General features: G+C 37.0%; 12 protein-coding genes across 16 annotated transcripts; 6 read left to right on the forward strand and 6 right to left on the reverse strand.

Annotated features, from left to right (window-relative positions):
- Positions 1–2,639: 2,639 nt before the first annotated feature.
- LOC100889816 (protein dispatched homolog 1) lies at positions 2,640–9,556 on the reverse strand. The gene is made up of 5 exons (XM_003723970.3): positions 9,355–9,556; positions 8,878–9,046; positions 7,866–7,989; positions 7,219–7,423; positions 2,640–6,472 (listed from the first exon to the last, which is right to left on the reverse strand). The coding sequence occupies exons 2-5, from the start codon at positions 9,006–9,008 to the stop codon at positions 3,828–3,830; spliced, it is 3,105 nt and encodes a 1,034-aa protein (XP_003724018.2). The 5' UTR covers positions 9,009–9,046; positions 9,355–9,556; the 3' UTR covers positions 2,640–3,827.
- Positions 9,557–16,514: 6,958 nt separating this feature from the next.
- LOC115924459 (protein dispatched homolog 1-like) lies at positions 16,515–29,496 on the reverse strand. Its single transcript, XM_030986560.1, has 4 exons — positions 29,246–29,496; positions 23,590–23,713; positions 21,970–22,165; positions 16,515–20,482 (listed from the first exon to the last, which is right to left on the reverse strand). The coding sequence occupies exons 1-4, from the start codon at positions 29,494–29,496 to the stop codon at positions 17,895–17,897; spliced, it is 3,159 nt and encodes a 1,052-aa protein (XP_030842420.1). The 3' UTR covers positions 16,515–17,894.
- A 25,389-nt stretch (positions 29,497–54,885) lies between these two features.
- On the reverse strand, positions 54,886–62,792 carry LOC115924525 (E3 ubiquitin-protein ligase RNF12-like). Its single transcript, XM_030986863.1, has 6 exons — positions 62,759–62,792; positions 58,246–60,828; positions 57,725–57,887; positions 57,181–57,319; positions 55,943–56,058; positions 54,886–55,224 (listed from the first exon to the last, which is right to left on the reverse strand). The coding sequence occupies exons 2-6, from the start codon at positions 60,639–60,641 to the stop codon at positions 55,171–55,173; spliced, it is 2,868 nt and encodes a 955-aa protein (XP_030842723.1). The 5' UTR covers positions 60,642–60,828; positions 62,759–62,792; the 3' UTR covers positions 54,886–55,170.
- A 3,052-nt stretch (positions 62,793–65,844) lies between these two features.
- Positions 65,845–95,345, forward strand: LOC575746 (NK-tumor recognition protein). Of its 4 annotated transcripts, none has more exons than XM_030986870.1 (20): positions 65,845–65,971; positions 68,189–68,317; positions 70,805–70,879; positions 77,126–77,233; positions 79,047–79,091; positions 79,863–79,950; positions 81,618–81,647; positions 82,175–82,320; positions 83,088–83,310; positions 83,813–83,947; positions 84,314–84,389; positions 84,980–85,107; positions 85,446–85,616; positions 86,071–86,514; positions 87,213–87,326; positions 87,761–87,889; positions 88,249–89,604; positions 91,958–92,092; positions 92,612–92,737; positions 93,336–95,345. In XM_030986870.1, exons 2-20 carry the CDS (start codon positions 68,254–68,256, stop codon positions 93,526–93,528), a joined length of 3,786 nt encoding a protein of 1,261 aa, XP_030842730.1. In that variant the 5' UTR covers positions 65,845–65,971; positions 68,189–68,253; the 3' UTR covers positions 93,529–95,345. The 4 variants fall into 4 exon arrangements, with proteins under 4 accessions (XP_030842730.1, XP_030842746.1, XP_030842752.1 ...); XM_030986886.1 differs by having other exon boundaries at positions 92,000–92,092; XM_030986892.1 differs by having other exon boundaries at positions 92,003–92,092.
- A 1,303-nt stretch (positions 95,346–96,648) lies between these two features.
- Positions 96,649–105,705, reverse strand: LOC575884 (translin). Of its 2 annotated transcripts, none has more exons than XM_011663567.2 (6): positions 105,633–105,705; positions 104,312–104,405; positions 103,581–103,677; positions 102,682–102,797; positions 99,654–99,733; positions 96,649–98,741 (listed from the first exon to the last, which is right to left on the reverse strand). In XM_011663567.2, exons 2-6 carry the CDS (start codon positions 104,355–104,357, stop codon positions 98,475–98,477), a joined length of 606 nt encoding a protein of 201 aa, XP_011661869.1. In that variant the 5' UTR covers positions 104,358–104,405; positions 105,633–105,705; the 3' UTR covers positions 96,649–98,474. The 2 variants fall into 2 exon arrangements, with proteins under 2 accessions (XP_011661869.1, XP_781342.2); XM_776249.5 differs by lacking the exon at positions 105,633–105,705 and adding an exon at positions 105,179–105,380.
- On the forward strand, positions 105,517–130,053 carry LOC586053 (serine/threonine-protein kinase ULK4). Its single transcript, XM_785851.5, has 27 exons — positions 105,517–105,612; positions 107,025–107,285; positions 107,769–107,908; positions 108,363–108,519; positions 109,820–109,921; positions 110,715–110,798; positions 111,328–111,406; positions 111,956–112,103; positions 112,572–112,729; positions 113,316–113,541; positions 114,671–114,919; positions 115,303–115,349; positions 116,543–116,621; positions 117,161–117,346; positions 118,030–118,191; positions 118,836–119,018; positions 119,527–119,654; positions 120,177–120,316; positions 120,877–120,998; positions 121,633–121,741; positions 122,183–122,329; positions 122,987–123,215; positions 124,269–124,423; positions 125,212–125,381; positions 126,398–126,496; positions 127,429–127,611; positions 128,276–130,053. The coding sequence occupies exons 2-27, from the start codon at positions 107,048–107,050 to the stop codon at positions 128,429–128,431; spliced, it is 3,876 nt and encodes a 1,291-aa protein (XP_790944.3). The 5' UTR covers positions 105,517–105,612; positions 107,025–107,047; the 3' UTR covers positions 128,432–130,053.
- A 3,589-nt stretch (positions 130,054–133,642) lies between these two features.
- Positions 133,643–146,039, reverse strand: LOC590715. Its single transcript, XM_790312.5, has 3 exons — positions 145,958–146,039; positions 136,459–144,284; positions 133,643–135,634 (listed from the first exon to the last, which is right to left on the reverse strand). The coding sequence occupies exons 2-3, from the start codon at positions 144,137–144,139 to the stop codon at positions 135,354–135,356; spliced, it is 7,962 nt and encodes a 2,653-aa protein (XP_795405.4). The 5' UTR covers positions 144,140–144,284; positions 145,958–146,039; the 3' UTR covers positions 133,643–135,353.
- Positions 146,040–148,106: 2,067 nt separating this feature from the next.
- On the forward strand, positions 148,107–167,476 carry LOC105437220 (protein mono-ADP-ribosyltransferase PARP4). The gene is made up of 28 exons (XM_030986926.1): positions 148,107–148,403; positions 149,276–149,330; positions 149,807–149,867; positions 151,491–151,679; positions 152,360–152,533; positions 153,194–153,337; positions 153,866–154,096; positions 154,813–154,973; positions 155,430–155,567; positions 156,479–156,577; positions 157,027–157,210; positions 157,586–157,760; positions 158,218–158,351; positions 158,905–159,129; positions 159,457–159,671; positions 160,281–160,362; positions 160,912–161,046; positions 161,408–161,594; positions 161,709–161,970; positions 162,258–162,357; positions 162,590–162,775; positions 163,069–163,149; positions 163,444–163,626; positions 163,986–164,093; positions 164,752–164,901; positions 165,327–165,765; positions 166,212–166,267; positions 166,706–167,476. The coding sequence occupies exons 2-26, from the start codon at positions 149,302–149,304 to the stop codon at positions 165,459–165,461; spliced, it is 3,768 nt and encodes a 1,255-aa protein (XP_030842786.1). The 5' UTR covers positions 148,107–148,403; positions 149,276–149,301; the 3' UTR covers positions 165,462–165,765; positions 166,212–166,267; positions 166,706–167,476.
- LOC575677 (formin-like protein 20) lies at positions 166,735–171,331 on the forward strand. Its single transcript, XM_030986564.1, has 3 exons — positions 166,735–167,880; positions 168,460–168,544; positions 168,942–171,331. Exons 1-3 carry the CDS (start codon positions 166,735–166,737, stop codon positions 169,199–169,201), a joined length of 1,491 nt encoding a protein of 496 aa, XP_030842424.1. The 3' UTR covers positions 169,202–171,331.
- Positions 171,332–171,480: 149 nt separating this feature from the next.
- Positions 171,481–182,270, reverse strand: LOC115918682 (acid-sensing ion channel 1A-like). Its single transcript, XM_030986935.1, has 8 exons — positions 181,431–182,270; positions 180,222–180,388; positions 177,920–178,058; positions 175,570–175,760; positions 174,766–174,976; positions 173,927–174,092; positions 172,871–172,962; positions 171,481–172,185 (listed from the first exon to the last, which is right to left on the reverse strand). Exons 1-8 carry the CDS (start codon positions 181,750–181,752, stop codon positions 171,980–171,982), a joined length of 1,494 nt encoding a protein of 497 aa, XP_030842795.1. The 5' UTR covers positions 181,753–182,270; the 3' UTR covers positions 171,481–171,979.
- A 9,208-nt stretch (positions 182,271–191,478) lies between these two features.
- LOC575416 (G-patch domain and KOW motifs-containing protein) lies at positions 191,479–200,512 on the forward strand. The gene is made up of 10 exons (XM_011679073.2): positions 191,479–191,676; positions 192,434–192,660; positions 193,171–193,310; positions 193,708–193,814; positions 194,326–194,536; positions 195,079–195,211; positions 196,143–196,548; positions 197,146–197,312; positions 198,363–198,448; positions 199,011–200,512. The coding sequence occupies exons 1-10, from the start codon at positions 191,489–191,491 to the stop codon at positions 199,149–199,151; spliced, it is 1,806 nt and encodes a 601-aa protein (XP_011677375.1). The 5' UTR covers positions 191,479–191,488; the 3' UTR covers positions 199,152–200,512.
- A 3,965-nt stretch (positions 200,513–204,477) lies between these two features.
- Positions 204,478–212,989, forward strand: LOC575341 (magnesium transporter NIPA2). Its single transcript, XM_011663564.2, has 6 exons — positions 204,478–204,651; positions 205,448–205,504; positions 206,937–207,027; positions 207,992–208,152; positions 208,726–209,301; positions 211,668–212,989. Exons 1-6 carry the CDS (start codon positions 204,507–204,509, stop codon positions 211,724–211,726), a joined length of 1,089 nt encoding a protein of 362 aa, XP_011661866.2. The 5' UTR covers positions 204,478–204,506; the 3' UTR covers positions 211,727–212,989.
- The last annotated feature ends 6,359 nt before the right edge of the window (positions 212,990–219,348 follow it).

Below are 219,348 nucleotides of genomic sequence, written 5' to 3' on the forward strand. Positions count from 1 at the left end.
AAAAGCAATTTTCTAGAAACTAAAGACGTTTGAAAGTAGTGTTCAATATGAGTTAATGAATAATATATTTCTTAACACTTAATACGATGTTTGATAGGCCTCAGTCTTGTATAAGACAGACAATATTTTGTATATACATGAATTAGTTTATTCCTATCGTATATATATATTTTTAGATATAATGTGTCATTGTGTTTAATGTAGGTTCTTTTTGTTTTAATGCCTAGCTGAATTTACCAGGGATTTATTCATGTCCTTTGATATATTTTCAATAAAGAGTATATAATTATGTTAAGTTTTGAAAAAATGAAATATTGATCTATTCTTGCAATGAAAGTCATTTCAGATATTGAAATTGTTATTTTTTTGTGAATCAGCGTCGAATGTTCATTTATTTTGCCACAAAATTTTTGCAATTATCACACAATAATTCGCATTGTTTGTACCAGAAATGTGTTCTGTTTGTCATATTTTTAGCTTACAAAAAGATTACAGCAGTAGTATTACAGTGTTTAGGAAGATTCGTAAATACTGTATGATGAAATATGCGTATGTATTGGTGTGTGTGTGTGTGGGGGGGGGGGAGGTATATAGATATATGTTTGAGAGTGTCTGTGACATTACGCTGTAGACAAAATAATCTAAATATCGTTAAATTGTAACTCTTCCTTGGGCCCTAATGAAGATAAGATTTAATATTCTAATACTGCCTAAATGAGCTTAGAGAAAGATAATAGTATCAACAGACTGTCAGAAAAAAAGTGAAATACGCAGAGAGATGGAGGAGCAAAATCCCAGGCTGTATAAGTCATGGGGTGGTTAAAGAACGTTAAAGCTAATCTTGAGCTCTGAGCATCGTATGTCGAGAGAACAAGACTATTATTTAATATGGATTGTTTATCTTGCAGTAGATTGTTTGTGTGTACCAGTAAAGGACGAATCCCCTTTCCCGAATACCAAGAGACAGACGTAATCTATTAATCAAATAAGTGAAGAAAACAAAAGCCACTGCATGTGTACACCAGGCGCAGATAATTCACTACGACGAGCCTCCCACAAATCAAAGAGAGTCTGCGCGTGTAATCTTTTGAACATATTCTACAACCTACATAAATTACAGAAGAAGAAAGAAGGGGATGGGGATACTTTTTAATCATGATATAGACTATTGATAACGATTATCTTTTTCCTTTAAAATCGTGTTAAAAAAGGCCACAGATATTTTGTTGGACACAGTGATGAGCTCTAGGAGGAAATCAAAAGAAGGCTAGACGAAATTATCAGTGACCATCAGGAATAGTAATGAAAAACTGTGGTTGCTATGTTGAAGAGTTTTACATTATTTCCAATACGATATACATAATTATATGGTTTAATACTGCCACGAGGTAGATTCCTATACGTTCAGAAAATTGAAAGACATTGCCACTTTGTATTGTTCCAGTTGCCTATTTTCATCTCAAACTATTTCAATCCCCCAACTCCTTCATTCCATTGTCATACAATTCTGTTCAAGATTTCAAACTAAACGAACATTTACTGATGTAAAAAATTCCTGGTCACTGTCCTGTGAGTACAATTTATTTCAAAATATATGAATTGCACATATTTTGATACTAATATTTAATTTTAAAAATCACTGTTCACGGATTTGTTTCAATATTTCAGGTAGGAACGAATGTAGTGTTGCCATCTATGTGCTGAGCAATGCATTTGCTCCTCATTTAGAGAGCTAAAACGTAACAAATGTACGCTATTCTATTTGCCATCTGATTTTTAGAGAAAACATTACTAAAATATGATTTTGACGTGAGCTAGCGAACTAAAACCACTTCTTTTAATGGTTGCCAGTGGCAATAATTATGACGACCCGTTGTCGATTAAAAGCCAATTTGGGGTCCTAGCTGACGTATATCGGGGGAGCTCCGAGAGAGGCAGTTATGGTGGCGTGGTAAAAAAATAAAATGGAGGGGGTAGCTGACATCAGTCAAAGCCTGAGAGTGGATGAGGGAAAACGATTGGGCACGAAATACATGAACCGAGTGGAAACAGAGAGGGAAAGAAAGTGTGAGATCGAGAGCGAGAGAGAGAGAGAGGGGGGCAGGAAATTTGCCAGTCAGAAAGAATATTTAGCATTTCCCATTTGCTCTAGTTATAGTAAATCCTCCACTACGTGAATCCTACGTGTATATAGCCTATTATTATACTTTTCTAATCCAGTTGCGTTTAGACAAGCCGTTTATCCTATAGGGCCGAAGGGGACAGGTTGGATGTTACTCTATCCCGTCGTACCCCCCCCCCCCGTCACCATCTCCCTTTGCTCTCTCTCTCTCTCTCTCCCTCTCTCTCCCCTCTCTATCTTTCTCTCTTTCTTTCTTATTCCGTGCAAACAAAAAAACATCTTCGTACTTCTGGACCTCCCAGTGGACCGACAGCCCACGAAACTGCCGTCTCGTAGGCTATAGCCATGTATTTGAAAATCAATATTTTATATTAAAAAAAAATCCAAAAATACATTTTAATCACTTATGTTTTAGATAAGGAAAAATAATGACGTAGTATCAATGTCACAACCATAAAAACTTTATTTGATGAAACTGTAATACAAATTTCAATGTAATTTCATTAAAAAAAATATAAAATCCTTAATTATAAATATACATCTGTATTTTAGTTTATCAAATAAACTGTATATATAATACTGTGTATATAAAAATCACTTAAATTACAAAGCCATAGACATAAAAGAAGATATTATATATCGTGCAAAAGATTTCTTTTTTGCCAATGGGAAAACTGAGATATTGCAAAATTATGATAAAAAACATTAAATATTCTCGATCTTTTCACAGAATTATGTATTTTTTCCCGAATATCAGTGTACCTAACCTAAGTTCATGATTGGAATATTATGACAAACCAACCCAAGCTCTTCCGAAGATAATCGAGAAAAACGAACTCATCGTGGAAGAAAATATCAAAGATTCTTATTCGTTGATGATTATATGTCTTCGTGCGTTTAGTTAACTTCATTTTCCCAGGAATTTTAGGGGGAAAATTATATGCACAATCAAAAGCCTCCAAATTCAGTCTATAGTATTTGATATAAACACTACGTTTATCATGAAAGTATTTGGAAGAGCGAACTGATAAACAATGTAAATACATTCAGTGATAGATTCAGCAGTAATTAACGAGGAACAGGTTTATTCTGACTGGAAGTAAAGCGATAAGTAAAGAGTAAAATAAAGACGAGTAAAGAAATAACTTTTGTGCTTACGTTTACTTTTGGTTAACATTAAACTACTGGCTGCAAACATTTGATCTAAAAAAAAATAGGTGTATATCACTGGGCTAAGACAAGCAAATAAACAAACAAACAAATAAACACACAAATACAAGCAGAAAATTTAAGAAACGGAATCGTGTGTGAAGTCATATAGCAAGGGATTCCATTCGTTGTGTCATAGAACGATTGCATTAATAAAATCCCTTTTTTCTGAATTTCAAGGTTACATACTCTGCATAATCATTATTTTATAAACACCTAGTTGAGGAGAAGTCAAGTGTATAAACCGTGACCAAATGAGCACATATCATTAGCCATCTATTTTTTAAAAATTCATAACTTCCATGATTTGTTCTTTTTTGCGATTCCTCTAAGACTGTAAATAACTTGTTTCTATGATTTGCCTTCTAGATATATTTACGAAAAATAATGATAAAGAAAACTATCGGTTCTAAGAGGCCTAGGCCACACACACATACACGCACACACTTCGTCGGTTTATTGACTAATTTTGACTGGCTTCCATTACGCAGCAGTTTCAGTTAGAATTTTCATTAGGCAAAGAGGTAACTGACATAACATCCGTGTGGCTACCCATCGAAACACCCTTCTGGACTGGCTTAACCGAGTATTCATCAACGTGTCCCTCCCCCTCAGGTGTGACACGAGGGTTACGTCGACAACAGGACCGCGATATTTGGGCAAACGTACCCTCTGGTCCTATCGTCCTACATAGCGATACAAATAGGAATATTCCATAGACCCAACTGATTGCCATGACAAGTGTAAGAAAAGTCCCAAGCTGAACATAGCTAAGAACTGTGGCAGGTAACATACAGGCGCCTGCTATGAAGGTACTGATGGCCGCCAGCGTAATGGCAGCACCGAGTGATCGAAGGGCATACATTGATCGTGACTCACGATCAAATGCAGTAGACTGACGATAAGCAACGCCTAAATGGATCGTAAAATCAACTGAAAGACCAACAGCAAGGGACAGAACAACAGATTCAAATATATTAAGTTCCCATCCCATAAGAACGACAGAAGCAATGACAACAAAAACAGCACAAGCAATAGAATAGATGGCATATAACGTCACCAAGATGTTCCTTATTGCTAAAAGAAGAACGCAAGCAGCAACCGCTAGTGATATACCGACCGAGAGAGGTGCACCAGTTGCGAGGCCTCTTTGAAGGTCAAAGAAAGACATCTGATAATCACCGACACTTATAAACCAGCCTGTTTGCATGCCTGTCGGAGCTGAGCTTATTCTTTCTTCTACCCAGTCATTAACATCTTCCCAGAATTGATTCATAGCATTGAAATCCTGCGATTCTTTGATGTTTGTTTGTAAGTAAATATACATTGCAACCATGTCCTGATCAGAATTATAACGTAATCCAGGAGCATTCGATTCACAACCATAGAGTTGACATTGTATCTCACTGAAAGTAATTGCACATTGGCTGAATACATCACTAGGATATGGAAATGAAGATTGGTTACAGCATTGACCCAGATCCCCGCCTGTCGAAGGGTTTATACATGTATTATCCTCCATAAAACTCCGAAATGCATCAATAAAACAAAATTCGTCTCCTGAACCCGCGCTGGTGTCATGGAAACTTGAATTCTTAAAATCTATGCACAGATCATACAACCACTGTTGTGCTTCAGGAGACGTCACGTCAAACGTTTCATCCAACACCGTAGTTCCTTCTCCATCAGCACTCCAAAGATTCCCATTGTCAAGAGGTTTTACTCCCCAAACAATGATTGCCGGCATCAGCCTCGCTGAATCTTTTTCAAAACTAAACCTTCCTTTATAGATTTGATCGTATTGCTCAAAAATGTTACTTGTTCTGAATACTTGGAATTCTGATTGAGAAGGTAGACGTAATCTTGGAGCCACAAAAACAACACAGAAACCTCCGATGCCGAAAGCGCTCAAGACAATAATCCAAAAGAAACGTAATTTAGTTATTATAATCGGTAAGTAATCTTCAAAGAACTCCCTGCCAATGTTAGCAATTCGATCATAAAACCGTCCTACTGCATACCAACAACCACAGCACCTACACGATGACGGCTCGTCTTCCTCCCATAGAAAGTACTTTTCGTGAATCATAACTGCTGCAGGTATCCATGTCAACGTCAGGACAAAATTGACCAAGATAGCACTTCCAGCAAATACTGAGAAGCACCGCAGTGCTGTGATTGTACTGACAACTCCCGCAAAAAGGGCAGATGATGTTGTTAGACTGGTCACAAACATGGTGATCGAGGCATGTTTCACCGTTTCAATGAGGATAGGAAGAAGGTTATCCCTACCTCCACCTATCTCTTTCTTTGTGGCCTTCCAGATATCTACATAGACAAAACAGTCATCAGCGCCGATTCCAATGATAAGAATAGCAGTTATGACATTGATGAAGGGAAAAAACGGAATTCTATATATGACGTGATAAAGGAAGAAAGCGACAACCATAGACAGGATAATGCTTACCATCGTCATTGCAGTTACGAAAATTGAACCAACATAAACCCAGATTATAAATATCACACTGACACAACCGATGGCAATAAAAATCGAGTCGGAGAACACGAATTGGTCAAACACATCAAACTTTACACCAGAACCAATTGCTATGATCTCAAGAACATTACTTTTCAAAGACGACGTCCCCATGTGCATTTCATAGAAGTTAAATGTGTCGTCATGGTACGACCAAAGAGGAGAAAGGACAAGCGCTACTTCCAAGTCATAATTGTCGTTTTCTACATTTTCAGCGAAATAACTAGGTGTTAGATAATGAAGTAGTGTATGAATGCTGCCTAGCTCTGTGCAATTGGCAGGCACATTTTGACAAGTGGCGCCGCTGTCAAGACATCCTGTGGTATAATACTGAATGCATTCGTGTAACAATGTCCTTGTGGTTTCCACATCTCCTTCGTTTATATCATCGCAAGAATCCTTGCCAGCGATCAGGGCTACCATGTATCCCATTGACCAGGTTGGACAGCAGTCCCCCGTCGAATTATACAAGCCGCACGATTGGTTGAAGATGTTCTGACTACGAAAGTTGACAGTGTCGTGTTGACAAACAGCTTTCATGACGTCAGCGGTAAACATTTCTGAAGAGCCAGAGGCTTGATACAGCATCCGAAGACGACTGGAAACTGGAAAGAGGAATAACAGGACAAGAATGACTTTTTATCATGAACTGAATCTTACTAGCTTTATAGTTAAATGATCAACAGTTAACCACACAACTATTTTATAATTACTGCGTTGACCATTAGTGTATTCGGGTATGAGCATGATCGCAGGTGCCCTCGTAAATAACCAGAAACAACATGTAAGAGAAAATTCACTGCTCCATATTTCACTACTCCGTCAAAGTGCTGTACGAATAAAAGAGCATGCAAACTATTTCATTTTTCATTTCATTTCATTTCTTTATTGTGTCCATAAAGGATAATTGTTCATATGCACATGAACAATCTTGCTTCAACATACCTTTGAACTTAAATGTATTTTTCGGCCAGGTAGTGAATAAACCACACCCTGGTGATTGATTATGTTGATGCCCCCAAACCAAGGATAGGACTAACGCTACGACACTGATGATAACAACACTAACCAGGCAGGGATCATTGAGGGCACTGTGGTATATTGGTGAAGGCTCTTGACTCTCACACTACAGGTCCCGGATTCAAACCTTTTTCGGTGCTTACATCCTCGGGCAAGGTGTTTGGCCCACATTTGTGCCTCACTATTCAGGTATATTAAATATATACCTAGCGATGCCGGGGTAATGATAATTGCATGGCTTGCAGGAAGAGCATGTGGTTACCATGGGTAACTAAAACGGAATAAGTATTGTAAATAAAATTCTTGTGATTCATAATTATCTCATACTTACGATAAGCACCGCATGTTTCAACATGTAGTATTGTATCGTTGCCAACATCTCTTTCCTCTCGAGATCTCGAGGTATCTGAAAGACTGCGTCGACTGATATTCGAACTGACCACTGATGGGTTAGGAGAAAACAACTGCGTTTCCTCTGTCATTCGTTGATAGGCCCAAAGTCGTCCACTAATAACAGTCCCTCGAGCTTGGAACCCCTTCAAAATATGAATATAAAATAGAGTACCACAGGAAAACTCGACAGTTAATAAGTAGAACTAGAAGAAACATAAGTATAAGAGTATAAGCGCGATAAGTAAACGATTTATTGTTCATATAGGAAATTCGTCTTTTACTCGGTAAATGGGAAGGCCACCCTGATACTAAAATCTTGTATTTAAAAGAAATTGTTTGTGAAATTCGAAGAGACATAATTATAGCAGATGTCGAATTGATGACATCACGTTTTAAAGATGTCTTATATCACGAAACATATGAAGTCATCGTACTCATATCATACAATCTTTTTTAATTGTATGTATCTTTGGTTGACCTGTTTCTTGTTTATATTTGTTCAGATATAAATGAATATTTTATGTTAAGATAAAAAGAAACAGATTGATAACACAACGATGTTAACTATTAAGAATGATAGCGTACCTCTGTTGGATCAGAAAATGAAGGTACCGGGCTGAAAAACACCGCTAGGACTCCTGTTGCAACGACGCAGAGGAGAACAAGAAGGAGGACAATCGAGGGAAATCGAACAAGGAACCGAGCATAGCTGTGTAAGATGCAAAAGTAAAGACAGCAAGTGAATTTAACCATATCTGAATTGATGACAACTAAGTGATTATTAGAGTTTTATCTTTATTCACTGGCTAATCTCGCACTTCCTACTCATTAAATCTTAGTTTCTGCTACCGTAATACCCAAATTGTCTCCGGAATGAGCTGACAATCAACCATCCCTAGTAATTATACAGCTCATGCTGTGGTTGTAAATTGCTATGTATATCCCCGATACGTTTGATAAATATTTGTTTTTTTCCATATTAAAGTGACTCGGTAACATTGTTGACGGTTGATGAAAAAACTGCGTAATTTGTGTATGAAATATTACTTTTTATATTCCTTTAACTGTACTAACCCTCTAACATGTAACAGATCCTGAAAAAAAATTATTAATGTATTTATGGTTTTCTCTGAAGGCGTCACTGTGCAACACACTTTAACAGTAAGTTATCCAAACCAATTTTGAATTTACCCAACCATTTTCCCATGAAAATGAGACATACGATAGGCTTTTAAAAACCTGTCAACACTTAAATGTTTGGAATGGTATATAAAGCCTATTCAGTGCTTTGTGACGATTTACATTCACCTAAAATGTAATTACATTGTAATGATATAGTTTGGAGAATTAAGGAAACGATCAGATCAGGTTTTTTCCAATTTTTATCATTATTATTGGTCTGTTTTCATTTAAACGTTTAGATTATCTTTAAGTGTACATCTAGCAATGAAGTCTTTACCTAAGCACCATTTTCTCTCATCTAAACAATGTTACTAAGTCCCTCTTACTGCCTGGTTTATTGCAGTCGCTAACAAGGAAGGAGAAGAAGAAGAGGAAGGAGTAAGGGAAGAATTTCGAGGAAATTAAAATTGTTTACCTATGCAAAAAGCCAGTTGTTTTCTCCTTGTTTTGTTCATCTTTCTCATTCCTTCCTTCATTTTTCTTAGTGTTTGGGGAATGGTGGTTATCACCATCATCATGGGCGTCGACCTCGGGACCAACCTCCATGACCGGGATAGGATCCCCAACTGCCGAGATGGAGTAGACTTTTTGAGAAGAAAAAATTACAATGAACCATTTAAATGAACTGTTGTTAAAAAAAATTGGCAGGTTACTGATATCAGTATGCCATTATCGCATAAACCTAATACACACGCACACTCGCACGCCACGAAATCACACACACACACACCACCACCACCACACGCACACACACACACATTTATTATATATTCAAAACGATTAACTTTGCAACGTCAAAGCTATATAAATTAGAAATAAGGCGTATGTTCTCAACATCTCCATTTTCCACAGTACAGATCTTAAAAGGAACATTAATGAATGAAAAACTAACCTTTCAAGAAAGCGGCAAGTTAAAATCTCATTACTCCTTGGACGATGTGTGAAGTCAAAATCACGTCATGGTGAATGTACCATTCTCGTAAATTGTGAGCAGACAAATGTGTCGGGGTAGGTTGGTATTATGCAGGAAGTGTTAGTAGCTTGGCGAGGGTGAAAGCAGTAATGGTGACCGATTTGTAGTTGTGTAACCATGTACCTGGGATTTAACTATTCATCTGTACAAATGCATTATATAATGTAAAGACGTTTTATCGATCGGAGCGCTATTTACGTCATTGCTGTGTAAATGCACGCACCGGTACACGCCAATCCTAAGTGCATGCTGAATTCAGAGTGAACGCAACAGACAATGAATATTAAAGAGTAGGATTGATTGATTTCATTCACCAAGCCTCCAACCTACTCCAATATAAAAGAATAACAGATAAAAAATGAGTCAGCTGGAACAGGATAACCCAGTTCTGGTGGGGTCCCCGACATACATGTGCAAAACTAGTAAGTTAAAATCGTATTATTTACAGACAGATAATAAGTATTTTGAATTAAAGAATCAAAAGGGATGAGGGTAAAAACAAAACATAGAATAAAAATCTACTCTGACATATATTTAAATTTGAGTAGGAGAGGAGATGTACAGAACTTAGGAAACGTTACAATTACATTAAATTAAATTCTTTATGTTCGCTTTTACGAGCCTTCCCTATTCTCTCCTTAACTATTTTATTTATTTATTTATTCATTCACGCATAGGAATGCAGGATATTTCAATAAAAATTACATTTGATCTTCTATGAAGCCCTGTGATACATAATAAATATTTATATCTTACAAAAAAATAAAAAATACAAGTAACATTTTTATGATTGGAAGGGGAAAAAAGCAGCAACAACTACAACAATACTACACAATTAATGAGAGAAACTACACGTATAAACAAGAAGGAAAATATTTGTTTTAATTATATAAAAAAAAAACTCTCTTTAAACGGAGAGGTAAAGATGAAAAACAGACGGATTCTTAATCACTTTGTAAACTCCTTCATTTTCTTTTTTCATCTTTAACAACCGACTCTCGTAATATCTATATGCAGGACGTACTTGAGTTCTTTCTTAAGGATATAAGCTTGCGTTCTGGTAATGATACAAATAAATTCTCATATAATCCAACATAACACACTGAATGTTCAAGAATAAAAAATAAATGTGCCTAACGATTTTGGTAGAAAATGCATAAGAGCGGAGTAACGAGCATAAAAAGATAAGGAAATCAAGGTAAGTATAGGCCCGTCACCATGTTCTTAACACAGGTCGATATGTGCAAATGAGAGTTGTTTGAGACTATTATCTTTCTGTAAGCTCATCTAGGCAGTATTTGGATATCAAATCTTATCTCCATTGTCTACAGCGTAATGTCACACACACTTTCAAACACGCAAACACACGCACACACACACACACACACACACACACACATACCTACACACCACACACCCACACGCACACGCACACCCATACACACCCACACACCCACACATATTTCATAATATTTACGAATCTTCCAAAACACTGTAAAACCATTGGTGTAATTTTTTTTGGTAATCTTAATATAGGACAAACAGAACACATTTCTGCTACAAACAATGTGATTTATTGTGTGATAGATGCAAAAACTTAGTGGCAAAATAAAATGAACATTCGATGCTGATTCACAAACAAATAACATTTTCAATATCAGAAATGAGTTAAATGGATCAATGTTTCATTTTTTTCGAAACTTTTTATACTTATATACTTGATCAAAAATATATCAAAGGACACGGATAAATCACTGGTAAATACAAGGCATTAAGAGACATACAACCTACGTTTACATAACGACACATTATATTAAAAATATGTAATAATAATAATAATAATAATAATTGGATTTATATAGCGCCTTTTACAAAAGATACAAGGCACTGCATGCTCTCTTAGACTATCAACAATTTAGAGGAGTTGTACAGGTTAGTTTTCAGTTGTTTTTTGAAGAAATCTAGTGAAGTACTGTTTCTTAAGAATGTAATTCAATGTATCAAATAGGAATGAACTACTTCAAGTTAAAGTTTATTTTCAAGTTCAAGATTATTTTCTTTCAAATTTCACAAAAAAAGAATTTACATAATTGACAAAATTTGAACATAATGGCCCGAATTCACAAAGGAGGTTTGTCGACAAACCTTAGTTTCCGTGCATCATATGACGCGTTTCGACGCGTTTTTACAAAACAGGTTTGTAAAAAACGCGTCAAAACGTGTCATATGACGTACATAAACCTCAGTTTGACGACAAACCTCCTTTGTGAATTCGGGCCAATATAAAATAAACTATAAAAAGCATCACATTATATAATCAATTCTTTGTAAAGACGTCTAAATTAGTTGTATTTTGATTAAATAGTAGGTTATAGCGGGGAAATGTGAGGAACCTATTACAAAGCTCAGCTTGTAGATTATAGGTTTCCCCTTTCCCTAAATAAAACTAACATTTGATTAAAGTGGTTGCAATGGTGAAGGACGTAACAATAAGGAGGGCAAGAAGGCCTTAACATAAGATGATATACAAAGTAAAAGGAGCAAAACTAGCAAAAACAGTACAAATTAATTTGTTACCATGTATATAAAAGATATTGTCTGCCGTATTAGACTGAGGCCTATCAAACATCGTATGAAGTGTGAAAATTCGTATAGAAACTCATATTGAATACTAATTTCAAAAGTCTGTACTTTTGAAATAATTGCTTTATAGGTACTTTATAGACTCCATTTGTGTCTCATTCATGTACCAACCACACATAGATCTATCGCAGTTAGAATTTTACAGATAATATTGCACATTTTCTCTTGTGTATATTCTTGTCAGAGCCATAGCAAATCACAGTCGTTCATGACTAGCTGCTACTAAATGAGCCAATTCCCTAGTTCATCTTCATATATTTCACACGACAAATAAATTACATCTCAGGCGATTATCATAATCAACATCAAAGTAAATCGAAACAGGACCAATGCGCAAGTTATCTTAATTACGAGTCTTTGTCGTGATTGATGATGTCATTACTGTTCGTCTCAAAAAGTTTAGAATGAGAAAAATGAATCCACAAATGAAAGTTTCAAACTGTATTAATAAGGAATGCTCGTGGAGTCTGGACAGCTTTCAATTAAATTTAATTCAATTCAATTCGATAAAGGTTTATTCGAACGTGTTTCGCAGTAAAAAGACTGAATTACATGTTTTACAAAGATTAAAATACATTATAAATAAAAAGTGCAATAGTGAATAAAAAATATTTAATTAAATACCAAATGACATATAATACTAGGTAATGAATGTCAGATAACATGTTAAGGAGATGTCGTAAAAAGTATTATTAATGCATATACAATTAAAAGATGATTACATTTCCGCTATTAATGAAAAATATTGCACGATAGCATAGTAAGAGGTCAAGGACAAAGAAGAATAAATAGTGAGAGAGAGACAGAGAGAGAGAGTGAGAGAGAGAGCGAAAGAGAATAAGGGAGAAATACAAATACGTATGGAGAAAAATTAATATATGGTAAACGGATAAACATAGACAAAAGAAAAAAATCAGTGACTTGACAGCGCTTTACACTATACAAATTTGAAACAGGTCAAAGCCTTACAAAAATGATAAATGATTATTACAAGCTTTGATTCGCATGATGATTATTGAGTATGCGTGTGAAATTAGAAATGAGCACTATTTTGGAATCTCTTAGTTCTGCAAGTAAATTATTGATATTTTTTGACATTTTATAAATTGAATTTGGTAGTTTTCTTGGGAGTTAACCACGATTGACACAACATACTGTTTTCAAATGAAACATCAAAATATTTAGTGAGTTTTTCTCTACGAGTCAAAAGAAATACCAATGCATTGACATATGAACTGTAGTTTGATCCAAGAATTATTATACATGCTCTTTTGGTGAACTTTCTATGTCCTTAATCTGTCTGAAGTCAAACTTGCAGAAGAAAGAGGAACACAATACTCAAAATTGGTCTTCCATAACAATGTATACCGTTAACAGATCGCAAACAGGTAGGTTGTAAGTTTTAAATCTACGTATATTGCATGAATAATTTTCTATTACTCTTCTTTATAATTCCAGTTACATTAGTATTCAACTTAAGGTCACTTTGAATCGTGACACCAAGAATCCTAACCGTATTTACCAAGGATAAAGGTGTATTATCAATATATAACAAAGGTGGTTGTATAGGTTGTTAAGAAATTGAAAATGACATCGAGGAACATTTCAATACATTTAATTTCATATTATTTGATGCATGGTGCGAGCAGTTCAAGTTGGCCTGGCAATTGGAATGTTTGTGTACTTGTTCTACACTGTCGCTCATATATTTGGAACATTTTTCTTTTACCCCAATTTATGGAATTATTTTAAAAATAATTTAAAAATAGTAGATCTAGATAATAGTATACATTCTCAGATTTTATTGAATAATAATTTGCCGATGTCCCAATAAACAAAATCACGTGAAAATCACGTCAATATCAAGGTATCGACTTGAGGAGAGTTACGTTCTTCAAACACCTGACATTTACGTAAATGTGTTAATACGTTTATTGCACTAGGTCACTTAAAACACACGTACACTAAATCACGCAATTATCACTGCAATATCACCATTATAATAACGTGATTATCCCTACCTTGGAGACCATGGTTTGTAAACCTAATACTCCCGTGTTTGTTTGGTTATGAAATTACATCTTCATAAACGAAATTATCGCGTCACAGAAACACGTGAAGCGTTAGTGATAGTTTTAGTCAAAATATCTGCGTGAAATTCACGTAAATATTACGAGTCTGACTTGAGATGAATCATGTTCTTCATTCACGTGAAATTTATGTCGAAGAGGAAATATGTTACTATAACCCGCGTTCAACCCAATAATTACGCGAATGTTACACAATAAATGAACCAAAATAATGACGTTCTCATCCCGTTTCTGATTATCGTGTCTTGCATCTTCCATAATTACGTCCAGGCGCGCCGGAAGCAGTTTGGGATTAGAGGGGGTGGGGGGGGGGGAGGGTGAAAACATCCCAGGAGAGAAAGCTAGTTGCAACTGGTCCAGTTGATGAACCAGTTGATGCCAACTGATAACCCTGGGAATTGAAATGGGCTAAATGATCCAGTTGATCCAGGCCAGTTAGAATTCAACTGGTCTAGCTGAGCCATTAGAACCATTTGGTAAAACTTCCAACCAGTTGAACGGCAACAACACTTCAATGTTGGTACGTCTGTATTTCCAATGTAAAGGCATTGGTAATAACTAGATTTACATAATTCAATTACTCGAATTTTTTTCATATATTTGTATTTTATTGAAATTATTTTAGTTCATAGTTAATGTTTCCCTTATTTATGTTTAACTAAATGTCATTTATACTAAGTAGCGAAATGTCCTAATAACTGGTAATTTATATTTGTAGTATTTTCGAAAGGAATTGCATATAACTAAATCATCAGTAATTAAGAAATATGCTGTAAATTCAGATAAATTGTTTAAAAAACATAGATCTGCACGCACCCCATATTCACTATGCAAATTAATTGGTGTCAGCTGGTTCAACTGGAAATATGCCAACAGTCAGTCATCAACTGGTGCAACTGAAAATATGCACACAGACCAGTAATCAACTGGTGCAATGAAAATATGCCTACAGTCATTTATCAGCTGGTGAACATAAAAATATGCCAACAGTCACGGGATTATCACCACGGAACTTAAATGGTAACTGTAAAACCATCAAGACACCCAAGAATAACTCATTTTCACACCTGGAAAACACGGAATACCCAGCATATATTAATAATCCGTTTGAGTCACGAGATCATCACCGCGGAACTGCTGGCAACATTGACTACCTTTTAAATAGGTGTTTTAAGACACCTAATAATGACTAATTTTTCACACCTAAAAGTCACGGATTCACAGCTTAGATTAGTAATCAGTTTTAACTACGTAATCATCACCAAGAAAGTTATGGTAACTTTGAAACCATTTAAAGAGGTGTTTTAAGACACCTAATAATTACTAATTTTTCACACTAAAAGTCACGTATGCCCAGCTTAGATTAGTAATCAGTTTTAACTACGTAATCATCACCAAGAAAGTTATGGTAACTTTGAAACCATTTAAAGAGGTGTTTTAAGACACCTAATAATTACTAATTTTTCACACCTAAAAGTCACATATGCCCAGCTTAGATTAGTGTTCTGTTTGAGTCACGAGATCATCACCGCGGAACTTATGGCAACTTTGACTACCATTTAAAAAGGTGTTTTAAGACACCTAATAATTACTATTTTCACACCTAAATATGACGTATTCACAGCTTAGATTAGTAATCAGCTTGAGCCACGTGATCATAACCAAGAAATACTTTGAAACCATTTAAAGAGGTGTGTAAGACACCTCAGAATTACTAATTTAATATAACCAGGGATTCACGGACAGAACTATAAGACGATTAGCTGGTGTAAGTAACGTGATTATTACCATCAACCTTGGGTAACCTGTGAAACCAATCGATAAAGGTGCTAACAATACCAAATAATTGCGTATTTATCACCACCATCAGTTAACGGACAAAAAACTCGTTGCTTGGACAAGTGGTTATTTGGTCATAAACACTTGATTTACAGAGGTAAGTGGAATCACGTTACTCCAGTCGCGTGAAAGATTGGTGGTTTTTAGGTTAGATGCAACGTGAACAGGAGTACTTTTTTGTTTGAATGAAGGCACGTGTCGATAACGTTTAAATGTAGTTCAAAAGGCACCATACTTTAAAATCACTTAAAGTACACTCCCAAAAGAGGTTACTTTTTAATGTTCTGTTTATTGGGGTGTGTTTTGCGTGACTGCTAAAGCATGTGTATGCTACTATGCTTATCAACTAGGGGACTTACTCTCTAAAAAAATCGAGTGATCACGGACGTCACTCCTCTGGAGGGTGAAAATGTAGTGAAAATAGAGTGAACATTCACTCTTTTCTTGCAATAAATTTGCAATAATTTATTTCATTTTATTTTACCCCGGTCCCCAACATAAAAAATTCCTCTGGACGGCCATGCATTATGGCTCAAGGCATGGGCACACAGATTACAATTTCACCCACTAAATACATCGTTTTCAGCCCGTTCAAATAAATTGTACCAGAATTCATGAATTATGGTGAAGAAATATATATATATTTATATGTATATTATAACAGAAACATAAAATTACCCTTAAAAGTTTAGTTTTCATTACTCATAACAAATACGGCAAGTTTCCTGGCACTGCCTCTACACGAATTTCAGCTGAGAGTCTCCAGATAACAGGGAATCTGTGAATAGCTGTCTGGCGCAGGCGCTCACTCCTCGCCTTTAAGAATTTAAATTTGACATCGTGATCTCTGTGGCGTTTTCGGAGGATAATTTAACTTTACACTCACTCACAGTCAATTAATCCGTATAATACTTAGGTAAAAATAACATTAATAGGTTAGTTCTTCTGGTACACCTACACCATTAATTGTGTTAAGATTGGTATAAATGTCCTTTAAACTTCACAGCTTGCTGACGATTAATAATGAAATTTCGCAAGGTCAGACCCGGAAATCTATTATGGTTTATTCGATCAAATTCTTTCGAAAAATCAGTCAAAAGCATTGTGGATATTGAATGAGGTTTGTCGGCGTTTCTATATAATGCATGTAGTAATCTAATTAAATAATGACATGTAGACAAGTTTCGTCTATTACCAAACTGGTTTTTTATCTATTTTCTTAGCAATGTCTTCCCATAACCATTTTGCAATGAAGGACTCCGCGATCTTTGCAAAATATGAAGTTAATGCAATAATTGGTCTTAACTCGTCAATTTTAGGCGGATAAGACTTAGGCGGCAGGTGTAACTTAAGCATATTTCCACCTTTGAGGAAAAAATCCTAGCTGAAAAGCTGTATTTAATATGTTTGCCAATGGTGTGCTTCCAGTACCTGCCTTTGGCCCGGACCTGCCAACTGCCACGACCACATACAAATTACCTCAAAAAGAGCCCTCTCTATTCAGCCTCAAAACTTTTCAATAACCTACCGGCAAACATCCGATTAGAAAATAGCCTGGGAGCATTCGCACGTCTTATATCGCTCTCTTAAATAATACACCCCCTCCATCGTTTCTGTTATCCAAGTAATTTTTAATTCATTTTTGTTTGTTTTCATCTTATTATGTTGTTATGATAATTTGTATGATTTATTTTGTATATAATTTTGTATTCGTTTACTTGTTGTGTTCAATTGTTGTTCACGGCCTTGCTGAAAAGCAGTTTCTAGCTGATAGCAGGCTTTTTAACCGTGATTAAATAAATAAAATACAATACAAAATACCTTTGGAAATAATTTTACCAACTAGAAGGATATTCTTCTTCACCTCATATCAATGATTATTTTATGTCAACGCTGTATTCTTTCATCACTCGTGTCGACATGCTGTTCGTGTACATGTTCCTCTGGTTTCATTTCTAGGTTATTTTCAGCCAAGTTTTGTTCCCGACGACAGCATGATTTTGAGATTTGTGCAAACATCCCTTGCGGGCCAATGGTCCTACAAAGTGATATAAATAGGAACAGTCCGTATACCCAGCTGACAACCATGACTATCATTAGAAATGTCCCCAACTGAACATAACTGAGTACCGTGGCAGGCAACATGCATCCACCTGCAACCAAGGTGGTAAGTGCTGCGAGTGTAACAGCTGAGCCAAGTGTCTGTAATGCATGCATTGACCGAGATGTCCTGTCTGATTCGGTTGCCTGACGGTAAGCAACACCTAGATGAACTGTGAAATCCACTGATAGACCAACAGCTAGAGAGAGGACAGTTGACTCAAATATGTTGAGTTCCCATCCTAGTAGAACCACCGAGGCGATTACAACAAACACGGCACATGCAATGGCATACATCGCGTAAATGGTCACTAAAACGTTTCTGATAGTCATCATAAGGACACAAGCTGCGAAAACGAGCGACATGCCCACAGATAGTGGTGTTCCCCTAGCTAAACCTTGTTGCAGATCAAAGAACGACATCTGCAGGCCATACTTACTTATAAACCATCCCCGACGCAGACCCGTAGGTGCTTCAGCCATTCGATCTGCTATGAAACCATTTGCATCAGACCAAAATTGACCAATGGTGTCATAGCTCAATGAAAACTTGATATTTGTTTTGATTACGAGGACCATTCCAACTACTTCATTATCTGAATTAAACCATAAACCAGGTATATAGCTTCTACACGTTCCCAAATCCTGACACACAATACCGTAGAATATAGGCACACAATGATTGAAAAGAGAGGACGGATATGGAAATGTTGTTTGGCCACAACACTGAGAAATAGCTCCTGTACACGTATTCTCCATGAAACTTTTGAATAAATCGATGAAACAAAACTCTTCCTGCGCACTTGCTATATTGACATGGAAGCTTGCATTTCTAAGATCTGTACAGAAATTATAAAGCCACGTTTGAGCTTCGGCTGATGTGACATCAAAGTTCTTGTCAATGACTGTAGTTCCTTCGGAATCTGGATCCCAATGGTTCCCATTATCTACAGGTTCTATTCCCCAAACTATATAAGCCGGCATTGTGTTGTCCGAATCAGTCTCAAAGCTAAACGTCTCTTTGTAGACCTGGTCATACTGCTCCAAAATATGACTTTTCCTAAATACCTGAAATTCAGATTGGGATGGGAGACGGAGGCGTGGTTCCACGAAAACTACACAAAACCCACCTATTCCAAGACCACTTAGAAGTAGAATCCACAGGAACCGTAACTTAACAATGATAATTGGCAAGTATTTTTCGAAGAACATACCGCCAACTCTGCTCACTTGGTCGTATATTCTCCCCAGGAAAAACCATAACCCACAGCATCTACATGATCCTTCTTGCGCCTCTTCGTCGCATATGAAATATTTCTCATGAAACATGACTGCCGCTGGTATCCAAGTAACTGTGAGGACGAAATTTACTAAAATGGAACTACCAGCAAAGACAGAAAAGCATCGAACTGCTGTGATGCTGCTGACGCATCCTGCAAAGAGGGCGCTTGCCGTTGTGAGACTTGTAACAAACATGGTGGTCGCGGCGTGTTTCAGAGTCTCACGAAGTACTAATACTCGATTCTCGCGACCACCACCGTGTTCTTTTTTGGCCAACTTCCAGATGTCGACATAAACGAAGCAGTCATCGGCCCCTACACCGATCAGTAGCACTGCTGTTATAACATTGATAAAAGGAAAGAAAACCAATCGAAAGACAGTATGAAAGAGAAAGTACGCTACAACCATCGACATAATAATGCTAAACATAGTCATAATTGTGACAAAGAATGAACCCACATACATCCAAATGATGGCCACTACAGCAAGGCATCCGATACCGATATAGATGAAGTCTGAAAAAAGGTAATCACCAAATAAATCGAATTTAAATCCTCCACCAATGGCAACAACTTGTACTGTATTATCGGTTAGTCGAGGTTTATCGGTATATATGTCATATAAAGTTTGATCCCAATTTGGCACAGGTTGAAGCACCATGACAGTTTGCAGATCAAAGGCACCTTTTGCGACTTGCAGTGCAAAGTTCTTCGGGGTGAGATAGTGGAATATGGTGTATACCCCGGAGTAAGCTGAACAGTTTACAGGAACATCACTGCAAATAGAGCCACCATCACCGCCAAAACATCCTCTTGAATAGTATCCAACGCATTCCTCTAGCAGCTCTTTCATTCCTAGTACATCACTGTCATCAATGTCATCGCAAGATTCTTTGCCAACCATCAATGATGTCACTTGTCCTAATGATATCGAAGGGCAACAATTGCCATTTGTACGATAATAGCAGATCTGATCAAAACCGACGTAACTGCGAAAGTTTTCTTTGTCATGTTGACACACAGCTTTCATGCCAGTAGAAGTGAACATCTCCATTGAGTCAGTAGATCGGTAGACCATTCGGAACCGATATAGAACTGCGGAAGAAAAAAAGTATAAAATACGATATATTCAATGTTATTATGTTGACACGGTTTTAAAGGAAAATGCACCGCCGCTTGATTATTGTGAAAACATTATAAATGCATCCTACGGTCTCTATTTTACATTATTTGCACATTATTTTGCATTGAGTACATTTATATTTCAACTAGGTATTGAAAATGTAAAAAAGGACATACTTTAAAACGATATCCCTTAAAACATTTGTCATTTTTGTAGTTCGTCACCTTAGAGCTGAACAGAAATTATACCTGACAATAAATGATGGTAGTGTCCTTTTTGTAGAAAGTCTACGATCTACAAGAATCCTATGCCGCATCTTCTAAGGCGTACAGTCACATTTTTGCGAGGGGGTGAGCTGATGCCTTTCATGAGCGCTTAATAACTTTGAAACTTTTTGGGGGGAAAATTGAAAAAATTACAAATTCGGACACCTCCTGTCCGAACATGAGACCATTCGGGCATCAAATATGATGATAGGCTACGAACACTTCGCTTCCAAAATATGTGGATATTCGGGCACCTTGCTAACGGAATTCGATGTGGTTGTTGTCCGAATATCTAAATTTCGGAAATCTCCCTCATCCTATTATACAAATAATGAATGGTTATGAGTTCAATAGTGGGAATATTTTCATGAGTTGAAAGATTAACATTCTATTCAACGAGGCGTCAGCCGAGTTGAATAGAATTAACGTTAAACTCTCAACGAATGAAAATATTCGCACAATTGAACGAATGAAAAACATTCATTATTTGTTTTATACAACATCGAAGAAGATCTAATAGAACGTTAATCAACAAATTATGCTTTACTCCTTATATTAAAGGCCCACTGCACTACTTGTAGCTACTTGCGCCCTCTATATAACAAACAATGCCTAGTCGGTGACCATTGGTCCCCCATGATCCTCTTTTTCTTATGTTAACTGAGAGCTGAGTTGATGAGATAACCACCTGTCCAGTGACCTTGCAGGGCAGTCTAAATCCTCCTGTAAACTATGGCAGATAAGCTTTAAAGATATATGGAGTCAAGCCTTCTTGATTACATTCAGATTGCCTTCGCGACAGATACACGCACGGATACGCGCACAGCAGAGAGGTACGCAAGTCTGCATAATTATAACCAAAAATGCACGCCCTTGCAATAGAACATCTGTTGAATACCATGTGACCAACAATCCTCCAATCAAATGACAAGGATCCACGTAGGTGTTGTATAAAGGCCTATATTAGTATCTTTTTTTAAAAATAGTATTCATATATAATGTTACAATAATGATTTTTTTTAAAAATCTCATTATTGTGAATTTAAATTGTTTCAGTTTTTCTGTTGATTTGATCATGTTTTTACAGGTAGGGGATATAGCTGTAAATATCATGTCATTTGATGTGAATTATTCACTCCGGGGAGAAATATCCAGTGTCGTGTTTGGTCAAATAGCAAAGACTTTATTCTTACAATTGTTTGCGCAACTTTCTAGTACATCGACATCTAGAGTTTGGTTTTGGATGTCTATGGTTACACGATGAGAACACATGTCACCATTTGATTGGTTAGATGATGATGGGCACGAGTATATCCCATCAGCACCATACTCCATTCTCCCCAAAGCTTTCAATCGCCCACTGATGACTGTTCCTCGGGCTTCGAATCCCTGTCAAAATGAAATACAATCGTAGAAAAGTCAATAGTCTCGTACCCTCCTTCATTTCAAAAGATAGTTGTCCTGGTCACATTCAAATCAATATTCGTATGATGAATAAAACAATTTCCCACTTGAAATTTCCTAAATGTTCCAATCAAGCACCAGAAAAAACTTGATGTGTGGTTGTGGCTGCTGTTGTTGGCCATTCATATGGCAGTTTGAAGTATGAAGTTTATGTTCCACATTTACATCACAAAACAATTTAACTTCTTTTCAACAATTTTTTTAAAGCGTATAAGCATAGATTACAAAATAATTTAAAGATTTCAAATCAAGTATAATGTACGGAAAACAGGTACTAAGTTTCGAAATAGATATATATGACAGTCAATGTTCTACAATGTAAAATGTGGGGAGCCTAAATAAAAAGCATAGCCTGTATGTGAATAGGGTCCCGTACTTAGTAACATAATATAGTAGGTCTGAATTAAAAAGTGAATTGATATCAAACATTACTGGTCCAGTTATGGTGCCCTAGTCGGGAGGGAACACTGGAATTACTTGGTGGGTGGGTAAAACGCAACGGGGGAGGGGTGGTCTTGGAGGGGGCATTAGTGGTTGTTCTCTTCTTTTCATGTCGCCAAAAATCAACAATTATATCAGCTTCACATAGTAAGTCATGCATTGTGTTATAGCCAAAAACAATATCAGTATAACACGATGTTTTATTTGTATTAGTGACATTACCAGGAAACTCGATTGTAAAATCATTGAATAAGGGAGTTTACAGATACAATCTGCGCATGGGCAGATAAAGGTCATTTGTACCAAAATGGTAAAACTCACAAAGATGAATACTGGATATGCGCTCATGAAAGATATGTAACATTATTCATTTATGCACCAACGGTACATTCTATGATACGCAGGTGGAAGTATTCTTTTCAAGAGGTCAAACAAAAGGTATTCATGAAGCACATCTAGGACTTTGGCAGCTATTATTCTAAGATGCTCAAAGTGGAACTTCTCCATGTGTAAAAGATCTGTGGATATTTGGGGTCATTATTGTGTACCATGTGCTATCTGTAAACTCCCTTATAGTTATGTTATTTCATTTTCTCTTGTTTACTGCATGAGTAATTTTTGTTACAAGAATACCATGTAAAAAAAACTTTGAGTTGAATTTATTTGAATAAGTCTTGTCAAAATTAATGTTTTTAAATAACTAAATAAACAGTATCCACACACACAGTCAACATCAAATCTTAAAAAGTAAGCCAACCAACTTTTCTACTCTTCAGGCATTTTCATGTTTATGACCAAATTTAATTAATTATTCATATAAATTTATGGGTGTCCCTTAAAAAAGTGTTATGTTTATTTTAATGCTCAGTAAAATGCAAGCCAACAAAATATCTAGCATATTATCTAACCTTTGTTGGGTCATCGAAGGAAGGAAATTCATTGAGAAGGACACCAAGAACTCCCGAGATGATGACCAGCAGAAAAACGAGTAACATGACCGCGGACGGGTACTTGACCAAGAACTGAGAATACCTGAAAATGTTAAACAAAGAACGTAAATTGATAACCAGTGCATTCGATGACGGACATTTTCACCAAGTTCAAACAACCCAATAACGAATGGAGAGGTACACCGGAGAGGTGAGTCGTTTTACACAACTAGAATGTTTTGTTTTTCACGATTAATTTCTACAGTGCGTCCAAGAAAAACGAAACCGAGGATTATCGATGTTTTATCATAACTTAATCACAATCATAATTAATAAATGACACATATTTGTAAAGCTTAGATCCTCTTCTTTCATTTGATGCAAATCATATGATGCATTTTTCACGCATGAGTGATTAGAAACAATTTGAAGAGAGGGAACCAAAAAGTCATTCGGCGGACGGTATCTCAATTTCAAAGAGAAAATCACAATTCTAGAAAGTTCAGTTTCTGCCCTTTCATATGACACTTCAACAGGCGCGGATCCAGGGGGGTCCGAGCGGGCCTTGCCCCCCCCCCCCCCCCCAAAAAAAAAAAAAAAAAAAAAAAAAAAAAAAGGAGAGAGAGAGAGAAGGAAAAAAAGGGAAAGGGAAAAAGGAGAGAAAGGGAAAAAAAAAGAAGAGGAAGAAGAAAAGAAAAGAGGGAAGAAGGAGATCGGGGGGGGGGGGCAAAGGACTTGCCTCCCAGGCTGTTGCCATCCTCCCTCCCCCCCCCCCCCCCCCCCCAATCAAAAATAAAAGAGAAGGAAGGAAAGGGAAAGGGAAAGGGAAAGAGGAGAGAAAGGGAAAAAAAAGAAAGGAAGAAGAAAAGAAAAGAGGGAAGAAGGAAATCGGGGGGGGGGGGGCAAAAGGACTTGCCTCCCAGGCTGTTGCCATCCTCCCCCCCCCCCCCCCCCAATCAAAAAATAAAAGAGAAGGAAGGAAAGGGAAAGAAAAATAGAAAAAGAGGAGATAAAGGGAAGGACAAAAGAGGAAGAAGAAAAGAAAAGAAGGAGGGATATCAGTTGCAATTTTCCCGCCAACAAGTTGTGGATCGGGGGGGGGGGGCAAAAGGCCCTAGCCTTCCCCCCCCCCGTCCCCGCTAAAAAAAAAAGAGAGAAGGAAGGAAAAGGTAAAGAGGAGAGCTAAAAGGGAACCAAAAAAAAAGGAAGAAAAAAAGAAAAGGGAGAAAAGAAGCGGAGATCAGTTGCGGTTAATCCCGCCAACAATGTGTGGAGCAGTGAGGACCAAAATGACCTTACCCCTCCCCCCCCCCCAGCAAACCTAAAAGAGAGATAAGGAAGGGAAGGGAAAGGGAAAGAGGAGAGAAAGGGAAAGAAAAAAAAAGAGAATGAAGAAAGGTAAGGGATATTAGTTGCAATTTTCCCGCCAACAAGGTGTAGATCGGAGAGGGGGGGGGGGGGGGGGTTGGCCACTGGCGTACTGAAAGGGGAGGGGGGGGGGGGGCTTTGGAGAAATAGAATTCAAACGTGGTTTATTTCTAATTTCATAACGGTGGTTTACAAATAATGCTGAAATGAGATAATTTTCCGAGATTTTTCCTCACTTTATGCGTTTGTTCGAAAATGACAAATTCCTAAATTTACAACCAGGCAAGAAAATGCTTCTTGAGATCCCTACATATCAGGGCCCGCGGAACGGCGGGGATCGGTATCCTCGAGCCCCCCCCCCCCCCACACACACACACTTTCTTTGAAAAAGTATATTAAAGAGAAATAGAAAGAAAGAGAGCGAGAAAGAAAAAATAGTTAACTGCCAGTGTCACATTGTAATGGGGTATCAAAATATGCATATCTGACCATGATTAAATGCCTAAAACCCCAAGGGCTCTGGCCCCTGGATTCCACCTAAGGCCCTAAGGCGGGCCCTTAGATGCTCATCTGACGGTCATTTAATGCCTAAAACCCCTGATTTCTGGGGGCTCAGCCCCCTGGACCCCACGCCAAATAGTGTCCTGCCAGTGTCAAAAATAATAAGGTATCAAAAATGCTCATCTGACCGTAATTAAACTCCTAAAACCCTTGAGATTCCGGGGCTCCGCCCCTTGAACCCCAAGTCAATTAGTGACCTGCCACTGTAACAATTAGGTATCAAAATAATGCTCATCTGACCGTAGTTAAAATTTTAAACCCCTGTGCTTCCGGGGCGGACAAGGTATCAACATATGTTCATCTGACCGCAGGCGCGTAGCCAGGGGGGCGGTGGGGTGGTCCCCCCATAAACGCCGGCCAAAAAAGAGAGAAGTGAAAAGGGGACGTAGGAAGAAAAGAGAATAGACATAGAACATTTTTGAAAGGATTAAGAATCGAGAATGGTACAACGAATCGTCTTCTTTCTCTATTGAATTAATGAAACGTCAAAGCTTCCGCGCTTTGCGCGGGGAGGGGGGGAAAATTAATTTAGACAAGAATTAAGAGTCGAGAACGGTACGACGAATAGTCTTCTTTCTCTAATGATTTAATGAAACGTAAAAGCTTCCGCGCTTCGCGCGGGAGGGGGGACACTGAGATTAGACGAGGATTAAAAGTCATAACGGTACAACGAATCGTCTTCTTTCTCTAATGATTTAATGAAACGTAAAAGTGGGGGGGGGGGGAAACTGAAATTAGACGAGGATTAAAAGTCATAACGGTACGAAGAATCGTCTTCTTTCTCTAATGATTTAATGAAACGTAAAAGCTTTCGCGCTTTGCGCGGGAGGGAGAAACTATTTTTTTTTTCAAGAGCGGTACAACTAATCTTCTTCTTTCTCTAATAATTTAATGAAACGTCTAAAGCTTATGCGCTTCGCGCGGGAGGATGGGGGGGAACTGAATTTAGACAAGGATTAAGAGTCGAGAACAGTACAACGAATCGTCTTCTTTCTCTAATGATTTAATGAAACGTAAAAGCTTCCGCGCTTCGCGCGGGTGGGGGGGAAACTGAAATTAGACGAGGATTAAAAGTCATAACGGAACAACGAATCGTCTTCTTTCGCTAATGATTTAATGAAACGTAAAAGCTTCCGCGCTTCGCTCGGTGAGTGGGGGGTGGGGAACTGAATTTAAACGAGGATTAAAAGTCATAACGGTACAACGAATCGTCTTCTTTCTCTAATGATTTAATGAAACGTAAAAGCTTCCGCGCTTCGCGCGGGTGGGGGGGGGGATACTGAAATAGACGAGGATTAAAAGTCATAACTGTACGACGAATCGTCTTCTTTCTCTAATGATTTAAAGAAACGTAAAAGCTTCCGCGCTTTGCGCGGAAGGGAGAAACTATTTTTTTTTTCGAGAGCGGTACAACAAATCTTCTTCTTTCTCTAATAATTTAATGAAACGTCTAAAGCTTCCGCGCTTCGCGCGGGAGGATGGGGGGGGGGAAACTGAATTTAGACAAGGATTAAGAGTCGAGAACGGTACAATGAATCGTCTTCTTTCTCTAATGATTTAATAAAACGTAAAAGCTTCCGCGCTTCGCGCGGTGAGGGGGGGGGGGGGGAGTGGGGAACTGAATTTAGACGAGGATTAAAAGTCATAACGGTACAACGAATCGTCTTCTTTCGCTAATGATTTAATGAAACGTCGAAGCTTCTGCGCTTCGCGTGGGAGGGGGAAACTGAGTTTAGACAAGGATTAAGAGTCGATAACGACACAACGGATCGTCTTTTTTCTCTAATAATTTAATAAAACGTCGAAGCTTCCGCGCTTCGTGCGGTAGGGGGGTGGGGAGGGGGAAACTGAATTTAGACAAGGATTAAGAGTCGAGAACCGTACAACGAATCGTCTTCTTTCTCTAATAATTTATTGAAATGCCAAAGCTTCCGCGCTTCGCGGAGGAGGGAGGGGAAAAACTCGCCACTCCCTGCACCCACCTACCCCTAATTACGTTACTGCTGGTTGCCATTACGTACCAATATTTGGCTCGCATAATTTCATATTTGGGCCTCCCCCCCTAATAAATCCTGGATCCGCGCCTGCACCTCAATCAGGAAAAATGAGTGAGGAATAACAAAATTCTGTTTGTTTAAAGTAAGGTTTGCATTTCCATTATTTTATTAAACGAATTTGTTTTCACTGGCTGGCTGCCATAGCATCAACCGGAATTGACAACAAATATAATTTTCTCTTTGAAATTCAAATACCGTCCGCCAAATGACTTCTTTGTTCCCTCTCTTCAAATTGATTTTAATCACTTATGCGTGAAATATGCATCATACGAGTTGCATCAAATGAAAGAGGAAGATCTAAGCTTTTAAAATATGTGTCATTTATTAACTATAATTGTGATTAAGTTTTGATAAAACATCGACAATTTTCGGTTTCGTTATTTCTTGGACGCACTGTACAGTATTACTATAGAAACACGCTGATCACATTTAAGTGGTAATCATACTAATGGTTACCCCCGTTTGTCGCGAACCATTTTTATTAATAAACTTAAAGGTTTTTAATCAGCTAATCACGTTCCATAATTAATATTTGATCTCCTTTCCCTGATTGATGTACGTCAGTGTTCCTATGGGAAAGTTTTTTTTTGCAATTCTGGTTGCATATAATCATATTGGTTCAGATGCTACGAAACATAATAGCTGCATTGTCGTGTGGGAGATGACACTTTTGTGTACTACCAACAGGAATGTTCGAATCCATGGTCCTGTCTTGTAAGAGTTGCGATTGATCCAAACCAATCACAAGTCCTCTAATCAATAGCAAATTTACAGTATCCTATATCTTATTAGCTGCAATTGATACCAATCGCCCCAAATTGCGATTAATCGCAACGCTGTCTATGATATGGCTAACTTTTTGATTGTATTTTTAGCAACGAATCTTGTCATTGGTCATTTCTTTCTTTCTCTCTCTCTCTCTCTCTCTCCCTCTCCCTCTCTCTCTCTTTCTTTCTCTCTCTCTTTAGGTGTCGGGGAAAGACATTGACATAAAGAACTAGTTGAATTTTTATGACATACTTTAAGATACAATAAAACCTAGAATTCATCCCTAATACCAAGCAATGTTTTGGTATTCTATGTTTTGAAATCGTTATTAATCACTACATCTATAAATTTCGACAAAAAGTAAAACTCTCAGCTATTTTTTTCCTACAGGATAAAACGCTCCCATGTTGGCGATTTGAAGGAACGAGTGAAAAAAAAGAGTCTTTTCGGACGAATGTACTGTTTACAAAGTCATTTACTCTAATAAAAACGTTACACCGTCAGGCCCTATTTATGGTATGTGTGTAGTTAAAGGGCCCATTTCCAGTTAATTCAAAGGGGAAGATAACCCTTAATACCCGAACCTTTAGAATTATCCTTTAGCAGAATTGCTGGAATTCAATGGTTTCAATCTATCTTGATTAAAAAGTTTGTATATGAGTGTGGTTGTGACACATTTATTCATGAGTTATGGGAACAGCGGTTGCTTCCACTAGGTCTGCCACGATATAAACTCAAACACGTTATATAATTAACGCAAAAACGTCAGTGATAGAATGTGTAATGAAAGAGACAGTGGTCCTCTAACGAATTTTGATTCAATAACTCTTGAAGTAAAACCGGTTTCTCTGTACTGTTTTTGCTGTTATAAATCAACAAACCTCTTTCCAATGTTGCGGAAATTCCCACCAGGTTCCTCTCCGTCGATTCTTTCGCCATCATGCGGGACATCGTTCTCAGGTCGGTGATCGTTACGGACATCGACGGGGGAATCATTCGGATGGACCGCGTTATCATCGGTTGAAGGGCTAACTTTCATGACGAGACCCGGGGGTGGTCTCTCTTCGGTATAAGTGACGCCCGCAGGACCTTCGGAAAAGGAAGAAAAAGATTGAACCTCTTCTGTAAACATCGTCTACGAAATCATTCGCATCAGGGATCATAAAGTAAAACATATTTTACAGTTTTTTGGGTAACATAATAAAATGCATGTACTGATTTTTTTTTTAAAGACCTTGTTAGTTGCATGGACTACTATCATGTCTAAAATCCTACATCATTGTCCATAGCTTATCCATTTACAAAAGTAATATGTTGTTGTTGTCCGAGCTCTCTCATATCGGGTACAAGGTCATTACATTGCATTATAGATGTAAAGCAAAGTCAACAGCATTATGGCGCCTACAAACGTAGCCTTAGGCATAGTATTGGAGACTTTTCATTTCCTACTCCCTTTTCTTCGTCTTTGATATTATAATTATTATAATTTGTATTATTGTAATAATTATCCTTTGTTGGTGTCATTGTTGTCGTTTTTATTATTATCATTAGTAGTAGTGTCAGTAGTACTAGACTAGTAGTAGTAGTAGAAGTAGTAGTAGTAGTAGTAGTAGAAGTAGTAATAACAAAAGTACCATTATCATAATCATCTTTATCACCATGCATCACCATCACCATCAAAATCATCATCATCATCATCATTACCATCATTATCATCATCATGATTATTGTTATTATTATATTAACAAATATCCACATCATAAATAGTCTATACTCTAGAAAACACAGACTTAACGCCGATGATGTGAACTAAAAAAAAAATATCCCAAAATATCTTCAAGGTGATATACGAAACATATCCGAAATTCTTTTCAATCAAGCATATAGCCCTATTGTGTCTCTTTGATTTGACATGATAGAAAATTGAGAATTGGAAAATAGTTGCAAAGAAAAAAACAGATGTTGGAAACTTGCAAATATGATAATGACAAATGTCTTAAAGCATATCTGCACTAGCTTGGCCAGTAGGGATTGGTATTGTTATTCATTTTCCATATCACAATATTAAAGACAATACAATGAAAATGCATGTACATAGTAAAATCAATGGTATAGTGAATGGCTGGATAACCCATTCAGCTGTGTTAGTATAATAAAACTGATGAGACCTCTTTGCATGGTCACTGACAGATGGTTATCTCATCAAATCAGCTCTCAATTAACATAAGAAAAAGGGGACCATGGGGGACCAATGGTCACCGATTAGGCATTGTTTGCTACATAGAGGGCGCAAGTAGCTATAAGTAGTGCAGTGGGGCTTTAAGGGACAAAATGTGCCACGGGGTATTCTTCATTGCACTCATAAGCCACAGAACAGAGACTGCGATACCCCAGGCCCTTTACTGGAGAAAGTAGGACACAATGCTCTGACGGAAATTGCTCAACAGTCAACTGCCCCATCCACAGTCGATATCTGACACTATATCAACTGAATTCCCAACTTCAAAGCAGGACAGACACTAAATACTATACCTATATATCAATATTACCTAACGTAAAACTCACTCAAAACCCTAACCCTTAACCTATATAGTTTTTCTTTGATGAAAATATGGCAAGGAGTCCCTATCTCTGTAGTATACCCTCGTACTTCATGGCTTTACCAGTGGTTTACAATTGATATTTTAAGTGAAGTCGATGTTTGAATTGGGCTAGAGCAATAATTACAATAATGGTAACATATGGGATATACCCTGCATGTACGACATGCCTTGTGGAACAGTATTGGTGATATTATTGATAATAAAGGAATGCAGTAAATTTCAAACCGCTGCTGTCATTTGACTAATTGTATGAATAATGAGGAGAATCTTTGCTAAAACATTATAGACCACTAGACCCCCGCCCCAATACGAAAGCTAGACCAAAATTGTCCACCTGTATATTACGGGACGCTAGACAATATCGCCTATATACGCATAAATGTATCCCTATGAATTATTAGTGCCTTACATAATGACGAATCTTTCATTCATAGAATCTCGAACATGTGAGGAAACTTTGCAAATTGATTTCATTTGCAACATTATAGGTCTTTTTTTTTAAATTAGAAAATGTATACATGAAATATAATACTCAGATTTCCTACTATTAAGCATGCAAAGAGGGGTATTTTATGTAATCTAAGAAACAAAATCAAAAATCAGTTTTGTTGTAACATTGACTGCTCAGTAAACAAATATTCGAATCTTATCTTTTTCATATTCTTAAATTGAATCGCTGAATATAAGGTTCCGAAGCCTATACGTATTTGTATTATATAATTCAATGTATATATATATATATATATATATATATATATATATATATATAAAATCATCAATATGTAGACTCAGTAAAGGAAGGAAGCAGACCGTTTAAATCATTTCGTAAACATAATCATAGTACGAAGAAGAAAAAAAATTGTAGCATTTCCCCACATTTAGAGAGTTCCTTTCAAGCCAAATTTTAATCTAAAATGTAATACGTTTACTAGCCATTTTCATTAGTGAGCCAATATTTTTCGATACATTTTTTCCCAGGACTTTCTTCATCTTCTTTTATAAACCGTCTTATTAGGGTGATCACAATGCCTGAGCACACAGTCTGCCCCGCGAACACACACACAACAGCAGTCAGTTGGTAGAAATAGCAATTTTTGTAAATTTATTTAAAAAAAACCTAAACAATATTTTTAAATTTTCATTTCACATATATTTCAAGCATACCTTTAATTACAATTCTGTGTAGTTTCATTATTATAGGCATGTGGGAAATATGTTGATTATTTAATTAGAATATTGTCTTTTCAGCCATGTGTGACATGGCCCGCTGATCGCCCACTGACTCGCGCTGCTATTCTGCGTGGTGAAAATGTACCTCAATGTATAAAACTCCCCTACAAAAAATGCAATATGCTCATATGTTTCACTCATTGAATCAATTTGTTGTTTACATTCAAGGTAGCCACAACTGTACTGGGGTCACCAAACTTTTTTTTCACTCTAAAATTTAGTCCCTGTGGAATGTTATTGCCTGTTGAATGGCTTCTCGGAAAATCGTCACAAATCCTCAAATCTGAAATTTTAAAAAAAGAAAAATATAATGTGATGTAGCTGAAAGTCTGCAAATTCTTATCATTTGATCGGTTTTTCTGAACAATTTGTGAAACATATAAGGAAATAGCTGTGACGGTGATCCAAGTAATTTCTATCGCCATATTTTATTGGCATTGCAAAAATATTTGGAATTTAATGTTAATATTTGGTGTAAATATGATCTATAAAATTACAAAATGAACAGTTTTACTTTCCTATTATATATAATTAGCTGAAATGACCTAATTTGCATATTTGATGAATATTCATGATTTTTTCTTCTTCAAATGAAATATATTTCCATACCTGTCTGATATACATAGGTTTCACTGATGTATCATATTCGGTTTTGATTTAATTACATATGCGCATATTAATTAGACGGACTTAGTTATTTTCACAACTTTTTCATAATTTATCTGCAGATTCGCAAAAATGGCAAAAATTACTTACTTTGTTGGCTTCTGTTTTCAAAACGGTAATAGATATATGAATTATCTTTTGATGATATTTTAGTGTCTGATATTTAATTTATTATTTGTGTCCGAGAAAGTGATGAATTAAGTTGTCAACTTTGTCGAATTTTGCCATTTTTGCCAATTTGACCATTTCTGGCAGGTTTTTCGGTAATTATGCGATATCAAAAAAATGGTATAAAATCACAACGCATTGACCGATTTCAATTCTGTTTTTTGTTTTTTGAAGCTTTCATAAAGCTTGATCATTTGCAATCATCAAATAACATGTGTTTGTTGTATTTATTTTTGGTGCGCTATACCTAGTCTTATGTATTCCAACCTATAGTGGTAATAAATGAATGAATTAATAATACAATGTCTACAATACAATATTATTTCTTTAAGATATGATGAAATATTTACCGTAATAGTGGTTCCACACAAAATACCTATTTTATCCTTCGTATATGTCTTCAAGAAATTATCCGTTTCTGCCGGTATCGAGGAACAACGTTCATATCCTAAGTCATATTAAACGGAAAACTGTTATTTGGAGTACGAGTCGTTCGCAAGACAACAGGTTGTCTGCGTGACAACTGGCAGAACTGGTATTTGTACGCTTCATATTATGCTCCACTCAAATACTTTGGTAGGCGGGAGAGGCCCAAGCGAGACACTGTCCGTCGCTGATGGATACATTCATTTATATTGCCATCGACGGTTACGGTGTGATATCGATCGCATATTAATATAACGCTCAAATAAACATTCTGTGTCGTACTAAAAAGAAATGCAGTGTGGTGTCAAATTGAACAAGAACCATCATAGGCAGCAATATGGTAACCGACCATAACGAAAACGGGTGTGGCTGCTAATGTAAGATTATGTTATTATAATGGATGGAAATAAAAATTGTGAGAATCGAAATGTCTTGAAGCGAAAGACCTTTTTGTAAGATCTAACCCCACCCATTTTCTCTTTCAAGTTTTTTCTTCTTCATCTCCTTTTTCTTTTCCTTCATCTTCTTTTTCCTTTTCTTCTTCTTTTTTCTTCTTCCTTTTTTCTTCTTCTTCTTCTTCTTCATCTTCTTCTTCTTCTTCTTCATCTTCTTTTTCTTTTTCTTCTACTTTTTCTTCTTCTTCTTCTTCTTCTTCTTCTTCTTCTTCTTCTTCTTCTTCTTCCATTTCTTCGCCTTTTCTTTTCCTTTCTCTCAATATAGAATGAGGGATGATTTTTTTTTCTCATGGAGAATGGGCTGACTATAAGAGAGGGACAATACCCCCAACACCCATTTGCTATCACTGTCTCAAAAAGCCCCATCTTTTGATTGAATCGCCTGCATAAATTATGCTGAAATTGGATCGTTTTATTTTCAAGGAATAATTCCACGTTTCCACTACTAACTCTTATCGAATCAAATTTTAACATTTAGCAAATCAGCCAAAGTTCATTTATGTTTTTCTTTAAAAAACATGTCTTTTGTCATATATTGCTCATGACTGAAATGACTACACAATGTATTCACCTGCTCATACCAAATTACAATGTCGCAAAGTGGTTCATGTTTTTACCATATAGATTTCAATCGATGTGTTACAGGAGAAATGCAGCATAAAGCAGCACAATGATTGTGCATCTGGGAAGCCAACCGATCTTCAGTTCACTTCATTATACATTGCCTTATTAAAATGCTAAATGCTAAATATATAATGCATTGCATAACATTAGAAGCAGTGACTATTTCCACAATTCAGTAAGTGGAATCCACTTCATGCCGGTTTCCTTAGCAACCCATCGTTTTCTATCGCTGAAGTGGAAATTATGCTTTCCAGTTCAGTGTTCTCAGATTGCGGTTTAATAGAATAGTAGCTCTGCAGCTTCATTTTCAATATCACCAGATTCGGAATTCGATAAGAAAATATGGACAAACCAAAGACGAAATATGATGGGTGATCCATCATTACATTTTGGTTGGGAAAATCCCTCCTCATTGTTACTTGTTTGCAATATGCCTATTGTAACAAACCATACAATGCAATATTAATAAGGCGGATACAGGATTGAAAAAAATGCTTTATATGATTGATTGATTGATTGATTTTTATTTCATTTCATATAAAAATTGTTTGCAAAAAAGAACATAGTTGACAAAGTAAGATCAAAATTATGAAATGAAACAGGAACCTACAGGAAAGCATAGCTTGTTTTTGTAGGTTCCCAAAAATAAACATAATATGAACATTATTTTCATAAATCATTTTAAATTGTCTTAATAATCACAGTAAAATAGATATAATATAATAACATATTTTCATAAACCATTTTAAAGTATCTAAATAATCAAAATATACAAAAAGAAAAGAATGAAAAAACGGGACACAAAGGACAGGAAACTGACATAATAGGATAAGACAAGACATGACAAAACAATTTATAACAGGACAAGATAAAAAAAAAAAAAGAGAAGGGGGAGGGGGAGGGGGAGGGGGGGGGTAAGAGCACTTTTTTGAGGGGGTCTAACAAAATTAGGAAATATTTAGCGGCGACTTTACAACATAATATAAATAGGCCTAGACATTAAGAACAAACATAATATACAATGTAAAAGAGAAAAGAAGATGACAATAATGAAGTCGGAAGGACACCCAGCACAGTCAAGCCATATAGACAAGACTGTTCTTCCATGGGGTCCAAGATGATTGTTATAATATTAAATATATATTGTGTAATGAGGAGCACGTGACTAAAAAAAAAGAAAACAAAAAAATTATATCCTAAAGAGAGAAAAAAAAAAAAATATAACATAAATCCAATTAACAGTTTACATGAGATCGGGTACGAAGGCAATTTGTCTTTTTTGACTACATGGGAGTTTTAGATTTGTGGGGAGATTATTGAAGTGAATAGCACCTCTGTAAGAGAACGTACGTTTACAATATTCTGTTCTGGGTTTTGCCAACAATAAGTTTCCATGAGACCTAAGCGAATAGTTGTATTGACAATATTAGAAGCAGACTTTTAAATACGGAGGAGCAAGGTCATTTAAAGCCTTATCAACCATAGTAGGTTGACGTTCATAAGGCTTATTGGCCTTTTTGTTAACCCCACATTTCCATAAAATTTTGTTTGCTCCTTCCCTTTGTATTTTTCTTGTAATCGATCTGTTATCTGTATACCATGTTTGTATATTTCATTTTTTTTTTATGGAGAATGAAATAAATGAAATGAAATGAATGAATTCAGATGACAGTAACGTCTAATTGTTAAAGATTTCCAGCCTAAGCGAGCATGTAATTCCCTGATTGATTGATTGATTGATTGATTGATTGTTAAAATTTTATTTCATATAACAATTGTTTGCACAATAAAGAACATAGTTGACAAAGTAAGATCAATATTATAACTTGAAATAGGAACCTACTGGAAACCATAGCTTGTTTTTGTATGTTCCCAAGAATAAACATAAAATGAACGTTATTTTTCATAAATCATTTTAAAAAGTCGTAATAATTACAGTAAAATAGATATAATATAATAACATATTTTCATAAACCATTTTAAAGTATCTAAATAATCAAAATATACAAAAAGAACAGAATGACAAAGGGACACAAAGGACAGGAAACTGGCATAATAAGATAAGACAAGACATGACAAAACAAAAACAAAAACAAAGCTGCACACAACAGAAGTTAGAAAGAGAGAGAGAGAGAGAGAGGGAGAGAGGGAGGGAGAGAGAGAGAGAGAGAGAGAGTAAAACAGGGGAGCTGTGAGAAGTTTAACCTGTAGGAGACATGTATTTTTGTATTAGATTCTTTTTTAACCCTCTACTAAAACTATAATATGTGGGTTTATTTTTAACCGGATCTGAAAGAGAGTTCAAAAGTTTTGAGCCTGAAAACACAAAAAAAATTATTTGAGAGCAAAGTTCTTGTTTTTGGTATATGAAAAAGTTCGGCAGACCGAGTAGGATAATGATGAATATTGACATTCTTTGTAAACATCGAATAAAAAAAGTTTGGCAGTTCATTTCTATTTAAATTACACAGGAATATTCCAAGATTATAACTATAAGTCTGTTATCTTTAGGATACTATGGGACCATGTGTGTGAAAAAAGTGCATCCGTTTGCGCTCGAAAATCAGAGTGATAACACGCAGCGCTTTTTTCTGGAGTAATAAAATTCTATTTAAAAGATATTCAGCACAATTGCCCCAAGCTATAATCCGTAGTTTAAGTGTGGGAGGATCAACGTTGACACATGACTGTAAGGACTTATTCCAAGTATAATATACCAGTTCGTAGATACAATCTGAGCATGCGCGGATTGATCTGCGCACGCTCAGATAAAGGTCACTTGAACAAAATTGTAATACCCACCGAGACTAATACTGGATACATGCTCACATTCATGCATGCACCTGTGTTGCATTCTATTGAACATAGGTGGAAGTAATCTTTTCAAGAGGGCAAACAAAGAATCACCTCCATGACTTTAGCTGGATTATTCCAAAAGGCACAAAGTTGGATTTATCTATGTTTAAAAGATATGTGATATTTGGGGTCATATGACCCATGTGCTAACTACGAACTGGTCTATTCGACATGCCCTGTTTCGAAGTTTCTGTACAGAGTTGACATATTTAGCACAGGCTGCATGTTCCATGTATTATATCACCATAGTCAAAAATAGGGAGAATAATGGCATTACATACATATTTCATATTAGATAGTTCGCCATCGAGCCAACAAGCGTATAAGATTACTTACCTTGAACACATGTCATCAATATGCAAATTCCACTTTAAACTAGGATCTAACAACATACCAAGATACTTCGTAGATTGTACATGTCGTATATTTATCCCATTTACATTCAAGTTCAGCTTACTACATTTAGTAAACATTCTGGGTGAGCCAAATAACATGCTTACTGTTTTCTCACAATTGAGGCTCAATTTGGAGATATACAACCAAGTAAATATTCTATTAAGTTCAGAATTTAACAAAGACTCTATAGTAAGGACGTTTCTGTGTGAGAAATAAATGAATGTGTCATCAGCAAATACATGAACAGAGTATTTCTCTATATGATTTAAAATATCATCAATATAAATTATAAACATAAGCGGGCCCAATATAGATCCTTGGGGAACCCCGAAATCTATATTCGACTCTGATGGTGTAGATGAGTAAAAAAAAAAAAGAGTACATTATACACGACGACCTTTTAAAGGGATCCGATAACTTTGTCTCAGATTCTGAAATAAAATTCTGGATTTAGCTCATGATGTAATGATAATTATAAACCTTTAGGTCAGTCAGGACCCCCATGACTTTTACAAGCCGATCGCCTGTCTGATTATCAACATATTATTTATGATTGAAATTACAAATTTTGAAAACCGTTCGCCTGACGGTTTTCATAACACTACAGTCTATTGGGGAAAACGAGTATGGTAAAACTGGTCACTCAAAGATTTTTACTTTTTTGAGGCACTTCTTGATTATTTTGAAGCGCAATTTTTTTAGGGCTTCAATATTACACCATATCACAGACACTGATAACACGTAGGGCCGTGTATCTTAGATTTAACATTGTTAAACGATCCCTTTAAGTAACTAGCAAACCATGATAAACAATCAGATGATACACCAATCATAGATAGCTCGTTCAAAAGAATATCAGGATCAACGAGCACTATTTTTGGGGCCTAATTCGTGAGAAAATTCTCCTTTTTTACCAGTGGGGGTCCAGGCTCGTCGCCCCCACCCCCTCCCCCTCCCCCCGTGGATCCGCGCCTGGCAGAAGGAATCTAAAAAGTAACATTTCATACAAAAATTACGCAGTTTTTTCATCAACCTTCAACAAATGAATTGAATTGAATTGAATGTTACAGAGTCACTTTAAAAAGAAGAAAGAAATATATCACCATAATAAGGATATGATAATAAAGTGCCGTGGATATCAAGTGTTATAAACATGCAATGAGCGCTTTTCAAGAAGCCACTACTACTAATTCTATTACTGCTTCTACTACTACTAATCTTATTACTACTGTTGTTATTATTAATATGGGGTCTGCTCGCTATTAATAAGGACAGCTGTTTTACAAGACCGCTGTTCATTTAGTCACGCGTTATAGAAATAAAAGCGGTCATTCTAAATGGCCGTCCTTATAAATAGCGAGGTAAATAGGCCATTTTCGTAATGTAACCAAATTTAATGCATAAGTCTTTGTGAAGTGCCTCAATACAAATTATTTCATTCACCTTATAAGAATAATAGTATTTCAAAAGTCAGAATGCAAACTGATTAAGTGTTGCTAGGTAGGTCAAGCCATAATGTTTGTCCTACCTGGCAAAAATTAATGTATGCAGTTCGGATTCTTTCTATTGAAATACAATTATTCTTATCAGGTGAATGAAATAATTTGTATTGAGGCACTTCACAAAGACTTATGCATTAAATTTGGTTACTCTACGAAAATGGCGTATTGTTTATGGTTTGCTCGCTATTTATAAGGGCCGCTATTCATAAAGGAGCGCTATTCATTTTGTCACGTGTTATAGATAGCTGTCCTTATGGATAGCGAGCTTGACCCATTAATGTTATCATCATTATTATCATTATTATCAACATCGTGTTGTTATCATCATCTTATATCATCATCATCACCATCATCATCACCATCATCATCATCATCAAAACACTGGAATCTTCTGAACAACCAAATTATGGAGGTCTTGTACGGGTGATTAAGTATAAACATTATTTTTTAAAGATAGAATATACATATTAAATTTTCCTACCTGTAATTTGTGAAGTGTCACAAGATGTCATTTAAAGCTGGAAAAAATGAGGATTTTCCTCGATCATCTGAAAAAAAAATTTACGAAAAGCTGAAGTCCTATCACCACCCGGTACGATGCACATAGACTTCCTTGTTCAAACAGTTTCCAGAGGTAAATTCACAAATGCCTGATGTAGTATCGCACGCATGTTTGTGTCAGTCCGTATATTTATTCATTATTTTATCCTGCCAATCATTCAAGTCAGAACGGCAGACATGATTCATTTTTGTCCGATCGGGTATCATTAACCAACGTAGGTAATGGAAGCAAAATAATGATTGCTTCGACTCTTGCCTATTTGCTAGCACTAAACAAGCCCAGCCCGTCTATCGATTCCCGATTCGCTTGTGAAACACCGATGACCTATTCCTGCTTTCTGCAAGCGAATTTTACGAATGGCACCATGTCCAATATGAAATACGCCATAGTCCACGACGTTTATATGCAAATGAATGAAATGTAACCTTACGAAATGATCACGCTTGAAACGAATGCTTCTTCGATACACCAAATCGAGAGAACATAACAGTCATCTATCCTCTCCAACCGGCGCTATAGTTCTCCTTAGCTATGAAAGATAACCAACAGTCTTTCTCAAGACTACACCAACAGAAACACACACTCAAGAAAGAAAGATTACCGAGAGTCCTTTTCAGGACTTCCCAATCCCCCCCCCCCCCCCCTCTCTCACGTGGTGCAACCGTAAGCCTATTACAGTCATGTAGATCTTTGTGCTAAATTATATATACGGTTTAATAATGCCTGAAGCGGCTTATAGTGAGATACATGTACATAACGACATCACCCTCTGCACAATCCCTTTATTCTCTCTCGTCTCGTCTCTCCATCCCATCATTTCTGAGTATAATTGCATCCCTTTTCTTCCATTATATCCATTTTCTGCCACCTTTAATGATATGCATTGGCCTAGTTACATTTTGCCTGCCATGCATCATACATGCATCATGTCTGTAATTTTCCCTTACTTCCGTAGTCTTTCTCCCACTTTTTATTTCGGTTTCATGGCGATGTATTTTTATGTCACTATGTACACATGTACACTGAGTCTCAGAATAGGATTTCGCAACCATGCTTCAATACAAAACTATTCCAAATCATTCATGATTATGTTATGGATACTAAGCAGTTCGGATACGGAAATGTCAACCTTGGAGACCCCCCCCCCCCCCTCCCCAACATCCCCTCCCCCTCCCCCTTTTGCCCACACCGTCAGAAACAAGACTATGCAATAAATATACACAGAATTAATCATATTAATGCAGCAGCTTATACATTATAGGCAGACACGCGGAGATGGTTTGTTGCATGGTCGCACTCAGTGAAACTGCATTAGAACAAACAAATTCACCGACGTCCGTTTCCATAGCAACACTGAGTGAATGCGTAGGAAACGCCCAGCTAATGGCGGCCATCTAGCATATACAGAGCTCATACGTTGGGTACTTCATGGCCCTTACAACACAGAGAGGTTTAGGTAATTTCAATTTATTTCCCTTCAGCGTTCAGTTAGGGTCCATTTACGAACGGCTCATACAGTTGTCATTTTTACTTGTATACCTAACAAGTATAGGCCTACTCCACAACTTTAATCGAAATTTTTTTAGAGGGGTAAAAACAAATACATAGAACATGCCCGAAAATCTACACATTTTGTATAAGAGAGAGGCGATGCTTCAGTGGTAGAGCAGTGGTCTCGTGACCGGGAGGTCCCAGGTTCGAAACCAAGTCGATGCCCTAGTGCACTTTGGTAAAGCATTAATCCTCGTTATCATTCCCTCAGAGAAGACTTAAAGCCGTCAGTCTCCTGACTGCTTACTTACAGACATTCACATGTTTTCTTAACAGTCAGGTAAAAACAACCAACCAAATGTATGAGAGAAAACAAAGCTATAACAATTTGGTTTGGAAACGATTGAACTTCTAGAGAAAAGAAAATGGAATTTGTTGTCGATCTCTTTTTCCATATCTATTAGAATGAAAGGAGCAGATACCAATTGATTGTGTAAATCATCGCACAGTCGAAAAGCCTACGAAAAAGTAGAGAAATAATACAATAACATCTTGTTACATGTCAAATAAGAATCGCCCCACCCCACCCCACCACACCACACAAGGAGTAAATTTAATATAACGCAATAATTATTTTAAAAAACGAAAGGGGGGATACAGATCTGTCCTTTTACACACGTATATCAACTGTATGGGTTTCTTGAAAGCGTTATTTTTTTCATTATTATGGCCTTGCGGTATAATTGTGACGATGAATAATTAATAACTCCTTTACCAGGTACGCTGTGTATATTTGTTATCAACATTGGAAGAATAATGGATTCTACTACTACATGACTATATTTAAGTGCTTGCCATCGTACGTAGGCTATATACCAACAGGATCGTGATTAACATGACATAGCACCCAGAATCATCATTTTAATTATATACCGATTATCTGTACTCCAACTGCTAACGTTACGTAATCACGCTAATTATAGTATGAATGTATAGTATATGTCGTTATATTTCATATAATGTATTAACTATTATATAATCACGGTAGAGGTTTACGGTACACCATGTGTAAAGTCCTAGAAGGACTAAGGAAAGTGGATAGAAAATAGAAGTGAAAATAGAAAGGCGAGAAAGTGGAGGTTGGAAGGAAGAGTATCTTTCAGAAGTGCAGTGGCGGATCCAGGGGTGGGCCGAAACGGCCGCGGCCCCCCCTATTGGCGAAGCAAAAAAAATTGAGAAGGAAAAAAGAGAAAGAAAAAAAGAAGGAAAAAAAAGGGGGAAAAAGGAGAAGATAAAAGAAAAGAGAACAAAAAAGTAAAGAAAAGAGAGAGAGTTCAAAAAAGAGGAAAGAAAAAGAAGAGAGGAGCCGGGGAGAAAGAAAGACAACGAAATGGCACTAACAATAATTAGTGACAGTAACGACGAATAAGGGAAAGACAAGGGGAAGGGGGGGGGGGTGCGTGAAGGCGGATGCATTGAGGGGAGGGGGGGGGGAGGGGTGACTGGCCGTATTCTTATTTTTAGATTATGCGAAACTGAGTCGAAATTATGCTTCTTTTCAAAACAATCTTAGCATGCTTGTTTATGTTAAGCCGGAGTGCATGAAAAGGTTAGTGTTGAAACACTTCTGAAAAGGCCGCACCCGGCCCCTCCAAAGAACGGCAGAATGGTAATCTATAAATTATGGGGTCATTCTTGATGGCTTTTGAGTCGTTATTAAGGAGGGGGCCGGCCCTACTCAAATGGTAGTGACCGTAACGATGGATAAGGGAATAAGGAGGAAGGGATGCACATGCAGGCGCGTACGCAGGGGGGGGGGGGGGGAGGGGGAGGGGGAGGGGGAGGGGGAGGGGGAGGGGGAGGGGGGAGGGGGAGGGGGAGGGGGAGGGGGGGGGGGGTCGAACCCCCCCTCAAATTTTTGTCAAGTTGTCAAGTTGGTCCTGATGTGTATAATGCGTAGACCAGGGGTTCTCAAACTTTTTCTTTGACGGTCCAGAAGCGATTTCTATGAAAGCTGTAAGGTCCGAAATGACACTTGTATACTGAAGATAATGAGGCTTGTTTTTGGTCTATATCTGATCCAAGGAGAATTGTTACAATTTAAAAAATCAGAACCGCCAGTGCTTCCACTCGTTTAAATAGAGTTTCCTGAAAAAGAACACCCAATATCCTGGAATTTGAAAGAATTTTCTTACAACTTTCAAAATGCCTACTTGGATTTCTTATTTGGATGAATCGCTATGAGTTTAGATCCGTACAATATGGCACAGCTTTAGGGGCCTGGGAGATCCCCCACCGGGGGTTCCGGGGCGGAGCCCCAGGATGCTCTCGAGTTAATTTGACTTTAAAGAGCAAGTGTTTCTAAGATATAAAGAGAGATTATTTCTTCAATGAAGTTAAAGGACTCTTGAAAATAAAATAGCCCTTTCATTTCATTTTAGAAATAAACTCTTATCCATCCCTTGATATTTAAATTGCACTGCTCCTACTTCGTGCTTTGTTCACACTCTCCCTGTTCTATAAAGGGTGTTTTCTCTATTTGATCATCAACAGAAGCAAAATGCTAGGCCACGAACTTTTCGAAGCGTGACCAGATTATAAGTATGCTTAAATGGGGGCATTGATGTATGTAGAAAAAACAGGATTAAGATCCCATGCAACGCTTCGAAATTTAAAAGAAGAATAAAAAAAATAAAGTTGAGATTTCACCTTTATGTCTAGACGTTGCATAATGCAATTCGTTTTGGTATTTTAATTCCATCTCAGAGTGATTACTTCTTAAATGAAGTGAAAGGACTCTTGAAGATAAAATAGCCCTTTTAGTTTCATTTCATTTTAGAAATAAACTCTAATCCATCCTTTGATATTTAAACTGCACTACTCCTACTGTGTGCCTTTTCACACTCTCCCTGATCTATAAAGACTGCTTTCTTTATTTGATCATCAACAGAAGCGAAAGGCTAGGCCACGAACTTTTCGAAGCGTGACCAGATTCCAAGTATGCTTAAATGGGGGCATTAATGTATGTAGAAAAAAAACAGGATTAAGATCCCATGCAACGCTTCGAAATTTAAAAGAAGAATAAGAAAAATAAAGTTGAGATTTAACCTTTATGTCTAGACGTTGCAAAATGCAATTCGTTTTGGTATTTTATTCCATCTCAGAATGATTATAGAAGTTATTTTTTAAGGATAATAAAGATAAAGCTGTCCGGGTTTTTAAAGATAATGCGTCAAAACAAATCGAACAAGCTGTTTATTTCTTTATTCATGGTCTGTTTCTACTGTTTATCTATTTTCATTGCCAACCCTCGAAAAAGGAATTTAGTATGCATTTCACAGAGGAAGTTTGTATAGGAGAACTATATATATATATATATATACAAATTATTCATTGGGCTTATTTTGCCTTCTAATGGATCCGTACAATATGGCACAGCTTTAGGGGCCTGGAAGAGCCCCTACCAGGGGTTCCAGGGCGGAGCCCCAGGATGCTTTCGAGTTTATTTGACTTTCAAGAGAAAGTGTCTCTAAGATATAAAGAGAGGTTATTTCTTCAATGAAGTGAAAGGACTCATGAAAATAAAATAGCCCTTTCATTTCATTTTAGAAATAAACTCTAATCCATCCCTGGATATTTAAATTGCACTGCTCCTATTTCGTGCTTTGTTCACACTCTCCCTGATCTATAAATAGTGCTTTCTCTATTTGATCATCAACAGAAGCAAAATGCTAGGCCACGAACTTTTCGAAGCGTGACCAGATTCAGAGTATGCTTAAATGGGGGCATTGATGTCCCGGCCCCCCCCCCCCCCCCCCCACTCAGTGTTATTTAGGGTACGCATATGCTCGTTCCCTCTTTTTGAAAGCACCCCCTATCTGAGGACTGCCAACATTTCCGAACCCCCCTTTCGCGGGCTTTTCGCGGGCTTTTCGCGGGCTTTTCCTGCCTTGGAGACCCCCCTAAATCATGAAAAATGCTCAATGTACCCCCTAAATTCGGAATAATTTCTCAGGAGTCCAAAGAGATGAGAGAAAAAAAGAAAAAACACCCCCTTTTTAAAGAAATCTCCGGGTGAAAAGTCAAATACACCCCTTTTTTAACAATTCTCGGGCTGGACTTTGTCGCACGAAAAGTACCCCTTTACCGGACATTTTGGCAACACGCCTGCGGTCATTTCGAAACCTGAGTGGGGGGGGGGGGGCCGGGATTGATGTATGTAGAAAAAAAGGATTAAGATCCCATGTAACGCTTCGAAATGTAAAGAAGAATGAGAAAACTAAAGTTGAGATTCGACCGTTATGTCTAGACGTTGCTTAATGCATTTCGTATTGGTATTATCTCCCGTCTGACAGTGATTAGAGACGTTATTTATATGGATAATAAAGATAAAGCTGTCCGGGTCTTTGAATATAATGCTTCAAAACAAATCGAACAAGCTGTTTATTTCTTTATTCATGGTCTGTTTTTACTGTTTATCTTTTTTCCTTGCCAATCCTCGAAAACGAATGTATTATGCATTTCACAGAGGAAAGTTTGCATATTGATGAAACTATGGGCGCAGGCCAAGATTTAAACCCACTCAAGTGTGAATTTGGCGCATCTTCACTGATCTTCTTCAACTAGGAAATGGACTTCATTGTAGCCTTAGGACAGGATGGTGAAATAAAATTGATAAAAGAACATCATAATCAGATTATCCGACCCCGGAAACCCCATGAATTCATCAACTTTTATCATACTGGTCCTTTTCCTTTTGAAACTACGCTTGACCTTTAACTCGGATGGCGGCCATTTTTATTTGGCCAATATGGCCAGCATGACAGCCCCAAGGAGACCTGCAATATTGATACAAGCAACATCATAATCAGATTCTCTGACCCAGAAACCCCCCTTACTATATAATTTTTTTTTATCATTTTAGCTCTTTTCCTTTTGGAACTACTATTGATCTGTAACTATCAAATGGAGGCCATTTTGGATTTGACCAATATTACCAGTATGACCCGAGGAGATCTCAAATCGATGAAAGAATATCATAATCAGATTCTCTGACCCCGAAAACCCCTTAAATATATAAACTTTTATCATACTAGCCCATTTTCTTTCGTAACTACACTTGACCTGTAACTATCAGATGGCGGCCATTTTGGATTTGCCCAATATGGCATACCCAGAGGGTACCCTTCTTGGCGTCCGGAAGAAATCGTAAAAGTATGGTATAATCTACCTCTGGGCCAAATTTGGTGCTTTTAGAAGAATCTGCACCAAACAACCCCTATTTAGCCCTAACAGCCTCCACTATATTGACTATGTATATGTGTGGACTAGAGTACGGACATTCGGTGCGGCAGGCGGACTATTGGTGCGAGACCTCTTCCGCACGGATTGTCCGTCAGACATTTGAGGCGCGCACGGAATGTCCGACACGGACATTCTGCGCGGATAAAATCCGCACCGATCGTCCGCTCTCGATCGATCTCTAATAGTCGGACGATCGGTGCGGGTTACATTCTACGCGGTCACACCGGCCATACGTAAATGGCAGTGACGGTAACGACGAATTAGGAGGAAGGGGTGCATTGGGGATGATCATACTATCATTTTAGAGTGTGCAATCTGGGTCAGAATCCAGCATAATATATTTATAAAAAAGAGGTTCACATAAAAGCACTCATGATAAAGCCGCGCCCGGCCCCTACAACATCATTTTGGATTTTCAGATGATGGGGCGGGTGGCAGGGGTAGGGGGCAAAGTTCGCCCCACTCTTCAAGTACCCCCCCCCCCCAAGGGCCACTTTTACTTTGTAAAGAAGTGCCCCTTCCCCTTTTTAACTCGGATAAGCGCACATTTCATCAACACATGTGCCCCCTTTCCTATCTGATAAGGGCTATTTAGAAAAATGAGGCCCTTCATAAATAAAAAGTGTCTCTTTTCATCTCTGGTAAATGACCATTTTCATATATATGAAGTTAATTCGTTTCACTTCAGTGCGCTCTTCACCTCCGATAATTGCCCCTATTCGAATCTGAGAGATGCTCATTTTACCCCTTCCCCTCCTGATAAGTACTCTTTTCATCTATGATGGGTGCCCATTTTCACCTTTGCTAACTGCCCTTTAATTTTGAATCGTGCCCCTTTTCCTTTCTATATAGGGACCTATCCCCTTTTCATAAATGCTCCTTTTCACCTCTGATAAATCAATTTCTGATGGATGCCCCTTTTCCGTCGACAAATGCCCATTTCCCATACTCATAAGTGCCCTATCTCATTTCTGGTGAGTGCCTCCTTTCAGGTGTAAGAAGTGCCCAGTTTGAACCTTTGATAATTACTCTTTGTACCTTGACACATGCTCCTTTTCTTTTCTAATAAGTGTCTTTATCCCTTTCGATATGTGTCCCCTTAACCTCTCATCATCGGGGGGGGGGGGCACGGGGGGGGGCACGTGCCCCCTAACCTGCTCATCATTAGTATTGCACCTAATTTAAAGCGACTAAGAGTAATTTCCCCTAAAGCTCGCTCGCTCGCTCGCATTTATAGATGATACAATTATATGTCACTTTAAAACAAATGTTTTTTTCAGTCTTTCGTGATGCTTATAACCCCATCATGATTTGTTTTTTTTTCCTCTTTATAAGATGTAATTTTTCACTCTACGACCTCACAGATCTTACTTTTTTTTTCTCGCTCGCTTTCCACGCTCGCAAATGAATATTCAGACAATCACACTTAGCCGAAAGTGTGATGCTTAAGCAATAACTTGTATGATATATAAAGAAAAACAAATATTGAAATCGTCCCTGATAATGGGATCACAATGAAAGGGTATATACCAATGTCTACAAAAATGTATATTTTCGCTTTGAGATTTCGCTTTGTAGGTGCCCTTTTTTGTTGGTGCTTTCCACTTTGGAAATAGCTCCTCCGCCCCTGCTTACGCATTAGCGCCAGCGTTAATTTCACGCTTGCGCGCACAGGGTGTGTGTGTGTGTGTGTGTGTGCGTGTGTGTGTGTGTGTGGGGGGGGGGGGGGTTCCTCTCTAGCTCTGAAGCTGATTTTTTTTTTTTTACCTAGATTCGTGCGATTCGGTTAATACTTTTAGAGGGAGTCTGAGGGGTGATGTGCCCCCCTCTGAAGCTGACATTTTTTGGATTTTTGAAACTGGATTCGTGCGTTTTGGTTAACAGTTTTTTGGGGAGTCTGATTTGATTTCAAAACACCTGCAGTTAATGCGTGATGGTGTTGCAGCCTCTCTTTCCCCGAAAATTTAAAAATTACCAATATGCATTTGTTATATCTTATCTCGTATATTTTGGTGAAAATTAACACTTTTCACAACATACATAAGCTCAAATTTCCGCTCACTCGCTTCGCTCACTCACCAAATTATTAAACCAGGAAATAGATAGTGGGGCAAGAGGCTTCAGCCCCCACTGATGGAAATGTCAAAAAAAATTGCGCGCGAGCATAACTTGAAAACGGGGAATGTTGATATCGGACAAGAGATGTGACGTGAGCATGTCCCCTTTCCAAAATAATTGTGCCCGTTTGTAGGTACCAATACACTATTAAAGTACAGTGCTTCTAATATGACCTTGTCAGTATTGGTAAGTTTATATAACGGTCTGCGCGAATTTCGAATTTCCGGCCCCCCCCCCCCCCCCTATTGGAAAATCCTGGATCCGCGCCTGAAGTGAGTATAGTCCTGAAAAGGACTGTAAACCAGAAAGTTGTAGATAGGATGAGAGGTTTGAGTAGAAGACTGGATTGAGTTGGAGAGTTGAGTAGAGTTGCAGAGCAGGAGCAGGAGAGTAGACTCGACGTTTCGGACAGGTTGACCGTCACTCACTCCTGAAGACGGACAGTCAACCTGTCCGAAACGTCGAGTCTACTCTCCTGCTCCTGCTCTGCAACTCTACTCAACTCTCCAACTCAATCCAGTCTTCTACTCAAACCTCTCATCCTATCTACAACTTTCTGGTTTACAGTCCTTTTCAGGACTATACTCACTTCTGAAAGATACTCTTCCTTCCAACCTCCACTTTCTCGCCTTTCTATTTTCACTTCTATTTTCTATCCACTTTCCTTAGTCCTTCTAGGACTTTACACATGGTGTACCGTAAACCTCTACCGTGATTATTCATACCACCATGCAAACCTTCAAACATCATCTAACTATTATATGTTATAAGATGGGTAGAAGAATCCCTGCAATCTGATTGGTCAATTACCATGTTAATTTTACTGGATTTTGTTTGTAATTAATTTTACTGGATGCACGCGATATCGGCGATCGATACCACCGATTAATAATTCTTTTTTTCTTTTTTTTTCTTTTTTTTTTATATAATTTTTTTTTTAAATGATTTTTTTTGATAATTTTTTTTTGGTGATAATTATTTGTTTTTCGTGTTTTTTGATAATTATAATCTGTTCAAAAAAAAAAAAAAATCATGCGTCCGGTAAAAAGAATCATGCGTCTTGTAAAAAAAAATTACCGGACGCCTGATTTTGCCATGCATCCCGTAAATCTGTAAATTAACAAAATTTTGTATTTTTGACAATTTTTGGGGCCCCATCTTATAAAACAGAGGATCCACAGGTTCAATTCGTGGGTCGGTGGAATTGTGTGCACGCGGTACCTTTGAATTTGGTCTAAAACCATTCAAAGGTACCTTGTGCACACAATCCCTACCGACGCACTCAAACCTGTGCATCATTATATCCAATAATTATATGATCCACAACGGGGGAGGGGGATATTTCCCTTTATGCTTGATGTGTGCTTATGATTATGCCAGCTTAGATTTGGTAGGAGGGGGGGGGGGGCGCACTTGCCCCATGTACTTCCTGGATCTGCCACTGTCTTCTTTATCTTTTTTCACACAACTGCCATCTTCGGGAAATAAAATGATTAGTACCCGTGCCTTGATTTCATCTACCCAAAAACAAAAGTATAATGAATTGAAGTCCGGACCTGTTGTGGGCATAACTGCAACTGTGTGTACAGAAGGATGATTGGCTCAGATAAAATTAATTAAGGTCATGCTTTTATATAGTCTATATGGTTATATATAAAGATAATCAGAAAAGTTGGAGGCTCATTTGGGTTTCAAATATGATCCACAACGGGGGGGGGGGGGTATTTCCTTTTATGCTTGATGTGTGCTTATGATTATGCCAGCTTAGATTTGGTAGGAGGGGGGCACTTGCCCCATGTACTTCCTGGATCTGCCACTGTCTTTTTTATCTGTTTTTCACACAACTGCCATCTTCGGGAAATCAAATGATTATTACCCGAGGCCTTGATTTCATCTACTCAAAAACAAAAGTATAATGAATTGAAGTCCGGACGTGTTGTGGGCATAATTGTGTGTACAGAAGGAAGATTGGCCCAGATAAAATTAATTAAGGTCATGTTTTTTTAATAACGCATGGAAGGTAGAACGAACCTTTTGATTGACGTACGATGAAGCCATAGATATTATGAAGAAATCGGACATTCTTACTTTTCTTTGTCTTAAAAATTTCCTTTCCGCTAAAATTCTCAAATCAATGAATGTGAGATGATTGCATTATCATGCGTTTCTCATCAACACAGCAAATGCGAACATTTCTCGTTGTTTCAAGGAGGACTATTGTTGCAAAAATTAATAAACTTGTAAAACGAAGGAGAAGAAGAAGAAGGAGAAGAAGGAGAAGAAGAAGAAGGAGGAGGAGAAGGAGGAGGAGGAGAAGAAGAAGAAGAAGAAGACGTAGAAGAAGGAGGAGGAGAAGACGAAAAAGGAGGAAGAGGAGAAGAAGAAGAAGAAGGAGGAGAAGAAGAAGAGGAAGAAGACGAAGAAGAAAAAGGAGAAGACGAACAAGGAGGAGGAGAAGAAGAAGAAGAAGAAGGAGGAGAAGAAGAAGAGAAAGAAGAAAAAGAAAAAGAAGGAGAAAGAGGAGGAGAAGAAGAAGACGAAGGAGGAGAAGAAGAAGAAGAAGAAGACGAAGAAGAGGGAGGAGAAGACGAAAAAGGAGGAAGAGGAGAAGAAGAAGAAGAAGAAGAAGAAGGAGGAGAGAAGAAGAAGAAGAAGAAGAGGAAGAAGAAGAAAAAGTAAAAGAAGAAGTAGACGAAGGAGGAGCAGGAGCAGGAGAAGAAGAAGAAGAAAGAAGAAGAAGAAAGAAGAAGAAGAAAGAAGAAGAAGAAGCAGAAGAAGTAAAAGACGTCGAAGAAGAATAAAAGACAGAGAATAGAAAATGTTCAATTTGCACGTATACTACAAACAACTCCGTCATACATCATTAAATGAGTTTACTAAGAATTAACGGCATTGACATTAAGACGAAATCTTGAAGCAAAATAAAGAGCACCATGTCAGGATTCTATAATCTCCTTGTTGTATATTTAATTGTATGTGTATTTAATGTTGTTTAATGAATTTGGTGCAGTGTGAATTCCAAATTGTTTTCGCCCCGTTAGGCGCGTTTGGCATTCCTTGAGACGAATATAACTATGAGCATTATACAAATGTTATTGCTTTCAAAAGAAACTTGTAATATATGTAACATGTATATATCTCTACTCGTATAGAACCAATGAAATCACAACACGCAATTTTCCATCGTGTAAATCACTCCCGACTTTAATCGCACATTGAAACTCAAGCCAAGATTTTAACAATACATATTACAGTATCATAAATATATATATATCTTTATGTTACAGTTTCAGACTAGTAGAATAATTTTTTACATTCTTTAAGAAAATCATATACAGTCCGAGAGGAACCAGAGGGCGAAGTTCACGATGAAAAGTTATGACAATTAACATAATATTCTTCAAAAGGCAAAATGGCATCTATCTTCCAGGTTGGTGTACACTATTTCACATATATGGGCCTCATCCCCCCCCCCCCCCCCCCCCCTCAACCAAAGAAAATGCGAAGAGCCATTTTTTGAATTTGGAGTACACATACCTTAATAATGTATAGGGCTTAGAAGATACATCTTAATGGAACAAAGTGGGATGTTCCCATTTTCAACATCAACTCTCAATATTGGTATGCTCGTTCCTTTTGACTAAGAATTGATGCCTTGGCACAACTTTCTTACTTCCTGGAAGCAGCAAATATTGAGCAGTAAAGGTAAGGTAAATAAAATTCACTGCACCTATAGCTGTACAAAAGGAAATAAATGTATCTTACAGAAGTATACACTAATAAAATGGTCTACTTAGCCGACAGTCATATAGATGCCACTGCACTTGGTATTCTAACGGTGCAACAGTGCATCAACTTCACCACACTCTGTGTGGAAAAATAATAAGCATTTTAAACACCAAATGTGAACACAACTGCATGAGTGCCACAGGCCAGCTTTCAACTCTCTACAAAGCTGTCCAACAAAACATCCACAAAAAAGCACTATCCATTAATTTCTTTGTCTAGGTAATCCATTAAACATTTTAAAAATTCTTTCAAGCTTAAGTCTTGAACCAAACATAACCTTGTTGGCTCCTAAAAAATCAATTAAACAATTATATTCTTAATTGTTTTTTCATATTTTCTTACAATATTGCTGTATTTAAAAAAAAAAAGGCAATACATGCACCATTCAAACAAAAAGCTGCAGGACGTTACTGAAAATGAAAGACTTAACCATTTATAAACTTGATTATCTTTACATTAAAAAATTGAAACATTCAGAGCATATGAAAATGTATACATTAGGCACATACATGTACAAATGAATAAACAAAAACACTGGTAACCATTTTGACATCCATGATTTTGACGTTTGACTATTTCTGATTAATACTCACATGGAAGTACTTGAATGTTAATCAAATTTAACAGTGTTTGTTAAGACCACACAAGGCTAGACAATCACTTCAAAAATTGACTTGGAATTCTCCTCCAACAGAGCACCAAGGAAACATTGACAACTGTTTCCGAATACACGAATTCAGAATAAAACATTTTATGTTTCACAAGACACAAAAAAAAAAAAAAAAAAAAAAAAAAAAATCTGTTAACAAGTTTTAGAAAAATGTAGACCTTCATTCTGTCTTGTGTGAATTTCAAGTACTCATCACTGTGGCAAAACTTACTCTTAATAAATAAAACCTCTGCAAGCACCATGAAACCTTTCTAATGATTGTTATGGAGCTCTGCTAGGAAAATGACCAAAAAGGTCAGAAAACAATTTAATTCTAAAGATAAGACATGATCAGAAGCTTTCTCGAAATATCAAAATACTATTGTATAAACCGCACCCAGTTTTAACCACACCCCACATTATAGACCCTCTTATTTTTCATGCCAAATTACACCTCATATTCCAAAATGGAAAATAAAAAACGAAAAGAAAGAATTTAGTAAAGTGAAAACAGACAATAATGGAAAGAAAGTTATTGTGCTTTTAGTAACTCAATGATTATTAACCCTATTCTAATTATCCTGATGTAATTTTGCACGAAAAACATGAGGAGCTAAATATTCCTTTTTTTTTTCTTCACCACGGCGGGTCAAAAATTTGGGGTGCGTTTAATATACAGGTGCAGGTTATTTACGGTATGACCCACACACCCTCAACTCTAATCAGATCCTCCTATGGTAATACCTACTATCACCATGTGTGAAGGTCATACCTCAAATGGTTCTTGAGATATATCGCAATAACAAGAAAGAGGGACAGACCGACAACCCGAAAACATAATACCGGTAACTCATGCACGACCTTCGGTGGGTGGAGGTACAACTTCATAATCTGACTGCAAAATATTTTCTATACATTTAAGACAAGGTCATGACGCAGTGCTCCTCCCGTAATTTCATGATTTCATTTCTCTTGTAAAATTTGATGTTTGACATAATACTCCAATTTCACTACTGACAACAATAGTTTATAATTTGTAAATCAGTCTCCTAAATTAGTCTCCTGAGGTTTATGTGGAATAGGTATCGAATAGGCCACCAATCTGAGACAGATTGGTGCTGTGGGCTCTTTAAAGGTAAAACCAGTTTTGGAAACGACAACCCTCTCAAAAAATGAAATGTAAGCTCGTATTACCAATCATGTGAAAGGATATGTTTTGACTAATACGTGATCATACAAATTTTGCAGAGAAACCGCCTACTAACTGATATATTTGGTAAATTATTGTATCTATTTGGACCTAATAAATATAACGCACGTGTCCTGCACGTGTCGCGTAGTTGCATAAACATCTTTCTGCGTACAGTGCTTGTAACTTTACCAAGATTGGGCTGAATTTCTTATCATTTTGATGATTACAGAACCTTGCAGTACACACCAATACTTATATGCTAGATGATCATCCTTATCTGATTGATTCCACAATGTTTCTTGTAAATAAATCTTAACCCTGATTTAAAATCCTGATTTCAATTTTCAATCATAAATCTGCAAGGCCCGATTCACAATGGATTATGAAATGTAAATGTAGATTACAGGATGTTCAAATCAATCTAATGCAACTATAGAAAAATATTATCTAGATTTCAAAATTACTCTCAGCGATGTCCGATGTCCTCGTACCGGTATATGTACAACTGGGTCAATCATAAACTCTAAGTTCCATATTCTACAAGTTCAGTCAAACCTTACCTGGGGCCTAAAAACATGTTTAAAAAAAGGAAAACTTAGACCTCCACCGTTTTGACCGATTCGGGACAAAAGTTTAAACCGAGCTTCGCAAACAAATTGTCCTTTATAATGCAAATATGTGATTTTAATACCATCATATAGTTTTACTGGAGAAGCATGGCAGTGGTGTTTTTAGAGAGCCTTGTTGGGTTTGATGATGGTGAATATGATGGTAGCTAGTCGACGCTGTCTGTATAAAGCTTGTGACGGCACACTGGGCAAGTTCCAGACTACAATACAATAGAAAGAAACACAGCATTATAGCATATGAATAAAGACTTGAAAACTGGGGAAGAAACAGTCATTGACACTAGCGCCCCATCCCCATTTTGATTTAATTTTGTTTTTTTTATTTGTTTTATTTTTCTTTATGGTCTTTTCCCAAAATTACATGAGAGAGAGAGAGGGTGGGGAGGTGGATTAAAGGTTATAGAAAGTTTTGGTATTGGATCATGAATTTGGTTCAATGAACATATTGGAAGCATATATGCGATCCTACAATATTCAGTGATCGTTGTCGCGGTTGAAATCGAGTCTAAAGTTATGAAATTGTAAATAATAAACTCTTTATGTTGTATAGCTCCCTCTCAAGGTCAAGATATCAATGAAGCTATAAAATAATGTTTCTTGACTAAAATCGACCAATTAGCTATTCCCGTTTGGAAATTATATATCACAACTACATATTCTGAGATTTTCATGGTCGCAGCTACCATTGTACGGCCGTAGGCTCTATTTGAAATTTATCAAAATTTACAGGGAGCACCGGTAAATTTTAATATTCAAATTTTCTCAAAAGCAGAAGTGTTTTAGGGGCTAAATTTTCTAGTGCTTGTAATACATCCACAGGGGCATCCAAATATATCAAAATTGTAAAGAATCACTATCCACCTAATTTTCCAAATTACCCAAAACTTTGTATTACCTTTAAAGCAAAGAATTACTTACCTTTTGAAGCCACACAGTGATGCACTTGTTGTGGAAGTTATGTTTGCAAGGGAGCTGATCCAGAATCTCCTCCAACATGTATTCACAATGGCAGATGGAACAGAACGCATCTTCAGCTGGAAGATATAACAATGATAATAATAATAATAACAACATTTATAATGCGCACATATCCACCCCAACGGATGCTCAAGGCGCCTTAACAAATTTGAAAATTATTACCCGGCTTTAGCTGTGCTGCTATTATGACGCTCAAGAATTTCAAGGAATTAATTTCTGCCAGGTACCCATTTACATCACCTGGGTTGAGTGTGGCAAATGTAGATCAATGTCTTGCAGTGGTATCAATTTTATCACCCTCATCAAGCATTCAAAGTCAGCAAAATGAATGAAAGTAACAACAATAATGTTGATTACGGTATATCTTCTTCATCATGTATTGGCAATAAAAGACAGAACAGAGATTGAGCAGAATACATCTTCAGACTTCAGCTGTGAATCGACAGGAACGGTGTCACTTTACAGTACCGGTAAATGCTTTTGCCTGTATGTATCATACCTTACTGACAAGTTTGTAAATCTTGAAAATCATTGTCAATCAATTCCTCTTGACATACATACATACATGTATTAACAAGGTCATTGTTTTATTTACGGTACAAGTACTTTGTTCTGGTTTCATACGTTGCATTTTCATCACAAATGTGATGTCCTCTAAAACGTCCATAATCCACTGGATACTTTGTTTTTCCTTCTACATTGCAATAACATCCAACTCGGGTGAAAACAAGTTGACAGGTTTATTGTTTGAACTGTGTTGGCACTCTTTCACTGCTTTCACCTAAAATAAGAAAGCAATTTCTCTGCTAGACAAATGGAGGCATGTACAACTGCTGTATACATTTTGGTATTTTTTAATACTGTACATATCACAACATGTATATATGTGTGTGTGTGTGTGTGTAATTGTTTTTTTTTTACAGACAGTGTATCAATCAGATATGATTATTTACGTCTAGAGACCGACCTTTACCATCACCATCCGAAAGACATGTTTAAAGTTATTGCTTTTATTTCGTTGAAGACTAATTCAATAAATTCTTTCATGGACACCATGGCTCCACACTTACCTTTTGGAAGGGAGCTGTACAGGTGTATGTTAAAAATATGACATTTCTGGCAACCATGAGTGTCAAGCCCCGATTGAAAATAAAACAGGATAATCTTTGTCTACTTACAAACCATCTGCTTGGTAACAGTGACCTTTTCCAAGGATTCAATGGTCTCCTGGTCGGCAGGGGGAGGTGCACCATTGTTGTTTTGAGTCGGGTTGGTAGCGTCAAATGTATGCTGTGCAAGAAGGTTCAGCACAACATTCTATACAGAACAAAGGAAACAGAATGCTTCTTCAGTGACCGCATTTCCCTGGAATTTCTTGGTAATTACGTTCACAATGTAGATTAATTCCTGGCATAAAGTAATATATAGAGATCATCGCTAGATTGTATATCATATCACAATCTTTTACCATGTAAATCCATGTAAAAAATAAAGAGAGGGAATTGAGATTTTGAAAAATTATTTTTCTTTTAAATTAATTTTTTTATTTTCATTTTATTTTTTTAATCATTTTTTTTTGGTTTATTTATTATTATTATTATTATTATTATTTTTTATTTATTTTTTTTTTTGGGGGGGGGGGGAGGGGGCACACCATCAGGTTTGGGTATAATTTTGTATTTAGGATTTGGTTTATATAAAAGATACTTGATCTACATGTACCTCAATCAGCAGTTCTACGAATTCTCCTCCAAAGTCTCTTCTGGCACGGGACAGCATGTTGAAGAGTACTGCAGGAGATGCTTGAAGCATGAGAGGACCGAAGATTGGAGATGCCAATAAAACAAGGTGGTCTACCATGTGCATGGGATCATCTTCTGCCAATCTGAGACATGAAAAATGAGAGAATAGTACCTTGTCAAAGCTTGTCATCCTTTTAAAAAATAAACAAATTTTACTTTTAAAAAAACCCAGCCAATTTTAATTGTTCTCCTACCTTTAATTATATTATTGCTGGGCCCTCAGGAAAAAACAGTATTGAAACTGATGATTCGTGAGACTACCCTTTGTAAATATGATTATTATTGTTATTGTCATCATTATAATACTTGTGAAACCACTTGTAATCAGAAGTTATTTTAAAATGATGTATTTCAGTTCATTTTAGGCAAACACGACTGTGTGCCACTTGGACATGTGAAACTGGAATGATTACAGTTATCAATAACAAGAACAAAACTAACCTCTCTTCAGAAGGATTCCTACCGGGAGTAGGTGTTGGTGGAGGTGTCTCACTTCTCCTGTTCCGTGATGTAAACCCGTAATCCGGGCCAGTACCTGAAGATGCCTGGACCTGGGTTGTGCCATCAAGTAATCCCCTGGAAACAGAAGACGAGCCACCAAGTGGAGGAAATTCTTGCTCATCAGCTACATCTGGAACTGAATCCATGCTGGGTGGGACAACCCTATGTCCTGAAGTATTACGGTTAAGGATTGTCTCGCGACCTCTGTTACGATCCTGATAGATCAGTCTTTGTCTGGGTTCTCTCGATGGGTAGGAGTGTTCTCTTTCAATCTGTCTCCAGCTGACCACATCATCATGGTCAATGTTTTCAATTCTGCTATGTGTCCTTGTATCTCTTTGATTTTGTGATGGTGTGTTAGTTCTGTTGATTTCAGTAGTATTAGTATCATTAGCAGTATCATCATTTACCGACAGAGCTCGGTACAGTCCACTTCTGCTTGGAATAGTTGGGGCATTTCTAGTCGTGTTTCTCACCGAGGGGTACCTTTCATTGTCAGATGATGACAACCTGGATTGTCTTCTATGTAATAATCCGGTCACAGGACTGTCTCTGAATACCACATCGGGAGACTCACTTCGTCCTCCTTGGGGAGTAATTGATGGTTCTGACGATAATGGCAAATGCGTTGAGGAGTTTGGAGTCTGTCCACGTATGGAAGACACAGGGTTTCTACCAGCTGGACTAGTTTGAGGAACCCATATGTCCTCGACGGTTGATACATTATCAAGCTCTGCTCTGGATGAAGTGACATCAGTTCTTGAGTTTGTTCCAACTGTTCCAGGTTGCGTTCTTGGAGACCGAGGGACTCTGGTGGTCAAATCTGATACTGCTGAATTGACATCAATTATTTCTCTCGGTCTTGCTCTTGATGTCAAACTAGATACACTTTGCCTGACAAGCCTAGGTCTTTCACCCATACTAGTCCCATCAGATCCAGCTCCCAATCTTTCATGGCTTCTTCTGACACTGTTTGGCTGTCTTTCTTGACCGACTGTGACATGAGATTGGCTGGATTCATGTAAATCTGTTGCTACAGCTGTTGCTGGTTGAATAGTAGGTCTACCAGTCTCAAATCTAATTTGACTGTTCCCATTTCTTGATAAACTTGACCTAAGTGGTACTGTAGCAGAAGATAGGGGTCTAGGCAGCATTTCAGATGGTATTTCGTTACTGCTCCTTGAAATATTCTCAGACTGCCCATTTGAAGTTTGTCTGGCAACACCACTTCCCATTGTTGATTCTGATCTAAGCAAATTCTCTGGTAGGCTCTGATCCAAGGGCTGTGCTCTTGATCTTGAAAAAGGTCTAGTGCCCTCCGGTCTTGAAAATTCCTCTGATTTTTCATTTGAATTATATCGGGAAGTGTCATTCCCAACTGCTAATTCTGTTCTAAGTCGACTTTCTGGTAAGTTCTGATTCAAGGGCTGCGTTCTTGTTCTAGTCATTGGTCTACTGCTATCTAAAGAGTTTTCTACAGCATGTGAAGAAGCCAAATTGTCTTGTGGGTTGTCTCCATTTGCAGTAACTTCTAATGAGCTCACAGGAACACCATCAGTTCTTTCATTTTCCTTTATCGATGAAGACAACTGAACATCATTAGTGTCACCTTTTCTTTCAGCTGCAAGGGTTTGTGATTTTCGCCTCACAATTCTTCTTCTTGGACTAGTGGTAGATACACCAACTACTTCCACCTCTCTTGGTTTTCTATCATTAGCACCTAAAACACCTTTTGTGGCACCTGAACGATTGGAAGTCCTTGGGGAAGATCCACTATTTATCTGGTCTTTGGGAACAGATGGCCGTTTTAGTTTGGGCCTCACACTTCTTGTATGTGATTGTCCTCCTTGGAGATCTGCTGGTCTTGTTTTCTGATTGTTTTGTACAGGCAAGGTCTTTGAATCCGATGCGGATGAAATGCCTTTTTCATTGCTGTTGCCGAAGGTGGGATTATTGTTTTCATTATCATGCTGTTCAGTGGAATGCTTCTGAGAAACATCATTCTTCTTAAGCACCATCTTCTTATAGCCATCAGTAGCTTGTGGTTCCACGTGCGGTTCTCTCCTGGAAGCTCTCTGGAAAGGAATCATACCTGTAGTTCCCACCGTTGTTATTCCTCCAGATGAGGACTTCTTCTGAAACCCTGCATCACCAACTGCTTTATTCAGGGCAAGACCATTTTTCTTTGTAGGCCTATTCAACAGAGAATTTCTGCCTCTTCCAGGGGGAGCTGAGGGTACAAGTTGTCTGTTTCCCATAGCTGATTGTCCTGAAGGGCTTCCACGCGACATTGCCTCTCTGGCCTTCAGGGACACCTGCACTTTTCTAAAAGGCATTGTGAAGACAGTCTACTGAAGGGTAGTGCAGAAACTGGTAGAAGGCCATTGTGACGTTCTGTAAGTCATGCTAGATGACAGATTCTTAATTGTTCTGATGATAGCATGCATCAAAATGTGCATGCTATCATGATTAGAATTCCATTCCAATTCAGATGTTTCACACCAGGTGCCTAACATGGTATCCCTGTTATCAAAAGAGGAAGAAAAAAGAAAAGAAAAGAGAGAAGTGAAGACATCATATGAAGCTTCATTCAAGTTGTAATACATTTTAATTGAAGAAATTTCATCAATATTAATCATAAATCTAGAAGTAGCTACTGAAACATTGGATGAATACTATCATTAGGGTGAATACATTTCCCTCTATAGTATATGAAGACTTCCAGTCCCTTGTCGGTGGATATTTTTTTTGGTTTTTTTTTGTACAAATTAAAATACTGCAAAAGTTGCTGATCTTCTGTCAATGTTTTAATAATTTCTCAACAATTCCACAGAATATATCACTAGGTGTCTTTTAGGAATTGGTTCCTCTTTCTATGGAGGTATCACTCAGTATCAGTATTTTTAAAAACTTACACTCAAGTTACAGAGATCATGAACCGAGCGTGAAGTTTGGTCATATAGGTCTACGCGAAACATGGTTGCAACACGTACACCATATAAACGAGCAGCCTAACCCGATACGCAGTGTTAATCCAAGTTGCTTTCTCATCCACTATAACTCATGTACTGTAGATCTATATACACAGGTGATACAAGTTCATCTGGAACCTAATTGTACCGCACACAACACAACTACACATCGGAAGGCTTATAATCGGTGCAATACAGATTATTATGTCAAAAATGTGTTTGCCTTGGATTTGCCTTTGGATTTTCGATTGGATTTGCCGTTGCATTTAACAAAATGTATGCATCATATAGCTCTAACAGTAGCAGTTAATAGTTTTCCTTTACAATCAATTAAGTAGATTTCTAGGCAACAGTGACTGCTGGACGCGGAAGCACAATCATGACATTCATGATTCTTACAGTTACATGTAGACTAGACCGAAAGCTTCAGTCTCTATAATCGTCGGTTGTTCCACTGAGACTACGTCTGGCTCCACTAGACCTCCGGTTATAGAGACTGAACGACTGCCTATGCCAGCCTGTGTTGAACTTATTCCGCTAGATTTTAGCCGCTAGGCCCCTCCCACAAACTTGCCACGGCCGTATTGTGATGCCCCCAAAATCCCCCAAAATGTCATTTTACCTCGTCCATATCCAATTTTAAATTAGGCCTAGGCTATAATACATCGGTTCCACTTACTAATTTGATGTAAATAATCCGTTTAATGGTCCCTTTTAAGGAAATTATGGGTCAAAATCGACATCCATGTTGAAAATCTTGCAAGCCGTCCGTTAAACTCTCGCTGCCGTCAATCTCATCCCTTCTAGTCTACGCCGAAGGCAAAATGATAATGAAGGAAAAACTGTGCGCCATCTACACGTTCGTAATGGCGTTATCACAGTTTTTTCCTTCATAATCATTTTGCCTTCGGCGTAGACTAGAAGGGATGAGATTGACGGCAACGAGAGTTTAACACGGCTTGCAAGATTTTCAACATGGATGTCGATTTTGACCCATAATTTCCTTAAAAGGGACCATTAAACGGATTATTTACATCAAATTAGTAAGTGGAACCGATGTATTATAGCCTAGGCCTAATTTAAAATTGGATATGGACGAGGTAAAATGACATTTTGGGGGATTTTGGGGGCATCACAATACGGCCGTGGCAAGTTTGTGGGAGGGGCCTAGCGGCTAAAATCTAGCGGAATAAGTTCAACACAGGCTGGCATAGGCAGTCGTTCTGTCTCTATAACCGGAGGTCTAGTGGAGCCAGACGTAGTCTCAGTGGAACAACCGACGGTATAGAGACTGAAGCTTTCGGTCTACATGTAGACCTAGTACTACACTCAGCTCACACTCACAGACTCACTCACAGTCACAGTCATGCAAACACGAAACGAAGCTATTCCACTCTCCCTGGCCTTGGGCGAAAACTACGTCTTTCGCGTACACTAATTTACATAGTTTATTAGGCCTAAACACTACATTTTTCACTCACCAATCCCTGCCATTTAAGCGACAGGTCAATGATTGATGCGACATAAGGCTGATGGAGTGATCGATGGGATTGGGTTTGCACGTAACACAGCCATAGCTAGCTAGCACCTGTCTTCGTTATTTACATTATTTTTGCACCTGTCATATTTTTAAGCAACTCGTCCAATAAAAATTCAAGTTATCGAATAAGAGTGTGCGCACCACCTGCTCACGATCCCAGGTCAGTGTTGTCAGGGGGCGATTACCTTCCTATTGTTTGTCAAATCCTTGAACTTTATGTTAGAAATCACTATTATAGTTTCACTAAAAGTAAAATTTTCAACGAATCTATAGAATTTGAAAGAAAGGTGCCTTATAGGCCATTTTGGGTGTATGTCTTTACTAGGATACTGTCTTCATCCCATTTTTGCCCGCCTCCTATTTTTGTTACTGCATATCAAATGAGATCTTGGATCTTGGATTTTTTTCCCCTCCTAAATACTCCCAAGAAGAGTTTTGACTGGAGGTGGTGGAGATACGGTAATATAAATAATTAGTATATGTGTTTTTTTAGCTTCTAAAGTGTATGCAGATGAGATGAGGAGCACTGACTCTACTGTGAGGACGATTTTTCTTAGGACGAATAATCTACAGAACGAGTTGTTCTGGCTCCCAGACCGAGCTCTGAGAAGAATGGTAGTGGCGTCACTGGTTACCAAATACGTGCGCGCGCCGAAGTACTGTACTCGGGTTTATTAAGGTCAGAGACTGGTCAGGTACCCGGGGGTTTGGAGGGGGTGTGTCGCTCATTAACGCTCAAGCCTCGAAGTCCCTACCCATTTTTTAAGGGTCATTTGAGGGGGATTTTTCTTGAAATAAAGGCCCATTTTTCACAATTTTGAAATTTTTGAAAAAACGGATCCATGTTTTGGATAGGCCTATTTTTGTTAAAATTTGGGGCACACGTTTTATTTAGGGATTTTTGTGTGAATAAGTGTCCCATTAGAGCGGCCCAAAACCGTATGAGACCCCCCCCCCCGGGTCAGATATAATTTTCGCACGAGTACTATTCACGATCCTCTCCTGATCGAACTCTCTGTGGGTTTTTTGGGGGTAAAAGTTTTAGGATTTGATAGACCTAAATTGTAGTGTAAGCGTTGTTTACCAAACAATGATTGTTTCTCTCAGCCTCAGTATCGAACCCCAACCAGGCGCGTACGCAGCGGGGGGGGGGGGGGGGGGGGGGGGGGGTTAATGTGTGTGATTTTTGATACCCCCTCCCCCCAATTAAAAAAAAAGGGTGAAAAAGGGTGACCCCCAATGCTCTTACCCTCCCCCCCCCCCCCCGCCGCTTATTCAGCGCCTAAAAAAAATCCTGCATACGCCACTGACCCCAACCATATCTCTATTTATCTAGAGGGAAGTCACTTTGCATGTATTATTTTCTGCAATATACGGCAAGTCTCTGTCGAGCATTTTAGTTTCAAACTTTTAAGTCATGTGCGTGAAATTAGTATTTAAACAGGTCTTCTGATTTTTTTATATACTTTTTATTGCCTATAATCTTCTCAGGGGTCTTAGTCATGTAGAAATACTGTAAACATGCGTGACCAAAGGTTTCCCCCTTAAACGAGAATTTCTTCTGTCAAAGCCAAAATACATCCTATAAGGATTTCGCGTGGTTTTCCCCTTAATTATTCTCAACCTAAACGGGTATTTCATAAAAGTGTACTCTTAAAGGGATCGTTTAACAATGTTGAATCTGAGATACAAGGTCCTACATGTTACCAGTGTCTGTGATATGGTGTAATCAGGCGCGTACACAGGGGGGGGGGGGGGGGGGGGTGGTTGGGGGGTTGGGGGGTTAAACCCCCCCTTTGGTATTTTTATGTGTGTAAACTCCCCCCCCCCCCTTTTGGATTTTTGTTGTTGTTTTGTTTTGTTAATTATTAAAAAAAAAAAAGTCAAATTTTCAATTTTCAAGACCAAAAAAAAAAAAAAATGTCCTCTTACCCCCCCCCCCCCCCCCCCCACACACACACTGAGCGACTTTACGGCCAGCGCGATTTTCAAATTTTCTGGAGCAAATTTTTCGGGTCCGATTTTAAACCCCCCCCCCCTTGAAAAAATCCTGCGTACGCCACTGATTCAATCAGCAGATGTATGAAATTTATTGTATTATTACCAACGCTCCTTCTCTTCCCTTTCCTTTTCTTCTCTGCAAGTCACTCTTTTTTATTCTTATTTGTATTGTTGTAATTAAGTTGAGATCTAATGTATGTTAATTAGGCATTCAATATATTTGTTGAAATTCAATATATTTGTTTAATATCGTTTATTATCTGTATTAAATTATATACACTTGTTGAAATATTGTATCAAGCCATATTATGTTCATGAAAATGAATGATGAAAAAAGAAAAAAGATGCAGAAACCAATAAATCAAATCAAATCAAAATACTGGGGGACACCTCTCCTACAATGACGTTTTTTTTAACCCCCCCCCCCCCTGCTAAGTGAAAAAGTTCTTGCATTAGACCGTCCCTGATGCCATGTAAGCCTAGAACTCATCTTGCAAAAGCAAGTCCATGTTTCTTTATAAATAACAACGGATTGATCTTTTTCCTCGGGGAGGGAGGGGGGGGTGGGGGGGGGGGTGTTGGCCGGCCCCCACTCAGTGTTATTTAGGGTATGCATAAGCATATTCCCTCCTAAGTCTGGTGTGTAAAATGGGCTTTTGTGTACTACGAGCCGGACTTTGGTGCGTGAAAAGTACCCCTTTACCGGACATTTTGGTAACACGCATGGTATCCCTCCGATCACGGAGTGGGGGCCGGGGGGGTTGGCTAGGTGGACCTCAAATATTAAAAAAAACAGTTGTGGGCACTCTTCCACTCTTTCCTTATTAAGGGGAAATGCATAACATGTGAAATCCCATCTTGAAAGCAATTTTTTTATATACAATTCGTAAATTTGAATGCCAGGACCTTTTTTTTTGGGGGGGGGGGAGGGGTGGATCCAAATACAGGGTGTGTTTCAAATTCAAACATTGAGTGATATGAAAATTAATGGCCTCCGCTTTTTTTTTTCTGGTGAAACGCCCTCACTTTTCATTTGAAGTTAATCGAAAATTTATCTGGAACAAAGACTATGCCGCTGAAAGTTTGTGTGCGTGATCTTGAACGTGAGATTAAAAATGCATTTGCTTCCTTGTCACCTAAGCTAAACGAAAACGTAAGTTTACCAGTTTTTCTTATCTGACTATGCTGTATGGTGAAAGTGGTTATTATTTTATGATCTCATTTGGGATATGTGATTCCGCGTGTAGTTTAGGCTGATCTGATCTGAGCTGAGTGAGCTGAGGCTGAGCTGAGCTGAGGCTCGCACTTGCTTCTCGTAGCGCAAAGCGACTGACTGGATCGAAGAGCACGTTGTTGCCCGCTAGCGCTGCATAAATAATATAGCTGTCCAACAACATGCAAAACCAGTCTACTATACTGCTGCACTGCTGGCGAGGTTGTGTGATTGTTGGTGACCGCCGCGTTGGGATCATAATTCATGTATTTTTTATGGATAGAGGTCTACTTATCTAGTCAAATATTGTTTTTGATTTCATAGTTTTAATGTTGTGTTTATTATCAGTAAGTGTGCTGGTCAGAGAATGAGGATCGTCGTCATAAACGAGGATATCCTCGTATTTGTAAACGCGGACAAAATGTGTCCTCAAAAATAAGATGAGGATCGTCTGCATTTTTGCGGACGTTTTTTTTCATCAGCGCACTGCACGTTTTCGGGTTCCCGAATCGCCTTCTGGCAATGCGAAAAAACGGATTCCGCGTAAGAAACTAACCCTAGTTTGCTATCTAGTTTTATGGGTTGTCCATCTTCCCGAGGATTTATCGCTCTTAACAAAGTCAATGTACAACGCATCAAGAAAGTCATCGCGCAATCCGTTCTATTTTCTTTTTCTTCCTTTTTTCTATTTTTATTTATCTTCCTTTTTTCTATTTTTATTTATCTTCCTTTTTTTCTATTTTCTTTATCTTCCTTTTTTCTATTTTCTTTATCTTCCTTTTTTCTATTTTCTTTATCTTCCTTTTTTCTATTTTCTTTATCTTCCTTTTTTCTATTTTCTTTACCTTCTTTTTTCTATTTTCTTTATCTTCCTTTTTTTTGTAATCATGATTCTATTTAAATTATGTACCAAAGTTATTGTTATTTTGTATATTTTATGAGCATCATTTTTAACCAATTCCAGACGACTTGCCACAAAGACAACTCACTACAATACCGTGGACGTCTCGCCACAATACCCTGGACAACTCGCCACGGTCGAGTTGTCCAGGGTGGGGTGCCTTTTCGGACAGCTCGCCACACTTTTTTCCCCTCATGATTTCTATCCCTTATCTTAGATGAAATTGTCATTTTTCATGATTTTCGTGCTTTTATAAACACCAGCTAAACACAGTCATGACAAAGAATAAAAAATAAAGCTGGTTTCCCTTGCAACAAGAATATATTTTTAACAAACCGAAGGCGTACGATCGCCAGATATTGGGATAACTTCTTGGTATTTAGAGATCTACAACAGCTGCATTTTTCTGTCTCAGAAAATTTTTAATGGTAGGAATTTATATATTTTCATGGAAGGATACTGCATGGAGGCACTGGCGTACTAATGGGGGGGGGGGGGGGGGGGGGGGGGGGGGGGAGTTGACCCGCAAAATAAATGGGTTTGTCCAAAATAGATTCTTGTTGCGGGTCTTGTTAATTGCAAGCGCAAGGATAATCATCTCAAAATACTCACAATTTCCATGTTTCCTGTCATGACTGTGTTTATAAAAGAATAATGAATACATAAAATGACAATTTCATCTAAAATGAGGGATTTTAGATCTAGAAATCACGAGGGGAAAAAAAGTGTGGCGAGCTGTCCGAAAAGGCACCCCACCCTGAACAACTCGACCGTGGCGAGTTGTCCAGGGTATTGTGGCGAGTTGTCTGGACCCCCATATCCCCATTTTTAACATGCCATTTGTATGCTTTTCTGGATTCTCCCAATCCAGAAATCTTATCATAGTATATGTTTCTATTTTGAAGATTATTTATATGATATTGTTTTTATCTTGAAAATAAACGAAATTAAATGAAAGTCAGCCTCTATTGCAAGGGCTTTCGTTCTAAAATTTGGTATCCAAAACTTACAATTTAATACAGGGATTTAATTTTAAAGCTTATCTGCCATAGTTTACAGGAGGGTTTAGACCGCCCTACAAGGTCACTGGACAGGTGGTTATCTCATCAACTCAGCTCTCAGTTAACATAAGAAAAAGAGGATCATGGGGGACCAATGGTCACCGATTAGGCATCGTTTGTTATATAGAGGGTGCAAGTAGCTACAAGTAGTGCAGTGGGCATTTAATATGGACTTGATTATTTGATTTCATGCAGGCTTGATAGTACAAGTGGGGTCTCTTCTTTTAACTGTCGAGTGAAGATCTCTTCAACAAGACACCATGGCTGCCCCTTCTGGCAATCGACCCCGTTGCTTCTTTGATGTTAGTATAGGGGGCGGTGGAGGTGAGTTACATTTATTTTGTCCCTTTGGAATTGGTAAGAGAAAAAGAAGAAGAAGGAAGGAAAGAAAGAGAGAGAGAGAGAGAGAGAGAAGGAAGGAAGAGAAGGAGGTGGTAGAGAATTAAATTACATTTAAATGTAATTCAAATCTTAAAATTGATCCTGTTTGTTTTTATCGTATCCTGTTTATATCAATTGCGTATTCATCATACTACATGCGGTTAACATTTTTAAAATGATGGATTTTAAACATGGTTTAAAATGTGCATATATACCGTCTTAAGAAGTTCTAACAAAAAATTTGAAAGGTTTCGTTTGAGCAGACTGTATCAGAATTGAATAAAGCCATTAAAGTGAAAGCTACATGTAGTTTTGCTTTTTTTCCCAATTGCATCCCCACTCGAAAACTTTTACTGAGTTTTTATCTTGCCATTTATTATGATTCGGGTACGGGTTGAGTCTCCGTCTATCGCATCTATCACAGGCAGTAGGTGAGAATGAATACAGGAAATTTGGATGACTGCCACAAATCTGACCTCTGAAGGGCCGATTGGGAATATACTGTAAATCTCACTCTTAATAAGACCCTCAAATATTTCATCAGGTCAAGTTGTTGAAAACTTGAAATGTTACTTGAGAAAAAACAGAAACTAGGAATAAAATTATTTTATGGATGGGGAAAAAATAATATTAGATTTTGATATTTTGTTCACATTCAGAGCATAAAACTGAATTATTTAGAAAAGGGTCCTGGATTTCAAAAGTTAAAGGCATGTTCATTTGGTCAATTACATTATCAATTTCAGTAAATTTAAAAATTGGTTTGACTGCTTTGTTGTGTGCCATATAACCCCCCCCTACCCCCTTGGAAATAACTAGAAACAAAAAGTTTCAGGGAATCACAGTTATTGAAGAGTATCTTTCTGAGTTTACCACCTACATGTAGGTGTTGTACATTAACTACCATGAAATTGTGTGTCAGATCTCATTCATTTGTAGTTTCGAAGATTCAATGTGAGTTTCATATGATTCTGTCATTGCTCTGGCAATTTGTTGGGATAACTTTTAAATTGTAATATACCCAAATTTATCAGAATTGTTGTAAATTATCTGAACATGCCCTTTTAGGTACCGGTAGTATTGTACTTGTTTTTGTAGTGTTTTTTTTTTTAGTTTGTTGTCTGTTGTTGATTCTCATGCAAGAGATACTCGTTGCCAACTTTTTCCTAAAATATGACCCGCATGCATAGTAGCACCTCCCAGGGGGGTGTTTCCAGTAAAAGTGGTACCATTGGAATGTGCATCTGTGCTGCCCACCCCTGCTATTAAAAGTAAAATAGAAGAGTCCTAGTCCCTGCTTTAGACCCCCTCGTTGCCTGATTTTTAGTGTAGGCCAATAGCAATTGAGGCTTGGTGGTTTGGGAGGAGAGTTTTTGGTAGTCACTTGTAAAACTATCTCAACAGGATAAGGATCATTTTGAAGGGGAAATTTGAGCTCACATGTCATCTTCTGAATCATATGTTTACATTTTGCTTTCCATTGTACTTTTGTTTATCATTTCTCTATTCTAATTTGAAGGTAAGTACCTCTTACTCTCTTTCATGAAAAACATAATTTGTTGAGCTTGTTTATGTCTTCATTTTTTATCCTCTTTAAAGTTGATCTTTTCCATTGTTTGGTTCATTCTTAACATGTGACGGGGTGGTTCTGTACTAACATTGAATGGCATTTCTGAAAGCGGCCCAGATAGGGAAGGGGATGAAATTTCTCTGCATCGATATGATTGATGTATAACATGATTCTATGCACACTCTTAACCATTCAAAAGCTTGGAATATCTAAAGAAAGTACATTTAAAAAAAAATCATATTGGCAACTTGCTGATGGTTATGAGCCAATGGTTCACAAGTTTTTGAGGTGCATTTTGAGGTAGCTCTGATAGTTGATGTTATCTTTTCTTTTCTTTCCTTTAGATGTTGGTTGAGGTAAACTGCTAATTTTTTAAAAACTCTTTAGATATACTCGCATGATTTATTAAACTTTCTTGCTATATGTAATTGAAGTCCAGATTCCACAGCTATAATTTTAAACACAGTAGTGTGAAATTTAGATAATGATATGATTTGGTTAAAGTTTTATTTTATTTGGGATCCAAAGCCAGTGTGGATAAGTATACAGGGGTGGGGGGGGGGGGGGGGGTCGAGAACCAATTTATTTCATGATATACATTTGTATGTACATATTATTAAAAGAGGTACATGTTCATTTTGTGAGGGCTCAATATTTAAAAAAATTATGAAATGTCATGTTGGCAATCTCAAAAATGAAAAGCTCAAAAGGTTCTTTTCAATGGTATTTGTACTTGTACACCACAATAGTCTCAGATGATCGTCTTTGTTTTCTTTACATTCTAATGATATTGACATACTTGTATACTAAGTTTTTTTTAAACAGTTTTATGCTGACCTTTGTTATTCTTTCGTTTTTAGGAGGGCGGATACTATTTGAACTCTTCTCAGACATCTGTCCAATCACCTGTGAGAATTTCAGAGCACTTTGCACCGGTAAGTTGGCATCAAACTCAAAGTACAATTGTAATCATTAATCCAAGTATGTATTTTATAGTGTGATTTCATGTTTGGTAAATGATCATATCTGATTGATACACGTCTGTAAAAAAAAACAAATACACACACACACACACATGCTTCGTTCTATCTTTCTGATTAACCATCATTATACATTCAACTTAATTTACATTATTTAGACATTATTTTCCTGAAGTATATTTGGTAAAGGAATGGGCTTATAGTATTGTACATGAGATCCCATTGGTTTGATAATAATGATTGTGGTAGTTTATAGTTGTCATTGGAACTATTTTCTATTTATTAGAAAGGTGAGATTTGGTCTTGAAAAAGTAAAATGAAAACTGCTCTTCATGTATAGTTTACATCGTGTTCACATATATGTTCATTCACAGTGAAAATATATATGAATATCCATATTATGAGGATGAAAGGGAGTGGAGGATTTCATAGATTGGATTTCATTAAAGTGAAATATGATACCCATGCCACACCTGTCGAGGAATGACGAATAATGTATCGTCATGGAAGACAGATGAATAAAATACACTCCAAGTTCGGTGTCGTATGGATGGTCCTGTATCCTTCACTAATCTAATAAGTGTGCATAGTGGGTTGGTATTACACCGTAAGTGGGGTCAACGCCCCTCACCAGCACCTTCACAGCTTGACCTAGGGGGCAAGTACCCGAGATCACATCGAGCACCGCTAGGATTCTCTGCATCATATGTCCAATAATTTCAAATCAAAATATCACTTTGATATCCATGATTTGTTTTCTTTCAAGTGTACCGTTAGAGAGAGGAAGGAAGATTAAAAATACTTTAAATACTGTAACAGCTGATCTAGCTTCCTCCATTTCATGCTTGGTAAAGCGAGTAATTTTAGGAGATAGTTTAAATATGTTTAATGATTGAGTAGCCGTTGTGAATACATAAATCAATCATTCCATCTGTTTTTTTTGTTTTTTAAAGAACTCTGGTGAAAAAACCCACTTAAAGAGAAGGTTGAGTTCTGGGAAGAGGTGAAAAATAACTTTTGAGCGTTATCATTGTTATGCAAGTGTGGAAGAACATCAGATTACAAGTGTTCCCTGAAAAGCATGGCTCTCCAAATGCCTTGATATTCTAAATATGGTATGTAACAACATAAAAATCGGGACAGATTTTTACACCACATGTTTGTGTAGTCCCATATACATCTTTCTGTGTACAGTGCTTGTAACTTTACCAAGACTGGCCCAAATTTCTTATCATTTTAATGATACCAGAACCTTGCAGTACACACCAATACTTATATGCTAGATGATCAACCTTTCTGATCGATTGCACACTGTTCCTTTCACAATGCAATCGCTTGACCAGAACTCAACTTTATCTTTAAATATCGTTGTACAGTGTAACTATATCATACTTAATGTATACAGTACTAAATCTTAGAAGGGCTCACTGTGTACAGATATTTGAAATTTTGCATGCAGATGTACAGGCATACAGTAATGGCAGATAATGAAAGAGCTTCCAGTTTCAGGTGGATACAAATGTACCAAAAGGTGTTTTTTTTTTTTCTTCCAATTTTTATGTAAACCGTGAAACTTGGCTCCAAGCCTTCATTCACCTAGCCTTTAACTATTTTTTAATTGATGCTGAGAGGGAATGTTCATTGTATGCATGTCTCTTTTGAGAGTAGCATTAGTGTCATACTTTGTATCAAATTACAAATGATTGGATATTACAAGGCAAGAGTAAGCAGGAGATCTGTGGCAGTTTTGGGATGTTACATGATACCCTGAGTAGATAGTTCCTTGTTTTGTTCACCCTAACACCAAGAACAATATTTTATAGCCCTACTTTGATATGTAAAAGCCATTTTGAAAGGTCATTTTCTTTTGTTTCTGTCAGTCGTGATTGATACAGTGAAATGTAAGGAGCAAAATCATTTTCTATTTCCTTCTCTTGCACAACAAAATTGTATGTGTGTGTGATGCAAACTTTATGTAGAATTATAAATGATAATGAATCGGATTAATGGATTTTGAGAATATGAACTGCTCCCAATGTTGTAAAAAGCCCCAAATCATGGATATTTTAACAGTTTATGATTTAGATGTATGCATGTAACTTGCATTCAGTTTGATGCAAATACAAAAAGGTATCTGTATGTGTGCTTGTACATGTATCTACAAGTAAATGCAGTTATTTCACCAATTTGTATGATTTTTGTTTATGATGCTTTATGAGTCATCTACATGTACTATATTTGTAATATGATAGATAATTGTCTGGCCTTCTAAAATAATTTTAAGGAGGATGAAAAGAGGGATTAAAAGGAGAAAGGAGGAAGAAAACATGCTGTGCAAATTGTACCTGTACTGATTTTTCTTTATCAGTTGCTGATCAAGATTTAATATTTTTATGTCTAGCTCAGCTGGAAGTCAATTTAGAAATATGAAGGTAAAGGGGGGATAAATACTTGAAATGTAAAGGTTGGGTTGTCTCTTTACAAGTAGTATATTGTGTGGTTGTTAGATGCAATTTATATAAAGGCTATTAACTTGCCTGCTGATTGGCCAGTGGGGTACCACAACAAATGTTTGTCTCATGTAGACCGAAACTCAAGATGGTCTAAAGAGATATGAGTAGAAAAGTGAGAGCACTTTACCTCCTGGTGATAGAAGGTTTCAATGCTTTTTTCCCCTTCTTTGTTAGTCCTTTCTTTCCGGGTACAGAAGTACGTTTTCAGAAGATGTATCAGCTACTTTTATAACAAGAGCACACTTTGGGATAACAGAGATGTGTGTGCATGTAATGTAATCTCTTTGCAGTATGAACATTTTTAAACTTATGCTTCTGCCATAATCATCATCACTCCTCCCCCTTTCTCTAATTCTCTCTTTCCTGTTCACACTCACTACCTGTATATGTAATGGGGCGGTCATACATAATTACCTGTAGTTTAAAAGTGGAAATTGGTGAGAAGTCCCAATAAATTCAGGAAATGAGATCAAGAGACCAATATTCCCTCCTTTGGACGCTCGTCTGAATTGTACCTTGGTCCACTGACCTTATATGATTTTGTCAATCCTATATGAGAAAGAATAAGAAAAATAAAATATGATATATGTTCCCCAGCTGAAAGATTCAAAAATTGTATATTCATTCTACATCATTACATGTTTAAGTGTACATGTACATGGAGGTCTTTTTTTTAATTGTAGGCCTATATTGTATTGCTTAGAAAGAGAAAATAAGATGCTGAGGCAAGCTTCCACCATACCTCCTTTATACAAAAATTGTTAAAGATAAACTTAGTTCTGGTAATGCGATTGCATTGTGAAAGAAAAGGTGTGGAATGGATCAGAAAAGTTGATCATATAGCATGTAAGTAATGGTGTGTAATGCAAGGTTCTGGAGTCATCAAAATCATCTTAAATTTAGCAGAGTCTTGGTAAAGTAACAATCACTTACACAGAAAGATGTATATGGGACAACACACATGGTGTCGGGGCTAGTACTACCCTGATTTCCTTTTCTTTCTATGCTCATTACTCAGCCAGTATACATTTTCTTCCAAAATTGTTTGGCACATGACATTTATTTGTAATCTTGAACATTCAGTGTAAGTTTCGTTAGATTCTGTGAGAATTCATTTTCTTTTTTTACCAGAACTCAAGTTTATCTTTAATATTCAATCTTGTGAGTATTTTATGAAGACTTGGCTTTATTTGATGATTGTGTCAAAAGTTAACGTCATGACTAGGGCCCCTGTTTTAGGAACAGTTTCAAGCTGTTTTAAATCCGCTTTAGACGTAGGAGAGTTTGAGGACTTTGGCCTTTGTGCTGTTAAACCTTGAAAGTGTTGAAAGAGAAGTAATTCTCCATGAAATCTAGCTAAGAGCTACATTGTAGCTCAATTTGATCCATTTTGGGGTAGCACCTAAGTCGGAAAAAGGTGAAGTTGACCCTTACCTTCTCAATACAAACATATCCTTTTGGAAGATGGATTTTATTTTATCCTTACATTATCTACACAAAATGCATTAGTTTATTTGCATGCAGCTCTATCAGAAAGTGTGCATTCAATCTTTTAATGTGGACATTTTCTGCTCCCAACAGATGGCATAAATGTGTACTTTGTATTTCACAGAGATTGTAATATCATTATGCTCTGAGTATGCTTAAAGGACTAACTGCTTTGCCTTATGTTGGAATGTAGATATATGTGTAACTCTAAGATGCTGACAATGCTATATACTCACGTACTGTACATGTATGTTAACTCAAACTTTATGTATTTCTTTAAGTGCACTTTTACCCGGTATGTTTGCAAAGGGCAGGAGCATTAAATGGAACATATGTCGCGATACATCAAGTCAGCATACTGTTTATCTGTCTGGTTCTAAGAGGGGGGGGGGGGGGGGGGGTTTGAGGGTTACATCGGGTTAAAAACATGTACCGTAGAAGAGGTTACGGTTGAGATGCTTAAGAAGTCAAGATTAGGATTTTTGGGACCAATTTGGTGAGGACTGATCATGAGCTTGTTGGATCAGTTGGCCTATAGTTCCATCAAAAAGCGCATCCTGTTCACTCATTATACCAGGGATACCAGGGATGTTATTATACCAGGGATGTCATTATCCCCTCATTGTCATCGTAGGCCTCCAGGTACTACTCTGCATTTATAAAATACATGTACATCAATCATGTAGCTCGTCTAATTAATATTGCAAAGCCGGTGTACATGTAGATATAGGTGCGATATCAGTCATGACATTTGAATGGTCAAAATAGAGTGTACAGTGTATGCAGACTGCATGGATACCAACATGGTGTACAGAGGCAGCTGCACCAGATGGTATATTGTAAGATGTAATTCCCTGCTTCCCCTACATCCCCCTACCTACATCTACCCTACCCTGTGTTTTCTTGCCATAAGCTTGTGCTCTACCCCACCTATACACTCACAAACCTAATATTTGTTGTTATTTCTGGTTATTACATGGAAATTGTATTGTAGTATTGTAGACAAGCACTAAAGAAAACAGTGTACATGTATGTACCTTTACCCTTCCTTGTAACAAGAAAAGCTGATGACTTGTTTTGAAAAGGCGCACAAAGGTGGTCTTTCATGAAGGTCTGATGTACCTGGAGGGACAAGGGGTCATTCTGGCATAGGCCCTAGGGCAGATCACAACAAATATGGCCATGTCAGCTGACATTGATTTTAGCTAGAGTTGACAAGGGCAAACCACTGATCCACTTGTTGACACTTTTTAATGTACATACGTGGTCTAGCATGGTATATAAACATGCTAGAAAGTGAAGGTAGTCCAAGTCATCTAACATATATCTGTGATATATATATATATGTGCTAGTATCATACCGTGTCCAAATGTGTTTTCAGAAGAGGGGGCAGATGATACATGTTTTGTTATAAAACTTTCTGTTTGTTTTCTTTTCTTTTTTGTTCTCCAGAGGTTTGGTATCTCTATTTTGTTTACATTTTATTTTTTATTTCCCTTACATGTATATGTATTTTTTAAAGTTTTTGTGGGTTTTTTAATAGGTTATGAAGAAAATACCATTTACAGTGTACATGTTCAAAAGTGAATGTTTCAATACACACACTCAGATGGTAAAAGTTTTTGTTTCAACAGCATAGAGCTACTAAGCCTACTAAAGTCATCTGTGTGGTTATAGGTTACCATGTGAGAAATATGTATGAATTTGTCTAAACAGCTGATCAATATTATAAAGCCTCCCACTCCCACCCTTCACCTTTGCTAGATCACATGCCTAGTCTGTTATATGATTATGGAAGTAATTCAGTTGTGACAGGTACATCTTTATTGCCCCATGGCAGCTCTCACCGCTGGAGATGAATTCAATTGTCAATGTGATATTTTACTTTTGCTAATAATAAATATGTTTTATCCTTTTAAAAGCAGCAGCCCGCCTTTGATGTGTTTAATGACACCAGTTAGATCAGATTTAGAACTGTTCACCTCTTATGATAGTAATCAAAATGTTTGATCCAAGACATACTATACCTGAATATCAAAATGAAGTTTGGCTTTTGAAGCTTAACAAAGCCTTTTTAATGGGCTCCCCTTTTTCAAAGTGTTTGTACTCTCCTCAAACTTATAACTGGTGGTACTTTACTGGCTTGAACAGAAGTGATAAACATAGGTTTGTTGTCTGTCCTTTTCCATCACGTCACAGGTGAGAGAGGTATGGGGAAGACCACCAACAAACCGCTTCACTACCAGGGTAGCACCTTCCATCGTATCGTCAAGGATTTCATGATACAGGGAGGTGACTTCAGTGCAGGTTAGTACAGCTCTAGAGGCAGTTCAGTCTGTAAACTTGAACTATGAAAATGTTTTGGGTGGTCGTGGTGTAGCCTTGGGCAGAATTGGAGATTACCTGGCTTAAAATCATCATCAAAGACTTCTTTGTCGAGTCATACAGACTTTCTACAGCCTCTTTTTTCTTAAAGTACTTTTCCTTCCTCAATTCTCTATTATTTTGTTATGTCTTCAAACTCATTTCAAATTCATTGATTTAATATTATTCATAATTTGTTGTATTACAGCAGTAATTTTGTGATTTACAACAAAACAAAGAACAAAAATGTTCAAAGGGTGTCTTATTTTTTCTAGTATTTAAGAATTAAATGGCATTTTTACAGATTCAAAACAAAAGGATAAATATATCTTTTCCAGAATAATTATTTAAATCGGATAAAGCCAATTTTTTTCCCCTTCTTTTTTGCTGTAATTCAGTTCCGGTGAATGTGATTTGAAATATGTATATACTGTATAACTACTCATGTATGCTTCAAATACCCCAAAATCTGTTTTACATTTTGTGATGGTTTTCTTGGAATGCTGTATCATCAGTTTTTATGGAGTGCTACTAATGGGAAATTAAAAATCAGTTGGGATTCTGCCACAATTTTCTAACCCCCACCCCACCCCTTCACTTTCTTTTATTGTGGTCCTCTTTCCCTGAGAGCTCCTAACAGGTTGCAGAAAGAGAAAAAACAGGGAAGGATAAAGACGGAAAGTGAGATGCAATTGTTACAGTGTGTTGGTGCATTGCTGCATGTGCCGTCTCACGCTGGCATTGCATTACATGTGGACTCTGTCATTTCTGGCTGATCAGTCCCATGTGTTTGTCCTGCCGTTAGGGGTTATGGAAATGGTATATTGTCCCCGGGAGGAAGTTTGGCAAGAAAGTAGAAATAACAAATTGGGGACATCTGTTTCTGTCTCCCCTATTTATCTTCCTCTGCTAACTTGTTTCTGTGGCTCATCATCTTTTCCATGCAAGCATATCATGATCATCTACATGTATATCATTTATGAGTGCAGTGCAAGATATATATTTTTGTATGATATATTCTTTCAGATCAATCCATTTTGAGCTAGCTGAGACCTCAAAAAGCAGCTGTTATAATATTTTGTGTATACTTGACATATATACAGTATGCATACTTCCATTGAGTGTGCACAGGCTGCTCATTTAAGTTACAACAGCTGATGTAAAAATTGGAAAGCTGGATGCACATAAATATATTGATCTATACCAAGCAGATGCCTGTTGTGTAGGCTCAAATTGTAGTTGTAGTTTCTAAATTGGTACTATACAATTCTCAGCTTGCCAATCACAATGCAAATTACAAGCACTGATTGTCCCTAGATAGTCTCATGGAAATATATATTAACCTATTGCCTGCTGGAACTGGGTAGCTCCTGTATTAAGCCTATAGCAATGATTGGATTCAAACGGGGAGTGTTTTAAACTGGCATTAGGTGAGTCACATATTTACACTATTAGGATGCATGAAATTCCTCATTTTGTACATGTATCTTCAGTGAAGCTATAATATGAAGACAAATAATGGTTTCTATAATTATACTGCTTGTGTAATGGCAAGTTTAGATATCTTGTACTTTGTTTTGTTTCTACGTTTTAGTATCTTTCATTAACTTTGCATTATGACGATGACAATGTAAATTTAAAATTTACGTTTAATTAGTAGTTATATTCAAAGCATGATATAAAGTTCATAGAGGCATGATAATATAAGTATACCAGTATATTTTTATGAAATTGATTTGTGAATGTTTGCTTACAGGGACAGGCACTGGAGGAGAATCTATCTATGGGGGAACATTTGCAGGTATCATCATTCGATATATTTCTGTCTTTTCCACAATTTTTTTTCATGTTCTTAGTAGAATGTGTGTCAACAGTGTTTTAAAAGTTTTTGTTGTTGTTTTTTTTAAACATGGGACTTACTAGTATTTGTAGCCATTCAAGAAATTAGTTAAATGATAGAATTACATCTCATTATTGTTATTACATGTACATATAATATCATAGAATGTATTTAGCCTGCATAGAAAGACAGAATACAAGACATTTATTTGACACAACATTTAATTTTTTATTGACAATTTTATTTATTTCTAAGTTTGATTTTTGATTTTAAACAGGTAATTAATTTTACTGTAGGAGTTACCTAAAGAGAAACAAAAGTCACATTTTGCTTAGTTACCCATATTATTGGTTTTGATATAAAGTAATGATTTGCCAGGTGTTATTCTTTTTCTTTTTTATTGCCATGTTCCAGTTTCTGCAAGAGAGGTAAGACCATTAGAATAGAGTGCTGGACATTTTCATTAGGAATATCAAACATTATGAATCATTAACTTCTAATTTAATGGAAAATTTGTGAGTATTAATAAATTAGTCAAATGAGTAAATCAATAAAAAATATATTTGTGTTCCATTTCCTTTAGAACTTGTATTGACTTGCTTGTTTTTGTTTTTTATTTTTTCCCTTTCTTTATATGAATGTAGGTGAGATGACAAATATTTCTAATTTTAGGAATAGCAAATTAAACACACAAAAATCTGATGACTTGCTTTCTTATCATACCACATATAGATGAGAATTTTGAACTGAAACATGACCGCCCCTATTTGCTGTCCATGGCCAATCGAGGAAAGGACACGAACGGTTCTCAGTTCTTCTTGTGAGTACATTTTCTTTTTAAATTGTTCAGGGTTTTGCTTATTAGAAATCAGTGCCACATCTTACTGATGAGTTAAATGATTGTTCTCTCTCTGGTTTGGTATTTTGGTAGCTACATTGAGAACGTTTAAAATCACAGGAAACATGTACATTGAGAGAAAGGTCAAAAGTCACCATAGTTTTTTATATGTGCGCTATAAAAATATCATTATTTTCAATTATTATTATCCTAAAGCATCAAAGTGAAATCAACATTTTTTTTTTAAATTCTGATAATTTTGTAGTTTAGTCTTTTCTATTTGTATAAATGTACAAGTGAAATGATTTATTGCCTCTATCCACTCATAAAGGATTGTTTTGTTTTTGGCAGGTTACTTGTGCCTGTTGTTTCTGTAATTGATATGTCACAGCGGCACAACTACAAACATTTTTTCTTCTATTGGCAATGTAAATCATGATCATTGTACATGTATACATGCATGCGAGAATAGCCACATCATGCACATGTAATATCCATACACGTCATTACGATATTAATATTACTGGTTTTTTGTGTTCAATATTGCCCTTTTTCAGAGAAAAATCCAAGCATCGTAAAGGTAATTTATGGGTTGTAGTGATGAGTCTTTGTATCATTTTGTTGGCCATTTAATTGCTGTTATATTTCACATGCTGGAAGAAATTAAGATATTCATCATTCTAATGTAATGTTGTATGAAATATTTTGATGTATTGAAAGCAGTCCAAGTAAGTATTTCAGTAGCATTCATCATGAGGTTAAAATTATGCCATTTGTACATGTAGGCTATATAAACTAGGTAAGATGTTGGAATTAATCATAGGCATAGATTGTCGATTTAAATAAGCTGAATCTACATGTAGTCAGCATCTAGACTATACATGGTTATATTATATCCAAAGTTGATGAAACAGGTGAACAGAGTGACGTAAAAGGATTGTAAGCAACTGGACGACCTGGAAGTAATTGTTATCCTTGATGCTAAACGGTATCGCTTTACCTCTAATCGGGAGAGAATGTTTTCAATTATGAGGCAAATCATGAAGGTTATATATCTTGTAATGCTATTACTTATCAAGGTAATGGGCTGGAATCATGAATTGAATCAGCAGGCTATCCGATCAACTTGAGCCGTACCTGATTGAGTTGAATAAAGAATATGCCGTGATGTATTTTGACAAGGGGGGTCCATGAGCGAAGAGAGAAACTGCTGTACTATCCATGAATGTCATATACATTTCAGGCATTATGAGTCTTCATTGGGTCACAGTGTTTATTGAATACATCATTTATGCCTGATGTCCCTCTTTGTCTGTCTAGCCCCCCCCCCTTCCCCCTTTCCCTCACTCTCATACTGCTAGCTATCAACTCTCCATTTTGTTAAAGTCACAATATTTTATGTTTTTCTTATTTTCTTTCTCATAGTCACACACTTCATTTTGTATAAGAATTTTTTATTTTTTTTACATCTCCTTTCTTTTTCCATTCTCCATTTTTTCATCACCACTTTTTCAATTTGCTGAAGAATAGTTCCCAAATATTATACTAATAACAGATTAATGTAACTGTTTTCCTTTTCTTCTTCTTCTTCTTTTTCTCCTTTACTTGTTTGATTTTCATTTATCACACATCAACCATTCTGACTACAGAACAACCAAGCAAGCTCCTCATTTGGATGGGTAAGTCAAGGAAACAGTTCTCTCACTCTTCTTCAGATGTTATGTGACTCAAAATTATGATTACTAAGAATTAATCTTAAAGCCTGTCTGCACTACTTGTAGTTACTTGTGCCCTCTATATAGCCAACAATGCCTAAGTGGAACCCGTTGATCCCACATGGTCCCCTTTTTCTTATGTTAATTGAGAGCTGATTTGATGAGATAGCCACCTGTCAGTGACCATGCAGGGAGGTCTAATCCCTCCTGGTCAAACTAGTGCAGAGGGGCTTTAAGATCCCAAATACAAATCCAAACCCTTACCTTGACTACCATGTTTAGATGAAATAAATGTTTTAAATCAGTCGTAGGGAAAATATTAGTCATTTCATATACTTTTCATGATATGTAGGAATGTCATTTTCTAATTGTTCTTCAAGGAGCTTAGTGAAAGGATCAATTCTTTTATTATGCCTATTTTTAATAATGCTAAACATAGGTAGTTTGCTTCAAATTGACTTTATACTGTATTTTCTTTATTTTGCTTCTAGTGTCCATGTTGTGTTTGGCGCAGTGTTGCAAGGTCAGGATATAGCGACTCAGATTGAGAATCAGAGGACCGATACAAAGAATAGACCACTGTCTGACATCAGGATCACCAACTGTGGAGAACTGGTGCTTAAAGTCAAACCAAAAGGTGAGAAGACTAGTACGTCATTCTGCCACTGGGCATAACAAAATCAATCAACATTAATAGGCTAATGTCTCTGTGCCTTGAAATGTAAGGAGATGACCAAAGTTATGTGAATATGCAGTTTTATCGTCACGAAAATATAAGTATGTTGAAGAACCAATATTTTCACACCTTGTCTCACCAAACCTAGCTTGATATGTAGCTCTTTAATGCATTATCAAATGATTATCAAATTCACCAGTAGGGAGCAATATACTTTTCTTCTTGCCTCAGGATTACAATAAGAAATAGATATTAGAGGGCTATTTATAACATCAGAGCAGTATTTTTATCTTGTAATGAGCATTTACAATGTAAAGAACACCGATTATTTTGAGGAAGAATCTAAAGTGACTCGGTATTTGTCTCAGATTCTGAAACAAAATCCTGGATTTAGCTCATGCTGCAATGATAATTATAAACCTTGAGGTCAGTCAGGAACCCCATAACTCTTACAAGCCGATTGCCTGTCTGATTATCAAGATATTTATGATTGGAAATCGAAATCAAATTTTCTGTTTTCCTAACGGTTTTTAAAACACTACAGTCTATTGGGGGAAAATGAGCATGGTAAAAACGGTCACTCAAAGATTTTTACTCTTTTTTTTTTAGGGCTACAATATTACACCATTTCACAGACACTGATAACATGTAGAGCCATGCATCTCAGATTAAACATTGTTAAACAATGCCTTTAAGGTGGGTTAATTGAAACTTGTCTTTGATGGTAGTGGCAGAATCCAAGAAGAAGAGGGAAGCGGCCAGTTCAGGATCCGACGTGGCTTCATCAGATGAATCCTCAGATGGAGACAGTTCTACCACCACCACCGACTCATCGGAGACGGACAGCGAGGAGGAACGCAGGAAGAGGAAGAAGTATCGGAGGAAGCTGAGAGAAGCCAAACGGAGGAAGAAAGAGAAGAGAAGGAAAAAGAAGGCAAAGAAGATGACGAAGTATGTTAAAAAACAAAAGCAGAGTTTTAATTACTGTGGTTATTCATGCTATGAATTTTATTGGTCTTTTTTTTTGGGGGGGGGGGGGGGTTAGTCAATATAAATTTACTCATGCCTAATCCATATTAAAAAATATTAATACTTTTATGCTATGGGCTCATTAATTTGCCTTTTTTCCTTAAATGTACAAGTACAGTTAACTGAATTATTCATACCCTTATATATTTGATGTTTTTTTTTTTTTTGTAATTCAAGAATGAAAGGTGGACTGGTTGAATTAGCCCATAGTTGAATACTTTTAGATGTTAGCTTTGATGTGCCACATTCTCAAGAAACAAATTGTGACAATTAACTTTGTATGTACAAATTTACTAAACTTCACAATATTTTGCACCAAAACCCTTGAACTGCAATTTTACCACTATCAGTCAATATCTTTAATAACAATTTATTAATTGTTGCTAAAACATTCACCTGTGAATTTTCCCCATTTGTGTCACAGGGAAGGTCAAGCTGTTGTTTGGGAGACGAAGGAGATCAAGAGTGAGCTTTCTCATGTGACCATCAACCCAGAGGAGATCCCGGAGATACCTACCAATAGGTTTCTCATGCGGGGTATGCCAGACAAAGAAAAAGAGTAAGTTATTTACTTCTCCATTCTCACATGCATTTAAAGAGAAGGTTGAGTTCTGGGAAGAATATCTGTGAAAATAATTTTTGACCATTATCATTGTTATTATGCAAGTGTGGAAGAACATCAGATAAAAAATGTCCTCTGAAAAGCATGGCTCTTCAAATGCTTTCATTTTCTGAATATGGCATGTAACAACTCAAAAATCGGGACAGATTTTCATGGCACATTTTATTTCATGAGTGTCGTAGTTTATTCATGTGAGGTGGTCTTGTGGTAGGCCCTATGGTCCATCTACAAAAGGACCTGGGATCAAGCGTGAGTAGCATGGCTGGTGATGTTGTGATTTCTCATGTCTTTCTTTGAATCCAGAGAGGCCACTCAACAGCTTCAGCACCAAAGGTCTGTGGATGCATTCGGACGTAAGATTAAAGGGAGAGGTCAAGTGGTATGTCATACTTTTTGGATTCCTTATCACATTGTTGTAAAACCTTGAATATTTTTAGTTTAATTCTCTTTTGTGTGATAAAGCGGGCTACAAATATCGGATAAGGTGGTTGACATGGCGTATAAAAAGTCTTACTTACACGTTTATGGCTGTTTGACTAGTAAATGACAAAATTGATTAACATGTTATGTATATGGGTGTTATTTTAATAAGATTTTTTAAAACATTTATTTTTCTATTTTTTATATTATTTGAATACTTGTTTGATATGATTTGCTTTTACACATGTTCATTATGTCGTTCTTCAATGATTATTGATGACCAAGGCCATCCAACAAATTTTTCTCTATTTATTTTTAAAACGTAACAGAGGGTGACCTTATGTTTTCTCTTTACGTTGTTTGATTATGTAATCAAATTTTGCAGGACATCTTTATGAAGAGTGAGTATAAATGTAGTAGTTTGATTATCATGTAGATTGTATTGTAAATCATTTAATGATAAAACAATGTGGTAATGAGATGATGTATTTCATGAAAGAATATATCGAGTGCATGTTCTCACTATCCTTTATCCGTCTCTTTGTGCAGCGATATAGAATGGGTAACCCTCCCCACTGGCGAGCAGAGAATCGTAACAAACAACAAGAGAAGGGGCAGGGGGATTCCTCAGCCGCCCGTTGGGAGATGGGTGGAGCTTTGAAAGATGCCAAAGCCAAGTAAGTTCTTTTAAAAGCTAGGAAGGAAAACCCCTGTTTTCCTTTGATTCCTGAGCACATTTTTAATTTAAAAACAGGACAAGAAATAAATTATCATTGTACTTGTATAATATTAATGTATAATTTTTGTTTTAATCACAAACATTGTATTGATATTAACTTAACTCAAAATTAAGTTGATTTAAAAAAGAATTATTTTGGTATTAATGGTTGAAGAGTATATTTTTGTTTTAATGATAACTAAAACATATTTGAAATATAAACATGGAAAAACATGTCAACCATTCAATTATTATGAGAAAACAAATATAATTGAGGTAATTGTTATGTTTTTGCAGGAAGAGACGGGAGAGGCCCAGAGAGGATGATGATGATGATCATAAAAGAAGAGATAAATACGGAAGATTTGACAGAGAACAAGACACTGATTCTGAGATGGAAGAAGGGGAAGTAGTATCACAAGATTCTATGGAGTCTCGGAAGAAAAAACACAAGTCCAAAAAGCACAAGTGAGTGTCTCGTCATTTCGCAATATTTATGGAATATGATATTTTCTCAAGGAAATTCGGTTACTTTGAAGTAATACATTTGTATCTTGTAGTAGTTACTTTTTATTTTGTTACTCAATGCTTTAGATGTGTAATGGTAAATGAGCTAGCATGTTGATAGGCATGTTAGCCTTCACTTTAATGGAAGACCTTGACCAATTGCACTCCTATGCAAGCCAATATTTTATATATTTCTACTTCATACTGGCCTTTCTTTTGAGTGACGTTTTGTGACTGGGAAGAGTATATAGAGAAAGCCAATGCAGAAGTATAAGGATTTCCGCAAACCACTAGATGCAAGTGAAATAAATGCATACTTGATATATTGAGCATAAAACTATTTTTGTAAATGTGTGTTATGTTTGATTGTAATGATCATAATTGTTCTATTGTCTACATAAATGAAATCACTTAGGTCCCATAAGAGGTGCGACAGTAAGAAAAGTGGAAGATATCACAAGAAGTCCTCATCCCGACATCGCACCACAGGCGAACTTTATTCCGACACGGAAGAGGAAGAGGAGGATCGCCCTGAACGACGCTTGTATTCACGTTCTCCCGACAGTCGTTCTCGCTCGCGGTCACGCTCTCGCACGTCGGACTCTCGGGACAGGAGTAGGAGTAGGGGGAGGAGCCAGAGTAGGGGCAGGAGTAGGAGCAGAAGTAGAGGGAGAAGCAGAAGTAGGAGTAGAAGTAGAGATAGGAGCAGGGGCAGGAGGGATCATAGAGAAAGCAACAAGGAGTCGTCCCATTCTTTCTTGGCATCAAGGTTCTCTAAGACATCTCACGCCCATTCAGACAAGTCGGAGAGCCCACTCATCACCAGTGCTGTCGCCCTGGAAGATTTCAAGAAGCTGAGGTGAATATTGTAATCTTTCATTTTCATTATCTCGAATTAAATTTGAGAAGACATCAAGTTGCTTTTAATGTGATTGAATTATGTACACTCTATCATGTATGCTTCAGGCTGTATATATTGACACAGTTTTGCAAATATCAGTTTGAATGATAAAATAGAACGTTGCAAGATGAAAACAAAATACTCTCAAATATATGAATTTTTCAAGACAATTGTAAGCAAGTGTACATTTAAATGTATTTAAGTCAGATGTAGAGAGTCATATTAGAATTATGGACTTATAAGCTATGAAATGAGATACAGAATAAATTACAATATTGTTTCTGAATTTGATTTGTTTAAATAAATTCGATCTACTATTATATCATCTTCTTTTACTGTGCTTTCTAAAGAGCAACCTCTTTTTGTGTAACCGATCCCCGTCTTAAAGATCCAAACAAGGAATACTTCAAGATATAAATTTCCTGAAAGCATGGAAACTTTTCATACGAGATGTTTCAGTAGAATCAAGTCAAGGGGTCAGTGACACAAAGACGTAACTCCATTTTGGCCATTTTGAGGAAATTCAGTCTCCTGAAAAGCCCACATTTTTCTGAACATTTTGATATCAAATACTCATTTGGGCAAAATATGGAGTTACGTCTTTGTGCCACTGAACCCTCGAAGTATCGTTTTCTGTTGATGTTTTGCCTATGCAGTAAACCTGTGGATGACACTTCATCGGAAAACGATAGCCCACCACCAACACACTGGAAGCCTGGTCAGAAACCACTCAACACACGTCCATCGTATACCAGTCTAGATATCATGAGGTAGGAAGGAAGACTTGTCGTTGAATCATGATTGTGATTTGTAATAAGTGTCAGGATCATAATAAATTCCAGCATCGTAGACTTGCCAATTGCTTCCAAATTTAAACCTGGGGGGGGGGGGGGGGTGTTTCACAAAGATCCCAATTCGAACTTAACTCTAAGTTGGATTTACAAGTTATGGAGAGCCATTTGTAGCCTTAAAATAAAACGTATTAAAAAAGTATTTTAGACTTTTTATTAATTCCACATCAAGAACATGAAATCTCCTCGATATTAGAAAACATTTTTGGTTTGACTCTTCATTTTATGCCTTTTTAAAAAAACTTTCTGCTTTGCATGTCTGTATTTTTATCTGTGATGTCTTTAAAAAAAAATCATCTTATTGTTAGGTAATGAAACTAATAGTAGGAATCTTTCATTTTCTTTCCTTGTAGCCAAGCACGCAAACAAATAGAGCAGTCAGGAAGGGGTAGTAAGCTTGTGAAGAAGGCTTCGCCTCCTGCCCTGCTCCACAAGAAATCTCCTTCACCACCACCAACCGCAGCATCATCTAGAAATGCAAGGTAAGAAGATCATGTCACACTTGATATAATTTAAATTTAGATGATTTTGTCATTGATCTACGTTGAAATTCTACATAATGTTAACTGGATGTTGCTTCGATTTCCAAGTATTTGTTTCTTTGACCTCTCTTTTTGTGTTCTGGTGGTGTTCTTTAATCATTCTTATATTTAAGGAATACCTTTTGAAATGTTATCCAATAATTAAGGTCTGCTTTCTGTTGCCGTACTTTACAGCTTTCAGAAGTGAGTCTTTTTTTAATGTCCAAATTGGAAAATGTGTGAGTGAATTATTGCCATGCAACTGAGAGGGTGTGAAGGTGAATGAAGATTAATGGAGTGTTTTTAATTTCACTTTGCAGATCTGTGAAAGATGGCAGGCCTTCTGCAGGTGCTGTTGAGCGAAGGCAGAGTGGTGGTCATCCATCCTCGAAGGCTAAAGAATCATCCACCAACCCAATTCTATCTAGGAAGCACTCCCTAAGTCCTCTTCATGGAAAGAAAGATGCTAGGTCCTCAGAGTCATCTCATAGTTCATCTTCTACTTACGATTCAATTGATGAGGAAAAGATGTCTCCAGAGCGAAGAGAAGAAAAGAAGTCGTCAAATTCCTCTAGGCCGCCTCCTGTCAAGGAGGCCTTCAAGTGGAATCCACCCTCTGAAGATGATGAAGCCAGTCCTATTATGATAGAAAGTGAAGATGACAAAAATATGCCACGTTTCCGCAAAAAGAAAAAAGGGGAGGCTTTGGATGCCAGCAATAAGCAGGAGAAGACCAATGGTAAAAAGGACGGAGAGGATGAAGGGTCACTTAAGGACAGACTGGATACTCTGACATTTCAGAATGAAAGGATAAAGCAGTTTGTCTCCACTGTCAAAGAAGATGGGAAAGAGAAAATCAATAAAGATGTGGAGCCGGAGGTTACCAAAGAGCAAGATCAACCAAGTAGTGCTTCGGTAGAGATCCAGTCTCCCAGCTCCTCTAGTTCCAGCAGTGGCTCTGGAAGTAGTGATTCAGAAGAGGAGACGGAAGGAGACAAGAGAGATGATGTGAAGGAGAATGGTAATGTGACAAACCAGGAGGCAAAGAAGGAGGAGCAGCCTGTGAAGGAAGATGGGAAGACTGAAGAGGAGAAAGGGCAAACGGCATTTCCAAATCAACAAGTCAAGATGATGTGGAAGAGCAGAAAAAGCCACGAGAAGCCGAGTAATAAGATGCCGAGTCCTGTCCATGCAGAACACAAGAGGGCCCCATCTCCCAGCCCTAGAAGCCCACCCACCAGCATCCAAGTCATACACGACAGCCCCAAAACCCCAGACGGCAGCCCCAACCCCCAAACCCGACCCAGCATCCCTCATACCCCACCCAGCAATGTCCAAGCTGAGCCGAGCAAAGCCCAAACCCCAACCATCAAATCAAGTTCTCTGGCTAGCATCACTCAGACGCAACCCAACAAAAGCCACACTCCTTCCAGCGACAAACGTATTCCAAAACGAAATGGTGAGCACCGGAGGAGGTACAGTAGAAGTAGAAGCAGAAGTGGCAGATCCAGTAGCAGAAGCAGCAGGGGATCGAGATCAGGATGTTCAAGGTCACGGAGTGGGTCCAGCTCTCGCAGCAGAAGCAGGAGTCGAAGCAGGGACGATAGCAGAACCAGACGGAGGCGTTCTAGGTCCGATTCTAGAGATAGAGCACGGCACAGGTCACCGAAACGAAGGTGAGTAGACATGTATTACATTGACTAAAGAAAATAATGGAGCTTACTGATACATATAGTTTTATATTTGTTTTATAAGAAATACATGTCTTTGACAACATAGTGATCTTGAAACATGCAGTCCTTTATCTACATCATTACTGAATACAATGCATGTTTTTCTCATTGCTATAGAACATGACCAGTTTCATAAAGAAAACTGGCCAGCTTTACACGTCACCTTTACAGAAAACACAAAATCTTGAATGTTGCTACTACTGAATTGAATGATTTTGTTGATGTTCACATATATTTGTACCTGTGATCTGTCACAAGTTTGCTGGAAGTGTTATGTAAATATTTGTTGACACATCTGCTTTTATCTCCCCCATTATACCCCTTTTTCCATATATCTGATTGGCTGGCTTTTTCATCATGTGTGAGGTAAATTGTGAGCCCAAAGTGTATCATTTCATCATGTGTGCGTAACAATCCGTTGTAAATGAGTTAAATGTTAGATTCATTCAGTGTGTAGATGGAAATATAATTGACAATTATGTCTGAATTAAAAAGAAAACACCCGAAACCCTTACCCAGAACTGTACTTAGGCAACTTGGTCTTTTCACAGGAAGTAAGGGTGTAATCATTCTTGATCTTGCTACCATTTCAGATAGAAAACCTTAAGGTTATTGTATGTATCAAGACTGAAATTAAATTTTGACACTATTTGATACGTGCTACTATGGCCTAATTTAGCCCTGTATGAGATACCTTTGCACTCATGTTATGATCGGGTAGGGAGCATAAATGCATTTGGTTCCAAGTGATAGATTTATTCTGTTTTGTATAAAAACATTAAGGAAAACATTACAATGATAGAATTGGGGGAGGGGGTGGGGGTAGTTGACATTGTAAAGCAAGGTCTAAATCCGCCCCCCCCCCTTAAAATAGGATCAATGCACAAAAACACTATGGAAATCATTACACAAATACTATCTGTAATTGGGGGGGGGGGGTACTGGGTAAAGTAGGGGTCATAACCCCCCTCCCCCTTTTTTTTATGTCAGCCAGCATCTACTTAAACTACTTGGAGGGGGCTGGGGAATGTTCTGCACTAGCACCTTGTATTAATGTAATGCACTGCACAAATACTCCATGGTCATTCATGAGAAAATAGCAGGTACTCTCATGTTGTAGCTACTTTTACTTTCTGCGTTAATATGTGTGTAATTGTGCATAGATTAATTATTAAGAATATATATTAGACCGAGGGTTATTTTTCTAGTATTCAATGATCTTTGGATTGATATATTGTGATACATTTCATTATGTACTTGACCTTCACATGGAGAATAATATGTTTGTCAGAGTACATCATTTGCGTTTATGAGAAGCTCTTGCAGATTTCATTTGAAGTATTGTATTCCATTACTTTTGAAGCATACACTCCTAGTTTTTAAATAAATGGTCAAGCTCTTTAGTCTTGCAAATATATATATACTGAAAGGAAAAAGATATAGACAAAGTAACCTTTTTTTCTCCTTTGTGTCATATCTTCATTGAATTTTAAATGGTTTGCTCTGTTAATTTAAATTGTAATCTGCATATTAAGGGAGCTTAGCAAAATCAAGTGGCATGTATTACTGCAGTTTGTTTACGAAGGCACCCATGTGCTCTATCATTCCCCTCCATATGAACATTTTAGCCACAGCAGGCATACATCAGAAGTAGTAATTCATGTTCTAATGAAGGCAAAGCCTGTTCAGCTAGATCTCAGATGAGAGAAATACGGTATTCAACTGACTGGATAAAGTACTGTCCATGATAGCAACAATTTACAAGCCTTTCTATTCTGCTGAGCCACCCATTACCCCAAAGTTTTGTTTCTTTACATTTGTACTAACACACTTCATTCTAGAATACTAATTGCAATTTTATGTTCACATGAAACAGCATTTTAGAACAGAACCATCTCATTTTACTTTATCAGTGTAAATTGTTCTGTTTATGTCCGTTGAAAAGAGAAGATGTTTTTCAAGTAATAAACTAAAGCCCCAATTGATCATTTAATGGCACCAGGGACTAAGGTAATTTTCTGAACTACCGGTAGTGCGATTTTCATTAGATAGAGGTACTTATTTTATTTATTCCCCAAATGAAGGGAAAAGGCAGGAAAATAAAGTTTCCTATACAATTTAGATTATGTACCCTTCATGAGAAATTGCCATTTATAATGATGAGTGCACATCACAAATCAAATGCTTGTTAATACTAACCAAGTAGCAGTGTAGAAGCTTGTCTAATCAGATGCTATTTGAGATGTCTATCTATTCTTGCTCTCACCAGATACTATTTTTATGTTTTCATGTGCAGGCATCGCCACTATTCCTCTTCTTCATACTCATCATACCGTAGTAGGTCCAGGTCACGTGATCGCAGTCGCCGTTCTCGTAGTCCTCGTCGAAAATCATCCTATGGCCGTAGCAGAGATAGGCACAGGAGACGATCGTAAGAAGCCTTATCATTTTACCTATTAATAATTTCTCTTGCGAAGGCTAATATGCAGTGATGACCTTTGCAAAAGGATTGAAGATACTGGGGGGGGGGTGGGGTGAGCTCGTACACGGAAGAATCCAAGCAAATGGCTTTGAAACAAAAACAAACAAATGAGGAAATGGAGTCGAAATGAAATAATTTTCATACTTAGTTGTAAGGTAGCAAATAGTGTCATCGAGTAATTTTGCTATAGATTTAGTTGTCTGGAGGATTCTAAAATTACATCTCTATATTTTAATAGTGGATTAGATGTAGTGTCTCCTCATAAGAATTTCTTGTAATAATTTTATTATGTGCAAAGTGTATCTGTATAGTTTCCAGAAAAAATGAATTATGTATGGAAAAAAAAGAAGTAATATCTTTGTTTACCTTTCTGTTGGAAATAAAATAAATATGAATATGAATATGTCTCCAGCAAGTATGAAAAAAATTTGACAAGGTTTTGATTTTCACCCTGTGTTTGTCTTTCAGTCGTAGCAGGTCTGACACAAGGTCACGTTCAAGGTCACGCTCACGCTCAAGGTCGCGTTCAAGGTCACCCTATCGCAGGCGTTCATCTAGAGGGCGACATTCCAGGTCCAGGAGCAGGGGAAGAAGGTGAACTACTCTTCCATGTGAAATGCTTGAATCAAAGCAAGGCCCTGCACTCACAGTGTTCCAAGTGTAACCACTGTGAAGTGATGAATTTAGAATCTTAATTAGATATGACCCATGAAAATCGGAACATTTATGAGTACCGATACCTGCTAATAATTTTTACTTGTACCGTATGCATGGCATATGGCAAAAACTTTCCTTTCGTGAATATCATCAGAACCATTACAGCCTCTTTGAAAAAAAAAATCAGACTATTCAGGTCAAGATCTTTACAGATTTAAAAATAGCCTAAGACACAGAGTTTTAAAGCCTCTCTGCACTAGTTTGGCCAAGAAGGATTAAACCTCCCTGCATGGTCACTGACAGGTGGTTATCTCATCAAATCAGCTCTCAATTAACATAAGAAAAAGGGGAATATGGGGGACCAATGGTCACCGATTAGACATTGTTTGCTATAGAGGGCGCAAGTAGCTATAAGTAGTGCAGTTGGGCTTTAAGATACATATCTCTACAATACTTGAAAGATCTGTGGATTTCGATGTGTCATGTTTGTCAGCAATAATGACCAACATTATCCATTATTCCCTCTCTTGGGCAGGTCTAGAGAGAGTAGCAGACGTCATTCTGACGGACGCCATAGGAGTCGTTCCCGTAGCCCGCGTCAGAGTTACAGCAGGAGTCGTAGTCGTAGCAGGCGTAGACACAAGTCTCGCTCACTATCACGCTCTTTTGACGACCAGGTTTATGGCAGGCGTCGCAGATCACGTAGCAGATCAGTTAGTAGTCGCTAGTGGGGGGAAGGCTGGCTTAGGCTGGGGGTAGATGTACTTTAATTAAATATGAAATATGAAAGTTTTTATTTTCGTTTTTTTTTCTTCAATTACTATTAAATATTTCAGAAAAGTGTTTGTCTGGCCTATGTTCATGTTTTTCAGCTTCTTTTATTGATTTTAAAATGGTGGAGAAAAGGGTAGCAGAACTTTGTTCCATTTAGCTACATTGTATTTGGTGGTGGTAAGATGACTAATGTAATGTGAATGGTTGTTGTATTCTGTTGATGTTTTGCCTCAATAAGAAACTGAAAAACAAGGCAGTTGGTTATTTTGAATGAAAGTGAACTACATGAAAAGTGCTATACTTTTGATGCTTCCCGTTCAAGAATTTTAAGATTATTTTAAAACTGGACTTTAAGCGAGTTGATGTGTTGAGATGCACATTACAGTGATAAGAACCTTTATAATCTTTCAAAAAGTTTACTCTAATTATTTGTATAAAGACTCATTTGCTTTAGAAATCTTTCAGTGAAGAAGACTGTGAACCTAGTACTTGTATGAGAAAAACAGAATTATTAATGTCTGATTCGATGGTTAATAACTACCAACTTAAAGTACTATCATGCTGAAAATGTGTTTCCAGTTAAAGTAATGGACACTAAATGTAATTTAGATGAAGACTAGCATAAAAGATGACTACAGATATTTTCTTCATTTATGCAGCAGAAACTTTGCTTACACAGTGCATCACCACATTGTTTGCAAGTGATTTAATTGGATCGAAGGCTAAGAGGCAAAATACATGTCTTTTTTTTGGGGGGGGGGGATTTCAGTCTGATACTTGCCAAGTTGGCTATGCTTTGCCCCATTTCTATTTTAATACCAGCATTACAGAAATGAAATGTTAGTAATATGTTTGTATGACCTTCGTCAAAGCTTATAACCCTTCAGATAGTTCAGACTAAATGCAGTGTAATGGTTTTTGTTAATTTGTTTTCACATGAACCCACTATTGTGTTGCCCTTGAAAAGTTATCAAATTGATGGATTATGTAACATATTCAGTTCGTTTGTAAAATTGCAGCTTGCACTATGTAAAAAAGCTTATGTATGTACATGTATGACGTACAATTTAAGGCAAAGATTTGTGTGCATTTCGTTTTAATTCCAGATCCTGTTGGTTGCTTTCTTTCATTGTTTAAGTAATTATGATTCAGGTGCAAAGAAGTATGGCATTTCTTGCAAAGTGTTATAATTGTATATGTTTGTAGTTCTGTTTGGTATGGGTCATGAAGCTTTATAACGAGTTGTATATATTGGGAATCGCCTTGATTAGTTATATGGTACATTTTGGGAAAGTTACTGGCTATGGTTGTAAATCTTTGAGCAAAATTGTAATGTAATTGGCAAGATGAGGTTTATTTGAGTAATTTGTGTTTTGTGTTTGATATGTCCTACTGTAACTGAAGTGTAGCATTGGTAATTCTACAGTGGTTAGACAAAGTATGATATTTAGAAAAAACATTGTTTGTACAATCTGGACAAGTTTTCCAGTTAAAGTCACATTTGCCAAATTAGGTGAAAGTTTCCTGTAAGTTCCAAGATGTATATGTCCAATTTAATTGGAATGTAGAAGGATATTCATGTTTACATTGTCAGTAGAGTAGTTCAGTTCAATTCAGTTTAATTGCACCTGAAGCAAAGATAAATCTCATCGGGTTTCTGTAGTGTAGAAACAATGAACTTAATTAGACCCAATATTTTTTTACGATTCATGTTATAAATTGTTTGTCTTGGGAAGCCCTTGTTTGGTGAATAAAATTAGTTTCAACGTCACTTTCTGGATGGATTTGGGTAATCTTTTTCTTTTATGCATTACAGGCAATTCCCATTATCAAGTGACTAATGTATGTAGTATGGTGAAAATGTGAAGGAAAAACTGCTTGTTCCAATTTGTATGAAGTTGTTTAAACAACCAGTATGTTGGGCAAGTCTCTTGAGTTATAAATTGTGAAAGGTACAACATGTACCGTACTTGGGTGAAAATGTACAGGACAATTTACAAATGATGCACAGGTTTGAGTGCGTCGGTAAGGATTGTGTGCACAAGGTACCTTTGAATGGTTTGAACCCACAAATTAAACCTGTGCACCATCTGTTTTATAAGATGGAGCCCCAAAAATTGTCAAAAATACAAAATTTTGTTATTTTACAGATTTACCAGATGCATGGCAAAATCATGAAATTAAAAAAAAAATTAAAAAATTCAGTGCACATTAAACTGAATTTTAAAAAAAAATCAATAAAACAAAATTACTGAATTTTTTTTCAAAAAACACAAAAAACAAATAATTATCACCAAAAAAATAATTAACAAAAAAATAATTAAAAAAAAAAATTATATAAAAAAAAAATTATTAAAAAAAAAAATTAAAGGATATCGGTGGTATCGATTGCTGATGTCGCGTGCATCCAGTAAAAATAATTACATGTTAATTGACCATTCAGATTCTACACATCTTATCATCATCAATAGTGATCTGTCAGTTTATGACAGGTTCAGTGACCCATTCAAAATTCTATACATATTTAATTTCTCAGATTTTTTTTTTTTTTTTTTTTTTTTTGGGGGGGGGTGGGTGGGTTGAATTAAATGACAATATTTTTGAAGGTGAACAATGGTACACCGTGTTGGCAATGGTCAGAAACGGAGCTGATCTTGGCTTGTTAACACATTATTTATGGGAACGATTACCTAAACTCTTCAGCTCATATTATTCGGAGATTCAAAACATCACATGTTGGCATTTTTTTCTAAAGTAAAGATATTAGATTAAAGCAACTTGTGACTAGATCAGTCGATTCTTTAGCTTAGTTTAGTGAATTCAATTACCTCTTTAATTTCCAATCATTACCCATTTAAAGCCTGTCTGCACTTGTTTGGTCGCAATGTTGTCTCATGTTCTGTAGAATATCCACTACCAATAAACAAAGTAGATACGGTGATTGCAGAAAAACATTTCTTGAAATACACTCAATAAAGCATAATTGCAACACAAATCACTCAATGCACAATCCTTATCATTTTTTGTTGTAAGTCTTCAAAAGCCTCTTAATAATTCACAACAGATTGACAATGTAGTTTGATAAACCACTTTACATGCATTTTATTCAAGTTGTTCACTTTTGTCTTAAACAATAATTGCCCTCAGGCTTGGAATGGCTTCCTCTATCCACTCTCCCTTTCTCCTTCCATCCTTGCCCCCCCCCCCCAAAAAAAACCCACTCCCGGTACTTACGCCCCTTGTTTGGGAACAAACATATACGTCCATAAAGTAAGGCTCATCTCGAAGCGAAAGACAGCGGCATATGGCTACCACTGGATATAATGCAAGACCAATTGGGCAGGTTGGGCAAAGGTCTCTGTCCTTTCATATTCAATATGCCTGAAATCCATCTATCCCTTTAAGCTTTCATGTATGACTAAGTATGGGAAGAACCATTGCAGAACACTTCTGAGAACAAAAAGACCTATTCTACGGATGATAAGACTAGATAGTATCTTGGCTCTTTTTTAATATACCTTTCCTTTCTGTACTTACTGCCAATATTACACAGTGCATTGTTTCCAACAAAGTTAACATTCTCCTATACTGAATTAACACACTTTGTCAGGTTCCTCAACATTACTCAAATGTGCCTAATTAACCGTTACCATCGTTGAGATAGTTGCACTTGTATTTTCTTTTTCTGGTGTAAGGAATCGAGTAAGAAACATAATTCTTCGCACAATTGAAGGGAAATCCAACCTTGATAGCAAACTACTCAAGAAGAAGCTCAAAAATCAGAGAAGCATATTTGTAAAAGTTTGAATGAAATTAGACCAAAATTGAGAAAATCATTTTTGAAAGCTACAATCACTGTAGGTATGGCCTCTTCAAATTGGCTGAATCAGGAATGTCTCTGTGATGTAGTGGCGTACAACTTTCCCATTCCAACCCACAAAATGACTAAAGTTTAAAATTTACAAAAAATGACTTGGGGTGGTCTTTTCTTTTTAGATGACCTGTAATAATATACTCCCCATAATATATTATGAGTAGTGCCCCAAGGGTGAAGGCACTTGGGAGAAAAACAGAAGTTAGCGATATTTTGGTACAAAACAAATGGGAGACTTATCCATCACTGCATCACCATCACAATTTTTTCTCCCAATTTTCTTATCAGTGGTCCGATTTATTTTAAACTTTCACCATTCCGTTTCTCAGATTTTCTGCTCTCATTAAAATGACTTATTACAAGGGTTGGATTGCCCTTTAAATGTGTAGCTATGAGGACCTAGAAATATCCCAGGGTCACATGAAATATATATCTTTCTTTATGGACTGACAGATCCTGTAATGTTTCGAATGCCAATCCCACATCAGTATTTCTTTACAATAGCACACAATTATAAACACCTACAGGAACACTTTGTAAGAATTTGACATGTCTACCGGTAACTTTATTTTGGTTTCTGCCATGGTCCATGTAGCCATATTATTCTTTCCATAATCCCCCTCTCAATTTAAACCAAATATCACGATTGGAGCATTCATCAAAAGGGTCATAACGTCAAATTGCATGTTAGGTCTGGAATGTTGGACAAACTATGATAATACAATTAAACACCTTTCAAAATGGAAAACAAATTGATGAACAAACAAATTAAGGGGCAAGAATAGTTACTTTACTATTGAAAAGGGACAGGAAAGATGCCAAAAAATGTAGTTTACTTTCTACACTCAAATTAGTAACCATTTTCTCTTCTTTTGTTACAATGTATTTTTTCAGTCTCTACTTCATTTTTTAAAACCGATTTACTCTGTCAAACTTTGCATTGATGCACGCAATCCCTTCTCATTTTGCATCAGCCCATGCCATCAACACTTCTTCCTCTTTCCAACTCCAAAGTCACCCCCTCGCTCATTTTTCTCCTTGTGCCGCAGCTGTCTCTACGGATGGATCCGCCTTCGCATCTAGGGCCGCGGGTCTGAGACCGCGGATAGAGATGTCGTAGACCACCTCCTCTATCTTCTTGATGTCGTACTTGAGTCCGTCGAATCGCTTGCGGAGCGAGTCGTTCTTTAGATTCAGGAGCCTGAAACCAGAATTCAGCTCTCCCATGAAGGCCGAGATGCGAATGGGTCTACTATAATCGCCTGATGTAACACTATTGACTGCCAGTCTCGACTGCAACATGAATACAGTAAAAAAATATATATACTTGGTCAGATGATCGCTGAATGCAGATCCATACATATCAAGCAGGGGAATAGAACAAAATATCAAAGCATTTATATACATAACAATACATAACATTTTGGTATTTATAACTTCACACAAAAAAACAGTACATGTATATCACATATGAATAGTTGCACATAATGAAATAGCGGCAATTTTTATCTTCTTTTTTTTTTACATAACTTTAAAATCACTTTCAAAATGAGTATATCAGGTTAAGTTCATACATACAAGTTAAATGTCTTCACGCTTCTCTACCTTAAAGGTAATACAAAGTTTTGGGAAATTTTGAAAATTGGGTGGGTAGTGATTCTTTACAATTTTTATATATTTGGATGCCCCTGTGGATGTATTATAAGCACTAGAAAATTTAGCTCGTAAAACACTTCTGCTTTCGAGAAAAATTGAATATAAAAATTTACCGGTGCTCCCGGTAAATTTTGATGAATTTCAAATAGCGCCTACGGCCGTACACTGGTAGCTGCGACCATGACAATCTCAAAATATGTAGTTGAGATATATAATTTCCAAACGGGAATAGCGAATCGGTCGATTTTAGTCAAGAAGCATTACTTTTTAGCTTAATTAATATCTTGATGTTGAGAGGGAGCTATACAACAGAAAGAGATTATTATTTACAATTTCGTAACTTTAGACTCGATTTCAACAGCGACAACGATCACTGAATATTGTAGGATCGCATACGCTTCCAATATGTTCATTTGAACGAAATTCATTACCCTATACCAAAACTTTGTATTACCTTTAAGTTGGAAATGAGTAACGAACTAGTAACTACAAATACATGTACCATACATAACTAAAGTAATTGTGTGTTGTCTTTGCTTCATCACTTACCAATTCATTTCCTAATGATAACACGCCATGAAGGAAATCTTCTAAGTCAATGTGGAATCCATCAGATTTCTTCACAGTAACTGTGAAAGATGAGGATAATCAGAAATATTACATGAGTGAAGAACATAAAGATGTTTACTGGTAGCTTAACCCCTACTTTATCAAGGGAAAATATAAATCACTAAAATTCATCAAGGAGGTCTGCCTTCTAACTGTAGACATTTTCCTTATCCGAGAATTAACTTAACTTGGTCTCATAGCTAATACGTTTCATAGCTAATATCTCAATAACCGTAATCCATCTTTTGGAAATTTATAATTCACATTTACGATGCTACTGAAGCAAATGCATCTCACATTAGGCCTTAGATAAAAACTTGTTGTATTGCTCTTTAGGTGCCAATGCATGGGTCGGTCGGTCAGAATTTTTTTTTTTTAATAACTTTTTTTTGTCGCCCTCTTTGGGCCGATATTTGTCAGTTTTGAATGTTGTTTTTTTTCCCGCCCTATTTTTGCTGATATTTCTCAGTTTTTATACATGTGTTTCAGCGTCATCATTCCATTCATATCTTTTTTAGGATTTTGAAACTAGGGCAGAAGAAGAGTGAGAATTTGGGAATAATTTGATATTATGCATTTATATCCCATTTAAACAAACAACATACATATTTTTTAATCATAACAAAAAAATTTAAAAAATCATAATGCCGACCATAGATTTTCAGATTTTTGGGTTGGTCGCAAAGGGCAATACAATAATTTTTTATTTTAGGCCTTATCAACATCTAGGATCAGGAGAGAAATAAGCTGTATTTATCTAGATGGTCAAAGAACCAGGTCTAGGGTTAACTAGAAACAACATTATTTTTAAATATTTTTTACGATCATATAAATGCTCTTCACAAATAAAGAAGACTGAAAGCCTGTCTGGAAGAGGGATTAGACCTCCCTGCTTGGTCACTGACAGATCATTGAGGATCATGGGGGACCAACGGTCACCGCTTAGGCATCGTTTGCTATATAGAGGGCGCAAGTAGCTATAAGTAGTGCAGTGGAGCTTTAAGTTTAATATTAGGGTTAGGGTTAGGGTTAGATATAATATTTGCTCCGGGCTACAAGTTAGGAATTCATTTAGTGCAGGATATTGACCAAGGTAACGGTTTATGGAGGAGACTCAGGAGAGACTACTTTAACCCTAATAAGGCCGGGGGGGGGGGGGCCATTATGGCCCCCCCCCCTCCACGATTTTTCTGATTGTTCGAGAACGCATATGGATGGCGCCTCGCCGCTCGCTGACTTTTTTCTTAAGAGTCTTGCGCATCTTTAAAAAAAAATATTTAAAAAAATCGGACCTATAGTTACAAGGTCACGTGACCTTTTGTCTTTGCATGTCAGCCCGAAAATCGCTCATTTTTGTGATTTGTGTACAAAACATATGGGAATGTCATTTTTCCTAAAAATAGATCAAACATTGGTTATTGGGTCTTGTTTAAAGTTTAGGTGGTTGTTTTGGGAGTCAAAGTAGTTGAATTGTAGGAAGAAATAAAAAAATAAAAAAAACAATAACATAAATAAGTTAAAAAAACAATGAAATACATAAGAAATTATCAAAACAAGAGATAACATAAGGAATAAGCTGGCTCTTCCAAATTTTTTTGTCGTATTATTGTTCCAAGTGGTCTAATGAATATATGTAGTGAAAAAGAATGCTTAAATATGAATAATATATGATTTATGGGTAAAAATGTGATTTTATGATGTTATTTGCATAAATTACCATAAATATGCAAATGAGTGATTTTTTTCAAAAAAATTGAAATTATCATATTGTTCTGTACACTTCACTTGACATGCGTGCAAATTTTCGCGGCCGAGATCTTAGGGGGGGGGGCCATAATGCCCCCCCCCCCCCCCGGCCGTAGTAAGACTTCAAATAGCCCGGCCTTATTAGGGTTAAGAAGCTGGAATTTGCAGAGATGTGATGTCTGAGAGGTACATGAGAGGTGTGAGAGGGGTAACAAGAAAAGAGAGGAGGCAAAATGATGAGGTACAAAAGGAAGTAAAAGTAACAGGGATCGGGGAAGAGATTAGAGAGAGATCAGACTGAGATGGTATAGACAAGTGAAGAGGAAAGATGAAGATGAACTGACTAGATGAGAAAGGAAGTAAAAAGGAAGAAAGACCCAGGAAGAGGTGAATAAAAAGGAAGACAGAAGAGAAATTGACTTTGAAATGGCTACATACAAGACGAGATGAAAAGCAGTAACAATTAGGAAACCCGATCCCACATAGGGGGACCCACAGGATGATGATGATGATGCCAGAGATGCCAACTTTTGGAAAACAGAAATAGGGAGGATTTGTAACCGACACCAAATAATGTACGTGTAGCGCACATCTCGAGCGCGTAGCGCCCGACCCATGCGGCCGGGGTCCTGGGCCCGCCTTAGGGCCCTGGAAGCTCTGGGGTTCTAGATGCTCTCTGGTGCAATCTGAGCCTTATTTTGCAGCATTTTACATGTGTATTTAGGTTAAATATTTCCCACTTTTTTTTTAAATAACATACAAATTGTACAAAATGCATGACAAATTCCTTTCAGACTTCTGAATACACGGGTACTTGATACTGTATCCGGACTTATACTTCTGAGACCATTTCTTGGTCTTCTTTTGATGATTTTCCGCCATTTGGATTCTGTGTCAATATCCATGCATTGGTTACGGCGATCCATATGCTGAAACAATCTTTCGCTACTCTTAATTGGTCTTTTAACATAGTGGAATTACTACATGCTAAAGTTAACAGATGATATTTCTCATTCAATTCACAGATATATATATATACCCTGGTACTGATAATTTTTTTTTTTTTTTTTTTTTTAAATTGAGAGGATAAAGATGGTGATTGTAAGGTCAGGAGTTGGGATGAATTATCGGGAGGGTTGGCATCTCTGTGATGCTGATGATTGACCGATGAGCAATTATCATTGCCACTTTTGCCAGAACATGTGCCTGAAAACCTACTTACCTCCCAACAATTCTGCTACCTCCTCTCTCGTTGCTAATCTTTCATGTTCAAGAAAGATTATAAGGGATGCTGAGAAGGCAAGTCTTTGAATACCATATTTCCAGTGATCATGGAACCTATACAACATAATGATGAGAAAGAAATTAGATTAAAGCCAATCTTGAGCTCTGGTATGGGTATCGTATTTTGAGAGAACATGCCTATAATTCATTCTGGATTGTTTGTCCTGCAGTAGATTAGTTTTTTTGAGCCAGTAAAATAAACACAAACTCACAAAAACTTGCTGGAAATCATCTTCAATAAAAACCACAACTCTTATTTGCACATACCATACGTAGTTACCTGTGTTAAGCACATGGCGTCGGGCCTCGATCCTTACCTGGACTTACTTATCTTTCTATGCTCATTACTCAGCCCCTACACATTTTCTACCAAAATCGTTGGGCATACGGTGCGTCATTTATTTGTAATCTTGAACATTCAGCCATAAGTTCTTCTTCTTTTTCTTCTGATTAAGTCTGCCTCCTTCAATTGACTGAAGATTCTTGCAAACTACGGTATGTGCGAGTGTGTATTAACCGCAATTTACATGTACGTCCATTCGAGTGCTATTTACAATATAATACAGTTTATTTACAAATATTTACGAGCACATGTATAGGATGGAGGAAGACTAGCCACTGTCATCAGTGAGAATTTGTTTTTGTATCACTACCAGAAATCAAGCTTATCTTTTACATCAATTCCAAAAAGTTTAAAATGCAAACCTCATGCTGTGGTAGTGTTTGATCATCAGTTTTTTTTCCCTTTTACAATACACAACATACTTACAGCTCATATCAATAATATCATATTATACATTTTCTGGATGGAAATCACATGTATAAATAAATGCATACCTGTAATATTCATCTACAGGAAAGGCAGCAGCTAGGAGAGCTATTTTTGATCTGACTGTCTGAAACAACTCTCTACTTCTCTTGCAAATCTGAGGAACTAAAATTTAAAAAGATTATTAAAAAAAAAGGAAATAAGTCAATTTACTGTTGAGTCTTCATATAAGGGCATCCCTCCATGAATCCATACCAGTAATTTGAATGCAAAGTTTGGTCACAAGTTCTGCCTGTTTAAATAATTAAATACCAAGCCCAGGAAAACTTTGACAAAAATGTGTGTTAATTTGCTAAGATAAAATTGTATAAAGTGAGTTAATGATTGTGTTGTTGTTGTTGTTGGTAGAGGGTGGTCTGGCACACATCCCAAAATCCATTTTATGGCAACTTTCTTTCTGTAAATGCACAGATTAGTAAATCTTAACTTTATCAAAAAAATCTCCATCTTTTGACCGTTACGGTCTGGACTCTCCCTTTAAAAAAACAAAGAAACTGATGTGATTTCCATGACTGCATATAATAGTTACTGGTATACTTTTCAAACAAGAAAACAAACTACTTGATCATAAATTAGATCTGAAATATATCTGCAACAATTTGATTTCAACTAAAAAAATTAATTATATATTAAAATAGTTTAATACGCAAAAAGTAACGAAGAGCATTCAAATTAGAAACAAGGGTCTATGTTATCATCTCATCTCCTTCAATAAAAAGACCATACAGTTCGAACAAACCTTCTTTAATTCCACTGCCCTGATGTATGGCATTCAGTACAGTCATAATCTCTCTTCCGGTTTGCTCCAATTCACGAACAATGGTACGAATCTCCTGCAATGCAAAATTTAAGGGAAAAGAGGCATTAAACTATGGAAAGTGAAAGCCATGGTATAAAAATTAAAATGAACTACCGGTACATGTCTGAAACTAGAAGTACAACTTATACAAGGCACACAACATGGTCTTCTTTCTTTCTTCTGCTTCCCTTCCTTATTTCTTCTTCTCAGTTCTGAGCTCTTCTTTATCATGAGGATCGTCCACATAAACGAGGATTTCCTTGTATACATGGACAAAGTGCATCCTAAAAAATGAGATCGTTCTCATTTTTGATGTTTTTTCTTTGGTGCTCTGCGTGTTTCGAGGCCCGATCCGCGATGGGAAAAACAGATCCTGCATAATCATCAAGAAGATCATAGCGGAATATTAACCCGTTTTTCTCATCGCCAACACGCGGATCAGAAATCAGAACCGTCAGCGAAAATGAGGTCGATCCTCGTTTGTGCGGACGATCCGTATTCTCGGACCAGCACCCCTACTGTTTATTCATCCTATTCTTGTATTTGTAAGTTCTCCTCCTCCTCCTCCTCCTCCTCCTCCTCCTCCTCCTCCCTCCTCCCTCCTCCCTCCTCCCTCCTCCTCCTCCTCCCCCTCCTCCTCCTCCTCCTCCTTCCTCCTCCCTCCTCCTCCTCCCCCTCCTTCTTTTTCACATCAACACATTATGCAATTTGCCAATTAGTGGTTGTATAATTATAAATAGGTCTAGACCCCTAGACCCAAGTTGAATTTGGAATATTGTAATTCAAAATAGGCTCGGCGGTTTTTACCTCTCTTTTATCTTGCTCCTTTGACAAATGTTCATTGAATGCTTCGAAGTTGGTGCTGATTTCCTCAGCCATGATTGCCTATTCTATAGGCTCGGTAAGAGATTTTAAGAAGAGTAAGAAAATACTAGCCAAATCAGCTCACAACAACTGCAGATAAGTTTGACGCTTGCTTTCGCTACGCACTAATCTGCTAATACTAAATGGACACTGAGCAACGGGCCGGGGAAATCCCTATGCACGTTGCACGTGCTTGCTCGCTTGCGCTCAAACTATAAACAAGCAGAAAAGTAAATACCATTTTCCTTTTGCTTTTCAAAGATACATTACCTTTAGAAAATTAGAAAATATTTTGGAGCGTCGCTGTACCAGGGCAACTGCTCTGCTTCTTGAAAGTTGGACATTTTGTTGTATTACGCTTGCTTTGGGAATGAATTGTAAGCAATGAATAGATTACCTTTATATTGATATTTGATGATTCGTCTTAGCTGTTTGTTCGGGTGTTATGTAAGAGAACTATTATCGTGTGTAAGAGTGTTGAGAGTCTGCCGTTGATAAGAATAGATGCCTGACTGTGCTGTGCAAGTGTGATCTCTGAGCTGTGATGCTGTGCCTGTGGCCTGTGAGCAGGTGAGCTGTGCAGCTAGCTTTTCTCAATGTTTCCTTTTATTCGTTAACTGATCTGATTCCTTTGATCCTTCTTTAAGAATCTCGGGTAAAGGGTAGTAACATGTCAGTAGATAGATCAAAGGAATCAGATCAGTTAACCGGAAACATTGTGAAAAGCCTCCAGTTCAATTTTGTGTTTCTTCCCTCGATCATCTCGTACTTTTTAGTTTTTAAATCTAACTAGACCTAGGCCTAGGGGGCCTAGATAAGTAGATTCTACTTCTAGACCTTCTACTTCTAGACCTAGATCTAGGTCTAGTCTACTGTCTAGGTCTAAGTTAGACTCTAACTGCCCATGATTATTTCTTCAGGATCGCGAAGCGAAAGCAAAGCCAAAAGAGTTTTTTAATTTTCGTTCATGAGTCCTGTTTATGTTTTGATGAATTGCATGATAAACATGATGAAGAAATCTCCACTCGATCGAGCCTCATCTCATAAGGCTTATTTCGTCAAAATTTGAGCAAGTAAAATGTTATTTTCACAAGAAAATGCAGCGACGTTTCCCTGACATGGCAAAAACTAAGGCTCCCGTGTCTGTGTGATTATTCGCACTCAACTTTAGTCTTTACATGCAGTTTTGGACTCTTGATGTGAGTGATCAGCATTTCAACTACGGTAGGCTTGTGAATAAAAAGTAAAAGAGTTGGACATTTCTCAATATTTTTACTTTTCGGAAGGAATAAGGATCGCTATAATGAAGACGGATATTGACTCCGAAGGAGATAAATCTTTGACACCGAAGGAGAGAAATTTTCAAATTGAGAACTGATTCTGCTCCATGCACTCCATCACTATCCAGTTTAAACATACATGTATGTATGAAAGATAGATGCTCACTTGATAAGACTTACGCCCGAAGAGAGATGGAAATGGTTAACCAATGATCGATGAACAGGCATTGCTCTACAAGCATCAATGGACTAAACAAACAAACAACAACAAACATTTAGTGTTGGTTGCATGCTTTTGTTTTATCAGAATGAAACATTTACACATACATGTACATGTATGAGCAGACAAGGGCAGTACTGCACAGAGATGGGCACTCGATCCATACCCAAACTTCTTAAAAGTCGCTTAATTTTCTTGGCATTTTTATAAACTTGATCTAGAAAATCTAGGCTATTTTACTTGTAATATAAAACTAATATCTGAACCTCATTTTCTGTTTTTTTTTAAGAAAACAGATCAACAGCCAGTGAGATGGAGAATTTTGTCCTTTACGATGAGATCAGACAGACTGAAACCTCAACGATGTACAAGGGGAGGAGGAAAGGTTCAGTGAACTTTGTGGCAATCCACTGTGTTGATAAAGCAAGGAGGTCAGAGGTTACAAACCGGGTCAGGTTGACCCATGAATTGAGCCATTCCAACATAGTGGAGTTCTATGAATGGTATGAAACGACCAACCACCTGTGGCTTATAGTGGAGCTCTGTACAGGTAATGTTTTGCTTGTGTTTTTGCTTGTGTTGTTTTGATATTTTTAAAATTATTATTATTTTAAGTCAAATTGTAGCAACGTTAAACATATGATAACCAATGTCACAACATCCACTTTTTTAAATGATAACATTTTTTTGTGACTGGGAATCTGGGATGGTAATCTGTTCCTCATCAACCCCCTTTCACCAACCTTTTGTTTTTCTATGCTGCTGCTGATAACCAAAATGGCATATTTGCTGAGAACTTAACTTAATGTCGATCAATTCGCAGAAGATTGATTATCTTAACTATCTCTGACTTAATATATCAAGATAAAGAGTTAAAGACGTACATATATAGTTAGCTCCTGCAAAGTTCAATCTGCATGATTAAAATTTCTCTCTCTCTCTCTCTCTCTCTCTCTCTCTTCACTTGAATATCCTTCATGTATTAGTTCTTATACCTGGCATATAACTCTTTAGCTTTGCTTCTTTTCCACAGGTGGCAGCCTTGAACTTATTTTATCACAAGATGGCCACTTTCCAGAAACAGCAGTTCGTGGGTTCGGACTGGACTTGGTAAGAGGGCTGCATCACATACATTCTGTTGGAATGCTCTTCTCAGATTTCAAACCAAGCAAGGTAATGAACAAAATTCTTCCACAGTTTATTGAACCTTCATTACAAATATCTTTCATTACGAAACAAACCGATTGCTTTGTTTTTGTTTCTGTAAGGGGAATACTATCAAAGTAATCAAACCTTGGTGGAAGTCTCTCTATAAAGGCCACCCGTGTATAGTGGCCATGTCTTTTGTCTCCATCAAGAAGGAAATATGTGTTGTAGAACCTGTCTAGAAAGGCCACTTACCCATAGTGACCACTTGTTTGCCTTGGGACACCTTAAAAGACAGGTTTTACTGTATTTTAAATGATTTTAGATTTGAGCTTTAATATGCAACAGGAATAATTTTTGTTTGTTGCCTGTTTTCCTGTCACAATTCACCTAAAAAGTTGTGATTTGTCAATTTCAGTTATATTTTCACGAGCCAGAAAAGTCCTATGAATTTAAATTTTGTTTACTTTGTGACCGTCAGATATTAGTGGATAGTTCTGGATCATTGAAGTATGATGACTTCAGCCTAGCTCGTCTGGAAGAGGAGAACCTGGATGACATATTTGATATGACATCAGCAGAGGGCACCTCTGATCAAACTAAGCAGGGTGGTGAAGGAACAGCTACAAGTACTTTAGGTAAGATGTCCATTACTCCAATTTCAAATAGTGTTGGATGATTTGTCATAAATTTGCTTCTTATTCAATTAAATTGATTTTTTCCCCTGAATTGTTAACGTAGTCACCTGAAGAAAATTCATGACAACTGATAATTATGGACAAATTATATACGGTTGGAAAGATTTTCTCTTGAAAAACATGAATAATTTGCTGAAAAATTATATAGATATCTTAGGTGTCAAATGCAATTTTGTGGCTAGCTCTGTCTCGCATGTGACGTTACAAATCTTGACGCTCTATGGAGGACTGCTGAAGGCAGAAAATCTGGATCTCAAAATTAACACTTTTGAGAGATGCTTACTGCTGGCCCCAAACATATTTTGAAGAGGGAAGTTGTTATATTTGATCACTTAGGGTTCCCCTTCGCAATGATAAGAATTTTGCATAAATTCAAAACACTTTTTAATCTTTGGGTGACTATACTTTAAAGATGTATTTAAATTCATGCATACTACCTCCTAGATCTATTTGATCTATAAAGTGATAATAGATTCTTATGAATTGTTGCTATGTCAGTCATGAATAGAGCAAGCTTTTTGTTCATTAATAGCGACTTGTTTGAACAGTATACAATAGTTGTGCAATATCATGTAGTGCACAGGTCTAATTATGACTGAATCATTGTCAAAAATAAAACAAGCTGTCAAAATCCAAGACAATATTTTAGTTTAAAATTGCTAATATTCTATGTCTATGAAGTGAAGATTAGTTTATTCAATGGCGAACTTTGTGTATTTTAGTGATTTCTTTTTGGCGACATAGTTCTCTAAGAAGTTTTGTAGCAGTTGTAGTTCTAAACTATTTTCATATTGAAACTTAAAATTGATGAGTTTGTGTTTTTATTATGTTCACTCATATACCAATATAATTGCTTATTTTTATCTTAAGTGTTTGGAGCCCCAAATTTGTCAAAAATTTGATGGCCAGATTTCACTTAAATTGTATCAAAGATTTCCCTCACAAAATGTGTTTGAATACAAATATTGATGAAAGTATACATAATTTGGGTTTTCTGTTGTACGCAAAAAAACAATTTTTGCATTCTGTCATCAATCTTTGACCTCAGATTTGTTTTGAGAATCCTTGCAGAAATGTGTCTCTAATGACACCCTCTTTCACATTATGATAAAATTTAAGTGACATTTTGCCATCACATTTTTGGGGCTCCCAACACTTTAGAGGGGCTTTAAGAATATGTCAATGATGCAGCCATTTTTAGAGGTATTACAAGTGATAATACTATATCTTCTCATTGTAGGTTGCCCAAATTATCTTGCCCCTGAGGTTTTACAAGGACAGCCTCATAGCATTGCAACCGATCTGTGGTCATTAGGCTGTCTCCTATATGAGATGTACACAGGTTAGTATTATTTTTTTTATATTCTGTTCATAAACCTGTATACAACTGTTACATGCATAATATACTTTTCACATTGCAAGGTGAATGTTTAAAAATGCAAGCTGTTAAAGGGATTGGTAAATTTGTCTCAGATTCTCAAACAAAATCCTGGATTTAGCTCATGCTGCAATGATAATTATAAACCTTGAGGTCAATCATGAACCCAATGGCCCGAATTCACAAAGCAAGGTTTGAGCTCAAACCTCCTTTTGTTTCGCCAAACCTCCTTTTGTTCTTTACAAACCAGGTTTGTAAAAAAACGCTTAAAACGCGTCGTATGACGTACGAAAACCAAGGTTTGTCGACAAACCTCCTTTGTGAATTCGGGCCATTGACTTTGAGAAGCCGATCGTCTGTCTTATTTTCAAGATATAATTATGATTGGAAATCAAAATTTGAAAATCTGTTTTTCTAACAGTTTTCATAACACTACAGTCTATTGGGGGAAATGAGTATGGTAAAACGGGTCACTCAAAGATTTTAACTCTTTTGAGGCACTTCGTGATCATTTTTAAGCGAAATGTTTTAGGGCTTCAACATTATACCATATCACAGACACTGATAACACGTAGGGCCATAAAACTCAAATTTAACATTTAACATGATGCCTTTACGAGTAATGAATATAATTCATTGAACGTGTGGTTTTCTAGAAAGAAAGTTGGATATTGTGTGATTTAGATGGAGCAAGAGTATCCCCGACCTTGTAGGCAGTGTTATTCACTTTCTTATTCATTATGTTTATCTTCTCCAGGCAACCCTCCTTTCCAGGCAGATGAGTTTCCCAAACTAGTGGAACAGATTCTCACCAAAGATTATCCTACACCCAAAGTTAAAGGTAAGTTTCCTACTGCTTCATAAACAATACACAACTAACAACAATAATAAACTATAATATAAACTCAGGTATGGCATGGTAACAGGAGCTTACACAAATTCTGTGCTTTTTAGAGCAGTCGTATTAACATATATTTCATATATATAATAGAGACAAAAATTTCCCTATTGTCATAAATAGTAGCTTTTAATACAGCACAACTTGACTTTATATATGTACTCCTCCCAATAATATCATGGACGTAATTTTCTCTCCCTCTCCGTTCCTCTCTGTCCCTGCTTCTCCTACCGGTATGCCCTTTTAAAAAAAATCTTTCTTCCTTCCTCTCCTAATATATTTGCATCCTTTTTATATTTTTATATTATATGTATTCTTATTTTCATTTTCTAGAGGTCATCACTTCAAGCTTATTTTTAAGACAACCCCTTTTCTGTAAATACCATATCATTAGCATACATCTTAAGTTATAAATAAATAAATGAATAAACATAAAATATATGCACTTTCCCCTCATTCATTTGTCGTTTAGGACCAAGACTGGCAACTAAACCAACTCCGGATTTCTGCAGTCTTATTAAGGTGCTGTTGACAAAAGACCCTGCCAGAAGGTGAGTTTATATTAGTCAAGAAATGAGAAAGATATAATGTCTTTCTTTTCCTTTTTTTTTTCTTCCCTTTGTTTCACTTGCCTATTTTATATCATATCAAGCAGTATTGATGATTAAAATTAATTGATGTTTGAAGATTAGTTCAAAGATACTGGATGTGGTTATGGCTGGGATAGCTAAAGAAGATTGTAGTACTTCAATTGAATAGGTTGTACAGAACAAATTCTTGTCACTTTTGAAAAACATAATGAAAAGAAAAGGAAATAGAATTTGATTTTGATTGAAGTTTACTTTATTGTTTTAAAGTCCTTAAGATGTATATAACTCCTAACGAGTAAGAATATAAACTTCTCTACTAAATGTGAATGCAACATTTATTTTTTCTCACCAAAGTGAAATTTTGATGAGTGTAAATCTGTTTGTATGAAAGTATTATTTTCAAAGCAGGTTTTTTTACATAGTGGGCAGGTCACTATTAATCTGATCCAGAAAAAGCATCATTATGCATGAAATTTTTGTGAGTTATATTTTGTTTGCAACTTTTTTCAGGGCAACATGGCATGAATTAGTCATCCATCCATTCTGGCAGGGTCAGCTACAAGTTGATGATGGCACCAAGAAATCTCTGGGGACTACAGCTGATGATATGGACAAGAGTCGTACTAGCTTCAATGCCCGTACCCCTCATGAAATGAAGGTAGGATTTTAAAATACCAGTTTTATCAATGTAACATTTGATTTTACAGAAAGTGTTTCACAGTTATGCAATCTAAAGCCCCACTGTACAACTTGTAGCTACTTGCTCCCTCTATATAGAAAACAATGCCTAATCGGTGACCATTGGTCTCCCATGATCCTATTTTCTTATGTTAATTGAGAGCTGAGTTGATGAGATAGCCACCTGTCAGTGACCACCCTGGGTGGTCCAATCCCTCCTAGCCTAACTAGTACAGACGGCCTTTAAAAGAAACTCTTTCCATATGTAATGTCTCGAAAAGATCATCTGTCATCCATATGATTGTTATTGTAAGATTTGATTTCATGCTTCGTAAGGAAGATATCTAGTGTGAAATAGATTCGATTAGGACTCGATCATCCATTTTCAATAGCTCCCATGATGTGAATATTTTCTTTATTATTCATGACTTCTTCTGACTGTTTACAGAATGTAACACTTGTGACACTATCGACAGAGGGCAGACCTGTTTCATCGTTGAAGATTCCAGACAACTTGATGAAAGCTTCACTCCATTCCAATAGACCAGAGTCTAGACCTCAGAGCTCCCCAGACACAGCCAAGAAGGACCCACACTTCCTACTAAGGTATGTGATGTTGTTTTGAGAAATCAATGGTATATTTATGAAATATACTTTGCACCCAGGGGCTTTGGTTGAAATTTTTTTTTTTTTTAAATCGCTACTATGCCAGTCACCAAAGATCCATAATTTTTATTGGTGCCTCAATAAGAGTGCATGGTATATTTGATTTTTATTCCTCATCAAAAAATAAAAAAATAAAATGTAAATTGTAAAGAAATGAATCTGAAAAGGAACTTCAACTTGAATCTTTGTCCAAAATACACACACACTATACTTGTGAAGACAGTGTGCTGCCCCTTTCACATCACAGTGGTTGTAATGGCGATATCATGATGGGCCTATCGATAGCTTCAAACTGTGATGACAATGGATATATAGGATTTGATGTTTGATGATGGTGAGGTAATATCCATTTCTTCTTTATGTTGGAATTATATCAAGACGCATGACCCATCTGTGGCCAATCCATGCACTGGAATATTTTGATGTGGGATATAACTTGGAATACCGGAATGTTATCTTGAAAATACAATCCATGTACTAGTCTGAACATTTGCTTAAGTGTGATACATGTTAATTTCATGATTAGCTCAAGACCAAGGACATCCCCAGCTGTACCTCCAGAAGAGCCTCCAGAGGAACCACCTCCTACCAAGAAGAAGACCGGCAAGAGGAGGAAGAGTGATGGTGCAATCAAGAGTAGGAGCCGGTATCAACAGGAGAGGAAGATCTCTCACGAGGACAGTCTTGATGTAGACGTCAACATCTTCACGCAGTGGGATCTCTCTGTCTCACCCATCATTGATAACCCCAAGGTAAGCACTTTAAGTGACAGAAGGGGATGGTGGTATAAGTTAATGGTGGCAGCAGTGGGATCAAGAGTATACGTTTCAGCAGGAGAGGAAGATCTCTCACGAGGACAGTCTTGATGTAGAAGTCAGCATCTTCATGCAGTGGGATCTCTCTGTCTCACCCATCATTGATAACCCCAAGGTAAGTACTTTCAATGACAGAAGGGGATGGTGGTATAAGTTAATGGTGGCAGCAGTGGGATCAAGAGTATACGTTTCAGCAGGAGAGAAAGATCTCTCACGAGGACAGTCTTGATGTAGAAGTCAGCATCTTCATGCAGTGGGATCTCTCTGTCTCACCCATCATTGATAACCCCAAGGTAAGTACTTTCAATGACAGAAGGGGATGGTGGTATAAGTTAATGGTGGCAGCAGTGGGATCAAGAGTATACGTTTCAGCAGGAGAGGAAGATCTCTCACAAGGACAGTCTTGATGTAGAAGTCAGCATCTTCATGCAGTGGGATCTTTCTGTCTCACCCATCATTGACAACCCCAAGGTAAGTACTTTCAATGACAGAAGGGGATGGTGGTATAAGTAATGGTGTCAGCAGTGGAATTAAGAGTAGGAGTAGGTATCAGCAGGAGAGAAAGATCTCTCGGGAGGACAGTCTTGATGTAGAAGTCAACATCTTCACGCAGTTGGGTCTCTCTGTCTCACCCATCATTGATAACGCCAAGTTAAGCACTTTAAGTGACAGAAGGGAAGGGTGGTATAAGTTAATGGTGGCAGCAGTGGGATTAAGATTGGGAGTACGTATCAGCAGGAGAGAAAGATCTCTCACGAGGACAGTCTTGATGTAGAAGTCAACATCTTTACGCAGTGGGATCTCTTCGTCTCACCAATCATTAATAGCCCCAGGTAAGCACTCAAATTATGGGAATGATAATAAAACTTATTGGAGGCAGTGGTAGGACCATGGGGACAGGGGATAAAAGTTAACAGCGTCAGCGATGTGATCAAGAGTGGGAGCAGATATAAGCAGGATAGGAAGATCTCTCATTTGTACAGTTTTTATGTAGAGGTCAACACTTTCACACAATGTGATCTCTCTGTCTTACCCATCATTTATAACCTTTCATGTATTTCTGCAGATTCAGAAGCCAGCATCTCTGAAGTACGACACTCGCAGCCTGGGCATTCCTGTTCACAGCAACGACAAGCTCTTGAAGATGACTGACACTGCTCTCCAGATCTACCTGGGCAACCTCACAGAGGCTTTAGCCAGCAAGAGTGGTGATAAGTCAGCAGGAACCCAGAGGACGAAACTTCAGCTACTCAACTACGTGGGCACTATCTGTGGGAACGGAGCCGTGGCTAAGGCTGTTGCTGTCTCGAAATTGGTCAGTGGCTTAGGAAGCTGTTGGCTTGATTTTTTGCAAAGTGCATTGGATGACATCGCCTAATTAACCAACAAAATATGCTGTTCCTTAAGACAAAATGTTCAAAATTAAGTGAATTCCTTTATAAAAAAACAGTGATGAATTTATAAGGAAGATACAAATGGCCTCTTATTTCTTTTATATCCCTCATCAATCATCACTCTTAATTTTATTGCAGAATCCTTGACCGATATTTCAAAATCTTGGTATTAAAGTATTTATGTTGCCACTGATAGAATCTTTCATGACACCTTTTCAGTTTTCTAAAGTGTTTAGTTATAATGTCTGTCTTGGAAATGAAACATCCTGTCATTGTTTTCTATCATTTCATACCTCATTTACAGATTCCCTGTATGATAAACCTTCTGAAGACATCACAACCTCTGGAAATGTAAGTACCGGTACACTGATTTTATCAAACATTATTTGAATGAATAAACTTAATAAGTAAATACTGGTAAACTTTATATACCTCACTTAAGAAATCCAGCCATCTGATTGGTCGAATTGCATTCATAAACTTCAACTGTTCCTGTAAAATTCCCGGTAACCATGCATAAAACATTTCAATATTTTTAATAACCATGGTTATTAAAAAAATAGGTCAGTCTCCATGGTTACCCCATAGGTTTACATGTTAAAAAATGGTTTGAGCGATGGAGGATACCATACGTGTGCGAAAAATTGGTCGGCAATTTCAATACAATTGAATCTCGATCGATCTTACCGACAATTTTATCTTGCATTGTTGACATGAAGACGAAAATTAACTCTCAAAAACAAAAAAACAACATCTGCCGATAGATCTTGATCTAAGTTCGTGCCAATATGCATTGCAAAAGTAAAAGAAGAGTCCGTATATGGAGCTTTTGCGAAGCATTCATCACACGCGAAGCCGGTTTCAATCCATTTTAATGTATATATTGTACAAAACAGCTATGCATGTTAATAACGCGCGATGGCCGAGAGGTCTGAGGCGCTGACTTTAGACACATCACCTTTTGTACGCAAGAGTTCGAATCTCATCTTCGACCAAAAAAAAAAGTATTTTTTATTTTTTATTTTTTAGTCTATTTTTTTTCGGCATATAAAAGTATTAATGACTGCTTTAATATTCGAGAAATAGTTGTTTTCATACGCTCTCGGGAAGGTTACAATTGGGCTATTCCCCTCGGCAAGCCTCGGGGAATAGCACAATTCTAACCTTCCCTTGAGCGTAATAAAACAACTATTTCTCTCAAAGCAGTCATTAATACTATATTATTATGTTGTAACGGTGAACCTGTGCAGTTCGATGTCAAATTGGCAACACATATTCTCCAAGATTTTGGACAAAATTTGATAAAAATTTATTCAAATTAAATATTGTTGCGATGCATTGCATTAATCTGGATTTAATTTTTTTTCTTCAAATTTCTAAATAACAACAAAAACATATTGTATTCATTTTTGTATTTACATCAGCCTCAACACTATACAGATCAGTGGAGCAATTATATTTGAGGGATTGTTAAACTGCATCTATTCATTAAAGGAACACCATGTAAAATATATTACATATTTTCCATTATTCATTTCTTGCAGACGATGCAGAAGTGGCAGGATGTTGGGTCTGTTAGCTCAAAATCTTGATGAATTGCCTGAAGATCTCCCTCTAACAGAGGTATGTGGAACTAGTTTATTATAAAATGTAATTAGATGTTTTTTTAATGAAATTTATATTGAAATAAAAGTGCATTGATGTATAATCTGATTGAATAGAAACTGATGGGAGAGGCGTGTCACTATTGGGCAGTGATTTTAACACCTTTAACCTAATGATGGTGAAAAGTCATCAATCAATTTATGTTTGTTTGTTCCCATCTCTTCATTTGTATCCCTTAAATGTTTAGAATAAGGGTTTATCATTGTGACCCCACCTTTAGATGTACGGTGCAACTTGTCTATAAAGACCACCCAAAAGAGATTAGAAAAGTGGTCTTTATAGGCAGGTGGTCTTTATGTACAGGTTCCTTTAGTACATGTTTCAATGACAACCATTTTCAAGGGAAACAAAAAAATGTGGTCTTTGTAGACGGGTGGTCTTTCTATACAGGTGGTCACTAAAGCAGTTTTAACTGTTTATATTTTTATTCTGAGGTAATTTCTCTCATAAAAAATCAAGGATTCAACGTCTCTTTACTGATACCTCCAATGTTCTAGGTCGTCACAGCACTTACAGAAGTTCTACGAGATAACAATCGTAACTCCAAGTTGAAGCAGAGTATGGTTCCAGCCATTGGTGAGCTCTTGTTCCTCGCAGCTACCCATGATCAAGACGAGGCTTCAAACCCTTCTACCGTACCTGCCTTGGTCTATACCATGATCTCTAGGTGCCTCAGGGAAGGGGTAAGATGAGCCCAGAGGTTCTTATCTCCTAATAATGCATGAATTTGGTCTTTATTTCTATTTGACCCTCATTTTATTTCTTGTGTGTCAAGTAAATAAACCTTGTCTGTTCATTTGATAGTAATTTAAGTGTTTTTGATATTTTCTTATTCTGTCACAAATTTTATTGATTTTTGTTTTGTACTGAGGATCTTCTTCTTCTTCCTTTTGAGTACAGACCTCTTTTACAGAGTATTATCGTACTATACTGGGGATGTGTGCAGGTGGATCACTACACCAGGGTTTCCCCCTACTCTTATACGAATAGTGCAGTGGGTTCTTAACGTGCAAAGGTAGTGACTCTTCTGTACACGGGGCCTCCATTTAACGTCCTATCCGAGGGATGGAGTGTTTTTCCACTTGACATAGCCTGCATCTATGAACAAGGAAAGGGGCAGTGAAAGAAAATTGTTTTATTTTTCAAATCAGTAAAGGGAAAGTCCACTTTTGCATCAAGTTGGCTGAAATAAGGGCATAAAAATGACAGAAACATCTCCAAATGTATTTTTTTTTTGGATAAACATTGCTTTCTATGTGTAAGTTTATTTGTTTAATACTTCACCTTACAAAACATGTATGATTGATTTTGTGTCATTATCCCAAAATGTAACTTTACTGACCTATAAACCATCTCTGTTTAATAGGAGGATGCCATTGTGCAACACTTTGCAGCCAAGGTGGTAGAGAATGTGGCAGCAACAAACAGTGTTCATGGTGAGAAGCTATCCACCAATGAGATAGGACATCTTCTCTGGCAACTCTTCACACACTCCATGGCTGACACACCCAAGATATGTGCCATTTCAGTAAGTTGACTATATATGATTCAAAACCTTTTAGGAATGTACAGGGTCGGATAAAAAACCGGTACCTACCCCTTGTATTCACTTTGGGTAAGTTACTCATTTATTGTAATGTATCTTTATATTAAAGGGATAGTTGAGTTTTGGTATAGAGGGCACTACACAAAATAATTTGTTGTGAGATAGAAATGTCATAAATAAGAATAAGATCAATAATCATGCACTTTGAAAGCATTTGCAGTCTGTAAACAAGAACTCAATTGTCCCTTTAAGGAATTGAAGTGTTGTTGTTGTTGTTATTGCTGTAAAATGTGAAAGGGTTCAAACATCTGACTTGAATTATTCAGACTAATTTGATATCTAATCCACAGTATCGTCTTTATGCGCTATATAAATACATTGTCATTATCATCATTATTTTGCTCGATTTCTTTTGATTCGAAAATTTGCTTTCCCTGAATGTTTACACAATTCAACAAATATTATTTCACTCTGTGAGGTATATTTAAACAGACACAATTTTAAATGTATCCTCCGTTATTCATATTTAAACAAAAATGTTTTCAAAGTTATTGCAATAATATGTTATGTCTGATCTAAACGATTGTAACATTTCCATTCTTCTGCTACTCTCTCTATCCATCCAGGCTCTGTGTAGGATTTGCCGTCATTCTTTTGGCATCTTTCAGAGCATCCTGGATAAGGTTGGGCTGCCCAAGGTATTGGAGGGTCTAGCGGTCAACATCAGCCGTGTCCAGCAAGCACTGGTCACTATGTTTGGTCATCTACTGACTGAAGGGTCTCATGTCCAGAGAACGACCCAGGATAAGGTAAAAAAAACTTGATGTTAGTTGTAAGGAGATATAAGACAATAATCTAGTGCATAGAAAAAAGAACATTGGGGATAAGTTTTATATGTAATTATCATGCATTTACTGGAGGTTTAAACATGGTAATTGTGAGGCATAGTTTTCTCTCTTATTTAATTAACTTTGAATGTTAACGTCCTTTTCTTTACAAAGAATACACTAACTAGTGAGAGCTCACTTGCTGTCATTTAAATTGTTATTGTATTTAAATAATGAAAAAAGACTAAGTATTTTTGCTCTGGCTTGTAGGAACCATGAGCAATTTGAATAAGAAATTTGAAAATACCTTGTTGTTAAATTGGAATAATTGTGAAGGACTATTAGAATGCCTCAATTCTGTCTTTTTTTTCCTCAAAGCTGAAGGAGAGATCACACCTCAACTTTGCTATTTATTTTTCTGTAGAGCTTCTTTTTACTGTTTATTCTATTGTTGTGCTAAAATTATATTATTTCTTCTTGTGGTTAAAAGGAGTTTTGCCTGCATGTAATGAAGCTAGTTGAGAGTCCGTCTGTTCTGATCCGTGCTAAAGCTCTCCTGGTCGTACTTGAGATCATCAAGGTTAGCCCGGAGATGATCATGGCGTGCTGTCAGGCAAGGTATGATGATGATGATTGACAACCAGTAAGGCAGGCTCTGAATTGATGTTGGTGTTAATATGACAGTATGAGTCCAAAGCTGCGTAACTCTATTATACCAGACTTTATTGAAATGAGCAGTATACAGCATAAATATTGATTTTTTTTTTTTTTGGGGGGGGGGGGGCAAGAAAACATTTCCATTTCCATGCATGAGATATGAATGAATGAATGAATATATGCAAGATCTGTTCAGTGGCTGCATATGAAAGCATTAACTTTGTATCTCGAGTTATTGATATGTGAATGTAAGGTTTTATACAATGACTTGCACAATCGCAATCAATATTATGTTCTGGTTGGCTGCCATATTGCATAATGCATCTTGACTCTAAACATCAAGATCTCTTAATTTAAATACTTTTAAGCACATTCATCAAGAGAAAGGTTCATATGAATCTGATCATGATGTACCCTCTCAGATTATTTCACATTGTCCTCTCAACCATACAACTCAACCTGTCCCCTTGATATTTTTTGCAGGTTGATTACGTACATGGAGCGAGACATTCGTCAGCAGATGACGAGAGGGAAGGGCGAAGGTCAAGCACAATGGAAGTACATGGACCAATGCCTTACGCTGCTCTCGGATCACTTGGTCAATCTCCTGCCTCAAATATTAGGTTTGTTCCCATCCCGTATATGCTCATCTCCCAGACTTGTTGCTTCAGAAGATGATCAACTTTGGCATGAAGCATTTGATGCGTTTTGGTAATCCAACTTTTAAAAAAAAAATACTTTAATATAAATTATAGACAATATTATAGGATTTTAAGTGTTGATTTTCTGAAGTATTTGGATTGTGGTCGTTTATAGAGATAATAGATCTTGAAATTTTGAAAGAGATAAAGTTGTAACTCTCAGTTGGCATGACAATTATTGGTGATGATATTTTGATGATAATGCATGCTATGGCCATGATGATGTAAAGAGTAATTGGAAAAGACAAATGTAAGTTTAATCTATATTTTACTTCATAATTCTTGTTTGAGAATATATGCGGAACTCTTTCCTCTAATTATTCATAAAATAACGATCAAACTTTGAACATAAGTTCTTGTTTAATCTTTCTATTCTAGTAAGCGTCGATGTTTGAAATATGTGATGTGTTCTTTAATTTGTCCTTCCCCATCATACTTGATATAATTCATTTTCTAAACAAAATATGCTGTTTGCATTATAGGTGATGCTGAGAGCAGTCTGGCTGCAGTGTCGGGTCGGAAGCATCCCTCTACCATACAGGCTAAACAGCTGAAAGGAAGTCTCCCTTTGGTCTCATTAGCTCTCCATCTCATCACCAGTCAAGTAAGTCATACAGAAAGCATGTGCTTTAAAGGGGGTGTAGCATGACAAGACTATGTGTCTTTCCTGTGGCCTGACTCTGGGCCATTTGGATATAATACGACCGCAGTATTCACATGCGTGCAACATACGCGAAACCGAAGCGTGAGGAGAACTTCCGTCTGTTTCACGAATGCTGACCATGTAGAGATTTAGTTGCTGTCTACCGTTAATCAAGTCCATTCGTTTACGTGTAGTTGTCCAAAAGAAGTCGTAGATGGCGTTAACCAGTATTTGCCCTGCTACACCCCCTTTAATCTTGTGTTCCTCTTCTTTTTCTTTTCTTACTCTCCATTTCTCTGTCCACTATACCTTTCTTCTGTTTACTTCCCTCCTTTCCACTGATATCTACATCTTTTTTCCCTTTTCCCCTTATCTTGTCTTTTGTTTTTCCTTTTTTGCACTCTTACAGAACTTTCTATCTTTGATTTGTTTCCTCTATGATTTTTTCCCTCACACATTTTCATCTCACCAATGAAATTGCCAAATGATATGCAATCTTTCTGCTTTTAATCCTTACTTTGGTTTTCAAGGTTGGTTTAAAGGTAAAAGGCTTTCAATCTAACTAACCTTACATAAAATACATTCCTATTTCCAGGTTTTCAGACCGAGAATTGTTGGTGAGAGGTTTTTGTCTAACATTGGTGCTCTGCTAACTCACGTCAAATCAATGGATTGTGGAGAAACAAACATAGAACCTGCAATAGGTAAGAATTCAATACACAAAGGATTCATTTATGGCCACCCCACACCTTGCTTACAGTCTGACTTTCACCTTACTTTTTAACGTCATTGCAACATGATTAGATATCAAATTTCAAGAAGGTAAAGGACTATCATTCCAAACATTCATGTGAATCTTGATATACAAAGTGCATGGTGTATGAGCCACCCAGTTGGATAAATTGCCAAATAAGTTTCCATTCAGTGGCAAGTTTGGTGACTAGTATGATCATTACAATTCACTGATTTCATTTTACAAGGTCTACTAGTGCTATATCAGACCAAATATTAGGTAAAATGACATGTTTGATGCCAATTCATGTTCATAATACAGTATCGATCAATCACTTGGTAATGTATAGGACACAACTTACCAATGACCTTTGACATACCATATCACATGTGTACTTCCTACCCCTTTCCAGGCATGTTAGGCATTGTGGAGTTCAACAACATCATCCTGTCAATCCTGGAGGCAGTCACTCAGCATCCATCTATATTGATGGAGCATCATGTAGAGGTCATTGACAGTATCCTCAACCCTCTGGCAGCTCTGGTTGCAAGTAGAAACGGTAATCAATGTCCTTCTTCAACTCTTAACTCCTGTAATATTTTTAAGGAGTTGATTATTTAAGCTTTAGTATTGGGAGTTTTAGGGAAATGTGAGTTGGCTAGCAATATGCGTCACCTCTACATCTTACCTACAAACCAAATCTGAGAGTCCTGTTTCAAAATCGCATTGTGTCTTTCAGATGGTGATGTAAAGATCGATCCCCACACTGAAACAATCAGATTTGATTAATGCATATTTATAACAAGCTATATATACACACAGTTAGTCTTTGAATCAGAGAGTTGAAAATATGCCTAAAAATCATGTGTAGTGAAAGTTTGTGATTTGATCATATTTACACACTTTTTAAAGGATACTTTGATTTAAATCGTATTTAGATTGTGTACTACAAGCACTCTTTGCAGAATTCAAGAAAATTAACATAAAATGTAATTAGTTCAGAAACTGCAGGCTGTCTTCCAGGTGGAATACATGTAAGTTAGCATCATGGCTTTCATCGAAAGTGTAAAGTACTGAAATTTGGGTAAAAATATTTTGCCTGGAAATTTCTTTGGCAAACACTTTCAATGTTTTTTGAGATATTTAAAGAGTTTTCCATGATACTTAAAACATGAACTTAACAATTTTATTTGTTGTTGTTGTTGAAATTTTTCAGATGAGACCCGGATGTTCTGCGTGCGCCTGTTTGCTGAGATCATGTGTCTATACTTGAACCATGATAACCTGACTGAGAATGGTGCCATCACGAACCCTCAGCTCTTGACAGACATCACCTCACAGATACTACCCAGCCTCCAGCAGCTACTCCTAGATGCTGATCCTCTACCCCTCTATGGACTCAAACTCATTCTAGCTCTGATTGAAACCAGCCCTGACTTCATCAGGTATAGTTACCTTTAAAGGCACTTGGTAACATTGTTCAGATGAGAGCAAATGGTGCTCAAGTAGTGACTTCAATGCTAGATGTACCATTAAAGATAATCTGAAAGTTTGAGTGAAAACAGACCATTATAAATGATGAAAAGTGGAAAAAACTTATGTGATTGATTCCTTAATTCTCCCAACTGTATTATTACAATTTATTTCATTTTAGGTGAATGTAAATTGTCACAAAGTAATGAGTTGGCTCTTAATGCCATTCCAGACATTTAAGGGTTGAAAGATTTTTAAAAGCCTGCCTTAAGTCTTATTTTCATGGAAAAACGGTCGCGAAATTCAAAAGTTGTTATGAGAATTTACTGTTAGAGGGTGTCGCACAGTGTCGCACAGTGTCGCCTTCAAAGAAAACCATAAATATCTTTGCGGTTTGAGAATTATTTTAGGATTTTTGCATGTTAGACGGTTAGTACAGTAGAAGGAATATAATAAGTAACATTTCATACAAAATTTACACAGTTTTTTTCATCAACCTTCAACAATGTTACCAAGTCATTTTAAGGTCGAATGGAGCAAAAGTTAAGAATGTATAAGTTAAAGTTTGTTTCAATATCTTTCAATCAAACGTGAACAGGCAAACAGCCAAAGAGAATCAGGTTTCTGTTTTAGTCTGATGACATGTAGATTCGATCTGCATTGTCATTTTGAAAAATGAACACCTAGGTATTAAAAAGCTTTTTTCATATTAAAGTAAGCTCCAACTGTCTTGGTTCTCCTAAAACACCTGACACAAGGCATTCTTGTTGCAATTCAGGCAATTTGAATTCTCAACTAGTGCTAATTTTTGTTGTCTCCTCAAGCAAACTGGCAAAGTGCCACTTTCCCATGTCATGAAGATCATTCTCCAATTTGGAACCTGTGGTCCATTATATGCAAGACATCTGTGGTGTACTGTTTTAAAAAGTCAATCACTGCATACATGTATATCAAAGAAGAAATAGAGACATTCAAAGTTTTTGAATCGTAGTAATAAGGAAACAAATTCTTCTTTCCTTTTGTAGGAAAATGGAAGAACTAGAGCTTGTGCCGGTGCTGTTTCAAGTGCTGATAGATCATCGGAACAGTCCCACGAGTAGCACCATACGTTATGTTATCTCAGTGTTAAACTGTTTGGTAGCGGACACCAATGCAGATATGGAAGGCCTTTATGACCAAGGTAAGAACATGAAAGTAAAGAAGTAGTTCAGCATAAAGAAAACAGTTGTTCAATGAAAAGAAATGGTTGCCAAAAGTATGAAGTGAACTGAAACTGTAGAAACATGATTATCGTTTGCTGATAATATATTTGTCCATAACCAATTTCCAAATTTTCTGAGTACAAAATTATTTGCAAGTCTCTATATGAAAATGTAATAATTGCATGTAATACTGTATACTTATGTTGGCTTTTTAAAAATAATTGTGAAACCTTATTGTTTATTATCTACTTAGAAATTTGTTCAACCACATTCTATAATCCATGATTTTTATGGGCCTCTGAGGGAAACAGTTTGAATGATGACAACCCACCCTCTCAGAATAAAATGGATGAATATGAATAAGTAAATGAACATATGAATGCATTAAGTAGAACTTCCCATACAAATATATTGTGTGTTATCATCTCAAAATGACCTGGGGGTGTTTCACAAAGATTCTATGTCGAACTTAACTCTAAGTTAGACTTAAACTTTATGGAGAGCCATTTGTAGCCTTACAATATTAGATATATTCAAAAGCAAAAAGTGAAGTATTTTAGACTTTTCATAAATTCCACATCAAGAACATGAAATCTCCCATGATAATAGAAAATATGAATGATTTGAATCAACATTTTATGCCTTTTAAAATAACTTATACAAAATATTTTCATAGATGCTATTGGCTTTCCATAATTTTGAAGTCCAACTTAGAGATAAGTTCAACTTAGGATCTTTGTGAAACACCCCCCTGATGCTTTTACAGGTATCCAGGATCACATCAGCATCCTACTTGAGGATGTTGAGAGGATGTACCTGTCTTCAGAGGACACCAAGGTGGACTCCAAGGCACTGACTCTACTCATGATTGGTCTCCTGGACCTCCTCCATACTCTGCTCAAACATATCGCATGCATTGTCAGGAATGTACTACAGGTATTGCATTTCATTTAATTTAATTTATTTTATTCAGTTCTGAATACATAATAAAATCGGTATACATTAAAGGCATCGTTTAACAATGTAAAATCTGAGATGCATGGCCCTACATGTTATCAGTGAAGCCCTAAAAAAAATTGCTCTTCAAAATGATCATGAAGTGCCTCAAAAAAGTGAAAATCTTTGAGTGACCGGTTTTACCATACCATACACATTTTCCCCAATAGACTGTAGTATTATAAAAACTGTTTAATAGGAAAACGAAAAATGTAATTTCGATTTCCAATATCATAAATATCTTGCTAATCAGACAGGTGATCGGCTTGTAATAGTCATTGGATTCATTTCTGACCTAACGGTTTATAATTATCATTGCAGCATGAGCTAAATCCAGGATTTTGTTTCAGAATCTGAAACAAAGTTACCCAATCCCTTTAAAACATATATGAAGAAATGTATTTTTTTTTTAAAACAGAACTGGCCAGGGCTCCAAGATTATCAAAACTTGATGCCTTGTTAGCCCTGACGATTATGATATGATATGATCTGTCATTTCGCTCCAGTGACATTTACTCCAGGCTTTATCTTGTCATATATATAGTTAGGGTTAGCCTATTTTGGGGGGTTGGCTTATGTTTTGAGTTATGGTCAGGTGCTGTGCTGGGTACAGGGATGAATTTAGGAATTTGATTTGTTTGGATAACTAACCCTGGAGCATATGTCATACATGTAGAACCCTGGACCCATCACTTGAATTAGGACAGCTGTGCTTAAATCACTTCTCTTGAAAGATAAATGCATTTATGACAAAAGTGAACAAATGCACCCTTTGATTTAATTTTCCAGGGAAGGGTCGCATGAAAGTGCTACAAGTATTTGTATATTGACATCCCGTTGAAACACATTATAAGACTAACATGTGTTTGGAATGTTAGCAAACTGGTACTAATGACAGTTTCCTGAAACACTGCCAACTTTGTGAATATGATGTACTGTTCATATAATCTATGCAGGCCAAGAAGTCTGGTGGTAGTGCAGACACGCAGGGAGCCGAGAGAATACTGATGGCCAACAAACCCGTGGTCAGTGGTAGCCTCATCATTATTAGACTGGTAAGTGACCAAGAAAATTATGTAAATATATAGCTATATTTGGCTTTGTTTAATAAAACAATATACAGTCAAACCTGCTTTAGTGACCACCTGTCTACAAGGACCACCTGTCTACAACGACCACATTTTTTTTCTCCCTTGAAAATGGATTCTCATTGAAACACGTACTAAAAGAACCTGTCTTCAAAGACCACTTTTTGTGTTTCCCTTGGGCGGTCGCTATAGACAGGTTTGACTGTAGTTCAATGTATATAAGAAGAGAATACCGGTAATTAGATGATGGAAGCACTATGGATGGGGATTTTGGCATAGACCTGCAAATACTAAAGTAACTTTAAAATTAGGAGGATAACTCATTACAAAGTCATATGACAGTTATAGCAAAATGCAGTACCACAAAAAAAAACAATATCTGCCAAAGAACTTCAGTAGTAGAATAGCTATAATAGATGAGTTATCTTATGGGCAGAAAAATATGAAAATCAAGTTAGTCCTCTCACTCATGTGTCCAGCAATAGATCGCAGCTTCATTGGATGTGATTTCCAGCAACTTTTTCATCAGTTTGTTTTCAATTTGCTAGTGCAAGCTTTGATTTTCTCTCAAAATGCTGGCACATCACCAGAACTTTAAGGCATCATTTAACAATGTTAAATCTGAGATGCCCCTATGTGTTATCAGTGTCTGTGATATGGTGTAATATTTCCCCAATAGACTGTTGTGTAATAAAAACTGCTAGGAAAATGGTTTTTGAAATCTTGATCAGACTTGTAAAAGTCATTGGGTTCCTGACTGACCTAAAGGTTTATAATTATCATTGCAGCATGAGCTAAATCCAGGATTTTGTTTCAGAATCTGAGACAAAGGTACCAAATCCCTTTAGGACTTCCATTATCAATGGAATAATCTTCTTCTTTTTTTTTTGTCACTACAGCTCTGTCACAAGGATAAAGAGATTCATACTTCAGCCTGTGAGTGTCTATCACTGCTTGGTCAGCTGTATGGAGGGGAATACCCTAACTCATTCTCGGCTGATAACTCCCAAGCCATGGCCAAAGCTCTACAGACCTTCGATACCAAGAGACAGAAACTGGTTCTCAGATACATCAAGAGAGTGGTAAGTCAAGATACTATAAATATAGTTTGATGGCCGGGAGCCAAAAGGACGTTGACTCTGTATTAAAGTATAGGGGTTAATGACCTTCTTGCTCCAAACAGAAGATATGGTTCTGTGCCATGTACTCCAAGATATGTGATCATGCACAGTCAGAATCCTACACGAAGTGAATACCTCATTTCAATTCTGGATAAAACACTATACTAACCCTAACCTGAAATCCGAACAACAACCCTGTGCAACCCTAATCTTTTATCTTCGGTGAAATAATAAGCCTGCAGCAGTTTTGCTATAGTAAATGTAGGGTCTCTTGAAATAATTCATAAATAATAAGGCATTCATTTTTCACATATTTTAGTAGAAAGGGCATATTTTAAAACCTTGATAGACACTTTCATTAGTATGGTAATATAAATTGCCTACCGGTATTTGGCTTCCCTCTCACTCTATCTCTCTCTCTCTATTTTCCTGTATCAATGTACATATATCCATATTTCAAATGTTCAAAATACATTCTTGCTTCATTTCCCCCATCCTTCTCTATTTCCACATAAAAAAATTGTTTTCATTAAACGTCACTGGAAGAATACCATTCATTTACATCTAGCTTTAAATATTTAAGTAGCTCACAAGTGAATGTATCTTTCACCAATGTAATTTCCAGGTATCGACTGAGACACACCACATAGAGCAGCTGAACAATGAGGGAGCTATCTTGGTAGAGGCATTAGGTCGTATGAGGCAGACAGCGAGCTCACACGCCGATGTAGCAGTCTCGTCCCTTGCAGCTGATATCCTACGGGTCGTTGGTGTACAGTAATTCCACGAGAACTTACAATGTTAATGAAGAAGATTGACGAGGATTCTATTCTCCTTTTTACAACTTTAAGCGGGACTGCACTACTTGTAGCTACTTGACCCTCTATATAGCAAACAGTGCCTAAGCAGTACTCGTTGGTCCCTTTTTCTTATGTTAATTAAGAGCTGATTTGATGGATAATCACCTGTCATTGACCACACATGGAGGTCTAATCCCTCCTGGCCAAACTAGTGCAGATAGGCTTTAAGAGTTATCATTATGCAGTAATTCGGTTCAGTTCAGTTCAGTTCAGTTTATTAAAAAAACACATGGCATAGTAATCATGACGAACAAACATGATCCAAATTGAGACCCCAAAAAGCAATGCTTGTGAGTGGGGCCCCTGTGGAGGATGGACATCTCAATCCCAGCGGATTGGCAAAGAGACCAACGTGTTTCAGGGATCTGCGCAATTCAAAAGATGGTAGGATACGATCGATCAGAGCCCCCAAAACAAGCAGGTCCCAGAGTCCGCCAACCGAGATCAAGAAGTTCATTTACAACAACAAAAAAACATGGTAATGTACACAAATTATTACAAGGAAATGGCAAGGTTGTGTAACTTAAAAACATATTTACAAGGAAAAAAGCATGTATTAACAATAACTGATAACAATAACTGATTACACGGTTATATAAATTTTAAAACATTTAAAAGGAAAAAAGCTAAATCACTGGCAACAACATGAACACCCTTAATGCACCCTTAATCACTTGATGCACTAGGTTACTTTGACGTGTATTGTAGCAATGTATCTGAGAGTTACAGGAAAATAGGTCTTTTAACAGGCAAGCCTGAGGACAAAACTTAAGTTTAAACATAAAAATCATACTACTGAATGACACAAGCTCATCAAAAGGCAACAATTTCATCTCAATGAATAATGGCTTACTAGGATGTCTGAAGTAAGAACTAAAATTAAAATACTTATGAGTAACTTTACATTTACCGTATGTCTATTTGTTCATTTGCTGTTCTGGTTTCTGGTTTCTGTTTCTGTGATGCTAGTGTTTTGTGAAATTAATTTCCAGTTTATTTGAAGTATACTTGCATTTGAAAGTCGAGTTATAGTATTGGAAAAAGGAATTTGCTACACTGTTGAGGTATATGTTGCTTGAAAAGTCTACTATATATTAACATAAACACACCATGTACAGTATGTGTATAGTGTCTGTATTTGAAATGCAGTATTCGCTTGCAAAATAAATTGTATGAAGTTCACTTAGTATTTATGGCACATTATGTTCTTGAGCATTAGCACATTTATTTTCATTCTGATAAGAATAGAGGTTCAACAGTAACCAACTCTTTGGCACAGAGAAATAAGCGATAACACCCTTTGCCTTTCGCAACTTGCCTTAGATGTATCTTGATAAAAACCGTATTGGATGGTTTTTGTTGTTGTTGTATAGATATACATGAACATGTATGTGGTACAGTACTAATTGGTCCCTAGTTTTTCATTCATATATGTATGATTGATATAAAATTTGTTGTGTATATGTTATTTATGATAAAATGTAAATAATATCTAGTGAAGTTGTGTGAATATTATGCAAAATTAAATTAGAAAATGTAAAAATAAACCCTTTTGTTTGTCATTATGTCACATGTAATATTTATATGTAATAGTTTCCCATACAATGAAAGGAAAACAGATAAAAACATTCTAAGAATACAGGGAATACCCTACTGAAGAAAATCATAATCATTGTAGCAAAAATTACACATTAGTATGATATTTCATAGATTTGCAACCTGTGTATAATAAAATTTGTGACACACATCAAATAAGATAGTTAAAAATATTATGAGCTTAGTCAAACACAATGTTGAGTGGCTTTGTCTAAACCAGCAAATAGCACCAAAATACAAGTACATTTAACTTGCAATTTACTGCCAATTCATGGGAATTGAATGAATGTTAGAAACATGAGATCACTAAATCCATGCAAATTGGCAATTTGGTCAGTTGATTGTGACGTAGTCATGGGACAACTCTCATATTTGTTGTTTACAAAAATATGATATAATTTTCTTATTTTTCTCCCGTGGGGCACTACTCAAAATAATTATGGATAACGTATTATTGGTCCTCTTAAAAGAAAAGACCCTTCTGAATCATACATTTTGAAAAATTGACATTTCAATCATTTTGTGTCTTGAAACAAATGGGAAAGTAGTCCAGAACTTTGTGACAGTGACATAACCATTTCAGCCAATTTGAAGTACTCATACATAAGAATGATTTCAGCTTTCAAAAATGTGTAACTTTCTTATATTTTTGTCAGATTTAACTCAAACTTTCACCAGTCTGCTTCTCTGATTTTCCTGCTTTCTTCTCCCTCTCCCTCTCATCACTCCTCCCTTTCTCCCTTCTCTTCTCTCTCTCTCTCAATATCTCTTCTTTCAACTCTCTCTAGGTCTTTCTCTCTCTCTCTCTCTCTCGCTGTACCTCTCCCTCTCTCTCTCTCAATATCTCTTCTTTCAACTCTGTCTCCCATTCAGCAGAATAGGTCTTTATGTTATTAGTTGTGTCATAAAACAAGTACAATTTATACATGTATATCAAATCGTGATCGAGTTTTGATAAATGCTTTTATTGACGCATAACACTGTACAAAGCATATTTCTGCTATTCCTAAAATATGTTCAATCACTACACCACTTTGAAACATGAAATTGAGATGCAGTAGAGTAAACTAAAATGCACTATGGAGCACATGCTGAACATACATTGCAAGCTAAGCGAGTCGTTTCATTATAGAATAATACAATTCATGTTGTGAGATCATACAGGTATAAATATAAACACGAAGTTGACGACAAATCATTATGCGTGGCAAGGTGGTTGACTTTATATCAATATACCTCATCATTTTTAATCAACTTGGATATTATTTGAGATAAGAAATATTGGATTAATACACCAAACTGATTTCTGATGAGATACTGAACATGAACATTATGGTGGCTTTTAGGTGGCAAAACACAAATTAAACCATTATTGGCACATGGTGCACTAGACTGTACATAAGATTTAAATAATAATTAGTGTTTTTTTTTATATGAAACTTGTGTGGTGAAGAATTTGAACTTGGTACATGATAACTGGTATATTTATAAAAAAAATACTGTTTCTGCATTTTAAAAAGATTAATTTTCCTTTCATGATTTGGCATAGGAATAAGAAATAACAAAGGGCATTTCATAAACAGTTCAAGATAAAAGAAGTCAAGGAAAATAATTTCATAAATGAAGGGGGGAAATGGAAACTGAAACTTTGCTGCACTTCATAAAAATATAGTGTCATGTACAAGACCTTGATTACAATGCATAATGTACAATTTCATCTTTACATGGCATATGTACAGTTTACAGCACTAATCAATATTACTATGCAAAAAACATTTACAAGCCTGAAATGTACAAAAAAACCTATACCCTCGTTTATGGGCTCCAGAGTGAGAGACTATCGAGTTGTAATTGAGAATACAAGTACCGGTATATAAAAAAAACAATATACAAATGAAGCATGCACTACCTAATTCATTATATTCATGATTGTCTTGTAAACAAAATATTTACTGGGTGAATTGTCATCAAACTTTATAAAGAGAAGGTTGAGTTCTGGGAAGAGATGAAAAATAATTTGTGAGCGTTATCATGGTATTATGCAAGTGTGGAAGAACACCGGATAAAAAAATGTTCCCTGAAAAGCATGGCTCTTCTAAATATGGCATATAACATCATAAAAATCAGAACAGCTTTTTATGCCACATGTTTGTGTAGTCCTATATACATGTACATCTTCCTGTGTACAGTGCTTGTAAGTTTACCAAGACTGGGCCAAATTCTTATAATTTTGATGATTCCAGAACCTTACAGTAAACACCAATACTTATATGCTACAAGATCAATCTTTTCTGATTGATTCCACAACGTTTCTCTCACAATGCAATCGCATGACCAGAACTCAACTTTATCTTTAAGTCGCTAACTTCTATCAATGATGCATGTCATTATGCATGAAATAAATGTTGAATAAATGTATCAATACAGGTTTAGTGATTCATAACAATGCAGGAACATGTTTTAAAACCTCAAATATAGCAAAAATATGCAGCCATTCGAGAGGGAAAAAAATGGCCTTGTTTCCAATCATTAACATATTATGGAAATCAGCTTTCCAAGAGTAAATCTTTTGTACATTCCAGATATGGTAGACATATCCAATTATAAAATAGCTCATACATCAATTTCCCCCAACTTGTTAACATTGGTAAATTAGGCATGATCTATTTCCATTCAGGAAAAAACAAAAGATATGTATTTCTGTAATACTTAAAAGTGATTGGAATACACCAACTTGCGTGATTTTACTTACTGTATTTACCATTCTACAATAATGACAAAACAACGATTTTAAACAAAAACATAATTATATGTACAAGTTTTACAGTAAAAACTATACAAGAGAGATATTTGGAGGATGACACAGAATGAGACTGTGTATTTGTGACCGCTTCATGTCGTTGAAGATAAATAATTCAGAAAATGAGGACCAATAGGGTGTTAAATTTTCAAACACCTCAATATAAAATTGCACCATTTCCCGTAATTTACAGCCATGCAAATACAGTTCATGAAGAATAAAAAGAAATATTGACTGTATCAGTGCAGTTCAAATGTACTACAGTGTACGTATCAATGTAAAATGTAAATTCAAGTGGGCAATGGGGGAGAGGATGACAACATTCTCGCACGACATGATCAGAAATTTAAAGTTAAACCTATTATAAAGGCAAGACATTAACATAGGCCGCCATAGTGTTACAGTAGGAGTGTACATTAAAGGTAAAGACCAGTATTGGAAACGCCCCAATTTCAAAAAATGAAATGGAAGCTCTTATTACCAATCATGTGAAAGAATATGTTTTGAATATTACATGACGATAACAATTTTGACAGAAAACCGCCTACTAATTGATATATTTGGTAAATTAGTATATCTATCTACTGTTGAGAGATACAAATGCACGTGTCGCGCACGTGTGTGTAGTCCCATATACATCTTTCTGTGTACAGTGCTTCTAACTTTATGAAGACTTGGCCAAATTTCTTATAATTTTGATGATTCCAGAACCTTGCAGTACATCTATGCTAGATGATCAACCTTTTTTGATCGATTTCACAACGTTTCTTTCACTATGCAATTGCATGACCATAACTGGTCTTTAGCTTTAAGCAAATAATACATTCTTCAGCTACTCTTGAGTGCAATAAGGTAAAGATCATAATTTACTGTTTCACGTATATATTTCACTGTATGAGCATTTAAAGACCTGGACATGATAACTACCTACATTTAATCTGGTATTGATCGCAATATATCATGATAAAGTGAGCATATAACTATATTAACTTAATCAGCTTATGTGGCATTATGTGTAACAAAATTCTTTTATGATTAACCTTATTACATGTAGTTGTCACAAAATTTTACCTTATTATGGGTAAACATTTCAAATAATAAATATGGACAGATGCAATAGAGGACCCAATGCGTGTATCATATAAATTAACAACTAAATTATTCATACCCGTATCAAGGTTGTAATTTTTGATGTTTGTGAAAAATTGATTTGTCACAATATATTTTTTTGTTAAGAATGTGACATATTAAAGCTTACATCTAAAGGTATTCAACAAAGGCCCTAGTTCAACCATTCCAACATTCATTCTTGAGTTATGGAGAGAAAAAACAACTCCAAAACCCCAAACTTACCAAGGGTATAAATAATTCAGTTCAGCAATATTGAGAGAGCGAGTCATTCTGCTCACAATATAAACTGTACTACCTGTACGTAAACAATAAAAGTAAATGATATTCCTTTTTAGTATACATTCAAATCCAATGATCTCCATCCCGCTCATATGGTGCAAAGAACTTTCCTTGACAATAAATTTGCCTTGGAAGCTGCGAAAGTTCATACATAATAGACTTTAAAGGGAGTGTAGCCTGACGAGACTATGTGTCTTTCCCGTGGCCTGACTCGAGGCCAATCAGGTATAATACCAATACAGACAATGCGACCACGGCAATCATGTGCGTGCAACATACCTATACGGTCTGATGCGCGAATGCTGACAATGTAGAGATTAAGTCGCTGACTACCATTAATCAAGTCCATTCGTTTTCGTGCAGTTGTCCAAAATAAGACGTAGATGGCGTTAACCAGTATTTGCTAAGCTTCACTCCCTTTAAAGATAACTTAAAGCTCTGGTAATGATGGAAAATAATTTCTTACAGAATCAAACAAAGCCACCACTGATTTGTTTTCATCTTACACAATTCAATATATGTGATAAATGAGTTGGAGGAGAGAAGATAATAGCTGAAGAATTAGCATGAAAGATAACAAGATCATGCTAGTTATTAAAAGTCATTGGTATAGTGTTTTGACTGAATATAACATTTCAGCCGGTTTTCATAAATTCTTTCATATTTTGATATTCTGATCTGCTGCATGATACAGGATTCAGAACTGCTTTATAAAGCCAGTTACCTTTGGAATAGAACTCCATTACCAGGGGAGTGTTTCACAAAGACTAAGATTGACTTTAAGTTGGACTTAACTATGGCAGGCTCTCACCATAGGTCTCTCAACTATGATCTTTAGATATCATTTTTCCCTTCAATCAATGAACTATGTACATTCGTGACTAGGATTTTTATGTCCATTAAAAATCCAATGTCAGGAATGGTTAGAGGAACTAGCGACATGAACGGCCTGCCATAGTTAAGTCCAACTTAAAGTCAATCTTAGTCTTTGTGAAACACTCCCCAGACCTCAAGATCAGCTTTGAAGGCTCGCCTCGTCAGTCATCAAACGAGATTCCACCGATACTGAGATGCATCTTCTCATGTTTCTTCAAGATCCACTTCTCACTGAGCGGCTTATCACAGATCCTGCAGACGTAGGGCTTGTAGCCGGTATGGGTGCGTTCATGCCGCCTCTTGTTGCTGCTGCTGTAGAAACGCTTATTGCAATACTGACACATGTAGGGTTTGTCACCGGTGTGAACACGCTCGTGCTTCTTGAGCTGGTTGGCTTGCTTGAATGCCTTTTCACACATGGAGCAAGGGAATGGGAAGGCTCCTGCACACAGCATCAAGAAATTGGAGAAAATGGTACCATATTAAAAATTAAATCAATTCATTATCATTAGGCCTAAAAAAAAAAGATGTTGTATTGCCCTATACGTGCCAAAACATGGGTCGGTCGGTCGGAATTTTTTAATTTTTTTGTAGCCGACCGTAGATTTCAAGATTTTTGGGTCGGTTGCAAAGGGCAATACAACATATTTTTTTTTATAGGCCTTACAGAATGACACGTCAAAAGCTCTTGTTCCGTTGCATAATGTGTGTACATGATACACATACATGTACAGTGAATCATAAATACTATATTTTAACTTACAAAGAAATTAGGAATGAACTACATGTATTTTTCAAAAGAACTTCAGAAAAGTAATAAAGTGTAAGCCTATAAGTTGAAATTTTTCTCAAGGTGGCTGCATCCATATCAATTATCAATATCAGAGCAACTGTAATTTGAGAATAATACTTCAAATATAATTGCTCAAGTATAGACTACAGGCATTTCTATTACTCTACTAATCTTTAATTAAGATATATTATATAGACAACCAAAATGAGGATACTGTATGTTTGATAGAGTACATTTTTTTTAAGTGTGTGTGTGTGTGTGCAGTGTTTTGTTTCAGTTTGTAACCATCGTCTTTTTTAGGTCATAAAGCTTGCATTTGATTTTTGTTACATTGTAATACAAACAAATTTATTCCCCATTTTGATTTATCTATTTTTTTACAATTCTGAATGTATTTTGCACAACATCTTGCACAATCTGCTTTGTTGGAATAGTTTCTAGTAAAGTCCATGCATATAGAACCTAAAACTCACCTGTATGAATTTTCTTATGCTCTTCAAGTAGCTCCTCATGGACAAAGTCTTTTCCACACAACTTGCAGGAGAAGAGTTCCGTCTTGGGTTTATCCGGTGTCTGCTGCTTATTTTTGGAAGGACCACCTGCAGGCGTGGTGGATGACTTTGGTTTCTCCTGGCTGCTGCTGCTGCTTTCAACTTTGACCTGTGGCTTATGTGTATGATAGTGGTTCACAATGTCTGCTCTCCTCTTGTAGGTCTTATCGCAAACAAGGCATACAAAACGACCATTTTTTTCATGGCTGGACTCGTGTTTCTTCACGTCTTCTTCAGTCTGGAATGATTGTTGACAGATTGAGCACAGCATGGGGGCTTTAGTGGGGGCTTTAGAGGGGCCTTGAGATGGGCCTTTGGAGTGGACGGAATTCAAATGTGCCTTCATCTCTGCCTCCTTTTCTGTACATTTCACCTTCTCAACTCCTCCCGTGAATGCGGCAGTCAGTTTTCGAACTTTAACAGGTTGACTGGGCTTAGAATCCACCTGATCATCTACAACCACAATTTCAGAAGACATTTTCCTCTTAACGGGACTTGGAGCTTGATTCCTATGGGATTTATAGTGACGTACAATATCGGCTTTCCTCTTGTATGACTTGTCACAGACTAGGCAGAGGAACATGCCAGACTTCTCATGAGACAGTTCATGCAGCTTCATAAGTTCTTCGTTTTGGAATGATTGTCGGCAAATGGAACACAACTTTGGCTGATTAACATGGGTAGATTCAAAATGAGCTTGCATATCCTGATCAGTCTCAAACACTAAAATGCATGATGAACATTTGACTTTCTTCACGGTTGGGGCAAAAGTTATTGCAAGTTTCTTGAATTTGTTAGTAGGCATTGGCTTTCTCTTAGCTTTGCTGATTTCATCAGGTGTAGTTTCAGCTGGAGCTTGCTTTGCTCTCTTTGCTTCCAAGCAGTGTTTGCAAGAGCACTTCCCAGTACGGCATGTCTTTGAGAAAATCCTCTTTTTGGCTTTTCTGGCTTCAGAAGTGGGTGTTGTCTCATTTCCTTCCGACTCGAGGGCTATCACCTCTGCCTCATCAAAATTATCTTGGCTTTGCAAGTGATGACCTGAGGTATCCTCAGTTTGACCCTCATCTCCATTCACTTCTGGCGTACGAGCTACCTCTGAAGCCATTTTTTGCTTATCATCAGAGACTACCTGAGCTTCTGCATCCCGGGCTTTCTCCCCCTCATCTACACTGCTTGAGATTCCAGTCTGCTCTACAGTCAGAGGCACTTTCAATATTTCACCTTCCGGAGTAGTGACTGGAATTGTCACAACTCCGTCTCCAATAGTTTCAGACATCTTTAATATCTCCTGTAATATCATATTGGCAGTTGCTTCATCTGCTGGCTGAGCAGTCACTGCCAGTTGTGCAAGGTTTTGCTGTGGATCTTTTTCTTGAACAGGTAAGGATTGAACAGGTGAGGATTGAACAGGTATTTCAGTTTCTTTTGCATCCCCTGGCTTCTGTGTTGGCACGTTTGTACTCTCCATGATTGCACTGTGACCAGCTTTGACACTAACATCAGAACTAACTGCTTCGGGTGCTGATTCTTCGTGCACTGTGACATCCTTGTTATACTTACATGCCTTTGAATCATAAAATATGATGATGTCGTTGTCTTCTGGAGAGTCTTCGTCAATCATTAGAGTACCATCCTCTTGATCTGAAAGTGCATCTTCACCCTTTGCATCATTTGAATCAGCTTGCTTGGTTGCTTGAGGTATATCAACAGCTTCATCCTGAAGACTACCAACCTTTCTTTCTTGTGATGCATTCCCAGGTTCATTTTCATTTGAAGAACTCGCATTATCTAATTGTTTTGTATCATCATCTGTCAATATGCTCCTGTCAAACTCAACTCCTTGCGAGGTTGCCAGGGTCAAGACTGGTGCCTCCATCTGTGCTGAAGTCTCACCTTCATCCTGAAGACTGTCATCCTTTCTTTCTGGTGATGCATTCCCAGGTTCATTTTCATTTGAAGAACTTGCATCATCTAATTGCTTTGTATCATCATCTGTCAATGTGCTTCCGTCAAGCTCAACTCCTTGCGAGGTTGCCATGGTCAAGACTGGTGCGTCCATCTGAGCTGAAGTCTCACTTTCATTATCGACTGTATTTGACCCTTGAGCTTGAAAATCTCCTTCACACTGAGAACGTTCTAGTACAGGTATTTCAATATCCTCCTGATCGATCTTTTCAGCCAGATGGTCACTGTTCTCAGAGATGATTTTTGATACCTCTTCCATTTCTTTACAAACCGTCTGGACTCTATCTTCAATGGGGACAGCATTGTCTTCCCTCTCATTTTGCTCTGAATCTTTTTTTTCTGTGTTCACTTGATCCACTTTCTGTTCCTCCTCTGTTTCATTGGAAGCTGTATCTGTTACTGAACTTTGAGAATCTACACTTTTGTCAGGCTGTTCAGCAGGAACACTGGGCATTTCATTTTCAGTAGTCATCGGCTGAGAATCTTCTAGCTGAACAACAGTTTCAGGGAAAGGTTGTAATTCTTTACTTTGTTGATGTAAGGATGCTTCCTCTATTGTTACTTTAATGTTAGTTACTCCTTCTTGACTTTTCACAGAAACATCATTTTCATCAACCTGAATGTTTTCTACATTTTCTGAATCCTTAGGTAAATCTTCCTCCACTAGATCTTCCCTTGCTAGACCTTGATCAAATGCCTCTGTGGCTTCAGAATTTTTGTCAAAAACTCTTTCTGCTGTCATGGTGTCCCTGCGATCTGCATGTTCATCTGACATAATTGCTGACTCATTGACACTGTTGTCTGGGCTTCCAACCACTAGAGATTCTTTGATAGGCTCTTCATTGACATTAGTGGTTGACACGTCTTTACTCTCTGATGCACTTCCAACCACTTCTGGTGCACCACCTGATCCACTATCTCTTAACTTTTCTCCCAATAATGACTCTTCCTCTTCTGTACACTCTGTATGTCTCTGTACCTCAGAACTTGCTTGTGCTGCTACCAGAACACTGGAATCAGAAACTGATGCTTCCGCCTTTGTTTCTTCAGTGGATGGTTTGGTTTCGTGTTCCTCATCAACTTCCATTGCTTCATCACTGTACTCAAGGTCTAGATCAGGTGCTCCAACATCTAGACAAACGTCTCTAGGTTCTATATTAGATATCTGTTCACTGGACTTTTCCCTCGTCTCATCAGGGATAGAAGTAACAGCTTGTGATGTAAGATCAGCAACCACGGGGGTTACATCCACAGCTCTATCCTCATTGATATCATCTATCTTTTCTGTCTCTATGTCACTTGCTTCAATAGCTGGATCAACGTTTTGAGGTACTGAACTCATTGCAACACCACTAGGCATTTCTTCACTAGACTCTTCCTTAGTCTTGTCAGGCACTTCATCAATGGCCTGTGAAGCGAATTCAGCAGCAGCAGTAGTCTCTGTGTTTCTTTCCTGACTTACGTCATGAATATCCTCTTTTCCCTTTACAACTTTTTCAGTATCTGCCTCAATGTCGCTGGGTCCTAAACTCAGTGATTGTTCAGCAGATATTTCTTCATTGGCCGATTTCTTGGACATGTTGGTCGACGTTTGATTAACTTCTGACTGAAGACAAATTATGTCTCCCACTTTGGAATGCGGTGTTACAACAGCATCAGTGCCAGATATTTCCATTCCAATGTCACTTGTAGAAACAAGTGGATCCTCTTTAACCGCAGTATCACTCCTAGAATCATCTACCTTGACAGAAGAAACAACAGAACTCCCATATTCAGTTCCGCCCAAGGCATTGTCACTACTCTGTGATTCAGATTCACCTCTTGTCTTTGCTTCTGCTTCCTCAGTTATTTCTTCAAGGTCTGTACCAGGATCAAATCCTTCAGCAGAAGATATGTGTGAAGGCTCTTTGTCCTTAGTTTCCTCTGGGATGTTACTGACCGACTCAATTCCTACACTGCATTTGTGGTCGTTGTCTGTAGCACCAGTAGCCTCCATGTTCCTACCCATGTCCATATATTCATCATCCTGCACAATAACATTGGAACTGTGAGCTCTTGGTCTGCCAACTGTGACTGTTTCCTGAAGATGTTCAGTAGATAACCTATCATCGCTTTCATCCGTAGTCTTAGACGAATCACATTCAGTCTCAAATAAAGTATTTTCTGGCCTTTCAGTTTCTCTCTGGGTGCTACTTTCAGAAATTTCTTTAGATGATGATTCTACTAGAACTTCTTTACTAGATTCACAGGAATCATCAGCAGGGATGTTCTTTCTTGATGGAGATGTGTCGCTCTCTTCTGTTATACTCTCTTTCACAGTTTCTTGTTGAGATGTACTGGCTTTATTGCTACCCAATAACTTTTCACTACAATCTTCTTCAATGACTGTCAATGTACAACTTCCCTTTGATGTAATGTTCTCTTGAATACTTTCACTTGTAACAGGAGTATCAGCAACTGCACAGTTTTCCTCCTCCTCTACTTCATTTAGAAGGTTTTTCTCTGAACATATTCCCTTTAAGACTGTGTTAGCTTCGGAGCTACTGCTGACTTTAACCCCAGTGTCTCCATCCATTGGACTTTCATCTGATGTTGGGGACGTTCCACTAGTAATCTCCTCATGGGCTGGAGTTATAGACTCCTCACTCCTGGAAACTTCCTTCTCAATTCCTTCAGATAGCTTTTCCCCTTTGTCCACAATGCTTTGTGGCATGATTTGTTCCTCATCCAACTCATTGACATCTGCTGTAGAATTTTGAATTACATTGTATTCTGTTCCTTGCACTTCACTGTTTTCCGCATTTGCACTTCCATTACTAGATACATGATCAGTATTCTGACTGCATCCTGCAGTCTCCTCACCATCTGATATATCAATTACCCTTTCCTTTTGCATCCCGTCAGCATGTACATCCATTTCATTCTCATCCATCATAGAACTTGAACCAACATTATCAACCACAACATATTCATCAGCTAATCTGCGACCGTCCTCAACACGAAGTTGACCACCATCTTGCAAATGTTCTAATTCCATACTGGTTGATTCATTATTCATATTTTCTGAATTGCATGTGCTTGATGGTTTCGCCTCTTCTAGCAAATTGTTATTGTCAGCAGAACTCTCCAGCACAGTTCCTGTATCTTCCAGATCACTTGTATATTGAGGATGTGATGGTTCTGTTTGTCCTGTTGAAAATGCAGATGGCTTGATTGCAGGGTTCACTGAAGTCTGATCCACAGGCTCATTTTCATCCACAGTTTTAGGAATATCTCTTTCTAAGTCTGTATTTGAAGATTGACATTCCTGATTTTGAGAAGCTTCAATCAAATCTTTCTGCAAAGGCTGTTCATTTTCCAAAGTTGATACAAGTTCAACTGATGTTGTATCACAAGAAGGGGTTTTGACCTCTGCACTGCTTGACTCAAGTAATGACATGTCTTTCTCTTGACCATCATGGGAATGTTGCTCAACTGTATCAGAGGTTGCTCGAACTGGGTCAACATTTTGTTCTTGTCCTTGTTTGCTGGACTGATCTACTTCATGCACTTCTGAAGATTGTTCCTCATTTGCCAGGCTTTCAAAATCACTTTTACTTGCTGTTAGAACTGAAGAACTTGCCTGGTGTTCTTGTGAAGGCTTCTTGCTTCCAGGTCGACCATCTTCAGTTTGAATAGGATGATCAATTTCCATGTCGGACACTTGCAATGTTATTCTCTTTTCATCACAATTTGTCTGAACGTCACTAGTTACCTCTCCTGTTGATTCCACAGGAAGTTGTTGAATTTCTGCAGCCATAGCAACACCCTTCTGTTCAATTTCTTCAGGGTTTTCCCTTGATTCCTCCATGGGCGTGCTTACCTTCTCGATACTAGTGTTGCTTTCTTGTGCCTTTCCTATATTTGAAGATGTTACACTTGAGGGATGATGGGATACAAGTACTTCAGAATCTTTGTCCAACACTTGTGAGGCTATGCAATAAACTTTAGATAAGGCCCTTGTTTCTTCAGGAGACATTTCACTGCTGGATATTTGGTCTGTACTCTCCGATAGATCCATTGGCTCCTCAGTCACATCCATTGATTCTTCTATCAGTGGGCAAATGGATTTCGGTACCTGGTGGATTGCACTTTTGGTCAATTCTGTTGATGACTGGTTTGGTTTCATCTCACAGGTCGGAGATTCCACTGGCATTTGTCCAATGTCATCATCAGACTTGTCACTGATATCCATTGGAGCACATTCACTCATTTGATCAGTTTCCATGCTTATTTCCATTGCAGTCTCATCACTCGCATTAGACTTACATTCTATTCCTGTGGAAGTACTTGTGACAGATTCAGAAGATACTTTTTCGAGAACATTTCTTGCCGTGTCAACCACAACACCTGTATCCACTGCCAATATCTGTGAGAGGTCTGTATGACTATGCTCTACTTCATGTTGTTTAACTTCTTCAACTGTAGAAGTTATGGTATCCTCTACTGGCTTTTCAGTCATATCACTTCCTGCTTCTTCTGCTGATGGCATAGCAACAGCTAACATATTTTCTGTGGAACATACATTTTCAGTAATGTCCTTTTCCACTTGGATGCAAACAGCATTTTCCTTATCACTCTCTTCTGCAAATTGTTTTTCTCTTAATGTCACAGAGTCCATGAATAAGGAAGGATTCACTCTAGTCACTGAATCATCACTGATTTTGACAACATCTGAAGTTTTCATCAACATATCAACTACTGGTACAGACTCTTCAAATGTAGGGACAACATGGCTTCCACTAAATGTACCTGCTTCTTGAGATGATGAAGGGACCGTCTCAGGTAATTTTACTCTCTGTCCATCATTCATTACACCATCTCCTTCTGTCTCAATTGTACCAATTACCTGGACAACTCCTGGGCTTTCTCTGCAGGGTTCATTCTCAACTTTCTTGGCAATTTGGACATCCTGAACTATTGAATGGGTAACAAGTGCCGCACCGAGTTGTAAATCTATCTTTACGTTGTCCTCTTTTTGTGTTGCTGATTCTCTGCACTCTTCCACAGGTTTCATGCTTTCCTGCACAGATATTTCAGATTCCTGATCCTCACTTGATAAGGGAATAGAATCTCCCTTGACTTTCTCCAATGGTACCACCGCTTCAATAGGGGACATAATATCTGAGCCTCCAAGTTCAGTTGACACTTTTCCTGGATTTGGAGTCTCTGTCTCTTCAGAAGTCATCTTTTCTTCAGCAGTCGAAATCGGTGGAGTATCCCCCTCAGGATGGGTTTTACAATCATCTGCCTCAGCTGTAATGACAGCTGCTGAAGCATCAGGAATGACTCCTCCAGGTTCCAGAGAAGTGTGATCTTTCAAATCCACCAACTTTTCTTTCACTCCTGTACCCACTACATCAACATCAACCACAAAATTCCCAGGAATATCTTCATTGGGTAGATCTCCAGTGCTTCCTTGACTGAAGTGTATTCTTACTGGATCTCCACTGCCTTTGTTCTCAGAACGTTCCAAAGGACACTGCTGAATGGTTGTCTCACATTGTTCATCCCTATTTTCTCCATCCCATTTACTCTCCTCTCCACCTCTACCTGGTTCAGTCGAGACAACCTGCAACACTTCATTTGCCTGTTCCATTGTCCTGGACGGACGGCTTCTTTAATTGGCTATTGTGTGTAACAAAACCACTAGTGCATGGACGCTTGTATTACTTTAACATATTTTGAAGAACAGTAAACTTCTTGTAGATGAGAATGGCCATGTGGTATGCTTGGTTTGAGATCTGTAGGGGAAGAACAAAAATTTGGTATAGAGTTTGAACAATGGACATGATAATATTGATGTTGCAGGTAAAAAAAAGATGGACATTTCTCATTCAGTTATTGGATATTTTTTTTACCTAGAGAAATACAGTAAACTTAAGTTGACCTTGATGAGACTTGAGTTGACTTGGGCAATCTTCAACTTGTGCACGAGTCATAAAAATACCACTTAACGCATATATGTACTACATGTGTTCATGTGTACACGGTATAAATGATTTTGCCCATAAAATACCTACGAGGTGGTGCACGTACCTGGAAGTACAGATGAGCTTCTTAGCACTTTAGTAATACAACAACCATTCATCTTTCTCCCTAAAGAATCCCCATTAAAGATAAAGACCGGTAGTGGTAAAATTGCGGTTAAAGGGTCTTTGGTGCAAAATATCTATTCAATATTGTTAAATATTGCCTTCAGAGGTTTAGATGGCAATACGTCTACCTAAATTCACAAAAAACAGAAATATATGCCCAAATGTATGTAGAAGTGCATTCGCCATATCTATCCAAGCCGGATCGATATGATAATCTACCAAATATATCAATTAGTAGGTGGTTTCCCGGCAAAATTTGTATCATCGCCAATAAGTAAAAACATATTCTTTTACATGATTGGTAATAAGTGCTTTCATTACATTTTTTGAGAGGGGGGGGGGGCGTTTCAAAAACTGGTCTATACTTATTATGTATTGACAAGTTGTACAGTGTGTGTGTGATGGTTATCTACTCTGATGACATGGGCGTGCCCCATCCACACAAAAAAAAGAGCGTGTGTGCAAGTATTAACGTGTGCAGGCGGGCACGCATGCGCGTAGTTAGCGACCGTAATAATGATCTTTATCGTCATAATGTGAATTAATGAAGATCTGAGATTATAGTCGCTAACTTCACGCAAGCGCGGCCCGCAACCCTTCGGCGGTATGGCATGCAATTGTATTGTAATTGTGCAGCAGTTTGTATTGAAACCTGTGTGAAAGTGTATATCATAATGTCTTCGTTTTTAGGAAAATACTCCAAAAAAGATAAGAGAATTGACACGAAAGGGGCAAGAAAGATAATGACTTTCAATCATGACCATTATTTATACAATTGGTGAAGATTTAGTTGATTTTTTGGTATGTTTTAGTAGGGTATATCCATGCCAGAGTTACGATTCAAACTCTGGATATAATAGACTAGCGCCAAAAAATTATATATCTGATTGATTTTTTTGATTTTTTTATTATTATTTCAATAATTTTTTATCCATTCCAAAACAATACAAATCATTCTTAAGATTACAGTTTTTTTTTCATCTTGACATGATTGAATGGATTTCAATACATAGAATGTAAGATTGATGAAACAAAAATGAAAGCAATGATACACGTTTATAAAAAGTAACCCAATTACACTAACACCACACACCGAGTCCGAGACTGAGCAAGCGCCTGGCCCCTGGCTTAAAAGTAACATTACACAAATAAGAAGACGTGGGCCAATATATAGAATGCCAATGCCGTACAGGCTGGATTTCGATGGAAATTAACGGGCTAATCCCTCATCACACTTGACAAAATTGTCCTTAATCCATCGGAGAATAATATCCTTTATTTCAAATGAAGAAAAAGTACTAAATTTGCAAATACTTTACCTCAAACTTCAGCAATTATTTGAGATCTTGATGTTCTTCTTTTCTTAGGGCTACAATCACGCATGCGCAGAATGACCCAAGCGGAAGTTATCCTCTCCGGCTTTTATTGGCCTAAAATTATAATGGGCCTGGGATGGATATTTTTGTTTACTATTCTCCTTATTGTCACCCACAAAGTTCAGTTGCGTAGCTACAGGTCCAAGGGGGAGGGGCACAGGGAGGCACGTGCCCCCATATATTACTCTTAAATACAAGTCTCACCACCTCTTTATTTATGTACCCATCCAGCTACGTTCTCAAAACTCTGGCTTACTTGTTATTCCTAGGGTTACAACAAATTAGTACTGGGCCTTCATTATGGAATACTCTCCCTCGATGGATTACAAATAGCAGTTCTGGTGAAGTGTTAAAAACAATCTGAAGAAGTATCTGTTTAATTTAGCCTATAACTGATTACCATTACCTTTCATGTACCTTTCCTATTGCACATTAATTTGTTTGTATATATTTTACATGTATTTCATCTTTTGCCGCAAAGCTGCGCCTTGAGCTTTTGTTTGTCAAGTGGATTTGGCGCCTTACAAATATTATGTATTATTATTATTATTATTTTATTGAACGTTAAATACGTATACCCCAAATCTCAAAACAATATATTAAAGTATATTTTGGAATAAACGTCAACTTTAGAAAGGCTGCAAGATGCCCAAATATAATGAAAAGATCTGGGTATTTTGATGCAGCTCTCAAATTTTAGGAACGGGAGAGTTTCAGACAGCGAAGTACATGAACATCCCCATATCAGGCGCGTACGCAGAGGGGGGGGGGGGGGGTTGGGGTTAGCCCCCCCCCCTCCCCTTCATTTTTTTTAATGTGTATGTTTATGGGGAAACCCCCCCCCCCCCTTTCAATTTTTGATTTTTGATTTTTGATTTTTTGATTTTTTTTAAATTATATTTTGGCAGATTATTTCTGGATGACCTAAAAAAGATGACCTTACCCCCCCCCCCACCCCCAAACGGAACGGAATGCCGATTGGTCAAATTTTCAAATTTCGGGACAAAAAAAAAAAGTCCTCTTAAAGAAAATGGGCACCGATCAGATTTTAAAGGGGCATTTATCGGAGATTAAAGGGGCACCTATCTAAAGTGAAAAGGAGAAGGGGCACTTATGAGAAGGGGGAATGGGCTCTTTTTTCAATGGGGCATTTATCATTAGGAAAAGGGGCACTTATTAAAAAGGAAAAGGGGCACATGTGAAAATATAAGGTGCGCTTATCCGAGTTAAAATGGGGGTAGTTATTAAAAGGGGAAGGGGCACTTATTACAAAGGAAAAGAGGTACTTGTCAAAGTACAAGTAGCACCTCTCATTTGAATAGGGCAATTATCAGAGGTGAAGGGGGCAATAATCAAAAGTGAAAAGAGGCACTTCTTATACCTGAAAAGGGGCACTTATAAGAATGGAAAACGGACACTTATTGCAAAGGAAAGAGGGAACTTGTCGAAAGAAAAAGGGCATGTGTCCAAATAAAAGGGGCACTTTTTAGATTTGAAAAGGGGAAGAGGCACTTTTACAAATTAATAGGGGCACTTGACAAAGTAAAAGGGACACTATTCCTATGTAAAAAGGAGCACTTCTTACAAAGTTAAAGGGGCACTCTTCCTTTGTAAAAAGGGGCACTTTTCGGGTGCTTTAAAAAGTGGGGGCACTGTGCCCCCAGCCCCCCCCCCCGGAGGGCCGCCTCTGTGTTTATTATTGACATTTTTCCATAATATAAAAGTGCAATTTTTCGGCGGTCGCTCGCAATATTTCAGATCCGGATAGCATATTTTCGGGCAAGAGGCCTTCACGGCCCTAACGCAAAAATGTCCGTACGTATTATGTATACCTCCTATAAAAAGGGTGCCGTGACTAAAAACAGAAGGGGGGTTGAAAAACGCTGATCTATAGACTAAAGAACTGCTGGTATGATATACAGTGATACGTTACAATATATATTACAATATAAAGTTTCCATATGATTCTGACCGTGCTCAGTCGAGCGAAGGCCGTATTACTATAGAAGTCAAAGTACAAAATTTCATATCCGGATATAATTATGACGCGTCAGATACTGAAGTTTATCTTTACTATAGTTCATGGTTCGGTTGCCAGCACTTTTCTGTACGTGGACTATATACAGTAGCCTACATAGAGTTTCTGATTTCACAAGCATACGGATGTGTACGTAAAGTACTCATTATTGTCTCTGCAGTAATGTATCAAGCACATCGCCAAGCAGAAAGGGGGCAATTTCTCTTCGCCTGCATGATATGAAATATTATATGTTCGTGAAAATATTAGATCTGAATCGAGGTTCATTAATTTATAACCGGCCACTGTGCAGTGTATGATTGTTTCGTTCGGTCGTCGTCTGCTGTGCCTAGATGGCTATTGTCGACAAAGGTAAGCATTTAATCTTGTTTTGACATTGTCTTTGCGGTACCATATTACACCTATCAAGGTCTATTCTTTCAGGCCTATATCACGGAGCTTAACTAGAAATGTACCTGAATATATCATATTCTTTCAAATTTGGATTTTCGGCCCACTATTGGTGGAACAAGTATGCAAAGATATAAGATACACTTCTCCTCTTTCTCTCTCTCTCTCTCTCTCTCTCTCTCGTTCTCTCTTTTTTTCACCGGCAATTTCCTCTTTTCGGATATTGTAGTGTAAAACATAATGCAAATATATGCATTGTTAGCATGGAGGTTAAATCAACATTTCGGTTAAAGGAGGATATCAACCTACTTGTAATACTCGGCAAACATAAGTATCCATGGAAATGCAGTGCAATATCAATGTAAATATCAATGTCAATCTGGGATTAAACATTTTAAGTCAATACTGAAGAAAAAAACCTGTTTAAAAAATGGTATTATCATGATCAAAGTGGTAAAATGTAAACACGTTTTCTATGTTTTGTATAATTATGTTCTGTAATACATCATGAAAGTAAAGATACTTATTGCATTAATATACACAAATAATATATTGCATTGGTATAACGTGTATTGTGTATCTTCATATTTCCCTTTCGTTTTTTAACCAATAAATATGCTTCCAGATAATTATATACGAAGAAATGAAGGACGTAGGAATGAATCTAGATGACAATAAATCATTTTACAGCAATCATCTTATCAATAATATGAGTAATGCTAAGTGTAGGCGATTTAGGGAGAGGGGGGGGGGGCGTTCTCTGTGGCAACTACACCTGGCTTAGCACTTGATCAGATTATATCATGTTTCCCCCTTCTGTCATTGTCATGCAGTGTAACGTCGATACTAGACCATCAACATGGCGACGTCAATCAAAAATATGCCCTGGTGAGTTAATAATTATATTATTCTTTCTACAGTAGATAGATCTGGAAATGCCGGAGTGGTACAAAGTGAATCTTAAAGTACTTCGATATAAGAATTTGAATCAACAAAATAGACAGTGGTTTACGTTAGAAAGGAATATTACAATGGCAATTATTCCGATTTATGACTTTGACAAACATCATTATAAACAATAAATGACGTTAAAGACATCAGTCAGACATGAGTTTGAGTTTGAGTTTGAAGTTTGTTATCCAAACAAAAATTACATCAATATAACAATCAAATGTGAATGGTTAACATTGAAATGAGAAAGGAGAAACCCAACACGGCTGAAGCTAATGTAAGAAAGTGTAAGGAGATTGGCTATTCTGTTCTTAGAATTACGAAACTGATTGATGAAAGTGTCATATCGATTAATTTTATTCATAATAATATTCTCTGGTGAAAAAACTCATATTCGTTTACCGATTTCATAGGATCGACGAACCAGTCATCGTACCAGTGCAGGAACAGTTGGTCAAGGCAGCAGTTCTTCAAGTAAGAATTATATTAATTACTCTATAACTATAAGAACATTTTTTAAAGGGTTAGGTTTATGGCAATAATGATAGTGCAATATCGAGCAAGTTGTCATAATGCGTTGAACCCATAGGCGTTTCAGCTTTAATTTAAACGGGTCAAATTGCTAAGCGTTACTTAGAATACCAGCGGAAAAGCCAGACTAGATTACAACAGCCCTGAAACTATCAATCATGATCGGTAATCATGTTTTTTTTCTGAGCAAACTGCGGTTTTTGGATGATATGGTAAAATCAATAGGTATTATCCTGGATGAAGTTGGCAGATGAACTAATCCCGGTCGTCATGTTTCGTCATGGTATGGTTGCTTTAACCTGCACTCGATTTTATGTCTTCATATTTGTGTTTTCTTTTTTGGTAAAGTTTGGATATAATAATGACGCAATTGAAGTGATATCCCTTATAAGGTGCATGTATTTCCAGACGAAATCAAGAGCACCACCCCCACCCCCACCCCCTTTCTCTCTCTCTCTCTCTCTTTCTCCCCCCCCCCCCCCCTCTCTCTCTCTCTCTCTCTCTCTCTCAATCATTGGGGTTCACGCCCCCAGACGGATTTCTTAGGGGTGGGGGCCCATTTTTTTTTTCTTTTTGCTCCCGAAAGTTTGAAAATCGCGCCGGCAGAAAATGCGCTCGGGGGGGGGGGGGGTAGTGAGAACTATTTTTTTTTTTTTTTTAGCTTCCGAAAATTTGAAAATCGCGCCGGCCGACAATTCGCTCAGTGGGGGGGGGGGGGGGGGGGAGGCGTGGGTAGTGAGTACATTTTTTGTTTGGCCCTCGAAAATTTGAATATTTGCACACCCCCCCCCCCCCCTTGAGCGCCAGGGGGGGGGGGGGCCCATCTCCAAAAAAAGGTAAAATTAACTTGTTTTTACACATTTTTTTTCCCAGGGCTCCCCGCCCCCCTGGATCCGCCACTGCATGCCCCGGCCAATACTTCCTGTTTCTACGTCACCTATATAGCCATTCTTCTTCTTTTCATTTATTTCCTGTTCATATATAAAACTGCTGGTTTCGCATGACAAGTCTGCTCAATACGTCTATACGCGAGTCTATTCTTTCGAATCCTTTCTCTTGCCTCATGATCCCTAAACTCGTATAGACTTACATGTATACTAGAAAGAAAAAAGTTCTTCCCGTTTCAATTCAACGTGTGTTGCCTAGACAACACTCGTGTTCTTTAGTGATACTTTTTGTAGCGCACGATAAACCTACCCTTTCCCTCTATTATTGCACAATATTTTAACCCCGGAAATACTTAGATCTTTTCCGGTTAGATACAAGAAATAGTGCATTGCACCCTGGCCCCTGACGAACTGTCAGTAATGGATATGACATCATCATCATCATCTAAGGCCTATAAGGCCAAGTCTGTTACATACATCGTTAGTCATGGCCCTCCATTTCTGTAGATTATGATCAGCTTTACTCAAAAAGCTGGTATCGCTGATTTCATTCTTTACATCATTTCTAAATTTTAGTTGTTTTTTATTATTCAATTTAACGTGTGTTGCCTAGACAACACTAATAACAGCTTTCTTCGTTCATCATTTTGTTTTGTATGTTTTCAATATATCTGTTCAGGAAACGCATGCTGCTGCCCCCGGAAATGCTCGTGTCTTCTCCGTTGAGATACAAAGAAACATTACACCATCCAAATTGACATCATCATCATCAACATCAGGTGATCAAACCGATGGAAATGAAACTTCTAAAATAAAAGACTTTCCCTTTAAAGTGGTGACCCATTTGACGTCAACAGGAACAGCAACGGTAATTTAGTTTTACTCAGAACAAAATAGATTCACTGGAAATATTGAAAAGTATGTTTAAGTATAACCATGAAAGTTACAATTGTGTTTGTTCTTTCGATTTCGGATGATGACCGAAAGTGTTAATCATCAACCTTGAATATGGACATTATGATTCAATTATCTATTTATGACAGTCACGTATATCTAATGGTATTAATCATGATAATAATTACTTGAGACTGTCATCACAATAAATCAACATGTATATCATTGGATATTATGGATTTACCAATAAAGTTTTAAAAATGATACATTTTTTCCAAAGACGATAGAATCCAGAGTAGATTACCAACCACCTTATATCTTTAACATACAAAGTCATTGAAGAGTAAACCATAAATAGACCAAAATAATACTCTGTAAACTATATGGTACAAAAAGAGATTTGGATAAGTTGGAGAAATAAAAAAAAGTTTTCATTGATCCACAACCTTTTGTAACATGTTGCATTTACTCCAAACAGACATGGCACATAAATTAGCGCAAATGGCTCGGACCTTACACGGTTAGGGACGATTTTGGCAAGCATGTAACATTTTCATTGACTTGATAATTTGGAGAATTACTAAAAGAAAATGAGTTAAATTGAAAAGCAGAATTTATCTATCTTTTTTGGCCATCCAATCAATTACCATGCAGGATGAAGAGAGCGGTGATCGAGAATGCCACTATGCATCTACGGCCGAGGAGGCTTTGCAGATCTATGATGATCTTTACAAGCAACACACTTCATCTGGAGATGGTAGGGCATCCATGGCACCAGTCTCATCTGTCAATAACTCGCGATGGATTGGTTCAGAAGCACTGAGAAAGGTATACTCTTGATTTATTATTGTTGAAAAGGTTCTCAAAACCGCCATAAGTCCCTCAGTTCTTGCACATTCCATCATAGAAATGCGTTTTACAGAATTAACAAGCGTTAATAACCAATGTCCGTCAACTATTGTCGGTTTCCGGAAAGTGGTATAAGCGGTATAATAACATATCCTTCATGACTAGAGTAGGGCTGGTTGAAATTGTAACGATGTCGATGTCCAAGCAGAGAGAAGTAGAGGAACAGAAGTTGGAAAGCGAAATTGGAAGAGGTAGACCAAGAACTGTGATGGTGTCTGACCATTCCAAGGGAAAGACCAAAGATGACGGAATATGATTATGACATGATGAAGAAGAACAGCAAATAAGTAGTTGATTGTATATACATGTATCAGCTAGTATCTGTAGATGAAGAGAAGTGGGAACATTGAAATGAAATTTAAACATCTAGGAAATGTATATCGCTCAAATCCAGCCCTGTGAAATTTTGAAATTGTAAATATTTGTTTTAATAATTAAAATAAGATCACGACATAGGAATAAGTAAAACAAATGCTAGCCTGCAAATTACAAGAGTCCGAGACATAATATTTGACGTATTTTAGATCATACTACATAATTATAGTTTGTTTTTTCATACTTATTTCTTCTCCTTTCCAGACCCTTCTGTACCGAGAAACCTACTCACCTACACAGGGTTTATCACCAGAGGTGGCCAAATTGGTGGACAATGTTTGGAAGGAAGCGATGGGGAAACTCAAAGAACATCTAGCGGTCCCTGTGGCATCAATTCTTCCTGGACAAGTATGTGTCGATAAGTGCATGGAAAGAATACACATGGGCCTATAAAGGTTCTTGAATTCTTAAACCCCCAAAAAGTTTAAATAGGGGTGACACACCTCAACCTCTTCCATTATTTCTGACGAATCCTCTACATGAATTATACCGTGGATGGAATCCATATCTGAACTATTGAGAAATCATCAAATGTGCGAAAGAATACATTACTTTGCTAAGGAAAATGTCACTTAAATTGAGAGTTACGATCGTCAGCTTAATTGGTTAGCCAGTGGAATAATTAAACTCATCATCCATGTACATTGTATGAAAGAAAAATATATAGTAAAATAATCTAATTTCTAATGATTCGACCTTAAAGTAATCTAGTACGTTTTAAATTATGCCCATTCACTTTTGAAGCTCACAAAATCAGAGAATAATACATATTTACCAAGCAATGTAACCGATGTCAACATTTTCTATCAAATCGAAATAATTACTTTGCCGATATCAAAAATAAGGAGACGTTTCCAAATTGAATTATTTTGTCAGGTTGCAAAGGCAGAAGCTGTTCTTTATCAGATGTGGAATATCTTACAGAAGAGGAAAAGCAAACATCAAGGTGACGAATATGACGAATATGATGAATACGACGACGAAATATCGGATGCTGAAATAGAGACTCTTCAGGAAGAGTTTTACGCCCTCATTCCTCATCACGATTACATGCAATCTCCGATCAGGCTGTTGAGCAAAGTCGCAACAAAGCTAGACCTATGTCAGGTAAGAATAGCGGGATGTTGTAAATATTGATCGGCTCATTGTTTTAAAAGAATATTTCTGGTTTTGTCTTTCATTTGTATCTGAGGAACAATAAAATAAAACCAATCAACGTAATTGCTTGCTCTTGAAAAAGAAAATCGTACTCTTATCAAAATAAAAATTTGGGGCAATTCAAAGGGGTCGTGATATACCCCTCGATATTGATAAGTGCCTCTGAATTTGAAGATAAATGATACTAATGATTGGTTCATATTCACCCAGGGTAGCCCCATGAATATCAATACGGCTCCTCCTGCAGGCCCTGCAATTAGTGTTACCCCATCATTGCCAGGAAAAGATTTACACCTGGGTGGAGTGTAGCAAATGTAGATTAATGTCTTATCAAATATAGTACCTGGCAGGGATTTAAACCCTCAACCCTAGGATTGAGAGTTAAGTGAAAGAACCACCAGCCTACGGAATCTCCATTTATCAAATGAGAGAAGGTATACTTGACTAGCAAACGAGGTATGAAACATTTAAATACAAGACAATTCATGAACCAAAATGATTCTATAGATTAATATAACCTTGATAATATTCGTATATTCCTCCTCCTTCTCCTTTTTTTCCTCAATCTTCAAACCAACCATCCTTCTCTTTCCCATCCCATTTCCCCCCGCTCTATCTGCATCCTTTACCTTCTTTTATCTTTATCCAATCCCTGTTTTGAGTAGATGATTCGAGATGCAGTATACATCAGCGAGGAGACGGGATGGCAGAAACGACCCACACCTGAAGCCAAGTACAGAGCTCTACGATGTTACATCCAACATCTACCACTCGATCATCCAGAGTATGAGAAGATCAAAAGACTAGTCCAATCAACTATGTCTAAGTATGTCATCATCATAGTCGGATATAGGTTCATAACTAATGTTCACTTCGTGAAGTAAGTTCGGGTTTACTCCAATTAAATGAATGATTAGCATCATCTTTGGGAAAAAAGAATTTGGACAAGATGAAAATTTATAAGCCTTAGGAAGTTTTTCGTCGATGCTTGATCAAGTGGTCTGTTTCAAACGACTGATGAAGGAGAATAACAAATCTTCCCAAAGTCTCTCCTCTGCTCCCTTGCATTTAAACGTCTTTCTTAGGCAAGGACACTCCCCGACTCAACCACAACTCTATGACTTGCCCATGCAACGAGACGCCACTGTTATAATCATTTCGCCATAATTGTGGCGATCTTTCCATCTCGTTTTAATGAGTGTGTGATGAACGGAATCTCTGTCTTATTTTCTAAAATTGTTTTTTGTTTTTCGTTTCATTCCCTTTCTGTTTTTTTTTAAAGTGAGATGAAAGTAAACACCTTCCGGATCTACGCAGTTAGTAGACCCCCTGACGAAGAGGGTTACCTTCACGACATTGGCAATGATACACTACTCTTTCACGCCACCAAGCCGAACAACGTACTTGGGATCTTATCCAGGTATTAACTCATTTTAGTTGGGTAGAGCGGGAGTTGAATGGGGAGGGGTGCAGTATAATCAGGGAGTTAATGGTTGAATGTGAAGGGGTAACAAATGTCAAGGAATGGGTTTATGTGACGAAGAGGGTAGCCGTCATGACTTTATCAATGATGGGCCAATATTGCTCTTTCATGCTACAAAGCAAACAATTTACTTGGTATACTGTCCAGATATTAAATCATTAGAATTGGGGAGAAAGGGTAGGGATGAAGAGGGGCTAGGATTGAAGAGAATGTCGAGGCGGAGACGGTGTAGGGTGGAGAGGGGTATTGGAATGTAGGGGTGTAGTGAATGAGGGGGGGGGGGCAACGAATTAAGATGCCAAGGAAGGGGTCCTTCTAACGGAGAGGGCTCATTTTGAACATTGCTAAGCCAAGCAAAACATTTTTTAGTATTATATACAATAAACTCCTTTAAAATGGGGGTTTTGGGAAGAGGGATGAAATGGTTGGGACCATGATTGGAAGGGGTAAGATAATGTATCAGGGAAGAAGTGTCACAATGAGAACGCAAGGGACAGGTGAAAGTATATTATGACTTATCATGTTTACAAAGACTGTGCTGAAGAAAGAAAAACATTCTGAAAAAGCAGGGAAGGGCAGGTTTTAATTTGTCTGATCAAATTTGCCGACATAATAAACCAAAACAAAAAAGTCGTGGGTTTCCTAAATTTCTGACCTTTCAAACAAAATAACTAAAGGTACCAGCCAACAAAAAAAGGAATTGGGTGAAAACATATTAAAATTTCCCAGACATTATTTAGTTGAGACGTGGCATTTACAACTCTGATACAAATGCATGTCAAAAGGGTGTGTAAAATATGTTTCACACAATGTTTTCCGCTTGTATAAATTTGTTTTATCCCTACAAGGGGTCTCCTAATGCCCAAGGTTGTGGTGGAAATGTTTAACGGACAACGCCGTGACGAGGGGCTACTTGGTCCAGGTCTATACTTTGGTGATCGAACAAGGTAGTTATTTATAACTATATATTACTGATCGTGTTGATATGTGACAATAATTCACTTCATCATCTGATAACATCGAGAAAATGAAGTATTCTGAAATAGTTTTAGACAAGGTAGTGGGATTCAAAGACAAAACACATCTGATGAAGCTCTTGTTAAAGACATGTTTGCATTATGTGCAGGACTATGTATACTATACAATGAATGATATAAGACTTAATGTATAGACGTGCTGCTTAAGTATATTCACAAACAATGCAGATCCAGACGCTCATGCTTGATCATCTTAAGTTTCCCACACCAGTCTCATCACACCACCTTGCAGAAGCACTGTACATATTACATTTAAAATAGATATACATAAATGTATTTTCAATGAACAAATTGAAACATATAAAGACGTTAAGCTGGGTTTCATCATACTATAATCATATATCATCTCACTACTATAGCACATGCATTCAGTACACAAAGAACGGATACTTCTCTCAGACGAGGATGATGCTTGTCATCAGGGTCGCTCTCGGATCCACTCAAGACTACTATGAATTCAACACAAAGATGCAACAGGCACCCGAAGGCTTCGAGAGCACACATGGTGTTCGTGCTTCAGAAAACAAGCCTTCAGAGTTCAAGGTTAGTGCCTTTACGATTTTCTTCGTTTTATTTTGTGATAGTAGAAACATATATTAATTATTACGAAGATTAATAACTTGACATATGGGACATTTTTGCATAGAGAAATTGATAAATAGGGCGGATCGATCCTTCCCCCCCCCCCCCCCGAGGGGGAGGGGGTGTTAAAATGTGAGCTCCATTGCATTTTTTTAAAGATATTATGTTTCTTGGACTTCGAAGGAGAAAGGGGAACCACTCGATTCTATTTCATTTAATAACGCTCATTGTTCTTCGGGAGGGTATATAGGACAATGTATTTTTAATAAACATCTCAATAGGTCGACCAAATGATGTAAAAATGATTTTGTCCACAATGTGTATTTTCGTACCTAGGAAGACGAATTTGTTGTTTATTCGACCAAGCAACAATGCATTCGTTATCTCGTCGAGTTCAGCATTGATGGCGATGATGATGTGGTCGATGGCTACGCCTATGATGAGGAGGATGACGACGAAGATGACGTGGTGGGCAACGTAGGAGAAACAAAAGAAACCTCCGACAAAATTGGTTCGTATTCGTCTGTTATAGTAGATATTCTATTTATTTTCATTTGTATTACCTGCATATTATTTTGTGCATAAACTGTTCTTCTATAACCACGTCGGCCAAAGAGTGATAAATGATTTACAAAATCAAAGGCTACTTAACGGGTTTTAGTATTTTTAAACATTCATTTAAAAAATACACTTCCTTTGTGCGAAAAAAGGGATTATTCAACTGCTGAGTATGTCCCATGACTCAACCGATTTTTTTTCTTTCGAACAGGGTTTGTAAATCTGTATCTGTCTATAAAAAGTAACGATGTATCCGCCCCGTTATTCCTAATCTCTTTTTTATTGATGTGTTAACAGTTTTAAAATAACGTCCACATATTAAATTGGGTATAGCATCATGTAGTTTCTTCCAGTTAGAGCTGAATTTAAATAACGTTTTAGTTTGATACGGTGTTATCCTTAATTCCTAGATCTGGCCGACGTACAGTGCTGTCAGGACCCTGTCAGCAGGACAGCCGCAGGTCTAGTTGTAGCCAACAGCAGAGAGGGCGTCATACTTGAAGAAGTTCATGTCAGAGGCCACATCACTGATCTTGCAGCGAAGGTATGACATACTTATATGACAAGATGCTTCACAAAAATTCACCAGAATCATATTGCTGTACCCCTAAAGAAACAAATTAGACTGGACGAACGGCGGTTATAATATGGTCAGTATCCAGACAAAAACTGGATAATGATCCAAACAGTGTTTTCCTCATGAAGCTACTCGGGTGTCCGTTGCAAGTACTATCCACTAGAATATATGTAGCATAAGATGACATCGGAGTAGGCCTACGTCTCCCACCCCACCCCTTTTGAAGCAACCTGAATCATTGCTGATTGCAAAACTTCAATATGCCTCACACTTATGTACCATTTCCTATAGCCGCCACTGGCTTCAATCAGAATGTCTTTCATTTAGTACACCATTTGAAATATTTATCCATCATCTTTTCACTTATGTTCTAAAGTTGTTCAAGTTTTTAAAGATACCGGTATAATAAGAAGTTTGTAGGTTCTCATTACAGAACCCTAGGAGAAAAAACAATACTATTAAAACGTAATTTTGGCTAATCCATGACTAGAATTACATTTTCCCCATTCCTTGGTTATAGATCACAGTTCTACAAGTTTACCAGAGCCAGATTTCAGAGACGAACATTCGAGAAGCTCGCTACGTGTTTCCTTTGGACGAGAAGGCAGCTGTATGTGGCTTTGAAGCATTCATCAACGACAAACATGTAGTGGGTACGGTGAAGACCAAAGAGATAGCACAGAAAGAATATCAGGAGGCTGTACGAGAGGGTCATGGAGCCTACCTGATGCAAGAAGAAGCTTCCGTATGTATTTATAGTAATCAGTTACCTGCTATGCTTAATCGCCGTTAAAAATCGGCAACAGCACCCCCTCCCCATGAAGAATTTAACATAAAGAAAACATTTTGTCCCACCTCCCCTCCCCCTTCCCTCCCCCTCCTGACCGGCCTAATGAGAGTTTCTGGAGAGTTTTTATCCTCCTCTCCTTCCAAAGGCACTGCCGAAAGAGCCAAAAGACTGAGACTTTTTAGGAATTACAGTCGGCATATTTTCCCACTTTTAATGATCCGCCTGACATTGTTATTGATCGCGGACTGAAAATTATTCATAATTTTGTTTATTTCCATCAAGAACGTGTTTTCGGTGAGCATCGGCAATCTCCCTCCTCGTGCAAGAGTGGTCATCAAGATAACATACGTCACTGAATTGGCAGAAGAGGAGGGGGGCAAGATGGCTTTCTATCTTCTGGGAAGCGTTGCTCCTTGGTTACAAGAAGAAATTCGCGGTACAAAGCTTACAGAGGAAACTCAGGCATTGACGGGAGTTGCATCAAATGAGACCGAAAGGTAAGACTATACACATCCTAATGAATAATTATTATCAATCATCAAGAAAAATAATGTATTTGGATTGATATTTAACGCTTCAAAACTGAATCTATATTTTATTTTTTATTTAAGGAAATTATTTCAATTGGAGGTTAGTTTTCTACTGAAGTTTGAATAGGGATTTTCTATTTTTGGAAAATTGAGACTGAGTGTCATTGATGACCACTATGTCATCAATTCCTGCTCTATCTTCCACTTTTTTTCTCTTTACCCTAGATTACCGCCCCAGACTCGATCTTACCCCCCGGATAATTACCTCTTTACCCCTTTTACAAAACCACACAACAATAAAGTGATTATCAGCTACCCACTGGTCTGGTGAAGTTGTTCAGAAGTACTTGTCCCGGAGAATGGGGATAGTACTGTTGTCTTAGGGTCGATGTCCGGACGTAGTTGTCTGCGTTATAAGAGGGTTATATTTTCTCCCACAAACAATCTAACTTAATAGGCGATGAAGTTCATTGTTAGGTATGGGTCGCATAGAGGAATATAAAACCTTATTTAACCTTGTCTAATAATAATGTCTTCCTTGTGAAATACCTTTTTTAATTTTCGTTCGTTTTAAAGGAAGGAGTCTCTTCAGATAACCATGGAGATGCTATCAAATATCTCATTAGTTGAATCACCGACTCATGTGATCAAAGTAAAGGTAGGACTACATTTAGTCACTTCTCCACCACGTTTCGTAGACCATCAGCCTTTCATTTAGGAGCCAAGCTCGTGTAGGTTAAAGCAAACAGCAATTGTAATACAAAGTGCGAGCATTACAAACAGTTTCTTTACCATACTAGTAATAAATGCAGTTCCCAAAGCTTATGAAGCATAAGACCCGGATCGTTTTAATAAATGATACTCTAAGAAGATTTTGACAAGAAAGGCTATAGTTCATAGCAAGTTCATAGAAAGTTCATAGCAAGTTCATAGAAAGTTCATAGCAGAGTGGGTGTCAATCATGGGAGTGGATGAGTCCTTTTCCACATGTTTTACACCTTCAAACCAACAGTACATTCCAGAATCCTCAAGTCACACTTTCGTATCGAGTTGTAATTTTTTTTCCAACGTAAAGCTGAAAACATCTCTTTTCTTTTCTCTATTGGTGTCGCCCGTTTATATGGGTGGAGAGCCAAAGACAACCAACACTTTATTCATTAATTATTCATCAATTAATAATGTTTGATTCACTGTTCTAATTTGATAGCGGAAGGAGATGAAGGCTACCGTTACTTTGGGGGATAGAGTCCAACTCGGTGATGGTTTCCAGCTGCTCATTAGCATTATCCATCCTAACACACCAAGGTTCTGGACCGAGTTTGATCCGTCATGTGAATCATATGTAAGTTATTATAACGGAACTTCGTAATAATAAAGTATTGCATGTTATTTTTGTCGCTGGACTGATAGATTTTTACAATTTTCTCTTTGTTAATACTTGCCTGCTTTTTGGTCGGAAATGGTTCAGAGCTGTGCGGTCAATGTTATGGAAACCGAAAAAAAAAGAAAATAATATCTCCGCAACTAACGATTTATGACAAGCTCTCATCAAATCGTTCCACGTTTTAAAAGCTGCAAAATGTTATCTACGTTGTTCATTAGAAACCCCAAAATAACCAAAAGGCTTGTAATTTGGACAAAAGGAAGCTAAAGAATTTGAAGAAAACGTAATAATATGATATCATATACTCTATATTCCAAAGGCTAGTATGGCGGTCTTCTACCCGACAATCCAGTCCGAATTGATCGCTGATCCTGAAGTAGTTCTCTTGTTGGACTGCTCGACTTCAATGAAAGGAGAGCCTAAACAGGATGCGAAAAAGATTTGCAAAATGATTCTTCAGTCATTACCAGAGAAAAGCCGTTTCAATGTCATCACCTTCGGCACAGGTTAGTTGCATTGAACTATCGTGATGATTCATCAGCTAATTGTTGCTTCCTCAGAATAGTCTCGAACGTTTAAACAAAAATGAAACTGTTTTTGTCCGTGGTTTTTGCACATAGATTTCACCGAACTCTTTCCGACCGTTGAACCTGTCGGCCAACGTCAGCTTCTTGAAGCCTTAGAGTTCATCGAAGGTGCCAGATCAGTTGGCGGTAGCTCAGAAGCGTGGCGCCCTCTCCGGTCACTCTCGCTTCTACCCATGATGAATTCGGCGCGAAACGTTCTCCTTGTATCCGACGGTCATCTCACCAACGAGAAACTCACTTTGGAAATTGCCTCCAAGTATAAGCACGTTAACAGAATATTCACGTGCGCTGTTAGGTAATTATTCGATGATCATTGCAATCTATATCTGAATTTGTCAAACATAAAAATAAAAAGTGTAATGACACTATTGTTGATTTACAAGAGTGAATAATTCCAGACAGAAATTACAGTTTTGATCCCTGATTGATCAACAATTCTAAAGAATTCCATTAACTAAAAAGTATCCATGCAAATAAATTTGAATTAAAATAATTAATAAAGACAGTTATAATTGTGTCCATAACGTCAGGATATTTGTTTTTTCTAATACCACATTTTTCTTTATCCAATTATTGTTTCAGCTCTGCTGGGAATCGCCACATACTTCGTGCCTTGGCTGATGTCAGTGGAGGTGCCTTCGAGTCCTTCAGTCCAAAGACAAAATCGAAGTGGGAAGGAAAGGTATTCTTATGAATTTGATAATTTGAGGTCAATGTTAAAGACAATGATGAAATAACGGTCAATAACTTAATATCATTCGGAAATAAGTAGGCTATTATTTATTATTGGTGACTGAAATCTTGGAAATGTGTGATAACAAGTAACTGTCACATTATATTACTTATCAGACCTGAATTTGTTACTTCTAATTTTGATTATCTTTTTGTAACCGAAATTGACTCCCATTTTAAAGATCGCTGCCCAAATTGACCGTTGCCGCCAGCCGTCTGTGAGTTGTGTGAAGGCAACATGGCAGACAGAGGAGAATGCGGACCACAGATCAGAAACCAAGGACCTGATCCAGGTACCAGCTCAGACATCATCCGTCTTTACTGGATCCAAGGTTCTCCTCTTCTCACTTGGACCAAAGGTCAAAGAGGTAAACTCTTGTATGTGTGTGGGAGTGTGTTATCTCTTTTTCTGTCAGGTGTTTACAGCCTACTAATTGTTTTATCATTCTGTGCCACCACTGAAACACTTATCAAAATTTCCTTGTGTTGCTCTTGTTGTTTGGTCGCCTCAACCGGCAACAACTAACTTACGATCCGAAACATTCTAGCTCTTGTAAAAAATTGTATTATCTCTTGAGACACATAAAAAAGATTTGTTATATTTTCAAAAATATATATCATCAACAATAAGTGATTTTTGCGCATATTTTGTTTAATAAAGGTTCAACTCACTGTGGAGATAGCTGGACAACGCTTAGAAGAATCACTCAAAACGCCCATCGAGTTTGATGGATCTTCTTTGGTAAGTTAGAGTACTGCAGGTTCATACACTTTTCGATAAAAAAATTGAATCACGACTGTTTATTCATATTTAAACAAATTTCAACATTTTTTCCCCACGGACAATCATGGCAACATATTCAGGCGCGTGTGTAAATTGTTTTTTTTACAGAAGTGTATCAATCAAAGATATTTAGAACAATTCCTTTGTCATATAAGTATTTAGTTACGTTCTCGTATATTTAACATTATATTGTGAAGACTTAATATTGTTTTTATTTCCCTCTCGTTGCAATAATTAATTTTCCCTTTTCAGACTCTCCATCGTCTAGTAGGGAGAGCTCTCGTTCGTGATTATGACATTGGATCATTTCATCGAGATCATGTCTTTCATGAGACCCGGAAGTATGACCTCAAGAATTATCTTACTGACCTCAGTATCCGGTTGTCAATCATCACACCTCTCACAAGCTTTATAGCGATCGAAAAACGGGATAAGGTAAGTTAGTTGTAACAAGAAAACACATTGCATAATGGTGAATTCGCTCGTTATTTCATATCACGTTTGCAAGGTAACATCAAATCACAATTCTGTCAAAATCTAAAACTTTAAGTTTGTAGCAATGTCATCTTAAAGTTAATATGTATACCAATGTCTTAACAAACAAGGATATCTGTGAGGTTTTCTTGCATGCACAGACAAATAGACAACAAAAGGAACCATTAAATTTGTTAGCTTTGTGGTCTCGCAATCATTAAGGTTTGACAGTAGCTGTTCACCGTCGAATAAATAATCCATTCTTAATACAATCACCATCAAGACAATAATATTTGCATAATTCTCATTGTTTCCTATAGGAAACTCAACTGGATACCTTCTCACCTGACGTTGACAAGTTACTATCTATGATCACACGCGATGATCTCGAGTCTTTGCATTGGAGTGAAGTTGTGTTGGAACGAGAGGTGATATTTTATACGTGATAATTTAGAGTGTGGACAATGTCAGAACACGATTGCGAAGTCTGAACAAATCCATTTTAATAGGCCATATTTCATACCCTATTGTCATACCTATCAAGTTCGGATTACGTAATGCGTCTTCGTTATGTTCGTTAATGCTTTTTCAATTTCTAAATTTAATTTTTCGATAGTCTTTGTGATTCTGTTTTTGGACAAAACCAAAGTGTCAACAAAAAGCTAAAACGTGAGTTTAGTCTCGGTATTCATATATACGTTCAAGTCATTGATAAGATTAGTCTTGGTATAAATATCGATATCAGATACATCTTTCATTGTGTAATTGTGTACGATCCTCTTTAGAAACCTTCCAATAGTTTGCCTAAAAAGATTATTTCCCTTTTTGAGACACAAGTTTTTATATTCCTGCTCAGCTTATAATGATTAGTGCATCTCGTGCGCCACAATTTGCTCGAATCCCGATTGTGTTTCAAACCACAGATTGGAAAGAGTTTTGCAAGAATCAAAAGACATAGCTGTGCTTCCCGAGACGTATTCATTGCTGAAAAGAGTATCTCTCTAAATACTTCTACATGTCGAAGTAATTTCTTTGAAGTTAAAAGAACATTATCATTTCCAGCTTTTTTTTAATCGTCCGTTTCAGGGTCCTGCGGAGAGCATTGTGGCAAGAATCCTCAGGCAGGCAAAAGTTGCTCAGTCAAATTTCTCCTACTCGTCAGCCGAGAAGTACTACAACAGCGCCTTCAACATGGCTAAAGAAAACATGTCAAACATGCAAAGCCTCTTTCGGACAGTAAGATAATCCTGATTGGTCACTTTTGTAATATATATATGGAGAGAGAGAGAGAGAGAGAGATTGTTGTGGCCGAATGGGTGTAAAAATACATTTATTGTGACAGTAGTATCAATCTATTTACATGTAAACATAATTTCATCATGGTCTACATCAATCTCTCATCGGCTGACAAATATAAACTAATTATTCCCAAATCCTCACTCTCATCTACCGAAAAACGTTTGACATTGGCTGCTTTGAAAACATCGAACAAAATCCCACCTTCCATCAGAGAAATAATGTGTTTTGCCAATCACTATCTTTGTCTTCATAACCCCGCTTCTCCCACCCACCCTCATCCTAACTCTCTCTCTCTCTCTCTCTTTCTCCCTCTCTCCCTTTCTCTTTATATTTCTGTCTCTTTGTCCCCCTCTTCCTCACAGTGTTGCTTGGAAATGTCAAAGTTCACAGTGCGGGTCAAAGGTGATGCAGAGAAGGCATTGCAATGGATTCAACCTGCTCTTACTGGTAAGAATTCAATAATAATTCATGATAAAACACTGGCTCTTCTTAATTGAAGTTTAACAAACTCATATCATTCTAATTTTGTGATAAATATATATATACTTGAATAAACAACGGATATATAACTGAGTTTTCATGTTCTTTGTGTATGTGCAGTGTCTATTTTTAACATATGAAAATCCTTTGTTCAAGATGTATTTCTCTGAAACAAGTAGACTCGGTATTTTACTACAAAATGTTGAGTAGTATTCTTTTATCATTATTGATAGTAACTGAACAGGATCTGGAAGAAGAAGATGAGGAGGAGAAGAAAGAAATGAGACCGCTGGATACAACTGCCCTAAACTTTTCTGAATTGTAAGCATCCCCTTTTCGAAAGAAAGTTGCCATTTAGTTAGTCAACCATCACCAAGTCTTTTATTCAACAAAAATATTCTTCTAACATTGCTCCAATAAGAACACAGTAACTTCGATTGAGGAAAGCTTCCGAGTGGTGTGAAGACGCGGGGATCCATCTTTTGCATTAATTCTTTGGTTTGGACTGGGTTCTAAGTTGAGCTTTACGGTAGGTTTAGGGTTAGCTATTGCTCTAGGGTCTCAAACTTTCATATAAGACGAAAGGGGGGGGGGGATACGGGGAAAATATTATAACCGGGATCTTATGCAGTACACATGCCCACACAGAATGCGTAATAATTGGTATTTCAACACAAACATCAGTATAAACCTACTGTAAGGTATAATTTCACTGTTCCCGATTTTCGTTTTAACTGATCAACTTGTCGTGCCTTTTTTGCTTCCAGACTCCATGGCATGATTCGTGAAGGCAAACCTGAAACAGAACAACCTCTGCCTCGTGGTAGGTTCAACTTGAGTGGTTTCTCTTCTTGCGCCTTTTATACTTTAAAAAAAATATCATGATCAAGACATATTGTTCTATCATGTTTATGGGAATTAAAGCAAGCTTATATTCAAGAACATATTATCAAAATATTCCTTTTTACCAGCACTCATTTATACGTTTGAAATGTGTTCGCTGCGAATGCAGTACATACAATTCATAATAAACTTGAAATTCCTTTTATTAGGTCTTATTCAAGATGAACTGTTGTGCGACCAGTGATTGCCAAATCAACACAAAATCAACGTATTCTATAAGAATTAATAGCTTAAACAATAGTATGTTATTCAAAATTACAATCAAAATTGACATGTTTTAAGTTTGTGTCACCTCTCTGTAAAGGTTGTAAACATGGTGAACTCAAAATTCATTATGAATATTATATAATTCACACAGATACAACATTTATCCATCCAACTAGCAGCATGTGGAAACCTGAAGCCAAAACGGATAGTGGAAAAGCAGTAAAATACGAGTCAGTAGGGCAAAACAAGGGGAAGAAGAAGAAAAAGAAGAGGATGGAGGCCGCACGTGCTGACACAACCCCATCTCATGGTGCTTTAAGCATGTCGAGTGAACCTGAAAAAGAGAGATCCTTAGAACAAATGCGGGCTAAACTTGCTGTGACAATAGAGGAATTACTGGATCCATCCAGGCAAGACACCCTTGACCATCTCGAACAAAGATCAATGTCCATCGAAGCGTCGGCCGAATCTTTCAGTAGATCTGCCAAAGTCATGAAAAAGAAATCACCGATGAGTGCATTGTTTGGTTGGATGAGGGGAAAAGACAAAAAAGAAAAGCAAGAAGCAGCAAAGGAAACAAGGCGCGGCAAGAGTTTAAGCATCAGAAGTAAACAAAAATCGCGGGGCCCGAGAGCAGTAGCACGCGACCCATCAAGGTCATATGGCATGTCTGCCACAAGTAGACGTTCAATGCTAACTGAGGAAAGAAAAATAAGTGCACGCTTCATGATGGAAAGGGGTGCAGGTGATGGAATGCTGGCAGAAGCGCTTGAGGATTATTATGAGATAGAAGAAGGTGATGAGAAGATACCAGCACCTTACCCACCACTGCCACCACTACCACCAGGCGCTGCACCACCATCACCACCCGGAGCTGCACCACCGCCATCACCACCACCAGGCGCTGCACCACCACCACCCGGAGCTGCACCACCGCCACCACCACCGCCACCGCCACCGCCACTAATGCCCGTCCTTTCTTCTTTACGGCGTATCCGAATGGCTGACGCAGATAACCACCTCATGCTCGGTTCGTTTTCAAGTGCAAGAGCAATAGCAACACCGCCACCACCACCCGGAGGTGCGCCGATGCACATCTATTCTAGTTTACCGCGTTCCGGAATGGCTGAAGCAGATGATATTATGCTCGGTTCAATTTTTTTAAGAAGAGTAATAGGGGACGATGACGATGTATCAAGTGAGAGTGACATATGGGAAGATGATGAGGAACAGCACCCTATGGAGGAGTTAAGATCACCGATCAAGATTAAAGAGTCGAAGAGGAATATGTCAGAAATCAACCGCGTGATATCAGAACAAGATAAGGTAAGTGTTGTTCGTTTATTTACGATGTGGTATCCATAATATCCCTGATGAAATTGTTACCATAACTCTTTTTAAATGGAGATCAAATTGCTCAATTATTACTAGATAGGAAATTCAGTGCAGATTGTGGTTAAAACCATTAAATATAATATGATGGCTAGGAAATGTGTACATAATCATGATCAGTCTTTGACACAGACTTTATAATCATTCCAACGAGAGCAACAACTTCTAATCCTGGAATTCCGATCTTCTTTCTTCTATATTTCTTGTACTCTTTCCACCTATGTTTCTGAGGTCATTTTGAAGATAATAATAATAATAATAATAATAATAATATTCCGCTTTTATAATAGCACCCGATACATCGATACAACGAAGTGCCTAAGCGCTTTAAAGATACAACCTGTCGCATTTTTGTCATGTCTTCTTCGTTTAAAAGCTCGATCCCCCTTTTTCCAACATCTTATTAAATTGTTGCTTAATTGATAGCTTCGACACTTCGGAAGCTCGCCAGTACTTTTTTTTTATAATTACAAAATGGGTCAGCCTTTTGATGAATGTTATTGATTATTGCAGAATGGTATCTGGACATGGAAGGATCATGAACACATGGTAGATGACTTGTTCGTCATGGATTTCCAGGAGATATATACGTATTGTTGTAAGTAGTTATAAAAATCTGCCAATGAAAAGACGACTAACAAACCCTAACAAAACACATTTGGTATTAAATATAATCACATTTCAGGCTCTGTAGAACTTGACTAAAAATTATCGTTCAACTAAGCTTTTACACGATATCAATGAAAAATAGAATAGAATGGATGGATAGAATCGATGGAATTTCATGAAAGTTAGAATTAATTCAACATTGATAGATTTACGTGTTTCAATGGGTAGCCTGCAAATTCATGGCATCCAGCATAGATGGAATGCGAGTAAAAAGTTTTAAAAATATTTGTTTTAAAATCGCCGAAGGATTTATTTAAATTACGGAATTTCACGCCACCTGAACGTTAGATTTTCACTCATATTTTCCTTCTTCTCAACTCACATAGGCAAGCTCCCAGTACCATCCCACATTCGTCGGGATCTCCATTCCATCCTACTTACCCTCCTCCTCATTCTCTATCTGAGGGAGGTTCTATCACAAATGGACAGCATCCCTCTACCCCGCCCTCTCCAGTCTCATGGGGGTAAAGGTATGGCTCATGGGGATTGCATCACACGCGCAGAAGAATGGATTAGTCGACAACATCCAACTCAAGTAAAATCCATAAGGAAGATGCTAGAAGCTAACTTTGAACGCAGAAAATAACTAAATTAAAAGAATAATAAGTGTGGTTTACTTTCGTAACAATGTGAGGCGAGAATGATACGAAATGTTTAAGCGAGTTTCGTCAGTTCTGATCCGTGGTTATGGATTAAATCTTGGATTAACATATTTATGTGGTAGTTAACGACTTTTAATTCTTGATTTCATTATGAATTTTAAGTCTGACAACATAATTGAAACAGAATAGAGTAACCATTGTCAACTTTGACGATGTATACAATCATTTCAATATTAAGATTGTGAATACATGGATTTGAACAAGGTGGACACAAGATAACACTGTGATTGTGCTTTGTATAATACGTTTCCACCATATATTGGCATGGTTGAAATAATGGTGGATACTATGAAGATTGCAATCTACACAATGTACAATCAATTTACCTTCCACCATTAAAAGCATATTTTGTTTAATGAAGCGGGCACAGACGCAAACTTTTACTCAAATTCTAATTTCTTGACACTTTGTCTGTTTTTGGTTTTGCTTGTTTATGTTTTAGCTATGAGAGTGAGTCATACCCCTAAAACAGACCTATTTGAATATCATGGTACAATGTAAAATATATGTTAACTGGAGATGTAACATACATGTAAATACATCCACATGCTGAACTGAAGTAACTATAAACTGATAGAATACTAATTGTCTCGCCCGATACTAACTGGAATTTGAGTTTGAGTTGATGAAATGAAATCCACATCCCAGAGCCATCAACTCTGGTGTGGTTATTTTTTCAATCACGACTTACGATCAAATATATCTTTACATAATATATGGTATTTGAAAACTAATTTCTGAATGTTATACTTTACTTTACAAGGTGTATATAATTTTACATATTTAGTTGTCTTTGTATTACGATATGTTATTGTATATACCAAATGTACTCCAAGGAGCGAATTGAGGATATAATTACTGATAATATTTGTCCTTCTGTCTTTCCAAGGTTTTATTCCGTAGTCTATACAATCTGCGCTTCCATAATTACCGTCTCCGCGTTTAAACGATCATAAAAAGAATTATATTATAGATAATTATATTATATAAAGTTGTGTTCAATGTTAAAATCTTTATTATATCCTTGTACTTTTATGCACCTCAACCTTTAAGGAAGACCGCTAATATAATAATGCTGTCTATTTTCTATCTCTGTGTATTATATACTTAACAGGTTATATTGGCTTGTATTAGACTGAAATGATGAGTCGTAAGTTCGGTTTGTAATGTATATTTGCCAATCATGGTTTATTGCTATATACATGTATATATATTGTTACACATGAGAGCAAATTATTTTCATAATAATCATTAACTTACTGTACATTTCACACAAGTAAGACTACATTAATAATACAAGCCACATAGTAAATACAAAATAAAATATAAATACAACTATATATATAGGGCCTTTGGTCAAGCAAGATGATGGTAATCTTATTCTATTCAGTGTTTCTAAAAAATTCCTCACACTATCATTTAAAGCAAAACTACACTGTACATGTTATAATCACATATTATCACATGCATGCACTGATACAGAATGTGGGTACGTTTAATTGATCGTTTGTTTTATACATGGTAAGATGACATACTTGAAAAGAGTACAAATTACTTGTGCGTTTGGCAAGACTGATTCAATTTAAGTCGTCGGTCTTTGTAGTAGGAAAATACACAATAACCTATCCCTTCCAGCAAATGACGTCTATGGCTTTGTATTATCCATCGTTTTGAAAAATTTCAAATTTTATTAATAACGAATGTATACTGTTCTCTACACCTGTGAAATTGTTTTAATTTTTTAATAATTGGAAAAGATAAAATATAATTTACGTGAATATTTACAAAGCATGATATCATTTGTAGGCGGACAATGCACCTTGTATTATGTATCTCATTATGTGAATATTCACAGGTCCTTCTGTTTTATTTACATGAAAATGCACTTATAAAACACATATTGCATTGAAATATCTAGCTTTAGTGATCACTAAAATGAAATCTATTGTAAACCTTTTTAATTCTTCATTATGATGACACCGAGGTAAGTTATTTTCGAGGCAATGTAACAATGAAATAAGGCTTTAATAAATATTTTTTGTTTAAAGTATGGATGTGTTTGTGTTCAAACGCCTGCAATAGTGTTGTCCTATTTCGATTTAGTGTAGGTTTAACATCATAAAATAGATCTTTTTACGTGATTGCGAAAAATCAATTTTATGTATTTTCTTTCTTTATCTCCAAACATGGACGGTTTGGCGTCTTTGTATAGCTGATGTTCTATCCAATCTTCAATCAGTAGTTCGGCTCTTCTTCCAACCGTTATGCCGATAAGGGTGAGGGTTTAGATAGCTCCTGTAGACATGATAGAGACAGAACCCGATTGGCACCTGCCAGTTTAGCTATTTAGTGTTTAGCCAATCAGGAATAAGGTACCAGTGCAGCGCAGCTTATTCGTTCGAAAATATTACCTGATTGGTCATTAAAAGTTTAGCCAATATGCCTTCGGCCAATCAGGAGTAGGATATCAGGCTGCACGACTAACACCTCCATGTGTTGATCCTCATTGGAAGAATAAAAATCAACTTTCGCTAATCAGTGTTTACCAATAAGGAACAGAGTACCATGTATGGCATTAACCCGTTCAGGGCTTGACCCTTGAACCTTTAGCTAATGAACGTTTATCCAATCACGATGAGGGTACCAGCTATTACTACTCAAGGGGTCATTCTGATTGGATAGCATTGCGTGATCTTCCTATTCTAGAGCTTTTGAGCACCCCAAGCATCCATAGCCGTAACTGTAGGAACGTGTCCGACTTTGTTTCCACCGTCGTTTTTATCATCGTCTTCTTTTTTTGGCGTACAGATACACCAGCCGACCACCTCATCGAAACAGTACTCTCCGAGTTGGGCCAATGTCAGGAAACTGGCACCCAAGAACAGACCAAGATTACCTCCAAGAACGGCTGTATAGATAATGAATGCGGGAGGGAGTTATAAAAAGAGAGAATGGGAACGGGATAAAGAGAAAGAAAGGAGAGAGGGAGAGTAACAGATGGAGAAAAAAGACAGGAGGTTGACGAGAGAGGGAGGGAGAGAGTGAGAGCAGTAAATAGAGAGATTGGATCGAAAAATTAAAAGAAAACAGAATGGATGAATTATTTAAAAAACAGATTGGGATGAAAGAAAAATAGGAAACATGCTCGTAAGATCATCTCAATGAAAATACAGGTTAATATGATTTTAAGCAGAAAATAATGCTGATAAAAAGCATCCACTCCCACCATTCAAAATCGGTTTTTGTTTTCCCCCATTTTTCCCGCCATTAAATTATAAGGTATGATAAGGTTTTATTTAACAAAGAACTACTTCGACGGTTCATTCGTCCATGATGAAAATCTTTCGGCATGTCTGGTAGTTTGTGTCTCATCCATTTTACAGAGAGGGTGACTTTATCTGCATTTGGAAACTTAATGAAGTGTTTTTAAATAGAGGAATGGTTACTCTATTGTTTTTTTCAAGCAGGTATTATGTATAATGTTGCACAACAATGTTTGTATAATCATCACATCAAATCATACTGCGCCTAGAAACAATGTATTAGGCGCGTTATAAATGTGATCTATTATTATTGAATTACATACTACTTACCTAACAATGTTGCAACAGTATACTCTGGCAACATGTCGATTGTCTCGAAATTTAAAGCCTCGTAGTACATCGATACCACTGCGATGTTTTCGCTGAAATGATTAAAGTCATAAAACGGATATATAATGTATCGAATTATTTGAAAAATTGTCTTATCTTTAATTTTAAGTTAATTGATCCGACTCCTTGGCGAAAAGAAAAAGCATTGGAGGCTACCTTTTTTTTTCTAGGGGTGGGGGTCTTTTCGGTGCATAATAATACTATCTTCTGCAAGTTTCATAATCTGGTGATAATAGATGTGGCAGGGGCAAAGATGACATCATAAACTTTATGTGATATCAAACCTAGTCAGAAGACTTGTAACAAAAAATATATTGTTTTTACATTGTTATAACTCCACTTGAATTAAAGCCCCACTGCACTACTTGTAGCTACTTGCTCCCTCTATATAGAAAACAATACCTAAGCGGTGCCCGTTGGTCCCCCATAATCCTCTTTTTCTTATATTAATTGAGAGCTGAGTTGATGAGATAGCCACCTGTCAGTAACCACCCTGGGTTGTTTAATCCCTCCAAACTAGTACAGACAGGCTTTAAGAGAAAATATCTACTCGTTTAGAATTGTTTTCTGGAACCCCTATTTTTCAAGAAATCGCGCATTCTGGAATTTATGATGTATATTTTGAGTAAAAAAAAATGACACTACCGAAGGAGGATCTGGGCCTTGTAAAATAAAAATCAACTTACAATGAATCGTACAAAATTTCTTGCAATTAATCGTTACTTATCAGGCATGGCATTAATTGAACTGATAGAAAGTTACGATTTATTGAAGAAAAAAAAAACGATTAATTTAGGGATGACATAATCAATCGTTAATCTTTTTGTCACAGGGTCAAACTGTTGTTAAAAAGTAAAAAGATTTTTTTTTTTTAAATCAATTTCAGCTCATTGTGAAAATCATTCCGAATTAGAACTCGGTCAATAACCTATTTCGAGAATGCCCGATAATTCAATCAATAATTCCATGATATGGAAATGTTTCTTCTTTTCTTACCCAATGTATGCAGCTGTGAAGTTTGTACTGGTATTCGCAAAGAGTGCTTCAAGGTAGGTCAAGCGCAGTCTGCTAGTTGAAAGGGTAAACGGATAATTTTCCACTTCACAGGGCGAGAAACATTCGCAACTCTCTGCTGAATCCAAGTTCCCAGTGATGAATTCAACTGATTTCAAATGAAACATAATCACATTGTAAAGATAAGCAGCAGATCAATGTTACACATTTATTATCGTTCTATTTCTTCTTTTTATCCCTTGGTCTTTGACCTTCCTTTTCTCTTCATCATCTTTTTCTCCTTATACTTCCTCTACTACTATTTTTATCATCATCACCACCTTTTTTTTCTTCTTCTTTTAAGTCTTAGTCGTCTTAGTCTTTCCCTGCTCCTCCTCTTTCTTTTACATCTTCTTCGTCTTCATTTTGTTCGGCTATATTATATGTCGTGTGCAACTTGAAATCCAGTGACCATGTTTGTACATATAATTAGATAAAAATAAAAATCTAAACTTGGAGTCAAAGAAACGACAGGAAAAAGAGAAAAAAACATTTTAAACCAAAAAGATACAATTAAAAAAGAGGATGATTCTTAAATGATTATAAATGGCACTGATATGTTTAATTAAAAAATTAAAACGAAAAATGATGAGAGAAATCATAGCCTTTTCATCAATCTTATTGTAAATACCGTGAAGAAGGAGGATAGTTATATACCTTCTATCAATATAATTGTTTTATATTGAGACAATAAATGCACGGAAAAGGATGAGCATTCTTTCACTGTTCTATTATCAGTCGTTGTTATTGTCGATTTACTGAGACATTTGCATCGCACATACCTAAAGTAGGGTGCGCGCACTCGTGTAAATCAGCTGGACCGCATACATCATCATCGCCTGGCATCTCGGGGAGGCGACAACCGCACTCGGCTACGACGACCAGGGTTTCACACTCTATCCGACACGCTTGCAGGGAGTAGTGGTCGAAGTGGGTTATGATGTCCGCGCCATCCGACTCGCACTCGGAGTAAGGGTCGGGTAGACTCGTGATCTGAGTTTGGGATCAAGGAAAATTAAACTTGATCAGAACGACTTTCTTTCTCCAGAATTCTTTCTTTTTTTGATCTTGCATCAGGTTGCTATAATATTGCTTCCCTAGCTGAGTTGATAAATTATGTCGATACAAATCTGATGGAGCAAAATTAATTCGTCATAAAGATATCTTGTATGAACCAGTGAGCAAGAATTGTGGGCTTGGCAGATTCGGAGTTTTAAAAAATGGGCATCCAGAAATTAATTTGCTGATAAACTTTAAAAACACTTATCATTAACAGCTTATAGCAGAAGGGGTTTCCATTGATTCTAGTAGAAGATTTTGTTTTGATGTGAGTAGTAAGTTAGTGGAAGTGCTATATAATCAACTTCTAATTTGTAGGCTGTTATAATACGATTTGGACGCCTTGAATTATTTATTCAGTAATCTCTTGCTAATCTGATTCGCAATAAATCGCGTGAATTCGAATACGATCATGATATTAATACATATTTTAACACATGATAATAACAAAACACGCACACGCGCTCACAACGCACGCACACACGTTCAACAACGAACAAAGATAGTAGATGATTTTTATTCTGCACCTTTTCATGCCGCATGGAGATGAATGAGTGATCTCCCGCGGCGACTGCGAAACCAAGTTCCTTGGGGTACGGGGGTTCCGTCGGGTAGTGGAACATGATCCGAAGACCCGCATCCATGGCTCCTCCATCTAGATCGTTGGTCGGGGTATACTCGGGAGTCTCCATGTTCAGGATGAGCTGTAAGCCATTGGCTGCGAGGTTCAAATCGTGATAGAGTCAATGAGTTGGGTAGAATATAGTATTTTGAAAGAAATGAACCAGAAGTAGAGAGAAGGGGGAGGGGACAGAGAGAGAGAGAGAGAGAGAGAAGAAGAAGAGTAAGAGAAAGGGGATGGACCATGTAGAAAGGTGGAGAAGTGAGGATGGACAAAAAAAAGAGAATGTTGAAAGAGAAATATAAGAATGTTAAGGGGAGAGGGATTTTTATAATGGTGTTTTCTTCAACTTATACGTACACAGTTATAATAGGAAACACCGATTTTTTTGATTTTTTTTTTTTAGCCCGTTCAAGACACATCGCATCACTTCTTCCTTCAGATCACTTTTTAAGGTTGTTAATTAGTATACTAATTGTAATAACTTCGAATTAGCAAACCATCATCGGCTCATCGACTGTTCTGTTGTCATAACGACACGACCAAATGTTTACTCTGACCGTTTAATTGCTTTCAAGGGAACGCGTCTGGTCAAACATTGGAAAAGATTTTTAATCAAATGGTTAGATGTGCGCCATCGTCCCAATAATTTTTTATATTCTCTAAAAAAGCATGAATATTCATTAAAAGAACACTTAAAGTGAACACAAGTTGCCCTTTTTCATGTTGATAAATTATCCTTCTCATTTACTCCGGTTTTAGGCCGTTCCGTCGTCTCATACTAGATATCTACACAGTAAAAACGCTGCTTAAAAAAGTGATGTTCACTTACAGTTGTACACTATCTTAAACAACAGTTGAACAAATTGTAAACAATGTTGCTCGAAACGAAAGTAATTTTGTTAAACATTCGCTGTTTAAAATTTAATGACTGCTTTATTTACTATACGAGAGCTTTTAGACAGTGTTGTTTACATATGACGTCATGTGTCACGTGCCAGTAAAGTGCGCGTTGGCTAAAAGATTTGTTTCGAATCATGGCCAACCAAGCTGTAGACGTGTCGTGGATGAGTGGAAACGTCGCCGGACTGTCGATCACAAGGTCCACGGTTCGAGTCCCGCCGCGGAACTAATGTCCTATGGCAGCCTAGCATAGCCGGGTAATGTTGGAGCGCCTTGAGGACCTTGCAAGGTCGATACGTGCGCTATATAAGAATCCAATATTATTATTATTATTTAACAACAGCTCCTTTTTAAACAACTTTCTTTAAACAACCCAGTTGGTGTAAACAACCCCCACTGAACAACAGCTCCTTTTTAAACAACCCAGTTGGTGTAAACAACCCCCACTGAACAACAGCTCCGTTTTAAACAACCGTCTTTAAACAACACCAGTTGTTTAAATTGTGATTTTAAACAAGTTGTTCAAAATGTTGATCAACTAAGTGTTTAAACTTTAAACAACTCGAGTTGCTTAACATTTTAAACAACTCTTAGATCAGGTCACCCGTTAATCAACAGTTGTTTAAACTTTTAAACAACATGTTCACTAAATTTTTAACTGTGTACACTCTCTAAGAACAATGACTTACAGAGAAGGTTGAGTTCTGGGGGAGAGGTGAACAAATTGTGAGCTTTTTCATTGTTATTATTGAAGAGTGGACCCGGCCCCCCACTCAGTGTTATTTAGGGTACGCATATGCGTGTTCCAACCGACCCCCCCCCCCCCCTTTTCAGCAAAAGTCCGGTGTGTAAAGTCAATACGGGTCGACCTTTTTCTTTTGTTACGAAAAGGACATTTTGGCAACACGCATGGGGTCCGTCCGTTCTCGGAGTGGGGGGGGGGGGGGGGGGGCCGGGAGTGTGGAAGACCATCAGAGAAAAAAATATTCGCTGAAAAGCAAAGCTCTTTAAATGCCTTCATCATTCTAAATATGACATGTGACAGTTTAAAATGAGTCCCATATGCATCTTTCTGTGTACAGTGCTTGATGCTTTTACCAAGACTGGGTCAAAGTTCTTATCACTTTAATGATTCTAGAACCTTGCAGTGCACATCAATACTGTCTTATATGCTACACGATCAACTTTTTCTGATAGATTCCACACCGTTTCTTCCACAATGCAATCGCATGACCATAACTCAACTTTATCTTAAACGTTATATATCGTTGTGGCGGGTTATTTTTTTCTTATTCTCTATTTTTCTCTTAGCAGAAGAGACACTAGGTTTGGTGGTGTTATTGAGGTATTACCTGCACCCGCAGCATATGAGTGCTTCCAGTCGGCTTCATCCGAGTTTGCTCCTTGCAGATTGAACGAGTAGCAGTTCCCGAGATGTGTTAGTTTATGTTGGAAATCGCTCTCTTCACACGGTTCCTCTTTCCACAAACACTGTATAGATGAAAATTATTCCAAACATAAATAGAAACCAAAAAATATATCAACAACAACAAAATCGCAATGACTTTCAGAATATCAATATCAATATCAGCAGCCTCATCACCCAATGAAATAATACAAATTTTATTTGCGATTTGTTTAAAAATGCGAAAATATAATTTTGTTTATGTAAATATTTTTCATCTGTAAATGTGTAACTTTATTTGTAACCTTGTATGGAAATGTAAAAGTTCACTTGCAAATTTATTTAGACCTGTATGTGAAGATTATTTTGTTATTTTTTATACAATGTTATAAATTATGTAAAATTTTCTTTATGAGAGAAAAGAATAAAAACCTATGAACAAAAAAAAACATGAACAAATAAATGAAATGTGCGGACATGACAATGACGTATTACGTAATCTGAACATGATTTATATGGCTGTATGGGAGATATACTAAAGGGTGTTGAAACTGTCCTTGAGTTTATTTTGTAAGCGTTTGCGATTGTGTTTTTGATTGTTCTTAAAGACCTTATCCGACGAAAATTCAACTTTATAACGAAGGAAAGATGAATGAACGTGGAATACAAATATAAATGAATAAACAATTTTTTTCCCTTTCATTATTGTACAAAGGCATATTAAAACCTCATTTTCCGCACCCCTCCAAATTACGGGTCAACAGGGTTCAAATATACCTCAGTTACGGTGACTACATAACATGTGGACCCGACCGGCTCGCCTAAACAGCTGAGGCGATGATCCGTGATTAAATTAATGCAACTCATTGTGAATAATTATGAGTACTCCAAAGAAGATGATGTGCAACATTCAAAGCATTAGATTTCTTTTTTTAGAAAGCGTTTACTATTCTGATAGACATAATATATCATATATTGATATAATATTTTATAAGATTTCCGTTGATATAATTCATCTATTTCATTTCACTTCCGACAGCGTCTTTAAAAAAATTGAATTGTAATATTCTATAAAACTTCTACTGTGAGAGTACATCCTTGAACATCCCTACACAGAGCTTGTTATACTGTAGTGACACTTTCGAGAACAGATGGCAAACAGTTAGTTACTAGTTGACTATTATCTGGTTGCTGGGTATCCAGGGAGATCGAGTCCTTATTTCTCATCAGTTGTCACTCGACGTATTTTGTACAGTAAAGTAACGGCAAAGCTATTTCTGAGGAAGACAAGTCATGTGCCCTGTTTTGTTTGAATACGCACGGGACATACTAATCCCTAGAACAAATATGTAACCATGGTACATCGTATGATTGATAACAATCTTTCTATACGAACATGTCCCATCAAATTGTCTGTTGAGAGCCAGAAGGGTGCTAAATCTGTTTGAAAAAACATAATAATAATGGCGGATTCAAGGCGCTCCAGCTTATAGCCGGCGGCCAATAGACCATTTTGTGTAATTTACTCAAATTGAATACATAAATCTTTGTTACGTGCCATGTTACAAATTATTTCATTCAATTTTATGAATAATTGTATTTCAATAGTCCCAATGCTAATTGCATTACATTAATGATTCATTTTAACGAAGAATCGTGCTTTAAATTTGATTTCATTACGAAAATGGCCTATTATTATAGCGGTCTGGCAAATCGGGTACCTATTTACACATGGGTGGAGGGTGGCAAATGTGGATTGACGTATTGCTAAACTTTAGTGCCGGGGTTGGATTCGAACCCTCAACCCTTGGATTGAGAGGTCAAGTGAATAAAACATAATAATAAATAATAAAAGTTAATATACGGTTCTAGGACAACTACCTCCTCGGATAACTACCACCCGGATAACTACCCCCCGGAAGACAACTACCCCCGGAAAACTACCACCCGGACAACTACCCCCTACAACAACCATCCTCTATGACAACTACCCCCGGACAACTATCCTAGGGGTAGTTTTCCGGGGGTAGTTGTCCTAAGGGGTAGTTGTCTGAGGGGTACATGTCCGGGGGTAGTTGTCCGGTGGTAGTTGTCTCGGGAGTAGTCGTCCTAGAGGGTGGTTGCCCTAGGGGGTAGTTGTACTGGGGGCTAGTTGTCCTTGGGGGTAGTTGACTGGGGATGGTTATCCGGGGTTGGATGTTCAGGGGTATGTGTCCGGATACGTCCATAATATACATCTCAATTTATACCGAAAGTATCATGTCTTCTTTCTGATGTCCGGTTCTGATGGTGAAGTCGGTCATGTTGTAATCAGGATCCTCCTCCACGACAGTCCAGTTAACAGAATCAATGAAATCTCTGAACTCATCAGTGTAAAGCTCAGGCAAGAGAAGGTTATGATCTTCATCGATGATACCTGTAACGTCCAAAAATAACAGAAGAACAAGAAATTAACATTGATCATCAAACTAGGTGTAAAAAAGACCCTCGTCACTGTTGATCGATGATACTAAAAGGTAACCATTGGTATCAAAATGAACTTTACTCGTTGTAAATTTGGAAAGTGTAGATTTTAGGTGGACAATTTGTTCATATAATATTCTGAAAATAATATTATATTTGTAAAATAATGCTTTAAATGTACAATTAGATCAATGCCATGAAATATGTGTTTATCAGCAATTGATTTAGAACAATTTTTTGTCAGTTGTGAATGCAGATTGTTTTGCTCGCCAGTTTCATTCATGAGACATGGCCTGAGCGACATTATTAATAAAAAAAGTATGCTTTATCTAGACATAATTTAAAAAAAATATATATGTATGGAATAAAATCAATGCCAAAATTGCAGAAAAACAAAAGCTTAAAACGAAAATAATATGCAACAAAAAGAGGTGAAAAGAACTTTTGAGTTAAGTAATGTTTTTTAGTTTCTTCGTGTTGGTGTAATGCTTAATGAGCGACGTTGTGCCATTAAAAATTGATAGAGGTATACGTTTGCGATCGATATTTGGGCGTCCTTTATTCAGATTTTGTGTGCGTAGAATTTGATCAATAACTTTCAAGACTTCGTACCATTCACATCCTTTATTTTTAAAAAGAGGATGAGCAGTCGGTGACGTTTCTCGGCATAAGGCCAGGCAACTTTAATGTTTAGAAGCTTATTCTTATTACAAAAAGAATCATTTTCCTCTTGATATAAGGTTTTTTTCATTCAAGAAAATGAGGCCCTTTTATTTCTAGAAGCAACTGATTGCACAAATTACAACGAAACACATATGAATAAATTAACGTTTCCTGTTTACAAAATGTTTAAAAAAAAGGATCGCGATGATCGAGTGAGTACTTTTGCCTTAGGATAGGCACATGTATACTACAATGTATTTTTTTTTTAATTATACATTTTTATTAGCTTGGTGGGTGATACTGAAGAAAAAAATTAATGAAGATTAGCATACCTAGGTGAACGCCGACATTTTTAATATCATCCTCTGTAAAGGCTGATTCCCTGTATTTGTTAATATTACAGACGGTCACTGCTGGAAACTCCACTTCGGTGCTATACAAGACATCGACCTGAGTGACATGGTTAAAGGATAAAAATCCCACAAAAACAAGATAGCATTCGTAAATACAGAAACCAAGTGCAGTCAGGAAGAGACACAGCCAGACGAGACGGCGAAATAAGTTTCCAGATCCTGCTATATGCTTGAGACCGTGTAAGTCAGAAGTATCCGCGGCCCACTTGCGGAGATGGCATCTTCCAGAGCGACATCCCATGTTGAAGTTGGATATCAAATCTTGTCCTTTTCCTCTGCTCCTCTTTATTAAAGTTATCAAGCACGGGAGCTGATGATCAATACGTTCATAAACAGCTTCAGAAATTATCCGATAAGTCTCGCCAAGCACGACGATTCAATGCACAGAGTTTGTATACCTTTTTATTTGAAGCGCAATCTCATCCTGACGAACAGGAATTCCATAGTCATGGAATTAAACTTTACAAACTTTGTCTCTTCTTGGGCGTATAGAGACGTTATTAAACATGTATCGTGCATATATTCCTTTGCTACTCATACGTACAATGTTTCTTTCTGAAGAGAGCAATTTTAAGAAATACGGGGGCCTGGTCTGTACCATGCACTGTGTACCATAGATCGATATGAACTGTGGTAACGGGTAACAATTCAGCGTGAACAATGCCGTCTTTATCTAAATCTCCTTAAGGAATCGATAAGGGATAAATGGGACTAGGCACGGAAAGAAGATGTGGGTGCATGGCTCGATGATCACAAGCGACAAACAATGATAATAGCAGACTAGGGGAAGAATTCATCTGTCACAAAGTGTGAAAGAGGGCGTAGTGGGGAGATTAAAACGATGTGATCGTGATTATCACAATGCATTTATCTGATAATGAAAACATTCAGAGCGAAAATATATATGGGAATATATTATGCAAAGGTGTGAAATCAAGAGCATATACGGCCTTGCATGGTTCGACCTCAGCTAGAGCAGGTCCATGGCCAGAGTATGGCGCTGAAGCCTGGTATCCCACACTTCTCGTGCTTCCGAAGGTATAGAAAGGATGCAGAAAACAGCTTCTTGTTTTGTCTTCTGTGACTATCAAATTCCCACGTCAGGTATAGAGTCTGCTAGTTTCCTTGCTTATATGGGATCACTGTACACAAGTCGTCTCTTAGCACAATAAGCACCATGCTCTATAGAATACACCACCAACTATAGTCAATATTTATCTTCCTCACTAACCCTATACGTCCCTCCCTAATCGAAGCTCCGTGCATCATCAGAAGAGACCAGCTCTCTGTTCCTAAGGCAACAATAGATTCGTACAAATTGTCATTTTATCCCCTGACCACTCGCATCTGATATCAACGACCAGCCACTGCAGTTAATTACTTTGGTTGGATATTTGATGTTCGATTTCCAAAGTTGCATGGTTGGATACCCGATACTCGTGATTCAAATACGGAGGGACGTATAGGGTTATAGAAAGAGCCTAACGGCTTTACCGCGACAGGCAGCTTGCCCAAGGGGTCAGGGAAAATCAAGGCAGCCAAAAAATTGGTACGTTGCTCTGGCCCATTAAAGGGCAAGTAATTCAAGGAATTTCTAAAATGTACTTATTAGATATAAAGGAATATAAAATTACTTGACTGCTTAATTAAGGGGGTCCACATCAAATTTATTCTCGGGTAAGTGATTCAGGCATTTTCTGAAATGTACCCTATGAATATAATATAGGGTTATAGACAAAGCCTCACGGCTTTACCGGGGCGCGTTATTTTTTTCTGCGGCACAGATTGGGGTTAGGTGCGTGTTGAGCCTATGGGAAAGTTTAGGGTTAGGGTTAAATCAAGACCTCTTTAAAAAAAAAATCTGTGCCGCAGAAAAAAATGACGCTACCGGGGCAGGCAGCCAGCCCAAAGGGTCAAGAAAGATCGGGGCAACCCAAACAAAATTGGCTTGCCCTGGCCCATGGGGTTTATTTTATTCGAATAGATGTCAAGTCAATTGACATCAACTTTGACATCTTCTAATTTTTAAACAATATTATAATGGTATTGTTCATAGGTGTGACTGCCTATCAGTTTCTTATCGACGTTTAATTCAATCACGTCACCTCTGTTCTCGGCGTAATTCAAAACCACACCCTTTCAATTTTGTTTGAATGTCGATGAGTAATACAAAATGTATGAAATATATTTTGAAATCATACGCTCCACAATAATAATGAAAATAATAGTAATAACAATCCATTTTTTATGTAGCGTATTTTGGGGGATGTGTGGTAACTAGCTATTGTAATATCGAGATCGACGTTTAATCCAATCACTTAACCTCTTTTCTCGGCGTGATTCAAAAGCCCACCCTTTTAATTTTGATTGAATGTAGTTGATTAGTAAAACAAAAATGCATGAAATATTTGAAACCATGCACCCCACAATAATAATAGTAATAATCCATTTTTATATGGCGTATTTCTAGGACTTAAATTTTAAATCCATTTTGAGACTTAAAATATTTCAAGTCTTTAAGACTTAATAAATTGGGAATTCGACTAAAAGTTTTATCGAAACCAGCTTCTAGATATAAATCTTGGAAAGACTTAAACTTCTCGCCAATAAGATGTGCATATTTCCAGTTGCACCTGTTGATGACTGACTGTTGGCATATTTCCAGTTGAACCAGCTGACACCAATTAATTTGCATATTGAATATGGGGTGCGTGCAGATCTATGTTTTTAAACAATTTTTCTGAATTTACAGCATATTTCTTAATTACTGATGATTTAGGTATATGCAATTCATTTCGAAAATACTACAAATATAAATTACAAGTTATTAGGACATTTCGCTACTTCGTATGAATTCCATTTAATTAAACATGAATAAGGGAAACATTAACTATGAACTAAAATAATTTCAATAAAATACAAGTATATGAAAAAAAATTCGATTAATTAAATTATGTATAAGTCTACTTAATACCGATGCCTTTACATTGATAATACAGACGTACCAGTATTGAAGTGTTGTTGCCGTTCAATTGGTTGGAAGTTTTACCAAATGGTTCTAATGGCTTAGCTAGACCAGTAAATCTAAAAGACTTGAAATATAAATACAATTGACTTAAACTTTAAATCTTTCAGGGACTTAAAATTTTAAGTCTTAGCTTAGATTTATTTTTGAAATGAATCCAAGAAAGGTTTAAAATAAATATTAAAAGACTTGAAATATAAATCCAATTGACTTAAATTTTAAACCTTTTCAGGGACTTAAAATTTCAAGTCTTAGCTTAGACTTATTTTAAATCCCAAAGGGTTCGTCACTAATATCAGTCTCTGTTAGATTTAAAAGTAAGACTTTAAGATTTAAAAATAAGACTTTCAAATTTAGAGAGTATGGTAACTAGCTATTATAATATCGAGATCAATGCTTAATACAATCACTTAACATCTTTTATCGGCGTAGTTCACAAGCCCACCCTTTTAATTGTGTTTGAATGACGTTGAAAAATAGAAATGCATGAAATGTTTGAACCCACGATAATGATTATAATGATTACAATCCATTTTGATATAGCGTATATAACACATTACACTGTATTTCCCTCTGCGCTTAGAAAAAAAAAGCAAAGAGAAAATTGGGTACCGATTTCCTTTTTCTTGTTTACAACAATTGAAATAAATATATTTTCAGGGTGGAGATAAACTCATCTATTGTGTCAATGTTTCTAAGTGAGTCTGGTAGGCTATTCCTTAAAACTGGGGCAGCATGGACAAATGAACGTTCACCATAAGTGATTGTCAAAATAAGAGGAACAAAAATAAATTCTTTTTACATGATCGAAGATTTCTAAATGGTTTATTTACAGTGAGTAATTCATTTAAATAAGAGGGAGCTAATTCATAAAAACATTTATATGCTAATAACAATATTTGAAACTGGATGCGAGACTGGACTGGTAACCGATTAAGACAGGGGATATTTAATTAAATAAGAGGGAGCTAATTCATAAAAACATTTATATGCTAATAACAATATTTGAAACTGGATGCGAGACTGGACTGGTAACCGATTAAGACAGGGGATATTTAATTATGTTCTCATGTAACTAGCCGCGCTGCTGAATTTTGAATGGTTTGTAATCTTTTTATTTGACGAAGTGGTAACCGAAAAAGGAGACTATTACACAAATCAAAATTACACAATCATGAACAAAAGCATGAACCAAACGTTCTGCTGTACATCTATCAATAAAATCACGAATTTTGCCTATTTTGTGTAGTGCAAATGAAGAAGATAGCGGCGACAATTTTGTGTAACAATGGTCAGCGGTCATCCATCACTTTATATAATTGCCCCATTTGACGATTTCAATTCCGTATTCAGTACATCAATGATCGAAGGCTATGCTTTTGATTGCGTGGGTGTGTATAGTGGGTTTAATCCTTTTACCGGTTCTAGTCATTATGCAAGCATCGGAAAGGGAAATCATATCGCTAACGCTATTAGTTCGCTAATGCACTCCTTTCCAGTACTCTATAGGATCATAGCTTCAATAGAACAAGCTTTTGTGTGCTCTCAAAAGGAATACGCCTGTGTGTATTGTTAAACCAATCACGAGTCCCTATTTTTACAGGATGCTACAAAGCCTACAATCAATCGCGGGTTGTACTCTTTACGCAACTTTTCAGGCTCTAGATAATCGAAATCAAGAATTCAGTCGCAACTCTCGAAATGATGGATTCTAAATCCAGCACGATCGCAGAGACTTTCTAGTAATCATCTGGGGGCACTATCAATACCCTACATCCCATGTTTATCCCAAAAGAAAAATCATGTTCGAATTACGTAATAATCATTGTAATGTACGCACCGTTCAATAGGTGGTACACTGGGCTTTTGAATTACCTCAGGTTTATTTTTCAAAAGTCTTTGCGATCGCGTTGTTGGGATGAGTTGAATATTTGCGATTTATTCTTGGTCATTACGTCTGGTGCAACAGGGCCCGCCGTTCTTGGCGTCATTAAGGTGGACGGAAATGTGTTGCTCTTTCCACAGTGGGGGCTATATAATTTGTATGCCTGATCGATGGGACTGGATTGCGCTTTGGAAATGAACTTTCCTGAACTGACAGAGTGATGGAAAAGGAAGATAAGGGAGGATGAAATGTCATTTAGGGGCTCAGAGAATTTAACAGAACCAGATCGCTCATCCTTCAGAAGAATATCTATCCGACTGATTTTGTAATTTGCAGTTCTGCAATGGAACAAAACATGTTATATACCTCTCTTTAGAAATCTAGCCAACTGATTAGTCGAAATTGGAGTCGTGATTTTAGCCATTCCCGTAAAGTAACTCACAATGCCAATAACGGTCAATAGTTCATGAGTGAGATTCCCGAAAGATTCCGGGTACCGGGAAATTAGTCGAATTTTGATGAGACCCCCTATTGGTTTATGTGTTAAAAGTTACCTTGTGCGAGCGCGGATACCATACAGTGCAGTGTGTGTGCAATTCCCCAAAACATTCAGTCATTTTTCCAGCGAAGATTAAGAGACAGTGTCTCAGACTGATTTTCTGTCATGTTTTAACCAATCTTTAGTCAAGAAAAGAATATAAGGTAAGAATTCTGGTAAGATTTTTGTGTGAATTCGGTATATAAAAGATATATCGACTGCTTTAATATTCGAGGCCTGGCTCTCGGGGACGCCCAGGCGCGCCTCGGGGTCATGACAGGGTGCAACGCCCCTTGAGCTTACAAAAACAGCCAAGTCTCTCATAGCAGGCGATATATCTATATTAAAACACTCTCGACCTTGAGAAAGTTTACCCTTCGATCGTCTTGAGATCCGTAGAAGATTTGCTCTATATCTTCCATTCACTCCCTAGAAAATACAATCCATTTGTTTAAAGCATAAGCGGCTGTATTGTATTTTAATCTATCTTAAAGCCCCACTGCACTACTTATAGCTACGTGCACCCTCTATAAAGTATTGTAAACAATGCCTAATCGGTGACCATTGGTCCCCCATGATCCTCTTTGTCTCATGTCAATTGAGAGCTGATTTGATGAGATAACCACTTGTTAGTGACATTGCAGGGTGGTCTAATCCCTCCTGTAAACTAGTACAGATGGGCTTTAAAGGGAGTTATTGGAAATTTGTTGGAAATAAATCAGAATCGTTTTAATGAAATTATGAGAAATTTACTTTTGTTAATAGTCATTGACTACATTCAATTATTAAGCACAGGCGCGTAGCCAGGGGGGGCGGTGGGGGCGGTCGCCCCCCCAAAAAAAAAAAACGCCGGCCCAAAAAAAAAAAAGAGAGAATAAAAGAAGAAAGGAAGAGGACGTAGGAAGAAAAAGGATAAAGAGTCGAGAACGGTACAACGAATCGTCTTCTTTCTCTAATAATTTAATGAAACGTCTAAGCTTCCGCGCTTCGCGCGGGAGGGGAGGGGGGAACTGAATTCAGATAAGGATTAAGAATCGAGAACGGTACAACAAATCGTCTTCTTTCTCTAATAATTTATGAAACGTCAAAGCTTCCGCGGGAGGGGAGGGGGGAAACTGAATTCAGACAAGGATTAAGAGTCGATCGAGAATGGTACCACGAATCTTCTTCTTTCTTTAATGGTCTAATAAAACTTCAGAGCTTCCGCGCTACGCGCGGAGGCAGGGGAACTTGATTCAAACAAAGATTAAGAGTCGAGGACCGTGACGGTACAGCGAATCGTCTTCTTTCTCTAATGAAACGTCAACAGAAACTGAATTTAGATAACGGATTAAGAGTCGAGAATGGTCCAACGAATCGTCTTCATTCTCTTATAATTTGATGAAACCTCAAAGCTTTCGCGCTTCGCGCGGGAGGGGGTAACCTCCCCCCTCCCTGCACCCTCCCCCCTAGGGAGCGCGCTATGCGCGCTCTGTAAGTGATTCGCACGCTTCGCGTGCTCACTACCGCCCCCCCTAAAATGAAATCCTGGCTACGCGCTTGATTAAGCATGGCTCATCGGACGGAATAATAATATTATCTTTGCTGGAGTTAACCATGATACCTGAATTAGGCATAATTTATTCCCCTTGTTTGCACTTGAATTAAAGGCATGGTATTCTACTGACACTACTTCAAATTAGAGTACCTATATATAGGTACTCTACTTCAAATATAGGTATACTGCCATCTATTGCTCATAATGTCCCGATATGTCGGCAGCCATGTCCCACAATGCATCACCAATTAGATGAGGCGTACGTGAAGATGATTGGGCGCATGAGCCGGAATTCACTTTATGTCAGACTTCTCTGAAAGATTTTTTTTTCCTTGCTCTCATCAGAGGATTTATTAGGTAGGCCTATACATGGTTTACATTCAAAGATACAATGCAAATCAAACTTACACAATCACAAAAGCATCATTATTGGCATGAAAAAGAATTGAAATTAAGTTTTATTTTGCAAAGCATTTGAATCATCATTAACATAAGAATTATACTGATAGTTTTGTTTCCTCCCCCCCCCCTTTTTTTTTCACCGGAAGATGACGCCATTGAAAATACATTACAGAAGCGGTAGCGATGTCGGCAAAATACAATGACTTTACATTTTAAAACTAATTATCATACCTTTCTGTGATCGTTGTGCATGTCCTAATGAAAGTGCGCACCATTTTTACATGACCGCATCCATTATCAGCTTAACAAATTAATGCAAAATTGCAGTCACCCCCGGTTTTTACGCGTCACTTCAATAGGCTTAGGGCTGGATCAAGGTTAAGACTCCGTCCTATATTTTACATGTATAATATTATACCGGTATTGGGGATTTGAGGCTCAACTGCAATGCATTTCCAAGCGCGCTTTGTATAATGCTAATGCAAAAAACATTAACAATGTTGGAAAATTAAAAAATAAATAGGTAATTTGATATATCATAATGATGAATAAATGAATAAATAAACAAATATATGGATAAATAGATAAAAACATAAAAACATAAATGAATGAATATATAAACAAATAAATAAAGGTTTAATATATAAGGATAATTGAATGGATGAATAAAAAAAAAGACAGATCGCTTACAAAATACGCCTCATTAAAATTTTAGCTTCACACCTTTTCAAAAACAGTCACTATCCAAAGTGTCAACATTCCTTTTTTTAAATGGAGCTCTAACTGTTGCTGCGCTTTATTTCATTTATAGCTAGGGAACCAATCAGTGGCGTACGCAGGATTTTTTCAAGGGGAGGGTTTTCAAATCGGGCCCAAAATTTCGCAACGACTCAGCCAGCCGCTGAATAAGCGGGGGTAAGAAGACACTTTTTTTTTTTTTTGGTCTCAAAATTTGACAATTTTGACATTTTGTCCAGTTGGGGGGGGGTAAGGTCACCTTTTTAAGGTCAGCCATTGGCAATTTTTTGTTTGTTTTTTTTTTGTTAATTTAAAAAAAAAAAAAAAAAAAAAAAAAAAATCTCAAAAGGGGAGGGTTTTCTAAAATAACATACATAAAATATACACATAAAAAAACTCGAGGGGGGGGGGGTTAACCCCAAAACCACCCCCTTCGTACGCGCCTGGAACCAATAACAAACCAATGATAATGATTCCACTTTTGTGATTCGAATATATCATGAAAAAGGGTAAATATAGCTAATCTGCCATTCGAAGTTGGTAGTTTAGTATTGAGAAAATCATAGCTGTATAGTCATGAGTATATGGGTGGCGTTTAATCAGATTATACGGTGTTAAGAATACAAAATTAATTTGAATGAAGAATTCGGGTCACCGAATAACTCTAAATTTCTATTGCACCACCGCTAAAGTGAAATCTTAAACTACATTATTGTGTAGCTTCAAAATGAACATAATAATGTCAATATTAATTTCGTGTGTGTAAGATATTCGACAAATATTTTGACTCAAATAATCATTATCCACCTCGATCCCCCTTCGAATAATAAACGCAATTGTTCCTTTCTCGCATAATGTTTGAATAATCTGTGTTGCCATAAAAACAAGAACTGTCATTTTCTCAAATTTCGTCGATACGCTGTAATATTGCATAATATATATTATCATCACAAAATGCTATTATGTGGACAATCGTACCATCAAAGTTTTCGCTGAATCATGCAACCATATCTGTTTTTCTAAATTTAGCAATCCATTTGTGTAAATAAATTCAAGTTTCATGTTTCTTCTTCGTTTTTTCAATCTTTCTCCCTCCCTTTGCTTTTGTTTTTTGTCTTCCTCTATTTTCTATTTTTCCGCCCAAAAAGTCGGACGGTTGCGATCATCCGCTTTTCGCATTATCCCTAGATCGAGCTCATCCATATCCCCTCTCTCTTTCTTTTTCTCTTCGCGTTTGAGCAAGAACGAGCCCGCAAATACCCCTCATGCACAATATAGCTTAGCCATTGAATAAATCATACAGGAAAAAAAGAGGTAAGGAAGAGGAAGAAAAAAAATAAGAAGAAGAAGAAGAAGAAGAAGAAAAAGAAGAAGAAAAAGAAGAAGAAGAAGAAGAAGAAGACTAGGAGAAGAAGAAGAAGAAGAAGAAGAAGAAGAAGAAGAAGAAGAAGAAGAAGAAGAAGAAGAAGGAGGAGGAGGAGGAGGAGGAGAAGGAGAAGGAAGAAGAAGAAGAAGAAGAAGGAGAAGAAGAAGAAGAAGAAGAAGAAGAAGAAGAAGAAGAAGAAGAAGAAGAAGAAGAAGAAGAAGAAGAAGAAGAAGAAGAAGAAGAAGAAAAAGAAAAAGAAGAAGAAAAAGAAGAAGAAGTAGAAGAAGAAGAAGAAGAAGAAGAAGAAGAAGAAGAAGAAGAAGAAGAAGAAGAGGAGGGGAGGGGGAACTTAATTGTGCCCCGTGCCTTGTTGAGTTGATTGTGAGTAGATTATGACCATGTTACGTGTATTTCCGTTCGGGTACGGTACTTCTCATTCTTTTTCCAATTTACTCATCAAATACACCATACTCAATATTAGACGCAATGGAGGACTCCGATCAACGAAAAGAAATCGACGAAGGGGAGAAAAGGGGAGGGTTTTCTTTTTCCTTTGCCAAGAAGATACAAGAAACAAAAACTCTTGAAGTTAAGAATATTGGTGATGCTGAGATATCGAAAAGCAAGACTAAAACGGACTACATTTTGTCACTAGACTCAAATAAAGTAACAAGGTAGGAAGTTCATTCAGCGGTTCGCATGGACGCATACCGCCGGCCAGCCGGGGGTCGCGATCTGGCCTTCGCGCCTCCTTTTTGATCTGGGTCCTTGGTGCATGGCTGCCGGCTGTTTTGTTTAATAAGAAATATGATATTGATGTCACCTAGTCTTAATTGGCATCCATACCCCTACTTGAAGAGTGATGTAAACAAAATAGTTCTGCCATAAAATTAAATGCAAACATTGCAAAACAAGTGTGCTGTACAACTACAAGAAATTAGGGGAAGACTTCCTTTTGCGACTGCCACCCAAATTGAAGAAAATGTGGGAATGATGTAGGGGTTCTATCTAATAATAACATGATATTATAAAACATGATAAAAATAGGGTTAGTGTTATGGTTAGAAGACATGGTGATTGGTTTAGTGTACTATTAAACAGACACGCAATCAGAGTTTGCTGAATTTAGCAAACTCCTCGCACACATGCCTTTTTACATTAATCATTTAAATTATAATGATATAAGAATCGTGTTGTATGCCAAAATTGGGAAGTATCAAAAACTTCTGAATTCAGAATGTTAATTTCTAATTTTGACCGAAGATGTCCAAATAGTTTGTTTGAGTAGCTAGAGTCTAGACTCTAAGCCTACTGGGATAAAGCCTAAAGACCAATGAAAGGCAAAAGAAATTGCTATAATCATGCTATGATTTCCTAGGTATGTCATGCACATGATGCACTAATACATGTATGCATGGAATTATTTTGCAGTGTCATACCACAGGAGAAACCAAAGGCGCTTGTGATCCCTCTCATCAAGAGAAATGAATGGCAGACAAAAAAGGGCAGTGAACAGGATGACGGTGAAAAGAAGAAACGACCAGCAGATACTTCAGAGAAAGATGCTGAGCAGAGATCGAAAAAGAAGAAAGATGACAGAAAGCCAAGTACTTCTGTCGATTCTCTCGAAAGTGAGGCAGTGAAAGAGATTATGGAAGGTGGGTATCTTAAATTCAGGTCGTGAAATACAATAAAATGTAGAACCACCCCCAAGACACAAGATTGACGAGAAACATCCTTGTTTAAAAAACATTATTCTACTTTTTTTCCAGTGAGCAGAAGTGGAATCTTAGAATATAGGGCTAAGTTGTACCAAATGGTCATACCCCGGCTCATTCACACTAATTGTATGAGTATTAGACCTTTAGATGCACCAACATTACAAGCAATTTGTGTGTCTTTTGAGCACAGATGATTATTGGTATGCCATTATTGACATGTCTTACCTGAGTTACCTCATTGCACTTTGTTACTTAATATTGCCCATATTGATTTGCATTGCATTGCATTATATCTTCTTTAGGGTTTATGGCAAAACAAATTCTTGAATATGGACATTTATTTCTACTCCTACAAAGCACATTGCCTCCTAGTAGATGCGTGTTATTGTATTGTGATTAAATTTTCTTAATTTTATAACTCATCTCTTCGCTATATTCATTCACCAGATGTGTCCAGGTACAGTGAGAAATGGGATGATAGAGGTACAGAGGACCTTAATCTAACCATTCCACTACTCATGCAGAACAAGGTACCAGATGGTTTTGAGACAGATGATAGGTTAGATGTCTCCATCAGGCCTGATACAGTAAGTTGCCATTTACAACTTCTCATCAGAAATCAGAAGAAGGGCAAAACACAAAATGCATTGACAATGCTAAAGTCTGATATTGTGTCATTCTTACTTGCTATGCTATGATTTGGAACCAATTTGTTCAAGTTGTATTTCTTTCAGCGGCTGGATGCAATAATGATGTGCAAATTCAGATAATCATGATTAAGTCTTATTCATCTCATTTCACTTTAAAGTTTGATATTGTGTTATTCTAAACTAATATTTGAAAAAAAGTTCTTACTTTTGTGTCAATTTTTGTCATTGGTTTTAGTTTTATCACTCTAAATGGCAGGATCTAAAAAAAAAAAATTCTAATGTTGATAATAATAAAATTTGACTTAACTCATTTCCTGTTTATCTTATATTTCAGGCTAATGAGGCTAATTATGAAGAAGTTCCAATCGAACAGTTTGGCATGGCAATGCTTCGTGGAATGGGGTGGAAGGAAGGTGAAGGGATTGGAAAGGGGCTGAAGAAGTAAGTTGAAAATAACAGTTGTGTTATCAATTCAAACAATACCTAGCCACTAAAAAAGAAGAACTACATGACTAAGTATGCAAAAGCCGAAAACATGATGATACCATTCTTCTTCTTTTTTATAATATAGGTAAAAGTAACCAACTATAAAAATATATTTGTCAAATCTAATCATGCATTTTGTTCCCCAAGTCTAAAGATATGAATTATTATACTAATGATCATACCCTGTTCTTTTATTGTGAATATAGCATTATATTATAACATCTCTATGCACTTCAAGAAGGGCTTCGTAGATTATTACCCCACTTTCAATTTGATACATCATGGCAAGTCCACGATATTTTGTCTCGTACGTTACTGACCACATCTCACACTGGTAACTAGATTTAATTCAAAACTCATCAAATACTTTGCAAAGTATGGGACACCAAATACCTTGGATTTGCCCATTAACAATCTGAGTGTACAGACAACAAAGAAAGTCATTTCTTCCTGTTTTGTACTTCAGAGTTGTGGAACCTATTGAAGTGACCTTGCGACCTAAAGGTCAAGGCCTCGGTGCAGACAGACGACCTGGAGATGCATTGGATGCTAAAAGGAAGAGGAGGAGAAAACCTGGAGAACCCGCTGTGAAGGCAGAGGAAGAGGAACCGAAAGGATTTGCAAAGGGTGCTTACCTGCTGGTGTGCAGTGGGCCACACAAGAATCTCTATGGCATGGTACAAAATAATTGTTTCAAACGGTTTTGTTTAAGAATCAATTCACTTTATTCAATTCCATCTTTGTATAAAAACATTTGTACAACACTGAAAACAAAGATATATGTTAATTGCAGTTTCATAATACTTTAGGATTGGGTTTCACATACCAGGTAGTCAATTGCATATTGCAGTTCCATTAACTTCCTTATAAGAAACACAAAACCATAAATTCTTGTTATATATGTAGTTTATGTTGTGTGTGCTTGATTGGGTACCACTACCATGAGCTACATAATAGTATTGGTTAGTTTAGTGAGGACTTATTTTGTGTCTACCAGAACTCAAGATTACCTTCACTGAAAATATCAGCACTAGGATTCTTGTTTTGTATCAAGTTCATTTCTTCAAATGAAACTTATTTTGCTATGAGGTTACACTCTGGCTTATCTTGCATCTTGCAACAGTCAGGACTGATTTTGATTCATCCAAAATGGGTTGCAGATTGCTAACACTACCTTCAACATCAATGCTCTACTTTGTATTTGTATTTGTAATCCTAGATAGAGGGTGTGGATGAGGATAATTCACGGGTAGTCATCAAGTTTGCCTTGAACAACCAATCAGCAACACTCAGCCAGTTTGCAGTACAGCTGGTTTCAAAAGAGGATTACAAAAGATACTCCAAAGATCTTGGTAAGTTGAGGAGGAAGGATTGTGAATGAAAAGGATGAGGGACATTATAAATCCTGAAACTGTTTGTATAGAATTTAACCCTGTTATGAAATATGAATGAAGTATTTGTTTCTGATTATCAGATTCATTTTGGAGAGGGGGCATTTATTGCATAGATGGTTTCGACTAAATTTATTGAACAATTTTAAACTGGAAAGATATGAGAATTCAACAAGTTCACACTATCTGTATGAATAGACAAATCTTTTTTCCCATTTAAAAGCATTGTCTTTCTATCATAATTCCCTGGTATTCTTTTGAAATTTATTTTTTACTGTGAATAGAAAATTTCATGAAAAAACTAGTTATCAATCTTATCAGCCATATATTACAAGATATTACAAGGTACAAGGTACTTATCAGGATATCCATCAAATTAGGAAAAGAAATTGACAGATGACACATCAAAATGTTATCAGCACTGTGATGCCTTACCTTTGAGAGAGTAAATTGAAACAAAGAACTATCATGCATGTCACCTGTGATGACAAACGATGAGATGATTTTTCCATGATTTGAAAAACATCCTTATTTCTCATTAGTTTAAGTCTGAGGTGATGTGCAGTCTCTAATTAGAATTGGTAATTTATAAACAAATAATATATTAAAGAAAAATTTATTTTTAAACGCTATTTGAAGAAAAAAATAGATTATTAACTTTATAGGACTCAACGTTTATAAGAAGTTTCTGATTGAGAGAAATAATTGGTACCAAGAATTTCAGAGTTTTTAGACTGCTGATTTGTCCTTTGAAAGTATATCAAGCTCTGCTGATACAGTAATGCAATTTTTTAATGTATTGTTTGTTTAGTTTTTGGTGAGATTGCAGAACATACTCTTGTTCACTTTATGCACAATGATTTCATCTTTGATTTTTTTTTTTTAATCATAGGGAAGTTTAGTCGAGGTCATGATGAATTGAAGAAGAGAGAGGAAGACAAATCACAGGATGGCAGTGACTCAGATAGGAAGAAACAAAAACACAGAGATGACAAAGAAAGGACTGGTGATAGTAGTAGACATGACAAACATTCAAGAGACAAAAGAAAAGAGGATGAAGACAGGCCAGCGAAGCATTCTAAACGGGACAGATATGATGATAGGGAAAGAGATCAAAATGGGGAGCGACATAGAGACAGACATGGTCGTTCAAGAGATGATGAGGATAATGGGAGATCAAGGAGTAAGGATGATCGCCATCGGCATAGAGATGATGATAGGAGAGATTCCAGTAGGAGGAAAGAGGAGAGAGAAGATAGATCTACTAAGCATCAGTCAGATAATGATAAGCATTCTAGGTAGGTATTTAAGTATATGGGCCTTCAGCCCTGACAAGAGATGGATCTACATCTGCAATTTCTTTACCTCTGAGAAGTATTGAAACCTGTTCATGATATCAAATGCCATTGTGGCTCTCCATATGCCCTTATAGTAACCATATGGTAGGAACATTCACAAGATGAATATGTTAGCGCAAGTTCCAGGAGACTTGTATAATTGTGTAGTGTAATGCTGTCTTCTGTATTTTGTTTTGTTCTCTTTTACGTTTTTTTCAGTACAATGTATAATATCGTTTATGATCTGATGGGTTCCCCTTCTTGAAAGGCATATGCCTCTGGAGTTCCCCTCACCACTTTCTTTTCAACTGTTTGGGGGAATCTGCTGTATTGTAATTTTTTATTTTTTTTTGCAATAGTATGGCTGTTAATAAAGTTTGTAGTTATTACCTTTTATAAGGGCATGTGGAAACTCCAACTTAACTTGGATATTTATAGCTCTTTGAAACACTGCACACCCAGATAGAAATAACAATATTTTTTTGGTAATTGGGGTGATTTACAAAACCCGCAAGAAATTACCACATGATTTAATGATTCTTCCTCCCTAAACCGCAGGTCAAGTTCTGAGAAGACCACATACTGGCTGCGTCCTGATTTGCGAGTGCGCTTTATTGATGCAACCTACAAGAAGGGCAAGTACTACAATGTCAAGGTCAAGGTCATTGATGTCATCACCAGAGATACCTGCACATGTCAGACGGATGATGGCGCACTTATTGAAGGTAATTTATGAAAATGTGCGAGCATTTTGGTACATGTACAGTATGTGGTTGGAGGCTTTTGTCACTCGTTAAAAAGGTCCTGGGTTTTTATCATTGCTCGATGCTTACATCCCAGGACAAATGTTTTACCCATATTTGTCCCCCTTAGGACAAGTGGAAACCAGGCAATGCTGGGGTAACCACTGCAGAGTTTTCAGAGAAAGCAGTATTAAAGCCCCACTGCACTACTTATAGCTTCTTGCGCCCTCTATATAGCAAACAATGCCTAATCAATGTCTGTTGGTCCCGCATGATCCCCTCTTTCTTCTGTTAGTTGAGAGCTGATTTGATGAGATAAACCACCTGTCAGTGACCTTGCATGGAGGTCTAATCCCTTCTGGTCAAACTAGTGCAGATGGACTTTAAAACTGAATAGGCTATTCTGTGTAAAGAAGACTATATCAGAAAGATGATGTGTTTCCTCAAGATAGACATTGTATGTAGTTTTTTTTTTTTTTTACATATGTATTCAAATTTGGGGCAGGTATACTTTTTCTGTCTACCGTACATCTCTTTTTTTTTCTTCATAAACCATGTAATCCTGAATCAAACGTCTTTAATCTGATTTTCAATACCATACTAATTTATTTAAAGCGCTCTCTTCTGTAAAAAAAAATTTAAGCAAGGGGACAATTTTTGAAAGGCAAAGTGGTTATGAAATTCAGTGATTAATAAATCAGTGATTTTACAAATGCTCCTTTTTCCATACTATACTTAAAGTAGATTTAATCATGTTTTCTTTTTGTTTTCTTTTCCTGTTGTTTCCAATGTATAAGTATACATTTCAATGTATTTTTCTTTGCCTATTTTTTACAACAATGTATAATGTCATTTTTACTGTGATTGGCAACAAATTAAGTTCAATTCAATTCAATTACTCTCAATTTTCTTTATCAAGCAATGATATTTAAAGAATCATGCTCATACAATTATTTCTTTGCTTGAAATATTTTACTTTTTTTTAGTACCACCACCATTTTTTAATCATTCATTCTACTGTGTTTTTCACAGATGTCCACCAATCTATGCTAGAGACTCTCATACCCAAGACAGATCCTGCATACATCATGGTAGTCAATGGGAAATATAAAGGCCAGGTTTGTACCTTTTAAGCTTTTATTTGTAATCATTTTCTTTTCATAAATCTCCACTCCAAAATGCATCAGAATTTTTTGTTTCATTACTTTCATGTGTTCCATTATCATGGTATACCTAACCAATTATTTTATACTGTAAGAAGAAAGTCCAGTTCAAAAGTGAGGGTATTTTGCTCTGTTGCTTTCTTATAAGCACCACTGAAGGTAAATCAGCATATAAAGGAATACACCTGTATAGATTGGTGCCTTGACTAAAATTGTCATCATTTATATTTAGAGCGTTATGCTTATATGCCACAATAGATTAGGTACATACTTCCAAGTATATCCTTTGCATCTGTACAATGTGAAATAATTTGGTATATGAGGCTAAAGGGAATCAAATGGTATAGATATATCACTTTTCTCATAGAATGTCATTCATTAAAACAGTATTTTGTATGTGCAGAATGTGATTAAACTATAGAAGGATTTAGATGATTGTACTATATATGATGCATTCCTGTTTTTTCTCCTATCTAATCAACATCAAACACATCTTTTCTAATAATTTTCAATGCAGATCGGTACCGTACTCAAGAAGGACAAAGCGAAATGCCAAGCTGATGTACAACTGCTTAGAGAAAGAGAGAAGATCATCAAGATGGATTATGACATCATCTGTGAATTTGCTGGAAATTTACATGATGAGGAGGATTACTGAAATCAATTGAATGTTACATGAGATGTGTGCGCTTGTGGGGGTGGTTCATAATCACAAAATTGAATTTGATAATTTATTTAATATTGTCCTCAAATAATGGAAATTGCTTCAAAATTAATGAGTCGCATTTATGATTTCTTGAATGCAGACATGTATTACAGTCAATGTATGACTGCTACAAAGAGTTCTTGCTCTCCTATTGAAGATAATTGTACCCGAGTCTTAAGTCTTCATCAGATGATGGTTTTAGAATGGATTGGTGAAATGTTATCTATTATATATTGCAGATGTCCCAATATGTTTATCATATCAAAGCTCAAGTACAGTTTTGGTATCAAAAAGGATATTGGAAAGAGACTTTTAAAACATGGTCTCGTGTTGTTCTTGTAGTAAAGTGGGACTGCACTACTTGAAGCTATCGCTACCCTCTATAATGCATAAGCGGTACCTGTTGGTCCCCCATGGTCCCCTTTTTTGTTATGTTAATTGAGAGCTGATTTGATGAGATAACTACCTCACCTGCCAGTGACGACACAGAAAGGTCTAATCCATCCTGGCCAAACTAGTGCAGATAGGCTTTAAACGATACTTGTACAAGATAATTTGGTCTTCTGTCCGGTTTTCCAGTGAATTTTATTGTAAATATGATCTGCAAGGAATGCTAGATAATAACGGCTATAAACTTTCCTACGCTCGAACCCTTCCAGCCTGATGGCTCCCCACACAGTGACAGTACGTGGCACACAATCATCTTGGTGCTTCGTCTATAGATAGCGTGTGTCCCATATGTTTTATATGTGTTGTCTGAATCTACATCCCACCTGAGGTATATGAATAATTTTGACCTTCTATTCTTTTAAGATTGCACGTAAGGAGGAAAACAAAACCTCTACAGTAGCTTAATATTGCTAGTATCTTGCAATTTATCATCTAAAATCAAAGAATTTGTTTATAGGGCGCTTTCCAAAACTATACTTGACCTTTTATTAAATACAAACAATATGAAGATTAACCTACCCCCTCCCCCACAAAAGTGCGCACACACACACACACAAGTTTGGATATAAGCCAAGCTTGCTTATAATCACTGTTGTCATTTATATGATGCACAAGTATGCCTGTAACTGTGTTCTATGTATATTTTTATGAACTTTGGAATCCTTGTCTTTCAAGACATCGGGACATTGAGATAACCCTTCATGACACTACAGTCTCAAAAAACGTAATTGATTTTACGTAAAACTTATTTGATTCATGTTTAATCCTAGTAGCAAGTCTTATTTGGGCAAGTAAAATATATTGTCTTGTTTAATGATACCCTGCAACTTTTTAGAGAATAAATTTGTATAAAATGATAATTTTGAGCTTTTGTCAATCTGTTCTTTTTGTAATAATGCTGTGTCTGTTAAGAGAGTTGATAATTATCAAATTGTATATTCTTTCACCATTAAATAGTGGGCCTAATTTTATTGAATATCATTACATCTTTAGGCAATTGTTATCATTTTCAGATTGGTGGCCGGACACACACCATGGAGATAGAAGTATGTAAGAGAGAGAGGGTTGGGATAAAGAGAGAGATAGATCAAGAGAGGGAGGGGTGAAGATCGATGGATAGAGAGGGAGAGAGAGAGAGAGAGAAAGGGAGAGAGAGAGGTGAAGGTCTAGGGGTAGAGAGGGAGAGAGAGAGAGAGAAAGAGCGAGCAAGCAAGTGAACAAGTAGAGGAAATGAGAGAGAGAAGTGTGGAAGATAGAAATAGAGAGAGCAAAATTCATTCATCATCCATCAGAAGTAAAAAGCAAATATAAACAAGTAAATGATGAAGAAAGGAGGATTGTGAAGCTGATACGGGAATGATGACATGCACATGTAAGATGTTGTGAACACATGTACAAAATTGATCAAATACCAAACTGCAAGATGACCGTCACTGAAAAATTTTAAGCGTATTATAATTATTCCATAACTGAGAGACAAACTTGACAAATTGTATATTCTCCGTCTTTAATGGTCTAAAGATAATTGCAAGACACAAACACATATTTTATACATGTAGATGCTTGGAAAACGATTGATATATGTTAAGCCACCTCAGAATTTGGGATAATCACATTTGCATCAAGACCAGAAGTCCATTGTTTGCAACTAATATTCGCCTTATTTTCATCATCAGTGGCACAAGGAATTAATCCTTATGATTGGTTCATGAACTTGTTGAGGGAGCATCTCAGTTTGAAAACTTAGTAGTCACTCAGATTGAAATCTGTCAATAATTTCTAGGTTGATCTTCATAAATGCATCGGCATCTATAAATCCATGAAACAATTTCACCAGTCCCCATGGTCCCACCCTTATTTGTTACCTTCCCCCGAAAAAACCCCAAATGACCAATCTTTCACATGCCACTTTTGAGGCAGAGTATGAGTAAAATCAAATCCCAAACCAATTAACCAACCCTCCTAAAAACAAGTGTTCAAAAAGTAAATTTTGGAATACGCGCCATGCCACATACATGTACACAGTGCATATTTGACGGTAACTGACTGGAAAGCAAACTGAAGGCAAGGTCAACGAACTTTTTCGGGTCGTTCATATGCATTGCTCTTTTAAAATAATCAGAATGATATCATTTTTAACCAAAAAAATGGGTTAATTAAGAAATAAATTTTAAAAATGTATCAAGATATAAAATGTTGCAAACTACTTCTGTGGTTTTATAATATTTGTCAAAAAGTGTCAGAGCAAGGACGCGACGTAATTCGGCCATTCCAAGCTGTGAAGAATACAGCTCGTCCCTTTAGAAACGTCGTTCATAAATTCGTCCTCAAAAGCTGCATTGTCAGTATGTTTCTTATCTTCTTTTTTTTTTTACTTTCTTTTCTTTTTTTTCCCGTTATTTTCATTTTTTTCTCTAATAAAAGTAAAATAAGATCACCTTATAAGACGTGACTAACGCTGCACTGTAGAAAGAAAATACCATGACTCGTCCCCATCATCGAAAAACATTTTTGATTGGTCGATTTTATTTAGGAAGAGTTGTCTAGGTCTTGGGTGTGAATGTCATTATTTGTGATATATGACGAAGACAGACTGAATCAATATTTAGCACAACGACGTGTAAGTAAATCTTTACTGTTCTTTACAGAATATATTGATAACATTGAATTATAATGTAGTAGACTTTTGCTTTATATTTTCATTTACACTCATATTTTAATCACGCATGAAGCAGGGTGTGATTGAATGTGCACTAAAAAATTATTGTTTTTTGCCTTGGTCCCAGACGTTGAGTTTGAAGTAAGTCATAAATCTAAGTGGTTTAAGTTGGAAGTGCAAGTGAAAGTCGGGATTCAAAGAGTGCTGGTATGGGGAATTATGTAATTTCGTGCAGCGGTTTGCTGTGAGACCTGTGAGAAAGTGTATACTATCATAATGTCTTTGTTTTTAGTAAAATAGACCTAGAGTCTAGAGTAAAGGAGCCGGTAATCGGCCAGCTCCAGTTTTCGGCCGATTGGTTGGATGCAAGGTAAAATCACTCTAAAATACATCGCATAATAGCATAACACATATCCCACTCATACCATACCATGCCAGTGTCACTGAAGAACCACATTTGCAATGAAAAATATATCCTAAAATATCACATTTTAGCGATGTAATCGGCGGTCCCGCTACCCGAATCTGACAAATCGAGTATCTTACGCGTGTATGTAAGAAATATGGGTACCATAAAATCAGCTTTATTTCAAGTATTTTTCAGATTTAGAGCCCGATTTTGTGTTATTCGCAAGCTCAAAAGTATCTCATCGCATGTATTAAATCAATGCAGCCGGACCCTGCCACGCACACACGATATGTCTGTCTAATTCAGATTCCAACTTCCGATCACCGCTGTGCCTGTCTTCGGCCAGGCGAGCACCAGGGAGCTCCGGCGTGGGATACCTGCTCCGCCCGCTTGTGCTGTACATCAGCGCGGAAACGCACGGCGCGCGCGAGCGCTTCCTATTGACTTTGTACATGCGGCCGTAAACTGAAACGCTCGGCCGATAACTGGCTCCAAAACAGTGAAAATTGAAATGAATATTGTCATGGCAATTCGTGATTTTTTTCTGGGATTCTTTTTTTGTTTAAATAATAATAATATTTGCTTCATGATTTGAACAAAAAATGATAATAAATAGGAAGTAAAGGGTCCTAAAAATAGGATTTTGTCTTAAGTGGCCGAAAACGGGCTCCTTTACTCTAGATCTAGTCTAGATCTACTCCAAACAAAAAGATAAGAAAATTGACACGAAACAGTCAAATAATGATTTAATGTCTGACTTGTTGTAAATCATGACCATTAATTTGAACAATTGATGAAGATTTAGCTGATTTTTGGTATGGTTTAGTAGGGTATAACCACGCTGGAGTTACGGGTCAAAGTCTGGATATGAATTCTAAACTAGCGCCAAACTAACATTTGTCAGCGCTAGATCTACCTGTGAAACCTGTGAAAAAGTGTATATTGTCTTCGTTTTTAGGAAAAACACTCCAAACAAATTATTTAAGACAATTGACATGAACGGGTAAGAAAGATAAAGACTTTTAAATCATGACCATTAATTGAACAATTGTTTAGTTGATTTTTTGGTATGTTTTAGTAGGGTATCTCCACGCCTGGTTACGGGTCAAAGTCTGGATATGATTCTGAACTAGCGCCAAATATACATTTGTCGGTGCTAGCGCTAGTTCAGAAACTGACCAGTTTGGACCTGTCACTCCGGTGTGGAGAATTTTAAGTATAACATACCAAAAATCAACTTAATCTTCAACAATACACCCTTTCACATGGTTAAGGCCATTTTAATTAGTGCGTAAACATTGCGTCATCAATCTTTTTAGATGCACATGTATTGTTGCGTCACTGCCTGTGCTGTGTGCTGACATCATATTTACATGGGTACCATCTTAAATTACGAGTAAACAACTTTGTTTACTCGTAAATTAAAATGGCGCCCATGTCTGCGCATGCGCACTCTTGTAATCGTAAAAGGGTGTATTATTCAAATAATGGTCATTGGTACACACTTTCTCACAGGTTTCATGGCAAACCGCTGCACAATACAAATGACTTTGTCAGGCTGCAATTTTCTGTAATATGCAGCCAGGTTGCAAAATGCAAGACAAAACTTTGGTTCCTGAAAATGTAAAAACTTATCAAATTGTAGATATCTTTGCTTTGTTATTGAAAATTGATACTGATAGTATCTATGACATTAGACTTAAAGCTTAAATTTGTCTCTTTTAAATTGTCAATGTTTTTTTTTTTTTGTCAGTAATTCCCAAAATACCAAGCTTAAAAAGCTTGTGCGATGGGAGGAGAAGCAGAAGAAAGATCTACCAGTGATCTAACTATTGGATTGATGCTTGCTGTTAGTTCAACTGTATTCATTGGATCCAGTGGTATTGTGAAGAAGAAGGCACTTATTAAGATCCATGCATATGCAACAAGAGCAGGTAAAAAAAAGATCATTGTGTAATTGTTGCAAATATAATATACAACAAATAGTGCACAATATTTATTATACATCATTTTGTTGAATAAGAAGAAGTGGGAATTAGAGAGATAACTATTTTAGGTTAAAGGCCTTGTTTAACATGGCCCTACGTTTTATCAGCATCTGTCATATGATGTAATATTGAAGCCCCCCAAAAAATTGGGCTTCAAAATGATCATGAAGTGCCTCAAAAAAGGAAAAATCTTTGAGTGACTGGTTTTACCATAGGTACTCATTTTCCTCAATAGACTGTAGTGTTATAAAATCCTTTTGGAAAACAGTTTTTGAAATTTTGAATTCCAATCATAAAAATCTTGATAATCATATGGGCGATTGGCTTGTAAACGTCATGGGATCCCTGAATGACCGAAAGGTTTATAATTATGATTGTAGCATGAGCTAAATCCAGGATTTTGTTTAGAATCTGAGACAAATATACCCAATCCCTTTAAGGGTAACAGAACGAGACACAGATTATATGATGTGGACTATTTCTTTTTGCTGCTATTTCTTTTGATTGGCCCAAGTCAGTGCTGAGAATATTTGTTTTGTTTCATGATTATTTTAGAACAGTTTCTCTAAGGACCATCAATCATCATTATTTGTTATAAGATATCAAGTTTACTAAGGTAAATTGAAAACCATTACTTGAGCCATAGGACTCTTTACTTAGGCTATCTAACCTTTTTTTTTTTTAAATCTCTTGTCTTCTAAAATCACTTATATACTGTTTTTTCCATTGCCCTATCCTGTAGGTGATGGTGGACATGCATATCTCAAGGAATGGCTGTGGTGGGCGGGCTTTGGACTTTGTAAGTAGAATATTCACTTTTTCTGAAAGTTACCAAGAATTCAGGCTTTTCAACACTGGTAAACAATTTATACTTGCATTTAATTTGCAAGCCTCATTCACCTAAAAACATTGCGTATTGACCAAGAATATTGTCAGCAATATTATTATATTTATTGATTTTTTGCCTCTAATTTTTCTCCTTATCAGTTTAAAAAGGACTCACATTATTTCACAATATTATTAATATGCCGGAAAGACAAATTTTATGCTGGAAACATACTCTTCACAGTGGCAGATCAAATATACATATAGCAATTAATAAATGAAAATCCTCTGTAAAAGCAGGAAGCTGTAATGAATGGAGATCCCCTCCAAGAGGCCCCTTTGAAGCCATCCGTGGCACCGCGCGTCTTTTGTTTCCCCTACCGTAATCCCCTTATTCCCCCTCCGAAACCGTACAGCTCCCTAGTAGCACTAGGTCATCCCTTTCCACACACAGCCCAGCCCAGCGAGCACGGCGGCTTTTGCTTTGTATGCCCGTATTTGGGGTGAATAGTGGTGATAACTTGACAACTTCTAGCCCTCAATCAATAAATGCGCAAACATATAACACAATTTCATTTAGTTCTATAGGAAGATAAACCTTTAGACTACCTTCCTAGCTATGTACAAATTTCGGAAATTTTCGGAAAATGTCAATAATTAGATAAGAAAATCATGATGATGAAAACCTTTCATTTGCTCTAACTCACGATTTCCTTGGTCGATTTCGCTGGTTAAAATGGCCATGTCTTCAGTAGAGCTATCCGAGAACGGAAAAAGCATTTGATGACTAATATAAAGTTGCATTGGTCTTATGTTGTTGATTCTGTATTTTATATGTTATAGCTAAATACATCTTCACTGAACATGACTTAATTTTTCGGTGCCACGCATGGCTTCAAAGCTCGATGCTTGCATATATTTGCAAAAGAGTGAATAGAGAAATTAGGGAAGCAGATGGCGTTGCGTAACATTTCATACTATTTGGAATTCCAGAGAGGGACTGTGCATTGATATGGACAGCTGTTGATGGAAATGATGGTTGGAGAGGGTTACATTTCTTTTTGTTAAGCCAGGTAAATCTTGAATATTTTTCCCTCGGAAAATTCTTTCGAGACGGTATCTCCATTCATTACAGCTTCCTGGTAAAAGTATGAAGTTCATGTAAGCCACAATTTGAACAAATTACATCCCAAGTACAAATACTACCTTCAAATATTGTTTTAGACCGGACATTTGCATGCATTTGCCAACATGGAAATAGTGATTAATCAGATGTTTTTAGAAGACTACATTACATTGTATGATGATTTGCCAAATTAACTGTAAAACCTGGATATCCATTTTACAGTTTCATTTGTTGAATGTTGGCAACAAATAATAAGATCTGTATAAATCTGTATTTACAGTGGCTGCTGGAGAGTTTCTCAACTTTATTGCATATGCCTTTGCCCCTGCTCTTCTGGTGACCCCACTTGGTGCCCTGAGTGTCTTAGTTACGTAAGTTCAATTCATCTACATTAAATCTGCATATGTTTATATGTTTATGTTGTTTAAAAGCATGACCAGTTCGGGTCATGCGATTGCATTGTGAAAGAAACGTTGTGGAATCGATTAGAAAAGGTTGATCATTTAGCAAGTGTTGGTGTGTACAGCAAGGTTTTAGATATAGATATGATAATTTACCAAATATATCAATTAGTAGGCAGTTTCTTGCCAAAATTTGATTAATCACGTATTAGTCAAAACCTATTCTTTCACATTATTGGTAATAAGAGCTTCCATTTCATTTTTTGAGAAGGGGGCGTTTCCAAAATTGGTCTATACCTTTAAGTTTTTCACCTATATAATTTTGTCCCAAGCTGTGTGGCAGAGTGAGTATTAAAAGTGCAGTAATACAGAGAGGAAATTACAAACAATGGGTATGTGTATTAACAATATGCATTGAGAATGATTGCCAAACTCAGAATGCCTTCTACTTGTTCTTCCTTAATTTTTTTTTCTCTTGTAGCCTTGGATTGTTTGTTATTTTTTGTTGTTGATTCTTCTATATTATGCAACTGCAAACAATAGGCATTGGAGGTATCAGCAAAAGAACCTTGACAGGTGACCTAACCACATTAGAACAAATATTTAAGCACCTTGCAGGTGCAGGGAAAAATATGCTGTGTTGCATTTTGGGATTGGATTGGGTTAAAGCGGGACTGCACTACTTGTAGCTACTTGGGCCATCTATATAACAAACAATGCCTAAGCGGTACCCATTGGTCCCCCATGATCCCCTTTTTCTCATGTTAATTGAGAGCTGATTTGATGAGATAACCACCTGTCAGTGGCCATGCAGGGAGATCTAATCCCTCCTGGCCAAAGTAGTGTAGATAGGTTTTAATTATGACCTTGTTACATTCCTCATTGATATAGTTATGATATTTTAAATTACACATTTCTGATCTTTCAATCCTAGTGCTGTCCTGTCCCATTATTTCCTGAAAGAGAACCTCAACTTGCTTGGTAAAGTTGGCTGTATGCAGTGTATCATTGGCTCAACCATCATGGTTTTACATGCCCCCGTGGAAGGAGGAGCAGCCTCCCTGGCTGAACTATCTATACGATTACAAGATTCAGGTGGGTAGAAAATCCTGATGAATGTTTGCTTAAAATAGCTTGTTTCCCAATTTCCCAACCTACCACCTTATTGTTACTTTTATTAAAACAGCTGCACATTTAGTGTCATGCTTTAAAGTTCTATTCACATGTTGTTTCGTTCACATTCAATGTATTGTCTTCTGAAACCCTGAAGGACAATGATTATATGTCAAATGTTATGAGTTGACACCCCATTGTCTCTGAACTAATGATAAGTTTAAAGTTTAAAACATCACAAGGTAAAACAACCATCTTTCAATCCTAACAAACATTATTATAATGAAGACTTGTTTCAATAGCCTATTTGTCCTTGTGTGTCTGGGCTATACTCCCATATTGTACATGCTTTTTGAAGCAGAGATTCATAAGAGACAAATTATTTCCTTTTTATATTTAGCTAATTCCTGATGTAACTTTCTTTTTTTATGTAACATTATTAAATGCCTAGTAATAATTAAGGAGGCACATTATTATAAGTTTCATTATTTTTTCATTTGAATAAGTTTGCAGTAGTATTACATAAGTTTCTGGCTTATTGTTTTTACCCTGCAGTATTTGTGACGTACATCATAGGGCTGTTGATAGTAGTAGTCGTTCTCATCTACGTCGTCTCACCCACGCATGGTCCTAAAAACATCTTGGTCTACATCTCCATTTGCTCTTTGGTGGGCTCCCTCTCTGTCCTAGCTTGTAAAGGCTTTGGCATCGCCGTCAAAGAATACTCGAAAGGTACAAACACTTTTCTACTCCCCATCACGTGGTTCCTGCTATCGTGTCTCGTCGTCTGTATATTAATGAGCATGCACTATTTGAATAAAGCTCTGGATACGTTCAATGCAGCGGTCATCGCTCCCATTTATTACGTGTTCTTCACGACGTGTGTGGTGACCGCTTCTGGCATCCTCTTCAAGGAGTGGGCCAGCATGAACTTACGAGACACGTTGTCCACCGTTGCTGGCTTTGGGGTCATCATCATGGGCATCTACCTCCTGCATACCTTCAAAGATGCAAACATTTCACTGGATTCCATCACTCTGATGTCCCCGAAAATCAAGGATTTATCGAAGTCCCCTCTTCCATTGTCGAACAATCATCGCGGTGTCAACAGCAGCGATACAGAGTCAATAGGCAAGTGAAACTCATATCACTAGGCTTTGATAGGAATGTAATAAAATGTTTAAATGGACAATTGGACAAAATGGACTATTGTTCCCGGGGTTCTTTCCAGGAATGAACGCATGTGTATTTGTGTGTGGCATGTGATGTAAGCATGAATTTGATACCAAAAAAAAAGAAGGTAATTTTGATAGATTATTTTTTTCTTCAATGTAACTTTTCCCAGGCACATGTAGACCTATAATGGAAGAAAAGTGGTGAAGTTGATAGTAGGGTCATTCCATGAGGTTGGTGCAAAAAACATGATGATGTCCATGTAACATTGGTAGAATAAGATCTTTGACTAAACATGAAAGATGAAATCATCGGTTGAAGATTTGTATGCAATAAATATTTATAGTAATGCCCTGCCAGAGTCATTCCTCTTTCAATTAATTCGTTTTTCACAATCGTTGCTTGATATGCATTTCTTTTTTTACCAGCATTACATGGACATCACATTTATATAATATTACATGAAATTTAGATCTATGATATTGATGAAGCTAGCATACTTCTGAACATACAGTACTTAGCAATTTATGCTTAACTCAGTTTGAGCAAACATTGTTATGGTTGATATGTTACATAGTTTATCATTTCCAATATGTCACAAAAATTCCCCCAAAGCCATGGAATGACCCATAAAGTATTAATATTTTCAAACTGCCAACAAGCTATGTTGATATAAATTCAGTAATCCTTTCTCTACTCTGCTTGCAAATCAAAATGTATGTTGATATGGATTGAATATATGATTTTCTTCTTTGATGAAAAACTCATTAAGCTGTTCACAGTCAGTACACCCTTTACAACAAGCTGAAGGTCAAATCCAGTCACAGAATAAGTTACTTTTTATAGTAACAAAAAAGTCAGACAAACATAAAGAAATGTTTGAGAAAAAATCAGACAACTATTAGGATAGTCAAAAGACAATTATAATGATTTCAAACTCATTATTTCAAGAAGAATTGGCATCCCTTTTATGACTTAACGATATTATTTGTTCACTAATCATTACTAGTTTTGCATATTTTGATATCATAAATTTGACCTTTCATTTTGTATGAAAGTGATTTATCCTTAAAAACAAGCATAATATAATTTTGTAAAGGGGATAATACAGTGTACATAATCATATTTTTATTCGGTACTGTATGCAAAGAAGCAAGATAAAGTACTTTTTTAAAAGTTGTATATGCATGATGTGTCATTGTTCACATTTGTTAAAATAGCTTTACATGATAACATTTCTTACAAGATTCAGTTTTGATGATATTAATTGAAATCAATCCGAATTGTAAATATAACTGAAAAACCTATGTTATTAAAAACTGAATTTATAAAAATTACGTTTTATGTTTTCAGAGATAAAGTTACCTTTTATTGCGAAATGCAAATGACTTAAATACTGATACCATTGTGATGTTTGTTTGTTTGTTTTCTTACATTGAATGGTCCTAGAGCTATGTAGAATCATTGAAATATAGAATGTAGTATTTAGTAACTCCATACGGGTAAACGTCACATTTCTTAAACATGAAGAAAAATGACGAATGACTGTGATGTCATCCATGTAGGAGGAATACATGGTTTCCTAAGTAAAGTAAATTTGTACATGTATACATGTACATGTACATGTAGATATTGTACAAGTTAATGATGATGTATGTGTAGAATGTTTTTCTTGTAGAATGTGTTGCAGGTAATACATTGAAAACCATATATTTGATTGGAATTTTTACATGATTTTGCATGTATGTGTAAGTGCACATGCACAGTGCCCCCAATTGTATAAAGTGCAATAAAAGGATAAATCAATCGGGCATTTATCAAAGGCATAAGTTTTACTATACTGATATGAATATTCAGGGAACATATTTTTTATTTGAAAAGGTAAACAATAGTTTTTTGGATGGAACAGTAAAACAAGAAAAAAAAAAAAATTCTGATCCTAACCGCTTCCATTTTTTTCTTCAATCTACTGTCTTGTAAACTTTTTGTTTTCTTATTCATTTTCTTTCAGTCTTGTGGACCTCTTGTCAAGTTACTTTTCATTTTATGAAATTTAGTGCAAGATATCGAAATATGTTGTTGTGTTCCAACTATTCCTCCTCCATATATTTCTAATTGCGTAATTGCTTAAATCTAAATACACTGTAGGTGCCAGCTAGGCAAAATGTTTGTGAGGGTGTATTACAGATTACAAGTTCACTTTGCATAGCTCTGCAATATTTACAAAATGTACTTGTAAGTTTAATGTCATGGCTTGTCTTATGGTACCCTCTTGACTAACAGTAAAAAATGAAAACATTTTTTTTCTTTCTGTATACATGTAGGTTATTTGAAATCTACTGTAGAAGAGGTAAGATTTCCTCAAGCCAATTTTTATTTTTAACCCAATTATTGTAAAACTAGTAGAAACTTACTTGAAATTTTGGAAATGGTGAAGGTTGGTTAACATTTACTGCTACAAAATATGGAAATTATCAATTGATCTAATCTTAACTCTTAACATATTCTTGCTGGGGGGGGGGGGGGCGGTCTACTGCAATTCATAAGGTGTCATGTTAAGATAAGTTCTGGTCATGCCAAAAGCTTGTTCACATCTTTCCAGAGCCAATGCACTTACTCACTGCTCCAGATTTTTAAAGATCTTGTTGGGCAAGCAAGTTTGATCTTTTTGATAGGATAACCGTATCCTTGGTCCATTGCTCAAGGTCTTTTTCTTCATCTGTTTTATGTTGAAATAATACCAATCATGTTTTTTGTGCACCGCATCGTTACATTTACATTTTAGCTATATGTATGCTAACAATCTACATTAATTGTTTATGTCATATTATTGGAACTCATTAACCCTCTTTCAAAGTTTTTGTATAATCTGGGAACAAAGATGAGGGGAAAAAAGCCTACCGTAGTAATGGGGAATTATTCCTATGATAGAGAGATCATCTTGGCTTTATTATCCTGAGAAAATTATGAAGGCACACCACACAATTTTGTTTGCACGCTATATAATTATGAAAATGCTAAACAGTATTAAGACAAGCCTTCAAGTTATAGCAACAAAGGCATATATGCCGGTAAGAGCCAAGTTTTTGTTTTTTAATTGTATTATATTTCCAGAAAAAATACAAAATTTGTAATAAAAGTTGTATTCTTTCTTATGTTTATGTTTTCAGGCAGTTTCATAAAAAAATATAAGTGTTTTGATATTATCATTATATGCCCTCCAACCAACCTTGTTCTGCGGGAAGGATTGTTTTTTAAAATAATTTTATCCTTTTGATGCAAATGATATTTTAAAGAGCATGGTACTTACTTTTGGTTCTTTTGTTTTTATGCACATTAGTAAAGTCGCAACCCCATTTGGTACTGTTTGACTTTAATACATTTATTTTAAGCACAATGTGGAATAAGCATGGATGTCAGTGTTGGAGCATTGTGAGTTGGAATTTAACCTGTCAGCAATGTTTTTTATCAAAGAGGCAAAGTGCGAACATACATGATATGTTTTACTGATATCAGCTGTGACATCATTAGAGATTTCAAGATCTTTATTTAACATGCTAGAATTAGTAGAATAGCACGCAAACAAACCCAACATTGTCTGCTTGTTACTTCATTCACACAATATCCAACATTAAAAGTGATATGAGCCCTCTTGTGGCAAGAAAAATACAATGAATGCAATGATATACTAGTAATGAGTTTCGAACTTTGAATTCAAGTCAAAATACACTATGAATTCATTACATTTTACACCATTCAAGAAAAGGCTTGATTTATTTAACTGTCATTGACTTTAATGCAAATTTATTTAAAGGTAAAGACCAGTATTGGAAACGCCCCAATTTCAAATAATGAAATAGAAGCTCTTATTACCAATCATGTGAAAGAATATGTTTTGACTAATGCATGATGATAAAAAATTTGCCGGGAAACCACCTACTAATTGATATATTTGGTAAATTAGTTTATCTACATGGTCTGTGAGAGATAAACGCATGTGTCGCGCACGTGTGCGTATAGTCCCATATACATCTTTCTGTGTACAGTGCTTGTAACTTTACGAAGACTGGGCCAAATTTCTTATCATTTTGATGATTCCAGAACCTTGCAGTACACACCAATACTGATATGCTAGATGATCAACCTTTTCTGATCGATTCCACAACGTTTCTTTCACAGTGCAATCGCATGACCATAACTGGTCTTTACCTTTAAGAATTACACTTGATGTTTTGATTCAATTCCAAATTGAGTGCACTTGGTTTATGGAACTTTAACATAAATGTCTGCTTCACGCAAATCAAACGCTGTGACAATAAGTCAAGTTAATAATCACTAAAATCAGAGCAACTTGCACATTATTTCCAAGTCCATGATGTTTAAGATATTAAGGCTTAAACAATTCTTCTTGACTTCATTGAATTAAGGTAAATAATTAAAAAATTACAGCATACACTGAAGCCAAAATTAACTTGCCTGAATATAATTTGTCATCTTTAATATTTCAACTGCATCATGAAACTCCTCATCAGAAAATTCCAAATGATTTGCTTTTGCTATCCATCCATTTCATCATGACATAAAAGTATTTGTTATTGTTGATTCAAGATATGTTTGTTTGTTTGTATGTATTTCATGTCTAAACTTTTTTATCATGATCTTGTATATGTAATTATATCGTCCTATCTTTCAAGCCCCGTGTTATTTCAGTATGAATTTAATGTTGATTTTTTTTTGGGGGGGGGGGGTTTATGTTTGTAAATAATGTAAACGTGAAAAATTAGTGATGATGTAGTAGATAAGCAGTGCAAGCAAAATTCATCTTCCAGAGAATGAAATTGTAATGTACTTCTGATTTTAGTCTGTTTTGAGGCTGAATTTTAAACGCATTAAAAGTGTATACAATAGTATAACTATCACATGTTCTATGCAAGGCATATGATACGATAATCATTGATGAATATTAATGTAAATTTGCGTTATAGATCTGGTATGACTACTGAATGAGTACGTCAGTATGAACGGGTTATGACCATGTATACACTATCTATCTATGTCTATGTTCTTCTACCATCGTATATTTTAACAAGTCTAGTTTTGTGTTTTAAATAATTGAGTGTCTTCAACAATTGATAGAAATTTATATTTCCCAGTGAAGATTTTATTTTAAAGTGTAATTCTGGTGTTCACTGAAATATGTTATATTCTCATAGTGATCGAGTATAATTATGATTAGTTACCAAAACAAATAAATAATATTTATTTGTGGCAGAAAATTATTATCTATATGTGGTACTATTTTTTCCCAGTGTATATCAAAGGCTAAATTTATAATTTTTCTTCAAATTGACAACACTGACTGTTTTTTTCTTTTAGGTTTATTGCAAATGGTTTAATAAAAAGTTAGAGGGAAGAAGACAAATTTTCTTGGGCCGAAAGATATGTCAACCCCCCCCCCCCCCCCCTCATGAACGCCAGCTTGCATAAAAATACATGCATGCAAAATCATTTAAGCTTTCCCAATTGTTAGTGTTGTCAAATTAATAATGTTGTTGTTTATGGTCCTTTTAGAATTGTTGGCTTCAAACGGCATATGTTACGTAAAGACAAATTGACAAAGTGTGTACAGAATGTTCTGCTCATGCTTCAGACTTTTTTTATGGATTCTGAATCGAAAGTAAATTATGGAGTCAAACTGCATGAAAATGAGAGTACTCGTCCCTGTATGGGTTGAGAACTTTATCAAGATTTGTGATGGATTCAAATTTAGTGACAGATTGTTTTATTCTGAGATATAATCATTTATGAAGGAAAGATATATGTGAAACATTTAAAAGTGTCAACAAAAGTGAATTTAATATGATATTTGAAAATACCTTGAAATTTCACTATTAAAATTGCAAAATGTAAACACTCAATATAATTATTATGTTCATTTCTAGTCGTTATAATAGTCATAATGATAATAGTGGGTTCTTGTATATTCCTGGTGCTCCACAATATTATTACCCCGGCTCTAGCAGGGCTCATTCATTCCTTCCAGGTACCCATTTATCTCGCCTGGGTCGAGTGTTGCAAATGTAGATTAATGTCTCGCCAAAGGACATTATTTACGCGAACCGCAAACCTTGTGATCCACAGTCTGGTGACGTATCCACTGGACCACGACACCTCCACACAAATCATAGAAATCATCCAAATAATACATGTGTGCTATATCGTAAGAAGTTATTGACACATGTTAATTTTTTGACAAGACTTTTCTTGTTGTATTTTTTATACAAAAATATGTGTCAACTGTCGATATATATTTATACAGTTCGTGAATTTGTTGACACGCTGTGCAGTGCGGGCTTAATTTTGTAATTGCTTTCTATATTGTATAATGATTATAGTTATGTTGGTTGTATAAAAATACTATTGGGTATCATACGATGTTTGGTGGCAAGATATTGTTGTTCAGATGTCTGCTTTTTTCAGCATAAAATGTGAAGTGTTATGCGTATTGAGAGAAGGGACAGAAGTGAAATAAAAATAGACGAGGAGCGTTCAGAAGCAAATGCGAGAAAGAAGAAGGGTGATGTGTTGATGATGATGATGATGATGATGAGAACAATAAAAAGAATAGCGTGTATGGTGATGAAGGGAGAAGTAAGATGATGATGATGATTATGAGCATAATTTAATTCATTAATCGTGTTTGTTTTGTTTTTCGCGTGAGAATAAAAGGCGCTGAAGGCGATTCCTAGCCCAGTTTCTAAGATGAGGCGCTCAGCCATTCAAAGACTGTATTCCTATCCGGTAGTATGACATGTGTTCGAACACTATTTTAATCAGATCTTTTAAACCGCTTAAATCCAACTCTTGCGGGTGGTTGTAACGTACATGTACTGGCAAAGTAGGCATACTACACTTTGATTTGATTTTCGGTTATTTCGGCCAGCAACCACTTGAAGGGATTAAAAGTGCATTTGGGGCGCGGTGTATTCAACATGGTGATTAAATGGAATTTAAGAAGTACACTTTTAGGGTCACATTTTATTTTCAGCGATATATCAAATATTACTTATATTCACGTGCATGTTAGTGCAAAGTGCCGTAATTAACGGCCTGTGACATGTCCACATTTTTCAATAGAGAAGTTAGATCTGTAAAATAAGTTTCAAGGACAGAGGGGAAATGTATAATTCTTTGCCTATTGCTCACGAGTATTTATTGACATCTATTCCGTAATATCATGCCAGCCAAGGAAGGAATATGAATCTATTTTTTTTTTCTTCTTCTCGGAATGTCATGTGCTGAAAGAATTCACTGCGATTGCCAGCTCTTGTTCCTTTTTTTTTGTTTCTGTGAAAATAAAATATGAATTTAGATCACCCGTATAATCATGCTGCTAAAACGTAGGCCTTAAAATCTTAATTATACCATGAAATATTTATCAGGCCTATTATGATGACATTTAAAAAAATCACGGTGGAAATTTGTTAATACCCTGTGGTTTAACTTTAGAAGAGATACAGTGAAAGACATCATATACTACACGTACATCTACATAGGCTATTCATTACAGCACTCTAACCAGCTGGCTACATGCATAAATAACCCAAATCTAATAGCTCTCGCAGTATTTCAAGTGCCACACGTCGCTATATCAGGCAAACATTGTATAGGGAAGTGAAATGAAATTATATCTTTGTGTATATGTCGGATATACAAATGTGTTCCCCATGGCTTGCATTGCATGCAATCATACATATTAGTTTATAATATAAATGGTATGGATAATGCAATTTGGAACATCGCCAAGTGAGCTTTTGCCAAATAAGATACATTTCACTTTTGGACGCATTCACAAATCATTGCCCACATCTAGCTTTCTAGATTACGAGCATATTTAGGTGTGGCATGTATTTTCGGAGAAACGTTGGGTAATACTAGGATTGCTATAAGTATTTCATTATGATAAACTGCATTAAAACCCGATTGCGGGGACAAGAATCGAGGTTAATTATTTGATATCAGTTTCTCCCCGGGCCTACCTCATGTATTTGTCATTGATTTGTATAAAATGATCGAGATTAAGAAAGCTTGGGTTAAAATCAATGATTTCATAAGTTGTTTAAGCGTGTGCTACATACACAATCCCATGGTCAAACCTCCGTCCCAATGTGTTTTTCGGTTGTTGTTTTTTTGTTTTGTTTACTGTTCTGCGGTTGAGTCTACATATTTTGTTGCCTTGTGTGATTCTATCATCAACAAGACCATAGCTTCTTGTCGATGTCCTCGCGCTCGCTCGCCAGAATTTAGAGACTCCAACAGCGCGAGGGCATCGATAAGAGCCCGGCCCCCCCACTCAGAGGTCGGAATGACCGCATGCGTGTTGCCAAAATGTCCGGTAAAGGGGTACTTTTCGTGCGACAAAGTCCGGCCCGAGAATTGTAAAAAAAGGGGTGTGTTTGACTTTTCACCCAGAGATTTCTTTAAAAAGGGGGTGTTTTTCTTTTTTTCTATCATCTCTTTGGACTCCTGAGAAATTATTCCGAATTTAGGGGGGTAAAATGAGCATTTTTCCTGATTTAGGGGGGTCTCCAAGGCAGGAAAAGCCCGCGAAAAGCCCGCGAAAGGGGGGTTCGGAAATGTTGGCAGTCCTCAGATAGGGGGTGCTTTCAAAAATTGGGTACGAGCATATGCGTACCCTAAATAACACTGAGTGGGGGGGGGGCCGGGGATAAGAGGCATCGTCTCGTTTCTCTGGCTCGTTTCGCTCGCCAGAATTTAGAGACTCCAACATCGTGAGGGCATCGACAAGAGGCATCGTCTTGTTTCTATGGCGAGCGAAGCGAGCCAGAATTTAGAGACTCCAACAACGCGAGGGCATCGACAAGAGGCTAACAAGACCATGGCATAGCTTCTAGATTATTGTTTAGAAGGGGGGGGGGAATCGTCATATCTTACACAAAATAGACGTAGATGAAGAATATTACCTCTAAATGAATATAGGATTCATTATTATACCCCTCTCTCTCTCTCTCTCTCTCTCTTTCTCTCTCTCTCTTCTTCTTCTTCTTCTTTTTTCTTCTTCTTCTTCTCCTTCTCTTTAATTCTCTTTTCTTTTCTTCTACTATCTGCTTTCTTCCCTCTCCCTCCATCTCTTCCCCCTCTTTCTCCCTCCCCTCTCCACATTCCCAATCCCCTCTCTGTCTTCCTTTCTCACTATCATTCTCTTCCTTCATTCAAGTTTTTCCACCATTATACGGACACAAATGACTCTTCCCTCATACTTTTTCGTACGTTGAACTGTAATTTAATCACTCATTTCTCACAAGGTCGATGAATTTGCGTCAAGAGCTGGCCTTTTATCAGAAGAATATTTAAATTCTATTGATACTTCATTTTCGCATGTTATTTCCTCAATATCGGAAATCATAATATTTCCGCATTGGAACAATGTTTTTACACACTATTGTGCATCTCGTGATATGCTCCATATTAGGCTTTATCAGATTGTATTAAATCAGCTGAATTCCTTGATCATTTCTTACTTCATTGTTCCTCATCAAAAAGTAGCATAGAACTCTATGAAATTTATATTTAAATTTAAATCAATAATATTGCATTGACGAGACATTTTGCAACAACCCTCCCCCTTCTCTGTCTTCATTAAAATCAAAATGTTTGCATTGACAAGATATTTTGCAACAACCCTCCCCCTCTCAAATCAAAATGTTTGTATTGACAAGATATTTCGCAACAACCCTTCCCCCTCTCTGTCTTCATCAATTTCAAAATGTTTGCATTTACAAGATAATTATTTTGCAAAAATCCTCCCCCCCCCCCCCTCCTCCACCCCCTCCCCATTTTATTAAAGTGACCACGATCAATGCAAACTATCAAATAAAGGACAACGTTACACCGTCTGACCAAGTGCTGGTAACTCCTTGAACTGACTCAATGTATACAGAGAGGGCTTCCAAACTTTGTAGAATCGGCTGTCAGGTCACGTAC

This window comes from Strongylocentrotus purpuratus, unplaced genomic scaffold (genome assembly GCF_000002235.5).
Source record: "Strongylocentrotus purpuratus isolate Spur 01 unplaced genomic scaffold, Spur_5.0 spur5_contig_838, whole genome shotgun sequence".
Lineage (NCBI taxonomy): Eukaryota > Metazoa > Echinodermata > Echinoidea > Camarodonta > Strongylocentrotidae > Strongylocentrotus > Strongylocentrotus purpuratus.

What these genes read in the sequence shown, in the direction of transcription:
- LOC100889816 (XM_003723970.3), bottom strand. Translation starts at nt 9,008, where the DNA reads ATGGAGGTTGGTCCCGAGGTCGACGCCCATGATGATGGTGATAACCAC. An exon ending in ACAACTGGCTTTTTGCATAG is followed by an intron (nt 7,990 to 8,877) that starts GTAAACAATTTT and finishes CATCTTACACAG; the next exon opens with CTATGCTCGGTTCCTTGTTC. An exon ending in CATTTTCTGATCCAACAGAG is followed by an intron (nt 7,424 to 7,865) that starts GTACGCTATCAT and finishes CATATTTTGAAG; the next exon opens with GGGTTCCAAGCTCGAGGGAC.
- LOC115924459 (XM_030986560.1), bottom strand. Translation starts at nt 29,496, where the DNA reads ATGTTTACAGAAGAGGTTCAATCTTTTTCTTCCTTTTCCGAAGGTCCT. An exon ending in CCTTCGATGACCCAACAAAG is followed by an intron (nt 22,166 to 23,589) that starts GTTAGATAATAT and finishes TCATTTTGACAG; the next exon opens with GGATTCGAAGCCCGAGGAAC. An exon ending in AGAAAGTTGCGCAAACAATT is followed by an intron (nt 20,483 to 21,969) that starts GTAAGAATAAAG and finishes TTTCTTCCGCAG; the next exon opens with TTCTATATCGGTTCCGAATG.
- LOC115924525 (XM_030986863.1), bottom strand. Translation starts at nt 60,641, where the DNA reads ATGCCTTTTAGAAAAGTGCAGGTGTCCCTGAAGGCCAGAGAGGCAATG. An exon ending in TGTTACCAAGCAGATGGTTT is followed by an intron (nt 56,059 to 57,180) that starts GTAAGTAGACAA and finishes TATATCTTCCAG; the next exon opens with CTGAAGATGCGTTCTGTTCC. An exon ending in TCACTGTGTGGCTTCAAAAG is followed by an intron (nt 55,225 to 55,942) that starts GTAAGTAATTCT and finishes ATTGTATTGTAG; the next exon opens with TCTGGAACTTGCCCAGTGTG.
- LOC575746 (XM_030986870.1), top strand. Translation starts at nt 68,254, where the DNA reads ATGGCTGCCCCTTCTGGCAATCGACCCCGTTGCTTCTTTGATGTTAGT. An exon ending in ATGCCAGACAAAGAAAAAGA is followed by an intron (nt 83,948 to 84,313) that starts GTAAGTTATTTA and finishes CTTTGAATCCAG; the next exon opens with AGAGGCCACTCAACAGCTTC. An exon ending in GCATCATCTAGAAATGCAAG is followed by an intron (nt 87,890 to 88,248) that starts GTAAGAAGATCA and finishes TTCACTTTGCAG; the next exon opens with ATCTGTGAAAGATGGCAGGC.
- LOC575884 (XM_776249.5), bottom strand. Translation starts at nt 105,250, where the DNA reads ATGGCTGAGGAAATCAGCACCAACTTCGAAGCATTCAATGAACATTTG. An exon ending in CCTGTAGATGAATATTACAG is followed by an intron (nt 102,798 to 103,580) that starts GTATGCATTTAT and finishes TATGTTGTATAG; the next exon opens with GTTCCATGATCACTGGAAAT. An exon ending in TATCATTAGGAAATGAATTG is followed by an intron (nt 98,742 to 99,653) that starts GTAAGTGATGAA and finishes TTCATGTTGCAG; the next exon opens with TCGAGACTGGCAGTCAATAG.
- LOC586053 (XM_785851.5), top strand. Translation starts at nt 107,048, where the DNA reads ATGGAGAATTTTGTCCTTTACGATGAGATCAGACAGACTGAAACCTCA. An exon ending in GTACCCCTCATGAAATGAAG is followed by an intron (nt 112,104 to 112,571) that starts GTAGGATTTTAA and finishes GACTGTTTACAG; the next exon opens with AATGTAACACTTGTGACACT. An exon ending in TCCATCTCATCACCAGTCAA is followed by an intron (nt 120,999 to 121,632) that starts GTAAGTCATACA and finishes TCCTATTTCCAG; the next exon opens with GTTTTCAGACCGAGAATTGT.
- LOC590715 (XM_790312.5), bottom strand. Translation starts at nt 144,139, where the DNA reads ATGGAACAGGCAAATGAAGTGTTGCAGGTTGTCTCGACTGAACCAGGT. An exon ending in GCATAAGAAAATTCATACAG is followed by an intron (nt 135,635 to 136,458) that starts GTGAGTTTTAGG and finishes TGCTGTGTGCAG; the next exon opens with GAGCCTTCCCATTCCCTTGC.
- LOC105437220 (XM_030986926.1), top strand. Translation starts at nt 149,302, where the DNA reads ATGGCGACGTCAATCAAAAATATGCCCTG. An exon ending in AGTTTGATGGATCTTCTTTG is followed by an intron (nt 163,150 to 163,443) that starts GTAAGTTAGAGT and finishes TTCCCTTTTCAG; the next exon opens with ACTCTCCATCGTCTAGTAGG. An exon ending in AAGTTGTGTTGGAACGAGAG is followed by an intron (nt 164,094 to 164,751) that starts GTGATATTTTAT and finishes CGTCCGTTTCAG; the next exon opens with GGTCCTGCGGAGAGCATTGT.
- LOC575677 (XM_030986564.1), top strand. Translation starts at nt 166,735, where the DNA reads ATGTGGAAACCTGAAGCCAAAACGGATAGTGGAAAAGCAGTAAAATAC. An exon ending in TGATATCAGAACAAGATAAG is followed by an intron (nt 167,881 to 168,459) that starts GTAAGTGTTGTT and finishes TGATTATTGCAG; the next exon opens with AATGGTATCTGGACATGGAA. An exon ending in GGAGATATATACGTATTGTT is followed by an intron (nt 168,545 to 168,941) that starts GTAAGTAGTTAT and finishes CAACTCACATAG; the next exon opens with GCAAGCTCCCAGTACCATCC.
- LOC115918682 (XM_030986935.1), bottom strand. Translation starts at nt 181,752, where the DNA reads ATGGGATGTCGCTCTGGAAGATGCCATCTCCGCAAGTGGGCCGCGGAT. An exon ending in AAATGTCGGCGTTCACCTAG is followed by an intron (nt 180,389 to 181,430) that starts GTATGCTAATCT and finishes TGGACGTTACAG; the next exon opens with GTATCATCGATGAAGATCAT. An exon ending in GTGCGCGCACCCTACTTTAG is followed by an intron (nt 174,093 to 174,765) that starts GTATGTGCGATG and finishes ATTTGAAATCAG; the next exon opens with TTGAATTCATCACTGGGAAC.
- LOC575416 (XM_011679073.2), top strand. Translation starts at nt 191,489, where the DNA reads ATGGAGGACTCCGATCAACGAAAAGAAATCGACGAAGGGGAGAAAAGG. An exon ending in TCTCCATCAGGCCTGATACA is followed by an intron (nt 193,311 to 193,707) that starts GTAAGTTGCCAT and finishes CTTATATTTCAG; the next exon opens with GCTAATGAGGCTAATTATGA. An exon ending in AAGATACTCCAAAGATCTTG is followed by an intron (nt 195,212 to 196,142) that starts GTAAGTTGAGGA and finishes TTTTAATCATAG; the next exon opens with GGAAGTTTAGTCGAGGTCAT.
- LOC575341 (XM_011663564.2), top strand. Translation starts at nt 204,507, where the DNA reads ATGGGAGGAGAAGCAGAAGAAAGATCTACCAGTGATCTAACTATTGGA. An exon ending in GTGGGCGGGCTTTGGACTTT is followed by an intron (nt 205,505 to 206,936) that starts GTAAGTAGAATA and finishes CTGTATTTACAG; the next exon opens with TGGCTGCTGGAGAGTTTCTC. An exon ending in GCCCTGAGTGTCTTAGTTAC is followed by an intron (nt 207,028 to 207,991) that starts GTAAGTTCAATT and finishes TTTCAATCCTAG; the next exon opens with TGCTGTCCTGTCCCATTATT.